The 236,990-nt window shown below is 40.1% G+C and overlaps 4 protein-coding genes across 8 annotated transcripts; 2 read left to right on the top strand and 2 right to left on the bottom strand.

The window, feature by feature from the left end:
• The first annotated feature begins 24,006 nt into the window (after positions 1 to 24,006).
• GPR6 (G protein-coupled receptor 6) lies at positions 24,007 to 25,615 on the top strand. Its single transcript, XM_021553808.3, has one exon. It carries the CDS (start codon positions 24,007 to 24,009, stop codon positions 24,991 to 24,993), a length of 987 nt encoding a protein of 328 aa, XP_021409483.1. The 3' UTR covers positions 24,994 to 25,615.
• A 22,375-nt stretch (positions 25,616 to 47,990) lies between these two features.
• WASF1 (WASP family member 1) lies at positions 47,991 to 135,139 on the bottom strand. Of its 5 annotated transcripts, none has more exons than XM_021553799.3 (9): positions 134,854 to 135,139; positions 76,412 to 76,572; positions 65,411 to 65,545; positions 56,249 to 56,402; positions 55,427 to 55,544; positions 54,455 to 54,627; positions 52,315 to 52,494; positions 50,368 to 51,005; positions 47,991 to 48,900 (listed from the first exon to the last, which is right to left on the bottom strand). In XM_021553799.3, the coding sequence occupies exons 2-9, from the start codon at positions 76,542 to 76,544 to the stop codon at positions 48,743 to 48,745; spliced, it is 1,689 nt and encodes a 562-aa protein (XP_021409474.1). In that variant the 5' UTR covers positions 76,545 to 76,572; positions 134,854 to 135,139; the 3' UTR covers positions 47,991 to 48,742. The 5 variants fall into 5 exon arrangements, with proteins under 5 accessions (XP_021409474.1, XP_021409475.1, XP_021409476.1 ...); XM_021553800.3 differs by having other exon boundaries at positions 134,858 to 135,139; XM_021553801.3 differs by having other exon boundaries at positions 134,875 to 135,139.
• Positions 135,140 to 135,431: 292 nt separating this feature from the next.
• On the top strand, positions 135,432 to 173,378 carry CDC40 (cell division cycle 40). The gene is made up of 15 exons (XM_021553761.3): positions 135,432 to 136,018; positions 145,598 to 145,684; positions 146,922 to 147,051; positions 155,999 to 156,082; positions 157,997 to 158,136; positions 158,731 to 158,827; positions 160,463 to 160,602; positions 162,229 to 162,303; positions 162,878 to 162,923; positions 164,243 to 164,344; positions 165,606 to 165,721; positions 165,805 to 165,938; positions 170,019 to 170,095; positions 171,503 to 171,647; positions 172,395 to 173,378. Exons 1-15 carry the CDS (start codon positions 135,824 to 135,826, stop codon positions 172,570 to 172,572), a joined length of 1,746 nt encoding a protein of 581 aa, XP_021409436.1. The 5' UTR covers positions 135,432 to 135,823; the 3' UTR covers positions 172,573 to 173,378.
• An 8,511-nt stretch (positions 173,379 to 181,889) lies between these two features.
• METTL24 (methyltransferase like 24) lies at positions 181,890 to 226,031 on the bottom strand. Its single transcript, XM_021553767.2, has 5 exons — positions 225,735 to 226,031; positions 206,312 to 206,410; positions 202,387 to 202,526; positions 196,755 to 196,983; positions 181,890 to 182,502 (listed from the first exon to the last, which is right to left on the bottom strand). The coding sequence occupies exons 1-5, from the start codon at positions 226,029 to 226,031 to the stop codon at positions 182,188 to 182,190; spliced, it is 1,080 nt and encodes a 359-aa protein (XP_021409442.2). The 3' UTR covers positions 181,890 to 182,187.
• Between the last annotated feature and the right edge of the window lie 10,959 nt (positions 226,032 to 236,990).

The raw sequence follows: 236,990 nt of genomic DNA, 5'->3' as shown, positions 1-236,990 counted from the left end.
TGCTCCTGTGAGATGCCTTTGGGTTCAAGCCTGGAGCCTCTAGGGAAGGTGGTCTTGGTAAGTGACTACATCAGCTGGGGTCATCATGCAAGAGTAAGCAGGAGTTGGGTTAGGCAAGACTGAACATCATGTCCTGTGCTGGGTAAGAGGTAAAGAGGTAGCAGATGTCTAAATAGGTTCTTTAGGGCTTGTGAGTAAAACATTTTTCAAATTAAAAAAAAAAAAAGGAAGGGAGGAAGCCTGTATTTTGCAATTGCAAACTAATTGCATCCCAACACTTTGTAGCTTTTTGCCTTGAAGAATACTGACAGTATCAGCAGCATTCTTGACAAAACATTTTGTTCCACAAGCTTATACAGACCATGTTTCAGAATTTTATGGAATAGCATAATAACTGTTTTAGGGGTGTAGCCAACTGCATGTAACAGATGAAGGGAACATGTTTGTGTTCACAGTAAATTGCTTTCCAGGCAGCTACTGTAGATTTGTGGCTGCTCACTGCAAACATATTTGCATATCTTTGAATATTTTATGCAGTAAGTTGCACCTCTGTCAGTAATTCAATATGAGAAAAAATGCAGCGGGTAAAGGGGAAAAAGGTTTCTTGTGATACAAGTTTGTGTGTCTCAGGGAAGAACTTGCATACAGTCAATGAGAATACGGTACCTTGAAAAGAGTCCATTCTCTTTTGTTAATTGTTTTGAGCCAAATGGTTGTATTTTAGGAGATGCAAGAATGAATTGTCACTTTAGGTAATACTTCATTGCAATTGTCAATGTTTTTTTCCTCTGGAAAAATAAAATATACTGAATTCTTTTGCCCAATATGAAAATAATTAGAAGGAATAAATGCTTGCTTTGAAAACATGTAGAGCTGAAGTTCATGTCTTAGTGAGGAAAGGAAAGCGCACACTTTCCTTACTGCACTTAAACTATTGCAAGGAATGTTTTCTGGACTATCACAGACCCTGCTTTTGTTGTTGATAGATGCTGGTAATTCATAAAAGTTACCCTTGAAAGTGCACCACTTACCCACAGATACCTCAGAAGATGAGACTCCCTTTTCAGCAACCAACAATGTTGCACAATTTAGGGATAGTAATGATTTGCAGCTCTAGGAGAAAATATGTTCAACCCTCAGCAATTCAGACACTCCTCAAAAAAGAGGATTAAAGGAGATTGGTTTACAGTTCTGAGAGCTGAATGACACCTCAGTGATGGCTTGTGTGATCTACCATCATCATACTCTTAGCAGCTGTTCAGAATGCTTCCAAGTGCCAATGTCAACTTTCAGTAGGCTTGTTTAAAGAAAAAAAAAAGAGTCCGATGCACAAAGCAAGACTTCCAGCTTAACCCTGAGTAAACTCAATAGTCTGAGTGGACCTGCTGCCTAATGCACATAAATGATTATTTAAAATAGAAATACACTCAATCACCCATCTAACAAGTTCAGCTGGATAAAGGACTCCTGAGGTGCTGCCTCTGCATCCACCTATTTTATCCCATTCTTGTGATAATAAGGTTCAGTTCTCAAAAGAGTGTTAGAAGTTCTCAATAGATGCCTGTATTTCCCTTTCAGAAGCAGAAGAAAAAGAGTGTAAAATAAGAATAAACATGAAAAGAGTGGGCTGTGTTGGCTCTGAAGAGTTACATGGTGCTCTTCTTCACTCTTTAAACCATATGGACAAAAGAAATATTTGAGAAATATGTTGATTTTTCCTCCACAGCATGTTTCGTCTGTTTCAGTGTGTTTAAAGGTTACATTATGATACCATCCCAAAATAGACACCTGGAAAATAATGACTTTGGGTTATTTTCCTGTGGAATCAGGAAGCACAGATATCAAATTAGAACTGATTTGATGATTTTCTGTGCCACTTCTGTGCCAATGGATTTTGCTGCCAGTCCAACAGCTTAAGCTTTGTGCTGTGACTGCAGGCACAGTTCTTTTCCACAGTTTTCATTGGTAGTTTTCCTTCCTTGTGAGTCTTGTGTCCACTTGCAAAACCCACTGACTTTTTGTTCTCTTCCTCTCATTTTCCAGAGTGACTCATCTGTGGTCCTGAAATAGGACCTTTCAATGTTCACACAGCTGCCAGGAGGAAGAAGTAAAAGAGCTGTGTATAATTCTGGGGTGACACTTGTGGCAGCTCTTTATTTTGTCACTGACTTTCTGAGATTTTTCTGCATCATCCAGGAAGGTTCTCTTGGCTTTCTCAGACTTCACTTATATAAACTCCAAGGCATATGTCCTGTCAAATAGTCATGTTTTACTGTCAGAGGAAATACCAGCTTCACTCAGGAGATCATTTCATTCTCCATGGTGATTTTACCCTATCAGTAATTATATGAACAAGTCCAGTTCACTGAAGGTAAAACTGAGGTATGTACACAGGAGTGTTCCATTTGCTGGCATAGTTTCAATCCAAGTGATTGCCTAGAGGCTGATAGGGAGAAATACAATGTGCTTGGCTTCCAAATGCCTCCCTCTCTCTTGTATATATTTAAAAACCTAATTAAAGTTGTCACTTTTGGTGGTGATTCAGAAGTAATGTGAAACTAGTGCATAAAGTTACAAAATACTACTAATAAAAAAATCATACTTTGAAATTACAACCCTTGCAAATATTGATAATCAGCAGTCCTCTTCTCGAGTTCTTAAATCTACCTGCTACAAAACATAATATTGCAGCTGCTGATCTGTCCACTGGAACCAAGCAGGAGAGTGCTGAGAAAAGGCATGAAAAATGTTTAGTGTAATATATTAAACAATGTTTTGTTACATAATAACTTATGTATTGCTTCTCCAGAAAGACATGCTCTTTGCATGACCCAAGGTTTGACTAGAGCATTTATATTCCTTGTTTTTAAATACATTCATCTTTGTAGCATAGAGAGATAGTGTAGTCAAAATAGGACAGCCAACAGCATGGTGTGAACCTTCTCTGATATTTGCATTCCCCATTCTAGGTGAGTTGTGCTGCCAGCGCTAAAGCCCAGTGTGATTTTCAGTCATTGCAAGAGCCACCTCATTTCCAGAGAGATTCAGATGTGGCCCTAAAATAGGCCTGTTATTTTGTATTTCCTGACAGCTCAGGTAGTCTTTTTTCTTTCTTTTTTTTTTTTTTTTTTTTTTTTTTTGTTTTGTTTTGTTTTGTTTTGTTTTGTTTTGTTTTTCATAGGGGTTATCTTTTGGTTATTTCCCTTCTTTTTCTTCTGATTTTTTGGTAATGTGTTTGATTTTTTTCAGCATCTGTGGTTCAGAATCCTTTTTCTCACATGTAACTGTGTCACAAATTGTAGTTTTCTCACTATATCCTTCTCCTCCTTTTGGAGTTTTCACTTCTTGAAGCAAAACTCTGTAGTAATACACTGTTTTGCTTGTTTTATTACTGATGTATTCCAAGTTGCCATTAATGAGACAATGTAACTTTTCTTAACTTGTTTGATTTTCTACCTACTTCCCTGGAAATACAATGTGGATTATGTAAAGTGGAGAAAATAAAAGGAGGAATTAAAGGAAGTGGTAAGATTTTGACTCTCAATCAAACTTAAACCTTGCATGGAGACAATCTCTGCAGGCCAGAACTTCTGTAATAACTTCTCCCATAATAAAATTAAATACCCTGTTCCACCCTCTTCCTGGGCTTTCCCCAGATCAGACTATTGGATAATTGACTCAGATGCGCACAAATCTAAGCTATGAAACCTGATGCTGGGTTTAAGGTTCTACTCTATATTTTGAGGGATTTTTTTATTTTTCTCCTCCACAGCTTGCAAGAGTATTTTGTAAACTCATGAACTCCCTTCTGAGCAAGAGAGGGATCATTCAGTAAAACTTTCCCTAAGAGAGACAGGATTTTAAGGGAGAGTTAGACCAGTTACCTGGTAGAAAATCCTTTTCCCCAGATGCTCCAATAACCTTTCTGCAGTAAGTCCTATGGACGTGTTTAGGTATTTTTCCTTCTGGTGTCCCTTCTTTCCACATAAATCACAGTCCTTTACAGTGGGTTTGATATCAGGAGTGAGCAAAAGCAGAAATGTATCTCATTGAGGCAAGAGGAAAGGAAAAGGGTAAATAAGGGAAGAGCTGGAGCCGTCTGGGTGAAAAGAGAAGGCTGGACAGCAGTGAGGTGTATTTGAGTAAGCAAGCTGATGCACAGGGAAGAGTAGATTGGTGGGGAGGCTGCAGTTCAGTTGCTAGGAACTGCAGCAGAGCTGTGCACACAGCTGGGCACACGCACGGGGCTCGCTCTCACGTTGCCGGCCGGGTGGGCAGGTGGAGGGTGCAGAGCTGGAGCTCCCAGAGTCACAGAGCCCAGCTCAGTGTGTGAGCATGGCCTGACACGCTCAGGGACACGTGGAGCAGAGGGCTTGTGCTGCTGTGGCAGGGAGGAGGCTGGGTCGCAGCACATGGAAAACAAGCAGCGAGCCTGCCATTGAGACATACCCCATATCCACATGAGCCCTGACAGGAGTCACAGCAGTCATTTGGAAGACACATGTGCCAAGCCTGATTTGAATTTCTAAAGGTCACATTTCTCATTCTCTGTGTACCAAGATTCTCATTAACAAGTGTCTCCAGCTGGCCTTGTGCAATGTCCTCAGGACGTGCTGTTGTAACCAAGTTGTGCACACAGGGCTTCCCCCGAGGCTTCAGTCTCATCTCACTGCTTTCCACTTCTGGGGTGTCATAGGAGTGGTGGTGGCTATGTCCTGGACACACTATGTAGGGGATCAGATTTTGACCTAGCAGGCACATCCTGCTAAGTGTTGCATGAAACCTACAAGAGCATCTTTCTGGAGGTGTAGGCTGTTTTGTAGAACCATCTGATTGAATTCCCCCTTCCTTGGTGGCCATGGCATCAAAGCCAGGTAGGCTATAAACAGAGAGGAGGCCTTCCAATCAGATCACCTCTCTTGGGGCCTGAGAAGTTACCCCTCTGCAGGAGTTTATTTCCCCCCATTGTACCTCCTTGGAAGAACATACACAAAATGGCTTAGCCAAAACACCTGCAGTTAAAACAACTAAAATTAGATAAGTCTCACAGTAGCCTTTATAAAATCTGACAGAGCTATGAGGTAAGTAAACAGCTACATTATAGGGTCCCTTACAAAAGGATTTTATGGCTTTAACCTCTGTCTCATCTACACCAGACACAGCTAGGTACTCCTCTGGTACAGTGCTTCTCTAAAATAAGGGCATGTGCCACCTCAGGGCTGTGTTGTCAGGGGTAGACAGAACTTCTGACTCACCAGCCAGGCCAGAGAACAGGCTGCTCAGGGTTAGAGAAGCTTGTCAATCAAGCTTTGGCTTTGAACAAAACAGGATTTTGTCTGTCTCCATTGCTGATGGGTCATGGTGACCTCTCTGCCTATGTCAGGAGCCTCATGCAGGGACCAGCTCTCCTTGACTCCTCTGGGACTCACAAAGCTTAGCTCTCTGCTTCTCCTCTGCCTGCTGACAGCATGTTCTCCATCTGCTGCCTTGGCTCGAATCTTTGACAAACATTATGTTATGGAATGCCTTCTCCAGTAACATTTATACCATTAGAGACTCAAGAGAATTATCCACTTCCCACTCAATAAATGCTTTCCCTTCAAATGCTGGTTTTGGAGAGTGTTTGCACTGCAGCCATATGGGGAAGTTTCTGGGAGAGCTTCACTCTGCCTGAAGCTTAGGAAAGTGTTATTCACCTGAAGATGAGTTACTTGCCTTTTTGGTCAGAAGTAATTGGTTACAATTTGGAATCTTCACTTATCTGCCATATGAATACTATCTGACCCTCATTTACCTCATGTATCCTGATTTTGGATGCTCACTACTAAGACCCCAGATCACTGAATCTGTTGGTCTGTTTCAATCATCAGCACTCACCTCCATTTACTAGATGTTGGTGAATTATTATACTACCATTTATTAAATGCAGAGCATACAGTGGTAGCACAAATACTGCATTGGTTAGTTGTTTTTGCAGATGTCCCCTTTAGATTTCTTTTCTTATAACTCAGATACACGGGGTTTTGCCTGTTTTCACTCTGCATATCATTGCCATTGTTGATTTTATTGGATCTTTCTGCACATCTTCAGTATCATGGGTCTGAACATGGGGTCACAATTCCCACTCTGAGCAATCACAAAACATCTCTTCACCTTCCGGGTCTGTAGTTGCAAACGTGAAGCTGAAAAGTTTAGTCAAGGATCTGTTTCTTGCTAATTCTTCTTCTAGATGTTTGTTCTTTCATTGTTTTTTCTGGACTGCACGTTTGGACTGACTTGCAACTAGATGTCTCTGATTATATCCCCTGATATTTTCCTTGTTTTAATTTTTTTTTTCTTTTTCAGTGATTTGGCTATTAGCTTTGCTTGTAGAAATAGAGGTTGCAGTTCATAAAGGCAGCTAAAATCTTTTCCATGCTTTCAAAAGTTTGTCACTGACTGAAATTGCGGCAAGGTCAAAGTGCTGAGGGTGCGGTCCCAAAATACTCTTCTAGGGCCACTTCATCACTTCCTTATAAGAGGAGAGGCTATTCAGAAAAACCCCGAGGAGATAAAAGCACAAAGTGTCTCCTTCCCCCCCCCCCCTTTATCAAAGGCTTGCCTCTCACAATTGTCTCGGTTCTCTCCTATTGTCCCCTGAAGTCTCTGGCAGCTCTTCAGCCCCGTGCTCACGCAGGGAACCGGCTTCTCCTCTCCCGCAGACAACGGGAAAACATTCCCAGAGCCGGCCCGTATTGTCAGTGACAGGAGCGAGTTCCAGGCTGAGCATCTCTGCACAGCTGTGTGTCAGCACACAGGGACAGGCAGCAGAGATGGGCCAGCTTGTGCTTGGTCACAGCAGGAAGTGGGAGGCATTTTGAAAGAGCATCACTTTTCCCACAGAATTCCCTGAAGCTGAACTGTTTTATTTTCTGTTATAGCATAAGTTTTCCAGTGCAAAATTAAAATATCATTAAAGCATTGTCAGTATTACAAAGTGTTTACTACGTATGATTTCTTTTAATGTTTACCTTGAGCTGATTATTAGCTCAGTCTGTAAATCTCCTGAAAAATATTTATCCTCAGTGTAAGTGCTCTAACTCTGGGAAAGATACACTTGCATTCCTCATAAGCATAAGATGTTTCTCAGTTTCTAATTATGGAGCAACCACAACACCCCTATAAGGAAATTAATGAACTTTAATATTTGTATGTAACAAATATTTCTCTACTTCTCAGTTTCTTTTTTGTTACTGATTTAAAAAAAATGCCAATATTTTTCAGTGCTGTGATTTTAGAACATACATTTGCACTCAGCTTAGGGTCATTTTGCACATTGTCCTGTTTGTAATTCAAAAATTGCATGAGCAGGAGCACGAGCAGGAAGTCTCCAGTTCTCATCTAAGAGAACTGCTCCTCATGTTCTGTATTCTCAGCCTTACCCTACCTCAAGGGGCTGTAGTGCAGACTCTTGCCAGCCACTTGCTCTTTGAATCCTGATTTCAAGACTGTAAACATCCTCTTTGCTGACAGTCTGCTTCTTGCCAGCGTGGCTAAGCTTTCTCACACTCACGCTCCCTTCCTCACTCCCTCATTCCTTTTTCCCTCCTCTGCTTTGTAGTTTGTTCATGCTGGCATGCTACACTCCATATCTCCCTTTCAGATAGTCTTCCAGTAACCTCAAGGGGGGTTTGGAGACTTGCTACTTGCTTTAACGTGTCTAAAAACTGTTGCTCTCACTTCAGTCTGGGCAAAACATTCTTCATTTCAAATGACACCAACACAAAGGGAGGTTGCAGCTACAAAGGCTATGATTGAGTTTTAACTCTGGAAACCCAATGGCAAAAAGAAAATGCACACCTTGCTTGGTCTCTGCCTCATCACAAAAAACTCACTGGCAAGGACACTGATATCTAGTACCAAGTCTTTTTCACATGGAGCTTTGTGGGAATACTGCTTTGAGTTCAGTGGGAATAGCATTGGGCTTAAAATGTGAGCATAAAAACTTTCTAAAACCTGTGATACATGGGTAGAATTAGGCCATACTGTATATGCACAGTATTTTCCTCAGATTGTACAGCAGCACCACGTTTAACAGTAGCGAGGTTACAGTTTAACCAGGTGCATCATTCCAATGACACTTTGAACATTCTGCAGACCATAGATGTCTTTTCCTGGCAGTAAAAGTATAGTTTTCAACCTATATTAGGCAAGAATAACTGAAAGAACACATTACAAAGCCTATCTTTCATTTACTTAGTTTCCTAGGAAATGCAACCAATAAAATCAATTTCCATCAGAAAGGTATTTTTAGAAGAAGTGGCCTCTTCCCTGGCCAGAATCACAGCTCTCCAGTCATTGCTTTCTGTGGACTTCGCCTTTCCCACTTTGTTCTTCTTCTCTTCCTACCTTGCTATCTGAAAAAGATTTATTTTCTGTGCTAATTTGGGCAGAGCACAGTGGTTAGATACCAAAGCCTCCATTCCTAGGTGGGGATGTAGGCAGGGAAGAAAGTCCATGTGGGAACCAGAAGGAAGCAAAAGCAATTACCCAGAATCCTGATGCTGTGTCTGCAGGCACTGCCTTTCATGGCAGGATGAAAGAAAGCCTCATCTTCTCCTTCAATTGACAATTGAAAATTTTGTTGACTTTCAGACTGTATTTTGGGAGTCTATTCAGGTGGTCCATGACCAGCACTAAGTCAGTGGGTCCATGGCCCTGGTCTTTATTTCTTCAGACCACACAGCAAACAACAGTGCTGCAAGGTGTGACCTTCTGCACCAACTAAACACAAGGAGAGTGTGAAATACATGTTTCCCTGACATCCTCTGACACAGGGGCCCCAAGTCTGGGGATTTTTTGTTTTTCAGATTCCAGTGGGAGTGTGGTATAATTGTTCTCCCCTTCCTTTTTTGATCATGGCTTCTTCTCATCTGCCTGGCGTTAACAACTCACTTGCTTTCACTCACATGTATTTACATTCTTTTGTCCTAACTTCTCCCTGCTGTTCTCTAGCTCCCTGTCAAGCTGTGCTGGCCTCATGTCCCTGAGATGTGCTGCTGGGGAAGGCAGATTCTGGGGCACACTGAAGTATCCCTGTCCTTAACTCATGAGCCCTTTGCTATATTCTCTCTCCCCTGTCCACCTGAGGAGGGGGGTGATAGAGTGGCCTTTGGTGGGCAACTGGTGTCCAGGGCAGGGTCAACCCACCACTGTGGGAAATGTCAGTAGAACCCAGGAGAAATAGTCCAGGTTAAGGATGAATCATCAAGAGTTAATGACAGAAATTGCATCTATTTTTAAGATTACACAATAGGAAAATACTGACATTTGGGTTGAATTTGAAGTGGTTTGGCTTACCTTTCACTTATTTTGAACTGAAAATGTGCTTATTTTAGAGTGTTTATCATGCAGAATCTGTGACACTTTATCCATCATCCATTGTATACAGTGCACATAGGCATTATAATTATCACAGCATACAGCCTGTCACATCCCTGTGCATCTTCCTCTGAAATGTATCCCGGGATTGTGCAGATATGTGAAACTTTCAGAGGCACATGCATCTCACACTGTGGTTGTGTTTCCAGCTGTCTTCTCAGCAGCAGCGTAGGTGGCAGTGACATCCACTATGCTTCCCTGATAATTTCCAGAATCCTGATTTTGGTTGCTATGCCTTTGCTGTATTTCAGTCTTTGGGCTGAAATATTTTATGGCAGGACAGAAATTCAAGATATGGCAGCAAGAAATTCAAGAATTGCTGTTGTTTTGATGTTGTTGCTTCAATGTATGCTACTGTCTGCCACGAGGAAGACAGGGTCCACGCTTTATATTTATATTAGATATATCATATACATACTAGATATTATATTTATGCTGTAATATAATACACTACCCTGCACTGTGTTGTAATATAATAAGTTTTTTAATGTGTTTATATAATTATAATCCAAACTAGATAAACCCTTGTTTGCTCTAGCACTTTAGGAGAGGAGCCAGATGGGCATCCTTTCAATGGGAGAGTTCTGTTTGTTCATTTGGGTGAGTCCTGCACCATTGCTGGAAAAGGAAAGAAAAGCCATTTTAAGATCTCCCAAGTGTCATGTAGCCTTGATTTGGATCCTGAGGGCCCTGTACTATGGGTATTTCTGTCAATGATGCTGCCTAAATACATACGAAGAAGCACACCCTTAAGTGCTTTGTTGATGGAGCGCCAGAGCACTTGGCAGCTCTTGGGTTGAGCCCTCTCCCTCTCCTCCCTGCAAGGCACAGAAAGAACTCAGCTATGTCCTTCAGTCATAAGTATTTCAAAATATTCAGGACAGGGGATAGAATGAAACCAAACCATCAATGGGGGGACTTCTGTCTCCTTTATCCTTCTCTGACAACCTTTATGTCCTAGCAATTATACTGATTTCAGTATAATAGGGTGCTCTTTGAACTAAATCCAGCAGACTGGGGCCATGACTAAAATCAGTGTACATGCTCACAAACTGACTGAAAGTAACTTGAAGACGACTACAGAGAAGGCCAAAATCCATCTGAACTGCAAAGATCGACACCACGGTCCTGATCCTGTTCAAATGGAAGGAGGGAATTTGACTGTTTTGACCATTAGAAGAAATGTACAGGCCACACAACAGCTGCATTTGGCATGGGTTGGGTTCCCTGAACACCATGCATGTATTTTTGGGGGGTGATTTTCCACATAAAGAGGCAGGAACACTACCAGGTGCAGACCTCAAAGGCACTTAATGCAATACACAGTGCGCAGTGAGAGCTTCAAAGGATGGAAGCATCAAAGAAAACCTCTGCAGCTGCTGCTGACTGCAGCAAATAGATGAAAGGACAATATCATGAGGATACTTCTAATTTTTTATTTCTTAACAGGGGATCAAGCAACAGATCAAAATTTCACCTGCATTGAAGTGATGGACTAGACCACAAAAGACTGATAATTTTGCAAGCTGACTGTGTGAATTGGTTTTGAAGTCCAGTTCTTAAAGCACTGCCCTGGCACTGTAAGAGAAGGGGGTGCACTGCACTGGCATCATTGGAAATGAGGCAGGACTGCAGGGCTGCTGCGGAAGGTGCTGCCAGCACTGTTACAGCAGGGAGGGACTAACAGGCTTACAGCTATCTAATAGAAGGGAAAGGATTACTGGAATCAGCATTTAATAAGTTTATTCAGCATCTTTTGAACTCAGCTGCCCTATTGATGCTTTTTTAAAAAAATATAATAGTCTTAGAAATAACAGCCTTTATTTAAGTGCTTATATTGAGCCATATCAGCACTGCATGTTCCAGCATTAAGGCTTTGAAAGGGAGATTTGATATGAGATGATTATTTGCTAAGCCATCAGGTTCAAAAGTAGATTTTTTGGAAATAAGCATGACCAGAACTGTTTTTTAAAAGTGACCTGCAAAAACACCTTTTTAAAACTCAGCAGCTTTGCCTTTTCACAGTACACTGCCTCATATTCACCAGGAACTGAGTTTATTTCTGAGTACTGATGTCCTCAATTTTTGATATCAAACAACTTAGTTTTCTGGGTTTTTCAGATGCCCTGATGGTGTCTTTGTGAGACTCAAACATATTTAGGAATTGATAATGTCATAAACGATATCATGTTGGTTGCAATTCAATCTTCCTTTTGAATTCTGTATATGTTAGCAGTCAAGTACTCCAAAAGAGTATTTTGTATGTTTTGGTGCTAAAAATAAATGACTGTGTAATGAAAGGCACTGTGTTTAGCATTAAATTAATGCTAATGCTAATTAAAATGCATTCCTAAAGTCTTTAGCTTGGATTTTTGGTGACTCACCCAGTGCCTTTCACTCTGTATCTGGATATTTCTGAAACATAGAGTATGAAATCTCAATTTAGACAGGACAAAAAGCAGAACAGCAGGTGGGGGAAGTAACCAAAATAAAGACAAATTTATATCTGCTGCTTTGATGAAGAGGGTTCCTTCTTTTCTGCTTCAGTATCTTGACTCCCTGCCCTCAAGGGATGAGGGTGTTAGAACCATAGCTGGGGCAGGCTGGTTTTTCACATGCGCTCTTGAGTGAGGATTTGCAGCTCCCCTCCTGGTGTAGCCAGTGCTACACTACTCAATGACTGTGTCATGCAGCCAGACTAAAACCCACTGAAAAACCTGCTCGGGGATAGCCACGACCCAAAATCTCTGTTCCACTTCTCTACCTCTGTGTAGCTGCTTGGATAGGTGCATGCATGGTGTTGACATGCAAAACTGATGAGCCCATGTCTGCTTCTATGTTTAAAAAAATACATAAGGCCATTATTTCCACTCACCCAGAACAAGCAAATTGTTTATTAACACTTCTGAGTCTGCAATATGAGGCTTGAGGTTTTAAAACCGTAAGTGGTTTAGAGGTTTGGAGCAGTACCTGTATGGGGCCTGCTGGTACAGCAGAGTTATTTTGAAGTTCCTTCTGTGTCCAAACAAATTCCACATCTCTGCTTCCTTCCCCACAATATGATCTGAAATAACTTTGACTTCTTAAGCAGCAAAACTTTCATATCTTAATTTTCTGCAGAGCTTTGCAAATGGCTGAGGTGTGATCTGTTGGACCTTGGTGGCACAAAGAAGCCAGGGGAGGTGTGGGAGCTGGCCATGGGAGAGCAGCTATGGAGGTTTGCTGTCCCTTGACATCTGCTGCCCAGGTGGGAATCAAATTATCCCCATGCCAGAATTTCAGGCACTGCCTTGAAAGCTCAGGGGCAGCACAGCACAGGTTGCCCTCTCACCACTGCGGGAGTGGTGGGGGAGAGCCAGTGGCTCCTGTCACTCTTTCACTCCTCTGATAAGAATAAGGGCAATGGGTTATGAGGGAAGGACTAAATCCCTGTACAGGGGTGCACTGGTTGTCCATCTGCAACAGGCTGCAACAGGTAGAGAAGCAGCTCCTGCATTTGGAGACATCCAGTTTGGAGGGGTAAAAAGTCATGTGCCCGAACAAGCAGAAGGTTTCAGTCACCTTTGCATCACATTCCTCCCCTTGATCCTCACCTATCCTCTACAGGCACTCAGCTGTTCACTTCCAGGATTTTTTAAAAGTCCATGGTGCTGCCCAGGAAAGGAATAAATATCAAGTGGTGTGTTAGAAATGGAGGCATCTAAAGCAACCCAGGAGAGCAGCATTTGACTGGCAACTCTGATAATGTTCAGTTACATACTAGAGGCAGGTATTCTCACAATTACAGATAAGATCAATTAGATCACTTACTGGTTAGAGTAACAAAATTGTGGCTTAAAAGTGAGTATTGTTAGAGGAAGGTGAGGTATAATTAACAAAGAAAACACCACCAGAAGACTATCAGTGCGCAAACTCAAAACCAGCAAAAAGGACATCATTACAAATACACTAAGTGATGCTCCCCTGGAAATCAGCTTCTTGTCTTTTTCAACCAGACCTGAAATCTTCCCCTGCTCACAGAGCAGGGCAGCAGCTGGTCCTGCTATGGGGTCGTGTGGGAATGCAGGACCGGCTCATCTCTAAAATTGCATTGGATACTTCCAGATAAATTAACAAAGATTTTTTTTCCACATTGAGAACACAAATTAATTTAGAGTGTTGTCTGATCTTGATGATCTACAAAATATCTTTAACTAGAGGTAACACTAACCCTTTGGGCATTTAGAAATAAATATTTCTATGCCTTTAGATAACAAATACAAGTAAAAGCCATATTAGCATTTTAAATGTCAAAAAGATAACAAGCATCATTTTTGGAGAGCTCTTACAAAGTAACTGGGTTTTTACATCTTTTGATTCCCATGAGGAATTGTGAATTGTGAAGGTTTTCTGAAATACTTGGTTTAAATACTAAAGTTACTAAACATTTGAGAGTGGTATCTGAGCATAATTGTTGTTGTCCTTTCCCTCAATTAATAGATATTTGTGTTACCTTAATGTAAAGTGCCAGTGAAATGCGAAGAGGAGTGACACTGTCTCTGAAGTTTATTTGGCTAATGTGTAACTGCAAATAGCGGAAGGTCAATAAACAAGAAGAGCTTCAGGGCTTACAGAAAGAGCTGACTCATGTTTGGTGATACAGAGGTTGTCCAAAAGCCCCTGGGTCTGGGATTAAGCAGGCAAAACACAGTGAAGTTTGGTGTACAGCATCCTCCCACAATGCAAAGGAAATGTGGATGGGACAGAAATGTTGCCACAAATCCACTCCTCTGCAGGAAGAAGAGTGCAGGAAGAGCTCTTCTTACACAGGGAGAAGAGCTGTGCTTCGCTTCGGGCACCACCTGCCTGGTGAGAGGTGGCACTGAGGGGTGGACAGCGAAGGGTGGTGGTGTCCCCACTCCAGCTGTATCACTGCTATGAGGTTGGACTCCGTTGTTGTCGGGCTCTGCTGCTGAAAATTTTTTGGCTGTCCAGTCAGCTTTTGGGTTTGTGCCTGTAAAGTGAAAAATGAGGATCTTGCAGTGAACCTCACGTACTGGATTGACTTCTCACGGGGATCTTCCTGAAGAGTAGGACTCTCTCCTTCTCTTTCTCTCTGTATGCATGGTGTGCAGGTGTGTGTGTGCATGCATGTAAATAAACCTAATAATGACATTAAATTAATTCCTCCTGTTGCTATGGGAACACACATTATTGACTGAAGAATGTGCAGCAGAAGTAGGCGCTATGGCTAATACCAGAGCAGACCTTTGGATTTATCTTCTAAAACTTTGGGGATTTTTCCCAAAGCAGATTGCAAAAAAAAATTTGGCTGTAGCTCCTGCGGCTGGGAAACGCAAATTAGGAATTGTCGATCTTTTCCCAGCTTGCAAATGAGCCAATCTTCACACCTAATATTAGCAAGCCCCACCTGGCACATCAGCCTGTGCCTGGGGCTGGTTCCCAAGGAGATGAGCAGTGGGCTGGCAGGGTGGCAGGAGCAGGCAGTGCTGAGCATCGGCTCCTTCAGCACCTCCCAGTGATCCATTGGCCCGAGGGAGAAAAATCCCCAGCCCCCAGACCCACCTGAGGAGCAAAGGCTTGCAGGGCAGCTAAGGAGCCCAAAATCACACTCTCCCATGACAGGCAGGGTTTTCTTCTGAGCTGTCTGTGCTTTCAAATCAGAGTCCCCTCACTGGATGGCGAAGGGCGCAAAACCAATGGGCACAATTTTGGCGGTGTCATGGTACCAAAGGCCTGGTGGTGAGGAACCCTCTGCTTTGATCGTCACCACTGCCTGCCAGGTTATTAGAAAATAGCAACAACAACAGTAACAATAGCCAGGAGACATCAGTGAAGGCACAAGCTTTGATTCCCCCCTACAGCCACTTGCTGCAATCTGGCAGCCAGTCAGTTTTTGACCTCGTGCACCTTGCTAATGCCACATCACAAAAGTCCCTAGTGTCATGCACTACCAAATCACACACTTTGGAGAAATCCAAGTGTATTTTTCTGTGTAGAGGTGTTGGTTCCATCCCACAGACGTGTCTGATCCCATGACTGAAGGAAATAAAAATTATCTAGAGTGGTGTGTCCTCTGAGAAGCCATGCTAATAACATCACTTAGGTGTCCAGTGTATGATTCTTAGCTGCTAGAGATGTCTGCACATCTTTTTTTAACCAGGATGGCTTCTCCCTAACAAAACATGGTGTGGGTTTTTGAGTTTGGGTTTTTGGATTTGGGTTTTTGGTTTAATTGTTTGTTGGGTTTTTCTGGGTTGGTTTGTTGGTTTTTTTTTTTTTTTTTTTTTTTTTTTGGTTTTTTTTTTTTTTTGAGTTTTAACAATGCTTCTGAGACTACATCTGCAGGAGCTCCCACAGAATGATCTGAATGATATCCATTTGTCATCAACATTTCCACCATTAAATTCACAGTCCCAGGCACCACATCACACTTTGGAAAACTGGCCACTTTTAAAGCCCTGAATATACATCTGAGTGCTTGGTACTGCATTCTGTTTGAACAACATAAATGTCAACACAGCCTGACCAGGGGTACCTAGGCAACAGCTAATTTTGAGGTCAGTGATTAACTCTTCTTTGTCAGAGTGTAATTTACCATCAAATTATCTCCAGCTGAATATAGCACTTTCTGGATTAAAAAAGGTCTTCTTGCTATTTTAAGACACTGAGAGGCTGTATTAATGGTAGCAAGTGATGTTTGCTGCATTTTCTGCTTTTCCAAATATGGATGTTCATGAGAGGAACAGCCTCTTAGGGACAGTGACCCCTACTCCAGTATTCCCAAGAAGAGGAACCGAAGGCTGAGGTCAGCCACTGCACACCATGCCACAGTGTTTGTGGCCATAGAAGGAAGCAATCAATTTTTATTTTCCATGGCATACATACACACTTTCTTGATTAGATAAAAAGTGGATGCTACCAATTAGCACATACATCAACAGTGAAGTATTGATGCTCAACTTGGGTTTTGCTCTTTCCCTCTCTACACAGAGCACATTGCTGCCTTCAGCTCTTCAAAGTCCATAATTTCTTCATTAACTTCTAGATAGTGACCCAACCCACAATTTTGGATTTAAAGCTCTTCATATCCTAGCACTGTATTTCAAACCCCTATTTCTACCTCATAGGCTTTTTGGAAATAACAGTGAAAAACCTGACATATTAGAAGGCCCTTCTAGTGCTCATGTCAAGAAACAGGCCCTTCTGCAGGGATTACAGAGGTGAAACAATTGTCCTTCTGCCTGGAAAACTACTAATTTGTGATCTACATCAGCATGAGCATGTTTATGGAAGACTCCAAAGCTATGGACATCACACCATTGGGTCCCTGCATTTAGTACTGCCAAACTGAGCATGGATTCACCTGTGGGATGAGGAAGAGGAGGGCAAGTTGGATGTATTTGCTTTGTCTGTGGATTTTTCCCAGCCTTTCCAAGCCTTGGGAGATGTAATCATCCGTGTCCTGATGATCTGCCCTGTAAGCACCCTGCAATGCTAATAACTTCAGCTTTGCCAGCTCTACCTTTGGTTTTACTATTGTAAAGCTGACATCACCAGGGGAAAAAAAACCCTAAAAAAAAAAAAGTTTCCTGAGAATTTTCAATTCTCTGTTACTGACAGAGCTACATATTCATCAATTTGTTCCTTGCTGGCAGACACCCAGGCTGTTGAGCAGTAACTGGCTTGTTTAAGACTTGCTTTAATTTGTTCTCTTGGAGGAAATGTCTTCTCTAAGGTTTGCCAAGCTGACAAGTAAAGAAATATGAAACTATATTTGTATCTGGAAGACTCATAGAAAATATGTACAGAACTAAACTTTAAAATAACAAGGGTGTATATATGTAGATGCTATTGGTTTACACCTGAGTTATTAGTGTCTCTGGGTAATATCTAATTTGATATATAATATATTTGGCTGGGATTTATGGATTTGCGCCTGTGATTTCAAATTCCCAGACCAAGCACCCCAGGACAGCATTCCCACTGGCAGGCAGGGACCTTGCTTTCTCCCCATAACCTGCCCCACTGCTGAAGGTACAGCCTTCCTCTCTGAAGAAGAAAGCAGCAGTTCTTTACCTGCTTTCCTGCCATTAACAGAAAAGATTTCACCTGTTCTACCACATCTTTTTAGGATGCAATCTTCTCAGATGCTTGGGATTTCTTGCAGTTTAGTGACTCAAGGCCACCCAGTGTTTCTTGGCTTCCACCTCATAATTAGGTAAATTAGTTGAGCCCTAGAAAAAATTGCCTATTGAGATTGGACCAACTCCATCACTGAAATTTTAAGGGCAATTTTAAGGACAAATTGGAAAACCAGCAACAGGGGATTGAGTACAGTACCTTGAGTACAGCTCATTTTGTACTGAGGCTGTGTGGAGATGTACCAGAGCAGGAGGAGGAAACAAAGACTGACTACAGCCTCACAAGGTGAGTGAAGCTGGACATTTGCTCCTGCCTCAAAACCAATGTTTCTGTATTACATGCAGTGGCTGCTTAGTATGGTTGTTGGCCCAAATTTTATATGGGGGCCTAATTAATTCCCGTGGGAGATGTGGGGCAGAGAATCAGACTTCCCCAACCAATTCCATAGGGACTTGTTCAGTAATTACATAAGTACCTAAGGGGCTGTGTCTGGGCAAGTGTTTTCTTCTAGATTTTATAAAAACGCCCTGCCTGGGTCTCTACAAACAAAGACATGAGTACCAATTTTTGGGAATATGTTCTAGGGCAGATCCTTCTTGGGCAGAAGTGCAGAACTGCTTTCTCAGCCTATCCCTCTGGTCAGACCCATGGTTGAGTTTATCCTATTCTCCAGCTGGACCCTGTTCTGAGCTCTACCTGCTCAACAGATCCTCAGCACTGGGATTCCTGGCTTAGAAATATATATTTTCCTCTTCTGGGGAGGCACATACCTTACTGTTGTTCCCCAAGCCCTTTATAGGAACTGGCCCACAGAGCCACGTCTGTGCTGCAGGCAGGGAAATTACCCATGGGTGATGATAGGGCTGTCTTCTTGCAATTTCCAATAAAGCAATTTCAGAGAGGGAGATGGGCATAGTGCTTTTTCCACAATGAAATTTATTTTTAGCTGGCATTCTAGTATCTGGAAAAATTGTTATCAAATTCACTATTAACTTTAATGAAAAATATCTATCTACGCCCTCCTGTGCAGCCACTGTTCATCAACTTATAGGATCACATGGAACAGCAGAAACTAGTGGTTTTAGTTATTTTAGCAAAATAAATTTGCAGTTTCTTTTTACAAAGCTGCAAATCATTTGTTTGGTGAACTCTGGACTCCCTCTCTTAGATGTGCAATTTAAAGACCAGTTTGAAGCCTTTCAAAAACTTTAGCAGAAAGGTTTTGAAAAAGTTTAAATTAATAAGAACAATAAAAGACCTTGTTCCATTGCACTTGATGACACATCTAGTGATGAATGACCTTTGTTGCTGCTGCTTTCTTTCCATCAACAGAACAAGCAGGACAAGGAAGGAAAGGTGCAAAATATGTGTATTTAGCTTCGGCTGATTCATCACTTATCTCTAGAAATAAATAGAGTGGACCAGAGGCTAACTTTTCCAATAAGGGTAAGCAGTTACCATACAAATCCACGTGCAGCTCTTTCCACATCCAAAGTTGCTGGCCTAAGTTACTCCTTTGGAAGCTCAGCTAGCTCCTCTGCCTCAGCCTGGCTGGCTGCTGGCAGTGGGCTGACAGATGTGGAGATTGCTAAGCTCTCATAGTATCTGTGCCCTTTCTAAATGATATTATGAAAGCTCAAGCTTTCAAAAAACCTTCTCAAAAATAAACATCTCTGGGTGGTGAACATTCGGAAAAGGTGCCTCTGTCTAAGCTTAAGAGGTCAAAGCTGCACCCAAAACTCATCCTGTCTGCAGTGGGAGTGGGAGGAGGAAGAGGAATCAGAGCCTGGAACCTTGCCACTGTCAGCCAAGGGCAGAACCAGCAGCTGCTGAAACTGTGAGTGGGACAGGGCCAGGGGAGGTGGGTGGGAATTCTACCTCAAAAAAATTTTTGACCTAAGGTTCAGCCTGAATTAATTCCTGATGACTGGTATTTCTTACATTATTGAAAGCAGATTTTCACCTGCTTATGTGAAGTTTGTCCCTGCACTTTCTGCTAATGATTCAGAGACCACATAAGATGCAGTATAATCCAAAAGCACTCATAAAATCCATTGGACAAATACAACCTTCTAAATGTAACAGAGTAAACCAGGATTTTCAACCAAAACATGTGCTAGAAAAAGTGTGATAGTTGTTTTCTTGCATTTATGCAGATCCATGTAGCCTTACTGTGCAAGTGAAACAGATTTTACAGATGTTCAGGCTGTTTTCTGGAACGTATTTTTATGAGGGGCACAGCATCCAAGCTGCTGGAAACTTTTCATAAAGGAGTGGTAGCACCATGAGTGTCCATCAAGAATCACAGTCAAGGTCCATGCAGGAAACAAGGTGTGTGGTGGAGAAACAGCACTGTGGAGGATGAGATTGAAATTCCAAATGGTGTTTCAACTCCTCTGAGGTTTATGTCACCAGTAGGTTTTGCAATGTTTGCAGGTGGACACCTGTCCAAATATGAAGGATCAAGCAGAGGGTATCATTAGTAAAAACCTGGAAATTGGTGTCAGCAGGTGACTCAGCTGAGTTCACCAACTCAGGAAAATTATAAACTTGAAGAAGTGCCTAAATGGATTGCTAAGGGCTTAAAACATCTTTTCACACCAGCTGCATAGACATCTCCAAAATGCCAGCGCTGGCGAGCTCACCATCTGTGTTATCCTCTTCTCTCTTCCCCTCCTCCTGCCTTTATTTTAAGTCTTCTTTATGTTGCCAGAAGAAAAATGTCTCTTCAATATTTTCAGCATGTTATTAGAAAGATAAATTTTGAAGAGAAATTTTTGTTGGTTCCAACTCTTGCTATGTAAAGCACATTTAATAGTACTTAACATTTACTCAGCCTACTTATTAATCATTAAAAATACCAGCTAGGAAAATAATATACAGTTAACTAAAATTAAGTAATCACATATTAAAATTACACGACAATACTGCTCAGCTCTCAGAACAGATGGAGAATTCAAGCAGAGAGGTTTTTAAAACATTTGTTTCAGCAACTTTTTTATTTTGTCGCTGCTTTATTTTCAGAAACTCGCTAAGATAATTACTGAGTTATATTATACACGATGCTTAGGTATGCACTGCTGGAACATAGCTTTTTATGTTTATATTCTCCTGTGAGAGCTGCAGATCCAGCCTCAGCTAGGAGGGCAAGACAAAAACATCTTGATGACAATGCAAAAGGTCTGACCAGACTTTTCTCTCTGCTGCTCCTTATGGTGCTGTGGGAAATGTGGTGGCTTTTAGGCACCAGCTTTGTATCTACTCTTTGAATCTTCTTTTTTCTCATAACCAGTTAAAATTAAGAGCAATCCAGATGGCTCACCTGTTGTTGGAATGATTGATGAATCTCTACTAAGAAGATAAAAGGCCTTTAATGACAGCTCTGGAAATACAAACAGTTCCCAAGAAGGTGTAACCATTTTAGTAAGAGGGGAGCTTGTCCCTAACCCTGCCAGTTGATACTTCACAATGTGAGGGAGATGAGGAAGACACACAGCACTGCTCCGTGGGCTCTGTGAGAACCTGATGAGGGCTGTAAGAGCATCCTTCTCTTGAAAGGGTAAAAGTCCAGGGAAATGAGAGAACTAAAGAGCTGGAAGAATTCAGAAAAAACCTGACACAAGGAGCAAAGACAGGCTGGACTTGTGCATCTCCTGTTCAGAGACACACTACGGTGGTTGAGCAATTCTTTCTCAGAGTAAAATTTGCGACCACAGGGCACATGGTGTGAGACTAGCCTGCTCTCAGGCTAAAAACTCTTCCTACATCTCACTCTCAGATCCTAACACTCTCACAAGGTTTCACCACACATGAAATGACTTCTGCCTTGGCAGCATGGGCTCTTAATGTTTTCAGATAAGGAAAACTGTTTAAAATCCACAATATATAAAAAAATACACTGTCCTGTGATACACATGCGATTGTAGCCAAGACCTGGCACATACTAGTTTCCCAGCAGTAACAGGTTGGACAAAGTTGTTACAAATTAGCCCCAAACTAAGACTTTCCACACCACATCTCATTACTGAAAACCAGATAAATTACATTTCTCTTTCTGCTTTATAGATGCCATAAAATTACTGTAGATCTTACAGTTTCATAGTGGACCCCAGCTGGTTCATGTTTGCAAACCTGACTTGCTAAGTTTGAGTGGCAGCATTTTTAATCAATTTTGAAAGATGTTTGGAATAATTTATTCTGTCACAGTCATTTTAATTAATGTTGAAATTAACCACCTCTGTTTGAGAGGCAGACTGGAGGATTTCCTCTGGACAAATACAGAATTTTACTTTACCTGAGATTTTACCTTGCCTTCTGTTGCCTTGCTCTGTAGAAGCTCTTTCCACACTGGGATTCTTGTGATTTCAATATTAATCTTAATCCAAGTTTACATTAGCCATACCTGTTCTGCAGCTGGCAGAGGGTATAGGGCAACTGCTGTGTTCTAAACTATTGCAGGGTTACTCAACCAAGTGCTTGAGTTGAGGAGACTTGCAAACCCCTCTTAACTCCACTTGAAACTGGTTTTACTGCAGTTACTAATGCTGTTGTAGTGCCTGGATAAGTAAGGGAAAACATACAAAAAGATGGCAGAACACCCCACAGGGATCGTGGACACAAGTTGTAGTGAAGACAATTGCTAAATAAAAAGGAAAAATCTTCACAGTTGAGGGTGAAGCAGAGCCGCAGGTTGCCCAGAGAGGCTGTGCAATCTTCCTTGGGGATAATCAGACTTGACTGAATGAGACCCTGAGGAAAACCTTTGCACAGCTGATTCTATCGCTGCTCTGAGCAGGTGGTGGGACAGGAGAGATGCCCCAGACATAACCTCCACTGATGCCTTCCAAATGAAGCTTTTCTGAGATCTGTGTTTCAGAATTCCTGGGGAGCGATGGCTTCAGTTGTTTACAGAGGTACAGAGTGTCCGCAGCTTGCCTTGATGATAGTGTTTAGCCTGCAGGAGGACATCGACAGGGGTGGATGTAATGAGTGCTGACACTAATTCTTTTTGAATGTGCCCACCTTTTACTGTGGCACAGCCTGCATGCTTTCTTTCTTTGGACTGTTCAAGACAGTAAACACATTTTCTTCTAATGTATTTTTCAAAATTGTGTCTAGATGGTTTACATGCTGTTCTCATAACTGAGAGGTTATTTTATTTCCACATTCTTTTGATTGTCAGTCACAGAATGAACGCAGTGTCCCAGACTGAGGCAGAGGGAAGCTACCCACTGCCCACATTTGTTTGAAACTGGTTTTGTCAGCAGTGGGCACAAGAATGTTATCTATCCTTTGACCATATCAATATGTATAAATATTTCAAATGCAGGATGGTGCCAGGCTCTTTTTGGCGGTGCCCAGTGGCAGGATGAGGATCAATGGCTGTACACTAAAACGCAAGAAATTCTACCTCAACCTGAGGAAGAACTTCTTTATACGGAGGGTGGCAGACCACTGAAACAGGCTGCCCGGGGAGGTTGTGGAGTCTCCCTCTCTGGAGACATTCAAAACCCACCTGGGCTGTTCCTGGGTCACGGGCTCTGTGCTGACCCTGCCTTGGCAGGAGGTTGGAATGCGTGTTCTCCAGAGATCCCCCGAACCCTCGTGATCCTGTGATTCTGCTTAATCTATTCATGCTTTAGAGAGAGAACGCGCTGCCTGCTGCTTGGTTGTGACACAAAGGGTGAGATAAGGAGAGAGCTGGTATCTGTTATGCCCATGGGATTGAATCTTCTATGGCTTGACCTTATCATTTTGGGGACCTCAGGAAAGGGCGCGGATGCTTTTGGTGGCGAAGAGTATACACTGTGCAGAGAGCGTAACTGCGGAACGGGCTTTTCCACAGCTGCTTCGAGCGCTACTCGGGCACATTTCCATGCGGCGGAGCACGGAGCTCCCGCGGGGCTCAGAGCCCTTGCACCCAGCGCTGCACGGACGGCACCCAGCGCGGGAGAAGCGGCTGCGGAGCGGGGAGAAGAGCAGCGGGAGAACCGGCTCCTTGCGTGCGTGTGTGTGTGTGAGTGAGTGCGTGTGTGAGTGAGTGAGTGCGTGTGTGAGTGAGTGAGTGTGAGTGAGTGAGTGAGTGAGTGAGTGAGTGTGTGCTCACTTCTCTCTCCCGGTGCCCCCGACCCAACCCTCCCCTCCCCGGAGCCGGGCGGGAGCGGGGCCGGTGCAGCCCCCGCTGCCTCGGCAGCACGGCGCCCGGGCCCGCCCCGCTCCCGCCGCCGGGCTGCCCGCCCGGCCCGCCCCTGACGTGTGCGGGGCGGGGCGCGGGGGCGGCCGGGCCGGCGGGAAACTTCTGCGGCTTCAGCACCACAGACAGGGCGGGCGCGGCGCCGCCGCCCGGCATGCGCGCCCCGCCGCCCCTCGCCGCCCCTCGCCGCCCCAGCTGCCCACGGCCCATCCCGCACCGCCGCGGTCCCCGCGCAGCCCCGGCCGGCCATGGAGGCAGCGGCAGCGCTGAACGAGAGCGGGGCGGCGGCCCCGCGGCTGCCGGCCGCCGGCGGCAACTCCTCGCTGGAGCTCTCGTCGCGGCCCCCCGCGCCCGCCGCCCTCAACCCCTGGGATGTGATGCTCTGCGTGTCCGGCACCGCCATCGCCTGCGAGAACGCCCTGGTGGTTGCCATCATCTGCTACTCGCCCGCCCTGCGCACCCCCATGTTCGTGCTGGTGGGCAGCCTGGCCACGGCTGACCTCCTGGCCGGCCTCGGCCTCATCCTCAACTTCGTTTTCCAGTACGTGATCCGCTCGGAGACGGTCAGCCTGCTGACGGTGGGCTTCCTCGTCGCCTCCTTCGCCGCCTCCGTGAGTAGCTTGCTGGCCATCACGGTCGATCGCTACCTCTCCCTCTACAATGCCCTCACCTACTACTCGGAGAGGACGGTGCTCTGCATTCACACCATGCTGGCGGGTGCCTGGGGGGTCTCCCTCTGCCTGGGGCTGCTGCCCGTCCTGGGCTGGAACTGCCTCCACGACCGCACCTCCTGCAGCGTCGTCAGACCCTTGACCAAGAGCAACGTGACTCTGCTGTCTGCCTCTTTCTTTCTCATTTTCCTCATCATGCTCCATCTCTACATCGAGATCTGCAAGATTGTCTGCAGGCATGCCCACCAGATAGCTCTCCAGCAGCACTTTCTGACTGCTTCGCACTATGTCACCACCAAAAAAGGAGTGTCTACCCTGGCTATCATCCTTGGGACTTTCGGAGCCAGCTGGCTGCCTTTTGCCATCTACTGTGTGGTGGGGGATCCTGACTACCCTTCTGTGTACACGTACGCCACGCTCCTACCTGCTACCTACAACTCCATGATCAACCCCATCATTTATGCCTACAGAAACCAGGAAATCCAGAGGTCCATGTGGGTGCTCTTCTGTGGCTGCTTTCAGGCTAAAGTGTCCTTTCGCTCCCGGTCTCCCAGCGACGTCTGAGTAACTTTTCTCTGTCAAACTGCACCCAGTGACAATCTACCCAGTGAACTAGTACAGTGCCTGTTCTAAACTTCAAACTACGTCGTGAAGTCATTGGAAACATGCTTAAGTATTAGCACTTTATACATATTTGTATCTCGGAGAGTGGATCGGGGTATGGAGTTTTGGGTTCCCTGAAAAAAAAAAAAAACAAACCAATGTGGTTGTATATAAATTTGCACATCACATTTGTAAAGTGAAGACATTCCGGTACCGCTTAACTATAGCACCTTATTTCTAGCTGCTGACTGCCAAAACAGTGTTGCCTTTCTGAAGGGCAGAGGGAAAGAAAGTTGTGTTCGTGTCGTATTTCTAAGTGTGTGTGTTGGGGAGGGAAGGGGGTGGGAATGTATGTATGTGATGTGTGTGTCTATCTATACTTTGCTGCACAACATTGATAAATTATAACATTTTGTATACAAATAAAAATATATAAAATGTAATATAACATTGTGTGTTCAGATGCATTTAGAAAGAAGAGTTGAGTGAAGTCCCTTTGTTTACTTTTGAAGGCTCCCCATGTAATTCTCTCTAAAGAGATCATCATTCACTATGGAGATTAAATACTGGACCAAGAAAGGCACCTTCCTGCTTGTTTGTTTGTTCTCTTCTTTAGTCTGGCAAAGAGGAGCGAAGAGCACAAATTCTTTTTTCTTTTCACCTCCAACAACCAAGGAAACAAATAGCCTAGTCAAATAGGCTGCTTGTTACACTTACTTACCAGGCTCCCAGTAGCTTTAATTTTCAAGTTATAAATAAGCCCTTTACAATAATGACCCATTTAAAAATTATCATACTGTGGGGAGCAACATTCTCTAAGCTGGGCTCTTTTTTCCTATTTTAGTCTAATGCCAAAAGGGAAAAAAGGAAAAGGGAAAACAAGGCACAGTATTCTTTCTTAAAAGCCTGTAAAATGCCACAATATGTGGACTTTCCTTATCATCCACAGTTCTGAGGGGAATCTGAATTGTTTCTCTGCCTCCTTGTTCGTGGACTTCATGCTGCATCTTTGCTATCTGCCTGTCTCAGAGCAGTGTACAGTCTTCTGACTGTCCCTTGGCTTAGTGGCTTCAGAGAGTCCATCAGAGGTCAATGTTGTTGAGAGTTTGGAGTACTCCTTCACTCAGGTTCAAATCCACCAGTGACTGATTTATTCAAAACAACAGCACATGCAGCAGACTTCAGGAGCAGTGTTACTGTTCATTTATTTATAGTTATGCTACACTTACATCTTATTTATGTTATAGTTTATCACTACGCTTCTGTTTGTATTTAAGGGCTGAAGCAGATTCCTTTTATATGCATGGTACCATATATAAAGTTTGGACTACTGCTTTTCCCAGTTTATGACTGGCAATGGATCAAACTTCTGCCTGCTGAAGAAGTTAGGTCCACAAGGAACCAACAAACCTCAGAGAGGCTGTGAATCAGTAATACTGTATTGTGTGCAAGTATTATGAAACCCAGCATAATTTCACTGATAACAAAGATATTTCATTTAAAAGAAAAATTGGCATTCCAGATGACTAGTTCCACTATTTTCATCAGTTTTAATAATCACAAATCTGACATTGTAATTGATGGGTACCTCCAGGCATGCAGTTCTTCAGGGAACTGTTGCAGAGGTGTTACAAATGTAATTCAAACTAGAATTTATTATAGGTCAAAATACTGCTCAAATTAAGAGCTCTCAAGTTGCTGGTAAAAAAAGATGTTTTTAGCCCTTTTTAAGGCCACATCTCATATGCTGTGTCTAAGCCAGCAAATAAAAGGGGCCCTGTGGCCAGGTGGCACACAGTGCTCAAGCTCCCTTCCCCTTGCAAAGCCAGGGACCAAACTGCTGGCTAGAGCATCCTCACTGTGCTCTGACCTCCCTCTGCAGAGACTCAGCCAAAGGTGCTGCAACACCAACAACAGTAACTGCTGAGGGGAAAGTGAGTGCCTCAGACAGGTGAAATGTGGCAAAGCTTTCTTTTAAAACTAGAAAAAGTACCACCTGAATGGTTTTAGCCTCATAAATATTTGTCATTCCTGTGTTGACTGGACCAAAACCATGGGAAAGGGTTGCTGAGTGCAGATCCTCACACCCTGGCACTGACCCTGCACCCAGGTGTGAGATGTCCTGTAGGAGCTGAGCAGGTTTCTGGGAGCCCTATACAGGCTCTGAAGACCAGCATTGGCTCTAAAACCCCTAGGAGAAACTTCCTATCCTTACCTTTAGTCCTACAGGGGGCAGAATCTGCCACAGGTCACCTCTAATGCAACCTCCCTCTTTTAACCCTGTCTGGCATGGGAGGATTTTCACCATGAATTTATTGCACAGTGACATTCTGTATAAAAAATTAGATAAAGAACTTAACGGAATAGAATCTTTCTTGGGTAATAAACCACTTAATCAAGGAGTGTAAATGACTTAGGTGGGTTACTCTTCCGATTTTAGTTCTTGTTACTTTAAATGAGAGTTTGTTCCATTTTTTTTCCTGTTATATGATCACATTTTCAGTTACCACTTTCCCCAGTGACTCACTGTGACTAAAAAATAAAGCTGAATCTCTCTTGTTAAAAATGTGACACTTTCAAAGTGTTTCCCCAAGCATTCTTCTCTTCCAGGAAGAAAATTCGGATTACAGTGATCTTAGACATTCATTTTCCTGAGACAATACAGATGAAGAGTTTTTTCTATATGCCACATTCAGAAAGATATGCTGACTCATAACTTCTAGGAAAAACTAAGGTAAAAGAGGAAAGAGTATTTTGATATGTTTTGGTTAGCCCTGACTGTGGAGTTGATATCAACCCACTTGCAGTAAAATACAGCTTTAATTTTCAAAGTGAATTCAGATCTGCAGGAATACCTGAGTGGAATAACATAAAGGAGGCTACCTAATCTCTTCTCTCCCCAAACATCTCATTTTAGATGATGGAGGAAGTCCAAGAGCAAGAGTTGTGTGTAGCATGCACCTGTATTTTAGTTTCAGAGTTTTTTCTTGTAACAGCAGATGTGTATTTGAGAAAGTGGTGCACTTGCAGTATCTGGACCCACAAACTCCTCCTGTTATTAGATGATGGCACTTTGACCTTAATAATTAAATTATTTAGGGAGAAAAAAATTCCTGGAGCCCCATTTCCAGTTACAGGGGAGGGCAGGGCTGGGTCTCCCCCATATCCCCGGTGTGTCAGCTCAAGAGGGACTATGTCTGATTTCTATTTCCAAAAGTCCATGGGCAACTTTGCCCACATAGAGACCAAAACTGCAATGGCAATTGAAATTACTGTTTTCTTGTCCCTACAGGCCCATGGGCTCAAAGTTTTTTATGTTCTCATGTCAATGGTTCAATCTACTAGGAGAAAAAACACTGAGTGAGGTGCAAGCATTAGGCCCAATGTTTGGTTGTGGTGTATTCTTTGTAGTCTTTTCTGGAACTGGAAATGTGATTTCCTGCTTTACCACTCTTAAAAAAGCCTTGCCTTGTTCTGATCTAGGTAAAATAATGACAGACTTGGTCTAAAGATCTTCCAGACTGTTCCCACTGAAACTAGTGATGCTCTATTTGCACTTCAGCCAAGATAATGGCAGTATCTCATTACAAAAAAGTTACCATTTTGAGACAGAACTCAGCTCCAATCTTCATTAGAAACTAATGGCTCATTACCAACCTTGAAAATCATACTGGACTTGCAATTCCTTGCAAGACCAAATCCCAGTTATCTGGCTTGCTTGAAGTACCCCTCACTGTGATGAGCTCCCTTGTTTCAGCAGGAGCAATCACAGAATGAAGAGCACAGCTCTGGTGAGGAGGACTTGGTTGGGAGCCAGTAGGAGCTGAAAGCCCCCCACACTGCTTGATTTTCTGGGGGGCTTCTGCCCAAATCCACAGTGAAACAGTGGAAAAGAGACTGACTCTGCAGGCTGCTTTGTATGAGTCACTGTATATGAAAAAGCCAGCTGGATTCAAAATCACAGGTCAAACAAACCCTCTTTATTTAGCTAAGCAAACAAAAGGACAAAACACTTTTAAACCTGAAAAGTGAGTCTGTGCATATTTTTATCAATGTAATGATTCACAGGTGCTAAGTAACACCCGACGAAGCACTAGAACCTCTAATCTCCATTCTGCCTCTCTCCCTTTAAAAAGGATAATTTTTTATAATGAGGTAAAAATAATTTCTGATATTGCAGCTGCTCCTCAGCATTTCAGCTAGCTATTTTAGCAGTCATTATTAAGAAGAAAAAAATTACAAAGGGAAACAAATAAAAATGTTTTCTCTTTCTTACTGCTTTATGATGAGATGTGTGGCTCGGAAGGAGTGACCAAGCAGGTGAGATTCAGCTCTGCGTGGAGGATGAGCACATCTGGATCTCACCTTAATGCTTGCTGGGTTTGCTTGTTTGGGGGACAGTCTGTGTTGTGAGGTGTCTCCCCATCACCTGATCCTCCTTGAGTGAGCTCCTCCCTTGAAAGCTCACAGAAAGCAGGTCCCAGGCTGCTGCATTTTGCTCAGGAGTGCTTCACAAAAATCCCCTGGGTAGAAAACCACTATGCCTTTCCCTGCCCTCGTGATGCTTAAGCTCTTTCTTCTGACTACAGAAAGCTCTCCCAGGGACAACATTCCCCCAGTGGCAGTTCCAGTTATCGAGGGCAGGAACTCCAGTGTCCTGGAAATAACCCAGCTGCTCCTGGGGCAGCTGGAGAACAGCAGAAGCGCTGACTCAGTGCTGACAGTAGAGGTGGCAGCCGGTTCAGCAGAGGCAGGTCTGCTCATCTCAGCTCTGTCTGCTGCAGAGAAGTGACAGAAGGCAGCGAGAGGTGAAACAGTGGTCAGGTCTCTGTGAATGCTCCACATGTTGCAGCAAAGCCTCACAGTGAAGAGCATTTTCTAACAGATTCTCACCCTTTTTAAAAATGAATTTACTTTGTTGGCATCACAATACATGTGGTGGGAGAGAAAAATCAGGAGAAAAGATGAATGTGCTTGTATCTGGTTAGGGAAGGCGTGCAGTTGTTCACTGTATGACTCATGGCAGGGGAGCAGCTTCTCCTGCAGGTACCTCTGATATATCATCTGACTGTGGTGTTCCCTTCCAGCAGTGGGTTGGGACCACAGGACAAAAGGCCAAAAGTATTTCTTCACTGCAACATTGTTTGAGTTATCCTCAATCCTAGACCTCCTGAGCTGAAAACTGCAAGCACAGGCAAATCTCTTGAGCTGCCCAAGCTACCATGCAGCCAGTGAAGGAAGAAACGTAGTCCAGATTCAACTTTTGTCCTGCTTTTGAACACCATTAAACTTCAAGCTGCAAACCCAGACTTGGCAGTCACATACAAGCCGACATCTTTTCCATCCCCTGCTGCTATCTGTGCCCCTGACACAAGATGCTGGGGTAGAACATCTTTGCACCGTCCCTTGCACCTTCCTCTGTGGCACAGGTCTCTCTCCACCTGTGCAAGACTGGAGTTATATCCATACAATAGCACATTTTTAAAGATTTGTCAGCACTTTAAAGTGAGAATAAGATGCTTAGGATAAGAATTAAGAAAAGGATTTAAGCACCCATAGTCCTAAGGGTGGGCCTGTCAGCAGTCTTGCTTGCTGAGTGGACACGCAAATACCAAATCAAACAGCTGCTCTGGATCTTTATCCTCTGTGCTCTTATAGCCAGGCAGCAGCACCTCCACAGAGTGCTTTGCCCAAGCAACACCAGCAGCCTGGAAGCTGCCTTTTCCCACCACACTCGGTGGGGATTGAGGTGTCTGTGCACCTGTGTTTTCCACATGGCTTCATTTGCTAGGAAAGCACAGGAATACCACATAGGATAAGGATTATCTGGGTTTTTTGTCTCTGCGCTGTCCAACATTTCCACACACTTAATTCACTCCATCGGGGAAAGGGCTGAGTCTGGGAGTGTTTTTATGCAATGGAGGTTGATCAGCACTGTTGGAACACTTGCTTCTCTAGCAGGGACAAACTGCATGCAGTGGGTCAGGCACAGGAGACGGATGGGGTCAGGAGGAGGCAAACTGACTGTTAGGGAAGGAAAGAAATTCTGAACTGGGGAATATTTTAACATCTAGGTTCTTTTTTTTTTTTTTTTTTTTTTATGCTACTCACTTTCTAGTTCCTGACTGGTTTAAAACAATGTTGTTTTTCCAGAGAAGATTTTCTCCAAGCAACCCTCTTGCTGTGCAGTTGTTTCATTTTGTAGCTTAATTGAAAGACTGAGATTTTTCAGGAAAGAATTGGAAAAGAGTTTTGAAAATTGATCTCTAATCTTCTTTCTTTTTTGAGATAAGGCATACTTTGTGTGGACTGCTCATTTTATCACCACCAAGAAGATGGTATGCATAACTATAATTATATTTAAAAACAAGGCAGGAGTGGTTCTGGAAATATTCTCCAAGTGGTAGATTGTCTAAATAAGGGCTTTGTTTCCTATGAAATGTAATTAGATTTATGACACTCCTTGAATGACTGAATTTTTTTTTTTAATCAGCACCTTTGCATCACAGAGAGATAATGTGATTGTATACCTGCAGACAGATATGATTTGTCACTTCTAGTTGTTGCTGCTTTTTATAGAAAGAGGTACATCTAGGTAATATTATGATGTTGTCAAAAGAAATCGGGTCTGATGGAAAATGAATGTGTCAGTTAATATGGGGATCATGCTACATTCCAATATAAGTCTGACTTTTGGCCAATTTTTGTTAGTAAGTAGGAAGTTGGGTTTTCCTAAAGAGTTTATCTGATTTTCCCAGGCAGGGGTGTATTTTGTTTTAAACTTCATTTTGCAGTCACAAATAAGGAAGATGGGAGACAAATAAGTTAAGGCTTCCCTCTTTCTGTTCTTGCTGTTCTACAAACGTCTCAAAAAAAATAATAAATTATACTGAATTATGCTGCTGAAAAAAAATGCATCAGAAAATCTTTTACAGGGAGAGTTTGGGTATGGAGTGTGATCTGTGCACCAAGTATTATTCCAAGACTTTGAGTGGAGTGGCTCCTTTACTTGGACATGGCTGAAGATGGACTCCTTCATTCCAGGAATCTCAGCTGCCCCGTGGCACTCAAAGGCCATCACGTGGACAGACATTTGCAGAGCAGCCCAGTGTATGAGGCTCACTTGTAACACTGGAACAGTGAGCTCTAAGAGCAACCAGATACTGCCTATTCATGAACAAGAACAGGTAATTGCATTATTTCTATTTTGAATGATATTGGGAAGATTAGAACACTTTGCTATATTTGCTGTCACAGCATTAGTTCCACATGAGATGTGTTTGAGGGAAAGAAAGGCTCTGCAGAGCCCCACAGCTCTCCCAGCCATGCTGAGGTGAGCACCCTGCTGCTGGCTCATCTGCTGAATCCCACGGCCACGTTGGCAGCACGCGGCTCTTATTGTGTCAACCGGGCCACTTTCGTCTTTCAAGATGTTTTTAGAAGTTGGAAAAGGCTCTGTCTCTGCCTTCCTTGCCATTAAAACTGGGACCTTTTGCCAAACAATAGTGTTCGTAGTATTGTTCAGACCCATAAAAGCTTCCTAATAATACCCTTCCCTCCTGCCATGCTTGGCCTGAAATGAGCACTTGTTACTTTTTCTGAGCAGGCAGAAACACACTGGATGTGTCTGGGACTTGGCCTGGCCATGCCAGTGCAGCTTCTCTAGAATGCAGGGAGCAGAACAGGTTTGCTGCCCAGCCATTCACTTAGCCCACTTGTCTGCCAAGCTACCTCTCCAGTGATTCCCTGATGCCTCAGCCAGTGCTGAGGAGGGCACAAGCCCCTTGACACCCCGTCCCCATTTTATCCCTGCCACAAACCAAGGAGTGTGTTGGTAGCACTCAGTGCTGAGGTGCTCCCCACATCTCATGGGTACAGCACACCACAGGACAGTGCAAGGCATGGGAGGTGTCTGATACTGCTCTGTGTAGTCAGAGGTGACAGCTGGACACCAGCAGAACCTGTGCTTTGTAATTCTGCTCTTCTGCAGGGCAGAAAATGATGATATGGGAAGATGAGGTAGCATGAAATTGCCTGAGAGCTACCAAAGAACATCAGAAAAGTCTCTTTCCTCCTGGAGAAAGAATCTGCTTACAAAACACAAATAGGATGCCTGCCTTCTCTTCCCATTTTGACAACATCCATATGCTTCTGTTATTCCTATTTATCTGTCTTCTTCCCCTGACACTTCCTTCACGTCCCTTTCTTCCCCAAAGGTGACTTTTCCTTCTCTCTTCCCTGAAGGCCCTGTGACCATGCTGTGTTTCCTGCTCTTGGCATGAGCTGCCTTTCCTTTTCTTTTCAGATGGCATTGCTGCTGCTTCCCACTGAGGGGTTTCACATGTGAGGAGTTTGGTGGATTTTATTTTTCTTTCTACCTGTCCCCTCCCTCAGAGGGGACTGCTCCAAGGGGAGCAGTGTTACTTCTGTGCCACTTTCATTCTTGCTGCATCTGGGGAAATCATAAATAATAAACATCTGTGGGCCAGTCTGGCAGAGAGGCAAGCAAAAATGACTGCATCTGTCAGAGCTGCGACTCGCTTGTCTCACAGAGCTCCTTAGAAGTACCTGTAAGTGACTGGTGGAGTTTATTCCCTGCTTTTTGAAAGTCACCTACCACTAGAGGTGAAAAGACACAGCAGGAGTGGCATTTTTCAGGCACCCAGTGTATTGCACTCCTAAGGGCTTCAGAGTGAGCACTGAAGGCTTAGACTGCCCCACCACTATGTGCTGTTCTATGGCCAGGATAATTCTGAAGGTCCTGTCATGCCACTGGACTTCCTGAAGGACATGTTTAAGACCTGTCTTTGGGGTGCAATAGGCAGGCCAATGCCCTGTGGTTCATTTTTTCATCACCCCAGGGTAGGACCAGAACAGATAAATGTGGATGTGGCAATACAGTCCCATTGACAGAGCACAGCTAATATGCAGGCACACTCAGATTGGCCTAAAACCACCCCACAGCTGCTTTTACACATATCAGAGAGGTCAATCAGACCTTTTAGTGGAGGTAAACATTCTCACCCTGCAGCAGGTGTCCTCATCTGGCTTCTAGTTGTGGCTTCTCTTTGATATGGACACAGAAGCCTGGCTGCCCCTGAGAGCAAGAAGCAGAGGGGAGAGACCAAAACAGGCAAGATGGGGTGGGCAACCAAGCTCAGGGATCTGCAGCTGCCAGCTCCACCACAAGCTTCTCTGTGACTCCTTCAGGCAAGAGAGTGTCTTTTCTCTCCTAGCTGTGTCACATAAACCCCATGTCTGGGGCAAATCGTGGAGCTGTGCTTCTTGGAAACCTTCTTCCCCAGTCTGCTTTGCTGCCTCTCAGAAAGGCTCCAGTCATGGTCTGGAGTTAGCTGACATTTTTTATCACAAACTGAGGCTGAGAAATACACATTTATGTCCTTGAACATATCATCCACAGGCAATAAAAATATATTTTAAACAACCTAAGGCAGCTTTTACATCATCTTGCCTTTCACTCCATTCCCAAACGCCTTAATATGATGTTTATAACTTTGTCTGTCCTGGTATCACCTCTCTTTGCTTCCACACAGAGGCTGTTCCTGCTTCTTAAGATTACTCTCAGGTGGCCTCCCTTTAAAATGTATAACCCTATATAAATCCATAGCAGCAATTTCTCGGCTGCTGCAGCTCTTGGGGCTATCGACTGGCTGTGCTGTGCTGGCTGTGCTGTGCTGAGCCAGGGCCATAGCCCCGCTTCGCCCCAGCACAGGCGAGACAGGAGCGATTGCTCGCCTCGCTTCCCATCGAGCTGCGTTTCCCAGGAGCTGCTTGCACACTCCATCCATCACAGAGCTGTTGTCTTTCTGCAAGCTCCTTTATGTGTGACCCAACGGTGGAGGTTTCTAACTTTTGAAAATGTTTCTTTGTAGAGAGAGCAAAACCCTCTATAATTTATCTTATTCTTTCAGGCTTCAATTGCTAAGGCCTTACCTGAAGGTGGTAGAGGCAGCATGACTGAGGAATCTGGAGAGCCTGGGAGCCTTATTATTGCTCGTTTGTGCTTTGTTTATGTTTATTTTTCTTTCTACATGACGGCTGCTTTGTGAAAATATCTTTCACAGCTACAGTGAAGGAAGGAAAACCTGACACAAACCCCTCTTCTACTGTGTAACCTCTCCAAAGCAAGGGAGGAGACCTTCATTTGGGTGAAATTTCTGTGTAAAGCCCCCTGGGAGTGGGGGGAGCTGTGAAAGCGCTGACTGGAGGAGTGCTGCCAGAGCGGGAGGATGTACTGAGTCACAAGTGTCTGTCTCACCCAAAGTGTGATTCAGTTTTCTCATTAATTACTTGGGTGATGGAGCAGGGACAATACATACTCAGTGGGCAGCTGTCACACATCAGGGAGGGGCTGCAGTTACCCCAGAGGATTGACTTGGTATTCAACATGATCATACCAAGTCTGAAAGAGATGCTGGGGAAAAAAACTAAGCATTTTGTTAGAGGCGAGGACAGCAAGCCAGTGGGAAATCAGCAGTGCAAATCCAGTTAAGGAATGAACATCCATGTAGCAAACACATGGAGGAGTATCATGAACTGAGCTTAGTCAACAGCTTCTCCTCACCATTTGTGAGGGGTTGGGGGAACTCCTCCAGTGTGTGAAAGCTTCTGTAAAAACAAGAAATCTTGTACATCTAAAATCCATGGTTTGTAGAACAATGAATGATGAAGTTAAATGGCAGCAAGGAAGAGTCAGGTTTGACACTGGAAAACTGCCAGAAACAAAGGAGCACTGGAACAATCTGTGTAGGGAGGTTACTTCTTCTTCATCACTGGAAATCTCCCAAAGTGAGTTGCAAAGATCCACCTGGAACAGCACAGAGAGAATGATCCTGTCTCCAGAGAGAGTGACAGGTTGAGTAAATGTGTGCGGTCTCTACCTGAGCTGTTTGAATTTGTCACTGTTGCAGCCACTTGTACTTTAATTTGTAGTTTGATTACCAGTAGTCAGGTGCTGCAAATGCCACAGTTCTCTGCCTTCTCTTTTGTCCAGACTTTGTGATTACTTTCCAATTCACCCAATGTCAAGACAGCAGAATGGAGCCCATGGAAGCAGAATTGATTATGAATAAATATGGCAGGTTTTTTCCCCAAAATATTTCCTACAAATTGTCAGCATCTTATTAACCAAGCATTCCATTAAGCAGCTCTGAGGTTGCCCGTGTATGTGCATATACACATCTTTTAAAATCAGCTTTTCTTTCATTGTACTTTTGTGCAAGCCCATTGCCAGGAGAGACATCCCTTGCCACAGGAGGTGCTTTGGTACACTTCCTGTAATTACTGCTCCCAGCTGACTTCCAGGATTTTAAAGAGAAATGACTGGAATCTGAGGACATCCATATACCTGCAGGTACTAGTCAAAGCATTTTATGTCATTGAGATACCATGCAAAAATAAATAATCTTTCCACTTAGCTAAAGTGTGTGTGAGTCTGGAAACTGATGGCAAAAAAATAACAGTCTAGGAAAACTGTCTCAGGCAAAATGTTTTCTATAGAAATACTCTTTATTCCAGGTTACCTACAAACTGTGTGAGGGAAGGGTTACTGAATGCCAAGTTCCTAATGCCAGACAGCCAGCCCCAGACCTGAGCCCTTCTCATTTTTATGGTGTGAGCAACTGCTCAACAGGCAGAGTGAAAGGCCCACAGAGAGCAGGGGCTGGTGCGACCCAAAATACCAAGGGATGGAAGAAAATTTTCTTGAGAATCTTGTGTCTCCAGTATGTGCTCTGTAGCACTATGGAGACTGCAAACTGAGCATAAAAATGTGAGTAAACAAATGGGGTTAAATTCTAGTCCCTGACATTAGGACACAGACATTAATTATAATTAATGGTAACTGATAGAATTAGTGGTGTCTGACAGAGAACTAAGGTAGGTGTGCACGTCCATTTGTGAGCAGGTCAGTGTCTGCAACCTCAGAGGACAGACCTTATAGCTTTGGCAGAAAGATCAGGATAGAGGGGTTCTTAAAGGATCACCCAGTTTCTGTCCTGCTTAGGCCATTCAGGGAACATATGGAAAGTAGCAGAAAAAAATGCCAATCCTCTGACAAACTTTGGCCAAGTTTTGCTGAGAAAGCTGGAGGAAAGCAAAGTGTCTTCTTGAAAGTCAGTCCTCATAATTGCCAAACAACTCCACCAACTTCTTCAGCTGGTAAATAAAAACAAATGAGGGAATCAATAAGTAATAATATAGCAGATAAGCTGATGAGTGAGAAGCTGCATGTGTTCATATGGGACAGATCGCATCAGACAAAATCAATAGCCACCTTTGTCAAAGTTATAGGCTTGGTGACAGCAGCAGACATTTATCTACATTACAGTAGCTTTCTACAAAAAACCACGTACAAAGCCTGGAGGAAGTAATCTGTTCAGGCAATCATGCTGCTGATTTTGAGTTAGAAAAACTTGGTTAGATTAAAAAAAAAAAAAAAAAAGACACAAATTCAGTTTTCTGGACTCACTCAGGGATGCTGGCAGGACAGAATAAGGACAGATACTGTCCAACATCCATAAAGCTGTATGGTGCCCTGATCACTCTGTGCAGAAATCTACTAATTCACTACCCTAAGCAATTGTTGCCTGAAAATCTATATATGTCTTTAAAAATCTGTAAGCAAGAGCAAGTTCACTACCCATTGGTCTTTCATTTTTGGCAGTGTACACCCATAGCACTCTGTCTCTCTATTCTCTCCACTGAGCACACCCAAGGTGCTGGTAACTGCCTTTAAAATGGTTGAAGCAAAACACACAGGATACATGTGGGATCCACTGCCAGATAAAATGTTATCCTTCTTGATATCCTCTCAGAGCATTTACTTTTGTGTGAACATCAGGTCAATACAGACATTTAGCACAGCCATGTGACTGCAATTAGAGTTAATATTGTATTATAGTTGGTTGGTTCTTCATGTTGGTTTTACCCTGAGGAGAAGGGGAGACATTACAGCATTTTCTTTCTGTACTATTAAAAAATCTTCCTGTTAGGAAGGTATGTGACACAGCAATAGCTGCAGTTAGCAGCGGTAGGAAGACTCTAATCTTCAGATAACTAGCCAAAAGAAAATGAATAGTTTAGCTAACATCATTTCTGTTATTTATTGCAGCCTGTAAAAAGAAAATCTGCTCTTGAACAAGCTGCCAAATCAGAAGCACCGATGTCTCAATATGCGGTCACTAATAAAGGTGCAGCCCCACTGTTTGCACAAAAACCTTTATGAGAAGGGGATCAGTTACTTAATTTAAAGTGACTCAGGGGGCTGTTTGCCTTGCCAACCAGATTTATTTCTGAGCAGTCTGGCCCCTTAGCTTAAGCTGTGCTGGCTCATGCCACAGCTCAGCCCTGCTTCACTCATCCAGGGTCACTGAAAGGAGCAGGACAGGCACAAACCACCCCACATTATACACATTCACAGATTTTTTTTAGTGAAATACTTGTTCTGCTGTCTCCACACAGAGAAGCAAGTCTGTCCTCCATTCTCCACAGACAAGCAGCTCTCCTTGGATGGAGATCAGGACTTGTGCTGTGAACATGAAACACAGTTTTAGTATCGTCCCTGCCTTCTCCTCTTCCCAGGGGTGGAAAGAGCCCCTCTGTGCAGGTTGCTCCTCCCCAGATCTGGGTGTGCATTGGGAGAGGATTGCTGCAGCCCAGGGATGCTCCTGCATTGATCTTTCTGTAAAGGAAGTTGTTGCAGGAACTTTCTGCAAACAAGGGGATATATTGTAGAACCAGCTATGTCCCTCTAGCAGAAATGACACACACACTTCCAAGTGACCACCTGGGCTCTGAAGCACTGTATTCTTTTGGAAAAGAGAACTCAGAGTTTATCCAAAGTCATCTGGGTGCTTTGTTTTTAAGAGAGCTCTCAAACTCCCTTGGATCAGAATTGATCTGTGGTCTGCAGGAGCCCAAACCTTGCACATTGAGAGCAAGAAAGTGCTTTGGGGGCTTAGAAGCACTTTGTGCAGCTGATAGGATATGGGCTGGCTGATAAAATCACCCAGAGGAGTAATAGTTCTGCATCAGGGAGGAGCAGACAGGAATTGCTCCTGAATCGGGCTGCCTGCTCTAAAGGGAGGGATTGTAAATGCTCTTGAAGAACCAGCCCAGATACGTTTCACTGCTTCCCTGTGCTTTATGGCCTTCCTATTTGTTGAGGAGACAAGGATTGTGGGGCTGTCACCCCTGCCTCCGCCCTCTGGGAGCACAGAGCGGTGGTGTGGGTCTGGTTGGTGTGCTGAGCCCACTGCCGGTCCCTCCTCAGGAGACCCCCGGGCTGCCCGGCCCTCGCGGCGCGGAGCTGCTCTCGGAGCCGCAGCGGTGCCGCCGCTCCTCCCGCCGCCCCCGAGGAGGAGGATTTCCAGCCACTATGGAGGCTCTCACAGCGCCTTCTGCCGCACTTTTTCCCGGGTGAGCAGGAGGCTGGGGGATCCCCCACCACAACCCCCATGTCCTTGAGCAGGTGGAGGCCCTGGTCGTGCCGCAAGCTTCCCGTGGGTGACACGGGTGAGCTGGGAGTGCTTCCCTTTGACGCTAGAACTGGGGTGACCAGCAACGCTCAGGCCCTGGGGTGCCGCTCCGGGTGCTGCAGGTGGTTTGCTGCCTTTTTGCTGCCTCTTTTAACTCTTTCCCTCACTTAGAAGAAAGAAGGAAAGTGAGGGAGATGGGGGAGGGAAGAAGGAGAGTAAAGAGAGAAAAAAAGGGGAGAGCTATAAAAGCAACATGCAGCAAATGGATAGTATGGCATACTTGGAAAACATGCCCAAAGGATTAAAACCTGCTGGTTTTCTCTCGAGCAGGGCACCGTGGCTGGGCAAGGGGTTGTTCTCGCCCGGGCCGGGCTCGGCGCTGCGGTGAAATGCTGCCACCTCCCGATGCGCATCCCCGGCGCGGCCCCGCCGTCCGCTCCTCCCGGCAGGAATCCGGGGGGCTTTGGGCGCGCGTGAAACGCCGACATCCAGGGGGGCTTCGGCACGGGGTTTGTGGTTAGCCCCGGGGACAGCCAGCTCGGTGATAGAGCAAAACTGCACACGCCGTCTCCGGGCACAAACAGCGCAAAACCGAGACGTCAGCTGCATCCTAATTTGTGGTTGTTCATCAAATATGATTTGATCATGGGTGTTAGTGAAACAGCAGAGGAAGAAGCAGCCTTTCCATAGTAAACAGCCAAAAGGAAAATATTTCACTTTAAATAGTATTTCTTTCATTATAATTACCATTTATTTATTATTCTTGCACTGAAATAAGATGAGAGGGTAAATGTGGTGATGAATAGTTCTTACTGGTCAGCATAAAGGGATATGTCAAGGGGCATATGTCAAGACATGTGACCCGCAAAGGTCAGAACAGAAAGTTCAGCATTCCAGAAGGTGGCCATGCTGCACAGGCAGATCAAAGTCTACTGGTGCATCCAGCTGCCCAAAACAGAAAGGCTGAAACACACCTGTGGGTATTATGGCAGGAATGGGGACCACTTCTGAAGACACTGTCCCTTCAGCGGGGCACAGAGTCAGGATGTTTCTTCTGCTGGGGCACTTGGGAACAGCCAAGGATACACTTTTGCATTCAGAAAGAGACTCTTTACTGGCGAGGGGGATAATGTAGACTGGGGGACAATGGTAATGTGGACTTAGGACAAAGGTTAAAAGGCTTCATAGGCTTTAAAGTGAAAGAGGGTAGACTAGATACAAGGAAGAAATTCTCCACTGTGGGGGTGGTAAGATACTGGAACAGGTTGTCCGGAGGAGCTGTGGATACCCCATCCTTGGCAGTATTCAAGGTCACGTTGAATGGGACCTTGAGCAGTCTGGTCTAGTGAAAGGTGTTCCTGCCCATGACAGAGGGATTGGAACTAGATGATCTCTAAGGTTCCTTCAAACCCTAATCACTGTTGTTCTGTTATTCTATGGAGGAGCAGTACTGCCCCATTTTTGGGCTGGGGGAGCTGTCATGGCTTGTACTGACCAAGGGGACAGGATGCTTTTCTGGAGGATCCCAAAGGGATGCTGGTGTGCCAACCCTTCATCCCAGAGCCTGGATTTGGCCCTGCACTGTGTCATGATGAGGTCAGAACTCACACAGGCTGCAAGTGCCATCCAATGTTGATGGATTCAACAGGTGCTACTCACCCCTGCTCCTCTGCACTGATACCCCCAGGGGTGCAGGCAGGCATGCCTAACACAGGGTGCTGGTTTTGGGCTGGCAATTACAGTACTTTCCCTCTTTCTCCCTTTCATATTTTAGATAAAGTGCTGGCAGCTGAAAGACCTCAGCTGGCATGTGTGCCAAAGTGGCTGCAGACAAATGTACCCAGACACTATGGAGCACCCAGCCATGCTTCTGAGCCTGCTCTGACACAGGGGGATATTTTTTGATGCAAACCCCAGCATTTGCTTTTCATTTGAGAGGGCGTAGCTATGTATTTTAAGAATAAATGCAGTATGCAATCAACATGCTGCCCTGGGCACAGTGGGAGTGAAGATGCTTCCCAGTCAGGGAGGCAGCCAGAGGCAGCGGGAGCAGGGTCTTGCTCCCCATCTCTCCATTGCAGAGAGAACATGGTCTGAAATTTTCCTCCAGCAATGCTAAGAATAATATATGAGATCAAAAGGCTAGTTTCATCCTTGGGGATTGCAAGTCTGCTGAAGGTTTGCTGTAGGAAGTAAGAGAAAAGCTGTTTTGGAAAAGCAGGAGTGTCTGAGAAAGCACTGGTGATGCTCTGCTCTATTTTTGGATAGCTTTCTGTCAAAAGCAGAAGTTTGCTAACCAGCTTCTGATGCCTTAAAGCATAGTGCTAGTTAAAACTGAAGGTTTGCAAGGGCCTGGTTGTTGCACTGAATTGGAAGAAATGTTTTCAGGTGCATATTGAGCACGAATGAATTGATACATACCCTTATCTCCACTGATGAACAGGGGTGAAAGACAAAGGGCACAGACCACCTCCAGCCCTGCTGTTGCCCCTGTAAAACCAGCCCTTAGCACAGGTTAGGGTGGCAATCTTGGGAACGTGAAATGGGTGCTGAAGAGCAGCACAGAAGTGGCTGCAGCTGAGGATGGATGCAAGCACAGCTCTCTGCTGGCTCCTTCCCATCTCTGTCCTGCTCTGTGCAGAGCTCTGCTTCCTTTCATGTAATCAACAAATTAGGTTCTGTAATTTGCCTTACAAACAAGGCTCTCACATACTCACTGCCTTTTTTTTTTTTTTTTAGAGGTTTAGCAAGCAAACAGTGGGAGACCAAAGAATTAAAACCATAAAGTAATCTGCATATAATCAGTAATTACCATGAATCAAACCCTCCTTCAGTTCAGCTGGTTATTATTTCCCTGATAATGTAATTCCCTGCATTGACAAAACTAGGAAATACTCATTTTCACCAGAACAGCAAATAATTTCCTGCTGTGCTTATAATACTGGAGTTTAGTGACTACATAAATCCAGCTAATGAAATTTATGGAGAATATGAGGACTACTTAAAACAGACTAAAAACCTGAAGAAGTAATTGCTCCCATGTGTGTTGGGAGGGGATGATATTCTGACAGCAGACCTCTGCTAAACTCTTCTTACAGGTGTCACTGACTGGTCAACAGTAGGAGCTGATGTGGCTGACACCAGAGTGCTTCAGTAGGAATCTGTGAAGTCTGAATATGGGATGATGGTCACGTGGGGCTGCAGACATGAGAGCCCCTTCACCTTGACCTTGTGGGATCTTCTCAGGTCTTGTGGCAGAGCTTCAGCACACATCTTCCTAAAAATGCCTCCTGGTTTCATGGGATATGGAGTCAGCATTGTGAGGACACTGTGGGGATAGGACTGGCTGTGCCCCCATTTGCAGGCTCTTCAGGAGAACCTCGCATCCTGGGATTTTGCAAGCTGCAGAGATGTGACAAGTCAATGGAAAGTTTCAAAACCCAATAAGGAGTTGAAGCCTGACCTTAAAATTTCTGGGATGTAGGGTGGTAACATCTCAATGTGACCTTAGAGGTCTCCATCAGAGGGATCTACAGAATGAGTTGCAGAAGCTGTCTGGGAAGCCCAGATAGATTTGGCTGCTCCCAGAGCTGGGCTCTTTTTGCTGTGGGAATAGGGACTGAATTGCCTTTTCTACCTCTGATTCATCCAGAGATAATAATTGTCACTGAAACGTCCCCTGGCAGGTGCTGGTGCACAACCATCATGCAGAGAACAAAGTATATAGAAGCAAAGGAATGATCCAAATGTTTTCTTCTAATTAACCACAGCTGAATTACTGCCAGGATTCCTACTGACCAGTAAAGAATGCTGGCTAGTGGGGAACACCTGGCCTGTCTGGAAGCATTGCTATTCATTGTGCTTTTAAAACCCAGAAGATGCATTCTTATCTGGGCTGCAGTGTGGGGAACAGCCTCTTGCCCAGGCTGCTTGATGGCCTCCTACATCCCTGTGTGGGGCTGTGTGTCCTGCTGGTGATGTTTACAAGGTGGTTTTCACTTTGCCAAAATGCAACTGGGAAAAATCCAGCCTCCAGACTTTGCTTAGCATGAAGGGGAATTTCTAAGCTATGCCAGCATGCCAAGACCCAGGTTGTGAGCTGCTTTCTCACAAGGTTAGAAGTCTCAGGCAGTTTCTGGAGTTTTTTCTGGCTGATACTGAAGTGCAAGATCAAGCTATGATAATATGACACTGAGCTTGGATCTTGCTTCACAGGAGGTACTGGGGTGGGTTGAGAAAGAGACCTGCTCTGAGATTTTAAAATTGTGGTGAAGGAAATGCCTTGCAGAGGAGTAGAAGTGGCTAAAACACAGTGGGAGATCTCATGAAAGGGAAGTATTTTTTCAGCTTTTTTTTTGGAATGATACTGCTGTGAAGGTGTGCGAAAATGTCACAAGTTTTGCAATAAATACCTCTCTGACAGTGAAGGCACTAAAATGGGGGAGGTGGAAAATGAAAACGACCTGTATGTAGGGGGCACTCAGCTGTCTTGTGTTTGAAAGGGAAGTTACTGAACCATCAGATAAAGAAACATAAGATATCAGCCCCATTTGGTGAGAGCTACTTGATGATTTCTCTGATCTGTACCCAGACGCTTCCAGTTGTCAAAAGGAAGAAATGCTGGAGCGATTGCTCAGAGCCTGCAAATACGGTAAAAATAAGAATTTAGAAGAAATGGGATGGATGCAATTTTCTTTAGAGGCTGTTACTGATGCTGCTGTCAAGGGTTGCTGGCAGCTAAGGAACATGAGCGATGACTAATGTGGCAGAACCCGTTCTCCAGGCACAGGAATCAGCAGGGGAGAAAAGCCTCGCCGCTTTTCTGATGTCCGCTTCCTGAGGTTTGTCCATGTGTCCTCTTGCAGCAGCAGCTGGGACGGGGATGAGGTCCCCATCCCCTGCCTGCTCCTCCGCAGCTGCCTGGTGCTGTGCTGCCAGGCACTCACGATGCCCTCCGAGCTCACAGCCGAGTCACTGGGAGCGCTGGCAGAAAGCTGGGAAAAGCTGGGAGCCTGTTTTGAAGCGCTTAAACCCGACCCGGCTCGTTAGGGCTGAGCGAGGGAAGGGAGAGCCGTGCCGAGGTGCGCACAGGACGGGCCGGGGGAACTCACGGCCACCGAGGGCTGCTGATGTACTCAAGAGGCAATTTGGGAATCGGGGAGATGTCTCTCAGCTGCAGCCACTAAGAGCGTGTGAAGAGTCTCCTGTGGGCAGACTACCACCCCGGAGAATCGTTCCGGTGTGGAAAGTAGTCAGGAGAGGAAAGGAGAGGGGGGAATTGTCAGAGGCTCCAAAAAGGGGATCAGTGCTGCTGCTGCCCCTGGTCTCTGGTTGTGATTTCTCACCTGGTGTTTAACGCCCCCACTTGCAAAACAGAATCGAGGAGAGTAAAACTCATCCTGGCCTGTAGCTGAGGAGACAAAGCGGACACTTGATGGAGCTCGAGTCGAGTTTCTGTCAGATCTTTTGCCGATGCAGCCCGGGCGGCAGAGCCTGCGCCGGGCCGTGTCTCCTTTGGAAGCGCCGTGGTGTGTGGCAGCGCTGGCTGCCGCCGTGGCCCCGCGCTGCCCTGGGTGCTGCTCTGAGCTGCACCCGCCTGACAAGCAGGGGCTTCTGCACCGTGTCCCGAGCCCCCTCTCCGTGGGGATCCATGGGCTGGGGACACTCGGATACTGCAGCCCGCGGCAGGGTCTGTTCCCATCTGCATCCTCCAAGCAAAGGCTCACAGCCCCGGGTAAATCAAGGGGGGCAGCTGCATCCAAGCCAAGATGGTGCTATCATCCTGAAGTCTTTTGCAAGGCCTTGGGGACTGTTGGCACACTCGGGTCCCAGGGGACCTTTTGAGGAAGGTTAGTCTGTGCATCCGTCAGATAGGCAATGGTGTGCCAGTGTCCATCTAAATGTTGAGGAGTACACTCCTGTGTACATGCACAAAATAATAATTTTATTAACTAAAGGTCTTTTAATATGCCTCCTGATTTTAAAATCCCAATTTACTGAGTGATAACATAATCTCTTCATAATATCTAATATTTAATGGCTACTGTTCATATACCACCACTACAAAATAACCAAAAACCAGAATTATGTCTCTTTTTAATTTTTGCTTCTTCAGTCCTTGTTCTCTTCCATTTACTGTTTTGTTTTTGGTTTGTCCATGATGGCTGCATCCTTACTGTTTTATCTTTTGATAAAACCCCCAGGTGGCCAATTCTGCACCTCCCTAGTCATCTGCCACCAAGCAAATTTTGTTTCTTCTATGAATTTTATATTCTTCTTCCCCCCCCCCCCCAATTTTAAGTAGGAGAGGTAAATAATTTTTAACTGTCCCAGATTACAGTTTGAGAAAAGGGTGAAAACAAAGGTTTCTCTTCACTTATATGGAACTCACTTATATGGAACTTTACTGACACATTATTTTTGTGTCAGTATTCAAGCCATTTTTAACCAGCTGCTGCAAATGTACAGAGGTAAACAACACTCTGTAAACAGTTCAATACAGAAGTCTTGATTTAGTGCCTTACAAGACAAAGCAATCAATAATCTATTACACATCTAATCACAGGCATGAAGAGCCCAGCAGCCCTCTGCACAGCGTTCCACCAAATGAGAAAGGCGGTTGGAGACCTCAGTAAGAGGGACACAAATCACCAAGATTGCAAATGCACAGCTCGGGAGTTGATCTACAAACACAAATATTCAAATTCAACAATCACCTCTTGCTACTAGTGAATCATGCTATTGCTATCTGGAGACCAGTTGCTATGGCAGAAAGCTGTAGCAGTGGCAGAAGGCCAAGAATCCTGCCTTTGAAATGTTAACTGAATTTAACTCTTGACTTTTCACAGACAAGGTTCATTACTTTGTACGACTGTGTCATATTAAATGAGTGCTTTGTCTGCCCTGGGTACTGGCTTGGAAGGGATATTATTAATCAGCAGGACAGCAAAACAGTTCAATAACAACCATTTGTCAATAAGGATTTAATTTTTTTTAATACCTTCAAGTCTGCTATGTGATAGCTGCAGTTACACAAGGGCTGTTTTTTGCTTTAATTTCTTCCCTTTTTCTTTACTTTATGTAAGTTACATCTAGTTCACAGTTCCTGGACACACTCAGAACACACCCACCAATGCAGGCATGATGGTGAGATGCTCTAATTCAAACAGTTACAGCCTGGGCACAGAAATGCTGCTTCTCCATTTAAGTGACAATGTAGGCTGCTTTCTGTAATATCCACCAGAAAAATCGGGAGTTTATAGAGACTTGAGCAAGGAATAGTATAAACATCAGTTGAAATGTAATTTTGTGAATGGCAGAACTAACTACATATGAAATCAGGGACAAGCTCTTCTTACAGCTACCTGCAGTTCAGACCTGGGTTCCTGGTTAAAGGGGAGCTGCAGTTGCATACAACGCACTTTGCTTTATGATCTCAAATCTTTACAGCTGTGTCAATAGAATCTCACATTTAGTTCCTGGACAAGTTAGTTAGGTTTGTTGAGTTAGGATTACTGAGATCCAAGGAAACACCCTGAGATATTCATGCAGCAGTGCCTCTGACATCCTTTCTTTACCATTACAATGAGGGGTTAAGAAGGACACACACTTCAGAAGTTGATGGAGAACAACAGACCAAACCAGATGGTGGTACTGTGAAGAAACTATAATAGAGAGAACAGGGCAGAGATCTGCAGCAATAGTTACAAAGATGCAAATTGACAAAGTGTGACAATATTTTTTCTTCTGCAAAACCAATTAAGGTGTCACTGTTACTGTTGAAAGTCTTGAGTATAAGCTGGCCATGTCCAAAATCACAGCAGAGGCTGAGATGGTGACAGTGCAGCTGGAAGGGTTGCTCTACACTGTTCCTACCCCAGTCTATCCTCAGGGTTTTTGCCCAGTTCCAAGAGAAGGCTAACAATCACATGTCCCTGCAAACTAGTTTGTAACACATAGAACATGTAATGTTCCACCCTTGATATCTCAATCTGACTTTCAAGACTTATTTTCCTCTACTACAGGATTCCATCTTCCAGGAACGAGATCACAGGGTAAGAGAGCTCTTGTACCCTGTCACACTTCTCTTTTCAACAGGCTTTTGACTGTATGCTCATTAAATGGCTACTGTTCATATCACACCACTACAAAATAACCAAAAACCAGAATTATGTCTCTTTTTAATTTTTGCTTCTGCAGTCCTTGTTCTCATCTATTTATTGTTTTTGGTTTGTCCATGATGTTTTGAAGGAGTTGAAGGAGTTAATCCAGGGAAGAGAAACACAAAAGATGTGCAAAACATGCACTGCATTACTAGACAGCACTTAAAAAAATCACCTTTCATCAGCCATGATTTTAACTGCTGCATCTCCTCAAGATACACTGATGATAAAAGTAACTTTGTACGCCACAAATTAAATACCTGAAAAACAAGGCTTCATTGAAAGAGCAACACCCAGGAACATTTAAAATGAACCATTTATTAAATCAAACTGTTATTTTAACAGTTACATAAGTTACACAGCATGTTTAAGTCAAAAGATTTCACAAGGAAAAAAAAAACTTTAAACTTTTATTATGCAGGCAAAAATAGTACCACACAATATGTACCTGGGAGGGAAGAAGGGAAGGGGAATCTCTAAACATTCAAATAAGGCCATAATTATTTAAAAACAACAATAAACAATAATAAACCCTCCCCAAAGATCCATTTGCTTTTCAGTGTGTTCAGTGCTGCTAACTATATGTACTTTTAGTGTTCAGGTGTGATCGAGGCAGTGATATTTTGATAGCTAGGTTTAATGTTTTAAAACACTATCAGTAAGTGGAATAAGGCTCATTAGTACATACAGCTGCCCTTGGAATGTCAATCTCAGTTGCCTTCATCAACTTAAAATTCACAAAGTGCACAGTTAAGATATGCCAAAAAATTGAAACTGCTACTCTACCAACAGCTGCCCATGCTTAATACTTAGTGGTCTAATGGAACAAAGTATGTTCTTTCAAGAGATGTGTAAGAAAAGCCACTGTAAAACATTTAGTTTTGAAGATGCACTAGGAGCTCTTTGTAAACTGAAAAGTAGAAAAACATGGATTAATTATGTTAAGAAAAGAATACAAAAAACACTAGAAATGACCATCAAACTTCCAAAGAACAAGCACCACAATGGACATTAGCATTCGATTTTGCAGTGTACAGCAACATAATAAGTTTACTCTAGCCAGTCTACTTCATCAAATTCTGAATCATCTTCTGAATCACTGTATTCCACAGCAATGCGACGGGAGAGGATAGTGGCAACATCATTCTCAATGCGCTCGTGCTTAGCTTCCTGTTCCCGCTGCTCTTCCACTTTGCGGAGCTGAATACCTGGAGAACATCAGAGCACAAACATGTCACTCTCCTCCTTCACCACTGCAAATGCATTTAGGTCATGATTCACAAAATGCTTTGCAAGCAAAAATAAATACACAGGATGCTGTCCTTCTCAGGTAGATTTTTTTTTTTGTCAAGATTTTAAAGAGAAGAATATCAGAATTGCAATGGCAGACAAGATCTTGAGTCCTTCTATTATAATATCCAGGTTCTGATTTTCCATTAAAATACATTTTTAATACCACTGTAAGTGATTAAGCCATTTTGCTATTTGCATTTTCTAGACTCTCTTAATAATTTTAATGAACGTTTACAGCTATTTGAGCATCCTAACAAGACAGGACCTCTGTTTTTTATCATGTAATGATTTGGTTTGGGATAAAGTATTACTTGGAGATCAAAAATGGGGCGACTCAAGTCTTTCTTTTTTGGGCATGACTTGGTCAAAAGTGTTTTCAGCAATCACCTAGGTTACACCAGCAGGCTCTATTTTCTCATTTTTGCTGATGTTCTCTATGCATGTTCACACACCCCTGCTGTCCTCAGCTGTTGTCAACATTTCCTTAGACTTTAATGTTCATGTGCATATAGACATGCAAAAATATTTCGAATTAGTGCTATAGCCTATCTGCTGATAATATAGTACCATACAGATTCTGTGCTGTGCTGCAGTGCAGGGGAAGAAAAGAATGTAGGACTTGAAACATTTGAGAGATCTTAACTATGGAAAGATACCTCACCATCAAACAGCAGCACACAGCAATGTGTGTGTTCCACAATGCAAGTAGGGATTTTCCTGGCCATGGGCATCATAAGCTGAAAGATACAGCTTGCACACACAGCTCCTCATGAGACCATTAGGAAAACACTGTCCTGCAGCTCTGTCCTTCCCTTGCACTGTGCCATGGGCACCTTGCATTGCAAAGGCTGCTCCACTACTGCACTGAGATCCATGTCCAGATCAGATACTTAACAGCTTGAAGTCTTCAGCAATGATTTCTGAATGTCACTTATATCTTGTAATACAGTGACAGATGTTAAAAATTCCAATGCCAATTGATCAGTTTCGCTTTTATCTAACAGTCTTTGAAAACCAATGTTTTTGTCTGCTACACAATCTAGATGATCAGAAATAGCTACATTTGCAGGTAAACAGAAATAGAAAGATAATCTCCACAGATCATCTACAAATACACGTACCTTTTTCTGTAATATAACTTCCACAGAGAACCAGTTTTGCCATCCAAACTAAATGTCTGATAAATGCAATTACAAATTGAAAAAAACCTGTCTACCTGGCAATGCATACACTGTAGAGGATAGAAAACAGAAACAGACTTAAGATGCATTCCTCTAACTTCTTACACATGTGAAATACTCCATCTCTCAAAGGTCAAAAGGTCACATGTATTTAGCAGATTTCTGAGATTGTTATTTTTGCTGCTTAATAGCCAACATTACCTTTCCGTATTGCTTCCAGCAGAACGCTTCTAGCATCACTGATCACAGGAAGAGTTGAAGGATGGCGTTTGGGCTCAGGGGCAGGAATCACTTGGGATGGTGGAGATGGAGGCATTATGGGTGCATGAGGGCCAGGGACAATGGTTGTGGGAGGAGGGTGCAAAACAGGAGGAGGGTGAGAAAGATTTGCAACTGTGACAGGGGAGGAAGGTCGAATGCCAGGAGGTGGCAGGGGAGGAGGTGGGGGTGGTGGAGGAAGTCCCTGTACTTCAGCTTGTGGAGGAACTGGGTGAACAGGTAGAGCTTCGCACACTTGGGCGGCTCTAGTGACCGGGGGAGAAGGTTGTGCTAGGGGAGGAGCAACTGGAGGTGGAGCTGGATGAAGAACTCCAGGAGCTATCTGGAGAGGAGCTGGTGGAGGCGGCACAGCTGGGGCCTGCAGAGCAGCTGTGGGAGGGGGTGGTGGGGGTGGGACTGGGGGTGGAGGGGTGGAAGTCATTGCAGCTCTTAATGATGAAGTTGACAAAGCAGATGGAAGAGGTGGTGGTGGTGGAGGAGGAGGAGTGGGGCTCACAAACACCGGTGTTCTGCCTGTTGCTGGTGACTGAGGACGATTTTCTACCAAGCCAGGAGTAGAGCTGCAACATCCAATAACAGAACACAGTTATTAGAGCTAGAGGGTGGAAAAAATAATAATAGATTCACTTCCACTACTTTAGAACATTGAAACGTGGGCATTAAAGAGCATTATGTATTATGATGATTTCAGGGTGTTTGTCCACACCTCATAAGTAAGGAAGTCTAATTTTCAGTATGGAGCAAGCATCAGGTTTCCAAAAGACCTCTGCTCAAATTCAGCTATTAGCCAAATTTATGTAGCTGTATCTTTATCAAAGGTTTCCTATGTCAGTATAATTCTTCCCTGTTGTCCATAAGTAAATCCAAATTATTTTACTCAAATCAGGGAACTAGCAGTTGATTAACTATTTTGATTCACAGAACTTTAAAACCAAACCAAAACAATGCAAACAATGAGAACAGGTTAATTTGAAATACATATTTAAGGTGTGATAATGAAATGAGTGAGACTAATATCAAAGGTCATCAATACTGCGTACGGAGAGGTACAGTTATATGCTAGATACTCATTATAGGACAATGAATAGATGACCTGAAGAAACAAGAGAGAACAGTAAACTTATTTTCCTGAAAGACCACCAGAGGATTTCTTTAAACTGTTGTGGTAAATTAATCTAAAGCGTTATGCAGTTTTGTGTATGATCTCCTAAGCAGTAAACATCATTATTTTCAAGAGACTAACATCTTGCTGATGTAACAACCCCATCTGAATTAAGTATCCTCTATTCCAAGCTGTATGTACCTGGCCACAAAGTAAGATTTTCGTATAAAAAAATAGGGGAGTGACAAAGAAATTTTCACCTCTAGAAAATATTTTATGTATGTATCCACTTCTGAAAAGGTACAAAGAAATAGAAAAAAAAACCCACTTTGGGAGAGAGAAGCACTAACAATTTAGCAAATGTAATGAATACATAGTTTTGACAGCCATCTTACTGTGATATATTCTTCCTTTCATATAGGCTGAAACAGATATCAGTTGTACAAATTTCCGAAATTCCAAAGCTACATCCTGAAATGCCAACATATTTCACAGAAGCATTTTCCATAGAATTCTTTGTCTTGCCATTTAACTCAGAAGGCAACATGGTTGCAGTATTAATGGCAAGCTGAGGCCTGTCTCCACCAGAGCACCCTATGGATTTAGATGCTGGCCTTCCCATCCAGCTCCTGGTGGCCCTGTTCCTGCAGGCACGCTGGGCTGTGGGCTGCCATAGCCCCTGGGATTTCTGGGCAGCACAGAAATAATGGGAGGTAGGTAGCTAAAGCAGCCCCAAGAGAGCCGCACGTGGCTTTTCTGGCTCGTACCCAACGCAGGGGGGCACAGGCTTCACTTCGGCGGCTCCGTGCATGGGGGGAGGCGGCGGCGGCTCGTGGGGCCTGACCAGCACGCGCTCCTCGGCTCGGCTCAGGAGCTCGGACATCTGGCTGTAGGGCAACGCGGAGAGGGAATACGAGCCGTCAATGTGGTCCACGTATGCTTGAGATCTGTAAAAAACAGGGAGAAGTGATCCAGCTTCACCTTTAGTAGGAGTGAGTATTGGTGTCCTCAGCCACTGTTCTGTACTTCAGTCTGACTTCTGAATGCAAGTGTCTTCTCTCCACTAGTGTTGCGTATTATACAGTGTGGCTTTTCAATAATTTATCCCACTTTTCCTGTTATTACTTCTAGCAGCTCAAGGGTTTGATTTTGACAGGTATATCAGATAGTTTCTACAGTATGTGTGTAACCTTAGTGTTTATTAGACACATTACTTTGAGTTAAATAGACATAGAAGTACAATCAGAACTATTCTTCTTTTATAGCATTTATGAAAATCCATCCATGTTAGAATGGCAAAATTTACAACTGAATAATTTAGCTGAACTTCTGTCAGAGGATCTTTATTACAATATATACAGAGAACTCGCTGCTTTAATAGACATAAGACTCAATCAATATCTGTTATTGAGTAGTAGTACTAAATAAAGATGATTCAACTTGTTAATGACAACTTTAGACACACTTCAAGGATCTGATCAGTTCGTAAATTTTAATTAACTATTCAATTACAGAATTTAATTTTTGAAAAATTCTATTAAATTCAGAGCAGAACACTTTCCAACAAGTAGAGCAACACTCTATATTTCCACATACTGCCACCACTGTAGTATCTAAACCTATTAAATTCTTCAGGGGTGAAAATCTTTCTCATTTATTTCAAAGCATGGTGCTGCTCTGATCTGAACAACATGTTCTGCAAATACAGTGCTCCCAAGCACTTCAGCATTATTAATAATTGCATTACGAGTACTGAGAAAATCAAGGTTTAGGCTAGGGTCCTGGCTATAAAATGAGCATGTCTAAAGTGGAACCCAACATACAACACTACAAAAGGACAGCAGGAAAGCAGATGTTTCTGCCAATGACTTGACACAGCAGTTTACAGAGATTCTATAAAGCTATTTCTAGAAAAATGCTAATCATCATAACTTAACTTGTACCCCACTGAGTGAAATGCACTGAGAGCATTTTCCATTCTGAATTGAACTAAGTTTTCTACAAGCAGGTTTTTCTACTTTTCAGTCAACAAACACTCTCTCCAAGAGTTGTCATAATTACTCACCATCACTACTGTTTGAAGGCCTTACAAAGCTAAACAATATACTCTCTTATGGTGTGCTTTTGACCACAGAAAGGGGAAAAAATTAACCAGTTTTTGGGAGCACAATGAATACTTTTTATTAAAAAAACAAAACAAAACAACAAAACAAAACACCCAAAACCCCCAAACCAAAAATTTATCCCCAAATTGCCTAACATTACTTGTCAGCCCTCTTTGCTATTAGATGTTTCTTGGCTGGTAAAACAGACTTGATTTTGCACCAAGGCCAGAAGCACAAGTACAGCAGGTGTTTACCATGTGAAATGCTACTTTTAGCCACCAGCAAATACATGCTGTGAAATGAGAATTCAACAGGTTGGATTTTGTAATAGGCTATAACCAGAAATGTCAATCAAATAATGGATTTGTTCAAGAGTAAAGAGAAGCTCAGCATTCTAATTTGAGTTCCAAGTGGACATTTGTTCACATCACACACATGATATAGTCTTGGCAGTGTCTGCTTAAGAAAAATCAAGAGGCTGGAACAATGGGGATTTTGTGGGTCAGGTCTGGAATGCAGTGACACACCTGGGTGCAAGCTTGCAGCAGTGACACTACAACTTCATCAAGCTGCAGAGGACAGCTCATACTCAAGGATACAATGAGGATACATCCTACCCTTAAAAATAACAACAGTCACTACTCCTTTAAGGATAAACTCAGAATTTTAAAACTCAGTTTTGATTAAGCAAAACCACGGATTTCCAGTGCACTTCAAGGGAAGCAGTAGCATCTCGTCATTGACAATGTTCACTATGCAGCATTAATACACTTCACAAAGGATAGAAAAAACAAAAAGGAACCTTGATTCAAAATGTGAAGCTGGGCCATTAGCAACTTCAATGTGCTTATGTAAGAGGTTAGCATCATCTTCTGCAAGCTCTGGACCTTGGGCTAACTTCTGCCACTCTCTCCGTCTGTCATGAGGTGCCCTTGGCACTTTCTCTGGTTCGTGAGGGCGATCTAGATTTTTCTGCTGTAGGAGAGTTGTGCAAACAAAACTGACAACTGAGACAGTGTTTTTTTAATTAGTTGCATATAAACATCAGCCACAAAATTATGAAAAACAATCCCATTTCAAATGCAAGAAAAATTTACTTTCAGGCTAAATATGTATGTAGACCAGAAAGACTTATAAGAGCCAGAAACAACAGACTAGGGGCTAAGAACCTGAATAACATAAAGAAAAATACCTGTTTAAGTAGCTTTTTATTCTAAGTCTGAAATCAACTTATAAATTTGACACTCATATTTACTCTCACTACTACATATGAAACATACAGAATAATGGTCAAATAAAAAAGTAGCATTACTACTTCCTAAAATGCTTGTTTAATTTTAAGAAAATATAAGCAATGTGTTTTATTCCTACTAATTTCTTTCTAGTTTAAACATATCTAATAGAATGTCATTCAAGATTTTTCACCTGTAAGACTGTCAAAATTTTGTCTTACAAATAAACACTCAAGTGAAATTCTTTATTCTTGCTGTATTGCTCCTTCCTTTCTGAATTATTGCTAGAATACTTGAAAGCTTTGGCAAAAGTTGGTTAAGACAGCATGAAAATTTCAGGTCATTCTACATTACTTTACTACTACTACTATTATTATTATTATTGTTTAATTGTTAAAGTTAGTGGAACCGAATGAATACAAATAGCTTTAGTTGAACAGATGACTCTATCAAGTCTGGATTGCTATTAAAGTAGCACATCTGCAACCAAATCCTTTCTAGGAAAAAAACAAAGAGAAGCCATATAAATTTAACATATGTACCTTCTGCTTCCTCTTTTCTTTTCTTTTGTCCTCGGTGTCCTGCAACATTTTTTCCTTCCACAGATCAAAGAAATATGAAGGATTGGTATAGAACTTCAAGCCTTCTTTTCCATCATCCCTGAAAAACAGTTACACGAACAGGGTGTATTATTTATTTGACAAGACATTAATCCAAACATTAAGACAAAGCAAGGGCATATTAAGGAATATACAGTATCTCAGACTCTGAAAAATTTTGCTGAGGAACACAAAAGAGATGATCATTTACATCCTGCACCAACACTTTTTAGTCTTTCCTGGCATCCAAGGTCCTAATTTTAGAAAGATAACTTCAACACAAGCTCCAGACAAAAAAAAAGTGTCATAAATCAGAGAACTCCCACTCTACTCCAATAACTCAAATTTTGCTGTTAAAATACTGAGCAATTTTGTGTGGCTACTTATGTTCAGCTGCTGATTCAAACTGAATCTCTGGGACAGCAAACAATATTCATTTCCATTGAAGATACTTCTTTCTACACACTTACCTGTTTAATTTCTTCACTTCACATCCAAGTACATTATATAGTTTAATAAATACAGAATCTAAAAAATACTTTTTCCTATCATGTTACACTGAGTTAAGATTTGAGTAAAATGGAGTAACATTTCAATGCCTATAATGTCTTCTGCTGCTTTCATTCCTCCAGCAGCTTCACAGTTTTCTAGTGTGGCTCCTTGAATATTTAAGTGCTACTGCATGTGAGCAAGGTGCCTGGATATATCCTCTCTATTATATAAAATAAGCTAGAAATTGTTTTTTATTAATTCTGTTTTACTAACCTGTAAGGGGTGAGAATGTTAAGTGGAGGAGGCTGTTCACAAATGTCGTAAGTTTCTTGCAAAGGAATTGGCAGAGTTTTTCGGTCAAACAGCTGTTGGTCTTGAATTGTGGAACTCCGGAAAGCTTTTCTCATTGTAATGTCCTGCAGTGACACTGAAAGGGGATATTGCCATTTAAAAAAATTCCACCAGATAAATTTTGTTTGGATTAATCTGGAATTGCCTAATGTTGGTTAGGCACATAAAATATAAAGCACTACTGCTTGCATCTTGGGCATTTTACAGCAAATACAGATTCATCTAGCATCATCGCCATGGCAAGATATTGTCAGACTGTGTGACAAACATGGCTGTAATGTTCTAGCACATTATCCTCTATTTAGTGTCACAGGAAATTTTTCTCACCTAAATAGATACCAGAACTCTGCCTCTCCTAAGTAGTTCAACAAATTGCATACTGTAGCTGTAATATATCATTCAGTAGTTCAGAAGTACCTAATAGCATTTACCAACTCCATTTCACAATCCTTTTGCTACTAAAAACTTCTCTATCTTGAGGTATAGATTTTACCTTTATGGAATCAGCAAGCCAAACTTTGCATTCCTTGCACGTAGGCAGCAGTTCCACTGAGAGCCCACTGAGACACCAAACCAGCAAATCACTTAAGCTTACGCTACTGAGATCAATGGGCTTTAATGGGAGGTGATTCTATGTTGCAACACATGAAAATAGTCAAATGCTTTCTAATCTGTTTAATCAACATGAACCTTCTCTGTCTAATTCAGAGCCACCTTGACTCCTAAACACAGTAGTTAGGAATAATCAATTACCTTTATGTAAGATTCAAAGGAAAACAATACTACATGAACATAACACATTAAACAGGGATTTTAACTATTTTTACCACTCCTGGTAAAGCCTACATATATTTCTCAATTTCAAAAGAGTTTTCTTCTATTTCATTAAAATTTAGATAAAGATTAATGGAAAAATGACCACAACTGATAAGCTTTGCACTTTTAATTCTGGAAACAGTATACGTATTTAGTCTCACATTTCTCTCCCTCCCTGGTCTTCAGTTACCGCACCTGTGAAGTCCAGGTGTGCCTCAAAGCTACCTTTGCAACCAGCATGAGACTTCCATTAGACAAAGCAGCAGATCTTTTCATTAGCTTGGGCTCTTTTTTTTAAAATGCTGAAAACAGTTTTCTGGCATAGTAGCAAAGAGTGCTTTCAGCACATGCATTTTATCTATACATAATTATATTTATTTTATAGAAACAGGTTGGTAGTAATGCCCCTTTACGCAAGATGAGAGGACAACTCTACCCCTGCCCTGCTATCACTAGGGCCCTTAGCAACAGTTTAAAGAAAAACCTCTTTAAGCTGAAAACTGCTTTTTTACTCAGGTTCCTGTAACACATACAAGTGTACACATACATATGTACATACACCAGGCTGGATTTCTACTGTGTGATCACAAAGTGGCAGAAAACAGCATTTTTTTCCAGAAGGCTTACAGTTCCTGGAATGTTCTGTCTTCTTACCTAAGCGTATTGGCAACATCCTTTGTGAGGCTAAAGATGGGATTTATTTGATTTTCAACTTGGCTTTTGAAGTTTATTATGCTTGGCAAGGTTGTGTATTCCTGGAGAAGTTCCCTCCTTTTTACCCTTAGGTTCTAATTCATCACAGTGTCTTTTATTCTTTTTAATAGCTTTAATTAGCTGCTCAGAAGCCTTTTTAAGTGTGTGAAAGAAGTATTATAATGTTTGAATGTCAGCTAGGAGTCTCAGTTTCTGTAGGTATTTTTGCAGTCATAACTAACCTTATATATTTTGTACCTGTCATGAAGTACAGGTTGTTATCAGCTGGCAAAAGCTCAGTTAGAATAACTGAGGTTTACCTCATCTAAAAATTTAAGTCTTAGATCTTTTTATACTTCAGCTGCTTTTCCTTTGGGTTGTTGGTTATACAAATAACACCAAATGTACTTGCTCAGAGTTGGTTGGCAATCCTGCAAGATTTCTGTCTGTCAAATATTGGAGACATTTCCAACAGAAGTAAAACTTAGTATACTTCTCTTTGAACCTGTGTACATTCTGAAGACAATGAACTTAATCAATTTATTCTAAGAAAGAAATACAGTACTTTGGTTTAATATTTAAACACTCACAGAGTATGTGACACCATACTATTGATGCTGTTCTACAAACTACTTATTAGCATTCCATCTCTTCAATGAGCAAGCACAGCCAGACTAATTAATAATTTCCCTTTTCTTGCTTAAAACTCTACATTTTGTACACACATACAAGGGTATAACACACCAGAGGATAATCAATCAATCAATCTCCAACAATAAGCATAATAATTTTCTCTTTAAACCTAAGATACACAGCAGAAGGCTTCATGGAAAAGATACACTGTAGAAAGCAGCATTTCCTGTGCTGATGACCTGTAACAGGCATTCCCTGAAAAGCACACCATTTTCCCAAACAACAGGCTACATCAGGACAGCATCGCTCAGGAAACGGAAGGATGTGGCGCACAATACATGGAGAATCCTGACATGGATCTGACTTGCCTACACGGAGGGATCAGGTAAATCCCACGTGGCACACCCAGCGTAATCCTGGGCCGTGCAGGGTTTGGCTTACAAAGCCGCTTGTGCAGCTTGCCAGCTGGCAAAGAGACAAAAGCCCTGCGTGGGGGGAAGACGTGAAAACCTGGCTGGTCCCAGAGCCACCTGCCTTTGGCTGCCTGACAGACCTGCGCTGCGAGGGGACTGGCCAAACGAATTGCATGTATGAATTCAGGTGTGAGAAGAGATGAGCAGCTGAAGGACTTGGAAAAGCTGCAGGCATTTGACTTAATGCTGGTAAATCTATGCTTCCAGTTGCTTAATTCCTAACTAGCAGCAGAACTTTTTGTACAGCCCAAGATCCTAAATTTGATATGGATATATTTTTCTGAAAGTCCACCTACTACACTGCTTGTGTTCACTGCAATTAACAAAAAAATGGGGTCTTAAATAATTTCCTTAAATATTGATATATTCACAATTTAATTTGAAGATTCATTCAACAATCTAAACAAATGCCCGTTTGTCTTTATTGTGTCTGTTGTTTGGATTGTATGAAAAGACGTATTATATCAGCCAATCTAACCCTCTGTGCACAACAATATTTTCCACATAAGCGAAAATTGTCTGTCAGAAAGCTAAACTGTTAGCCTTTTGTACACTTGGTTTTGAAAAATAGATGCTAGTCCATTTTTACTTATAATCAACAACACACTGGGAGGGGAAAAACGGTATTTAAATATCACTCTGTTGAGGTACAATAACTGGGTTTCTTTTGGGGTAAAGTAAAAATTAAATAAAAGCACATCTGTAATGTATATACTAAATAATGTTTTATCTCTTGGCAAGCATCTCATTAAACTGCAATCCCCAATTTGCAGTAAAAGTCAGGTATAAAGCTCACCAGAGCACTGACAGAAAGTAGCTACCTTTAACTTTTCAAATACATTAAATACTACATTTTACATCATCAGAAGAAAAAAAAGTTACTAGATTTATTTTTATTCTTTTAGACTCACTCAACTACACAATTTATTATTAGGCTCTAGGCCAAAAACCACTATTCTTCTAAAGACAGTAAATAAAGTAAATAAAAACTTGCTCTCTTAATACTTTTTGAAGAATTTCCTCCTGGTAACTTTCAAGATTGTAAGCCCTTGAATATCACAGCTCTGACTCTCTGCAGAACTAAATTTCATACAAATCAAGGGACTCAACTGCCCTATACAATTCCCTTTTTCTGTCCAAAATCTTACCCAGCAATTTGAAAGGTGCAAAGAGGAGAGAATGACACTTTTGAACAAATAACTTAGTTATAAATTTCCCACTGAAGGTAATTAATTGGCAGGGAGTGGTGCTGTTGAAAATGCTCTTAAGGTGAAGATTTGTGTGATTCAGTTCCTAAAGACACTGAAATCTCAAAGTCTCATTTCTACCTTATTTATTTTATCTTTTCAATGATTATCCATTTAAACAATAACCAGAATGCACATATATTAGGTTTCTCTGCCATCAGAATATTCTGACTGTGGGTTTGATAGTTTCTAAAGAGAAAGATTATTTCTGTAGATCAGACATAACTCTTGGGCTTGTCCTCTACACAAGTAGAAATGTTCTGAAATACTGTTCTAAAAAATTCCAAAACAGCTCAAGAACTCTTTGGATAGAGAATGTATGTAGCTGAACTACTACAGGTAAACAAAAATAAGATGTAAATGTTAGACCAATCATTTTAGGAGGACTCAGAAGCTGCTTCAAATGCAGCATGTAGAACAGGCAAGCCCTACTAAGATGTGAATTACCCATGGGCATCAAGCACTGAATCTGCTGCTAAGTCTCAACAAAACCACTACATAGTTTAGCAAATGGTATTTTGTCCACATCCCTCTTTTTATACACAAAACATGCACTATCATGGTCTTACCATGATTAAGCCTTGGACCCACTAATTTAAAACTGATTTACTTACTAAATAACTCACAGATTTAATCAAGGCCCAAGAAAATTGGAGAAGGAACATGGAGAGCAATTGAAGCCAAGCCTACCTGCTCAGAATCTTGAGAGGGAGACATGATGAAATTCAACTTTCTTTAAGTAGCAATGTACAAGGAAAAGCAACCTGCTATATAATTTAAAAGTCTTTATCTGCCTTCAAGGGTAAAATTTCTAATGAATTAATTGACAATAGTGTTACTCTCCACCTAATATAGTACTTGTTGAGATCATGACCCAGATTTCATGTGCTCTGTGTTCTTAATTTTGATTACATTTATACTCAGCAAAATCTTCTTCAGAGGCTAAAGACAGTGAGCTGCCCCATAAACTGGGGTTTACTACCCTTTTCTTCTAAGTCTCACAATGGGCTGAGTATCCAGACTTTAAATCAGACCAAGCCTCCCATTTCCAGGAGTATACAGACTACAATTATCTGTCAAGCTTTTTAGGTTTCTCCCCACCAAATGCCACCTTTTTCTTCCCCAGAGCAAAACAACAAATCTGTTTCTGGCATTAGTCCAGCCAAACTTCTGAACTACTATTGTTTTAATGACAGGGCAGAATTTATAGCATGTTTAGAAAAACAATGAACACATGTATTCAAAGGCAGTAGCCTACTGAAACACAATTCACAACACTATTTGATTCCTTTCCTGAAATGTGCCAGGCTGCTCACCCACAGCACTTCTGCCATTAGGTTTATTTAAGTTGCTTATTGCAGTTGTAACAAATATGCTATGGAAATCAATAATTTGATACACTGTCTTTGAGATTAAAATCCTCTCTGATTTGAGTTTTAAATAGAATTAGGCAGCTCACAATGAAAGAAGCAGTCTGATAAATTCTGAATTTATTAATTTTCTTTCTGCCCTGATATTATTTATTTCTGAGTGATGCAAAACTATTTTCCAATACCTCATGACACTATGCATCAGAGCTGCACCATGTATCAGCATTTCAAAAAAGAACCACATAAATGTTAAAATTAATATTCTTTTCAAAATAGTCAGATTTCTACAACAATGCCATTTTTTCACTTTTAGCAGTACTTCACACTTAAAAGGTTCAATTAAATTAATGAAAATTTGATCAATTAAGAGAAATATTATTTTACTGATACAATTTGCATGTATATAGACAGTTATTAATGTTACCTATAAAGTAAATACTTAAATGAAAAATGGCTGAAAAGAAACTATTCTCAGGATTTATTTTCTCACCTATGATGACATCTTATATTGCAGGGCTAGTGAAGCTGTTGACCTTAGTTCAGCTTTATAGCAAGAATGTGTTTTCTCAGTCCTAAAAGGCCCCCAAATATTACTCTTGGATACATATGGGCTTGTTTACCATACAATTGAAATGAAGTTGAGTTTACTGATGGAAAGCAGTGGATTTCTTTTTGTCTGCATACAAGTTTGGTATCTTCTGAGAGGCAAGCCCATATGTATATGAAAATAATAAAGTATTTTAAAAAATATATTAAAGTAGGAAATTAGTAATATTGAGAAATTAAGAATTTGAAAACAGTTAATTAAAATTAAAACTGTTAAAATAATTAAAAGCAAACCAAGTTGATATCAACTCTTCTATGACAGAAAAATTGTGCATGAGGAGTTAGCTCCTAAAGATACAATCTAACCTTGATTTTATTCTTTCACAGAGATGCTGTAATAATTCAAAATAAGAAAACACATAGACTGCTCAAACAAATTCAGAGCTTTTTATCACTCTGACTCTACCAGAAACATCTTGTCAAGTATCTGCATCTCGTTTAGTGAATCTGACTTGGGCTGTTTTTGTTCATGCCACTTAGCTTTAAATGAATCTTAATTTCTTTCTCCTGTGTAATAGCATGGGCCCAAAGGAACCCATTAAATCTTCTATTACTGCCTCCTGGCAAAGAGCAGATGAGACTCATTTCACAAGTATATCCCATTTTAATCATGCTGTTAGCTGAGTAGAAGTACTGAAAGTTGCTTAATTCTTGCCCAGACAGTTAAAAAAAGGTAAATTCAAATATTCCCTCCCTTCATGCATTAACATCCTTCAGCTATTCTAGTCCACATTAGGACTAAATCTAAACTACTTATGATGGATTTCTAAAGTCAAGCCCAAAACAGTATACTGAAGGAAAAAAGTTTCCTGACCCCTAACTTTTAAGGAAATAGAATATCAAATGTCTCCTCATCTCCTTTGTCCTCATCTGGCGACTCATTCCAGGCAGACGCTTGTGAATAAGGAGCACTTGGTACAGCTCAGGGACTGGATATTCTTAGGTCAATAAAAACAGTAATTTAACAGCTCCTGCCACTGAGGACTGCATGTGTTCCTCTGAAGTACAAGCAGTCACTGCTATTCTATGGTGTGAGACACAAATCTAGGGGATCAGGTTCAAATCACCCTGTGCCATGCTGGACTTCACTGTGTAGACCTATTCCCAACCCTGTTTCTTTAACTGCAGCCTGTACCTGTCTTTAGCTATACAGCTCAGTAAACACTGCAGCATGCACAGTTCTGTGAAAATGTGTTGGTATGGTGCACTGGGGGCTATACACTACTTAAAACTACAAGCGATTCCCTAACATCAAATAGTTATGCATTTTTGGTCCTGAAACCTAGAGTCAAACTTGTCAAAGGCCTTTTACATAGCATAGTACAATTTTCTTGCTATTGTGTAACATCCCTGGATGATTTAACTCAATGGTTTAATATGGTCTCCATTCTGTGGAAACGTGAATTATTAAGTATTAGATATATCAACATACATCCCCCTCTGATTTAAACCAAAACTAGGCTGTCAAGAGTAAATGCAGAAATGGCTTTGACACTCTGGATTGTAACAGTTTTTACAAGATTACAACTGCTGACAATTTATTATCATACATGGAAAGGGGTTTTTATCATTATCCAGTCATAGCTAAAATGCCCTGGTTTGGGCAGGAGGAGATTTAATTTTTTCCTAATATCTGGCATAGTGCTGTGTTTGGGATTTAGGATGAGAATAATGTTGATAACACACTGATGTTATAGTTGTTGCTGAGCAGTGGTCAAGGACTCTTAAGCTTCTAACTCCATCCTACCAGCGAGCAGGATTGGGGGGCCCAAGGAGCTGAGAAGAGACCCAGCCACAACATCTGTCCCAAACTGGCCAAAGAGACTTTCCATACCTTATGGTGTCATGCTCAGCACGGGGGCTGGGCTGCTGCTCAGAAACTGGCTGGGTTTCAGTTAGTAGGTGGTGAGCAATCGCATTGTGAGTCACTTGTTCTGTATATTCTAATATTATTATTGATGTTTGTTTTCCCTTACTTTTCTGTCCTATTAAAATGTCTTTATCTCAATCCACAAATTTTACAAATTTTTCTTCCCTGATTATCTCCCTCCTTCCACTGTGGAGCAGGGGTGAGCAAGTCGATGTGTGGTGTTTAACTGCCTGCCAGGTTAAACCACAACAACTGGAAAAAGAGGTGTACAGGGGTGATTTATGCTCAGTTATCAAGAGACTTGGAAAATCCCATTAATGTAAGAATTTCCCTAGGCAATTCATGACTTTGTGGAAAATCTGCTACTAGCTGTGAGCAGCTGTCTTTCAAAACCCATTCTAAAATTAACATCATGCGAAATACAGACACAAAACTTCCCTTTGCTTAATTTTACTACTAGTGAAATTTTGACATTTATAACCAAAGACAACCTGAAGACCACTCTCACTTCATTATTTCTGTATACACAATTGTAATCACACAGTGTAATAATACACAATTATTATATCTAGACATTCAAAACTGAAACAGCTTTCTATAGTTTAAAATTGGATCCCACAGGCAATCTGAAGTTATTTTTCATGATGGGATGTTCCTCTACTTTCTAGGTGTTAATCACACACTTTAGAACACACTAAATTGTTTGGGGTTACAAGATTTTTCACAGTTCCACCTGTGACCAACAGATATTGAAGAAGGCAAAAGAGCTTCACAGCACTTATGCATTAGGTGGTCAAACAAAGCCTAGACAGCCTTTAAAATTTCATACAAATTCTATCTTATAGGCATGAGATGATGACTTTTGAAAGTACTTGTTTTCTCAGTGCTAACCAATATTTACAATACTTAAAGTTATTTAGAAATATTCCAAGAGGTTATACAGCAGCAGTAAATGAAACTATACAACTGTAATGTCATACAGAAAGTAAGATGGTACAAGTTAAATGCAAAAACCTTATTTGGAAAAATGTTTACATTCCATGAGAATTAATAGAAAGGTTTAAAAAAATCTCCAAGCATCACATAATATTACATAATATTAATATTCCAAATACATAGCATGACTGAAATGACAGATACTCCTGTAGCTATTTTTATGTAAATTCTTAGTATCATTCAGTAACCATGAAAACACTGAGCTCAGAAAGCTGCTCAAGGCTACAAAAGAAACCTTAGCAGAAATAGAAATAGACCTTTCTTATGATGCTTTGCTGTATGTTCTTATGATTTAAACTATTAAACTATTATTTCCATTTCACCTATCAGTGGTGTCTGAGTGACAATATAAGAAATCCTCCCTGCAGGAGGTAACTTACATTCCTCTTCCTTTGGATCGAGTTGTGTAACACTGACAGACAAGCGATCTACACGTTCTTGTAAGGAGTTGACTCTAAATGAGAAACTGTGTGCTTCATTGAAAAGTTCACCAAATATATCTTCAGCATATTTACCTGAAACATGGGGAAAAAGAATTCAAGCATACCACAAGAAAGGGAAATGATTTCTTACTGTTTTAATTAAGTAATTCTAAGATGCACGAGTATCACTTGGAAAAACCTGTACTTACTGAGCCCATTAAGAGACCTTTCGAAAAGCAAATAGAAGTTTAATACTTAATATGCAACTTATTTATCAGAAATGCAATTATTTAATACATTACAGGACAGATATTCAGCCGCTATAACATTTAACAATACTGATATGCATGGAACTGCACAGCTTCTTGAATATTTCTTAAATGGTCACTTCCAGCATCTGAAGCTGCTCCTGTCTGAGCGATAACTAATCTTTAAATTTACCTCAACACTGTTCTCAAACTGAAGCACAGCTTCCACTCCTGCTGTACAGAGAACTTGAAAATAAAGGAAAATCAAATATTCACAGCTAGATAAATTAGAACCAGCCTATTCAAAAATACACACTAAAACAATCCTACTTTGAAGGCTCAAAATTCTAGTAACAGACCCATTTACACTGAAGTAAAAAAAATCCAAACAACCCAAAAAATCTCCTTTGTTCACATCAATGAACATATTTTTAGCACAAAAGAGCAGGAGATTCAAATATCATGAGAAAAGGATCAGTAATGAGTTTCTCTTCTACTGAGTACTCCACATACTGCTTCTAATGCTCTCAAGACTCCATGTGAGTAGTCTGCCAATATCACTGCAAAAACCCCACCAGACTACACAGCAGAATGTGTAGCCACACTTCTGAAATACAATGTGATAGCTTTCAAAACCTTCTATGATACTGTGTATATGTAATTCATGTACTGTTTGTGCACTTAGGTTGGTTTTGGAAGTATAAATCTCACAAATTTCTAACTACCTGTTTTGCACACAGGTCCTGACAGGTATAAAAGAAAAGGATAGCTGTGGAAATTCTGCCTTTGGTGAGCAATACATACGGAAGTATACATAAAAACGAGGGAATTTTTATATAAACACATCAAAAGAACAAAAATTAAATCTCTACAGGTACTGTGGAAACTACTTAAAGATGCTGTGCAGTAAGCACAAGGCCAGCACATACCATTTATTAAGACTTAGGTAACAGCAATAAAAAACCAGCATGACTATACACAATGGAATATAAAAGATGATATCAGAAGAAATGTACAGATGAAGAAAACAGAAGAGGAACAACTAGCAAACTAACAATAAATATTCCTTCAAAGACATGAGGAATAAGAAAGCCTGCCAGGGAGTCTGTAGAGCTGACTGGCAATGAAAATATGAAGGAATACAGAGAAGACAAGACCCCTGTGGACAAGCTAATTTAACACCTTCCATTGGTGTCCACTGAAGGGAACTGGAGAGACCCTGATGCCAGAATTCATTGTGGGAGGCTCAAAGAAACTGAAGAGACTATATAAAAATTACAAAACTAAAGGAACTAAATGACCAGCAAATATTAGGAACAGTTGTACTTATACACATTGAAACACACAACAAGGTTCAATTCTTTTTTCATGGAACATCTTGAGAGCTTGACAGCTACAGACCCATAAGCCTGACATCCATACAAATTAGTATAGATCATTATGAAGAACTGAATTAGTAGACATCTGGATGATTCATAACAGAAGAGCCAGCACAGCTCTTGTAAAGGGAAATTCTGAATGGTTTAGAAGCACATAGAGAGCTATGATCTACTGAGATTTCCAAGAGGGTTTAGAAAGTCCCTAATCAAACAATTTGGGGAAAACCTAACAGATGTGGCATACAAAAGAAGTGGCACAGATAAATAATTCCTCAAAAGGTAGAAAACAGGGCACAGGAGTAAATCACCAGTCTTCACAGTCAAGAAAGGTGAGTTTTACTAAGTTGCTATGCTGGGATTTGTGTTAATTAAGATATGTGTAAATTATTTGAAAAAAAAAAAAAAAAAAAAAAGAGATCAAAGTTTGCCAATGTAATGAAAAGAAACACACTGAGCATTAGGAAATACAGACAAACCTCAGCTGGTTGGAGAGGCTTCCAGGCTGAAAAATGCTGGAAGCAGGGAGATTAATAGGAATATCCTACATGCTGTCTTTCTCTCATTCTTGGAGCAACTGCTAATAGCCACAGTGAGAAGCAGATCAAAGGCACTCCCATGCAGAGAACCTTTGTCTCGTAGCACAAGTCCGCAGAAAAATTTAGATGGAAAGTTAGTAAAAGTCTTCTCAACTGGCAATTCACCTAACATAAGACTTTCTAATATGTATCTTGAAACTCTGAAAAGTTTATGTTCTTTAACCTGTACCTGAAGCAAGTGAAATTACTTAAAAATATGATCCACTAAGAATAAGATTCTTGAAGTTTTAATACACAGATACTAAAAATTTAATGCATTTCATATAATATGTTCAGAAATATTAATTTTAATTAGATAACTCACATAACATTCAGACACATACAAACTAAAATTAAAATAAAATATAAAATTTCAGGTATAGAATTAAAAATTAATTTAGGAGCTGGGCTTTAAAATCCAGTAACTTCCCTTTTATAGGTGTATTTTCAGGCTAAATTTTTATCTGTATCATTTCATCAAGCTTAAAATTCATCTACCTCATTAACGAGCTCCAATTGCAAATAATCTGTCTTGGAAATCTTTTCAATGCATTGCATGCAGCCACAAACATACTGCAAGGAATAATTTGTCTATGCTTATGAACACTAATCCTCAAATAGGAAATACATTTAAAACAACCTGTCATGTTTGAAGTGGTATGCCAAGCATGATGTTTCCACCTACCTGTCTGTTGGTGGTCTCTTTCTTTAGCCAGAGGTATATTTAACCAATGCTTCCTCTAGCAAAGCAAAATGTTTGCTTTTTGTGAAATGTACAACTACCATTCCAAAGAACACTATATGTGAATGTATAAATGCGTACATAACACACATAACCCGGTATTTGTGTTGCCATCTCTGTGCATTCTATAGGAGTCTGTCCTCAGTTCTGAGTGGATTACAAAGGACACAATACAGGTGATAATACTGAACAAAGTGTCACAAACTCAAATAAGTAAAAGAAAGTGTGAGAAAAAAGCACCCTAGTAAACAAAGCTGAACTCATTCCACATAATTTATCGCTAATGCGTCAGAAGAGTAAGAATGCTAAATTAATTCCATAATACACAATGAATATTCCAAAGTATCATTAACACTTCAGAAAATTTAAAATATTATGGGCCTGCTGAAAAACTCTACTCTTGTTTCACACAGCACAATAAAGAGAATTACAGTTCCCAATGACAATTGTAATATAAATGCCTTAGGATCCTGCTCACAGTTGGATACATAATAGCAGATCAGAAAGATCAGTGGTCTTGTTTGCCTACTAAATTAAATGACAATATAAACTTCTGAAATTAAATTAATTCCATGTCTGTGAAAAGCTTATTTTACTGTATTTGCAAAACCTGCTTGGCATTTATTTTTATTAACAGAGCACTTAAAAAAAATTTAAATAAAAGGATACATTATTGTTCAGTTTTAATGAAGGAATTTATTATTCACCTTATTATTCTTTTCATAACCTTTTCTAATGCAACTAAGGGCTCTGATCACAATTAAACCTTCAGTAAGAAAGGGATACAGGAATGCAGCTCTCTCTGGTGTCAGTCAATATCCTTTTTTGTGACAGACAAAATGTCTTGGAAACAGTGTTTTGTCCTTCTTCCCCTCAATAACATGCATGTACTTTGATGGCTTTTTGAACAATTATTTTTCTGACTTTTAAAACACACCCATGAGCTGAAAACAGAACGGTAGCTAGTAGCTACTAACTAAAATAGAGTAAAAATTATACTGCTTACTGCCTTCAATTTTTTTAAATTAAAACCACCAAAACATGTATCACCCACTCCATTTCCATTCATTACCATGGCAATAAGTGTACAATGGCTTATAAAATGTCAAAAAAATACTGATCAATTTTACAGTGCTTTGCTTTCACCGAATATTCCTCCTAATTTGTTTTATGTCCTAATTTCCCCCAATAATTTCTTAAGCACTTATCCAACCTTCCTGTCTTTTATCCACAAATGAGTAATTGCTAATTATCCAACACAGTAAAATGAAAACATACTAAGGTAAAGAAAATAGGGTTTTTTATCTTGTTTTAGGGGACTGGGTACATATCAGATGAACTGAAGTCGATCACAACGTCCACATCAGGTTCTGGACAGTATTTGAGTCTAGTTAAATAAACCATGAAAAATAAATGTCTTAAAAACCTTTATTATTGTGTTGCTCAAATTCTTAGAACCATACCAAGGATCAGGGAATACACTAGCAGTCCTCTCAAAACTCCAGTTCTTAAATCCACCTGAATTCTGTCATTCTCAATGCTGTATCTGCTTGCAAACCCTAAGGAAAGGCCTTTTAAATTAATAATTTTGAAACACTAGATCAGTTACCAACAGATTTAGTTACAGACTCTCAGACAATGACTGGGACATGAGTCCTAAACCAGGACTTGTGGAAGAAGTCACTTCTTTACTATCCTTCTGCACTGTTAAAGAAAAAGAATTCCAAAGCCTTCAATTGCACCCCAGCCTGAAGCAGCACCCTGCAGATCAGTTATGGCATTGGCAGCCTTTGTGAAACATGGTCTGAATTTGATGTAGCTACCTGGATAAACACATTCACTACACACAGTGCTCAGTGCCATAAAACAGCATCATTCTGTGAATTCAAGAGGATGACTGGTAAAACTCAGGCCAGTGCAAGATGCAGCAACCAGGATATTCAAAATAAGACAATTGTTCAATCTTGCCAGAAGTATTGATTTAAATTAACTTAGCCTTAAGTGATCTGTCAGACTTCTGGGGGTCAGTGGTGTGTGTGTGTGTTTGCATATTTTAATATTTAAAACCTTAAAATCAAACCCAACACATTTATTATTGAACTAAATCACAAAAATACATAATACATTAAATATGTGGTGACATTATCAAGTATAAAGTATAATAGACTTATGTCACTAAAATTAATATTAATATTCTTTGATATTAAAATAGTAAATATATTGATATATTGAATCACACGAACCCCAAAATAATATTAGCTTAAAAATATCAGTTTGACAATTTAAAAAAAAAAGCATAAATCGGTAAAACATCTCAAAGAATAAGCTTAGAATTTAGTCTGTTACCCACCTATACACTATTATTCCTTGATCTGTTATTTCATTCCTGTTCAAACACTATACAATATTTTGTCTGCAACATTTTCTAAAAAATAAAGGTACAGAACAAGAGTAGCTGTAAAACATGTCCCAGTGCTCAATCCCTTCCTAATATATTTACACTGTGCAAAATTACATTATTCACTAATGAATAGTCCTTTTCTAGACAATATAGTGTATTTATTAGAAAATATTCTCTCAGAATCATTAGTTACCACATAAGCCACTCACAATATATAACCACGGTTCCTTTATACAGCAAAACAGGAAAGATATTCTAAGTCTATTAATACATGTTTCCTCTTTCATTATTTCTGACATATAATTTAACATATCCATAGCCTGTTGATTCAGCTTCAGATCTTCACTACACAATTTACTTTTTAGAAAAAAACAAGATGTATCTGAGTTTGAATGTTTGGCTTATTTCTCATCAGGATCATTTCTATCTCACAGCTATGTGATTAGGAAACAGACTAAAACAGACTAAAAGCTAGGAGACTGAACTTGGAGATACGAATCTTGGTAGATCCTTGGGAACTTCATTGGTTATGGCTGAGCAAGCTCTGCAAAATGACATACTAAATACATAGCACTGATGCTAATTAGGAACTTTCATTATGAAAATGTGAGGGCAGTCCATTTTCATTATGAAAATGTAAGGGCATTATAGTAGGAGTATCAGAGTACTGAGGAGACAACTTGATTCCTTTAGCCAGGAAAATTAAACCAGATGTTTATCAGACAACCTGACCAGGGCATTAGAAGTATCAAATAAACTTTGTTAAAGACCTTAACGAGAGCAGGTCTGATGCCTCTTGTTGACATCCAAAAAGAAGCCAGCCTTCGAAACTCTTCAGCCATGGAAGTCTGAGATACCATTTGTTACCACCCACTGAGGATATTATCAAGTAAACTAGCTGAGATTACCATTATGTATTCAGAAATCTGTGAAAGAGACTGCTGAGAGCTGAACTTACGTGGAAAGTAGCAGTGCTAATGATCATTTCACAGGGATGTCTTGCTCTTCCTTTCATTTCTAACATAACCCAAACTCACTGCTTTATGTAGGCCAAGAATGACAGGTGGGACTTTTTTCTACTAAAACATAGTTGCTTTCAATGAAACTTTACTGACCCCTTGTTCATCCTCGCATTACCATTTGGGATGGACACAAAACAGTGTCACATTGCCACTGCTGCAAAGACAACATCAGGAAATCAGATGGCAGATTTTGAGAGGTTGGGGTTCTCTCAAGCTGAGTTAGCATTTAATTTTCAAGTCCATCAGTTTCCTTACCCCCTTGTGTGCAAGAACACTTGTGTTCCCTGGCAATTGTAATATTAATGAATAAAGAGGAGTGACTAATGAAGAAAATTCACAAGGAATGTTTTCCTGAACACACTGAGAAGGAGGATGGGCAGGGCAAGATGCAACACAGGGGTTCTGGAATACTGACTGAAGCTCTAGCTGCAGATCTGCAGACATTTACTTCCAATCATGCAGCACGTGAGAACCTTACCATGTGCTGAAGATGTTGTACACACAAGGTGAAGAGAGAGGCTGGTCTTTGAGCTCAGGAGGCCTGGTTCTAAAAATAAGTTGCAGTCCCAACACCTTACAGCTAGGTATTTCTGGAGAAATATTTCCCATCTACTGAATGTTAATAACTTAAGTCACAACAAACTAAAGGTTTTCCTGAGCTGAAAAAGTGTTTCTCACAATATGAGAAAAGTGTCTCTCACAAGATGAACACCTCTGGGGAAGGCATGGTAAGCAAAAAATAAGAAAGAAAACTTAAGCACATCTGAGATGAAAAAATAAGGGGGAGAAATTATTTGCTCCAAAGTCAGGCTTTCACTCCTGAAAACTAACAAATAAGGGTCAAGGAAAAGAAAGAATTAGATGAACAGGGTAAAAATAGATATACTACACAGAAAAGAGAGAAATAGGGAAAAGGCTACAAAAGGTTCAATGTTAAGTGAAAATTGTTTTCACTAACATATAAGGCACTCTAGCTTAGCAGAATTATGCAGCATTCTCTTTGGTTATGCAGAGGTAAATGAAAAAATGAGGAATGACATCTTGCTATGATTGAATAAAAGTCCTAGTCTGAATGTCTGCAATACAAATATTCATTAAAGACACATACTCAAAAAGAGAAATGTTCTCCTCCTTAGATGGAGGTGTCAGAGACCGGGGCCGAGAACAAACCCCATCAGTTAAGTTTCTTACATGGTACGGAGATTCTGTTTCCATGGAACAGCTGAATAAAAGGAAAAACAAGATTGGTCAATAGCTGTGAACAAAATGAGGAGGCTACATTCACACAAGAGAACTATTTATCTGCCTTCTAACAATGGCACAGCTGCACAATGCTCTCAGTTGTGTTTCATGTATAGGGGAATGTTATGGCCTGACATTACACCAACGTATAGAGAGTACTAATGTATGTGCAGTATTGCTGCAAACATTAGGTAAGCACTTCCTCAAAGCAGATCCTGTTAGAAAGAAATACTAGGAAGAATGGCTAGGAAACTAAGACAGTTGTTGCTGTTGTCCAGAGAGTTTCTGTTCTGCCACAGTGCTAAGAAAAGCTGTCAGAAAACAGATACTTTTATGAAGTAAGAGAAGACTGGGAATAGACGGGGGAAAAAAATTACTTACTGGCAATTTTGTATGTTGTATCATGACAGACTGACATGTTTTCATGCTTCAGGGATAAAGGCAAGGACTATCACTCAAAGGAGAAATAAATATTTTGTCCTTTGATCTCTACTTCTTTTAAAGGTCAAAAAAATTTCTCAAACTCAACAATTAGAAGCAGCACATCAAATAAGCTATGAAAGGTTTGATAATTTTTATGGAGACACATGGTAGTTACCACTGACATAGTGATGTAAACCTCTTTAAATTTTATAGTGAAACACAGGAAAACAGAATTCCTGTCATTACAAAAGTATTGTTTCTGCTTGTATATCCTATTTAAATGTATCCAAGATCATAGAAATACAATCCTGTTCAGGTTAAAAGACCTCCAAAAGTCATCTAGTCCAACACCCTGTGCAAAGCAGATCCAATTAGATCCAGCTGCTTGACTAATCCAGTTGAGATGTTAATATCTCCAAAAATGGAGATACAATGACTTACGTGACAAAACACTATGCTTATTTTTTCTCAGTAATGACTTTTGGTATTGTTTAGAGTACTGGTGGCTCCAATTCCACAACAGCATTCTTTCTCCATATCATGTCAGAACAAAGGTTAAGACTGCCTGGTCTTGAGAATCATAACCATAATGGCAGAAGATTGATGCCCTATTTGAGGGTAAGTAAATGAAAAATCTTAGAGACAGAGATGACTGATTATTAATCAGGTCAAAGACCATTCATTTAAATTTGCATAACTTTACCAGCAAAAGCAGTTTTAGTTTAAAGGAAACAAAACCCTACCAGAGCTCTCAGTTTCCACCCTCAGAGTAAAGCTCATTTTGTCTACAACTTAAAGGCTGATTCTCAAACATACATATTATCCATGGAAAACAAAAAGGGAAGGAGTGCAGAGAAGCTGGTTGCCAGGGGACTGCTGCAAAACCATGCCTGCTAGCTGTGACTCACAGGCAACTACTAAAATTTATCTGCATGTCAGCAGACCTCGCTGTACACCCCTGACAGTGACGCACCAAGTGAAGACTGGTTATTTGGGTGTAAGCATGAGACACAAAATTCCTATTCCAGAACTCCTGAATATTTTTGAATTTGTATTGCTCCTAGCATAAACAGGCAGAAAAGCTGAAAGAATTCTGGAACAAAATACTTCCACAAGTACCCAAACCTTTGTAACATGATCCTCATTTTTAAAGACGAGTCTTTAGTACTGCTAAGAAATAATAGTTTGCAAAACATGTTCTATTTCAATTGCAGGAAAAAAGTTTGGGTTTTGTTTTTGTTGAAAACACACACAGTATCAGACAAAAACTTGGTATAAATACATGAATGCATGTTTCAGGGAAGAACCACGCTGCTTTTACAAAGAGGACGTATACACAGATATGGTTACATTCCCTTGCAAATGTATCTCTGTGCTATATGTTAGGCAAACCATGTAATAAAAGTGCGAGCATTCAACGGATATTCTTAATTTCTTTTTTTCTTCCTTAATTGAGTCCTTTCTGTTTTAGTATTGCTTCATCCCGACCTCTTCATAAGCAGCAGTACATACAACATCAGATATGAGATCTGTATACCAAGAAAACATAGCAAAGCCACCTGAATCTCAATAAGTGAATCCGAGACCATGATGTTGAGATAGAAGTTACTGTTGGTTTTTTTAGGGTCAAATGAAAATGGCAAATATATATTTGGCATGCCACCTACAAAAGCAAACTCCCCAGATGAAGCTTACAATCAAGTGTGAATTTTTAAAATAAACAAACGAAAATAAAATAACACAACATTAATAAGAGTGACTTGGAATGGGAACCTAGTACATGAGCAGGTAGTTTGGGAAGGGCTTTTCACAGAATGAAGCAAATCCGCAGATAGTGATCATATACTGCATCCTGATATGATATGCTCTTGGTTCACTGAAGAGTATTCAAATAGTTATTTTCCTTTGTTGCTGCTGTTTATTAATAATATGAACATTATTAATATGTTATTAACATATTAATAATGTTTGTATTTATATGCTGTAAGCATTCCTGTCTTAATTCCATAATTCAATGTCCTCAATTAAGTCTTCCACCTAATGACACCCTAACAGTTTTGAAAGGCTGCCACAACAGACATCATACAGTGTATCATCAAACCAATAATTAAATCAATCTAATCAACAAATTAGGCTACATCACCTGTGACTCTAAGAAAATGATGGAGCTGGAAAAGTTTTCACACTTTAGATGTATATTAACACACATTTAAATATTTAATGTGTTGGTAGTTTTAGTAACGTCCTAGTGGTTAAAAAGCACTTGTAGTATTGGAAATTCAAAATGTGATTATGCTGGTTCATCTAACAACTTTTTAAGTTGCTGTAACTTAAAGAAGAAACCAGAAGAAAACTTAAAGAAGAAGCCAGAGATCAGTCTTTTCAGCAAAACCCCTTCAGAGTTTCACAGCTCGAGAAGTATTCACTTCTCTCAAATGCACCAAGGGTACAATTGTTGACAGAGGGAGAAGAAGGAAGAAAAATCTTTAACTATTTTAAATACCATATAATAATTACATTTCTGGGTATACTATTTCAGAAGGCAACTCCTCTTTTTTCCTGAATGACCACAACATGACCAAGGGTTTAAGCAGAGAGAATTAAGCAACCAGTGATATATTTCTCATTAAGTCATATTCCCTACTCAAGAATTGCTCTAAGGTTAGCAATTACTGACTTCATCAATTACCAGCGATATTTTCCTGTCATATTCCTCTGGTAACAGAAATATATGAAGTGTTTTAAGATGTGCTACTAGAAAAGGTCCTAGTATTCCTTCACAGACATCCATGCTAGACACTACCCACAAAAGCACCACATTCCAGACCCAGTGACAATTTTCTACTGAGCACCTGAAAAGGTGTTCATACTTCTGTGACTGTAAAATATATTAGTTCTAAATACAGCTATTAAGACAATGTACTTACTTAGACTGCTCAGTTGTCTGATTATATTTGCCAAGGAAATATTGGTGACACATTCCAACTCATTCTTGATACCTCGGGGCAGAGCTGTGTGGCACAAGTGCCTGGGGTCTATGTTCCTTTTTACCAGCGGCATTCTGAAATGTATCAGAGGACCAGCAAACCTGCAAAGAAAATAGACACAGTACTGTTATAATTTTAATTGTAAATATTTTAAATTCAGGTTATGTCTGAAGTTAAATTGACTAATCCCAACAGATAAAAATAGCTCCATAGTACTGATGGAGTTCCTTGCTCTGTGAGCACCTAAATATTTTCTTCTTTTCCCAGAGATAGATTATTTCATTCTCTCTCTTTAAATATTTACCTGATTCAGATTCCATTGAAGTGACAAATAATTTTTTACAGTTTTTGTTTTTTCCTAAACCCCCCATCCCCTAAAAAAGACGGAAAAATCTCTGCAATCCAAAACCATTAGAAAAAGATTGTGTTCTTGATGGACTACTTCCTTATTCAGTGCAAGCAAAGTCCAACAAAAAGTCCTTTTGTTATGAGGTCGAAGTCGAACTAGTTGTTGTCCATTATAGTCGAAAGGTAGATTCATTAATTGTATCATGCTACCAGCAGGAGTCACCCTTCTAATCCAAACATCACTTCTAAATCATACATAATCAAGGTAGGAAAAGAAAAGATGTTGCCCTTCCCCCTCCACTGCTACTGACAATCAATACAGCTAACAATGAATCTTCCAAATATGAAAATCTCCACAGTAGACTTGTAGTGCAATACCCTCCAGGACTCAGAAATCCTACCCCTTCACACTTTCCAAATTCAAATGGTAAATACAGCAAGAGTCTTTACTAGTTCTACAGACAGCATAAGAATTGTCTATGCCTGTGAATCCCAGGCTGGTAATTTTCTGCACCCATGACACTGATTGGAAAGAGTTTCCCAGAGGGCAAGTTACCTCCCTCATCTTATTAGTGCTGCTTATTATTTTTTTTATTACTGTATTATTATTATATTTTTACATTGTATTATTATATATTATATTTATTTTATTCTTTATTTTGTATTATATTATTATTATTTTATTATTTTATTTTATTATTTTATTATTACCAGTTTACAAAAATTCTTCTTCACAAAAAGCTGACTTCCTAAAATTCTGTATTTTTTCAACATTTGTCATGTAACACTCTGAGAAGATTCCCACTTGATACACAGAGACTGGATACATTTAGTGTTGGTGTAACTTACTCTCCCTTCCCACTGCAGAAGAGATTATGCTTTCTTCAGACCAAAGGAAAACAGGTTTTCCACAACGCAACCCATATGCAGCTCCTCAACCATCCAGCTCGCCTGTTTCATCTGTCCTCTGCTTAGAAGTCTTACCTAAAATGTTCCCAAGATACAGCCAGTTCTTTGTGTTGAGCCACAGAATGCACTTTCCCTACAGTATATATTTATACATGTTTATACATATATACAGTATATATTTATATATATTTAGCCACTGTTATCCTTACTTGGTCAAAACTTGGAGGGTTTTTTTGCATAATAGGACATGATAGAGCTGAAATTTTGCTGAACTAGAATGGCACAGTGAATTAGAAGATGCAAAGGTGACTGTAAAGGGGTACTTTCACCTCGCAGACTGCTTAGATTTCTCCTTGCCTGGTTTCCCGGGAGTATATTCTTTCACTGAAGCCAGGGCTCATAGCTGATGGACCCAGGTGGGATCCTTAAGTGGACCTGAGAAACACCTCTGTGTTTCCAGGATCTGATTGCATCTCATTCATTGCATTTTAACATCATGTCTACCACCCTTATTTTCTTGACAGAACAATCAAAAATATTCTATGATTTTTATTTACTTTCATTTACTAGAAATATCCTAAATCTTTCTAGTCACTAAGTACCTAAGTACTGAAAAGCTAGACTTTACACACAAACCAGATAAAATAAAAAGTGCAAACCCGAATGCTGTCTCAGATGGAGGCAATGAAAAAGTGATAATGAATGTTTAACTATAGGTTTTTTATCATGGATCCCCAACAAAAAAATAAAGGAACCATTTTGCCCCTGTCAAAGAAACACAACAAATGATACGTGAGCAGTGTTCTACAGACGCAATTAAATATTAATTCCAAAGTTGAGCCCTTTCTTGATTACTGCTTTAATGACAGTGTTGCATAAATACCATGTAGAAAAGTATTTTAAAGTAGGTCCAAACAAGTATGTAAATAAACATTTTCACAGAAAATTTCACACTTTCAACATTTTCTATCTGAATAATGCTGTTGTGGCTGTCCTACACAAATACATACTATAACTAGAAAAGGCAGCAGTAGGAGCAGTAAGTATGCTAAAAGGTGTAGTTTTCAAAGAGGAATAAACTTGGAAGGGAAGCAAACAACAGAAGATATAACCGACACCTTTAAAAATACTCCTAATAGTTGAAAACTACGCAAAGTCTAAAGAGAGGATATTTACCAGATTCACACAGAAATAAAACAAGGGAGGCAACAAAGGAAAATACCACTTAAATATTTTTAAAACAAAGGAAAAGGCATTTCACACAATGTTCAATAAATTCTGAAACTAATTGCCACAGGATGCACTATACAACAAAAGTACCTGCTGGTAATTTGTCCAATATGGACCTCATATTCTTTGCAGTTTGTTGCAAACACATAGAAGGTTTTGATGATTCCTTCCTAATTGTAACTAATGATCGCAACAAGGGAGTAGTATCAGGTGTGCAACAGCAAGTGGAACTTTACCATTCTTACACAATTTCTTCACTCCTACAAAAGATATTTTTCCTTAAGTAGTTCATAACAAGAAAGCTGAAAAAAATCTGAAATCACTATGTTTATTATGTAGCTTTAGAGCTGTGAAAGAGGAAAAAACAACAACAAAAAGCATTGTTAACAATCTTTTATATCCTTTAGGCAAAATGCAAAAAAAAAAAAAAGCACACATCCTCCCTCCCTCCTCCCTCCCACCCCAGCTCCCAAGCCATGCATTACCCAAGCCATTAGGGCAGCAAAGGAAAAATTCATTCCTAGATCATGAAATCCTGTTACCATGTCACTCCCAAGTAAGCCCTGGAAAGTGTTCACAACCCCAGGCAGGCAGAAGAGAGAAGCAGCTTGTCAGTGCATAAGAGAATCCCTCGGTTGAGAGGTTACATGACACCTCCTCAGAGGTTTACAGCTCTCCTCCTGTCACACAGGTCTCCCTCCCCTCAGCCCTGCTGCTTCCCAGCTCAGAGCTCAGGAAGGCGAGGAAATCCTCAAACACAACTACCTCCTCTTCCCTGCAACTCCATGCAAATCTTCGGAGGCAGCTATTCTGAAGTGGCACTAGTTTGCACTCAGTTGACTGGAAGTACTTCACTCCATAATGATCTTAAAATGAAACTCCTCCTATCAAAGAGGTGCCGATGTCATTTGGAGAGTCACTATTGAAAACTCTTCTGCCCCACTTCCTATACATCCTTTGAAGCACTCTGAATCCACTCGAGAAGCCAACTCTAATCTTCTTTGCAAAACCCTTTGCTACTTCATTTGCACAATGGCTGGCACAAACTCATCCCCCTCACATGTGTTTTGAGTATGAGTACAGAATACAACTGTGTGTACATAACAGTTATGCCTAATGCTTTTGTTAAGCTACTATGCTTTCATATGTCATTTTTCAAGAACTAGGTAAAATGCTCGAGTTGCTTTTCAATTAGTTGCTATTACTTAAAAAACTAGCAGAACAAGGCACTAAAGAGAGCTAATTAAAATGTTTTCAGAATAAAAGATTTAACAAGATTTAACCACACTTCTTATCAAAAAAGCAAGTTGTTGAGTGTGTTGCCCAGTCCTCTTCTAATCCCAGTTATTAGGGATCTTAGGGTCTGAATGAGATTTCCCTGTCTCACAGCTCTCAAGCACTGCTGGCAGTAGCTCAGAAACCTTAGAAACCTGCTCTGAGGGTACCTGCCCCCACGGCCACAGCCCTGGCTCCGAGCAGGACAGGGTCCCCGGCTGCTGGTGCTCAGAAAAGGCCCTGGGGAGCACTGGGGCAGGAAACAAGCTACCACCTTCCCTTCAACGCCCTCCTGTAGAAATATTTCAGAATTGCAAGATGTGTGGAGAAATGTTACGTGACTCACTAGAAGCTTGTGAAAAATCTAAGATGTCAGTAGTCACAGGAATGATTTAGGTTTTTTAACAAGTATAGTAAGACAAGTAGGAGTGAAAACACAACAATAAGGTGGGGAAAATGAACTAACCTGCCCCACAATTTAACTAAAAATTAAATTACACTTCAGTTTCATTTTCAGATGACTAACGAAATTTCATGATCACATGGTTTTTATTAACAAAAATTTACTTCTGATTAGGTTACATTTCATCCTTACTAAAAATGTCATTATTTTCTTAGCATTAATCGATTAATTTAAAATAGATTAATTTAAAAATTAATCTATTATTTTTTTCTATAACATGCTAATAATCTAGCATGGAATGCCCTTGCTTTGATGGAGTCAAATTTATATCCAGCCATTTCCAGAATATATCTTTAGACCTCAGTATTATAATATTGCTTGTAATTTTCCTTTAACAATGTGCAACAGCAATGCCTTTCATATGCCCCATTTAATTGATCACATTCCAGCTGCTGGCAGAACAGACCACAGTTTCAAATGCAACAATCAATTTAACACTTCCCCCCACCCACCCTAGGAATCACAAATAGAATATATAATAGTTCTTATATTTGCTTACATAATCCTGTACTAACTGCATCTACGCTATACACAAGTTAATAAAAAAATTTAAATGTGTTAACAAATCTCCTGTACTAACTGCATCTACGCTATACACAAGTTAATAAAAAAATTTAAATGCGTTAACAAATCTGGTAAAATCAGAATTGAGTAAGTTAAAAAACCAAGTTCATCCTCCTGGTAAATTTTCTTTTAATTATATTACAAGACATCATAAGTCATACCAGTTGGAGAAAATTCAAAGATGAAGTTCTTATAATGCACTCCTCTACTATGAAAGGTAAATGTGCAAAGAATTTGTGTTCCTTGTTTTTCTGCAGCTCTCAATGCAAGATCAAGACCAGGTACAAATTTAAGAAGAAACAGTCACCTACAGTGTGGTGTCCCTCAACAAAGTAGGCCACAGCCACCTACTGATGAGTCAACATAACAATTTAAAAATTCTAAAGGTAATTAACATCCCTTAAAGGATATATCTCAGATCTGACAAGATGACAACTGACATCTTAAATTGACAATTCAACAGAAATTGGTTAATTTTACAGTTTTGGTATCCTTTCTGTGAGCCATGTCGTAGAATGGAAAATCTTCTCTTTGGAACACTTCCCTCAAATCTGCAATTCACTTTCAAACATTTTTTTCTAACTTCAACTAACTACGAAAAGACTTTATTGCAACTAAAAAGCATGTGAAAGAAAATAAATGTGGAATATATTACTGGAATGTGATGTTGACATCACTGCTATTTAAGAATGAGCATAAAATGAATCATTTGCATCTTAAGACCTCCTATACTGGATTGTCTATCCAAAAAAGTTGTGACATATTTGTAGAATCATAGAACATCCTGAGCTGGAAGAAATCCATCATGAACATCAAGTCCAACTCCTGGCCCTGCACAGGACACTCCAAGAATCACACCTTGTGCCTAAGAGCATTGTCCAAATACTGCTTGAACTCTGGCAGGCTTGGTGCTGTGACCACTTCCCTGGGGAGCCCGTTCCTGTGCCCAGCCATGCTCTGGGTGAAGAACCTTTTCCTGATACCCAATCTAACCTCCTCTGTTTCATGCTGTTTCCTTGAGTCCTGTCTCTAGTCACAAGAGTTTGGTCAGCCTAAGGAGCAATGCCTATAAAGGGCACAGAATGGAAGTTGATAATTTCTTTTTTCAATAAACCACAGAGTCACCACTAAAATATGTCGTATTTTCTTTGTAGTCACAAATACGAAAAATACTGTTACCCAAGTAATAACAACAACAATCTCTCTAAATATTCTGTTGCTGAACTGATCATAAGATTATTCGGGAATAGATTAATATATCAGTGGGTCACTGAAGGATCTAGCTCAATAACATTGTATAGGAAATAATTTGATTAGCAAGACAGTAATTAACAGATTGTGAAAACCAGTCTACTTCATATAACCATAAAATATATTTAAAATTAATTTGCAATTCTTATTCTGTATTTAATATTGACTGACTTCTGTATTGTATTAATTGTCTGGGGCAATTAGTATTTTCCTCCTATAGAACAAGCTGCAATCATCTCAGCACATCTGTCACATCAGATAAGCAGAAGAGAACACAGTCACATATATGGGTAGGACTTGAGTTCTAGTCAATCTCTAAGGCTTAATTACATTGTTAAAAAATTATTTTTCAGCTACTACCATCCAACCAATTTTCTCTCAGGTGTGTATCACAAGACTACAGTCTCTCCCTATGCCTGTATACATCTGCACACTCATCTTTAAAGAACACAAAAAATATTTGAAAATCAATTTGGATTTGATCACAGACACAGACTACAGCCACATCTACTTCCTTGTCAAAATTTAAAAGTTTAATATTTATTCAGCTAAACAAATTAAAAAAGGGCAATAATTTTTTACTCTGGAAAAGAAAAAACTATATTTTAAGCCCTATGTAGCTTGTGACTACCATGAATTAATATCATCAAAGTGAAGGTAATTTTGGCAAGCTATGAGTGGAAAGAAATGGAGGGATTAATAATTTGTATGCTGGCTTTTAAGAGCTTTATCTCTGATAAATTAACTTTTCAAGAAAATCTTAAATAGCCACTGTCACTGGCTCTGATGATGGCAGTGTCAGCAGAGTTCTCAGTGTGGGCAACAGTGCAAAATACGACTCCCCAGTAGCAATGCAACAAGCACAACCTCATTAACAGGAACAGCAGTGATATTCCAGAGGAGAAAGTTGACATATCTGTTCATAATTACAGGGGTTACCTGAAGGTTGAGAGGGAACACCAGCATATTTTCAGCGAGTGAAGCTGCAATCTGGGTCAAGTCAATGAGCTGTGTCACAAAACACACCATCGTAGTGGGCAGCAACCACTCCCCACCCTGTGAGTGCAGCCCTCAGGGCTTGCACACCATTTCCCATTCTGCTGGGGAAAATCATTTACCTTTCCCCACTACCTACAACCCACTCTTCGGGCTTTCCTCAGTGTCCCCACTCGTCTGGAATTCCTGCCAACTGTGTGTTGTTCAGGCTGCCTCTGGCCCCTTTTGTCCCAGTGTGCAGGTGGGAGAGGTTGTCACAATCATTTATACATTCTCCTCTCCTCTCCTCTCCTCTCCTCTCCTCTCCTCTCCTCTCCTCTCCTCTCCTCTCCTCTCCTCTCCTCTCCTCTCCTCTCCTCCCCTCCCCTCCCCTCCCCTCCCCTCCCCTCCCCTCCCCTCTCACCCTCATGAAAAATTTCACTCTGATCACATGTACAGAGCAAAAGCTTAAGGTATCCTAAATACAAGGAGAGAATATTCAGGTCAATATTGGTTTCTTTTTCCCAATACAAGTGCAAAACGCAATGGGGTGAAATAAACGGCATGTGGATTTTGCAAATCTCGTACCTATTGTTAAGCAGGATTCCTATTCATGAAATGGAATTCACAAACAACTCAGAGTTGAAACAGCTCACTAACTGTGGCTTTTCAAGACAGATCCTTTTTACAAGGGTAAACTCAGCTTGATTTCACATAACTGAAGTTTTTTCCTTTGTTTTCAACTATGATTTTCCAGAATATAAACAAGTATCTACTGATTTGTCAATTTATTAAGCATCCAATGCTACTTCCTTTATTTTCCACTACCTTCCCAACAGCTTCCATCTTACTATGGTGTCTTTTGAGTCATTCATGTGAAAAAAGAAATCCCAGCCACCATTATTGCAGTTGTCTCCCAATAACTGTAAAAATATCTCTGTTCATCTTAATAAATAAGTTATTTAAATCAAAATGGAAAAATTAAAAAAAAAAACAAAAACAAATCAGGTTTAACACTACCTACTCTGAACAGCAGGACTGCTGGGGTCAATAACGCACTAAGCCAGTTACACTTCTGGCTTACCAACAAGATTCAATGAACAAAATTAGATGTAACACTGTTTAGCATGTCTACAGCAAGAAACATTTAGACTTACAAATTTCCCTCACATTAGGTATGTTAAGCAAAAATAGAAATAAGAAAATTATAATCCACATTTTTGTATAACATCTTAATTCCAAAATGCATATAACATAAAAAACACAGAATACACAAAGACTAAAATTTCTGATGAAAAAACTCTCTATGGTCTATTAAAAATTAAAATACACCCTTAAGAATTTCCAGATGTTAGATGTGAATTAATTGGTGTTTAGGCTTGGTTTTCGTTATAATTCTACTTCTTAGTATCTTGAAACTAAAACTTTTGTTACAGGTATGATGACCCAATCTTTTAATGACCTGTTTTATTTTAAAGTTACAAACCAGTAAATAACCAGAAACCAGATAGAATAGAATTGTATTCTTCAAATCCAAACCCTAAAGGCACAAAATACTAATTATCAATTTCTTTCCTTCTATATAGCACTAAATTACAGTGAAGACTTATAAAATAAATCTTGTGAATTGTTCCCAGAAAAGATGAGAATCATTATACCCCAACCAGCAAAAATTGCAATGATATTTTACAATAAATTAAAAAAAAATAAATTAAACAAGTGTATCCATGTATTAATGGAGAAATATTTAAGTCATATGGAACCACATGTCACTTCATTGTTAAGATATTAATCAAGAAAAAATAGTGACTTCGTGATCTTGTATTTCTATTAAGCTTTCTGAAGAAGTTAATTTAAAAATAAAGAGCAGATGTACAATATATTTGCATAACATACATGTACAGACACATATGGCTACCTCGAAATAGAAGTATTTTAAATTGTCATATGTAAAATTAGAAAAAGAGCTGCAAAATTTCTGGTCAGCATTACTAAATATTATTCAGAAGTCTGCACTCATTAATTTTCTCCTAGTGAGCTCCTGTCAGGTCATTTGATTAATAACAATTTTGGAAGTATCCAGGGTTCTAATTTAGGTACAGCCAAGAATGCTTAAATTAATTTTTGATTACAAGTTTTTCTCTTTTCCCCAAAGGCTAAAAATGTATTAATGCATAACATAGTATGGAACTTGAAATTGCTTTTTGAGACCTATGTTTTATCTGATGACATTTTTTCTCTCTGCATTAATCTAGTCTTCCTGTTAACAGTTTCTAGGTATAGTTTATAACACAAAAGCCCTAAGATGGATTGCAACAAAAGATCTTTATTATAGACTTGACAGAGACAGATAACTAATCCAGTATTAATTTAAAATCAGAACCTTAGTACCAGAACTAAAGGTACCTTCTCTGTGGTTTGAACATGCTACCTTTGAAAATTTTCTACAATTTTCCTTGAAAATAAATATTCCATACATAAACAGTTACCTCTGTTACATAGTCCTTTGCCAATCCAGGACAAGACCTATTACAAACACTCGTAAATTTTAAACAATCTTACAAAATCTACCAAATGCACATAAAAATCTATGCCAATACACAACAACGTGCTTTTGAACGGACAATATTTTGTGGCAGCAAATGATAAATATTTAAAGGAATGGTACCTGAAGTGCCTGGCTGCCAAGCCAAGCAGCCTGGTGGGTACCGGGGGGATGAGGTGTTGCAGCCTGGCCACGGCGCTCCAGGGCTGCGCTCCCATCGGCACGGGCCGGACAACTTGCACAGCTCCCCACTCGCAGGGAGCCCCAGGCTGGGGCTCTGCTATCGCAGCCAGCACCTCCCACGCTGCCCCTTCCACACAGGCTGGCTCTTGCACCCAGGCATTAGAATTCAGCACACAGTGCCCTGCCCTAACAACAGGGCTGTCCTTACAAAGGAAACACAGGCATGCTCCCAAACTGCCCTTTTTCTCCAGACACAAGTAGAGAACCCCCTGAAGGCAAGTGATTAGGAAATAATTGTTCCTTTGGTACCAAGCTACAACGGGTAAATATTAAATTATGATGTGCCAAAAATGAAAGAAACGAGTTGCTGTGCATTGATGAGGAAAGGAAGGAAGGGGAATACAAGAGTCTGGGCATTGTGTTGCTATTACTGATGAATCTGAGAAAGGAATTGCATATTAATCAAATAATAAATGATGTTGGGAATCTACAGTAGTAATTAGGCCAATGTGCAGAAGGCTGTGACTAAGAAACATCACACAATGAAGGCGCTACTTAGGAAGTTCCTGTATTTAATTCAGCAGTGCTACACACTATATTAACTAGTACTCCCTTATTAAACTTAGTTACAGGTGTCAACAATGACTATTGGCAGCTTTTCATGCCTCAAAACATTAGAGATTTGAAGAAGTGGTGTTAGCACTGCAAGAGCCACGAAGGAGTCGTGTATTTAAGAATGAAACCTTCCCTGCACTTTATGCTACGACACCAAGTGCCTAAATGCATTTTATGCTTAGATACCTAACACACAAATGACAGATTATTTGGTTTGATTTTCTTTTTCACAGTTTTAAAGAAAGAATTAAGATATACCAGCTACCAAGTGGGATGTAAAAATGTGTAATAATCATCTTATTACTACTAGCTGAGCTTCTCTGTAGATTAATTTCCCCCTCTTGTGAACAATGAAATTCCTGAGAAGAGGATTTGTTGCAAAAAATGTCAATGCAGAAAAACATATTTCCCTGTCTACTGCCGTTTACGTTACTTAACGTTTGAAGAGCCATGCTGCAGAAAAAAGGTATTAACATCTACAGAGAAATTGTTTGCTTTTGAACTGAAATATTATTAAATATTTCACAGCCCAAAAACACTGATGATGATTTAATAATGATTTTCATTATTATAATATATAAAATATAAAAAACCGACTATTTCAATAATGATTTATACTGTGGCAGGCTAGATCATTACATAATTCACCTGGTGTAACAACAAAAGTTATTACACCAGATGAAGTGAGTTAAAGACTTGCTAAGCTAAAGACTAGAGCACTCAGATGTGCCTGTTTTCAGATGTGCCTGTTTTCTACACAGTAGGTAGTGTCATTTGGGACAATAAGTTTTCCATTCAAATATCATCATTTGAAATAAGGTATTTCCAGTAATTTCTTGGGTAACCTCTTACAACCAGCTACACACCACACATGAAAATGTGTCCATTCCCCCTCTTTCTCTGAGCTTTGTTTCCCTATACTTTCAGATTACATACATTAATTATTATTTCTCATTGTTTGTAACATTTAGGTATTTAGAGATGCCACACACTTTCTGTGCTATGAATTCTACTAAGTCATAAATTTCTGTTCTTACTTAGCAGAAAAAAAATAAAATTGAAGGATCCAGATGAGGACCATGAGGTGGATCACAGGGCTGGAGCACCTCTCCTGTGGAGACAGGCTGAGAGTTGGGTTGCTCACTCTGGAGGGAGAGCTCCAAGGAGATCCTACAACACTTTCCAGTACCTAAAGGTGGCTGCAAGAGAGCTGGAGAGGGACTTTCTACAAGGGCACGTAGTGATAGAAGAAGGGAGGATGGCTTTAAATTGAAAGAGGTATAATTAAATAGATATTTAATGTTTAGATTAGACATTAGGAAGAAATTCTTCACTGTGAGGGTGGTGAGGCACTGGGACAGGTTGCCCAGAGAAGCTATGGATGCCCTATCCCTGTAAGTCTTCAAGAGCAGGTTGGATGTGGCTCCAAGAAACATGGCCTAGGGGAAGGTCTGAAACTAGGCTATCTTTAGAGGTCTTCTCCGGTACAAATCATCTTATGTTCTGCGAATACTTTTAATTATGACATCATTTGTTGCTATTGCCTACTCTAAATTTGCAACTGCATAAATTCAATCTTGCAAATTCTTTTTTCACCGAATTAAGTTTCTTGTTTGGATGTCCTTTGCAGGTCTGAGCTCCAGACTCAAACTCCTGGTCCTTTAAGTAGCTATTCTGGAATGAAATGAGATTCTTTACAGGATGACATTTAGAACTTGCAACAGGAAGTTTTTTCCTATTAGCCTGATTTATATGACTTCCAGTAGATAAATACATTTTTACACAAAATCAAGGAAACTAGTCATGTGAATATTTATTAAGAAGAAATGTGAGCTATTTTCCCTTCTGTCATAACACCGATGAAATATTATATAAAAAAATCAGTATACATTCAGAAAATTTTTGTAGCAAGTAGGGATTACATGCATGAAGGTTTTTAAATGTGCTGTATTTTAATAAATTAATTTTAATATTCCATTGTTTCTGCAAGCCAAAATTTAAACACTTTAAAATATCTCATAAGGAAAAACTCATTTGCTAGACAAAATTAGATTTCTTTGTAATTCTGTAAGAAGCATTTAAAGTCCTCATATTTACATAAGTATTTTCCCCTAAACTTAAATGCTCAAGTTAATTATAGCCAGCATTTATTTTCACTGTCCATGCCTGAGTTTGAGCAATATTCTTAATATGAAATGAATAAATATTGGTGAGAAAACTAATTTTTTTGTGAAGATTAGAACTAATTAAAGCTAGTCCTCTCAAGGCGTTTGTGTCATGGTTGATTGTGAGCTTTAACTAAAGCTATTCCATAATTGGGATATCGGTAGAATGCCTTCCCTCTCTGGTTTCCTCTGGCTATTTACATGTAAACTAACACTGTTACCTTTCCATTGCCCGTAATATTTGCAAAGACATGCATTTTAACAATATGTACAGGAGCTCAACAACGTTTCAAATATTTTATTCCTATGACCTTTCTCTTAAATTTGACAGTCATTTAAAAATATTGAGATGAAACAGGAATCAGAAAAACAGACAAAGAATGACTGCATTCACCTTCTTTTCTTGACTCCAAGTTTGGAAACTTGATTAAAAAAAAATTTAAGTTGGTTTTGTGCTATGCATCAATCATTATTTAAAGCTAGCTTAAATAACTGAAGGCACAAACATGAAAGAAGAACATTTTGAAATACACACATCTTTGTACTTTATGCTTGGAAATACAAAATACATGCAAATGAAAACTACAGTCTGCAAACTGGAGATGCCATTTCAGTTTCAAGCAGAGAGAAATTAGGCCCATTTGGAAGCTTTTCAAGGGAACTTCACTGGGTCAGGAGAGTGTGTTCAATTGTGCACTCACCTTACATCAGAACTTCTTAATAGAGAGACAGTAAAGGTCCACCTTCATGGTTTATGGCATCAACAGGATTAAGTCACTATGAGCAAAAAACCTGCAGGTACATATTTATCAAAGAAAAGAAGGTGTTCTCAATCTGGAGGGAAAACACCCTCAGGCCCATTACACGTGACAATCATAGCACCTTCTATCATAGGGGAAACACTGACTTAACACAGATCCCTGTTGGCTCCTCTGAGGTAGTCAAGAGACCACATAGAGGAAAAGAAGGTAAATCTGTTAATTCTTTATATAATACAGCAAAAAGATTAGCCCAGCCAGCCACAAGGAAGGGCAGATCTAATAAGGGAGTTAATAAAGTTAGCTCTTTCTCTCTTAACAAATATTTAGCAGAAAGTAGATAGTGAGAGAATAGGGATGTAAAATGAGATTATCTTTAGCTGTCTCTACAGGGAGCTCTGAAAAGATAGCTTGGAATTTTTAGACTTTGAACTAGTACATATAATTATGAAGTAATAAAGATGCCTCAAAGGTAGATAATGTAAGAACTCAATAATTTTAGTAATTCCTTTTGCAATTAAGATATGCTAACTGTAAAAATTCAGAGAATTTAGGACACAGTATTAGACCAGAACTGTATAAAATACTACTTATCAAATATTGGTGTCATCAAAATACTGGTTTCAAGCATAGGAAAAGATAGGAAATGGACGTGTCTGTGAAGGCACCAACAGTTGCTTCAGCTTCCAACTGCTCTGACGACAGCAGCTGGAAATCATCATAGCCAGCTCAATGCTGGAGTTTCCACAGAATGCCCAGAAATCACAAGTGCCTAAAAAGAGCCAACCATTTCACTCACTTTTTTTAGCTTTTTTTAAACCAAGGACATACAGCACAAGCCGGAAATCAAAATGGCCTCAATGGGCATCAGGTTAACCCTATCTACCCTCTTTGAAGCACAGGCACCAAAGGTCCGATGATTCTTGCTTCCTGAACAACAGCCTGATGTTTGAAGAACTCCCTCGAGAAATGGAAAGACTGACTAAAGGATACACACAAGATTAAGAGGAATGAATTCATGCCTCCCTTACTGCAGTAATCAAAAGCATTAGGCCACAGAACACTTTAGTGTGAAGGCACTTGAAACAAAGCAAGCAAACAAGGGGAAGTCAAATCTTTTGCAGAAACTGGGATATTAGCTGCAAGTGGCAGAACTTAGATCCCGGAGCTTAATCCCAGAAAATAATTATGCACTTAAAACATACATATTATACACACACACACACACACACACACACACACACACATATATATATATGTGTGTGTGTGTGTCTGTGTGTGTGTGTATACATATATATAGTCATTGGATAAAACCATTACATATATAGTCATTAGATAAAACCAGTTTCAGAATTATTGAATATTAGATATGTGTCCTTACAGCTGAATGTCCTGGTCACTTGAAAGGTACTTTTCCATTTTTCCTCTATTACTTAGCTCTTTCTCCCCTAGAAATGGGAAGACATGGGTTTAAATCACCTGTCTTGAGTGCTGTACACATATTTTTCAGTGCTCTAATACAGCATAACCAACCAAATGTTTTAAGTCAGAGACAGTAATGATCACTCTCAGAAGAGATGAAACTGGTCATAGATCTAATCCCAAAGGCTGTCTTTTCAAGCTTCCTTTGGGAATAATAGAGAATTTAGGAGGCTACCCACATACCTAGACAAATTAAGCACTTCTAAGCATGTGTGGGTGACTTAAGTTAAATGTCTCAATTAGGCAGAGAGGAGCTTAAGATATTTATAAACACAGCATTAAGTAGTCTTGGAAAATAAACAGATTTTACTGTCTGTGATGTATACATTTTGGGTAGGACATATCATTCTTAAACCACAAATCTAATCCTATGTAATACAAAAGACAATGCTGTATAATCCTATTTATTAACTAATCAAGCTCCACCTGAAATCTAGTTACAGCCTTGACCCTAACATTAAATGGAATACAATTCACTCAGTTGATGACAAGAGACAATATATGAATTCCATTATAGATTAATAATTAATACTAACTTTAAAAATTCTCTCTGACTGTACTTTTATATGTTATTATCCTTCCTGTTTTACATAACTAAAACATATTATAACCAAATTTAATTAAAACCAGGAAACAGTATGCCTCTCTGAGGGAAGACAAGTTGTACAGTCAAGGAAGTTCACAATACTTTGATTAACAGGTCAGGAGGTGTTCTTTGGATATTGATTCAGGTTATTTTATTAACTTAAGATGAGAAAAATGTCCAGGAATCTGGAATTAGTACATTGAAATACCAGCCAGGAACCCACACAATTTGAAGACATCCCAGAAAAAGAATGGACGTGGAATGGAAACTCACACAGGATTCAGCATAAGGATGGGCTGTTATTTGGCACAGAATACCTGAGTCACTTCATGTGTGGGAAGAGGATATAGGCTTGGAGGTGTTCAAAAGACACGTAGATGTGGCACTTGGGGACATGGTTTAGTGATGCCCTTGGCAGTGTAAGGATATTGATTGGACTCCATGATCTTAAAGGTATTTTGAATCAAAATGATTCTATGATTCATGCAAAAATTCATAGAAATATTCATCCAACAAATTCAGATAGTCTTTTTGTAAGTAAAACTAGCAAAATTAATTGATAAAAATAATATTTCTATGTAGTAAAATTCTGACTTCAATGATAGTACAGAATATTTTTATACCACTAAAATTCTTAGCAACAAATTTGAAAAAAATAAAAAAAGCTGAATTTCTGTTTTCCACAATAAATGATGAAAATAAAAATTGTAAATAAAATCCTTGCCTATATAGCCCAATGGCAGATGCAATAAAATAATAACAGACAGTTTGGTTACTCTTGGTTATTCCACAAGATCATCAATCAAAACCTTTCTCAAAAGACCAGAAAATAACCAAGGAGGATCAAAAAATATACTGTCTTGAATTCAATCTGAAATAAATTAATGGTTCTGAATGCAACAAGTAAAAGCTAAAGCAGCCACCAAATGCCTTTTACATTACTTGTAGATCAGTGCAACAAGAAACATGGCTATGCACGTAATGGAGTAGATAAGGAGTTCCTACTAATAGTCTGGAGATACTCTGCATCAGTAAGCAGGAGAGAATACCACATTGGTGAGAAAACTGATGCTGATGTTTATTCACTAAGAGAAGACAGTTTTATATTTATATAGAGATGAAAGGTCCCAAAGATAAGATTTAAAGAAGAAAACCTAACTTGGATTGGCATAATACAATTTCTGCATAACACATTTCTGAAAAACCACAGCAAATTAATCTGTTTTTATAATCCATAACCTGTTTCGTAGTCTTCCCAAGGAGCTAGATTCCCCTGTGATGAAAAATACTGCCAGAGCTCACTGCTGAACCTGGACTAAAAAGGGTAACAAAATTACCAGCATTGATAATTTATATTTAACTCACACGGCAACTCCTACATGCTGGGAGTTCTATAAGAACTCATGATTATTGCCATGTACATGTTTAGATGAACCAAGATTGATCTGGCATGGCAACTCCTGAGTGCTTGGAGTTATATTATGAGTGTTCAGATGATCGTTCCAATGTACATGAGCCAGGGGGAGGAAGCAGCAAAGTAATCTGAGTTTTAGAGTAACAAGAAAGGAGGTTTCAAGATTTTTATCTTGATCATACACTGAACCTACTTTCCTCTAAAGAACTAATCTGAAGGAAACTAACCCAAAAAAACTCCAAAAACCAACAAAAAATAAAACAAGTAACCAAGCAAAACCAAAAACAATAGAAAGACGATAACTCCTCTGTTTTACAATTTAAGCTACATCACAAGTCTAAAGCACCCAGTTTATATCAGATATCACCACAGGGATAATATTTTGCTAATATAAAAGAAAGAAAAAAGTAACAAACAGTGACCTTGTACTAGACTTTACACTTATACCATTAAATTATCATTGTATAAATATTTGGACAACCTCGTCCATAAATAAAAGGATTAAAGTAATTGTCCAGCCCTTGTAGTCATACAGTCATTCCTAATGAAGGCTGCAAGTTTACCTAGCCATAATTATTCCCCACTACTGATATCACTCAAAAATATTACTGCTTATTGAAGAAAGAGTAGCATCTTGTCAGCTAATTAAGAAAAACAACCAAATGATTATGCAACACTCTGAGCAAAACTGTTGAGGATGAGAAGATTCTTGTTCCTTGTAGACCTAGTCAACATAACAACAGTAACAGTTAAACTGAACAGAAAGCTCTAGACTTTTCTCACTACAAAAGTAGATAATTTCACTGTGAAGGTGCTTTGCTGAGAATGTTTCATTTAAATAGTTTTCAATCAGCACTGTGTTTTTTTTAGAAATTTCTAATAGCCAATATTGAATGAGCAGAAAAAAAGTTCCCACATTTCTCAGAAGTCTGCGTGAGACTGGTATTTTTTGTCTTCAAGGGGCCTCAGTTTCTTCACTGCTACTGCCAATTTTCTTGAAGGTCACCTGTTTTTCTAAAAATAACTGCAGATGAGAATACCAATTCTAAAAAAATTCTCCTTCAGCCTCTGGTCAGGATCACTGAAATAGTACTGAACATGTGCTGGTGGGCACACCTGGACATCAGGCAACTACAAAGGGCATGAAGCCTGCTGAAATGGCTCCACAGGGTGAGTTCCTCAGCGTGAAAGCACTCTTATCCAGAGACTTCACCTTCACTCCAGGAAGCCTGACATTTCTTTCAAGACAAAGTCACTCCACTCTGCATTTCTGTGCAAAAAAACCAAAAGGAGCTCTGCCAAGACTTCTCAAAGAAGAAAAAAAACCTGAACTGTTGTTTTCTCCCCTCTTGGCAGGGCATCCTTGAAAGGAAAAATCCTAAAGGCAGTGACCATCCATGCATTGGTGGTGAGAGCACTGTGCATGGAAAGGAGAAGGGTCACCATGGAAAACTTTTTTCTCCGGGCGGTGCCATGTGTGACATGGAAACACAGGATGTGGAGCTGTGTTTCTTGGGGGGTCTGTGGCACAGGAGAGACTCTGTTCCCTCGATGGACTGAGTATTGATTGTTTGGAGGGTGGAAACCTGATTGGGGTCCAGATTGTGTCTCACTGTGGTTTGTTGGAGTTGGGTGGTGGGGGGAGGAATGTTTTGCAAGGTTTTCATTTGATCTTTGTGTGGTTTTTTTCCCCCCTTCTTTAGTTTTCTCTTTTCTTTAGTAGTAGTAGTTTAATAAAGTTTTTTTCCTGTTATTAAGCTTGGGCCTGCTTTGCTCTATTCTAGATTCCACTTCACAGCATTCAAGGGAGGGATCACATTTTCATGGGGGCACTGGCATTGTGCCAGTGTCAAACCATGACACTAGGGACAGCTGGCAGAATTTTTTGCTCATTTGAGTCACTTTGGAGAGACCACTACTGACTCTTTAATCAGCCATGTTCAACAGAGCACATTTTGAATCCTTGTTTGCTTTCCTAATGCCTCTAGACTTTCTGAGGGGAGAAGAGGCAGCAGCAAAGGCAACTTCAGCTACTCCTCCCTTCAGCCTCCTACCCTGCAGAGATCACTCAACAAGATCTGTCTGTATCTTGAACACATCCAGATGCTCAGGAGACCGAAGACTGCAAGAACCTACCATGAGCAAACCATGAGTGCTTCTGTGAGAGTTTTAAAAGACTCAAAGAATCATAGACCTGAGTAAGAGAGGGAGAGTTTCAGGTCATCTACAGTCCATTCTTCCACTACAAGGGAGGATCAATTATGCTCAAGTTATTACTGGCAAATGCTCAGCTAGCTCATCCTTAGAAACATCCATGGATGTCTTAAGAAGTCTGGCAAGCTTTCCCAAAGAAAGTTGTTGCAACTTTTCACAAAAATGACAGGCCATCTGCATATTTGAGAACGAGTATATTTCATTATACCTTTGAATAAATATTATTGCCACAAATAAAAAATACTGGGAAAACACAGGAGAAAAGATGGAGGTATGGTGGGGAGTTGGGGGGAGAATTATCACAACAAAAATAGCTAATCTAAGAAAACAATCTAACTCCCAGAAAAATGTGCCTTGGTTTTGTGTCTGACTCAAAGCTTCAATCACACAAGCTCTGGCAAATTTAGCTTAAGCTGTCAGTGGTGTCTGCTGATGTACTGAGCTGACAATAAATGTCTACTACCTGTGAGGCAAATTCCAATTGTTACAAATATTGTACAGACAGAAATTAAATTATTAACTAGTAATTCTACTGGACTATTCACTTAAATTTTCCTATTGAAAAGAGGAAGTTAGCATTATATTCAGTATTCAACAAGTATTAAATTATCATCTTTGGCTTGGTGCATACTATGTGTTAAAGAAAGCCCGATATTCTTTAAGTATTAAAAGACACTCTTTAGAGATGCTATACAAATTAAACATGAAGCTACTTGCTCCTCCTGTTAATGGAACTATGTATAAAATAATTAAAAAGTGACAATACAAAAATATAAAGGAAAGGGACGGACTTTATTCTAGAGCTCTGAAGAGCAGGCTGAATTTCAAACAAAGAACTTAGTGGGTGGGGGAGGGAAACAGAGAGTACTTCTGATATTCTCATTGTTTAAACTACAAGCTTCCTGGAGCTTGTTCACTGAAATGAGGATGGTTAATCTTAAGTATTCCATAAATTCCACAGATTAGCTGAAAAGTCTTCTGAGGCATGGATTAAAGAACTTTCACAAAGCATCCCTAATTTATGCATGGGCTAACTGCTTCAAAATACCATGCTCTAAGTTTATATAGGTAGAGACCACACTACAAATCCTTCTAGGATCATTCTAAAGTGTTCAGCGTGGTAAAATTGGATAAAATTAATCCAAAGAAGGCCAAATTATTTGAGCTCCTAGTAGAGCACACAGAACAAAAAGAGCAATGTTGAAAATTGTGAAGGTTCTGTTTGTGCACTTATTATTTTTTACTGCAGTATCATGTTAAGATGCTATTTAGTGCTAGATGGGGAATTACACAACTCCTGCCCTGAAAATCTCATTTAGTTTTAGAGGTCAAATCTCAAATAACTGTGGAATCCTGACCTACTGGCACTGGACTCACTTAATACTGGAGATCAGAAAGAGGAAATGTTTATTATGCATTTGGTTGGTTTATGGGTTTTTTCCCTAATTAAGGTAAAATGCCATTTCCTTTTTTTGAACAAAAAATTATTTTCCCGTTATAATGACAGGGAATACATTTCAAACAACAACATTGTGTCAAGTATATTATTCTAATGTTACTATTCTGGTTGATCTGTTCAGCTATTTGTTCCATTTTACTATTCTGGGCTTTCAACAGAAGAGCTGGAAAAAGTACACATTTGCATATTTCTACATAACCAGTGTTTCTACATTAACAGCATATACTATTCAGCTCATACTTCCAGTGCATAGCACTGAAGATATATAATTTTGTACTTCTCCTTGCCATTTTTTTCTTTTCTTTCATTTTATATACAATTACATTTTAAAATGTGTTTAAAATGCTCAATTTTATCAAATTATAAATGCCTATATTTCAATATTTATGGATGCATGAATAATTTAGAATACATTATTTATACTTTCAGCATTAGAACAGGAATTGAAAATTCAAGGCACCATTTTACATTATTTTTTTGCCCTAAATAAAAACATTAATATACCAGGCATATTGGAAACTCTGTGGAAGGAAGCCTGGGAACAAAAAATATACAAACAGTGATAATAGGATTATGTAATAGAGAGGTTGAAGTCAAATCTAAGTAACAAACTAGCATTTCCTAGCAGACAAGTTGGATTGAACTAATGACAGGAATAAAAGGTTTTGCGGCATATTGCTACCTGCCAACCATGATAGTGACACCAATTATAACAGAAGCATCACTTGCTAACAGACATCAGGGATGTAGCAACTGTAGAGCGTTCAATTGCATTAAAAATTATGTAGATGGAAAGAAACCAGAACAAATATGACATTTTTTAGGTCTTTCAGAGCAGAGGTTGTTTCATGGTTAGCATGACAAAACAAGCAACCATTGGCATGTGACCTCACCAGTGCTGAATATAGGCAGACAACCACTGCCCTGGTCCTGCTGGCCACACTATTTCTGATACAGGTCAGAGCAGCCACGTGGGCACAGCTGGTCATGTTCAGCCCCTGCTGAGCAGCACCCCTAGGTCCTCTTCCACTGGGCAGCTGTCCAGCCACTCTGCCACAGCCTGAAGTGTTGTGACCCAAGGAAGGAGCGAGCACTTGACCTTGTGGCACCTTGTACAATTGGCCTCAGACTCCGCATCCAGCTTGCTCAGATTCTGCTGTAGAGCCTTCCTGCCCTCCAGCAGATCAACACTCATGCCCAGTTGGTGTCATCTGCAAACTGACCTGAGAGAGCCTTGTCCAGATCTTCAACTCATTCACAAGGGTGATATGGCTCATGCAGCCCACTCACCTTTTTAAAAAAGGTTGTAAAGAAAATTCCTCACTGTAGTGTTTTTTTTTTCTTTTACAGCAAAGTAAGCACAGAGACATGAAAGCAAAGGTTGTGGAAAAATTACTGACTAAAACAGAGGAATCAGAAGGTCCATTCAGGCTCAGCTCTCGCAGTGGAGGGAAGTCACTTGCACAGGGGGACTGTACTGGAAACTGTCCTGTTTAACACATTCTTAAGTAACATGGCAAGGAGAAAGGGGTGGCAGTACTTCAGCAAGGTGAGAAAATCTACTGATAGTACATACTACAAGGTAGTAAAGAGGAGTGCCTTAAAGACCAGCAAAAATGCTTATCAGTCTGAGGGACCATGCTGTTGAAATTCAATTTAGATTAATGTAAAATGATACACATATGGAAACTAATCCTGGCTTCATATATAAAACAAGAAGCTTTGAGTAGCAACACTAAGGAACAGAAGAGATAATTCCATGAAAGCATCCGTTTGGTGATTGGCCATACTAAAAAAGCAAATTAGAAAATTCAAGAAGCATTACGCAAATTAGGGAATATTAAGAAAGAGTATCAAACAGGAAAAAAAATATTCTAAATAATTCGATAAAATTACACTCGTTCTACACTTTAAATATATTGCATGAAACTTCTGCCTGCTCCTCCCAATAGAGAATGTAAAATGCTCCAAGAGGGCAAGAAGGATCTATGGTATGAACTGTCTCCATACCTGGAAAGCTCAAATGCATGTAATGCTTCTGTGTGCAAAAAAATGTGAGTTTGGGAGCTACTATAAGAGACCTTCAAAATATTTAGTGGAAACATCTTACATAAAGATTAGGTATTCATGTTTTATTTCAAAAAAGCAAACAAATGGATAGCATAAAAACTTAAGAAGAGACCGGCATAAAGCAAACATGGCTGGACTTCAAGAAATGAGCAGAGGACACTAAATGCAAGTTCACGTGACAAGTCAAGGGGAGAACAGACAAGCACCTATGAGAGCACCTAGGCAGGTTCCTAAACAGACTGATTCCCATGAGTTTAAAAAGCCTTCATGATGAAAATACTCAGAAGCTGAAAGAATATTAGCAAGAATCATATGGCTAATGCTATTCTTACTCTTCTCCAAGCATCTGCTGGTGGTGACTGCTGGAGTACGAATATTGAGCAAGATAGACTGGTGCAGAATTCATTTTCTGGTTAGATATTTGGAGGCAATTTTCCTGCAAACCAACACACAATGACATTACAAAGGCTGAAGTAAGGGAGTACAATCATAGCTAATAATTTGCAGTAGCTTAAGCATTTGAAAGACAGGCCCTCAAATTGCATTCCACTGTCCTTGAACTCATGCTCAGGTAGAAGCACCTTCTCTAAAAGTTCAAACCGTTCTTGCAATTTAGTCATTGAACCTATGAAAGCTAGGTATGATTACTCCTACAGTAAATAGTTTATGTATAATCCTTTACTTGAACTAATCTTTTCTCTTACCTAAATCTTACCTAAATTTTAGGTATTTTCCTGTGTTTCTCAGCCAGCAACACACAGCCAGACTTAGGCAAGAAAGTTCAATATGGCCCATCCTGTCATATGATTCTTCTTTAACCAAGCCCCTGTTGGTATCTACTGCAAGGCAATAAAACTTAAATGGAAAACTATTTCAGAATCACAAAACTCTGTATGGTTAAACACTCCTTCTAGTTTCCAACCTAAACATATTCATGCCCACTCTTATGGATTCTTGTTCTTGTGTCACAACTCCTTCAAACTTGTGTACATCAAATAAATCAAAATCCTACTCCTTAGCTGCATGTATTACATTCATATAATCGAAATATATAATAATGTATAATGATAATATATTATAATAAATAAGATATTATAATATATAATTTCTGAATACAAAATTTTACATTATACCTTTCCAGTGTTTTGTAAAATGGCACTATTTTATTTCTAGCTATTTCAGAAATACTTCATCTGATACAGACTAATAGCAAATTTGCCTTTTACAGAATTCAGATTCTGTTTTGCTTGGCAATTATTGTCTAGGTGAGTCAGGGCTTCTCAGGTTTTCTCATGCACTCTTCTATGGATAAAGATCAAAATGCTTCTTTTGACATTTGCACTTTCTGTTACATTTCACCCTAATCAATTCAGTCTCCAATCTTTCACCATTTAATGAGGCTTTTCAATTTCTCATCTACAGGTGAGAACATCAACAGCTTCCCACTTTCTGTCTACTCGTTAAGACTGGTATCTCAAAGAAACTTACAACAGGAGACAAAAAAATAATACAGAAAAACAGAGGCACAAATTTTAGCATTAGCATTGCTGGTATCTGTTCAGGTAGGTATTTGACAAGAAGTTACAAGAAGAGTTTTGATGGATGATAATGAAGTAATTTTACAGATTAATGAATATCATTAACAGCAACATGAAAAGCAGCACAGTTCTGTATGACTGTGCATGCAAATTGCACTAGGAAAGTTTTCTTTACACAAGTAGTGCCCACACTGTAATATACTGTGCACTAAAAATCTTTAAAAGGTTTTGTGTTTTCTTTGCTTATGTTTCTTTTCCATTAAAGATACACTCATTAGGAATAAAAGACAGGGCTGCTTTCAGAATGTTTACATAAATTTTTTATATAACTGAAAAATGGAATGTTTTATTCGCTATGTTCAGAACTGTTAAAAATAACAAATGTGCCTTAAGTATCTCACTGAACTAATTGTACCAGTTTTTAACTGCTCTTCTTAAAGTGTATCCAAGGGTCATATACAAAATAAAAAAGCCTGCACTAAAAGACATAGCACAAGAAAATAGCTGGCTGGTTCTAGAGATCAAACTCAAAGGCTCCAGTAGGTACCTTAATTGTTTAGATATTGTATGTACAGCTTTAGGTATAGAAAAACAGTATTCGTAGCACTCAGTATCCTGAGAAGAGGAAATACCTTCAACTATCAAAATGAAATGTACAAGAAAAATGTGTTTCTGAAATTGCACCTCTTTAGATACCCAAGCTACACTAGAAGTAAGCACCTCAAATTATGTTAAACATTTTCAACATTTAGTTTTTTCAGCCACATTGCCTGTATTCAGACAATTGGATTAATTGATGCTATTGCCCATATCACACATAACATCTAAGCACTGATGCACTATCAGGAAACAAAGATTCACTAAACAGAAATCCCCATCTACTCAGATCCATCTTTCCATGAGATCCTCCTTTCTAGGAGCTTGCCTTAAACACATGGATAAAGGCATTGTTTCTGAACTTAGGCAAAGAAAAAAAGAGCTTAACACCCTACTGTCCCCTTACATCAGATGTGTTTATTTAATTCCTCCTGATTTATATTTCTGGAAGAGTGAAGTAGCCATGTCCAGCCATGATTTCTAAGCAGCCTTTACTGGAAGCTGGACACATAAACACCACGATGGCTTTATCTCTAGGCCTGGAATTGGCACAGTGTTCAAAGATTATGGAAGTTTTTACCAGAAACTCTTAGACACTAGTGGCAGCTAGTTAGATTTTTCAGTTGTTCAGATCACTCTCTTGACTTTGGAAATCTGACTCCCACACAACGTCAAAACTGGGAAGGTATTTCTGAGTAGAAGAGCTCTGTAGAATAAATGCCTTCCCTGTTCTTACTCTTAACCAGCGTATGAGATTTTTTTCCTCCATTTTGGCTTGGCTCTGCACAGCTCTTAAGCAGCACTTCACATATCTGTTTTTCTGGAAATTCACCCTTTGGTTCTGTTAATTTTATTAAGCTGGATATTTTACATTTATTTTTCCTAACATTAGTGATTTTTCCCCCCCTAACATTAATGTTACACTACATTAACAACTGGAAAATTAATGTATTGTGTGTATTTTGTAGTCCAGAAATAATTTCTAGTATAAAACATAAATCTACCACCTCAAAAATTATCTGTCCTTCATCATCATAATTAATTTTATATGTAATGCAGTGATGACAGGAAATGTCAATAATAATTTCTTTAGCACCATACTTTCTTAAATACTTTCTTAACATATGATGAACATAAAGATTATGATATACTAATGCTCAACCAGTCTCTAAAATGTTAAAGTTACATTTATTTTTAATACACTTACTCTAATCTCCCCTGCCCTAGTGGATTATCCCACAGCAAGGCATATCTCAACAAAATCATGTGCTTTCAAGACTCCTGAAAATTTCTGTGCTTACTTCTACCTTAAGTCAGGGTTATACATATACTCTATGTAGAATTTTATATAAAGAGATTTCTACCACCTCTCTTTCTCCTCACAAAGAGAAACATATTTACTATCACAGGCAAAAGCAACTTTTCACCATTAATAAATTTTTAAAGCCTATGAAAACAACACAATGTAGGATAACAAAAGCTGTACAACAGCATACAACTATAGGGCATTCTCCAGTTCTACGACACAGAATATATATATTCATAGAAATACAAGAATACAGACACACACACACACACAAAGGAAAAACCAACTGAAAGACAGATTGCTTGTCAAAATACAGGGATATGCTTGTGAATTGAAGCCATTAATACATACAAGATAGGTTTGACAATCTTGTGGTCAGTTTTCTGCCACTAACACTTTTCCAGAATTCTAGAGCTTTGTCTATACTTGAATTATAAAAAAAACCAAACAAACCAAACAAGACCACACAACCAAAACAAGCAAAACTAAACTAATATTCACTTTATTTCCCAAAGTTCAATTCTGTTAGTGTTTAGGTTCTTTTACAGGTGAGTGCAAACACACTTTGCTTGGTAGGAAGTAAAAACAGCTTCAATCATTCACTTTTATCACTCCATCTGTTAACACCATTTCTCAGCAGTAGTACTAGATTTGAAACAAAAAAAAAACAAACAAACCACCAACCAAGTGTAGATCAAGGCACAGAGAAAATATTTTTGATTTGGGACTTGTGCAGGCATACCCTGTGAAAATAAATCTGCCTTAATCCTCTTGCCTGAAAAAATCTGAAAGTTTTTTCCAAGCACTTTAAAAATGCAGTCTCTTTAATAACTTTAAACTGCATTAGCAGTGAAAGCAGCATCGTGCAATGAACATTTCAACCAATCTATCTTCAGTACTCTCAGTATATTTACAAGATTCATGAAAAAGGAACAGAAGTTTGCATCTGATAAGCTGTTTCTACAGATAAAGTTAATTTTTGTCAAGGAAGCTACACCTTCCACAAACATGCTGAGAGCTTTCTGCAGAGCAACTTTCCAAATAATTCTGGCTAAGAAACACCAGCTGACTCTGAGGAGGAAAGACAATGGATATTATGGAGATGATCTCTCCTAGAAGCAAGATCCAAGAGACACAGTTTGCCAAAGAACTTTGTTGTTCTTAAGGCCTAAACTTATTTTAAGGCTACAGAAGCAGCATTTGGTCATATGTTTGAACATCCTGAGAACACAGAATGATCTCACAATAATAAAGATAGCACAAGAAGTGTTATCTTTATTACAATAAAATACCTTAAATTAGAATAATTTATCTTTATTTGAGACAAACTCAGAATTTTTAATCAAACCTTTCCAACAACCCTAGGCAACATATGTATTTGGAAAGAGTTTTGCAGAAATTCTGGACTCGATCATATACTTCTCACTATTAATTAATAATAGAATAATTATGGTATTATATAATATCAAGACCAGAATACATAGTGAACTACAATGACAATTATTTTTATACAGACAATGTACCTATCTCTTGATTTTTCATGGCAGTCTTCAACCTGACTCCAGTGGAAGAAGTACTTTCAAGAACAGGTACTCACTATTAATAGTACATGTACCTTACGGTACCTTCTGGAGTACAGTCCTTGAGTTGTACTTAACACAAAACAGAAGTGAAGTTTTAGATTGTGGTTTCCATTGCCAGTGGTCTACTTAACACCAAAAAAATCCAACCAACACTACAACAAAATAGGTCAGGAAACTGTATCTTAAAATGTGGACTCTGAACACTGATACAGAATGATCACCTACCTTAATTAGCTGACTATAGACAGATGCACCAACAGAAAAAAGCTTCACAATTATAAAAGACCATTTCATCCTTTCCTTGGGTGATGTTATGAAGATAAAAAGTGATTACAAGCCGAGAGTCTAAGAACTGAGTTGCGGTTATATAACTTGAAGATAAATAAAAATTAGAATTTGTGAAGCAAAAAAACTCTACCATTTTAAGCCTTCCTGAAATGAATAAACTTAGAAAAGCAGCATTTCCTTTCCTCTTAAAGTTGTTCCCATGAATAGAAGGCAACAGCATCAGTCACACTCCACTTACTTTCTTCTGTTGCTGATACTCCTGCTTGTTTAAAATTTTTCTAATAGAGTACTATTTACCAGTATAACCTGAAGGGTAGGTCAATGGACTGCTTTACAACCTGTAAAGGTGCCAGTTCTGCTAAACAAATTTTTTAAAACAGGCACAGACACTAGAACTGTAGTCATAAATATCCACAGAATTCTTAGTATGATTACTGTTATCATGCTAAGCAGCCAGAGTAAAACCAAGTAAAATAGTTACACTGTGTTTTTTAAAAGTCAAGGAAATATACAAGGGTTTTGTTAAAAAAGAAAAAATTCAAATGTCACAGCTAAATTAGCACATCTAAACCAGCTTTTAAAATTGCTACTTTAAAGAAAAATCAGTTTAAATACTAAGCTTGCCATTGAATATACTACACAAATAATGAAAAAGAGAAGGCAGTGGTTTTTTAAAGTTATTATGCAATGCACTTACTCAATATTGCAATACAGTCCCTAAACTGGTTTACATTAAGGTGATCAGCTCAATTCTATTAACATAATGTCATGATGAAAATCATGAAAGAAAAATCTATAATGTACATCTTTTTAAGACCCACTCTATGAAATAAGATATGTTTACCATGTCAGCCACAAATATGAAAGATGCATTCCAGAGAATAAATGATGAAGTTTCCTTTTGGCAACTTTATAGAAAACTAATTACTTTTCTTCCTGCTCTCCTTTTAGCAAAGGAGAGCTGAACACTTCAGGTAGCCAACACAGGTACTATTTAAATATAAAGAAAATTTTTATGATGTGAGATTCCAAATATCATATAAAACGAAAATCTCATGCCCTATTACAATGTTTGAAAATAAGCCTCTCAATGAGAAATGAGAGCTCACAGATTCCTAACCTGTAAAAATTCCAATCTTACAAAGTATCTAAAAAAGAATATTTTTGGAGTTCTACCCTATCAAAATAATTTGCAGTAATAGGACCAAAAGTCAAATGGATGTAAACATATTAAATACAGAAGAAATCTTTAAAAATCATCAATAGTCTATAATCATTAATAGTCTATATTTTGTACATACAAGACATTAATGACACGGCAATGGGTTTTGTTTTGGTGTTAAAAAAATGGGAGTGGGAAGATTGTACTCAGGGGTCCTGAGGTCCTAGGTAGCATGAGTTCTCACTCTGATTTTTACCTTCTACCAGAAGGATGACTAGTCTGCAATTTTACTGTATTTTATCCAAATTTATCCCAAGCCTCCATAGTTAGGTCTATTGGGGGTTGTTTTCACTTTGTTTCATGCACTTTTTGCGGGAGGGGGGTGGGGTGGAGTGGAGATTGTTTGGGGTTTTGGCTTTGTTGGTTACTTGGGTTTTTTTCCCATTTAGTTTTGTTTGTCTGTTGTTTGGAGGTTTCTTCTCCTCCAAAAAGAGTTTTTTAACATCACTATTGTTGTGCAGAACCCTTCTTTCCACTATTTTAAGGTCTTTCGCAGAAAAACAGTTGCATGCTCTCAAAATATCCAGCTCAGGATCCCCCTTTTTATCCCCACTAAAATACTGCATGGGGGCAGGAAGGTTGGGAGTTCAGAAGGTGCTGAAGGATCATCTGTGCTTTATACCTCAGTGAGTCTGTACATTTAAGTGCATAACGCAGAACTTGATTAAAGCTCTAGAAGCAAGGTCAAACAAAACCATGCCGTCATTTCCACCAGTGGTCCCAGCCACATTGTAGGTATTTATTACAGGGAACAATATCATCTTCTTCCTAGTATGCACAGCTCTCAGCTGCTCATCTCTTCTTCCAATCTTTGAGCACAGTAAATTGAAAATCAGAACTGAAAGAAAAGCCAAACCAACCCCTAAATATAACACTTTTGTAGAGAAAGGCAAAATCCATGTATTCCAAATCATTATGCTTCTGTAAGGAATTTCAATCAACTAAAAATCCAGCCATTCATCTAGAATTAAATAACTCATTCAGGCTGAATCAATATGAGTTTTATATCTACTACTCTGTGAGTATAAAAATCAGAAACACAACTATTGCATTTTGACTAGGCAGGAGTTCAGCTTTTTCACAGTGGATTACCTCTCCTTACAAACCTACAACACTGTCAGTACAGAGGCACTATAAAAGTTCTTAATTTCTGTATTAATGCCTATTTAGAAAAAATTTGAAACCCCCAGGATTGCAGGCAAATATAACTATTCACATTTTGTGTGCTGAAGTATGTATATCCTACTCTTCCTCTCTCTGCCTCTACCACTGCATATAAATGCAACTGAAGTGCTTTGTGCAACACAAAACAATAGCTTCCTTGTACATGTAATTTTGTCCACTTTAGGTCTTCAACTAATTTGCTGATTTTCAAAAGAAGTCAAACAACACTGATTTAAAAATTAATTTAATTTTCAGATTCCTCCATTACTATATTTAATGGAGATTAATGTGAAACCACTTTTACTGAAACATAAATTATTCTTTCAAACAGCTGTTAAGTTTAGCTTCCTTATGGCCCCAAATGATGCCAAATGAATATATAAGTATTTCACTTGATATTATTAGAAGGGAGAGAATGTACTTACAATCTGTTTAAAAAACAGTTTGGGATGATGTTTTTTCATTTCCTTTCCATTTTTCAGAGTTATGTAACCCATTAGTAGAATGAGAAGTTTCAGAAACACCTCTGGTGGGGACAGAAAATAGAAAGGAAGGAAGGGTATTATTTGTTGGTTTGTTTTGGGGGGGATAATTTCCTTTTATTTTACTACAACAGCTTCTCTTAGTCTGTCTTGAGAACAATAAATGTGATATAAGATAAAATTATTTAATTTTCCTTTGTCCATATCCTTATAACCCATTAGTTTAGGTTTGTTAATAATAAATTCAATTAATATCTCTAACTCTAGCCTGTTTTGCCTATGACAATATTTGGTGAGTGATCTCTTCCACCTCTTAAGTCATGAATCCTTCATTGTATTTTCTCTCCTGTGTCCAGCTGCAGAGAGGAGTGCGAGGCACTATATCCATATTTCTGTCTTCATCTTTATCTCATGTAGTCTTTTTTTTTTTATTTTTTTTTTTTAATTTAGAACTAAGACAGAAGTAGAGAGGAAAACTGTATCATTTTTTTGAAGACACCCATTGTTTTCCCATGGGCAATATTTTCTGTGTATATACATGAAGATACTACCTTTCTAAACACTCAGTTTTTTTCCATGTTCTTTACCTGTTTAAACTAGGCTCAAAACCTTAATATAAACAAATATTTGGCACAATTGACTAAAGTTGCATTTACCAAAGTTAATTATATGTTTATTTTTATTGTACTGAATGATTCCTTATGATCCCTCATTTGATTATTGAGATAAAAAGATAAGTAATTCCTAAATACTTTTAATTACTGGGATGGGGAAAATAAGTCTTTACATAAGCTAACAGAATTCTGCATAATTTATAGCATTTCAAATGTATTTTAGCAACTGCTACTGCTATTACATATCATACAGAAATCAGAATTATATGCTATATATAGAGGAACACGTGCCAAGACATACAAACTCTGCTTCTGAAGATTTCAATCAAGCCACTGACAGTACTTGTCTGAAACTAAAGTAGGCATAACTATAATTAGTTGTAAATGTGAAAAATATTTTTTCAGTCCTTCACTTCAAAATCATATGTACTAATATGATACATTAATTACAGTAAAACAAGTAAATTTAGACTAATGTTCAAGTGTGTGTGTAACTACACTCATGGTCACTCAATGAAGTAATTATAATTTAATTGGCTGCATGGCTTTATGTCAGCTTCTGAAAATACAGAATCCTAAAATGCATGCAACCTGAAGTCACCCACCAGTCCAGAAAATGATATGCTGCAACATAATCTTCAGTGTTACCTCCTTCCTTCTCCCTCCTCCCGCCCATTTTCTAAGGGAAGAAAATATACGGAACAGAAAAGTGAGGAAAATCTTCCATGATAATCAGCATTAAAAACAAGCATAAGAAGCCCACATGCTATAACTTTTCAGAGATATGAAAAGCTATGAAAATGTATCATTATCTCATGATATATTCAATGTGACACTAGCTACAGTAAAAACAAGTTAGCCACTAACATGAAGGGATTTGATTACTCATTACAGTTCATTCACTGCAGAAAATCATGAAAATGGATCAGCACAGAGGTAAATGATCCTTACCCCAATGACAACTTCTCCATGTTATTGCTGAGGAAAAGAGTGCAGTAGAACTTAGGTACTTTTATTGCATAAACTTCCACCTGTTCTATAAAAGGAAAAGAGTTACTAATCCAGATGTTATTTTATCTGTTGACCACAGACTCTTCACTGTTGGCCTGCAAGCACCCAGGTAAACTCGGTCTTTTTAACCAGAATCTTCTTTTGCTGCACTGTCTCCACATTATGATATCTGCTGATACAACAAAGTTGCTCTTTGTATGTGTACAGTGGCAAGACTCCTCAGCTGCAGAAATTCCAAACACAGGGATAGGAGGTATGTCACCACATGCATTGTGACTGCCCCTCAAAGTACTGCAGCTACAGGAGGTTAAGTTGCTTGGATCACTTCATCATTCTGAACTAATTCACAGCAATTAGCAAGAATTCTTATTCATTTTACCTCATGTTTGATGAACACAAGGATCTAAAATTCACAGGAAGGCACAGAATCACAGAGACATTTATTTGAAGGGACCACCAGAGATCATCTAGGCCAAGATCCCATTCAAGTGGAGATTACCAGCATTAAGCAGGACAGCCTTGGTTTTGATCCATCATGGTCTAGAAACCTGAAAGTATGAAGATTGCAATCTCTCTGAGCAAACTGTCCCAGTGCTGCTCCATTTCTCCTAGATTTTTTCTAGAAGGTCATAGAAAGACCACATGTTTGAAGGTTCAAAAGCTCAGTCCCACAGAAAGCAAGTCAGAAGAACTTTGGCCAATAAATCATAAAATCAATGCAGGTGAAAAAGACCTCTGAAGATCATCTAGACCAAGTTATGTTGCTCGAGGCCTTACCTGGAGTATCTCACAAATGTTTTGAGTATCTCACAAATAGGAAATCCACAGTGTCCTGGCAACCTTTTCCAGTGTTTAACTAGACACACAAAGAGAAAGTATTTTCTCAAGTTTAAATGGATTTTCCTGCGTTTCAGTTTGTGCCCATTGCCTCTTGTCATGTCACTGGGCACCACCGAGAAGAGCCTGGCTCCATCTTCTTTACTGTTTTCTGTCAGACATTTATGCACACTGATGAGGTTCCTCTGAGTATTTTCTCCTCTAGGCTAAACCTCAGCTCCTCAAGACAATCCCCGTGTTACAGATGCTCCAATCCCTTAAATCCTTTTGTGGCCTTTCACTCCAATGCATTTCTGTTTCTTCCAAACACTTGAATGCAACTGTTACACTCCTTTCTATATCCAAATGTTAAAATAAATAAAAACCATTAAAAAAGGCATCTAGGCAATTACAGAAGATAAAAAATCCACCAAAATTTGTCACCCTCACAGAGTCCAAACTTCCAGAAACTTTTATTGATGTTAGAAGTAAATTAACATCATCATTTATTCAATATTCAGAGACTTTTAATGGCATCACAATGCTAACCTAGAGCTCATTGGGTAATGACTGTTCATAGTGCATGCACCAAGCAAGAGTAGTGCATGCTTTATAATTCCACAGAAAACCTTCAGTAATTTTTTTACATTCATGAAAAGCAGTTAAAATTAATTTCCCTAGAGAAGCAAGGAAAGAAATCTACATTTAGTAATTTCAAGTAAATTTCAGCTATGCATTAGGGGAAAAAAACCTGAGATCACGAAACATACAAAATGCATGCACTTTTCTATTCTGTAAGCACAACATCTCTGTGTACAAACTAAACAATTTTACATATTTTCTACCATTACAGCTCTGCAGCTCTGAATAACACCAACCATTGTGGTATCTTCTGCTGGCTTAGAATTTATTATGCTAAGAATATAAATGCAAGCAGACAGATAAATTCACTCTGCTTCAGGGATATAGATACTATTCAAGCTCATAAATGAAGAAACATAGCAATAAAAATTAAAGATCCAATTTGCAAGATTATGTAATCTTCAAATGCATTTCAATGCAACTCAAAATAAAACAATTTGTCACAAGTTTATTTTCTAAATATCGTCCCATGCACACAAAACCCTCAAAAATCCTAATTCTCTGCCCTGCCTAAAAGATTGCAGGCTAGGAAATAAGATTCAACATTGTTCTTGCCAATAATTTTCAACTCTACATAGTATATCATTGGTTAGATCCAGACACTGAGAGAAAAGCAGGATCACCAGAATGCTTTCAACTTTACAGGAGCACCACCATTTCCTGAATGAAGTAATTAAAGATACACATGCAAACTGCTATCCCAATGTGCTTGACAGCTAGTCCACACTCTGTTTAGGACTTTGTAAAAGTGGCAGAGGAAAAGGGGCTGCAGATGACCAAAGTGCTCCATATATGCAGTCTGGTCTTTACTGACACCTGTCTTTCCCTCTCTCCCTCCATATAAGAGATGCACATCCATCCTATAACACTCCAGAAGATGGAAACAGATTGACTGCCTAATATCAGCAGAGTGTTGATAATTCTGAGCAATGATTACAAGTGGAAGCATACTACATAAATTGCTTTGGGGCCACTCCTGGTTGCTGCCTTTCTGATAGACACAAGGAATCTCTGTTGGTGCTTTTTCTGTACCACACATGTACAATCAGCAACAGTTCCATCAAAAATATACAGATCTCATGTTCTCAAAGTGAGCACATGACAAGGGGCCTGTGAGAAACTTCCCCCATAGCTGAAGATACATGGCTCATCTAGAAAACATGGAGAGAAGCTTATCCATGATAAGTTTTGAGAAAAATAGAGTTCCTGTACAGCTAAAGAAATTGGTCTTACAAATCAGACTAAAAGCTATACCTTACAGAAAGAGATCACGTCTGGTAATTTCATTTCTAATTCGTAGCCTATCTCCCTTAAGACTTTTGTCAGTAAGCAAACTGCCCATTAAGATGCTCACTGCTGACTGGTAACATCTTTGACTTTCATTAGTGAAACACCAGAATAATGCTCCCTGCAAGCTCTTCAGTCTCTCGCTCTCTTCTTTTTTTTTTTATTTCCATTGAAACTGTAGACTATAATAACAGTATCTGTTTCTGTCAGGAAAAAAGAACCAACCAAACTGCACCGCAGACACAACACAGTAAGAGCCCTTCCCTCAATTATAATTAAACTAGCTTGTAAAATATCAGCTTTAGTACCAAAGAATCTTTTGAGATATATGAGGTTTATGTCAACATTGTTCTGTAAGCTAGAATTTTGCAACTGTCTGAAATTAAATTTTGAAATGAAATTTTGAATGCCAAAAAATGAAAAGTAAGAATTTTGAGGTTAGGGCATAATGAGTCAGCAGACTTGGCTCTAACTCCAAGCTTCTTACATTGTGTTAATTTTAAGCGGTCCACAAAGATTCTCCATTCCTTTAGCTTTTGCTTATGAAAGAAAATATATACTTCCAATGTTTCTCACATGTTTTACTAAATCCAATTAAGCCTTGAAGTACATAAATACCTTTAGACAAAGGATGCTGAATAAACAGAATTCTTAGAAGACCAAACTGCAATACAAACTGCAGAAATATTTCACAGCAAAATAAACATTCAGATTGTAGTGCTTTTGAGTTTTTCTTTATAAAATACTTGTGATATAAAAGTTGTTGGCATTTTCTATGTTATTTTAAAAACTATGCATTTCTTTCTCTATGTTAGCATAAAAAATACTCTGCTCCTTTACATACACAAAAAAGCCCAAATCATTGAACCCAACTTCCATAAATATCCAGTATCTCTCTGCAACAGCTGCTTATATGCATCAAAAGCTACCCTCAAAATGATGCTGCCCACACATAAGGATTACTCACTTAAACCAAAACGATGAACTTTAAAATAAGGGTAAACATTATCTTTATACCAAAAGAAATTGAAAGAAAAACCCAAAGAGTTAAAGTTAAAAATCACACTTGTGGTCATAGCCAGGGAATTTCAGTTTCTATTTCCTAACTAACCATCAAAGAAAATGGACTGTGGCCTGCACGCTTGTGTGCTGGGTACCAAAGATATTAGTTTACATCAGGTTTCCCACCAAAAGGATTTTTCTGTTTAAAAGTTTTTGAGTTTCTGTGAAGAATAATTCATGACAGCAACAGATTTGCAATCACAAAACATTTGACTCAGAATTAGTTCATTTTCGTGGTTTAAGCTTAAACATTTCAGTTCATACATGCATGCATATTTCCCATTACAGTGCCCAGCTGTCATGGACTGCAGCAGTTGCTTTCTTTGTGCTCAAAAAAAAAAATTCCTAACCTACATCCTTCTCCACTGCATGAGCTTTGGAAGGTTTGTTACAGAGCTATATCAGCCCTTCAGATGATCTTTCACTGCTCATATATGAACATCCCTATTTGCACATACTTTAATGTTTACATATTAAAAGTATCTACCTTTTTTCTTTTTATTTTTGTGTGCATTTACATACATATCTTACTTTTCCATGTATTTGAAAGTTCTTTTATCTTTAAATAGATTTTATGTTCCACACTCCCAACCCCCAAACATCAATTCATGGTAACTCCTTCTTGTGCAAAATATTGGAGACAGAAGAATATTGAAAGAATTGTATGTGCTCAAAGCTTGTGTTTGCTTTTGCCATGGTAATTATTATATTTCATATATAGACAACAAAACTAAATTAATACCAAACAACTGAGATTTCACACATAACATAGTTTCCCCTATGCACAATATGAAAATGAATCACCCATACCTTCACAATAACACTGACTACTTAGTGTACTTTCCATGTACTGGAACTTAAATGGTGAAAAAACCTGCAAATTAAATTGGCATCCAGGGAATTCCTGCAACATCCAGATCAGGAATAGAGAAACATTTTCTCATCTATGTATCTAACTGAAGTGCTCATCTGGTGCCATATCATAAGGCAGAATTATTTTTCTTTTTGCCTGTGTTCTTATCCCCACTCTGCTTTTTTTTAGCAGTCACTTTTGCTCTTCTCCTGATGCCATTTTAGGTTTAATCAAAATTATTTTTGCTAACAAGAACACTGGTAACTAGGAAAAGAGATCTCTCTCCCTCAAACTCTGAACTTCGGTATAGTATTAAGTAACAAAAAAAAAAAAAAAAAAAAAAAAAAAAAAAAGGGAAAGATTATCTGAAATCCCTATACTACAGCAATCTTTGATCTGTCTCAGAGATTTCCATAATTTGCTTTGGCTGCTAAGCAACAAATTAAATATGATTTGGTATATTTAAATGCATTATTCCTCCTACTGCTCTTCTGACTGAAAAAACTCAGTTATAATAAATGCTGTTGGCACACAGCAATAGTCTTGAGCAAAGGACCTGTATTTCAGCAGGTGTACTCATTGTGAGCCAAATATATATTCATTTGCCCTGCAGTAAAAATGAGAAATACAGGGAACATAATGTCCTACAATCTATTTCCAGAGTCACTACTGTTTGGATTGTCATCATACCTACACGGATTACAAATTTGCCTGAATTAGTCAGCTCATGGCAAAATAATAGGTAAGACAAACATAAAATGGATAAGTAACTCCACCTGGGAGTCTCTGAGATCAACTAGTTTATTGGGAATTCAGCACTCCATTCTGAGATTTTACACATGTGGACACTACATTTCCAGCTGAGAAAGTCAACTGAACAAAACCAAATTTAATATCCATCAAAAATACCCCCTGCTCAGATATCAGAAGCACAACACTAGTCTTTTGATTCTAATATGCTACGACTGTAACAAAGCACACAGAGAAAAAAAATTAATGTGGAGTTCCAGTAAAAGTGCAGTGAAATCACAACAGACCTTTGTTTTCCAATTTATGTGCACCATAAATTCATAGAATCACAGAATGGTTTGGCTTGGAAGAGACCTCTAAAGAGGTCTGCCTTTTTACAGAAAGGGACATATTCCACTAGGCTGCTCACAGCCCCATCGAACCTGGCTTTAAAAAATCCCAAGGATGGGGCATACACACCTTCTTCAGAAATCTTCTATCAGTGCCTCACCACCTTCACAGTGAAGAATTTCTTCCTAATAACTAATCTAAACCCACCCTCTTTCAGTTTGAAGACATTCCCCCTTTTTCTGTCACCACATGTCCTTGTAAAAAGTCCATCTCCAGCTCTCTTGAAGCTCCCTTTAGGTACTAGAAGGTTCTGTAAGGTCTCTCTGACAACTTTTCTTCTCCAGACTGAACAACCTCAGCACATTCAGCCTGTCTCCACAGGAAAGCCAGTCTCCTCTGATCATCTTCATGGCCTCCTCTGGACTTGTCCCAACAGGTCCATGTCCTTCCCATGTTAGGGCAAGTGCAGAGCTGGATGCAGTGCTCAAGGTGGGTCTCAGGAGAGCAGAGCAGAAGGGCAGAATCCCCTCCCTTGACCTTATGGCCACACTGCTTTGGATGTAGCCCAGGACAGAGCTGGCTCTGTGGGCTTAGAGCACACATTGCTGGGTCATGCTGAGCTTCTCTTCCACCAACATCCCAAGCCCTTCTCCTCAGGGCGGCTCTCAAATGAATTGCTGTCCAGCCTGTATGGATTTGCATTGCCCCAACCCAGGTGCAAGACCTTTCACTTGGCCTTGTTGAACTTCATCAGGATGAGAAAGTTTCTCAGAAGGCAAGAGAAGAGACCAGTCGTATCTATGCATCTTCCATTTAAAACACAAAATAAAATACTGTTAAAGATGGAAAATAACCTTTGAGTTTGAAGAAGGAAAGGAACACCCAGCTTCCTTTCACATCCTTAAAGTGACTGTTAAATGTGAATTGAAAGCAGGCAACAGCATTTGGTGTGTGGGAAGGAGGCTTGCTTTGCTACTACCAGTGTTTGTCATACGTCTACCAAATATAAGCACTTTTGGTCCTAATCTTGCGGTATTAATTGGTAAAACAGTAACAAAACCATCAGAATCACAGGAAAGTTTTATTTGTAACATTTCAGTGTCTGATTTTGAGACAAAAATGCTCCTGCATTCTTTATCTCAGTCACAGTAACTTTCTGTGCACACATTATTCAAATTATTCTTTATTATCTATGTCATTACCAGATGAACATTAGCCTGTAGTAACACCTTTGTGAGGAATATTTTCTTTATTTATCTACATCATTATGATGGATGACTTTAATTTCAGCTGCAATATTAAGGAAAAATAAACTACTAGATTAGGTTGTCAGAAAACGTCTTTTAAAATGTCCATGAACAAAAGATTAACAAAATTAATTTCTTCACACACAGATCTATCAGACCTCATTCCTCCACTCTCTGTTCAAACTGTATCTTCAAAAGAAATACTTAAGAGGTTTATCTCATAAGAGCTTGATCTCATTATTTATGTAAAATAATCCAAATTTTAACTATATTACTCAAAACAAATTTTGATGACAAATATATTTGAAATACATGGGTATAAAGCAGGTTTTATTGCAAATATTCATAACGTGACTTTAATGTAATTTTTTACGTATCTGTTCATTTTTCCTCATCTGAAAGTTGCTGGTATTTACATCCCCAAAAAGGACATATTTATTTGTCTATAAAAAAGATTCAACAAGTACTATATATATAGACAGCCTTTACTGGGATGACATCCTCAAAGGCCAACAGAGAACACTGAGTTAAAGTGATTGTATAACCACTGCTGGGACTACTACTAAGAAATTACAGAATTTTCAACACTATACAACTGTTCAGTAGAAATAACTTCTCATCACTGCAAAGATGAAAATTAAAAGAGACGTATTCCTTTTCTTGGTAATTTACAAGTTTGGAAATATAGCTTTCTTCTCTAAGACACAAATCTAAGGAAGTCCTTTGGGAACTGGGCCTTCAAGATGTTCACCATTTTTCTTTCACATTTCCAAGTCCTTGATTCCTGAATCATCTTTAAATTACCACAGATTGTAAGAAGTGGTGGACATATAGTTCTGATCCTGTTTGGCATGGAAAAAAAAAAAAAAAAAAAAACACAAAACCCTAGACAAACAAAACCTAAACAAAATCCCATACCCAAACTCACTGTAAAATAGTGGAAGGAATGACATGGAGATACTCGAGGAATGAGTCAGCTGAAATGGTGCAAGTACAAGGAGATCGGGCTGACAGCTGGCAGGACAAGTGGCAGTCCTGCTGAGAAGGACCTGAGGGTTGCAACAGACCCAGACCCTCAGCTGAAGACAAGCCATCAAAGCCTTTTCATCACAAATAAGGCAAATGGCACACTGGGCTGTATTAGGAAGAAAAAGAACAAGCCAGAAACAAGAACAAACAAACAAGAAGTTACCATTCTGCCTCTAACTCGGTACTGGTAGGGAAAACCTAGAATACTGGTTTTGGGCTTCCAGCTTCAAAACTATTAGGAAATTGGACAGGGCCCTCCTGGATGGTAAAGGGCGGAGAACTGTTAGGGAATTTAAAGAATAGGGAAAGGCATATATGGAAAAATTAACCAAGTTTTCCTAGTGTTATGATAATTATCTTAGAATTGTAGGACTATTTCCTCCTTACAGTTGTTTCAATACAAAATAAAACAGGAAGGAAGACTGGAATTACTACTAAAATAAAATGTGTCTCATAAACTGAGGTATATAACACATGAAGAAATGGTCTGAATTAAATGAGTCCTGATGATGCACTAAAAGAATACTTTCTGAGAATAACGTAATGCAAAATAAACCCCCTGCCCTCCCTCCCCCCTTCCCCTCCCAGCACTACTTTAATGTTTTGTTTTAAATGATACATTTATTTCTTCTAGAAAAATAAACAATTAAAGATGTCTGTCTGACATGGCATCAGATTACTGATAACTAATTTATGCATGCAAACTGCTTATTAGATTTTAGAATAATCTTTTTTCTACCATGTTACAGAACTGACAGAATAAAATCTTATTTCATTTGAACAGTCACTGTTATTGCCTATTTTACTTCAAACTCCCTCATCCCTAAGTTCATTAATAAAGTTTCCTCATCAATAATGTCACATTTGCAATTAAGAAGGTAATTGTAAGTATTCACACAATGGGGTGTCTCCAGTTTGAAATAACGTATTTACAATAATTATTTTCCTCTAAAAAAGTCCTAGTTTAAGAAGAATAAGGACCAGTTACAGCTGAGATTTTAGAAAGAATGTTTGTGTAGAATACTCATTGCCATTATTTTTGACAAAAGCACAACTGTAAAGTCCAGTTCCAAATCTACACAGATGCCTTATTTTCTTTCTCTGCTGGTTTAGAATTAAGCAGTGATGAGAATGTAAAAGACAGCTTCTGTCTTTAAAGAGGAACTTCAGGAATTCCCTGCAGCCACTCAGCTTTCCCTACTTCTTTTAATAAGTAGCCTGATTCTCTTGAAATAAATTATAAAGCCTCCTTGATTTCACAAGAGCTGAAATAGATTTGAAAGAATTCTTGGAAAAGTTTTGCATAAATCTGCAATGAATACTTTAGTAATAATTTAACAACCACTTTTTAAGAAGATAGAAATTCTGAAATTTCTACCCATTTCTACTTCAAGCATGCAGGTAAAATTTTCATCCAATCAAAATATAATCCAGAAAAAAAAAAAAAACACAAAAAGCAAAAAGACCTTGGATGAGTACCCAATCCTGCTTACTCTAAGACCATGCAACTGCAGGGAGCCTTGAATGCAACAACAATCAGCAGGGACTGCTTAATGAAATCAATACCTCAAGAATTTCTTGACAATATGCATTTTAACAAGCACATTTCTGAAAATCAATTAGCCTTATAAACATTAAAAATACTGTCTATATATGTTATATACTACTATATATGTATAAAATCCATTATTTTTTCAAAATACAGATCCAGAAGCGAAACAGAGACAGGTTTTCTGCCTCAAGTTGTGTCCACAGTACAAGCATTTTATACAACGTATTAGCCTAAGTAAGTCAGAAAGTTTCTGACTGCATAATGTTCTTAAAACCATACATTACTGAGGCTTTGTGTAGATTGTTAACATAAGGCACTGAAGCCTCATACCCACACTTAAATAACTGGCTCTGCAAAACCTTGTGTTGCTATCTTTAAGGAAAAAAGCATCTGCCAGGAAGTACGATGAAAGAAAACCTAATAGATATTCTAAGACTATAGGATGAATTACAATGGCTAACAAGATATTAGACTGACTTTCTAGAAGTTCTTCAAATAAAACAAATTTGCTTATAAATAAGCTCTACTAATACCTACAGACCTTTACGTTCTGCATAGGGTTTCAAACCTCTAGTTGCAGTTTAATCTAGTTTTGTATCCCATAACCCTCTTCTGTCACATTTTTGTAAGATTGTAAATTTTGTAAGATTAAAAAACTCAAGTTGCAGTTTAATCTAGTTTTGTATCCCATAACCCTCTTCCGTCACATTTTTGTAAGATTGTAAATTCTTATTTTCCTAAATAAGACCCTGATTTAGGAAGGATCTACATTTTGATGCTCTGCATCCTTAGTATTTTTGTTACCTTTCTCTGCTTGCTTTTCTCCTTCTACTTTGTTTTCAATATTTTCCACTGATTATATATAGTTGTATAAAGGGTTATGTTTCCCATAAAGAAGGCTATTTTCCTTTCCCTAACTGCTATTCTCTATTTCTTCTCAAATGTACATATCTGCATGCTTGAGCTCTCTTCCAAAGCTCCTTCACCTCTGGTTTTTTCCTAAATTGTTTATCAACATACATTTATCTTCCTCTCCCCCTTTTCCAGCTCCCAGATTAATTTCCTCCTTATAGCATATCTTCTATCCTTCAATTCCTCTCCACTCTTTCAACTTCCTTCACAGTGCAATCTACATATATATAAAGCTATAGACATTTAATACATCATTAAAGAAAACCTTGAGAATTTTACTACCAATTTCAAAAGGGTGGGGGCTTTAAATAATTTATGAGAAAAATTGGCAGTTTGAAAACTTAATTTTCCTAGGGGAGAAATTGCACAGAAGACTCCATTGCCTATCAAATTCAGTAAGCATTTGAAAAAAATTGCTAATGCTTTTTTTTTTCTATTCCATCTGATGCCTCCCCGCTGCTTCACCAAACTCAATGATTAAACTTCAGTGCTGTCACAGATAATGTCATATATTGATCCCACTTATCCATATGTCTTGCAACTTCATCACACCAGGATGTGATCACAGACAACTATGGACATCATAATTCTCATTCCATGCTGAAGGAAACCAAAATATCTTTCTCTTTTTCACACATGGCAGACTGACCACAACAGGGGTTTCCTCATGTCTGCAGAACATTTGTCAGGTTTAGCCTTTATCCAAGGAGGGACAGAAATTAAGTAGAGAGAACACATTTTCAAAACAAAACAAAATGTGAAATTAGTGGATTCAAATGATGACTGACTAGTCTGTGTTCTTGTTTCAACCTTGTAGGTGAAAGAGAGGGGGCATTTTGCTAATGCATTTTTAGCGACAAGTTTTCACTCACCTCTTATTTAGTGGCTTTTATTTTTCTTCATAGTACTACTCATCCGATTTCTTGCCAAATATTAGGATTGAAAAATAACTTTGAAATCTCCCCAACTCACCCCCCCAAAGCCCATCTAAGTAGTTGCATTAACAAAAGAGGGCCTCAAACCAAACTTCTTGTTCTTGTGGCAAAACTTCTCTATTCATAGTCTGTAACTGGAAAGAAAAGGAATATGACAAGGTTTAGATTCTGACTTTCCACTTTGACATTTTCTAGTAACTACCAATGGGAATAAACCAAATTTGTTGAGAAGCAGACAAATACAAAGCTTATTTTTCAGGAAAATAATTTATTCTATGTAAAAAGCACAACTTTATTGAAAGAGCCAGGATTTCACTTGAACATAGCAACTGGCATAGAAGAACAAACCAAGTAAACAGGTTATTGTGCAGACCATCTCAGCAGATTTCAAGACTATTTTATTTTGCTAAATCTGGCTCATTACGAAAAGCTGTAATAAACTTTTAAAATTGGTTTCCAGAGATGTCCACATAAATTGTGCTATAATGGTGATTTAGTAATATCCAGAAATGAGACTATTATTGCAGACAACAACACTCGAGGCTTCCTTTAATTTGGTGGCAGAGTTTTTAAGACTCAGTTGGGAACCTGAGCAAATCTTTTCCAGAACATAACTGCCAACATGATCCTGAGGCTGCTCACGGTTCTTGTTAGTAATTTACTCTTTTTCACCTCTTAAACCCCATTTGTAGTTACTGGTTTCTTCCAGTCTTGAGACAATAATAAGATGAAACCAAATAGTTTTCTTCCTTAATAACACTGCTAACCAGATATTAAAGACAGCAGAGAAGGTCTAAAAGTTCTGTTTGGCTTTCATTATAACAATTATAAATGCTACAAAATACTACATGACATTTATATTTATTATAGTTGTGAATGGTCACACAGCAAACCTTTAGGATTTCACATACAAATCACCTACCACTGAAGATGACTAGTCTGCCTTGTGCATCTTTATTTTAATAAAACTCATCCAATTAAAAAAATCACTCTGAATTATGGTTTTATTTTGTTCTCTCCAAATACAGTTCTGTCTAAAATGAAAGCATAAACAAATCTTTTAAACAGTAATTGCAAAGTTTTGGTTAGAATGATATTCTTTCATGCCCCAGGTATAAACCAATTAATTGAGTTAGCTAAAAATTTCTTTCTTGAGCAAGCTTTACATATCATGACATAAAAACACTCCTTAAAAAAATCCCCATATGTATCAGTATTGCTAATAATTAAAAAAAAAAAACAAAGCCAAAAAACCATGACATAAAATTTTTAAAATCTGACAGCAAAGTTCACCTTCTCTTCGTATCACTGAGTCATAGATAAGAGAATATTTTGAGTTGGGAGGGACCCACTATGATCATCAAAGTCCAAGTCGTAGCCCTGCACAGGGCAGCCCCAAGAATCACACCATGTGCCTTATCAGCAGCTCTTTAAATTATACTAGTTACACTAGTTATTACAAGTAAACCAAAATGTTTGTAGTCTTTACATTGTAGAATTTATTGGTTACACATTATTCTTTTGCTGTCTTCATCTTGATACAAATTTCTAGCTTTAATTTTAAAATTCTACTCCTATTGAATGCAGTTTCTTGCTTAGATACATAATGATGAACTTACAAAAATAAGCACAGTATAACACATCACTTTAGCAGTCCAACCTTTTAAAATATTTGAAAGAGTGATAAGCCTCACAACAGAATAGTGTTGTGAATAACAATGGACAGAAATTCTTTATTACTATTTAGAGCAATTATTTAAAAAAACTAAAGCAGTAACTGTAATTTACAATTCATTACTTAGGCTGTTAAAATTACTAAGCCTTCCACATCCATTGAAGTGACCCACCAATTCAAGCAAGCATAGCTTGACACCAGCTGTAACAGTTTGTAATACATTTACTTGCCTAGCCTTGTGTGTATCTACACATTAAAGCAAGTTCTGTGTGTCATCATTCTACTTTATCATGCAGGCAACACTTACCTCTACCACAAAAAGAGAACAAAGCATTTTATTTACTGTCTCACTTAGCAAGGAACAAAAAGGTAAGAACTGTGAACAGTAACTTACTCCACAACTGAGGATCTTTTCTTTTGCTCAAACTAGAGTCTCAGCAGGCATCACCATTTTGCAGAAAACAGAAGAGACAGTGAGATGAAGGAAAAAAAAAAAACAAAACAGAAGACTAATGAAATGCTTCTTCTAGTGTTCACTTGACAAAAAAAAAAAAAAAAAAAAAAAAAAAAGCCCAGACAAGGACAGTAAGAAGAGTTTAAATTTTTTTAAAATTATTTTCTCAATTATTTTTTCAGTTACTTTTTGATTACATTTCTTTATCTAAAGGCTCAAAAATTAGAAGTCAGCATTTTGTCAACATCTGCTAAAACATGCTGTCAACTTATGTCAATTTTTATTGTTTGGAGTACAGTTATTTTTAGAAGAATTATATTTAGGAGTGAGTTAAACTAGCCTGTTCACATTGCACGTTACTGCTTAATACTTCTGACAGTAGCTGTTGTCTTTTTTTTATGGCCAACTTAAAAAAAAACATTAAGAGAACTACACTCTTGAGATCAGAGTACAGCACTAGAAGTTGTTTAATGGCTGAGTGAATGCAAGTACTATTTCAAGCAGTAACGTAGATTGCAGAGGTCAGCAAGGGCTGAAGGGAAATGTTCACTTCAATTAGTTTCTAATACCTTAAGTTCAAAATGTTCTGACAAAGAGCAACTTATGAATTCCATGAAATATCCATTATATACATGCCACAACAGACCATTAAAGTGACTCAAGGCTCTTCAGCTACTAAAAAGCAGCAGTCACACATCTGCAAAGATCTCTTTCTCCATGACAGCAGCTGTCAATCTGAGGGGCTTTTAATACTGCACTGAAACATAATGTCCCCTTACAGATAAGGGGGCCATTTTGGGTAGGTGAGACAGACCATGGATGGCAAACACTGAGGTGAGAACAAAGGCATTAGATGGCATTCTCTAATGGAAGGTCCTTTAGCAAAGCAGCAATTTTGGGTACCTTCATTTCTCCACTGAAAGACAGTGAACCTATTGCCTCTCTGCATTCCTCATTCTCAGCTGTCTTTTGTGGATATGCACAGAGGTACAATTGAGCAGTCAAACCACTGCAGTGTTTCTCAAACTGCAGTAAACAAATGCTCAGCAGCTTTAAGGAAAAAGGTTTGAAAACTACTTGTTTTAGAAAAGGTTTGATTGACGCTCTTATTAGCTGCATCACAGCAGTGAAGGTTTGCAGCATACCACCAGATTCTGCTCAAACATATTAGGCACTGAAAATGGGGGAACAACACTGGTAGGTGTTGAATTTTTGCTCAAAGTCTCTCTGCTGCCTGTAGGAATAAATCACCTTCATAAATTCATGCTCCATTGCAATAAATAAAGCTGATGGTAAATCAGCACTTTACTGAGGTGTTGTATTTAGAAGAGAGGAAAACACTGCAACTTTAAACTTAATACGTACAGGGAAAAACACGATCCTGCCGAGACAACAGTTTGGGTGAAAGAGAGACGTTTGTAATCACAATGAAACATGGTTCCAGTCTATCAATTCTCATTTCCCTACTAAGTCATTATGTGATAGTTACTGGTGAGCTTGATTTTTGTCTGTCCCCAAATAGCATTCAAGATTATTCAATGTTATAAAAAAAATGTATTTACCTGAAGTACGCCTAGCCACTTCACTCCATACTGAAATATTAGGAGGAGGGAAGATATTAAAAAAAACCAACTCACTAGTAGTGGTTAGTTTGAAGCATACTTAGTTTTTCTAATAAATACACTAAAAGACACTGACTCCATTCCCACAGACCTGTGCATCAGCTTTTATGGAAAAGATACTTTTTTTCACTTCTGCACAGACAACTTTATTTTTCCAGAAAACCCCAACAACAACAACAAAAGCACCAAAACAAACAAACAAAAAACCTCACCTCATCTTGCTTTTATTTACATGTTGTATCGAACAACTTTTTATTACATACAATTTGGTCAAATCTGACCATAATGTTAAAGCCTAGATCTAATACAACATTTACAGTACACCTACATGGGCAGCTGAAGACAGCTATCTGTTCATGTCTGGAAATGAGCTAGCACTGCCTCAGCCCCATCATATGGCCCAGAACAGTATGGACTGCCTTTCAGAGAAGAAACCTATTTTAACCTCTTCCAGACTACTGACATTCAGTATGGTATGAATCTAAAATCTGTGAATGACAGTAAAGACAGGTAAACTTTATAGTCTATCCCTCCTCTAATTTTCATCTGTCAGATTTAAACCTGTAGACAACCTTCTCTATCCACTGGAGATGAACTCAGCTGCTTACATTCTTTCTTTCAAACAATGAAGCAGCTGTCCTTATTTTCTCTTACAAAATGTGGCCAGGACACAAGGTACCCATCTTTGATATTAGGTCTGTCCCCTACAAAGCAGAAGTATCTTCCTTGGTCTTCTGAGAGTTCAAAAGCATACATCTTACCTCCTGTGGGGACAACACATATATTAAAAATACATTATAGACAAATACAAATTGGAATATTATTCACCTTCCCTTTACCATTGTTCTACTAAGCACAAAACAAGTCAAGATTCACAAGAGCAGAAAAAGATCAAACATTTGTGTATGACTCAGCCGTTAGGACACACAATACATCCTCCAGATCTTATATTTTTAAATTAGATCTGTACATCACTTATTAAATCTTATCTCCAAGGCTTGTATAATTCTAGACAATATTAATCCATGCACTACAGTGAGACCACCATGTACCAGATATAAATTGTCATTAAAAAGGTTCAGAAAAAAACTATATGCCAATCTGAACAATATTATTATAATTATATCCAAGTGTTTCCTTAAGCATTTGGAAATGTTTTCATTTTTTGAAGAGACGTAACTCTGTGCACTTATTTTCCTTCTACAAGGCTCCAGATATGTAAACATTATAACAGTCACACATGACATAGATTTTTCTGAAGCGCTTCTTTTGAATCAAAATGTTCAAATACTGTTCTCAAATACAGGTGAGTCAGACTTCTCTGTAGTCCTATCAACAACAGTGTCCAAATGGTTGCTCTTGTTTCAACATGAAATCACAACCATCTATCATTTTGTCTGCAACTCCAGCTAAGAGGTAGCTGAGCACTCTAAAAATAAAGCTAACAGATGTGTCTTGGGATCTAAATGGACATAATATCTTGAAAAATTAGCTAAACTGCTAACTTGCAAAAATGGCATACATGCAAGCTGCAAGTAAAAAAAAAAAAAAAAACCAAAGCATTAAACATTTCATGTTGGAAGTTGAACTTTTGACGAAGGTGGAAAATTTAACTTAAAGACTCTTATAGTGCATGTTTGAAAGTGTTGCAACATGATCTCATGAATTCCTGGAAAAAGGAGATATAAAACAGGTAGAAAAGAATCTCTATCTGTCCTTAGAAGTTCCTCTGCCTTCTAGAAAGTTACCATCAGGCAGAGTTCTTAGCTCTCTCTAGCAAACATCAAAACAAAAACTGACCAAAAAACAGAACAGTACCTCAACATCGAGTGTGTTTTATGACTGCATTACACAGCTCTTAAAGCTTTTTTTCCAACTGTCTCTATTTTAAACCCACATCTTTATCTCTTTCCTAATAAAATTAAACCTTTTTTTCTAAAAATACTCTTTTTGTAATGACACAGACAGTTTCAAATAAAAAAATTACTATTAGTAAAGAGGCTCATTATAATCAAGGATGGACTAGAATATCTATAATCAGCATATGGTTTAGGATTCCAAAAATCTGAAACACTTACTTCTTATCACATTCAGGCTCAAAAAATCAGCCTCAGTAGCCAGTACTCCATATATAAGTACTGAGCTACTGGAAAGCACTTATATTTCTGAAAATGCTCAGATACAGAAGATGACCTATTTAGATTGTTTCTATACACAAATGGCTTTGCTTTTCAATGCACTCCCAGGAACAACGGAAGATAAAATTAAGGGGCTGTTTTATGCAACAGGGCAAGAGACAAACTATTAAAAGTAATAAGGATATTTCTCTACCAGTAAGCTATTCTACATGAAGCTTCTTACCAAGTATGACTGTAGAACAACACTGCTCATTAAGCAGCTACTTCCCATGGAAACTCTAATACATAGGCAGAGAGAATGGTGTCAGAAGCTGATGGAAGTTCAGAATTAATAAAAATTCTAGGTCACAAATTTACATACATTTATTGAGATGTCCCATCATTGGGCCACAGCAATCCACCATGAGAAGGTCATTCCAAGAACTACATGCTATGTTGTATTAACCAAATCATCAGACATTCAAAGGAATGGTCCACAGATTTTGAACTTTTTGCAATACTGATTAGATTTCTAATGAATAAACAGATAAGATAGTAAACTTATGAGGAAACTATAGCTTACTAGAAGACAGCCTATAAATATGGTAGTGCTTTAAGAATCTATGAAATATGATATATCTTAAGAATCAATCCCATCCACCTCAATAGTTTTTTTTTTCTTTTTCCTTTTGATGTAATATCACTGCTATCAATTTTTTAATGAATACTGCCAGTACTTGAAAATATTTGAGCTATGAAGCACCACTCTGAACTTTCCTACAGATAAGATGACCATACAGGAGAAATACAAACCTGTCCAGGGCTTAAAGACCCCAGAATAAAATAATGTGTTAACCAGCTGAGTAGTGACAGATACAGAAGAAAGTTCCAATTCTCCTCCGACAAGAACTAGACCTCTTTTAGAGCAATAGTATAAACAAAAATCTTTCTCCTTGCTAATAAAATTTCTTCCATTTTCTTGACAAATAAATAAAATTTTATAGTTAGAAGTAGAATGGATAAAAGTCTAGCTAAATCAGCTAGACACAGATAATTCCTAATATCTGACTGCCATTACTGGAAACATCATAGCTGGTAGACAATATACTCTTTTTGGACTGTATTGTACAGAATCTCTCCCAGTAGCATGGAACTTGCTGAAGGCAGATTTGTTTGAAGCTCATTTCCACGGGAAACAAAAAGTGTTAATTCTTTTTAACTCAAGGATATTTTTTATTTTTTTAGTGGACTACTTATGCTACCCTGAGCCACAGAATGCATCCCCTTGTCTTGTCTGGGGACGCAGACAGCACCGCTTCCAGCGAGTGCCACACTGGAAGCTTCCGTGGCACAACAGTCTTGAATCTTCAAGACTGCGGAGCAACCTCAGTTCCCTCTGCATATGAGTGCTACGTGCATGTACCCTGCCATATAATGCCATTCCTCAGCCAGTGTAGGGCCCTGCAACACCACATGTGTTGTATAGGGTTTGGTCTATTTGCACAAGGGAAAATTCAGATCAAACTGCAATGCCAGAAACTTTCATTACCATCTCTACAGCAGTCTAAGGCACCTGTGAAGATCATTTAATTATAGGACATTCGAGGTTGCCCAAAGCAGGATCAGCCAGAGCAGTTTGCTCAGAATATTAAGATGTAATAAATATCACTGTCCTGTATTACCAGCACAGACCAACATTTACCATACTGGGTAGCTGGGTAGCATAGAAGTGAAAGTTCCTTCCTCACAAATTAGACAATTTTTTTAAAGCTCTTGTTCCTGAAGAGAAGCTTCCAAAAAAAGAGACCTATGACAAAGTCAACCTGTATTTTCACTTGTGCTCTCAAGCTTGCTAAGTTTCACAACTGCACATGGAAACACAATTGGGAAAGTTTGTCAATCACAGCCTTCTCCTTTAATATCAACAAAAGGCAGAACCAGTTGAGAGTTAAAAGACCTTTCTAAGCATTTCTGCACAGACATTCAGCGGCTAGTGGCTGAACAAGATTTAACAAGTTAAGCATTTCCTTTTTTTACTGAAAAGCTGACTCTGCATGCCACTTTTACAAGTGCTAGTTGAACTACTTAAGTTCCCACATATTATCAAGTTATAAATGACTTGTGATTTTTCCCAATTTTTTTAAATTACTTTAAGACCTGATCCAAAATTACTATGGTGTGGTTTTGTTTTATGATAATGAGAACATTGTAGAAAATCACTTATCTGGTACAGTTCATCTGTCAGACAATATATGTGAACCTGAATGTGCCTGGAAGGTAAAAGATTCTCAAACCACAAACAGTGTCATGTTGGAGAAATATACGTAACAACTCTCATTTTGGCCACTCTATAGCCATTACACCAGAACTGGCAACTGGGAGCTGCTGGACAAACCACTTCAGTATAGTATTCAGCATAAATATGACCAGTGAAGTATCTTAGGGTCAATCAGTTTTCCATAACCCACACATCTACCATGCAGTGCAGATGCCAGATAAAAGAGCTACTCTGAAAGAAGACTCCACATCCAAAAAGGGTGATCATAAACTTGCTGGACTGGTCCAAGACAGCTTGACTTCATACATTAATTTTCATTCATGATTTTTCAAACTTCCCTTACCCATGCTACAAGCCATTTCTATATTCAATCTATTGATGCAGGAGTTTTACTCTTTATCCCTCTGTTTTGGACCGCTTCATTTTGTGTAAAATAGTTCATTACATCAGCCAGAAAATTACTCCAAAACCCAGAAATTACAATATTTATTTCAGCTACAGAAAACTGAGAATACCTCATTACAATGAATATTAATTTATTTGAGCAGTCACATCTGATGAGAAAGAACAAAGTTCAAATTATTGGTTTGAAGCAAATAAAGCAAGGAATTTAAGCTGGTTCTATGTGTTCAAGAGAAACAGTATAACACTGAATGACAGACAGGTATACAGATACACAGATAGAGAGAAATACAGGTATATTTAGCAGACACAGGAAAAGACTCGATTCCCTTCTCGCAAAAAACATATGCTAAAAATTGCTTCTTAGTGATTGAAGGGTTTTTTGGTTTTACATCTCCTATTGGAGAGCTAAATTCACATGTATTTTATAGCCCACTCTTCAGTTTCTTTCATTTCCTTGGGCAAATAATTCCAATCTTTTCATTCCCTTGAAAAACTGCCATATCCATCATATCAAACTCTTTACAATACTGTGATTTCTCTCTTTTAAACTAATTGACAGTTAATAATGCACTTTGAATAGCAGATAAGAATTAATGAATTTGTATATAATGGCAATTCCTTCTCTGGTTTTTTGCCCACTTCTGATTACAGCTATAATTTGGATAACAGTACCTTATCAAACTGTAATAGTGCTCAATTTTTTGTTCTATTAATACAGTTAATTTAGAAACTCTTCAGACATATAAATGTAAACTTATTTTCTGCTTCCAAAACACACTGGTTTGCCTATACCAACAGGCAGTTTTAGCTGTCATCCTGCTGTCCTTTCACAAAGATTGCTTAGACTTCTCAGGTGACTTTTCCAATATTTGTGACTTTGATTAAATTGTTTTAAATCCTTGGTAAGCAATTCTACTTGATGACTCAAATTCTACAGATGACTAATAAAAGATATTGGACAACTCCTGTTAAATATTTAAGAGAAAAAAAATAAGTCTTCTGTAAGTTAATATTTCTGTTAATTCCTCTCAGAGATTTTTGTGATCCATGAAAATATTTTACCTTTCATATAACGGCTTTTTCATTTAATAGCCTGGTGTGAGGAACCTTTAATTACACCTTTTAAAAGGTGCAAAGTAGAACTATATTCATATTTAATCCACTCTGCTACTACTGCAATCAAAACCCCACGTAGATTAGTGAGGCACATTTATCATTGCAGAAGCAGTACCAACTACTTGTGATTTCAGTTAGTACTACTGAGTCTACCATCAGCCTTTGTTGTCATCACATACTTCTATCTACAGGCAGTTGTGACTGTAAAGAAAGAGAATTTTGTGTGCATATTATTTCATTAAGAGCACCCAACGATTTCCAGACCTGTTCCCTATGCAAACTTTGAGACCACTCGCAGAGTATTTGTTAGAAACTCTCCTTCAGTAACTTAAAATCTATTGACCGATTTTCTACCAAATTTGTTTTTCAAATTTGTGAAAGCAAGACACAAATAGAGAACAGACACTCTATTAATATTTGCAGAAAATGAATACAGCTTACCACACAGCAGAAAAAAAATGGGGGAAAGACAGTACAAATGCCTTAGCTATAAAAAAATGCTTCAACACAATTTAATGCCTTTTATTATATGCCAAAAAACCTATACCTGGCTTTAGAATAGATTCCTGTTTTCTAATAAGTTTTAAATGTCATACTGCTAGGGTATTTATAATATTTTACTTCTGCATGGAATCAGCTGTCAGAAGACTAAATTCATGTCACAACCTTAGTATCTAACTGAAAAGTCAACCAACAAAAATGTATAAGCTCATTGAAAAGTATCCATTATTGCTGCTCTTTGTTAAGAGCTTTGCTAAAATGTAGCTACATTTATTTGTTATTCTGTAGTTCTTTGAATGTATAATGTAATTTCTTACACCAACAGACTAATATAAGCAAGCTTTCAACCTAGCCTCTCCAAAAAATACAGGCACATATTTTCAGAAACGTATACACTTTTGATGATATTTTCTGTCCTTTAACTGATTTTAAACAACATTTTTCAGAGAATTAAGAAAGCCAATATAAATTTGTAATTATGCTAAATGTTTATATTCCCAGAAGTCTATAATTAGTTTTGCTGCCTCTCCAACACAGTACTCATTCAGCTTGTGCTGTAAGATGCAGTTCGCAGTACTGCATATGTAGCTGAGGAGTTTGAAGAAGCTGCACAGCTCCCATCCTCTAGGGAAGAGCAACAAATGCAACAAATATTATTTAGTTTGCAAAGTCATCTGAAGTAAGTACAACAGTCTAAGTTGTTCCATTCTTATCCTATATCATTCTTTCTTTGAAACCACACCTTGTAAACATGAAATATATAGCATGTAATCTGTGTCAGACAACCTCAAGATCCCTTCCAAAAAACCTAAGGAGACTGATTCACAGATGTACTGGAACAGAGAACTCTTTTTGCAATCTGGCGCCTTGGTATCTTTCAGAATCCGGGATATAGTCCAAAATAACAAAAACTAGAAAAGGGGTATTATCACCCTTGCAGCAGTCAGAGGCTCCAAGGTAGTAGAAATAGCAGAGCGCGAGTTCTAAATTGTGCTTCAGTCTCCAAGCAGCTAAATTAGAGTACACCTTGATGCATCAGACACACAAGCAGGTGCTTATAAAAGGGCCCAATCCAAATGCAGTAGGAGTAACCTGATAAGACTTACATCATTATACCTTTTCTCAGCATATGAGCATATGAACCAAGGCAAAAAAACTTGATTTTCTTTCAAATGCTGTAGCCCACAGACAATAGAACTTCATATTTTCATTCAATCCTCTGTCTGATAAGTCATGATTTTTTTTCCTTCCTTTCCTCCAAACTGCAGCATTACAGATCTTGGTGGATGAGAAGTGAAAGAACATGCAAGTGGGCTGATAGCAATTTAGGAGTATTAAAACACAGAGAGGAAAAACGAGAATAAGCAGAATTATATGCATCATTTTTTGTGCGGATGAAAAAACCAGCTGAAAGCACAAGAGTGTGATATAAAGCATGCCCATCATGGAAATCAACAAAAAAAGAACTATGAAAGAAAGTAAAGGGAAAAAAAAGTAGGATAGAATACATTAAAAGCAGAGGGAAACAGATTTTGCGATCAGCTATAGGGAAGAAAAAGACTGAAGGAAAATTTGTGAAACATTGAGTTAAAATTTAATATAGTGTACCCCAAAAGGTGAAGCAAACCGGTCTCAAACAGGAAGTGTTGGGGGGGGGGAGTTGATGGGTGTTCCTCCACTTGGAAACTAGCTGGCTGAAACTAACCAAATTTGACAGAGGTGTAGAATTCTCAAAGATACCTATAAAATGCTAAGTTCATGAAATCAAGATGCTGTGATTGTCCTGACCAAGGGAAAGGATTCAGAATGCACTAACACCCTGTCAGACATTAGACAATCCACAAAAGGATGAGACTGTACTAAAAAAAAATTCCATTAGAGCTTACAACCACTCTCAGGGTTTAAAAAAAACCCTGAACAAATCCACACAAAAACCAAACAAAACAAAACAAAAAAACCAAAACAAAACAAAACAAAAAAAAAACCAAAAAAAAACAAAACAAAAAAAGGTAAAAGCCAGGCTTCTACTGCTCAAGGAACCACTCTTAAAATACTTCTTCCTCTTTCCTTTCACCAGGGAAAAATACATGGTAATACTTGGTACAGTATTTACCACCAGGAGTAACAACAAACAAGTGTTAAAAGGCCCACTTGATATGTTAACTGTCTCCCTTGCTGTACAAAGGGAGACAGTTTTTGCTTCTCTTGCTTTAATTTTCCAAAGGAATGTAAGTGACTGCAAGGAAAAGCAGCAGTGAAAAAGCTGGATGGAAAGCAAAGCCAAGCAACCCAAACCATCTCCCACCCACTACTTCAGTCTGCCTCAGAACCAGCAGCATCCAACGCATAACAACACATTTTATGGAACTCGGTTAAAAGGGAACATACAGCATACAGCAATCAATGAGCAGAGCTTTTTAGAAAAGCTGTATCATCCTTTCAGTTTGTTTTATACCAATCAAACTCTTTTTGAAATTACAAATATGCCATTGATAGTCAAGATAAGCCAGCATATTAGCTCAACACAAATGACCAGGAGCAACTCCTCAGCTTTTCTGACAAAACCAGATTTTAGATTATGGTGTATATTAGCCATCTACACTTTCAAAGCATAGTCAGGTCAGTTTTTCATACCCAGGAGTGACATTGACTTGCTTGCTGAAAATTAATCTTTGCTACTATTTAAGCAACGGGAAACTTCAGACAGTATTGCCCTGAATGCCTTCACATGTATTTGCTTATCTACTACTGCTGGTACCAGAAAGGCAGCTAATTTAAACCAGTAAGTGATTTTCATAGGTTCTACAACAAAAGCACCCAGAATCCCAGATGATTACATTTCACTGGCAAGCAAACTTGGATGCTTGAATACAACATAGTTGAACATACTTATGTCAGCCACCAAAGCTTTGTGACTCAAACACCTAAAATTCAAGGTTAACAAGGCAGAACTACTTTAATAATTTTCAACACAGTTCTCCAGATGAAATATCACACACTGGTTGCACAAATAGGCCTTGAAATTTTTCACTTTTCAGGAAGCACACCTTTAAACTTCAGACAATACCTATGATCTGCATGCCAAGAGAAAAAGGAATGCAGTCATATGGAATCAGTTAACAATTGCTGCCAATAAACCAACTGACTGCAGGGGAAGAGCCCCTTTTGATATTAATAAGCAGTGATTCATGTGAAGCTTCATATAGCTTTCCTTACTTACGGATTCATCATCCATAGATTTACCATTAAAAAGTCAGCTCATTACCATATGAAATGCTAGTTCAGTGCAGCATATTTCAGTTGTTGGAGATGCAAACAAAAGGTCTTGGTGTTGAAATGTGTGGGACTTTTACCTAAATCCTGTCCTAGCATACAAAAACATAGCATACCTGTGTCTAATAGAACAGATCTTAATGCAGCAACTTGCTCCACTCCACACTACCAACACTTTCTATATGTCCGCTAGATTTATTCTAGCCTTTTTTAAAAAAACAAATAAAACCAAGTGATACCTTCTCAAGCTAAGAAAACAAATATGTCAAACCGCGACCGCTGAGAAGGGTGGAAAATTCAAAGTAGAGCATTTAATCAGATTAAATGCCACTGTGTCACAATTAGATGTCACTGTGCGCTCACTTTAATTCTGAAAGCACATGCAGCTCGAAGGGAAGTCACGGCACTGTACCGCTCCAGGTGCAAGCGCGTGCAATGCACGCACCTGGCGTTACAGCCGGCCCTCGCCCGGCGCTCCGTCCTTCCCGTTTCTCCTGCCCGCGGGCGCAAAGGAAGGCGTTCGGGAGCGGGCTGGGAGAAGTTGGAACCTACGTGCTTCTCCTCGCTCCCGGCCATCCCCCGCGATCTCCAAGCCCTCCTAACAATGGTAGCAGTGTTCCAGCGGGCAGCTCTGCCCTGGAACCGGACCGAATCCCCCTGCGCCCCGGCCGGCGGTCCCGCCGCCCGTCCGCACCTCTGCCCTGGCCAGCCCCGGCCCCGCGGCGGGGAGGGGAGGGGGCGCCTCTCCCGCACCTGGCGGCGGTGACGTCACCCCGCCGCCCCCCGCCCGCCCGCGCGCTGACCCCGGCCCCGCTCCGCCGCCCCTTCCCCGCCGAGCGACCCCGCCGCGGGCACACGGGGCGGCCGACAGCGGGAGAAGGAGAGGGAAGCGCCGTGCCCCGGCACAAGTGCGGCCCCCTCCGCTCCCCCGCCTCGCAACACGCCCCCCTCATGCCCCTGCCCGCGGGGGCTGCGGGGAGACGGAGGAAAGCGGCTCCGCGGCGTGCTCCCCGCTTCCCTCCATCACACCCTCCCGCCGCCGCCCCCCGCGCGGGCGCGGACAAAGGGGAGGGGACCGACACCTGGCGAGCGCCGGTCCCTTTGTGGGGTAGGCGCGTCCCGCAGCTCCGCGGGCGATGGGGAGCGGGGGCCGGTCCCTGCCGCCCGCCCCAGAGACCGCGAGGGAAGGAAGGCAGGGGGGCGGGGGGCACTTACTCGCCTGCCCTCGCTGCGCACCTTCACGCCGCTCAGCCTCAGCCCCTCCCTCCGCGGCCGCCGGGCGCTGGAAGTTCAGGCGGCGCCGGCCATTCCCAGCCGGCGGCTCCGTGTTTCGGGGGGCGGCGGCGGGCGCGGAGCGTCCCCGGCGGCTTCACAATAGACACCGGGCAGCGCGCGCGTGTCTCTGTGTGTGTGCGCGTGTGTGCGCGCGCGGGGGGCGGGGCCTCTCCCGGCGCGCCGAGCCGGGCGGGAGGGAGCGGGGGGGAAGCGCTGTTTACCCGGCGGCCGAACCCGGCCGCCCCCCCCCACCGCCCGACGCTCGGGCTGGTCCATGCGCCGCCGCCCCCCACCCCGCGGGCGGGCAGGTGGTACAGTCCGGCCCGCCGGGCTCCCTCTCCCCGGCGCGGGTGGGGCGGAGTCCCGCCGCTGTGACGTAACAGAAGCCGGCTGTGTCAGTGGCCAATCAGCGCGAGGGGGCGGAGCTCCCCGTGCACGGCACGGGGCCGGAGTAGGCGGGAGCCCGCGGATGACAACCCGGGGTTTTGCAGGGCTGAGCTCTGCGCTCCGCTGCCTTCTGTTGAAAAGACAGCGAAGACGCTTTGTGTGGGGGAAGAAGCGGGCGGCTGGGGTTCTCCCCGGGAGGTTGAATATTTCCCCCCCTGCCGCCGCGCAAAGTGAAGGCGAGCGCCGGAGGGGAAACTTCCGAGCGCGGCGCCGCGTTGCATGCTGAAGCTTGTAGTCCTACTATGGAGTCCTGAAAGGTTAAGCACCATCAACAGCCAAGTGGGATGTTCTCCCATCAAATGCCTGTATATTCTGTAACCAAATTTAACCTTTAGAGTGTGTTTTCTATTTTGATAAGCCACAACTATAAGACGCAGCTCCACTCCTCTCCTGCGGGGGAAGGGACGCCTCGAGCCTTGAGGAGCTGCCAGGACCTGTCCCTCCCGTCATCCCCCGCGCCAAGATGTCGGCGGCGATCGCCGCGCTCGCCTCCTACGGTGGCTCTGACTCGGAGCCCGACTCGGAGCCCGAGACCGAGGGCGGCTCCCAGCGCTCCGCCGCCGTGCTCGCCAGCCGCGATGCCGTGCTGCACCTCCGGGCGCCGCCCGCCGCGCCCCCTGCCCTGCCCGTCGATGCGGCCCCGGAAGTAGCCGTGAAGGTAGGCAGCCCCCGGGCCCGGGCCGCCCGCCTGCCCGCGTTGTGTCCGCCCCGCCGGCCCGGGACAGTGCTGGGGGCAGCCCCAGGCTGGGAGAGCGGGACGGAAAGGGCGGGGTGCCGGGAGGAGTGCGTTGCCGTCACCTGGCCCTGCCCTGCCTTGCCTGGAGGTGTGGGGGTCGGAGCTGTGGCGGTGAGGGCGTGGGTCGGGGAGCTCCCGTGGATTCCAGCCGCGGGGGTCAAGTTTATCGAAGCGTGCTGACTCCATCTCAGAGCGTGCCTCGATTCCGATTCTTTAGATACTTGTTTGCTGTTCCCTATGTAAGGTGTTTTCCTGTGTGGCTTTTCCGGGTGATGGGGTGAAGTCGGTACTTCGTAGGGTGGCTGCTACTGAGTCGTCTTCGAAAGGGCAGCCCGAAAGCTGATTGGTGTTTGTGTTTCGTTATTGCCGGGGGAACCTTTATTTTCCAAGTTCAGTATCCCATCACTTTTGTGATACCAGAAGGGGAGTGGGCAAGGTGCTGGTTTAGCTTGGGAATTTTTTGTACAGGCAATAAATTACTAATCAAAAGCAGGCATCTTGCCGTGATAACTGTTGTTACTGTCCTGCTGTCACATGCTAGAAAAGTTTCTTGCCTCGTGACCAAGAGGTGGATGGACTCCTTCAGTTTGTTGTCATTAGTTAATTCCTGTCACAATTTATCATATTTTTTTGTAGATGTTGTGTTGTGTATAGTGACTACATTTGTTTATCTCTTAGAGGCTTGGAAATCTGGCTTCTCAAGTCACAGCATCCAGCAGGCTGTCTTGTGCACATTTGAAAAGAAGCGCCGATTAACATCTATAATATTTGAAACATAAACTTTAAGGAATTTAGAGATTTCAGAGGAGCTAAGATTTTAGTTAGAAATAAGCCTTACTAGAGTTAATTAAAATAATAATAATAAATGAGTAGGCCTTGATGAAGTTAGGAGTTAGTAGTTAACTAATAATTGATTGCTTGTCAGCACAGTGTTTAGTTAGCTGTGTTTATAATGAAGAATATAGAAACTGACAAATAGTGTTTAGGAACATAAGACAATTGTGGGCCTCCTCTGTTCTGAAACCAATTGAAGACAAGGAACGGGAGTTCTACCAAGAGTTCATTTGTCATATTTGCATTGAAAAAGTAGAAAGGTCAGAATGAGGAAGACTTCATTTACTTCCTCATTTTGTGACCCCTCCCCATGAAAGGGACCACCGACCCATTTCAAGGGACAAACTACTCATGCTTAATAGCTTTTGGAGTGATTAGCATACAAAGCGGGGAATGGGATGTGTGGGAACTCAAAATGTCTCTCAGACATTTTTAGAGGTTCCAGGCCTTGGTCAGAAGAATTTTAGACCCTGGCAGGCAGCTGAAAACAGCTGTGATTTTGAGTTTGAGCCATGGAATGAGTTACCAACTTTGGAGGTGGAACAAGCAGTCACAAAAGGTTAGATACTATAGTAGAAGTAATTACAAAGTTGAGGGGAAAATTTTTTAGTATTGTACAGGGGGATTTTTACTTTGTACATGGGGGTCAGAAGTTCTAAGATGGAGGAAAGTGGGCTGATCCTGTTCTTCCTCCTTCTTCTTCCTTGCCTCCATGTTCTTGGTGATGTTGGCACTCACGGATTGGTTTAGAGTAGAAAAGCACCTTGTAATATAGGTAGTAGGTATTGGGGGAAAACTATAAACATGTAATACGTAATATATCATATAAAAGAAAGCAGCAGCCCTGGGCGGGGGGAGAAAAGAAGAAGACAGCAAACAGGGAGGGTGTCAGGAGTGTGTGTGTGTGTCTCTGCCCGGGCCACTGACCAAGCAGCCGCAGCCCGAGAAGACAATCTTTTAGATAATTAACAATAAACTGCCTTGAGACCGAACAGCAAAAGCCTGCAGAGTTTTTCTTTGGAAGCACAAGTTGGAGGAGGAATTTCAACACCACATGGGAACCCAGAATAAGGCTGGGGTTCCCACAGGGATGTACCAAAATTATGAATATGTATTTGTATTTTGGGTATTCAATACTTGTATGGATAAAGACTCTGTAATCACCTGGAAGGTATGGTGTGTATTTGGGAGCTATCCCACACACTGCCCGGCATCAAATAAACATACACTTTCTAACTTTAAACTGTTAGAGAGTTTTTGTCCATCACAGTTGGATACCGGTACTAGATCAATATCCGTATTTTTTAATAAATCATATTTCCTGAGTGTTAGTGACAAGTGGCAAGTAGCACTGGATGTGCTTTCCACCACCCTTAAGCCTGTAGCAGCAGGTTTTACCTTTGCCTTGCCAGCACAAAGGTTTATGTAGCTCCTCAGGACTGGCAACTACTGGCAACCACAGCTTGCATTTTTGGCAGTTGAGAGTGTGAACCTGAAATGGTTGGTGTTCTCCATTGTAACTGTTTCAGCTGTTTCTAGTCCAGAATTTTGGCTTGTTAACTGTCCAAAGACTTACGTATGCTTTAAACAGGAACCTCACAGGTCCTCACTCTTGAATAGCAGGTTGTTAGCACATTCAGCTGACAGCATTTGGGCTACTGAAGTGTGCATATCAAATAAATCCCTAAGATGTTACTCCTACATGTATTTAATTTTATGGTTGAAATCTGCTGAGTCCTTGGTTCAAAGTACGTCATAGTTACATAAAGTCACATTTCTGTGAAAATAATTATTCTGTAATTGAAAGCTGTACTAATGGTTGGTAAACTGTGTTTTAAAAGTTTGAGGGGGTGGCTTTCGTTACACCCTCTTCTTACAGTCTGCTTCTTGAAACAGGTCTATTGCTGGTCTTGATGTTAAGTTGCTCATAACACATAATGGCTATAATTATTGGTGACTCCAATCCAGTAATACTTCTACTCTCATTCTAAACTGGAAAGCCCACAGGATGAAAGTTGCATGATTCTGTTACTGGTTTTAGCACCACTAAAATCACTTGAGCAAACACAACAGAGGATGGAAATTTGTGCTTGTGGTCCCTTAATGCAGAAAAAGATCTGTTGTAACTGCAGGACATTCAGAGAGGGACAGCTGGGCTGAAGAAGGGTTCTGCTTCTGTATGAGGTAATGAGAAGGCCAAAACAGACAGGTAAGGTGTAAAATATGATAGACACCTACAAAATCATTAAGTGGCACGGAAAGGGAGTTAAATATTCGCTGTCTCTTCCATTACAGCAGCCATAAGTTGTCTAGTAGGAGTTAGGTCCAAAGCAAATACAAGGACACAGCTCTCTATGCAACGTGGAGTAGGAGGACTTATTGTCATGCCAAGAAGTACAGTGTGTTGAAGAATTTTGTTAAAAAGGAGAGTCTGAACTTGTAAGTACTTGGAAGAGATCCATTGAAGGATGAGGTGTCAATAAATACACAGATTTCTTCAAGTCCCACCAAGACCTGTTGGGAGAGTGCAGAAGTATCATCATATACTCTGCTCTTACTCTCCCCTAGATGCCAAGTTTCCATAAGGCAGATGTTTTCTTTTGTGGGAACAGTGGACAGGTTAATCAGGATACTTTCTTTCTCCAAATACATCATCAAGCAGTAGGTAAGCATGACAGTGTTGTAAATAGAGGCTGTTCAAGAAGGGGAAGGGAGCCCAGTTGACAAACCAGGCAGTTGTCAAACCCAATTATAATTCATTTTCCTAGTTTCTACTTCTATGAAAAAATCACCCTAATACTGCTGACATTCCGTCTTCACTTTCGAATTAGAAGTGTAGAAGGAAATTAAGGCAATTGCACTTTCTGTGAAGAAATCATTTCACAGGAACCATTGTGGCTATACGCTTTACTTTTGAGAGAGCAATTATTGTTTGATCTCTATCCAGGGTAAACTCAGATCAGAGCAGATTTTTTGATACTTCCTGACGGTATGCCCTTCAGTAGTCTTGAGGAGAGGACATTTAACTGGGTTAAAATAACTAGGCTGGCCCAGCCCAGTACAGGAGCTGGAGGATCTGTGTTGTCTTTAATGTGAGAAGAGATCAGAAGTCTCAGTTCCCTTTGAATCTAGTTTACCTTCGGCACTATGCAGGTTTCCAGAAAAGTTTTGCTTAAGGGGAGGAAATAGACTTCAGTCACTCTTCTGAATGTGTTTTTAAACCTAATCCTGTCAGCTATGGAGAGAGAAAGATATAAAGTGGCATGTGACAATTCTGTAGCCGTGATTGAACCTTAGTAGACTTGGGAAGTGTTACTTGTTAGGAACGTTTGTTTTCTTTGACATGGTGGGTTTTCAAACTTTCTTTGACACGAAATATCTTGTAGGGAGTAGATGTTTAGAACTTGTCTTGCTGCAAGATCCTGGGAATCTAGCCTAGTTCAACAAAACCATTTAGCATATGTTTTTCTTGCTGGTTTATTTTTATTCTGTTGGAGTTAGTGAGGCAGTCACTTACTATTAGGAATACATGAATGGGTAGAAAGAATAAAAGCTGATAACAGCCATGTGTTAATGTTGGAGCTTCACTGCAAGTGCTATCTATCTCTTGGTAATAAATTTGTAAATCTTTAGAATGAGATAATGTGCATTTGACAGCCCAAGTGGTTTAGGCAAAAAATAGATAAGTGACAAACTGCTTGAGTCTCAGTGGCTCATTGGGATGTGGTCTTAATTTACGACATTTTAATGTGATTGATAATTAAAACTAATTAAATGTTATGCAAAGCAGCCTGCCCTTTTTTAGCTATTTGACTAACTAGTAATGACTTTACCTGGGGAAATCGAATGTTGTAGGTTTATCTGAAATGACCAGAAAAGAAAAGAAAACCTCCCAACATATAGACATCAAAACTCTCTGCTTGCATGAGATGAAGCTGGAAAATATAAGCCATATTATATTCTTTCTAAGGAACAGAGTTAGCATCCAGTGTTACAGTATACAGTGCACCTTGATATTTTTACTTAAGGCTTCGCTTTGTTGCCTGTTACAGGGATTTTGCTGCTGTTTAAGAAATATTTTTGTTTCATGTGCACATAAATAAACTTCTAGCAAGCTTTCTTGACATAATTTAATTTATAGAATAAAAAATAGTTCAGTAATAAAATATTATTTTTATAGAATAGAAATATTATTTTTTTATGGCATTTGAATAAAGAGTTTTTTTGAAGAAAAAGAGAACTGTGGCATGTTTAAGGAACCTGTTAAGGAGGAAAGTTAATCTGATCTATTGTATTTGTAGTCTAAAACCTCCTATTTCCTGTCCTTTTTCTTATGCTTTAAAGTGGCCAAGCTTTAGGACTGAAGGACTGTAGGACTGAAGGAACGTGCCTTGAAAAGAACCAGACATTTGGTGATCTCCAGGAAGTTATGATGAAGCACCCCTTTGTCTACACTTAGCATCAAAAGCTTCTGTCTCAAGATAGATTCCTTAGGCAATGTTAATACTCAAGAATACAGCCCTGTGTGGCATTCCTCTATAATAGTGTGATTGTGTTTTGTTAAACAAAAGGTGCAAAAGGACAGCATTTAACTATCAAAAGATTTTTTTTACCTCATCATCTCTGAACTCTAAAGCAACCTGAAGTTACAGGTTAGTAGACATCACATCTATTAAAAAAAACCCCAAAACAACATACCAACACAGTAAGTAGTTTGGTGAAATTATATAATTGCTTCTTTTTGCCTTGTGTCAGCAGTGATTCTTGCATGTCTGTGGACAGACATTCATTCAGCCTGTCTACAAAACTTCAGTGGATTTATGGAGTGAACCTTTTCAGGTTTTGAATGTCCTTATTTATGCAAAGTTGTATAATCTGAATCTCCTCTGTGCTGAGTTGGATTGCTCAATTTTTCTATTCAGGTCATATTTTTTTAGGCCTTCAATGATGGGTTGTTTTTTTTTGCTTTTGAACACTTTTCAGTAGCATGTGTCTTACCTGATATGTGGTATCCAGTGTAGCCACTGAATTTCAGCTGGGTTCTTGTTAAAGTGCTGAGAAAAGCAGAGAGGTGACACAGAGACCTAAGTTTGCAGCTCCTTCCTACTATGTTTTTCTAGATAGCCATATTGAGTAAAACATAACTTCCTAAAATCTTAATTCTTTGGTTCCAAGTTATATGAGGTGTACAGCCCTTTAATGATATTACAGCATGTCATAAAGCCCATATTAATACAATTTCTGAGTTGCAGCAAACACCAGCTGCTTCTCTGCCAGTCATGCAGCTGAATTTTTCACTTTCTCCAAAGGAATACTATATCTGTTTGAGAGGTTTTTGACCCCCCTTTTATGATTCCTGTGCCTTTGAGAATGGAACTTTGAGAGTGGAAGTGATCTAGGGTAATATATAGCCCTTCACAGATGCCCTCCTCTTTCAGCTTAACTACTGATTATTTCCCATCCCACAAAGCCACTTGTGTCACACTTGGCACACACGGTGGATTGCTCACCATAGACTTTTAGATAAATCATTCCTGTGACCAAAGGAAAAGCTGCAGCACAGCAGAGAGGTGATCTCTTAGATTACCTTATCTCAGTCACAGCTCTCCCAGACTGCTGCTCCTGTGATCCCTTCTCTGTCAGCTGGAGCTATGGCAAATGCATCTGGAATGCATGCAGTTAAGGCTGTTGCCAGCATAAAGGGACAGTGTTGTGAGACCTGTATTACCTTTTCTTGCTTTCTGGATCTTAGAAAGATGAGTTCTACTGAAATGGTCCTCTGGCAATGCATGCAGTTGTACCTAGAGATCTTCACCCTGTGCAGAGGCTGTTGATGAGTTCTTTCCTCTCATCTGGAAAAAAAAAAAAAAAAAAAAAAAAGCCACAACCAAAATACACCAATGCAGATAGCTCAGCAATTGGTGAAATGAATGATGGCCTAGGTTAATATTTTTAATGTTTCTGCTACCTACTAGAGTCTCATAATGCTGTAAAAAATGGCACTTACCAGATGTTGACCAAAGGATAATTTGTCTGCTGCAATTTGAACGCTTGCCATGGACTAATATTTGGCAACATGTTGTGTAAATACTTTACGTTCTTATCAAGATTTCAATTTTTAAAAATACTGAGAAAGTAGAGTACGTAGTTGGACCACATTCAAATTATTACACAGTTTAAAGCAAAATGACGTAATGGAAAGATAACAATTATGTGCTTCAGCAGCACGTTATGAGATTGTCATTGGATGCCCTAATACATGAAAACATGAATAAGACTGGAGGTCTTGAGGAGCATAGCTCTTATAAATATAACATGTGCTTCAATTTCAAGGCTCAGTGGTTTTCACACAGAAAGAATGTGCCTGTGGTAGTCTAGGAGTGAACATATTGTGTGGCTTTCAAGTGACTCAGCACTGTTCCACCAGCAGCAAAGTAGAACCAAAATTGCTGTAATCCGCCAGCAGAGGATCAGCTTCTATGGCACAATCTGTTTCTTTTCTCAATTACCAGGCAACATATAATAGAACTTCACAGGAAAAAAAAGAGGAGGAAAAATAGCAGAACTGAAAAATTTTTGGCATTTTTGCAAATCTGGGTTTTTTTTTGCATTTTCAGATTAAAGAGCAGGAAAAAAACTGTCCTAATTTCAAGTAAGCTGGTCACTGTTTAAATGTCACTAACCACTGGTCAGATAAATTTTGCCTTATTATCAATTATATTAATTTTTATTTTCTCAAATGTTGCATTTTGTGGACAAATGTGAGGTGTAGCTAGAAGAGTAAGTTGTATGATGGGACTTGAAAAACTGTCTGTGGAAAATATCCTCATGACGTGGAGCAGTGAAAGGAAGTGTAAATTTGTAAGTAACATGGATTGGGAAGTAGTTTGGTATGCTCCTAGCTGGGAACGTGTGGGGTTTTTGCTGAGTGACAGGATCAGGCCTGCTGTGCTATTTGCAGACAAGTTAATGGTGTATGAAAGTCGGGGCTGTGAAAGTACCAGTAGCTGTTGACATCTAAGCCTAGTGAATTGGAAGGGTGGTGTGATGAGAAAAATGAGGTCAGACCTAGAACTGGTAGTGCTGAGGGTTCAGGCAAGATCATTGCAATGGCTGGGCCTGCCTGTCAAAATAATTGATAACGTGGTGAGAGTAAAACCTTCTGGGTGGAACTAAAAATTCTACTAAGACAGTGACCTTAGTAGAAAAACCTTTGTGGGATTACTGATGTCATGTTTTTGGGGTTTTTTGAGTTTTTTAAACATTCTTTTATTTTCCTTTGTTGAACATTTGTTTTAATCAAATGTAATCAGGTAACAAGCCAAAGATCTTTAGATACTGTTTTTGTTTTCTGTGTTCTAGAAAATTAGGTTTTAAAATCTTCTAAATCGTGTATGCATGAGCAAATTTGTAATTGACCTGCTGTTGAACTGAGGAGAGAAAAAGCTTCTTCTAGTACTGTTAGCTATTCTCTTATGTCAGAGAATAGCTAACAATATTAAACAAGTTAAGAATGGGCCATTTTGTTCTTTTGAGATACTATAATATAAAACAAGATAGGGTTTATTTGACATAATTTTCTGTTAATGAAGCAACTGCTAAAATCTGGTTGTCTGTGCCACTTTCTTTTGTAAGTCACAAATGCTTTGGGATCTGTTGTAGGTAAGCACTGACTAAGCAGTGATGGTAAGATAGCTTTTTCAGTATGATTACTAGGGATTTTGTCAGTATACTAGCACATTGAGTTGTTTTCAATTGCTGTTTTTCTAGAATAAAGATACAGGAAGCAGTGGCAGTAATAATTCTGCAAAATAACATTCTCCTTCATTAGCTGAGGTTTTGATGAGGGAAGGGGTTCTGATGTGAAAGAGCCTTCGTAAAGCTCTGAAACCAGGTCTTTTTGGGCATTGCTACCTTGTCAGCCATTTTCTTTCTTCTCTGTCTTCTATTTCAGCTTTATGTGCCCTTCTGAAATTTTCCCTGTGAGTTGCTTGAAGTTATTCTTTTGGTTAATCCCTCTTTCTTGTCCCTTCATCTATCAAGTTAAATTTTTGTCACATTAGACTTGCAAATGTGTTTAAGTACTAAAGCTGAATTACATTTACACCTTTCAGTATAAAAATGTACCTTTTGAAAATAAGGGATTATTGGATTCTGTGAAAAACATTGTTATAATGAATGTTTGTATGTAATGTTGATATGTAATTTTTTCTTTGCAGCTGTCTTTCAGAATAGTTACTTGTGATTTCTGCCTTCTACCTTTTGTAGAGTTCTAGTTTTCATACCTTAATATTAAAATCATGACCATTTTAATTGGTTCTTCTTTACAAATCTGCCTTTCAAACATCCTAAGAAAAGCTTTCCTTCAATCTTGCTGCTGTTTTTAAAATGTGTGCATGAAATCTTTAAATAAAAAGAAATATTTCTTCACATGCAAAAATTTTCAAGTTTTTTGTTTTAGACAAGTTTCTCAGTGACCGCCTGACATTAGTTTTGTAATCGATATTTTTGTAAAATAGAAACTTTGGCCAAGGTGTTCTTCTCTTTCATAATGCTTGAAGTGTCAATTTGAACTACAGCCCTAATTTGGACTGAAAGAAGGTAATGTCATATATTTAAATATCTGTGTGTAAAAAATGGGTTATTAATGTGTCTGTTTTATTTCAGGAAGATGTGGAAACAGGAGTCCACCTTGATCCTGCTATCAAGGAAGTTCAATACAATCCCACTTATGAAACTATGTTTGCACCTGAGGTAAGAAACAATGTTGGTTTTTAGAGCAGAAACACCTTTGGCTTCAAGGAAAGAGGTTATATAAATTTTGTGTGACTTTCGTATAAGACAACTTCTTTGGATGCTTGCTGCATTTTGGAATATAGTTTGGGCAAACTAAAAAATACAGTCTACACAACAAGTGTGTTGGTATTTTTAGTGCTTGAATTTTAATATTCTGCATAAAACTTTTCTAAGGAGATAAAATGTTTATCAGAATTATGGCTATGAAAATTAAAAATTAAGCTGGGAAAATAGCATTATAAAGATGCTGAGTTAAACATGAACTGCACTGAAGTGGTCCTTTACTATTTTCACATTTTTGCTATTTATTCGTTGTGCTCATTAGTTAATATTTGTATGACTTACAGATATAAGACTTTTAAGAGGACGATTTAACATTAAAATCAAAGTATTTTCAGTTTAATTATTCACATCAGTATTAAGAATTTTAGTAACTTGAGCTATGCTAAATTTGTATAGTGAAAAACATTTTAAGACTGAATTTAGACTGCCTGGTACCATGTGAACCACTTTCCATTTTGTTATAACTGACAGGCTATCTGAAAGATAAAAATAGCTGTTCAAGCATTTAACTTTTTTCTGTATTTACTTCTTTGTGCAGTTTGTCTTCTTTTCGACCAGGGATTTTGCTTTCTAGGTAGACAAATATGGCATCAGTATCAATTTTCTACATTAGTTATGCTGTATGTTTAGAAAGCCTCTTGAGGAACCACATAAAATGGCCTTTTCTTAAGCGAGCTTGCAACATATCAAAGTCATGATATGTGAACAAAAGTACTAGTTTTAACTTGCTTCAGTGCTGCTGTGTATAAATGTTTTAGTTAGGGAGACCTACTGTAGGACAGCCTTGGGTTTTATCTTTTGAATGCTTGTACTGGTCCCATACTGAATGATGGTATGTGCTGGTTCTGTCAAGTAGCCCATATCAACCTCAGCTCTGTGCAGAAAGCTCTGTGCTAGAAAGTTCAATCCTGAAATCAACTGTTCAGAACAGCTGTGTGATTACCATGTAAAATAACAGATAAAGAAGTTTATTCAGTAGTCACAAAGGAATTTAAAATTGAAGTGATTTTGCATTATAATTTTTGAAACACAGGTCTCTTTTTTTCTGTGTTTTTTTTTTTTTCTGAAAAAGTGACACAAAAATAACAAATTACTAATTCTGCTCCACCTTGTTTTAACATTTTTTATGAAGTTTGGACCAGAAAATCCATTTAGGACTCAGCAAATGGCTGCACCTAGAAACATGCTTTCTGGATATGCAGAACCAGCTCACATCAATGATTTCATGTTTGAACAACAAAGAAGAACATTTGCAACCTATGGTAAGTCCTTAGCAGTGGAATTCACCTCCATCTTTATCATACCCAGGTTGGACAAATCGTGATGGTCTTGAGAGAACAATTAATAGGACTGTAACTTCTGTAAACTGCTTTTTATCAGAATTAATTAAATGGGAAAAAGCTTTTGAATAAGAATCCATATGAATAGAGATAATATGGATCATTTATTTAGGAAAATTAATTTTGCAATTCTGTTTTGAACTGTAATCCAGTCTGTTATTTCCTAGCAAGCCCCTCTTAATTAATCCTTCCATTAGTTGCATCAAGTGTAGAAAACACAAATCAAAATTTCACACTCCTTACATGACTAACTGTAGATCTGTTATGCAAATAGATTCTCTCATGTGATTCTGACTCCCTCTAAACCATACAGAGCCTTATTGAGTTGTCAGGTTCTTCAGTGGTTGCCTCTTGATACCAACGGAATGAACCAGATTTGCAGAGAATGGGAATGCATTACTAAAACAGTCTTGGCAAAGACAGACCGAAAGAACTGTCTTGGTGTTCACAGTAATAACTGCTTTCTTATACTGAATAACATTTTCCCTTGTAAATAGTGGCACTTGAAAGATAAAACATTTGAGTCTTGGGGAAGCTTGAGGTTCAAACAGACTTTTTATGAATTGTAAGAAAAAGTTATTTTTTTTTAGATAGAAAAAAATATGGAAAGGCTATGGATTCTAAACATTCTTCTGCAAACATTTGAAAGAGCAAAGCTCCCATGTGTTTACATATAATAATGGTTAATTTTTTTCCTATGTGTCTTGGTAAGCTTTCATTTCTGTTTAAGTTTGATTGCAAGTGCTTGTTCAGATGAAGTATCCTTTATATACTTGAAATTCAGTTTATTAGGCAAGATCTGATACTTCCTGTGTTAACTTAAAATATCACAACACACAACTTTGCACAATAGATTTGCATCTTTCTTTATTCATATTTACATTCAAAATACTACTTCTTTCAAACTGTTTTGTATCAAAAATCACCTTCCTAAACAACTATCCTTAATTTCATTAGGGCTTTATGCATGCCTGAATTCATTTTACTGCATTCTGTGATGCATGAGACTGGGACTTCATTGCTAACATCTGTGGTAGCTAGGTATTACAGTGGAAGACAATGCCTAACATCAGAGACTATCCACACTCAATTTTCATTATGCTTGAGTTTTATTAGAAGCTTTCTTGTAAATGTTGAAAATTGAGATATATTAATTACAGAGTTTTTCTCTTTCATAGTTTTAGCTATTAGGTACTTTTCACTGAGTTGTTAGAATGTGGAATATAACCAAAATGACAATATTAAGAAATTGATATCTAGTTTCATAGCATAATTTTAACTTACTTGACTATAATTTTGATATTAGAACTTGACAGATAATACAAGTAGGAGCCTCTGTTGAAGATCTGAATACACAGATTAAATTTTGTTCTGTGAAATTAAATTTAACATTTTGTGGGTTGAAATTAAATGTAACATTTTTGTGTGTGTAAAATAGATACTGGGAAAAGTGCCTGTAGGCAAATAGTGTTTCACTAGGGGTATTTTGTTTGAAAAGTTTCATTTGGAGAATGAAAAAGCTAGCAAGTCTACTCAAAACTACTTCTGTTGGTTATGTCATCACTGTACAGCAACTGTCTTGAAAGCTGTATTAAAAATGAATATAAAAATGTATTTTTAAACCTTGGAACACTGACAACTGTGCAGCTATCATTCAGCTTTCTAGAAATGTTCAACAGATAATGACCTGGATACAATGACAAAGGAACTAGGAAAAGATTGATATAGAGGCAGTTTAAACAGCAAGATCCAGCACTAAGAACCTGAAGTTCAAGCTCGAAGATGCAGTAAGTGAGCATGATATTCTGGCTCAGTAGGAGATCTGTTAAAACACCAATCCTTTAAGTTCCCAGAAAGTTATCTATTAACACTTTCAATACTCTTTTGCCATTTGGAAGGATGCAATAAATATCTTCTCAGAAAGTACAAAGTATAGAAATGCAAGTAAAATTGGTAGGCATAAACCCAAGCCATAAATCTTTTTCAAGACTGAGTCATAACCTATTAGAAGAACAGGAGTAAACCATCTTTTAAAAGCTGCAAATCTTGAGACTTCTGGTCTCTGTTACTCTGATTAAGCACCATTGCACTAAGGCAGGAGGTCTTGAACAAATCTGCAATAGCTGGCAAGTAGATAAGTGTGACTGTAAATGAAGGACAAGGCTAATAAATGAGATCACATATCCAAAACAGCTCAACTGTCTCAGTGTCTTTCACAAAAAAATTACATCTTTATAATATATATAATCGTGAAAGCTTATACATATTCATTGAGAAGCCTGTATATTAATCACAAACAAAACCCAAATATTTTTGGCAACTAGTTTTTCTTATTTACTTCTTGTGCAGTAAATATTTATTCTTAAAAGTACATTTTTCTTGTGATGCTTTGATAGCATAATTGAGAACATCCATGCTGTTATTGACTGTGGGTCCTTCCAGCCCTTTATTCCATTAGACAAGTGGCCAGCAATGGGTGTCTAGTGAGGAGCAGAAGAAGGAAGCAAGAAAATAGTGATACATCTGAATACTTCTTTTCAATACACAGTCTGTCAACCAAGGGCAATCTTATGTATTTATTAATTTTCAGACAACTTGTTGGGTGTTTTCTGGTTTTGACAGACTTTTCTAGCTGCTTCTTGAACCTGTATAATTTTTCTTTGTACAGTAACCTCTTTCAGGCAGCTCTGCAGCTTAGCAGCTCCTTATGTGAGGAACTATCTCTGTTTCAAACTTGTGGAACTTAACAGCTTTCTAGTTTGGCTTCATACCTCTGTCTCTTATTCTGGAAAATGAAATGAGCAATCATTTGTTACTAACCATTTCCATGTGATTTCTTATTTTATAGATCTTGGACATAGCTTCTTCTCAGTCTCCTTTTTTTCCCCACCTGGATAGATCTGATCAATCTTCTTGTTCCTTAGTCGCAGCCTTTTCATGCCTATGGCTGTTGTAGTCTCTCTTCTGTATCTCTTCCAGTTCCACTGTATTGCTCCTAAGATGGAGAGCAAAGCCATGCATAGTCATTACATGTTACTCTCACTGTGAATTTGTTCTGTGAGTAACTTGCTCAAAGCTACTTGCTCCATTTTTCCAGATCATTTATCAATATGTTGAATGTCATGGGCCTGAGCATGAATCCACCAGCAACTTTCCTGTGCTGTGCAAACCAACCATTTATTCTTGACAGTGTTTTAGTAACTTTTAATCAACTGACCATCAAAACACCACAGGACCTGTGGGATTTTTAAAATGTCTTTGAGGCACCCTGTAATCAGTCTAACTTGGTTTTGTAAAGGTATCCAAGATCAACTAAGCTTTTCTCATTCACAGGATTGTCACCTCAGAAATATTCTGGAGGTTTTCTCATTGTGATTTACCTGTAGAGAAAATTGTGGTGTCTGTTCTGCTGCAATATATAATGCTCATCCAAGTGCATAGTCATTCATTGTAGCTTCTATTCCTTGAATTTTCTAACCATACAAATGTCTGGTAGGTTGATCTGCAGTTCTCAATATGTCATCTGAAACGTCTTTTGAAAGAACTGCATTGTATTTGATACATTCCTTTTCTGTCATATTGAGGTGGTATGAGGTAAGAGTATCTGCCCTGTGATTTGACTTTAGGTCTCTTGGGTCATTGTCTCTGATCCTGGTGTTTGTTGACGCTTATTTGACTCTCTAGTTTCCCAGCATTTCATGTTGAGGTAGATACGGCGTCATGTTGCCCATAAGGAAAGTTTCCGGCACAGGAGTCTACCCAAACTCCACCATAATCACCATGTGTTTAATACAACCCTCACAGATGTTCTTTGCAGTTCTTGATCATCAGTTGGCCTACATATTGTTGGGTACACTTTCTATCCCTGCCAGTTTTGACAAAGGACGAGCATTAGTTTTTACATCTTACAAGATTTCCCTCACTTCTGGGAGCAGGCTGCCTTAGTATAGTGTTTACTTTGCTGGAGTTTGGTCTTTGTATTTTCCACATCTGCAGCTTCAGCTCTTTGAAGAACAGTTTCTTATTTCTAATGGTTTCTCTTAACTTACTATCCAGCAGTGCTCACTTCTTTCTGGTTGCTTTAAATTTGTCTTTTATTAGCTGTCAGGCATTAGTTTTTTTCCTCCTACATGATGTCTTTGAAGTGCCCCTGCATTTGGAAAAGGCTTTACCCTTTGGCGCTCACTTTCTGTTCCTTTTAAAAATCTTTTCTTAATATAGCCCTCCTGTTTTGAGATTGAAATCATTGTCATAAATGTTTTTATTTGAGATTGAAATCATTGTCATAAATGCTTTTATATCTTCCTTTGCTTTGTCAACAATGTTAGTTTTCATACCCTGTTATGGTCATTGTTAAAATATGTGTCCTTAGAAAGAATATCTTAAAATCAAGTTTCCTGCACTGCTAAACTAGCTTTTCTTCATGTGAATCTCTGACGTGACTGCTTCATGGTACAAGTACATTGTGTAAAAATTGTCACATCTTGGTGTGAGATTTGTACAGTCTGCTGCAAAGAATTGACTAAAATATGTCATTATTACTGTGATTCTTTCCCTGGCACCTGTTGTTTAATTTCTGTTACCATTTCATGGTTACTGCATTTTCTGTCTTAATGGTCACTCTGGGAGTTCCGGCAACTGTACTCACCACTACTTAGACCTGAAATTTCAATCCACAGGATCATTTAATGCTCATTAACACTATTAACCTGTTAATCTGATTTATTTTTAAGCTTTCTATGGCATACAGCATGTTTCTCCCCATTGGCATGACCATTTTATTTCTGTATTCTTTCTAGCTGGTAAAGCATATATTCTATGTCCAATTATGTCAGTATTGTCCTACCAATTAGGTTAGTTTATTATTTTAAAACAAGATATTTCAATGTATTATTTTTAGCCTCTGTCATTTTGCAGGTGTGCTTGGGTTTTCCATTTCCCTGCCTTCAGTTTAAATAGGATTCTGTGATTATTACTGTCCCTGTTAGCTGAGATTTCAGATTTCTGTGCTGCCTTTTCCTCGAGGATATGGGTTTCTAAAGATTGTGTGTCATTGCAAATGACTTCCTTTTTTTAAAGTATTTTTTAAGTATTATATTTCTTTTAAGTACCCCAGCTATTTTATCAAAAAGTACTCTTTCAACCTACTCAGTGCCATCTGCTTTTTAATTTAAATGAGACCTACCCATCTCAGTAAGGTTCCTTTTATTGCAGGAGTTAGGGGAAGTGAAGTGGTCACAGGCACTGGAGATGTTTTCCACGTTAGGGTTAAAATTTGCAGTGGCTGAGAGAGCTGGGACTGTTTAGTTTGGGGAAAAAAAGGAGTCCTGAGGGGGAGACCTTATTGCCCTTTACAGCTACCTGAAAGGAGTATGCTGATGGCATAATCCATAAAAAACATTGAATAAAATAGTCCAAGTAGGCATTTTATGATGTTGTGAAAGGTCCTCTCCCAGTTTAATGGAAAACCATTAATAATTGCTCTGTGGGAGTCTGACTTTTTAAATCGGCAACCAGTTTTGCATCTGCAGTCCTAAGTAATCTAGCCTAGTTTGAGCCTACTGATGTAAGGCAGTCTTCTTATTTTCATTTCAACTATCAAGCGAAGGCTGTGTCTCTAGAAAATAAAATTCCCCTTCACAAGACAATATGATTTTAAATGCTTAACTAGCATTATTTTTAAAATGTTGTATTCCTTGGAGCATGTCAAAAAAAGACCAGGAAGTCCTAACATACAGCACATGTTTATTCTTCTGCATCTGTGCTATTAGCTGAAAGAGTCTCTTCTCTTGAAAATTCCCTTTTGAGTACTGATAAAAAAGTCAATATATGACCACATATACATTTTCAGAAGCAGAATTACAGATTATTTTTTACGTGCTGCACACAAATTGTTCATGAATATTTTAGCCATTTCATAGCTATTTGAGCATCCGTACTCATCCTAATAGTGGACTGCTTCATTCATGCAACATTTGGTATTTTTAAATCTCTTCTTCACAAGATATTAATGTCCTTTTTAATAAGAAATAGTCTTCTATTGAAGTCTAATGAATCTCAAAGCTCTTTATGAGTACTCAGTAACTTAGTTATAGCAGGATTATGTCATCACTAACACTGATATTTTAAGAGCCTAAAATAACTGCCTTGGAAATAAAACTTGTGATTTTTTTTTATTTTAATCTACTCATGTTACATGCAACACCTACAGTCACTTATTACCTGTTAACATTTGCAGGCACTTTATTCTCTGATTACTTTGATTCTTCAGAAATGCCATTTCAGAGTGGGTTAGTCCAGCTGTATTTTTCCTCATACCTGAGCTACTTTGGATCTCTATGTGCTGCATTGCACAGTGAGGTGTAAACAGGCTTTAATGAGCTGTCTTTCTGGAATGCACATCAAAGTCTAATTATTTAACCAACCATTTTCAGGTGCACTGGAATTATGGATGTAGGTGGAATTGTCTCTTTCATTGTTAAAATGTTGTGGGAAATATGTGTCTCCTAACTAGAACTGAAGGAGACATAGAAGTCAGGGCACATTATGTGGGATACCAGCTGAGTGAGATAAAAGCAAGCTGTCTTTTGCAGCTGCGTTTAGGAGTCCCAGCCAGAAAGAAAATATTCCCTTTCACATATCCACTAGAAAGTAGAAATTGTTCAGAGCTTTTCTGTGAGAATGATGCTGGACCAAATTCAACTCAACTATAAGAAGTCTCTACTTCCACGGGAAGCTGTGCTTGGCCCAGGGGCCCTATTCATGGGAATACTGTCCCTCTTTTACAAGTACCAAGCAAATAGAGTCCCAGAGATGCTGTCAATACAGTTGGAGGACAAGTAAACCACTGTATTGATTTTGACAACAATCCAAAGTAATACTCTACTGTTAACAGAAACCTTATAGCTTGGAAGGGAACTCATTGAAATAGTGGCTTAATAAAAGCAGGCAGCTAAATTAGGGGAAGTCTGATTGCAGTGTTGGCTCAATTTGCTTATCCATAGAAGTAAATCCTACTGAAAGTCTAGAATAAATTATTTTATTGTTTAACAGAGGAATAGTGGGAATGTATATTTTGTAAGATGACATTGGTGTATATTTGTCTCCCTATATTGTATTCATAGATCATCTGGACATATGTTGTTCCATAGCTGGGTTTTACCAAGTTTGAAACTCCAGGGCTGGTCGGCAGGTGGAATGCTCTATTTAGATTGGGAATACCTGCTGTGTTCTTGGAATGGCTCTTCTACCAATTTCAATAGTACTTTTTTTCCCAGCATCTAAAAAGAAATTAACTGGACCATGTTCTAGGAGTGTAATCTTTCTGGAAAATGTTTGGGGAGACAATCTCCTTCCTTTGGCTATTGGAATGGTATTGATAGGTTCTCAGCTTGTATGCGTTTGTATGGGCCTTTATGAGCCATTGCTCTCCAGATTAGACTGGATAATCTCCCCCTGCTCAGGATTGTCTCTATGAATCAACAAAAATGCAGGAATCAGATTGTATGCTGTAGGATTTAATTCATTATGTGCGTGTGATTGCTTTTACTGATGGTTTAATAGCTTTCTTTCTTTTTTTTTTTCTTGATATGGAGGAATTCTCATTCACTCCACAAGAGACATTTGATCACTTTAATATTTAATAAAAATTGGTGTTATGTCCACCAGGGTGCAGTCTTTCCCAAAAAAAAAAAAAAAAAAAAAAAAAAAAGCCATGGTGGTCAGTAAGTGTTCAGTGCATCACCTGTTCCTTGGAAACCAAATGAATTTGTCTATCTTATAAGATCATGCTATCCACTTCAGAAGAAATGGAGAAAAAAAGTTGAATATATGTATTACAATTGTAAATATCCTGAATAGATACTAAATGCTTGTTCATTTTATAAATTATTTATAAGACTAAATACAGCAGATTTTGTTGTGGTTGGGGTTGTTTTGTTTTTATTGAGGCTCAATATTTGTAATCAGGAAATGAAGATGTGAATACTTAATTCTTTTAAAAATTAAAGCCCATGATTACTGCTTCTGATACCATCCACATTAGTTAAAGCAAATCTTTTCAGGTTGAAGCTTGCCCAGTTGTGGCAGGAGGAGAATAAAATAATTTTTGCTGTGGGAGACAGAATATATGCAAAGCCCTAAAATACTTCATTTGATTTATATTTTTTCCCCATCTCTGTCCTTTTCCTTCCAGCTGCTGCCACCCCAGGACTGCCAAAAATGACAGTCTTTGACCCAGCAGAAGCAGTGGGCAGAGCAGAAGGCTGCTCCTGAAGCCAGAGGGCTCTGTGTATGCAGCAGCCACTCTCTGGTTTCCATGTGACTCACTGGCTTTGCAAACCAAGGAGCAGTGCCCTGCACTAAAGCAGCAGCCATTTAACATCAAGTGCACTGACATAAGATTTTGAGTTAGTCTATTCTTTATGCCATGTTACTACAAGAAGAGGTTGCTATGACATTCTAATTTTGCATTGCAGCAAACTGACCTGAATTCAGCATTGACCTCTCTTGGAGCAGGGGCATCCTGGGGTCCCTTCCCACCAGATTCTGTTACTTGGCTTCTTGTGATTACCCACCCTTGGTATCTTATGTTGTTAAATGTTGCCTATTACATTTATTTATTTCTCTGTGTGTGTAAATTTAAGAATTCTGATAGCAAAAGGTATTCAAGGGCCTCATGGTACTACTTCATAGTAATCTTTATATTCAGGCCAAGTGAAAAGTTAATGGAATTCCCAAGTTTCAATCCTTCATCATCTCCAGCGCATTCAGAGTTAACAGGAAAGAATTTGCAGAGGGACAGAGTAGTAAAAGTTGTACAAAACTGAAAAGCTTGAAATAACAGTATTTTTTTTTCCTCTTGTTCCAGGTTATGCATTAGATCCTTCTGTAGATAACCCTGAAGCTGCTACCAAGTATATTGGTTCTGTAGAAGAAGCTGAAAAAAATCAAGGTAGTTAACTGAGAATCTTGTATAAATTACTTGTATCTTTAAACTGTTTTCATTTCTTCTTTACTAAGAAATGGAATAGGTATTAGCAAAAGAACATATTTTGTGAGAGTTACCCATGTCCAAGAACCCAATAAATAAGAGATGTGTTGCAATTCTAATGTAGAGGGGGATGAGAAATATTGGAGTATTTTGTTTTCTTGAAGTAGCAAATGATTCAAGTTGTCATGACAAATTTCAGAATAGGATTTGTAATGTGCCATTGCATTAATACAGTTTATCAGTACAATTTGAAACAGCTTTTTGGTCCTCTTAAATTCTGTCTTAGCTAACATTATCATGTGTCTGCATTAGGATACCTGTATGTTTGAGCTAATCACCATAACTGCTCCTCAGGAGCAAACTGATCACTCTGTGTGCAACCTCTGGCACTCCTGTTGGCAGTTGCATGTTATCTCTGCTTAGCAAAGTTAAGCTCTTTGGGTTATTTGGAAAAGAAAAACCACTGGAAGGTTGCCAATTGGTAACAGCATGGCATGCCAGTGGGAGGATTGACTACCAAAGGCATGGGGTTTGTAATTAATACTTTGAGACAAGATGTTTAACACTCAGAGGGAAACGTTCACATTGGAAAACTGTACCTGTGTAAGTGTCATGGCTATGCTTTCCCTAGCATGTCTTTTTCAAATATCCTATTCACATGGGTATACAAAGGATCTTTATTTCTGTGTCCTCTTCCTCAGAATATATCCAAGCTTATTTCAGTCTTTCCTTCCAAAGAAGGAAATAACTAAGATTAAACCATTTTTAAAAACTGTTTTCGTAACAGAATTTTAAGAAAATTTTAATTTTTAAGAAAACCCTTGATTAATGTGATTCCTTCTGATCACTACTTAACTTTTTACATTCCCTTTTTTCCCCTTGTTTATGTAAACAATTGTCTGTTTTACACTAGATGAGTATTACTGCTGCTGCAGAAAAACATTGCTTGAAAATTGAACATAATTGTATATACAAGCTTGAAAAACTTAAAAAATGTTAAAATAGTTTTTTACCCTCCCATATCTGTATTGTATAGTGGTTTTGACACATGAAATTCTGAGGATGCAATATTTGTGAAAAGCTAGTATTTCTATGAAAGAAGAAGATAGTGGTTGGAGAGAGATGACTGTCAATAGTGACAGACTTTTTAAAGTGGGCTTGGTGCAATAGGACAAGGGAAATTATTTTAAGCTAAAAGAGGATAGACTTTCAGACTAAGTCATAAGGAAGAAATTTGTTACAGTGTGGTTGGTGAAATACTAGAACAAGTTGCCCAGACTTGTGTGTAGTGTGTGTCTCATCCTTCGAAACATTCAAGTTCAGGTTGGACAGGGCTAGTTGAAGATGTTGCTGCTCATTGCAAGGTGGTTGGAGTAGGTGATCATTAAAGGTCACTTTCAACTCAAACCATTCTATAATTCTAATAATTTTTTATCAATTAAAATACACAGTTGGGGTTGGGGTTTTGGGACACTCATTTTCATTTTAGGGCTGGTTTTTTTTCAAACTGAGAGGATTCAGAGGTATCAGAAGCCAAGAAGACTTTACTTTCAAAAACTACACTATTTAAAGCATGAAAATCGTTGTGTTCATACAGTCAGCAGACTTACTGTTAAAAATTTATGGTACATGCGTGGTTAAATATTCTAACAAGATAGGATACACAGGTAAGGTGGTTACTCTGTTACTGTGCATAGTTAACAGTGTTCATAGCTGGAAAAGTGAGCAATGCTTTGGCCAATTTTGCTCTAATACTTTTTCCATGTTGTCCTTTATACTGAAAGGAATGGTGGTGGTGGTTTCTTCTTTGACTGTGGTGTAACCTCTGATGTATTCTGTGTTAGCAGTTAGTCAGTGTATTTTTTCCTTCTTCAGGTTTAACAGTGTTTGAAACAGGACAGAGAAAAATTGAAAAAAGGAAGAAATTCAAGGAGAATGATGCATCTAATATTGATGGTTTTCTGGGACCATGGGCAAAGTATGTTGATGAAAAAGAAGTAGCCAAACCATCAGAAGTAAGTCCTGCTTTAACAAAATGGATACAAATTGTCAGTACATGGCAGTGGTTTCAGCAGAGGTCCAGCTACACTAGTGCTTGTCCAAGCAGATCCATGCTATGCTTTGGGGTAATAGAAACATTTTTGGCGATATGTTCAAATGAGATGTTCCAGATATTCTGCGCTCAGTAATTTGGAACACTTTTTGGAAATAAAATTAATTCAATTTGTGTGTAGAGTCTGATTAAAAGAAACAGGTTGGAAAAAGAAAAGTGAAAGTAAAAGTTTTTGAAAAAAAAAGGCAAATGAAAACCCCCAATATCACACACACAAATACATTTATCCTAAACCATCCAAACAACAGATATCCTTCTTGTCCAGTCACTGCTTAGCTTTAGTTTACGAATAAAAATATATTAGTTATTTTAAGGTACATAGCCTTCCAAGCTTTTATAGTTTTGACAAGGGTATTCTCTTTATTGATGCTTAGAAATATTTCTAATCTTGTTTAGCAACTAAATGTCTTCTTAATAGAACAATAGTACAGTTCTGGATTTTGTTATGTGATTCTGAATGCTGACTTTTAAGAGATCATGTTTTATTTTTTTCCAGGAAGAGCAGAAGGAGCTGGATGAAATAACAGCTAAGAGGCAGAAGAGAGGAAAACTAGAGGATGATAAACCTGGAGAGGAGAAGACTATATTACATGGTAATGGCATCTTCCTGGCTGTTCTCATTTTCTAGCTCACTGTGTTTTCTTGCCTGCTGTGTTAATTAGTAAGGATGGCAGACAGCCTCAGCACGTTTATGTTTCTGTATTGGAGATAACAGCACTCACAGGCAAAAGCATAAAGGATGGGGCAAGAGATAAACTTGGAGTAATTCCACTTTGTACTGTGAAGAGCAGTGTGGAAATATCATTTTTCAGAGTACTGGTTTTATTTATTTATTTTTAATGTTACTAGATGCACGTATCCCTTTCCTGTTTCACAGAGCAAAGGTATTGAAGTTAAGAGTTTGGCTTAGTTTCAGCTTCAGAATTATTGTAGTCTTATGTGTCAGTATTTTCATCAGCAGGTAGTGCTCTGAGTTATGGTTTATGAACAATTTAGAAAATCACTTAAACGTTAGACTTCCTCAATTTTTAATGTAAATGCTCTTGCCATCATACAATGAATAATTGTATATTATTAATTACCCTACAGAAGCCTATAGTATGTGGTACCTTCAAAGAAAATGGCTTGGTAATTAAGTAGAATTCAGTAATTTTTTTAAGCTGTTACTTCAGCTGTCTGCATACAAAACAGCCCTGTGTTGCAGGGCTTGGTGCGGATAGTGTGGTAGACAGGGTCTCTTTTTGTGTACCAGTTTCTGCAGCCAGGCTCACACACAGGAGCTGCGAGCATCCTTTCTAATGTGTGTTGAGGAAGAAGTGGTGGCTGTGAGAAAAGCATTGCTGACATAAGAACATCGTTCTGTTTACGTGTAGTAGATCATGACAATACTTACTGAACAGCAGTGAGCATAACAAACATTAAATTTTAGCCACTGAGCCTCCTAAGGACTAATTATTTTGTGTCCAAGTTTTCATGGTCTCTATCTGAAGTTTCACCTTGCCATATAAACTGTGATTTTCTTGCATGCAAACATTCGAGAAATTCTCCATTTTGAAGATGTTTGTATGCATGAATACTGTGCAAGAGAACAACCAAAACTGCCATAACAACATCCCAGAAACTGAGAAATTAATTTAGTGCACAGTTTATTGTCATGGCTACCCAACATACATCTACTCTGAAATAATCCATTTTCCTGCACAATGCATCCCTGTGTTTCTGACTGTGGAATCACTTCTTAAATCCAGTTAAAGAGCAGCTGTTGGCTGTTGCTGACCAATATTGCTTCATGGTGGCCAAATGAATCTTTTTTTCCTTGATTAGTAATTCTGTTGCCATGAGTGACACATCACAGAGCTGCACAGTTTCATCTATGTAGTGTTAGTGTAAGGAGAGTTTTTTTGGTCAGGGGAACTTTCTTGCTGTTTGATGAGAAAAATGGATAGGAAAAGATTGTCTTAATGTTTGGATTGTAAGGTTCCAAGCAGACTTCACTGAAATCACATAATTTGAGTTTAACTAATGTCAAATAAGATTCCACATGTGTATGAAGAAGCTGGTTTTTCTTATACCCCCTCTCTCACTTCTTGCTCTACAGCAGAGCAGCTGTAGAGCAAGAAGTGAGAGAGGGGGTATAAGAAAACCATAATTGTGTGAGTTGTTGAGCCTTTCAAAGATTATAACCTCTTAAAATATGGATTTTCAGAATTCTGTGTTTATCTTTTCAGTTAAAGAAATGTATGACTATCAGGGGAGATCTTATCTTCATGTCCCTCAAGATGTTGGGGTTAATCTCCGTTCTACAGTACCACCTGAGAAGTGCTATCTTCCAAAGAAACAAATCCATGTGTGGTCTGGGCATACAAAGGTAGGATGTTTGTGAGCATACAGCATAACAACCCATTTAAATTTCTGTCTGCATCTAGTAATTTCTATAAAACTGAAGAATCAGCAGAAAGAAAAGAGTATTTTCCTCTTTGCCATACTCTGCATGTACTTAGTTGAGTTACATGCTCACAAGGTAGCAAACACAAGGTGTTTGCCTGCTCCATTGCAGTTGTCCAGCTTCATATAATTTTGTGTTAACATAGTGACTTCTTGACCTACCTTAAAGGGAGAAGTATTATTCAGTGACTTTGGGGGGATTTGAAGTTATTTCCTAAACTATGATATGAGTAACAGTAAGGCTGATTCTAGAGATTCCTAAGAATGTTTGGGGGTTGAGGGTTTTTGTAGTAAGAGTACTTAAGGGCTATTTCCTGTCAAACTTAAGCAAAGTTACATAGGTTTTGTGATTAGGGTGCATCAGCATTACAGGTTTCTCAAAAAATAGCTAATACCTTTGAGAGGTGTGTCTTGGTAAGAGTTTTCTTTGATGTTGCTTAACATCCACAGTTCCTTCTTGTGTCAGATACCAAAACAATATACATACTTCTGGTATTAAAAAACTGTTACACTGCTCAGGGTTGTACAGCATATACTCAATTTGCTGCTTCTTTTGCCACTAGTTAGAAGTACTGCTTGAGGAGGAATATGCTACACTGCAATGGACATCACCTTAATAATATTTGGAAGATGGAAGAAAGGAGGATGCAGGGAATGTTTTTAGCTTTTATCCCTTTTTGCAGTTGAGCCGCATCTTTGAGCTCTTCTTAAATGATTGCTGTATTGATGAGCTTATAGCTGCAACTTATAGCCCAACTATCAGGGCTTTCCAGAATGATATCTCCTCCCCAAAGCTCTAGTCCCTCCTCTGCCTATTATCCTATTACAACAGACTGATCTGTAAAATGGCTTTTTCCATCAAATAAGATGAATAATTTTATCGATGAGAGAGGCAAAAGAAAAATGGGCTGACAAATTTAGAAAAGCTGGGGGATATAAGTAGACAAAAATAGGGAGGATAAAGTACCCAGCTCCAACCAGAGGTGGGAGGGAGGGACTGGATGGCATATGTATAATCAACAAGAAATGGAAAGGAGAGCCATTAAAACCACGAGTACTTGGGGGTTCTTTGGACTTCCCAGAAAGGAGTACCTGGACTATAGACAGCTATGAAGTTGCCATACCCAGTATGAGGTCAGTGGGTAGAAGTCGTTGGTACTATATGTAAGAAATTGAACTGGCCAAAATTTTTTTCTTTTTTTTTTTTTAATTCTGTACCTGCCCCATCTGAAAAGTCTTGTTATGCAGAGATAATTCCTTTAACCCCCAGTTTGTATTTATTTGCTCTGTTTGCCACAGTAATGGTGTGGATGTTGACGGAGGTTATATATACAGCCATTAAAGTGAAGCAACTTTTTTTCCAGTAGCATTTGTTCAAAATACATCAGTGTTTCTAAAATGGAATGTGAGCAGGTTATTTATTTTCAAGGTACAGTATCTGTCTATTTCATGAATATAAGCTTTAGCTTTTTGCTTGGAAAAGAGGGCAAATGAACTGAAGAAACTTCTAGATTATCCGCTTACCGTTAACTTATGTTCTTATTTACAGGGAGTCAGTGCAGTCAGATTGTTTCCTCTGTCTGGGCATATAATGTTGTCTTGCTCTATGGATTGCAAAATTAAGGTGAGTTATTTTTCTGTTTTCATTAATACAGTTTATACCATCTGGAAAACAGACAGTGCATTTTAGGATACGTAAACATTTGATACTTCTACCAAGTACTTTTTGTCTGTGTTAGAACAGTGTTAGTTGTTTTTAAATAGCATTTAGAAGGTTACAAGTTTCTCATATTATTGGCTTTGTTGTTATATTAATTCATTTTCTGTGAAGCCTAGTTTTACAACTAACAATAGGTCTCTGCTGAAATCTTTTACTGAAGAATTTGTGGTGTGAACTAATCTCACTTCAATCCAGCATATCAACAGAAAGCTGACGTTTTGGTTTTTTTTTGTTTGTTTTTTTTTTTTAAATAGCAAAACTTGGAATATGGTATGAGAGTTTTAATTATTCTAAGGGAATTTTGCTAACAGGAAGGTGACAGCATTCTAGTGAATTTCTGGACAGATTGTGATTTATCAGTACATGGTATATGTTTGTAATTAATTCTTAAAAGATGCTTGGCATATATTTGCACTTAATTTCAGCATCATTATTGTTTAACAATTGACATATTTCCCCCTCATCCTTTTTTTCCTAGCTATGGGAAGTATATGGTGATCGAAGATGTCTACGAACATTTATTGGTAATAGTCTTCTTTAAAACTCATTTATGTCTAGAACAACTTCCTGAAAGAATATGTCCTGAAAGAAAAATGAATTTGTCATAGAGAGGACTTGTGTGCATCCAAGGCAATGGTTATTCGGAATGATTTTAGCAGTAAGAACTGAAAAATATGCACATTTCTTTAAGAACTTTGTCATTATTCCAAGCAATTTAATGTTGATGTGTAACACTTTACAACCCTTAAAACATTAGTGTTCTGCAGTCATCAATACTTTATGAAAGACTTATTTTCAAAGACAAAATTTTGACATGAAATTGCTAAATCTTTGTGTTGAAAGCAGCAGCCCTCTGTATTTAACTGGTGAGGGTGTCTCATGGTCTGATCCCTCCTTAAATAGGTCATTCCATCTGTGCTGAGTTTTTAGTGCAAAAGCATGGGAAATCTTTTTTAGGTTCAGGTTCAGTCTTTGTTCATGTAACAGGTGCTTTTTAAAGCAGATAGCTGAGAGAAAGAAATACAAACTTCTCAGCAACCTTGAATGCAGAACAAAAGTAGCTGATTCTCCTATTGAAACACGAACATTTCTAGAACACTGAGTGAATATATGTTGAGTAACAAGAAAGAAGTCTTTTTTCACCTCTTATTTCTGATGACAGCAATGTGGCAAAGATGATGTCTCAAAAATGGTTCTCTCTCAATAGACTGCTCTTTCTGAACAGTGTGACTGTTTTTCTCAAAAGGTTCTTATTATCAACCAGATTTGCCTGCCATTTTGCTATATTTCAATTACTGTGTCAATATTTAAACTAAAAAGAATTGCAAGTCTGATGTGGTGGTCACATAAAAGTACTGAGGCTGAGGGGGTAGGAAGATTAATATCAGATTAAAGCATTCTTTATTTTCTGATCCAATATTTCCCATATTTTCTAATTTTAAATGTTTCTCCATTAAATGAGTTTCATGTAGCATTTGTCTCTCCTCTTTTTCATTAGATGTTGCCACTTATTGGAGTATTTCACTTTCTTTTGAAAGTTCTGCTCATGTATCAATTTATACAAGTTTATACTTGTTTATCAAGTTGGTTCTGTGCAGTGCTTTTGTGTTTTAGAGGTGTGAGAGTGTTAGGGAGTTTTATTCTCATAATTGTTTAGGAGTTACTATTTCTTTCTCACTTGAATTATTCTTCGCTAGTTCTATTAAGAACTTCAGTAAGTGATTTTTCTTCTCTTTGCATTGTTAGAGCATTTAACTTGAGTAATATGGGTTGGGGGTTTTTTTAAATTAATTCTAAGAATGAATGGATGAAAGTTTACCATTGCATTTTTTCTATTTTGTAGGACACAGTAAAGCTGTTCGAGACATCTGTTTTAACAATGCAGGCACTCAGTTCCTTAGTGCTGCATATGACCGCTATCTAAAACTCTGGGACACTGAAACAGGTAGGCTTGTATTTGTAGGTGATGTTATTTGGCACTGTTTTTAATCAATAGTGGCTACAAAGATATCTCAGCATTCAGGTTGTTTCCAGTTGTCCTGCATATTGTCATATAGTTCATTGTTTAGACTTTCATTGCAGGATAATTAGTCTTTTTTCACATATGTTTTGTTGTTATCTGCAGTGGTGCAACTGACATTACCTGTATTTCCTATAGCTTTTTATTTGAGAAGTTTGATAGTTACTTGTAATGCTGGAACAATTTTCAGCAAAAAGATATCTTGTCAAATCATTTAATTGCATGCTTACATTTACAGGCATAAAATTACTCTTTACACCTAAATATACTTAATTTAGAAAAATGACGTCACTTGGTCTTTTGCTTAACCTTAAGAGCCCTCCAGATAAGAAAAGATGGTGACTTGCTGGTATAGAGTTGAAGGGTAGGTCTGATGCTCTCATGCCTGGGAGATAGTTTGTAACATTCTGCTACAAATAATTTGTTAAGTTAAAAAAAAATACAGGATAGATTTTGTCAGTATGCTTTTAAGCCTGGGACTCTTCCTAAGACAGGATGTTCCCATGTTTTAAAAAGTCATTAGCTTTCTGGGTTAGCAGAAATCTGATCTTATACAGGTGATAGCCTGTAGAAAGGTGTAAGTCTAATTCTCCAGTGTTTAGTCTGAACTTGAGTCTGAACTCAGTTATTTAGACAGAGCTTTCATATTAACATGTCTCCTGTAAGTTAGGGATAACAAGTTATCAGGGTATTTGTGGCTGAAGCTAAGAGGGGAAGTCAGGGCTTTATTTTGCAGGTTGGATTACTCCTACCCTCTTCTAAGGTTAGTCTTGAATTCTTGCCCAAATTTGCATCTCTTGTTGAGAAGACCTCTGATCCTAAGGAGATACGTTTTGCAAAGACCGTGGTCAACTTGTGATATCCTGAACCTGTCCTTATGTTCTTGTTGTGTCTTGGTGGCATACAGGGTGCTGAACTGTTGTATTGTTTGGGAAGCTTTAGCAAACTTACAGAGCAGTCTGTGTGTGTTCATGTTTGTGCTGGTGTATGCACACAAATGTGAAAGTCGGTCTAATCAAAGAGCAGGGCAAATTCTGCCCTTTAGTTCTCTCAAGGACTTTAAAAGAAGTGTTGTCTGCTCTTAGTAAAGAATTTTTTTTCAGTATCTGCAAAGAACCCATAAGTATCTGCAATCAGCGCATAGCACTTCCAACCTGGTACATTATAAATGGGTTTTCTGTTGCAGGGCAATGTATTTCAAGATTCACCAACAGGAAGGTTCCTTATTGTGTCAAGTTCAATCCTGATGAAGATAAACAAAATCTCTTCGTTGCAGGGATGTCAGATAAGAAAATTGTACAGGTATGTCTACTCAATATTTATTTCTATAAAATTACTGGTATTTAGTAAAAACCAGATTCTTATTCTGACTTTTTTAATTGTAGTGGGATATTCGAACTGGTGAGATTGTGCAGGAATACGATAGGCATTTGGGAGCTGTCAACACCATTGTGTTTGTGGATGAAAATAGAAGGTTTGTGAGTACATCTGATGACAAGAGTTTAAGAGTCTGGGAATGGTAAGTTTAAATTTTTGAATTTTACCTCAAAGTATATTGTGAGCAAACTAAGAGAGTTAATATTTAGAAGTACACATAGCACATAGGCCACTGGAGTGTACTGAGTTCTAGCTAGCTCAGGAAAAGCTGTAAAACCCTGTTCTGACTTAATGCTTGAGACGCTTCATTGATTTCCTCTTCCCTAAAGAAAACATAAGACAGCCCTATCAGCCTGAAGCACACTGCACTCTTAGTGGTCTCTGCTCTCTCCCCTCTCCCCAAGGGTGTATTAGTCTTTAAATTAACTCTTAAAGCAATGTCTGCTCTATTACAATTGGTGTGTGTTGGTTTTGAATGCTTTAAACTTGGATGTCCATTGTATTATATGATACTTGGCCCATGTTTGAAATAGCTAGTTAAGTGTAGCTTTATTCTGGTTTTCTGTTAGTCTGGCTTTTGGGCAATATGAATACAATAGATGACAGAAAAGGGAGAGTCTGTCCAAGAAGAAATAATACAAAATATTTGAAATGGCTTCCAGTTTTTAACATTTAACCTGCAGAGAAAACAGATCACTCCTATCTGAAATGTTTTTGCAAAGTTCTAGGTACTAAGATCTTGAACATAGAAGACTCTAAAATTTCTTTAGGATTTGAGAACTATTTATTTTTTAAATAATCAGTCCCATATCTTGAGGCATTCATTTCCTTTTGCTGTTCACACATGCAAAGCTGTTGCATAATATGGACACTAGTTCAATAGTTCTGTGACTAATCAGTTTCTTCCTAGCTGCTTGCTTTTTTTTTGTTTCCTGTAGCCTAGACAAGAGACTCCAATCTGTGGTATTGGAATGTTACCCAAGCAGCCAGATAAATCCTCAGCTTGTCTGTGATCAGCTGCAGTCATTGCCAGTAGCAGTGGGAATGACCAAAGTCTGGGAACCCAGGCTTAGGCTAGACATAAAATGCTGTCACCATATGCTGCTCCAAGAAAGCCTCTGTTCAGTACTTCATAAGTAGATGCATGGATTTACTGAGCTCCTTAAAGAAAAATCATTGCAATACCATGTCTGCTAAGGAATGTCTCCTCTTTGCTGAGTGGGAGGATGATCTCGCTTGCACAAATCTGTTATTTCCTTGAGATTGGATTGCCCTTGTTTTATGAGCTTTGTGTGATGGCTGAAATAAATAGTGAAGTGGGTGGATTTAGTCAGTCTGTGGAGAAAAGCAGGAAAGGCAAAAAGGTTCTGGCATGGGAACATCACAACCTGATTGTTCCAGTAGCAGAAGTTTTTTTCTTCTGAGGAAAAAACATGTAATAGCATTTTGTACACTGAAGAAAGAGCTCCCTTGTTGAAATGATAGGAAACTCGACTCTATGCAATATTCTGTTATGCAGTTGTTAGGAAATTCTTTGGTTTTATAAGGAACAAATGTAATGTCATCTTCCTGGGCATGAATTGAAAACCTTTCCCCACAACCTACCATGATATGTGCTAATCAGTCTGTAAGCATATTTCTATAATTTCAATATCCAGTTTTTTAAACTGCCTTAAAACTAAGTTAATACATTCATTATGGAAGATTTTGGAGTTCTGAAACTTCCATGGCAAATTGTTTCCCAAATCCTTTTTTTCTAAGTTAATAAGAAGAGTTATTTGCTACTTAGCAGTGATTTGGTGCTGCACCTTTTGGCACATTTCTTTGGTATGCTCTTCAGCACAATGTTTCTTCAGTATCCTACAGAAACAAAGTGGAAGTAATTATGACCTGAATATGGCCCTAAAAGCTAGTAATTATAAGTTGGTCTAATTACTTTGTTTCAATTGTCTGGAGAAATTCTGTAGTGTGTTTTGTAAACACTTTGACTTGGACAGAGATGGGTAAGGGGATGGCATGTCTGACTTCACAGTGAGGAACTCCTGAGAACTTAAATCTCCTTTCCCAAGAATTAATCCCATGCAAAGATTTCACAGGCTGTACATACAATTGCAGTTGGTTAGTTGCTGAAAGTTCAGACTTCAAGTATAGTACAGACTCTTGTAGATTGTGTGGTTTATTTAGGAATATTAATGGAAGTGTTGAAAATTTGCCTGCTTTTGCATTTCATGTGATTGAGATATTAAAGTTGGCATGGGTATCATATACTGTGTTCACTCTTCTAGAAAAGCAAAATATTATTTTGTCTTTGCTTTGTATGCATCTGATCCTGCTTGGTTAAGCACTGAAATGATGTGAGCATTTAACTTTGGAGGCTGTTACTTCTTTTTACCTCCAAGTCAGCCAGCAAAGCAAGAAGTGTGCAGTGGTAATTTAGTTATTATGCTGACAGGCTTTGGAGGCTTGTCATCTCTGTAAATCTGTGCCCCTCAGTGGGTCTTTTCACCTGTGACTCCTGGTAGAGTTAATGTAGTCTCCTGAGAGACATCTTCGTGATGTGTAGGTCCTAAAACTGGATTGGGTTGTACAGAGGGTTTGGGTTGGCTTGATTCTTTTCCTTCTTTTGCTAAAAAGATTTTTCTGTCTCTTGCCTGGGAAAGAAGTTGTATCAAAATCCCGGAGTAAAACACTTCTAAATCTTGGCTAGGAGATACAATTTATGATATTTAAAACTTTTTAGCCTTTGAAATGCTATGAAGTGGGGAAAGGACTTTAAAATATTTAAATTTCAAATATTTATCACAAATAACAAATAACAAGCAATAACCTTGTGTCCTGTTGCAAATGGAGCTGGAAACAGTTTGGGAAGGGTGTGGCACAGCGGCTGCATTTCCTATGCTGTTGTGTTGATCAGCCTCAGAGATGATGGGGAATCTTCTCACATTTGCTGCCCCACAACCATCCTAGGTCTGCCTGGTTGGAAGCTGGTTATCCCTGGCCTAAAGTGCATGCTTTTATCCATGGAGTGAATTATTATTCTGAGGAATAAATTATTTCAACTCACAGGAGCATTTGTGTTGCTTCCTGACAACAGAGCAGCTTCTCACCCTGCTGCCCCTGTGTGTGTTGCTTAACTCAAGACGATGGGAAATAACGTCCTGCACAATAAAGCAGGATGCTAATTACCTTGCTAATGCCGACCATATTGCCATCCAACAAGGCTTGGGCAGCTGGGACAAGGCAGCCACCCACACTCTCCGCTCCCAAAGTGTCCCAGCAGCCCTTCTGCTCTGTGAATTAGACAATGAAGTCATAAACATCCCTTTTATATTAATTAATGTTGCTGCAGAACATTTTGCATGTGCTTTCTGCAGAATACATTAATCAAATCTATTTTCTGCTGGAGGTTTATTTTGCTTAATGAGAAAGCCATGTACGTGACTTCCCTTTTTTCCAGTCTTCCAGTGCAGGGTATGAAGAATACTGTGAATATGCACAAACCGTTAGTAATTCAATTTATGTAGTCAAAACCAAATGGCAGTTGTGCAGAGTAAGGATTAGCCTGTCCTTGTTTTTACCCTAGGCCTTTGTACAGGACAGTGCATGTTAAGAACCTGCACTGGCACCATCTTTATGCAATTGAGCTGGGGAGTTCAGTATTCAGTTCAGCGGTGAATATTGAGAACTGGTTGGCATCCCAATTGGGAAGGTCAGGGGGAAAAGGGCATGTCAAAGAGGTGAGAGAGAAAGAATCTTGTTTTCTTTACCTTCAAAAAATATTTTAAAAAGAAGAATTTAAAAAAGGCAGAAATATTTGAGTTGAAACAAAACTCAAGTCAGTAAGATGTTCCAGTAAGATCCATGCCTATGTCAGTATGTTCTTGCTATCTAAATAGGAACTTTGTAAGAGCTGCAGTTATACTGGAGGCAATAAAGGAACTCTGTGTTAGTTTTGCTCTTAACAATTAGAATTATGACTCTAATTTGGACTCTGCTCCTTTGACTGGTGTAAATTCACACTCTCAGAGGTTATGCTTTAGATGGCTCTGCATCTGGAGTTCTAGGGTGGACATTCATAATACTTTTGAGTTTTTGTATATTCTTCCTTTGGATGCCACCATACATTCTCCATGGTTCAGTTGCCACATAAATCAACTGACTTGAAGCAGCTCTTTGGAACATCTCCATGTCTTCATAAAACACATACTTCTTCCTTTTGCAGGGACATTCCTGTAGACTTCAAGTACATAGCTGAGCCAAGTATGCATTCCATGCCAGCTGTGACTTTGTCTCCAAATGGTAGGTTAACACTTTACTGCCTTCTTAGACCTAATTTATGTAGGCACCTCTTACTGATTATTATCTCTGTGATGTTGCTGTGTTGCATCTTCCTTTCACCCCAGACTGACCCCTCCCCAGTGACTCTGTGCACTTATTCCAAGGTTGGATTGGATCATGTTTTGATTTAAAATTCTAAAGAACAAGTATGTCAAAATGAGAGTTTATATCAGGGTAACTGTATCACTTTAAAATTAGGCCTTCATCCAGACAAGGCAAAAGAACTCTCCATAGAGCTACCTTGTGCTCTTTGCTGTGTTTAAAATATTAAGAGGAACTATGGAAGGAACTGACAATGGTGACAAAGCGTTAAGCAAGTTCAGCAGTCCTTGTGGTGCCACTGTTAAAGCAGAAACTCATGTTGTGCATTATCCTGTTCCCTTCTGTTACAAAAGTACTCCAAGTAATTCTTGCATAAGAGAAATCCCAAACGATCTCAGTGTTTCTGTATGTTAATGTTACACTGGTGTTTATGTTCTTCAATTAGAACCATACTGAAGAAGGATAGTTGTTTAGTGCCTTAAATAATCAGTGAAAATCCTTCTAACAGGGCAAAATTCCCGTCATCTGTTTTGGCCAAATTTAAATAGCTTTAGTGTCACCATTATTACAGTGTTGCCAGACTTGCTGTTAACAGTCCCATTAGGCTGAGTAGAGGCTGATCAACTTGTTGCACAGCCAATGTTACGTTGTCACTGTGTAAAACACTTTAAAGGCAGTGATAATATGCAGAGTTCAGGACAGAAGTCTCTGTTTTGGGTATTCTGTAGCACATCATCATCATGGATTCTCAGGCAGGAGTTAATGCACTGCCAATATGCAAAATGAGATGAAGGTATGATTAGAAAAGTCTCAATTTTTCTTTCACTAAATTTCTTTATTAATTGCATAATAAAGTCTTCAGTCTACCTTAGAACTGTTTTCCCATAAAGAAAAGAGGGGGTGACTTTCTTAGAGTACCCACAAAACAGGTGATCAAGTAGAGTGCAGCTAGATGGATTTTTTTTTTTCCCTTACTGATTTATGTGATTATGTGCACCAGCAAGATTACACAGTATCTTAAAGACTTAACAGTAAGTCAGTGGGGTTGATGCAGCACATAGCTGGAACAGTCAGACCTTTAGTAGAGTCCTGAGTGCATTTTGTAGGAATACAGGCATCCCAAACTTTGTCAAACATAAGGTTTCAACTCTTGGCAGTTGTACCAGGCAGAAGCAATATCAATTGTTACCTAGATCCCTGCTACATAATGAAAATCTGAATTAAGTTAGTGCAAGAAAAATTGTAAGAATCTCTGAAAACATCCCAGTTAGTTCTGTTTCTTGAGATGCAGCACCCTGACACCACCTTTGTTTATTGCATTTATAGGGAAATGGTTGGCTTGCCAGTCAATGGATAACCAAATCTTGATTTTTGGAGCTCAGAACAGATTCAGATTAAACAAAAAGAAAATTTTCAAAGGTCACATGGTAGCTGGCTATGCTTGTCAAGTGGATTTTTCACCTGATATGAGGTAAGTTTTTGTGGGAATGAGCTTCATCTTAAAACTTACAAGTACAGACACTAAATTTTCTTCTGAATCCCCTGCAACAGTCATGAATGCACAGTCCCATTAGCTAGGCATTGGGCAGAACTCTCTTGCCAAGCAGCAGAACAGAAAGTTTACTCTTGGCATATGATAGGACCAAGAGAGGCTTCCACATCTGACTCCCATCTTTTTGCACGTGGTGTGCAGTGCAGGGTCTGTTCCCACAATGTGCACTTGTCTAGAGTGTCTGGGGTTTGAACTAATCCTGTTTCCCCAGTTCGTAGGTCTGGTGTGGGTATCCTCATTTACTGTTCAGAGAATCATCTCTTTCTTCCTGTTGGCTTAGTAATGTGCCCATACATTTAGTACTGTATGTACATAAGATACAAATTACTATAAAAATGGGGAAATAACCTCAGCAAACCTGGAGGAAAAAATGTCTATAATTGTAGAGAAACTTGTGGCACCTTCTCTTGGGTTCCAGTAACACAGTGCAGGGTATAATCACACTGCTTGGCACATTTAGCTCGCAGTTGATGAATCACTTCTGCAGGACTTGTGTGCTCTTAGAGCACAGCCTGAACACTGATTCCTTGGTAGGAATGTTTGCAGGCTGTGTCAGCTGGGAAGCTCCCTGGGTGAAGCTCTTTTCTGTTGCTCAGTTGCTAGTTGTAATAGCATACAAGCAGTCTGCACACATGATGCAATTTCATTTTATTCCTGTTAATGCAGCTATGTGATATCTGGAGATGCAGATGGGAAACTAAACATCTGGGACTGGAAGACAACAAAACTCTACAGTAGGTTAAAAGCACACGACAAAGTCTGTATCGGTGCAGTGTGGCATCCACATGAAACATCCAAAGTCATCACGTGCGGCTGGGATGGCCTGATTAAACTATGGGACTAAAGAGGATACTACAGAGACCAAGAGATGCAAGCCCTGCATACATCTGAGATTAAGGTGTGTTCTGCTGTAAGGATGGGTAGACATTGTAATACTGCAGTTCTCCGCTCTCTGTATATATGCACTGAACACCAGGAAATTCAAAAGACTCAAGTGAAAGGATATAGTTCTAAATATGGCATCTGGGAATGAGAAGCTAAGCTGAGGTCATCTGAAGCATGCCAAATCATGTGCCAGTTTGTCTTGCCTCTGCTTGTGCAAAACACTCTTGTAAAATAAAATAATTTTAAGAAAAGCTATTTTTGTGGTTCTGGCTGTCAGAGAGTTTAAAGAGAAAACCAGCAATTCTGTAACTTTCTTCCTAAGAAGAAATCTTTGGTACCTACTGCAATAGAGCTGGAAAAGATAAGCACAAATCCACTTGCTGAGATTTGCTAATTCACACTAGAAATGAAGAATTAATTGAAGCTAGCAGTTGTCAGATGAACTCTATCAACTGAAGATGCCATTCATAGTCTTAGTTTCTGTCTGTAGAATCATGAGGATACTCACTTTCACTTTTGCAAGTAGTCTTCATTTTCAGGGTTTCCCTTTTAATGGTTGTGTGCCGTATTGGTTTTTTGTCTTCCCATATGCTATTATGTTCCAATAAGCATGACATATTAAAAAAAAAAGTGAATGTCTGTTTTTATGTTTGGAATAGTTTGTATTATAAGCCCCATGAAGGTTTTGACAATTTAATGTATATACATGTCACACTGTTTTCTCTTTAAAGAACTTATTTTTAATAAATCTTTTTATAAAAACTCTGCTTATCTTTATTCAATTTTTATGTCTTGCAGTGCTCATATAAAATATTTTCTATCATTTGGTATTTTAATGTGCAGTTGTTTTAATGTTCAGATAAATTCATTCTCTTGTAGTGATCATTTAAAACTAAGGCAATTTGGCAGCAGGAGAAAAAAACCCTTTTGATTCCCTGTCTGCTCTCTTTTTTTGTACACATTAAAAAAAAAGGCATGTAGCAAATTTTATCCCATGGATCAGTATTTAATTACAGTTTTGAATTATACTATATTGTTTACTGTAAATCAAATTCATTAGAAAGGCTAGCAAAGACGAGTAATTGCCTTAATTGACAGCACGATGGAAGCTGAACAGAGAATCCCACATGGTCGAGGTGGAAGGAAATGGTTGGTTGTTTTGTGGATTTTGGGTTGTTTGACTGGATGCAAGAAACTCTGGTCTTTCAAAGAGTGAGTTACACAAGTTAGCCCTTGTGAGTGAACAGGAAGCTTAAGCATTTTTAGGCCAACTCTGTAATGCTGAGCTCAAGAGTCATTCCACTCTCAGTCCATGCTGTTGTGCAACTGCACTGAGTTTACACATTCCTGGTTATTTTCCCATCCCAGCAGCCTTGTATGCCTGAAAAACTCCATGCTTTCTCAAGCACCATCCTGGTGGTAACTTGTCCCAGCCTTGTTCCCATGCAAGTACTGACATAAAAAGCAGTAGAGCCTGGAGAGGGAGGAAAGAGCAGGTCCAGCATATCCTGTGGGCTGATCCTCTGTTGGGAGAGAAAAGGCTGTTCCTCCTTCTCTGCTCTTCAACATGTGGGTGGGAAAGGGCTGCTGCTGTCTTGCAGAGGATGAGTTTCTGATTTGCTTTTCAGAGGGAAGGTTTGATTCCTGAGCTGGGAGTTAACTCTGGTGTGTGTTGTGTGCCAGGTGCTGCTTCAAGAGAAAGTGGGCTGGAGAAATTTGGAAGGGATTTTTCCTTCAAGTACATTTCCCAAATGGATATGTGGTGATGTGCCCTATTAACAGTTTATATGTACAGGGAAATAAGGAGGAGAAGAGGAATAGAGCTGATAGAAAATCTTCCTACAGGAACATATACTGGCTTTCACATCAGAAACACCTTTCCAAAATGCTTAAAACCATTTAAATCATAATATACTAAATGCTTGGCTGTGTTGTTGGTACTGTGTTTTCCCATGTGTCACCTACCATGCTTTACATACATACTTGTAAAATAGTATATGCAAAATAAGAAAATAAGTGTATAAACTCTTCTAGTCGTATACTGGGTGTTGTCTTTGGAGGAAAAAAAGTTTCAATCAATTCTGCTGGAGTTGATGAATTGGGATGAAATGTTTGCAGCAAGCCCAGAATCAAAATTACCCTAGAAACTTTTAGATAAAATCCTTTGCCCCTCACAGTTAGTTACCACATTAATGGTTTGTGGAATTTCTCACATCTGCGTTGAAGCCTGCAGGGGGAATTTTCACGAGGATAATTCCCTCTTGTTGCAAACTGCAAAGCTCATGTTGTCAGCTAGTTTGCTGTGCAAAGGATAGATGTGTGTGTGAGTGAGGTGCGAGTCCAGACTTGCTTTTCCAGCAGCCACCTGGGAGGAGTTTCCTTTCTGGACTAATCAAATCAAATAATGTCCTTCTCTTCCCAATTTCATGTTTGACCAGCAATTAGTCTATTACAGAGGTTGGTCAGAGCAAGTCTAGGCTGAGACATCTGTGCTGGACTTTGCCTGTGAGCAGACAGATCCAGGGAAAAGTCAGCATTGGGAGAAAAGGGAAGAGTGCATTTCAATATCTCCAGTTAATATTCCTCAGATATTAGTGGAGGGTGCTTAGTGATTCAAGCTGAAGGGACATCTTGGGAAGGCTGGAAGCAAGTGTATGGCACTGCCAGGAAGGAATACAACAAAGATGGACTGCAGGGCTGCCATCACAGCATCGTTATTTTGTTCCCCTTGATCATGCACCTGCAGATTTCAGAAATGACATGCCAAAATGTTGCTGCTTTTATTAATACTGATTTTTTTTATAGCTAAGTTTTGCAGATCAATCAACTGTCTCCATTGTTCTTGGAGTTCTGTCTGGGAAAATTGATGGTTCCTTTGACCTTTTGCCAGCTTTTTCTTGGACTTTTTTCACATGCAAGAGGGGGAAATAGCCCACATAGCCTCGTGCATCTTGCTGGTAAGGAGGCTGGCTGTCTTGAAGCAGATGGTCTTGGCATCTGTCTTGCTCAGAGTTTATAATTGTCCCCAGTAAGATGGAGCTGCTCAGTCTTTGCCCTCATTACAAAGAACAAACATCAGAATTACTGTGCATCTAGAAACATCCAAGATTGTCTTATAAAAATCCGATTTTTAGCAGCAGGCAGATTTCAGTATGCTGTTTAACACTGTAGTGTAATGCTGTTTAACGCTGTGCTTTAACAGCTGATTTAAACAGGGAGCCTTGCAGCTCTGGCAGCCCAGTAACATGATGTACTTTCCTTCTTTCTACCAGTTGGTTATTACAAAATCCTGCTCCCATTTGCTAGGAAGGCTCCATATGACAAGCAGCCTGCACAAGGGGGAGCACGTGGAGAGCGGAGGAGGGAGGGGAATTTTGCTTGGAAGACTTTATAAACAGTATAACCTATACACCAGAAAAAATAGCTTGCCAGGAAGGTTATTCCTCTGGAGACTACTTAAGGGACTTGTTACTGTAGGTTGACTTAACTAGCATACACTCAAAATTTTAAGCCTCATATTTTTCAGTAAAATATGTCTTTGCTGTTAGGCTTGCTGATAAGCAAAACAGACACCATGGCTGTCTTGCAGCACTCAGAGCAAACTACTTGTGGCAGGGTTATGTTTACAGAAGCTGCTTGCAGAATTTAAAATTTTCAGAAACAAGCTGCAGTAACCTTCAGTGAGCCATGGGCCTGTAAATTGACCAGGCACGCTGGAAGTTTGTCCTCAGACCTGTTTGTTATCTTTTATGACAGAATATTTAAAATGTGTTAAATGCACTGAGCCTTTCTGAGCCTCTTTTTGCGCTGCTGTGCTTCATGCCACTGGGGGACTGCTCAAATGAAACATTGCTGCCTTGGTCAATGGAGTAAGAGGTTCTCATTAGACCTTGGGGTTTTTTTGTTAATCTGGAAGATGTCAAGACTAACTGAGCCTGCTTCTCTGGTTTGGGAAAGGAAGACAGCAACACAAATCCTCTGGGGAGTCATTTCAGTAATAGGAACTTTATGGGGCTTCAAGACCACTGACAGTTACCCAGACATAGTTCTGGGAGCTGCAAATCTTTCCCATTCTCCCAGCATAATTGCCCCTTTGGTGTCTTGCTCCTATTCCCCAGCTAAACTCTTTAATTGTGTAATAAGTCTTTCTCTTTTTTTGGTGGAGTTTAAACTCTTGCAAAATGATATTAAGAGGAAAAAAAAAAAAAGAAAAATGTCCTGTCCTGGAAGAGTTGTAACAATTTCACCTCCCATTTTAGCTTGCTCCAGGCTGATTTCTCCAAGCACCCCCAGGCCTTAGCTCAGAGCTGTTGCTCATATTGTGCTTTGGCATCCCCATACAGTCCTGCTCTTTCAGCTCCTCCTCATGTACCCTCTCAAACAATAATCCCTTCCAATATTCCCTGGAGATAAAAAGGAAACTCAGACTCTGAAATCATTGTCAGGCCAGACATCTACAGGAGAAAGACGGAAGGCCCATTCCCTGGTTTCCAAATCCTTACTGAATTCTGTCAGAAGAGCTTCCCTGCTGCAAGCTCCTTTCTCTACCCTGATGCTGATGCTTTGGGAGTACCTTGAGGCAGCAGGACAAGTGGGTTTTGTTTTCCTTTTGTCATTATTCCTCCAATATTAAACAAGTGGAATAACATTATGGAATATTTCTTTGGATCCTGGATTCTCCTGTTTCTTGGAGCAATTTTTCTTTCATAAAGAAGAAATTGGAAGTCACTTCAGGGCCTCTCCTACCTGGTGAATCAGTTTGAGAGGTCAGCCTGGGGTTGTCTGTGCAGTCCTAGTCCCTGTGTCTTGGCTGCTCCTGGCTGGCATCAGTGGAGAGACACCAGTGGAGAGACACAGGTTCTCTTAAGGCACATCTGCTGCTGCTGCCTCAGAGGTCTGACACCAGTCAGGCACCTGTCTCCTCCTCCCTGCAAGGGCAGGGGCACCCTGGGTGGTGGCTCCGCTCGATATCTGCAGGTTGATGCAAGGGTGGGATTCACTTTGTTTGTGATTCATTCAGAAATGGAATTTCAAATATAGAGGGGGGGAAATACCAGGTAAGATGCTGAAGCATCTTCATTACTTGCAGAAGTTTTGTACTGTGTGTACCACTGCACGTTTCTTCAGAAAACTGCTTAAACTCGAAGATCTATGTTGATAATTCACCAAAAAGAGTAGGGACGTGGCACTGATGGTATTCACATTTGAGTCTTCCCTTCTAGGCAGTGCAAAGTGGGCTCCTGCTCTCCTTGTGCAAGGTGCTGCCTATTGGGATAAGGGATGTAACATGGGCTGTCTCTGCAAAGGTCTCCTTCTGAAGCAGGTAAAACTCTTTACATGAGGTCAAACTGCACCGTGAACAGCGACTTCTATTTAAGGGCAGAGATCCATTCATTCCTGCAGGTGGTTCCCTTCAAGAGCCAAGCTTGCTCTGCAGATGCTGCCCCTGAAAGCCAGTGGAGGGGGGGCAGGTTTAAATATGTCTCTGAATGTAGGTCAACTCTGAACTTCCACTGCCACTAAACCAGGTCTCTACTGACTGCGATTAAATGTCACATTGTGTTAACAAGCAGGAAAAAATCAAGAGTGATTTCCTACTGAATAACCCTGAGCATCCTGTCAAGGACAAGGGAGCGGGTAATGAAGCTCATGAAACAAAAGTTTTGTAATGAACCAGATGGTCTCAGCTGTTGAATTATTCACCAGAGAGAATGAGTGCCATTTCTTCAGGTGTGCTACTGGGTGATATGTCTTCTTGGCATCTGCCAAGGAAGGCCAGACATATGTTCCCTTTACGCTTTCTTTGTTCTTTCACAGAGGTGCTTGAAGAACAACCTTTCACAAGTCACAATGGGATCAAAGCCTGGGGCCAGAAGTACAGGCAATAAATGACAGGTTTTGGAGTGCAGCAGGAGGTCAGACCTTTGTTTAGGCAAATTTTGGAACCTCCAAGGAAGCCAATGTGACATTCAGAAAGGGCCCAGTTTTCCTGGAGGAGTGTATTAGTGTTCTAACAAATTCCCCTCTGTGCTGCCATGGACTTGCCATGTTGCAGTATCAGCTGGGATAGTTCGAGGGGTTTCACATCTGTTGCTTCTCTTCATTTTCACCAAATTTTGGACAGCACCTGTAAGATCTCATTCACAAATGTGTGTGATTTATAAATCACTGCGAGCCTGTCTGAAAGAGAAGTGCCCTCACCCCCCACAAAAGGATTTGTGTAAGTAGAATTGCCCCTACCCCTGTGAGGATCCACTTTAGACCAACCTGAAACATCTCCTGATGGAGTTGTCCAGCTGATGCAATAATGGCTCTGCATCAGGAACAAAACCTGTCATTGTGTCTTTGTTAGGTGGGGTTGGCACTGGCTGTGGCCACCATGAGTAGCCTGAGGATTGGGCAGGAAGGAGGCGCCTGGGCTGGAAGCAATGGACTGGCTGCTCTGGAGAGCTGATGCATGAGCCTGCAGGGAGTGTGGGGAGATGCCCAGGGCACCTGGAGATAGCATGCCAGGAGAATGGGGGAACAGCAGAGCTGGGCAATACCTGTAATGGTGATGCTGAGCAGATCTGGGGCTGAGTCTGACTTCCTCCATGGTCATGAAGCTCCCAGACTCCAGGCTGTGGCTATAAGAGCAGAATGCCCTGTCCACACTGGTTTTAATGGTGCTCTCTGTACCTAATCCTTGGAGAAGGGGGAAGCTGTGGTGATTTCTGTGCAGGTGTGATCTGGGAAGAGTTGTGGAGTGCAACACTGGCATGTGGTTACTGCATGGAGATGATCTCTGAGTAGGTCAGGGGCAATTGTGCCTGAGTATTGCAGTGGGTAGACACAGACCCCACACAACATCCCTCAGCCTGTCCACTGCAGCAGTCAGCCAGCACTGGCTTGTGTCCCTTGGCACGTACCCGGCAGCTCAGTCATTAGGAGACAGGAATGAATTAATTTGAAGGTCTGTCCCTTAGGTAAAAGAGGTCAATAAAAGAGAAGGGGTAAGGGCATAAAAGCAAGACCTCAGAAAGGAAAGCTGTAACTCTACTCTAGGAGATGTGAAGTAGAAAAGCAGAGAGTGCATTAAATAAGCACTGTTCATTTTCTCCTATAACATCACATAACTACCTCCAGAATGATAAATAGCTTTTATCTACCCTGTATTAGAGATAAGGTTTTCTTTAAAATTACCATAGTTATTGGAATCTTTTTTACCATATATATATTTGCTGTATCCTGAAGTGTCTCTGACACTACCGGGCAGTCCCAATCAACAGATTACCTAAGGGTTTATTAAACTCCCTTACTAACCAAAGAACCAAGACTGACCTCTACTCCACTTCTGTAATTTGCATATCACCGTATTACTTCAGGGAAATAAATGATGGAAGATGTGCTTCTGTTTTGAGTTTTAACATCTGAGAGATGTCATGTAATTTATTTTTTAACCTCTATCTATTGGTTTCTTAAACAAATGATAATAAGCTACTAGGCTACTTACTCTAAGACTAATTAGGAGGAAAAACCTGTACAGTGCTAGAACCCATATTTTTATGCTTAATTAATAAATCAAGACTTGCAGCTGGACTTTTGCCACCCCGTTATTTGAAAAATGGGAGTTGAGCCATTCTGCAGTGCAGTGAGCGTGGCCGTTCCAACATGCCAGATATTAGTTTAGGAAACCCTGGCAGCCTCTTGCATTTTGATGAATCTCCTCTGTTAAACAGTTTCAGTACTTAATGTATGAGGGTTGCAGCAAGGCTGGCTGTCACAAAGAAGGCATTTCTTACTCATTTTTCAGAGGCTGTGGATCTCTTGGATTGGGCTTTACCTGGTTCAGGGATGGCAATAGGTAGCTCAGCCCTGAGGAAAGTGCTTTGCCCAGCATCTTGGACATGGGGAATTCAACACATCTGCATCAGATCATCTTGGTTTTGATGCAGAGCTGAGGATATGGTGGGCACACCTGAGTGTCTGCAAAGCCCTGGGCCAGGTGGGATGTGCAGGAGCAGAAACGGGAGCTACTTTTATAGAATCATAGAATATCTCAAGTTGGAAAAGACCCAATAAGGATCATCAAGACCAACTCGCTGCTCCTCATGGAACCTAAAACTAAACCAGGTTAGTAAAAGAGTCATGCAGAGATTGCCTGAGCTCTGACAGGCTTGGTGCCATTAGCACTCCCCTGGGAAGCCTGTTCCAGTGACTGACCACCTTCTCGGTAAAGAACCTTTTCCCCATAACCCATCTGAACTTCCCCTGACACAGTTTCATTCCATTTTTCCATGTCCTGACACTGGTCACTGGAGAGAGGAGAACAGCATCTCCCCCTCCACCACTTCCCTTGATGAAGCTGTAGACTTGGAGAAGTCAGAAACCAAAGCTAGTTAGAGTCCACATAACAGAGACATGAAAGTGACATCTTGTATTTTAATGAAAAGTTTAATATCAAAATTCATCTAAAGATAAGAAAAAATCCAACCTGATATATAATTTTTAGCTCCCCCCATTCCTTAGCTCTTTGGGGAATGTCAAAGGCTCCCAGGGGCACTGCAGACAATCCACATTCCAGCAGAGCCCCAGCACAGCTGCAGTCCAGAGCACCAGCTTGGGCTGCCACCTCTGCCAGCATCAGTGCAGATTCAGGGTCTAGCCTCCTTATGCCAGGGAGAGACAAGGTGGTGAGGCACAGCACTGGAAAAGGCACCAGGAAATGTTCAACTAAACCCCAAAACAAACAAAAACACCAGGTTGCATTTTCATCTCTTACATATCTCACTAGATCAAAAACCAATTGCTGCAGCCATTGCATGAGTAATTTCAACCAAGTTGTTCTTTGAGCAGATGAACTAGAGAAGCCCTGTCTTCTGTGGCTGAAGGCTCTTGCAGGTGAGGAAGGGGAGCTCTGGCAGCAGCTTATCCAGCAGCTGAGTGTCTGTCCCACCATCTCCTGTGTCAGAAGCATTGAAGTCACTTTCTGCAGCCTGACTAGCTTAAAAAACCTAAGTCAGGGCATTCAGAAGCTGCTCAAAGAAATAGGTAGGAATTTAGTTGGGTGGTGATTTCTGTCTGTGCCAAATTCTCTGAAATTTGCCAGTGCGTTCAAGAACATACTGTTCTTGCCTCAGGTTTGTTCCATAGGAAACAAGGCCGAAGTAAAAAAGGTGAAAATCAAAGATGATCACTTTACAGAGAAGTAACAGTTGACACTTTCTCAAAAAGACACCTCATCACCAAGGGCTGGTCCAGCTCAGCCAGCAGAGCTTCCCAGAGGGATGCCCTCCTTGCTGGCATGCTCAGGCATGGAAAAGCCATACTCTTAGCTCCCCCAGACAAACCTTTGCAGAAACCTCTGTCCTGTGGGACAATGTACCCTCCGGCAAATATATTGCTGTACAAATCTGCACCATGTATCTTCTCCTAGTGGCAGTTCTTTTGACAACATATAAATATAAAAGCCAGTTCATTTTGTTAGCAGTCACTGTGTGCATATTTAGCAACTTTAGCCAGTGACACCAAAATCCTCTTCAACAACACTACGGGGCCAGATGGTTCACAATCACACATCATAAATTCCTGTCTGCTATTTCCATCTTGTATTTACCCAGCTCAGTGTGTAACAGCTACTGGCGTTGAAGGCTTCCTTTTTGAGAAACATCTGTGGTTTTGATAAGTCTTTGTAGGTATGGAAAAGCCTGAAGTCCTTCAGCTCCAGCTCTCGGAGCAGACTGTACCAGTACCGCACCACGGTGCTGTCATTGCCACTGACCTCAAAGCCAGGCCAGTGGATGTGCACCTCAAAGACCAGCTGTCCTATCTGCTCAACAACATCTTCCAGGATTAGGTTTTCCAAAATCTTCCACTCGGCGCTCTCCACGTCTGCCTTGAGGACATCAATCTGCAACAAAAGCACCATTACTATGTGAAAACGAGGAACTTTGCAGTTGCAGTAACATTTGAGGCCAGGGTTGGCCATTTTTAAATACACAGATATTAATTTGGTATTAAAAAAAATAACAGGACTAACACAGGCAGAACATGAGGTTTCATCCTTGACTGTTCACAGCCCTTTTCCTCCTGCCTCCAATTCATGGTGGAAAAGCTGCATATTCCAAGCACCTCCTATAACCAAAGCATGTTACTGGTTCCTTCACAATTCTTGGGTGGCATCACAGCTATGAAAAAAATAGAACCAAACAACAGACCCAAACCCACTAACAGTGATTGCCTGCACCATAGCTGATCATGTAGGGTGCTCATGAGCGATATGCTACATGTATCATGCAGTGCAAGAGAAGACCAAAGCAAAAAATGAACGCTGTGGACAGCTCAAGTAATCAGCTGGCCTTGGCCAAGCTGCTGGCTGAAGTTTTTGCAGGCATCGCTACAGATGCTGAGAGAGGATGACCAAAACAAAGGATAACTCTGCAAAGAGTCTTCAAGATTTTAAGGGTAGCACCTCCAAAGGAAAAGGCATAGCAGAAAAGAAGAAGTTAAGGTGTTTGAAAGGAATAACAGATCTAACAGATAAGTTCTGCTTTCTAGTTTTAGACCATTATTTAATTTTGTAGTGAGATATTCAGCAATCCAGCTTCTCACAGCCCAACACAACTGGGGGTTGACTTTGCTTGGAGATTAGTTGGGGAGGGGAGCTGGTGCTTTAACAGAAAAAGAGTATTTCATCACCATTTCACACCTGGTAGAAAATAATGACCACAGTGCAGCAGTGGTCACAAGCTGCAGAGCTCAGCTTGTTTTCCAGAACCCAGCAGGGGAAAGTCCTACACTGTGAGAGTAGGGTTTGCCTGTGCCAGTTCTACCTGAGCTGATGCTTCTGCCCATCTGCTCAGACTCAAGATGGGTTTGAAGTGAAAATCTGAAGACTTTATTTATTCAAAAATTCCTGAAACAAAAAAGGGAAAAAAAAAAGAAAAAAGAAAAACCTCTAAAAAAACCCCAAAACAAAAACAACAAAACCAACAAAAGCCCAAAAAAAACCCCAGATTCTCTCTGGCAGTCTACCTTAACCATTTGTGGCAGTATCAGAAAAGGCACCTGTGCAGGTATAGGAGAGAGCTTTGGGCAGGTAATGTAAAAGCACTTCCAAGGCAGCTGCTCTCCTAAGCTGCCCCATCCCAGGGCAGCTAGCTGGTGTCATGCATGCCATGCCCCATCTGTGGAGTTCACAGACCCCTCTGCCCTGGTCCAGCACAGCTCTGGTTATACAACTCCAGTACAACCTGTGCTTTGCATGGGCCATGGCCAAGAAACCACAGGGCCATGACAAGGGCTGGCCATATCCACCTTCTCTTGTTCCATGGAGGGATGAGTGGAGATGCCAGGGGCTGAGTGCTGAGGTGCAGAGCTCACAGCCACGTCAGCCCTCCTCAGGGGCTGTGCCCCAGCATTATGGATTGGCATGGCATTGCAAGAATCTGTAGATTCTGAGGACACTTGCCTATTCTGTTCTCCATCTGTAAAACAAGGGTGTTAATCACTGAACAGGAGTTGAGCACGTGAAGGGCTGTGAGACTTGGGTGGAAGAAGCTGTAAAACAGCTGGAAACAAAACACCATGTTTTCAGAGCAGGACTTGAATGGGGTCCATGGTCACAGAGAGAATCATAATAAGCCAAGCCACCGCTTGTCTGCTCATTAAGAAGGCATTGTGCCTCCTTCACTCTGTAGGAGGCAGGGGGCCAGTGGAAAATGACTGAGGGATTGTGGAATTAAAGCCCATATTGTGGTATGTGTGCATGGGGAGCAGAAAGGAAGGTTGCATGGACAACCTTGCTCTGGTATTTCCTAACTTGCCTCTCTAACAAAGAGCCTGTCAGTCTGTCCATCCGCGGGTCAGTGAAACAGTTGAACGCAGCGCTCCTTTGGGTTCAAGGGGAGGCTGAATTTAAATGATGCAGCTCATGACATTTCAGCTGGTGGGTGAGCTCACTTGTTTTCCTTCATACATTTAAATTGGTAATTTATTTTGCAATTACCAAGTTGTATCTCTACCTGTAATGCAGTTTTGCAGGCAGTTGGTTCCACACAGACGCAATTGCCACAAGACCACACTGCCGCACTTAAGAAACCACAGATTTTTATCTCTGGGAGACTTATGTAACTTTGAAAGCAGACAAATTATTCAACCCCCTTTTTTTTTTCCTTGTGGGGAGGGAGTGGAAGGATAGGGGAAGAAATTTTTCTAGGCATTTGGTTTTGTTTTCCCATGATCTTACTTGATGGCATCACTAGGACATCTTTTTCCCATGGTAATGTTTTCAGTCCTTCAGGTTTGTTTGTTTTTCTTTTGTGACACTAACTGCTGCTCTGTCTGCTCAGCAGGCACTCTGCATGCTCTGTGTTGTATTTGCAAAACTGATCTGAAAAGTGGCTGGTAACCAGTGTTTCAGTAGGAGAAAATGAGTTACCACAATAACAGCTTGAACACATAATGAAATGACCAGAAAAGAAACACAAGGCTAGTAGAGATGTGTTGCAAACACAAACCAGAGGGTCTTTGTTGCTCTTAGTGCCCTGCACTGCTGAGAAATCTGGACGGAGGAAGGTCCCTGTCTCAACCCATCAACTTTCATGACTGCCTGCCAAGCAAGGTGTCCCTCCTGGCCCAGAGTCTCCGGTGCATGCCATGGATAGTGTAAAATGAATGGCAGAACAGCTCTCTTTAGGCATATCTGAGCAAATTACAAGCAACCTGCTAACACCAAATGCAAGTTTTGTGATGATTAGACAGCTCAGGAGATATTTACCATTGGTGATAAGCAGCGCATTATCTATAAGAAATGCACTACCACCTTCCAGTTGCCTTGATCCAAAGTGCCAGTGAAAGGATTAGTGGGCAAATCTATAAATTCAGAGCTCTAATTCACCCGGGAGCACAGCTGGAGTCCACTGCTGTGAATAAATCCTGGAGGGTAAAGATCTACAGTGCCTGAAGGTAAAGTATGGCAGTGAGTTTCAAGCGCTCACAAAGGCTGGTTCCTCTTATCTTCTACAAATCCTCTTATCCTCCATAAATTAACTGGGTTACCACAGAAAAGTAAAAAATGTGGATTTTAGAATATTTTCTCAGTTTGGCTCCCTTGAAAAAGCACTGCAGCATTGTACCACTTACACTTGGAGGAAAAAAAAAAGGCGAGGGGCCATGCTTATGCACAACCAGGCATATAAAACAGCTGAAAAATTGTATTTTACTTAGTGAAGGTCAACATATACTGTATGAAGGCTCATTTCTTCTTTTTAGGGTAATGACTTGTTACAAGTGTGCATCATTTCCTAAAGCAGAGATCTGAGCTCTGTTCACCTTGACCGCTTCTGAAATACCAGGGTTAAGGGGGATTTCAGGCTCTGTGATGCCTGTGGGCATCATTTAAAGCTTCCCATGGAGAAGAGTCAATTGAGAGTGAGTAGCTGGAGAAAGCAATTTGGCAGTATTACTTCCAGCATGAGCTCAGCATGTGGAAGTGGAAGCCAGGAAAGGCAAAACCAGCAAATGCAAGTCAGGTACAGAGGATCCCTCCAGTTCTGTGGGAGCAGGTCTGCAGTGTAAGCTTGGGAGGAGGGAGAGAAGAGCTGACTACAGCTATCAGGCACAGGGACAGAGCTCAGAGCCACCCCAGACTCCTGAACTGCAGGGCTGCTCCCACAGTGTGAGAGAAAAATATTCCTCTGTTCTGGCTCCCTGTGATACCAGGCTACCATTTTGATATCAGCTGCTCAGCAAGAAAAGGTCTGCTGGCTTGTGCACCAGACTTTTTTCCCCCCTCTCTCCCTAAGTACAATTCTCTATTCTCAGAAAACGAAATTCTAGAAAAAGTTGTTTAATTTACATTTTGATAGCATGTCTTTGCAGGTAACAGCAGGTGCTTGGGTGTGTTTTGTTTAACTGTAACTTCCCTCATATCCTTTTCCCATGTGCAGATTTTCAGCATAATACTTCCCTCATTTTCTTTCCTCTCAAAATGCATCCACAGCCCGTCCTCACCAGCAGGAGATGGCTTGGATGTAAAGTCCCTTTCATTCCGAGTGACAGCTGTAATTGATGGCAGCCAGGATGCCACATAACCCAATAGCAAATTATGCTCCCAGCAGCTTGTGGCTGTCTCTTCCCATGCTCCCTGCAAGCAGTGGGAGGGGGAAATGTCCTGCCTCTCTCTGAGCCATCTGCTGGGGAGACCAGGACTGCTGGGGGCCTGGCCAGAGCAACACGGGTGCTGAAATCAGGAGAAAAGTCAATCAGCACTGAGCAGTGATGTACAGCTCCAACCGGCAGCACTTCTCTTCCAAATTACTTCCCTTCCTTCCTGCTCACATTTGCACCTCTCTTGGTGGTCTGTACAGCCAGTTTCAAATTGGCTCTGGAACAAATGTGTCATTTGAGATTATACATTCTCAGTGTGACAGATCGGGCACATCTTCAAGAATCTGCTTAAGGCATCAAAGTCACAAAGCTGATTTGTGCAGTTGGGTGCTTACAGGGTCTTTGGTCTTCTTTTACAGTAAAGGGCACCTGCCCAGTTGAAGTTACTCATACAATATACACGTCACTGAAACAGAAAACCTGCAGTGAGTGCAGGCAAGCTTTGTACCTCTGCTCTCACCACTGATTCTCCACAGCCTCACAAGTGACAGTCCTGGTCAATACAGGTCCTTTCAGTTCTGGTGATGTATTTCCATGAACCCATTACACAGCAGGAGCAGGATATTAAGTAATACTATGTTTACCTCTTAAATCAGAGAAAATGTTTCAAAATATATTTTAAAAACTTAACTTTCTCACAGCCAATTATCAGTACAGCAACAGCTTGCCACATGCAGTAATGGCCTCAGACAAATGCACCCAGCACATGCAGGAGGCATCAATCTCAGCTGCGTACTCAGGAGCACTATGAGCACTTTGCCCGTGCTCTCCCATGGGGGACTGTTCTAGGAAAGATCAATGCTGGCACCCCAAGTGTTTCCTCCCACAGCCTCAGAGCCCTGGCACTTTAACTCCCCAGCTCTTCCCTTGGTCTCTCATGCCAAGACATTTCCCATATACTCTCCCCATCTGGAAGCAATTTCTCTCTAAGGACCCATTACAGAATAAAAACCCCATCCAGTCCAGTTAACTGGACCAGTTAAGCAATGCCTCTTACTCCAGTGGACAGGCAGAGAAGAAGAGACCTTTTAGCTGGCACAAGGCTCCTTTTAATGACACTTTACCAATGGACAATATAATCTTTGGACAAACAACCCCCAGATGATTTACAAGATCATGGCCTGAAATACTTTCTCCTTGGCTTCATTTGGTCAAGAGGTCACAGGTTTTCACCTGTAGCATTCTGTCACCACAAACATCATTCTTTGTCAAGGAACAAGTTCTTGGCACCTCTCCTATTTTGTGTTGGACACTAGACTAGTTGGAGACAGCAGGTCACTTGTTAATCATCTTTTGGTCATACAATAATACAGATCCCCAGGCCTGAATTGATTTTCAGACAGGTTTGATGGGTTTAGCTAGCTCTACACTATAATGATCTTGAAGCCAGACATCTTGTCTAGCTTGCTACCCAGCAAGACCAAGGTTCCTGTAAAATGACCCAGAGAATAGATTCTACAAACCCTCTGCATGGAGCAGGTACCCACTGCACATGGATGTGGCTGAGGGAGAAGACCTTCCCCTCACAAGAAAAACTGAGCATCAAAGATCTTTGTTCCCCATTTCTTTAAACTGAGACTAGTCTCCAGAGCAGGCAACAGGAGCCTCACCACTCAATAGCTGAAGACTGCAAGTTATGCTTTCTCACAGGAAATGATGAAAAGTCACCATGAGGACATAAGCCCTCAAACATTGACCTCCTCATCAGTTCTGAGTGGCAGCAGTTCACAAATGTGTGCCTCTGCTCAGAAACACTGCTCCAGCTCCCATTTGCCCCCATTACCTTTTCCAATTCGCACAGCTCTCCTGCTTCACACTAAAAGATTAAAACAACCCAGATGCCTCACCTAGTCCTTCAATCCAATGTCGAGATTGCCCAAGTAGGCAAAATCCCATAAGAGGTTTTCAGAAACCCGGACTTTAAATAATTTAACAGTTTGATCAGCTGCAAAAGCTCTGCTTGCCAATGCCCATACTAAAAACAGATATTTTAAATACTGAGTGCACTCCTCCAGCAGCCGAGCTGGAAGCGCAGCCGCTCTGTGTGCAGCCTGGCTGAGCACATGAGTTGCTTTGCAAAACGTGCATTCAGCCATCTAATCCTGCAGGAGATGTCCTGCTGCCCACTCCCCCCACAAAGGGGGGAAACCCTTTCCTTTCTGCTCTTTTGATCTTCTCTGCCAGACACTGCTGGATGCCTGTGGGAACGGATATTTACTCAAAAGAATAAATGGTGTATGCTAGACCCTCAAGCCTCTTCATTAGAGGGGAACAAACATTTGCAGTCTGTTTGTGCTGCCCCAGCACCAAGCACGGATGGTGGGACACAGCTCCATGCTTGCATAAAGCCACATTATCCTGGTCTTGCTGAAAGTGAAAGCCAGCAGCAACAGGTCAAGCACATTGCAGCAGGATAAGGGGGCTGTCAGGACAGGTTTGGAATAGCAGGCAAATGGTGAAGCAACAATTGATTCCAAAGCCCTGAGGAGCAAGACCTGCAAGTGTGTGTGTGCAGTGCAAGGGACAGATGGCTTAGGCTACCATAAAACAGTCGCTCAGAGTAAACAGCATTTTGGCCTTCTATGGTTTATTAACATGGTGCCCATAGGGGCCTTAAAAATGTAAGTAACTGAAGAAAGAAATCAAAGTCCCATCTTCAAAAAATGTCCACCACACCTTAGGGAACATTCTCCTCTTGCAGGAGGAGAATCAGCAGCCCTGGTATATCCAAGTAGCTCCAGTAAAATCTGGTGGAGGACTTGGTTCCCATCTGCACTTGCCAGAGCAATAAAGTCCTTTGAGACTGCACCCTCCATGGGGATCTATTTGTGTCATTCCATTTCTTACCTTCTTTGTACAAGGTAATAACCTGCCTCCCTTCTATTTGCTTGCAACCATGACAGAAGAAGGCTGCATGTACATTCCTGAAAACATGAATAAAAACCATCACAAAATGCTTGCACAGCTCAGATTTCATCTGGGACAGGCACTCAGGACGGGCAGGAAAAACTGCTAAGCCTTTGACCTCTGGATTTCAAATTTTTGAGAATGGAACCTTAAACTGCTGTCAGATCAAAAGAGAGACCAGAAAAGATCCAGACATTAAGGTGAAAGTATTTAAAAAAGATATGGCCAATTCCAATGACAAGAACTTGTAAACCATGACAGGAGGAGGGACAAATGTGGGAAGGAAAAAAAAGGTACATTTTTTTAGAAAGCTCCTAGAGGGTCTGGATAGGGCATTTATCTGAAGCACTTGTTAATATCAACACTACTGGGAAATCATGAGAAAGATGGGTAGTGGAGAAAAACCAGGATGCTCATAGAAATGGGTTGCTCTCGATTCTCATTAAATCCATGCCACACCATGGACCACCATCCTGATTAGATATTCAGTACCTCAGCCAAATTAAAACCATAAAATTCACATTTAAGCCAGGGTTAGTGGCTTAAGGAGGAGCTGTGGAGTGTGCATAGAGGTCTCAACTCAGCAGGTACCTGCATCTGGTACCACCCTGTGAAGCAGGGCAGGCTCCCAGGCTCCTGCTGAGCTCCAGGTTTGGCAGGAGGAGGGAATGGGACTGACTGATTTCCTACAGCAGCAGCACAGCTATGCTGACCCCACAGTGCCTGCAGTGAGTGCCATGCTCCTCTGAATGCAACTCTTAGACACTGAAATAGTCAAATAGGAAGGTGGAATTGAACACAGTTTGCACAGCTCTCTAGCAAAGCTGGGGGAAAGCGGATTTTTACTAGCTGACTTTTTTCTGAAGGGTCTTAACAACCACAACAAAGGCAACAACAAAAAAAAAAAGGAAAATAAAACCCTAAAAAGAATTGTCCTTCCTTTCTAATTTTTAGCAGACAATGATATGCTTTGAAAGTGCCTTTACTTCTTTTTCTGAAAGATAACCTGCATAAGTTCTGCTTCAACAGTGCAATACTTCAAAGCTTTCATTACAATTCAGGTGTTGCACTAGGCCTTTTCCTAGGGGAAGAAAAAGCTATGGATTGCACCATATTCAGCCAATGATATCATTAAAAGATCTTTCCTCCATGCCTGACAATTGCATACTAAACAGCAGCTTCAGATCACTCTCTAGAAATACCAATATTCTTAACAATGTCTTGAGAAGTGCTCCTGGTGGAGAGAATTTAAATGAGGCAAAAGGAGACATAAGGGACCAAGAGAAAACCCTGTAAAGCGCATGAGACACTTTGTGCACACGACACCAAAAGCAAGAGGTGGTGAGCAGTAAATCACTATCCAAAGATCTTTGCTTCGAGCAGCATGAGGTTGTCAAGCCCATTTTTAGTTGCAGCCAAACTCTTCAATCTACCTACAATTAAAATACTTCAGGCAGCAGCAGCCCTAGCTGATTAAGCAAATACAGACTTATCACCACCTTGATTTCATTATCGCTGAAATGAAAAAAATACATACATACAGGAAAGAAACACTGTGTGCCATGAGCTTGTGGATTACTCAGGGGCAACTGTTTCAAGGCTACAGAAGGCAGCATTTCCAACTGCAGGTAGAAACAGCTGCACCAGCTTGGCTGCCTCTTTCCAGCAAGGGGAGTGAGGTTTGCCAGCTCTCTGAGAGACCCCCAAAGGGTTTCCACGTGGCTCTGGTTATTGCTCAAACTGCAGAATGTCTGCCCGTGAATGAGACAAACTGCACCATAACAGTTTAGCTTGAGCCTGTAAGGACTTCAACAGCTATCTCAAACATAGACATTTAAGTTAATGGAGGTGAGGTTTGTGCTTCTCCATCCTGTGGCAGGTCATTTATTTAGACTATAAGCTCTAAGTGCTATGGTATTGCATTTGCCTGGTGCAAAAGAGTGCAGTACTAAAATTGGACTCCACTGAGCAGAGTTACTCCTTCTGCAAATAGGTCATGACCTGCCATTTACACTATGAAAAAAATCAGTGTTCTGGGACAAAACTTTTTCTACCGTGCAATTCAGAAACTGATATAACAAGGAGATGGCCTGACGAGTCACAAAAAAGCAAACAAGATAATAAGCAGTAAGTGCAGACATTTCCAGGGAAGGGCAGTCAGGACATTTCCAGGAAGAAGGCAGTCACAGCCTGAGCCTTAGCAGAGACACCATTGAGACTTCTGAATAGTACTGATTGCTGATGCTCCAGCTGCAGGAGGGGCAGCACAACACAAATAAGATGTTACGGGAAATACAGGATCTCTCATGTTGGAGAAATCTTAGAAAGGCCAGTATGATGACCCGACAAAAGCAAATGCTGTTCTTCACTGCTATATATAGATGGTAAATAACAGCTGCAGAAAAAGGGCCACTTAAGCTTAGAGACCATTGATTGCACAAGAAAAATTTAATGTAAAAATAATTTGGCTAAAAATCAGATGAAGGGTGGATTTTTCCCTTCTAGAACTGAGATTTTGGAAAAGCACCAAATAAGCATAAATAAAAATAAAAAAATTAAACCCTTTCAAGAATTCAGAATTCCAAACATTTACTTCAGGATTTATGATGCAACAATTCAAAAGACCTGGTCTCATTTGTTCTTTCTGACACTAAGCCACATGTAGCAGAGCAGATCTGAACTTGTTGCCCCCACTCCAGCAAGGTGATGGGAGCTGTTCCCCAGCTGCAGCAGCACCAGAGACAAGGACTCATGGCCCTGAAAGATTCCTGGGCTTCTGAGCTCTGGCTTCTCATCTTGATCTCAGGATTCCACATCAGGACCAGCCTGCAGGTGCTCATCAGCTGGTGCCGAGGTCCTGCTCATCAGTTAAGACGAGCTGAGTGTGCAAACACTGGTGGCACCCACACACTGAGCCAGGGCTGAGCAGCCCCTCACTGAATGCAACTCACACTAAGCAACTCCCAAGGATCCCTGGGCAATACCTAAGTCTAGCCTTGCAAAGGATAACCAAAGTTAAATTATTTTGTCTAGGCAGGATCAAGAATTCAAAAGCCTGTTTTGGCCCCTACAGCCCTAAGCTATGCATAGTAAAGAGTAATTACACAGATTTCATTGCTACAGAACTTGAACATGGACATTTCCCAATCTGAAGAGTTTATTTTTTGTTTTGTTAATAAAATCACCATGCACATCTAAGCTGTTACACATTTTCTCTGGACTTTCATTTTATATCTATTTGTGCACTACAAACAGAGCTGATTTTAAGCAAAAATGGTTAATCTTTAATACTGTCCTTTCACATCAGCCTTCAGAAAGCTGAAAGTGCAGCATGAAATAAATTCTATAGTATCCACTTGAGGAGAAGAGCAAGTGATAAACTACTTGCCTAGGAGGAGATGATATTATTAATCAAAATTACTTCAGGGTATAGTGTTTTGAAGTTGTGTTGAGTATTAAATAACAGGTGAAGGAATGTTCTTTCCTTTTGAAATCCTAAATTGAAGCCTATTCAATAAAATGAAGCAAAATCACCCAAGTTGCTACAGAAAAAAAAACCTTCATGAAGAGAGAGTGTAAATTAAAGCCTTCAAATAGAAATCAGATGTAAGGATTGATTTGCATTTATTTTCGTAACAAACAATGACACAGTTTGGTCTCTTACACAATTTGTTTGAGATAACTTGAATGTCAGGAATTGAACACAGCTCCCCTGAAAGTTACAGCTATGAGCTCTTCCTGATTAAATTAGGGTTTTACTCAGCATTCTCAGATTCTCCTTTCCAGATTAATTTGTTTTACAAGAAACAATTCCATCCACTGGTGAGCCATACTGCCAAGGAATGCAAACTCATAGCATTTACTGAGGGTACAACAAGAGACTTTTCCTGCAGAGCTCCAGAGGGAGGAAAACTACTCCTGGAATAAGAATTTGCATGTGTGACCACTGTCCATTTGGGACAGAATGAACTCTTGCTTTTTTTCTGCTGCTCAGGGCCTTTCTGTCAAAGGTTTTTAATTGTGCTTCCCATCACAGTCTTTGGAATACAGAGTACACTTAATAGCTTGGTTTGAATTTCTTGTTAAGGGTTAGCAGTGCATAGAAGCAGGACAAGAGCCAACAGACATGAATGGAAATCAGGGATGTTCAGACTGAATATAAGGAGAAACATTTCCATGAAGAGAACAATCCAGCAGGAAAACAGCTGACCCAGAGAATCTGGAAAGTCTCTGCTCTGGAGAAAATTCAGTGTTTGTCAAGACCAGAGTGGATAAAGCCTTGAACAACCTTGTCTGATTTCACAGCTGGCCTTGCTTTGAGCAGAGGACTGAGCCACAAGCCATTCAAGGTCCCTTCTGACTTGAATTATCCAGCAACTCTCTAGAAAGGAATTTCTCCATGCATCTATCACTATTCCATGGAAAACACCAGCACTGCAGCATCCTCATCCCTGTAGGTAGTTAGAGAATAGGAAAGTGAAAGTTTTCAAAAAGCTGAACTTCACTGCCATAAGAATCGTGGACCCTCAGTGGCTTTCTCCCTTTTTTCCCCACTGTTCATTAAGAGTGCACTACAGAGTGTGCATGTTCAGCAAAAAAGTTGAGGGCGAGGGGTGGATGACAAGGGAACATGAGCAAGATCAATTTTTACATCTTTATGCCTTCCTGTGGCTCATAAAATATTGCTCTTCTCAGAAGGTACACCAGTGAATTTTCAGTTTAGATCTGTATATCAGGAAATAAGGCTCCCATGACATCCTTTGGAGATTATTCCAGGGCTTAAGAGATTTCACACTCTAATGGTTCCCAAAAATACTCTGACTACATGTTTCCTTTGTCAGCCACATCCTAATATATTACTAGATAAGTCCTCTGCCTCCAGGCTATTTACAATGCTCAGAGAACTGAGGGCTGTTTTGCCACATAACCAGTTAGAAAGATCAAGTTCTTCTAATCTTTTCTCACATACACTCTAACTCCAAAAAGTGTTTGTATTTCTTGCCAAAATATCAGGGTGGGTTTCTCTGGTATGGATGAGGTCCCAGTATTGCCTGCAGAATAGCAGGCGTGCTCTCATCTGAATCAGGATGCAAATGAGCCCATCCAAGTTCTTTGATTTTCTTGCACACGAAACCCCAAAAATGCAAGATCTGTTCGCAAGACTACAACAGCAAGAACTCCAGGAGATCTTGTCTGTCCAGTCTTCCTTAGCCTGATTTTCTAACATCAGTGGAAATAGGGTCACTTGTAGGGTCTTGGATCAAGTCCCAAATCTCAAAGAATAAAAGCATGGATAAAATGAGGCATTAACTTCAAATGCAGCTGCCTGGAATTCCTGCCTTGAAGTGGGAACAGAACAACGTTGAGGGTAGGCGGAAGGGTTTTTTAAATTAAAAATGGGATGAAGAGCATGTTTTAATTTTCTAATTGAAAAAAAGTTATTCAGAAAATACTCTGTAAAACTGTTTTGAATTAACGTATTTATTCAGTTGAGGGAACATTCTGCTCATATTCACTAGAAGAATGGTGTTTCTACACCAATATACAACTTCTCAGGCTGCCTTCCTTCTAAGTTAAAGAAAACCTAAACAGAAAAATGTGAGGACAGTCAGACCATTTAGGGATTTCACAAGTATAAAACACTAGAAAATCTGGTGTTACAGTGTGTGAAACACCTTTATCCCCCTGGGAGAAAGTCAGGTCCCGACTTCACTAAGCCATAGCTTTGCACAGGGGAGCTCCTCAAATGCTACCAGAGCAAGAGGCTTTATACACTGTTCATAATGCACCAAAATACTTAACCAAATCCCATGTTATACCTACACAGCTAGAGGAAAGCCTGGCTGCATGTGTTATGTGTGCATTATGTTCCTTGGCTGCCGTCCAGCCCACTTTTTTCAGAATTCACCCCTACATCCTTCTCATTCACAGAAGGTGTTACAACCACTCTCTTCTACCATGATAACCTGACACTGACCTCAGCAGGTCTGGTATGTCATAAGACTTGTACACTTTTTCTGGATTGGGTCATTAGTTTTTTGCTGTGTGACTAATTCTTCTAAAATCAAAACAATGCAAAAGCACACATCAAAGAAAAGCCATCTCTGTCTCCCCAGATGTTTCACTAATGCACAGCCTAGTACAGTTACAGTATGACTAGGAAGAAGAAGGAAAAGGCTCATTTTCTCTGCTCTTATCCACAAAATGTTCCAATCAGTAGAGCTAAACCAAAAGAAAACAATTTTAAAAAGTAAAAAGTGAACCAAAAAGGACATCTTGCATTTTTAAATAACAAACCAAAAAAAAACGTTGCACTGCTTGCTTTGTAAATCTTACAGAAGAGCCCCTCCTTAGCCCAGGCTGCCTATTTCTTGAAAAACAAAGACAAGCAGAACTAGCTGCAGGCAATGAAGTATATTAGCATTTGAATTCATGTTTGTATATCCTCTGAAGGAAAAACTCTCTTAAAAGCAACCTAAAAACTTCCTGAAATGTATTATGGCAACATTTATTTGAGATTTGAAGATTCCTGATGTCTTTATAGTTCCTTAAAAACAAACTGGGAAATGCTAAAAAACACCCCACTGATTGCTGCCAAATTCAAAACAGGATGTTTTTGTTTTTGAGGACTGTAATTAGGAACAGTGACCTTGAAAATGTAAACAAACCATCCATTACCTCTTCTCTTCTAATTACTGTTACAAATATTGTTTTCTCTTTATAAACTTGTCTGTGTGAGTTGTTTAGTTTTCATACTCAGGCAAAGACCGGGACTTCCACAGGACTGTGCTAGCACCCAATGTCACCAGATAGTTAAAGGGAAAAGGAGGTGAGGAGGAGAAAGAATGTATTTGCTATACAGCTAGGGATTTAAAATCATTGTGGCTGTTATCAGCACACAGAGAAAGCAAGACAGAAAAGGCACCCCTAGAAGAAACACATTACAATTACTGCTGAAGAAAAATCCACTACTGGGAGTGGGTCTTGGAAAGTGCTTGGTCTCCTCAGGCAGCAAGAAGGGAGATCTGGAGATTTCCCAACACCTAACCCTGCAGTCAGGAACATAACACCAAAGCTCTTCCTTACCTTCTGGTGTCCAAATTCATTCAATACCGTGCCCAGCTTCTTAGTGCTGCTGTGAAGTTTATGAGCTGCAATGGCTGGGTTGGGATCCCTCCAGTCAATGGAGAGGCGGTGGTACCAGAGGTGCCGGCCCTCCTGAATGTGTGCTGACTTGATGCTGGGGTCGAAGCGATGCACCTCACATCCACTGTTGGCCATGCTGAGCTCAAACTGGTTGTCATCATTGCCTAACCTATGTTAAAAAAAAAACCAAACAAACAACTATTAATGCAGCAAAAAGACCTATTAGTGAGTAGGACGCCCTGAGGATGAATTAACATAACTTGAAGAAAATTCAAACTCAATGCAATATTAGAACTTTCTAGGCAAGAAGTAAACCACTTTTAGCCAGGCTGCTAACTTCCCAAAGAGATTTTCCTTAATTCAGACATTAGAAAAATTTGTACAAAAGTAAATTATACATTGGAATGTTTGTGCTGTCACCATTCATATTAATATTTTATGTTTATGAAAATTTCTCTATTTTCAATTCACTTTTTTCTTCAAAAGTTTACAATACTTTCCTTAGTCCCTGCTGCACAAACTTACAATAACCGAGCTGTAAGCAGAAGAGAAAATACATTTAAAATGTATGCAATACTACTTTGTAAAAATCTGGCATATGTCACGCCACATCTGTCCCTTGTAACAAACATCACCCACAGTGACCATCAGTACAGACAAGACACAAGAACGAAATGCCTCTCCTTCTCTGTGGCCAGGAAGACACAGATTTAAAATAGCATATTTAAAAATAAGCAATTTTAAACAGTAGCAGAGTTGTTACATAAACTTGAGAGAAAGATTGCTGCTAATTTGGTGAAGATCCCAAAGAAGAAGAAAAATTAATAGCCTCATTGTACAGCAGTATTGTCTCATCCCTGCCTCTGTGAGAAGTTATGTTTTAAAAGTCTGTGCTATATTCCCACCTCCTGGTATTTACCACTGCAATCACACATCTGAACCACAGGCCTTCCCTACTTTGTAAAACAGGATGTTCTCTTAGTTCCTACTCCTGCAAATGTGATTCAAATCATACACTAAACATTAAACTTAAGCAAAATTAAGCTGTTTGATGTACACACATGTAGTGCTGAGAAGAGAATTAAGACTTTTCCAAATCAGTTGTACTACAAATTGTACAACAGAGATTATTCACTACATGTTAACAGCAGAGCATTTATCTGTTGTGCACAGACCATGAGAGAGCAGTACTCTTAGATGTACTAACAGAGCACCTGCTGCATTACACCACAGTTATCCTAACCAATGGTGTGGGTCTGAAATAATTTACATCAATGTGTGAAACGTGGCACATTTTAAATCATGTCACACACTATGGTACAATGTTAGGTCAGCACTAAATAATCTACACAGATGACATACAGGTAAAAGAAAACTAATTCAGCTCATGAAACAATGTGTGGAAGAGCATTTGTTTTGGAAGTTACCCACACAGACACTTGCTGTGTTACTAGCTAAGCACACTGTAACAATACCCTAGGATGCTGTCTTCTCCTCAACCATCCTCCCTTTCCCTGGGAAAATTGGAGGAGACAGGGTGTGCAAAAATAGCTCAGCATGCTTTTAAGAACAACCCTAATTCACAGGATTCCAACTCATACAGCTGTGTGGGAGGAAAAAAGAGGAGTTTTCTTTTAATATATTCAACACACATTAGGAAAAAAGTTCAGAAGTTAACCAAGTGAATCGACATGTTTGTTTGCATGTGGCTTTCCACAGAAGGGACAGTGATGGACAAAGAGCAGTGTAATCCCTTAGGAATGAGATGCTGGCTAAAAATGAACAGCATGGGAATTGCTGGGGACAGTAACAGCATTAGTGATGAGCCCACCAGCGACTGATGGCCGCATGTGTCCGTGACACACTTCTAACCATACCAGCTGGTACAATGCAGAGGGCCAGATGCTTTTGGTGCAGACAAACCTCAGGCTGCCTCCAAACAGCTTGCTGATCATGTGGACTGCAAGCAGAGTTTCACAGCAGCAGAAAGCAGGAAAAAAAAAATACAGATGAGGGTAAAGATGGACATGATGTATCTTCTGGCACTCTAGTTAACAGATCAAATTTACGCCTGAAGAGAGATCTAGCCAAATACATAGGAGAGAAAATTAGGTGTTCTTCAAAGGAAATAATTCAAAACATGCCTGGCCCACATGCAATCATGAGAAGGGATAATGCAGCATGAAAAATAAAAAATTAGGTCTCCTAACAAAAATTTAGTTACTTAAAGAAAGACGTTTTACTTAAAAAGGGATCATGATTTTAGAAGGACTGTGTGGAGGTCACAGAAGACTGGCGAGGTCTTTCCTCACCATCAGGAGAGAGCAGCTGCTGCCTCCATCAGCAGCAAAATAAAGGCTGCCGAGGAAGCTGCCCTATTTTTCCCGTGGGGGAGAAGGGAGCTGGGTGCCAGAGGTCCCCGCAGGGCCCTGCGGTGGGGCAGAGGGGCATTCCGCAGCCTGCACAGCGCCCGCCTCTCCCGGCTGCGGGCGGCGCTCCGCTCCCGCCGCGGCAGGGCAGCCGCGCTGCCCCGGGACACGGCGCAGCGCAGCGGGCAGCGTGTCCCCGGCTGTTCCCTGCTCCCAGGCTTCACGGGGCACACAGCCTTGCGCTCAGAACAGACACTGGGCTGCAGCTTGCGCTGGATGCAGCACCGGCCCCTGCACCAGCCGGGGGCACAGGGAGCGGCGAGTGGCACAAAAGCTGCTTTGTCCGCTCCAGCGCGGCTCTAGTGGACACCTGTAGCTGATCCAACCCGAAAACTGCAGGTACTCCAGCTCCTACAGCGACCACAGGACAGAGCTAAAAACACATGCAAGTTAAGGTCCAGCTTTCCCTTTCTCTGTTTCCCCTTCTCCCCTTCTCTTTCAAAGGAAGATAACTGAGCTCAGCAGCTCAGCAAAAAACGAAGGACCCCCAGTGTGAATCCTAAAGCTCCTACATACACTTTAGGATGCACCTGAAATGGCATTTATGCTGTATTACAGCAAGACTCTTTAAACCTCTGCTGGTAAATTTCTGAAATCCCATTCATTTATGTTATCCCAGCTTGAGTGCCTGCCTGTGGTGTTTGTAACTGACTTAGTTTAATCTAAGCAGATTTAGCTCTAATAACTAGAGCTCACTAATGCATATTGCAATTATGTATCACACCGGGAAATCCTATCCCTCAAGCAAAAACATTGCTGCCTCCCAGTAGTGGAAGCAACTAATACTGATCTAAAAAGATCCCCAGATGTTCTAGACTGCTCGCTCCCATTCACAAGTAACCTCTTCTATAGCATTCAAGGAGGCAAAGCATGTTTTATTCCAGTTTTAACAATATATGGACTTAATTCAGGATTCCCAGTAACATTCTCACTGAACTTTCACGTTTGTCCTCCATCCATCCTCTCTGAAGTGAATGCTCTTCATTAGAAGCAGCTGCTCCCCATTTGCTCTTTATGAAGCATATGAGATAACAAAAATGTTTAAAGGGGATTTTTGCCTTAGAACAAAATTACTTTTCTGTCTGTCATAAACTAAAGGAAGTGAGTCTGAGGGGAAGAATTATGCAGTAACGAGCTCCAAAGTTTGCAAAAGTAAACTGGTGGATTTAAGACTGCTTCTCCGTAACCTCAAGTATTTCCCTTTAATATTTTAGGTGTTTCATGTGATGCATCCTGGTTGCTTACTTACTGCATGTGTATCTGACTGATGGGAGAGCCAACACCAATTTTGATCTCTGCTAAACCCTAGTGTTCCATCACTACCGAAGATCTGGCACTCATGCTCCCGTGACCATACACAGAACAGTACCACATATAAAGCAGTGGTATGCACACACTAGCTCAGTTCTCTTCAAAACCATAAGCAAAATATCTCATTGTTGGTCAGCTCTGTGCCTAATTTGCACTTCCTAGCACAGATTAAATCAACTCTGCATTGTGCCTGATGGACAATTCAACAAAAATACCATTCTCAATCCTCATTTCATCCTTAAGAATAGGTTAAAAGGACATGAACATAGGAGCTCAGGTCTTATATAAATGATCATGCAGCTTGAAGGTCTAGGTTAATTCCACTGAACTTTGAGTACTTTGCCAAGACATCTAAAATCGGCAGCCACCTTATCCCAGACTTCCACTATAATCAAAGGAGAGCTGTACCTACCTCCAGAATGCTATTTAGCTTAGCTGATTTTCCACCTGAATGTGCTTGCCTCTCCCTACTGACTACTAGAAAGGCCCTCAGGCAATAACTCAGTGCTAGAGTCAGACAGTAAAGCCTGGAATGGAGCATGCGCAGCATCCCTCCTAACTTTTATAGGAACATGAAAAACTGAGAAGGAAAAAAATCTTGTAAACCTCTATCTTGCATCAATGCCAGGTAAGTATAATTTGAAATATATTGCAAAGAACACTCAGAAAATAAGAAGCAACAGTAGTCAAGAGAAATCTTCTCTCTGTGTATGTGATTTGTCTCTAAGGGGCATGTTCTTGTTCTGCCACAGAGCAGTGCTGCTGAACAAAACCTGAGAGCACCTCCGTCTCAGAGGATCTGGGTCTTTACAGCTCAAATAAACTCAATCAATGTATAAACCCACCCAAATTAACCAAAACCACTCCCTTTGACTAGAGGACACCCTGCTTCCCCTCTACACCCACTGCAGGTGTTACCTGCTGTGAGAAATGCCACCCTGGCACGGTTCCTTGCTATTCACCCTTTGTAAATCCACAGCAGCAAAATCACAGGAATAAACTGCACTGCTTCAAGGGAGATGAAGCCTTTCAATATGCCTCTGACCTAAAGCTGCCTTTCAGGACAGCAAGTACTGTTTTATTAGGCAGCTCTACGTGGTGATCTGTGTGAAATGAGCTCCAGATCCCAGCGACTGTTCACCTAATGCATCTGTGTGCTGATGGCCTGATGCACTCTGAGGACTGACCTCCCTTGTCCTCCTGGATATCAGAATGCTTTACAAGCAGGGAAACAGGCTGCAATGTGTGGTTTTGCTACCTATAAAAGCACTTGTTCTGTGAAGAGTGAAAACTTCATTCTCAAGGGCTGTAAACATCATAAACACTGCAAACATTTCAAAGTAAAGCCACAGCTGTCTTTATCACTATCACTTTGGCACATGTCACCCCTGAAGTGTCAAGATCAGGGGTGACACTCTCATATGGAAATGTACTGTTTTGTCCCAGAGCTGGTTAATGAAGTTTTGTAAGCAATGCTGCTGAAATCCCTGGCAGTTATGCAAGTCACCCCTGCTCAAGGCAGATGCTGTAGGCTTCTCAGATTACCTCTTTGGTTTCTGTCTTCTTCTACATGAACTACCACTCACAACTCACCAGCAAGCAATTTGCTTTCATACCAGTATTAGAAAGGCAAAGGAAAATAAAGACTCTAATGGAGAAAGGTTTTTTCCCTAAAAATAAAGTTTACAGAAGCGCATCAACATATGATAAACACACCTGAACGAAGTTTATATTTTATAAGATAACCTTGCTGCAGCCTGTGTTGTATTTGTATGGCTTATTGAAGCTACTTGCCATGAAACAATTTCCTTTCTTTTAAAGTGAGCACTTACCCAAGTGAATAGAGACGGCATTTCTTGCTTCTGATTCGATGGATGAGGCTAAACCTCTCATCAAGACAGACTGACCAGGGCTTTTTTGTGGTTTCAGAGTACTCTTTCAAGCTGTTTGTGTTCATGTGTTCACATGAAATCTGTTGAAATCAAAGGATATTTCATTTTAAGACAGGTCTTTTAACTTGTTTTTAATTTGCCTTCTGGGGGAGAAGTGGAAAAAGGGAAAATGTTAATTTCTTTAAGTCTTATTTTCAATTTGATACATGACTACTAATTATTTTCCTTGTTTGTCTGTTCCACTTAGTGAAATTTAAGGCTTACATAACTCCCAGAGAGCAATGCAGTTTGAAAAGAAAATAATTAAACATTAGTACTATAACCAAATTCTCTTTTTTTCCATGAGGAAATTATGTTTCAGCATTCAAATGTTTAATTTTCTTTTCAAACTTTGGACTGGATTCTGCATCCTGAATAATGTTAAAATCAAGACTGTATTTACAAAGTTGCAGTATCTCTGCAACAAGTATGTTACCCAGAATATCCTGGATCTCAGCTCCAGAAGGGATTTAATCTTTACCCCAAACACACGCCCCGTCCAACAACAAAGGGATTTAAGCAAGTGTGTAACTAAACAGAGGAATCATAGCATGTGTGTCTATGCTGAGCTGACTCGTACATCTAGGGTCTAAAGCCAGAATAAAAACCCTGCAAAAGAAGAGATAGAGACCCTGCAGGGAGGAACACTGTGAGTCAAAGCCCTTGTACAGACCAAGAAAGCAAAGACTGAAAATGCACTGGCTTCATCAGAAACCTGGACATGTCAGAATTCACTGAGGGGTGAAGTCAGCTTTGCCAGCAGCTGAGCAGCAGCCTGCAAAAGCCAAACTCACAGTGACTGAGCTAGCAAAGCCATGGCCCTGTGAGTGACACCCTGCAGAGGAGCCCCTGCCTGCAGCACCAGCTCTGCCTGTCCATCCAGCAGCTCAGGCCAGAGTTTCACCCCCAGAACACCACATTCCACTCCACCTTCTTCCTCTAAATCCACTCTGGGAAAGGCAGGCACAGAGCTGGTGAGTGCTGCACCCTTTGCAGAACACAGGAGCCAGAGCACAGCAGTCGATGGAGAGCTGGTACAATTCGTATGGCTCTCACCACAGCAGTGGCAAGGAGGCAAGGGGAAGCAGAAGAAAGCACCAAATCTGTGGCTGCTTCTGCTCAGGAAAGGCTGCATTGCTGTTCACCAGCATCCACAGTTTGTTCTTGAAGGGCTTCTCAAACCATGCAGCCCAGCCATCAATCAGGGGTTGCAAGGCACAGGTTGCTACCACACAGATAAGAAAGCAAAGACTGAGAAGAGCTGCAGGAACACAGCTGAGTCTATGTGATGAAAAGTTGTTCTTTGGGCCCAGTACCAGCCCTGGCTGCAGGAATGGGAGCTGGCAGTGTCAGAAAGGTAACAACTAAAATGGTGGAAAGGACAAAACCAGGTTAAATATCAGTCCTGAACAGACTGTTCTCATCTTGCTCCTTTCCTTCTCCTACAGCAGACTGCAGAGGCTCAGTTCTCAGTCTTAGCCAAACTAAGAAGCACAGCTCTAGTCCCACCTGGAACCACAGAAATGAAACAATTTTACACATGAAGTGAGAGCAAAACCTGGAACCCAGCCTTTAATGTAGCACTCTTCACCACATACCTTATAATAAGTAAATAAAACTCTCATTCTTTAAGAAGTGTATGCTCTAAAAGATCATTACCTGCAGTTTTACATTCAAAGAGCTGCACGCTGCATCACCGCCTCCCTGCTCCTGCTTGGTGCATAATTCCCATGGAAAATTCATAAAAGCAAATATAGCATCTCTTCATGCTGTTCCCAGGATTCACTAAGTTTTAGGCAATGATTTGCACTGCACCCCACACCCATTTCCCTTCAGTCACATAACAATCAAGAAATAAATGGTACTGCAATAATAAGCACTAATTTAAGACAGAAGAATAATGTATTCTCTACAGAAAACTAAGATTCTGCAATGCTGCCACTTAATTGACTCATGGCATTATGAGCAATTACAACAGTCAGAGTTTGAAGCAATTTTAACAGCTCTTGCTACTGAATAGCTCTTGCTATCAAAAAAAAAAAAAAAACCAAACAAAAAAAACCCAAAAAAACCCCTATAAAACAACAACAGCAATTTATTTTTTTAAAAAAACAAAGAAAAATCAAACCCTGAATCTGCCTTTAGCACCATCATCAGTCTGTTACATGATTTATTGATGCACTGAGCTCACATCCTGTTCTGGGTTTCTGCTCGCTCCTGTCAAACAACAGAACAAGAAAGATGCTTCTCCTGATCATGAAATACCAGCACTGAAAATGCTTTTGCTGGCCACACGCCTTGACCTAGCTGACATGGCACCTTCCTGCTCCAGCAGTTTGAGCCATTCTACACTAATGGCATGAGGCTGAACTTTGGCACAGTAATTAGTAGATACTTGCTCAGCAAACAAGGAAAATGACATCCCATGCTTATCTACGTAAGCAGGCTGCCATTTCAGAAGTGCCCTACCAGTCATGATGTTATCCCATCAGTTATTCATCTTGTAACATCTGCCAGGCCAGGAACAGGGATTCATCGCATTTTTTTTTTTTTTCCACTTATGCTTATTCCCCCAACTAGGGTCAGTTACTCTGGGAATAGAACTTCTCGCTGAGTGTGTCAAAAGCAATAAACTCTCTGTTAATTGATGTCCTTGTAGGCTTTGACCCAACTAGTGGAGTTTAGCATCATCTGCCACTGTTTATTAAGTTGCTGAGATGAAGGATGTTTTCAAACTTAATATGTCTGCCACAGTCTAAACTTCTGTACAACAAAACAAGCAGCTCTACACACATCTCTTGCTGTCCCTCATGCATTATCTTGCCTCCTGCCCTCTCAGTGCTGGCATGAGTGGCAGCAGAGATGTCATTTTTGAGAATTTAGCCACAGGTACCCACATGCTGGAGAATACATGAACACCCTGCTATTCTCTTTTTTAGAGGTATTTCAAATTATCTCAGCCTCAAAAGCACCGCATTAATAAAGAATTTCATACGTGAATGACATTTCAGTGATGTTGGCACCTGGGATTTTTTGCTGTTCTTCAGAGTAAGTAATGATGCTGTCAACTCTGTATTCAAGGGTCAATTGCTGATAAACCTGGGTACCAAAAGCAGCTGCTCTGTTGGAATTGTGAGCATCCAGCACCTTTTCCATTTTTTTCTTACAGGAAATGCACACACAAATGCTGTTGTGAGTAAGTGATGCCTCTGTTAAGACATGATGGCCCATTAATTTCCATGTATGCTGAAGGCTGCAAATATCCATCAACACAGTATTGGATGTGGAAATGCCATTTTAAAAAGAACATAAACCCACTAATTTCCACGTCCATTGTTTTTGTCCTGAAAATATCAAGATTCTATTGGTATCATTGAAAAAACTTGTCCGAGTTAGGGTCTGATGCCTTGTTCTCATTTTACTGGGAACCTCAACTGCCTCCTTTTGAAGTAAAATGAACCTGGTTATCATATTATTATTGAGAGGTGGAGAGGTTGAATACACTCTCTTGATACAGAGCGCTCTGTATTTTTCCATCTGAGAGGCAGAGAGGGGAGAGAGAGAAACATCACATCTAGAATTTCAGTCATACCATACTCCTGTCAGGACACAAACCCATTTGGAAATAAATAACATGGAAATAAAGCATTCTTTCAAATATGTATTTTGACCTTTATATTTATGTTGACCATCAGTGCTAGGTTAAGCAACTTTAGAAATCAATCAGTTTCAAAAAGTTTGTTGTGAGGTTAATTCCTTAGATACGAGGGAAAAATCTGTGCCAGGCAAAGTGTTTTCTAAATGGAGACTGAAACAAAAAACCTACCTGAGAAGTGCTAATGTACTTTAGAAACCTTGAGGCCTCATAGTTGAGGGAAGGGGTTGGACTTGCCCATGGTTGTAGTTCAATGTGCCATCTTACAGTCTGTAAAACAAAGCAAAAAAAAAACATCTTAAATGCAATGCAAGCATAAATTATATGGGCAAATAAACTAAGGAGATTTCATTTCAAACTAAAAGAGATTCCTGGGGGCTTGTCTACACATGAAAAACATTTCAGAACAAAGCAGAGTTTCAACTACAGCGAAAAAGCATCTAACTGTGATTCATAATGATGAGCTTTGAAAGCAGATGTAGTTAATTCAAGAAGAAAGTGCTCCTCATCCAGGATACATGTGTAACCCAGTTATTCTAGGACATCCGAGTAAGCTGTGAGAAATGCATGAAGAAAACCAAGATCTAAATAATCAAATCCTGCAGGAATATATCTGAAAACAGTGATATCATTTTAATTTCCTATCTATCAGGTATGAATGTCCACTGAAAGAAGAACTTGGATTGCAAACACTAATCACCGAAGGAAACCTCTGCAAGCAACCTGTTTTCTTTTTTAAAATCTAGATTTTACTGAAAAAACAATCATCTTGTGGGCTTTGAGAAAAGTTCTCTTCCTCTCCCACATTTGCCTGACAGATTTACCAGAATTCCTTGAAAAAATGTAAGCGTGGCTGCCTGTAGTCCTACCACTCCGCATTTACATAGCCCCTAGGAAGTAGCTTTGGTGGGTGCTTTCTGTGCTCCCTCAGCTCAGAACCTTGTCAGCTTTTCCAGAAACACTTCCCACGTGGACAGAAAAGACCTTTAAGACACGTGCTTGCAGAGCAACAGGGCTCTGTGCTCCCACCTGCACCACCTTCTCCCAGTTCTGCCCGCTGTCATGCTGGGAAGTTTAGATTTGTCATCTCTTGCCCTCAAGTAGATAAAAATACAAGCATGGTGATAAGCTGTACTAAATCAAAATTGATTCCTCATGGCCTTTCATCTTCAGGCGCCATAACTCACTTCTATGGTTGGGCAGGTACTATCAAGCTTCCCTTTAATCATCCTCAATTAACTGAGCTCCATAATGGACAGGATGGGGTTTCTCCCTCAAAGACTCATGTTTGCATTCAATAAAATACAATCAGAAACCCCACTCGGGATTCCCACAGGACTTAATTTCAGACAAAGCCCTGGAAAACATGTAGGAGAGAGCAATTAGCTGCAGAGGATGGAGGCAGACAGGTGAGGTGGGGCACTGAGCCCCCAGACAGGACTGGTCTGTGGCACCAGGAGAAGAGCCAGCAGAGTGACAGCAGGGATCCTCTGATGCCAGAGAGGAATGTAGGAAAGAGAAGGTAAAATTAGAAAAGATGATTAAAGAGCACCACCAGACCAGATGGCATTTGCCTTGAGTTGGTATCATGAATTGATATCTTCGCAGCCTAAGTAAACATAGCCTACAGTGAACGTGAGCTAGGGGGTCTGTACAAGGTTTGCTGATCCTTTAGGGGTTATTTTTCAGATTTATTGTGGGTTTGGGGTTGTTTGAGTTGTTTTTGTGGTTTTTTGTGGGTTTTTTTTTTAAGTTTTTGGGGGTTGTTTTGCTTGATTTTTTTTTTACAGTAAAGAGATGCTGAAAAGGATATTGAGAATTTTTTTTCTCCCCCAGGAGCAGACAAAAGTAGTATTTCTCACCCTGAAAATTCCTGCCTGCAGCAAACTTGGACTCCTATACTCTGCACAGCATGAGCCTGGAAGCAAGCTAGCAAGCCAGCTCTGCAGCTGCACGTCCCCCTGACCTCTGCTTGCAGCAGGCAGCCTGCAAACAGCAAACAGCAGGAGGATAGGTGCACACCAGGGAGGGAAATTCGTCTAATCTTTCAGAATGAGTCACAGTTCACACGGCTGAATAACGTTTGCAATGACAGGAATGCTGCTGTTTCAACAGGCTTGAAAGCTGAAATGAAAATGAAGACTGACAATCATTTTCAGAGGAAAAAAAAAAAGAAAAAAAATCCACCAAACAAACAAAAAACTAAACAAACAAAAAACCCAACCCAAACCAAATAAAACACCAACCACCCAGATACCTACACATCTGCCCAGTTATTCTGAAATCTATTTCTGTGAGAAGTAGCTCATTAAGTAGAGGCATTGCAGGGTGACCATTGTGGACTATTCAGCAAGAATTCCTTCTGCACAGAGTTGACAGGGAAGAAAAAAAATCTCTATAATGAACTACATGAATGAGGTTCTTTTGCAGCAGAGTGAATGTCCAAGAGCCACTGCAGCTTACACTCTGGTTCTTAAAATCTTTAAGAAAATAAACTGCCTTCCCACTGACTCCAAACTATTGATAAACCCATGGAAATGAAATAAAAATCCTAGTGACTTACTAATGCAGTTTCACTAAAAAATAAAGAGGTGGGGGGGGGAGGAGAGAGAAAAAAAAAAACCAGAAAGAGATCAAGCTTTTGTATAGTTCTTTAAATTTAGGAGCAGTACATAAATGCTACTTTTGTGCCAGAGATCAGACCCGAAGCTCCTCTTTGACGGCAATGCTTTTGAATAGCTTCTCAAACTTCACACCTGGCCCCCGGCTCCTTAGGAAGCCACAGCCTATTTCCATTCACTAAGGAACACACAGGAGAGTCCTGTTCCTAACCCCTCCTGACACCCCGACAGGGTGCCTCAGCAGCTGCCTCACAATAAGATTCACAGACAACGGGTGGGATGAAAATCCATCACATCTCCAGGATTGGGTGCGAGCCCCCCAGAGGGTAACTCACAAATGTCAGTGATGAGTTTTGGGTACGTTCAGGAATACAAAATATCCTCCTGAAGGAGCTGTTCCATAGGTACATTCGTAGTCTTTGTTTATAGTTTTCCAGGTAATTTTCAGCTTGGTTCATAGTGTTTCCATGTAAGCCTTCTCAAATAAACTCTACAGGTGCTTTGTGAAAATCAGGTTTATCCCTGATAAAAAATGATCCTTATTTTAGGAGTCTTCCCTCTGTCTTGGCTTTGCAATTTTGTTTACTCAGAGTGAACCTGACTGTGGTATCATGATTTGGACTTTCTCACGTGTATCGTGGAAATCTCTAGAATGACCGAGAACAGATCCCTGTGGCTGCTGAACAACCAGGCTGAGGATCAGCTCCTTTCACAGAGGGCTTTACAGCAAAGGAGCAGAGGAGCTATTACAGCCCAGATTATACAGCCCTGAATATGAAATTCAGATAGACTTCCCCAAAAGCTGCCCAAGAGGAGCCAGAAAATGAATGCAGACAATGTGCATTTTTGCCTATCACCATGGCTGTGCTCTCTCCCTAGGGTAAGGGTTCATCCAACCATTACTGTTTTTCCCAAACATCAACATATCCATATTCCACAATATAAAGACATGACAGTACCTAGAAAGTTACAATGCCACTTAAAAAAAATCATACTGAATATCTTAATGTATCCGTCTGTATATAGCTTCACTTATAGACACATCAATTGAAATTAACATTGTAAGAAAAATCAATCGTCAGCAAGACTTTATCACAAGCACTGATCAGACACTGACTTCAGCTGCTCCTGAAGGGTAATGGATATTCAGAAACTGTTATTCAGACTGGTGTCTAAATTTTCACCACATGAGTTAACCACAGAGAAAAGAAAATTTTAAAGTAATACCATTGCTTTGTTAGGAAAACTAGGATGCATTTGAAGGTCTGATTTTTCTTCTAGGCACTTCATACTTAGGGATAAGGACTGATGTTTCCTTCAGACCAATCTCACAGTAATCTGCAGAGACTTCCCTCTGGAGACCACTTTTTCTTAGATTTTTTCCCCCTCATAGCCATCTGTGATAGTCATTTGATAATCCCTTAATAACCTGTAGTATATATGTGATATATTTTTAAAGGAGTGTAATTTAAAATCTGTCCTAAAAATCTGAAGTCATAATATAAAATTTAAATCAATATGTGCAAAGGGCTCACATACCAGGTCTAAAATTGTAGGTCTGCCAGATCTTTTGGCTTTTCCAGCCTAAACTTACATACAAATAATTAAATTCTTTCCAGACCAATCCTAGTTTTAGTGCACTAATTCAAAAAGCCCAACCCCTCCCTTCCCTTCTGCTTACATTTGAAAGGGAATTAGTAAGTTTTCCATATTTCTATCTTTTTTAGCTCAGTAGCTCTCCCCCCCCTCCCCCGCCCATTTTAATCTCCTTCCCTTTTAGCAGCCAGTTAAAATATAGAAACATATTAGCTATTTTTGTAAACAAAAATTTGGGAATCCCATTGCCCTGCCAAGCAGTCTGTTGCTTACAAAGAAGAAACAAAAGACTTGTCAGTATATTCACAGATGTCTTAAATAAATCCTCTAATTAAATCATGCAACAATTTAATTTCTTACATCAGAGGCAGGACTAAATGTGAGTGGAAATAATTTGTGGCAATAAATTCCATCAAGAACCATAAATATTTGCCAGCCATAGAAACAAATTACATACACATCTTCATCTCCAATTATTCTGCCTGTACCCTGTGTACAACCACACTCAGCAGAACAGAACCTGCTCGTGGGTGAAATTTTGCAGGGGTTTTATCAGTTTGAAAGGCAATGCATGGAATTCAGATTCAGGCTGCAAAACTTCAGACATCCACATGGCAAATTTATTAGATTGCATTTCCTGAAGGCTTGCCCTTGTGAGAGCAGCTTGTCCCCAGATACAATTGACAGAGCTCGGACATAATTTTATTTGTGGTGCCTCTCAAGAACCTGTAGCCTTAAGCATATTAGTTTGTTGTGGTCTTACTGTTTGGGGTTTTTCCCTCAATTCAAAAGTGCTGCAGCCCTGGCTTTGCAGGACACGCCAACGCCTGCTAAGGGGAGCGGGAGGGCTGCTGGGGGTGGAGGCAGCCAAACCTGGCACGCTGCTCCTCTTGCTGACAGCACAGAGCAGCTCCAGCAGCAGAGAATCCCCCGTGAACACCCACGTTTAGTTTCAGAGGCAATTAGCTGGGTGACCCCCAGGGAGAGCCAGGGGGATAGAAATGCTGCATGCAGACAGCCATCCCACGCTGGGCTGGGGAGTTAAGTTATTTGACAGGACAGATGAGGCAGACAGGATCTTTAAGGGAATGATTCATCACTCTACATATAAAATATGTAAGGTGAGTCAAGCACTGGAAAAGTCCAGTGCTCTCATATCTCTCCATGACCTGCAAAGGAAGCCTGAAGGATGGGCTCACACCACAGACCCTCAGCATCACAGAAGAGAAACTCAGACCAGACATTCACACACCCTATGCTGCAGAAAAATATGCATTTTAGAGGGCTGAGCCTGTTATTTAGTTGTGAGCCTAAAGTAACATTTAGCTGCATTTTATTCTTCAACAGGGTTGAGTAATTCCAAATGTTTTATGTTTGGAGCAGCAGTATGTGGCACAAGTAAAACAAACTCCACCTAAAAGCGGAGGAATCAGTAGGAAAGAACAAGTATGCCTTCAGCCTTGGCACAGACTTCATTGAGAAAGGTCAATTCATACAGTCCCCTTTAGCTAAATGTAACCAGCACCACCAGGGCTCACAAGACACACACTCATAAAAACCTGCTACCTCACATCATTAATGTAGGAGCAGCAGGGACACACACGGGCTCAGTAAGCTATAATTTAAAACACAGACTTACAAAGTGACTGAGCCCTTATATTTAAAGCTTTGAGTGAATTAATTTCCAACTCAACTGGCTTTATAGATATTCCATCCCTACATGTCTGAACTGTTTCTTTCCTTTCTTTTCTCTTTCATATTATTATTATTTTCTTTTTTTTCTTTTTCTTTTTTTTTTTTCAGTGTGTCTTTCTTAAACATATAAGATTTTCTCTTAAGAAATCATAGTGCAAAACTTGCTAATACACTCCTCCTCCACATGTGTGTGCTGGTATTGAGAGAAAAGCAGTGGGTTCCCTCTGAGGCATCAGGCATTGAGGGAATCACAGGGAAAAGCAGCTGACACCTAGTCCTGCAGCCACCTAAACTAAGAATTTCCATTCCAACAGTGAAACTTCCACACATTGCACAAAGTCCACGATGAACTAAAAAAAAAAAACCCAGAAAGAATTAATATGGGAAATCTTTCTATTTCTCCATGTTTCTACTTTTGTGAGTTTATCTAAGGCAGAGAGACATCTCTGACACCACTGTACACATGCACACAGCGTTCTCCATACCCAGTCATCACCAGATTGCTCTGTCCTCTGCAGGCACCACATGGGTGCAGTGCAATGAGCAGGCCACAAAGGGAGTCCTTCCCACAGGCAGACTCCAGAGCTAAAAAATCTGCAGTATGTTACACAACCACAGAATGGTCTGGGTTAGAAAGGGCCTTTAAATTTCACCCATTTTCATGGGCACACATTCCACTAGGTCAGGTTGCCCAAAAAAACCAGTACAGACCCTTGATGAACACCACTAGTTACTGGTTTGTCATTTAGACATTGAGCCACTGACTATAACCAACACCTTAGCCATCTACCAGTCCATCCATCAAATCATTATCTTTCCAATTCAGAGGTAGCCATGTTGGCTGTGCCTAAACAACTCCCTGTCCTCAGCACATTTTAAAGTGTCTTCCAGGAGGATCCACTCCATTATGTTACCCAAAGATTTGATGTTGGAACAACAGGCTGAGGAAAAATAGCTTTGTGCCAAAATAAGCAAGCAACGTGTCACACATACAGTCCAGCTTTCCCATGCAGGAAGGCTGCTCAGGGAAGTAAATCCTGCCTATGGAAAGCAGTCCCATGATAATAGTGATTTCTGCATTAATGAGTGCGTGTCTTAAATTAAAATGGGTTTCCAACACGATCTGTATACAGAGAATTCTGTCTGGACATGTGTGTTTAATTTTGTAGAAAAGGGAATGTCTAGGATGCACTTAAGTCTCCTCACTCTCTGTGCATCATCATCTTTTCCAAGTCTCTGCAGTGCAGCACACATTTGTCTGCCTGGAAGCAGGATGTGAATGCTGCAAGAGTCAACTTAGGAAGCTCCAAACATCACCCAGAGGGCTCCACTTAAAAGCAGTTTATCATCACTTGCTTCATAAGGCTGCAGTTTGTACCAGTAAGTAAAACTCTTAGACTTAGCAGGGAAAAGGAAAAAAAGGCGAAGTTTTACATTGAAATGTAGAAAACTATTTTCTGACTTCAATTCTCATTAGAAAAGCTTTGAGTCACTGCATGGTAATTGAAACCAAGAGTCGTTACTCTTGTAGAGCAAGTCAGTCTGAACTGAATACATAACAACCCCTGAAAAGGCAGCAATCACCAAGCATTTCACCTCTGCTTTCCTTTTGTTAATATTGATGTTTATTTTCTGCTCCTTTTGCTTCTCATTTCCCATCTGAAGGTGTGAAATGGAGCCACATCCATACAAATTACTGCTCTGGGGGGAAATGCTGCCCTCACCTGCAGGCAAGCGACCTCCATGCAAAACACCAACAACTTCGATGCCTTGGGAGATTCCGTGTCTCACACACAAAACCCACACTCAGGCTCTCTCCAACTCTACTTTGAGGTTTGTGTCTTTTCCCCTAAATAAGTATCTCAAAAGAAAAGCATGCACAGGATAAAAGGACCCCCGCCGTTGACTTCAAGTGACAGAATTTACATCACTTTAACAATCAAGAACTTGATTTGGTGAAATAAAGAGTAGCTTCCAGAATTAACATGAGGAAGCCAGATCTGTAGAGGAATTTAGTGACTAATGCTCCAATGAATTCAAATAATAACCCTGAATTCCCCAGGGATTTGGGATATTGGGATATTGGGGTATTGGGATTTCATTTGCCAGGTTTACATTAGCCACTGAGGACACTCCTGTAAATTCACCATCACCTTGAGTGCAGATTTGGGACTTACAGGAAGCAGGGTTTCAGAAGACATGCCAAAATATTAATTTGTAGATACTTATGAATTCAGAAAGCATTGCATCTAATTCATAATTTACACAGCATAACTACTACTCCTCATTACCTCTGAGGAATAAATCCACTGCAGCCAAAGGATCTGGGGGCTGCACTGGGGAACCTCTCCTCAGACATTTAAAGGTTACCAGAGACTAACAGCTCTGCCACTGGAAATCCCAGCAACACATGGGAGAAATGCACATTTATTAAAAGAGAGATTGATTTTACTCTAAGAGACGTACAGCTTTGAAAATAGCCAAGTGAGATTTCTTTGCTATGGTTCTAGAATAAAAATAAATAGATCAGGCAGAGGCATTCCTGTGCCATCCAGAGGCTGACAGCATGATAATGTATCTAATGGAGATAAAACCAGGAGCCAAAACAGATTGAAATTTATGGAAGTAAATTCTCAAAACTGCTTAAGCAGCTCAATCAGCTGAATTCCTTCCAGTGCCTGAATGCCTTTGCCAACACTTAAGGATAACAGCAAGAAACAGATACAGCAACTACCGGTCACTGCTTGTCAAATTCACTTTCTGCTAAGCAGAGGCAAGACCGTGGTTTCAGCCTATATTCATAACTGCTTCAGTTGAACTGCTCTGGCTGAGAAATATAGAGATGTCATAATCCGTATAATAGGGGGGAAAAGCTATTTTCCTCTAGGTTGACTTCACTGCAATATTTAAACCATAGAATACAAAAAACAGAATTCATCAGTAAATACTCAGCTAGCCAGATAAACTGAGTTTATTCTGTGCAAGTTCCAGCACTCTAACTGTGATTTACACATAGGGATGCCTCTGGCAGCCTATCCTCTGACTTCAGAGCCTCTGCCTGAGGCAAAGAACTGGGAAAAAAGAAGGTGCTTTAGAGTAAAACCAATGCTTTCACACAAATAAGAGCATTTCACACTTGTGCAGCCTTCTCTCTCATCCAAGTGGAATGCAAATATCCAAACAGAAATGGTCTGCCACACCTTCTAGACTAAAGGGAAATAGAATAATCAGAAAACCTCTTCCTCTTCACCCTCCCCTCCTGGAAAAGTACCAGGCCAACCCTCTGTGCCCAAGGAGCAGGAGAAGGCAGTATTTGTCACTATACATTCATAAACTCTTAAAGCAAGTAAATATCGACTCTTATCCATGGGTAAACCAAAAGGCTCAGTAACTTCTATAGGTATTTGGATTTCAGAGTGTCAAACCCTAAGGCAAGATAGACAGTATTTACAACAGGTACCAAGTACTGCTCCTTCAACCCACCATCAGCTCACTTGGTTGAACTGGGTTTTACTGGATAACCAGGGAAGACTCAAAAAACTTTTTTCTTCTTTAACTCCTTATTTTATAAAAGCATTAGATAATTTAATTCCACAGAATGAAATGTATTACAGCTTTAAACATATTCCCTTTCTTTTTTTAATATGATTATGGATCAGTGCCCTTGGTCTAGAGCTATGTAAAAGTCTTCCAAATAAAATAAAACTGTGTCGGGCAAGTAGTTCCCTCTGTCAAGAAAGAGAACAAGAGCTGGCTTACAAATTGTTAGGATTTTAAATACAAAATTTATTTTCCAGTCTATAGAGAAGAAAATCTAGCTCATTTCAAAGCACACAAATTTGAAATATTTTTTGTTCAAGACAAGTATAGAACCAAGCATAATAATCCCATGGAGGATGGGCTTGGGCAAATATGTACCATCCTCTTTAATCAAGGATATTTTCCAATGTTTTATTACTAATTCTGAGCATTAGACAGATGAAGTACTGAAAAACTACATGGTTTGACCCTGAACTCATGATGCACCCAGAATTCCCACGGATTTCATAATGAATAATAATTGCAAGATCAAACCATTAATCAAGACAAGTAATGAAGAAGAAACGGATCAGCTCAGCAGCAACCAATCGACACATAATTGCTTCTTGTTTAATTTTCTCAAAAGAGGGAGGGAAAGGAACACAATGTTGTTACTTTGCCCTATTCAAGATGAAGCAAAGTTCACTTCTTTGAAAGTTTCACTTCTGAAGAACAACCATGTGGAAGGCCCAAAAAGAGACAGGGCACTTGTACTAAAATTTTGGGTTTTTTTCAGACAGCTCCTACCCTGAGGTGTTTACCTATTGGATAAATCTCACTCCTCCACTACTGCTGTCCACTCTGCAGGGAGCAGGAAAGATTTGGAACTGAATCCTATAATTTCTAGCCTTCTAAGTGGCAGATATTTTCTAACATTACATGCTGTATCAATAGACATTAGCATCTGTTCCCCCTAACATTTCAAACAGTGTCTCTTTGTAAAATATGAAAGAGGATGCTAAAAAAAGGGCACTGACTTTGAAGCGCCCAGTTGATTATTTGACTTAGCTAGCTGCTAGGAGAGGGATGAGGAAGAGGGCTGGGGATAAATGAGGCCAAGATGGGGAGGACAAAGCAGCAACAGCAACTCTGTGATGTCAATATCTGCTGGTTCTATCATTTTCAAATGCACAGTTTTCTCAAGCAGGTCCAGCCCCTGGCACAGCACTGATATTTGTTTCTCTGCAGTAATATTGGCCAGCAGACCAACATGTCACACACACACAAACCCGCACACTCAAAAAAGTGGCCCCACCTCATCAAAACTAATAGCAAGAATGTATTTTTAGCAATATCCCTAAGACAGACAAGTTGCCTATCAGGATCTTGTAGGTGTTTCCTTGCTAAGCTCTCAAGGCCCACAGATTTTGTCTTCCACAGGCCAAGAAGGGCAGAGAGTTCAATTCCTTCAGTTTGCAGAAGCCACAAGGTCAGTCCTAGAAAGGACACAGAATTCTGTCTCTTCCAGAAGAACTCACAGCACTGTACCTGAAGCTGCATCTGAAACCTATCAGAAAGTGGAACCCAAAGTAAACTTCAGTGGGTCTCTGATTAAATTAACTATTGGTTAGCTCTTTCTTCCACAAGCATGTAAACCCAGAGGTTCTCTATACAAAATCTGAAGCAATTGGCTTGACCTGACAGTCCCAAGAAACCCCAAAAGCCAATGTCCCACTGCATAGTCCTCCTGGTCCTACAGAGCCAGAGAAAGAGAAGCCCCCATTGTATGATGAGGAGAGGTGGCAGCAGGAATTATGCTTCTCACAAGTATCCCAGATTTGGGATTTACATAGTGACAACAACTCTGTTCTGACTTTTGAAGAACTCTGCAAAGCAAATGGAGAAGACTTTGGTGAGAAGCAAGATTTCTGTCCTCTAACAGCTGCTGGAACTACTACATTTATCATTACACAAAGACATATGGAAAGGTTTATTTCTTTTATTTATACCTGTGTCAGGGTGGACATAAATTACAACATTAGTTTTTAAATGTTGCAAAAAATCAATAAGAGAGCAAAATAATCACCAAAGGGTTCCCCCAAATCACACCCAGGACTTGTGCTTTTCAAGGGGTCAGCAACAACCCATCCACCCATTCTCTGACAGTGCAGTTCATGAGCATTTGCAGCCAGAGCCTTTCCTGTGGGCAGCTGAGCTTGATGGCACATTCAAAAGATGGAAGTGTACTAAAGATGGAAGAGTAGATCAGATGGGAAACAACATGCCAGTGGAAATACAAGCTCTTCCACTTAGTGGAAATATTCCCAGATGTTTATGCTATTTCCTGCTGAAATTGACCCAGTTGTTGCCACGAAAGGGAGTTCAAAATCATGGCTTTCATTTGTTACCCTAGACATCAGTTGATTTGTGCACATGGTTTCTATTACCCTGAAAGATTGGCTAACTCAAAATAGGGCATCACCCTGTCACTTTTGTAGGCAAAACCACTAAAAAACCAGCATTAGGGTGAGTGTATGCATATAGATTTCATGATACATATACTATATACCACAACTGAAAAAAAAATTTAATCACACCTTTTTTTCCTCTTTTAGTTGTTCCAATAAACTGCAGATCATTTTATTTTAGACTTACAAACATGGAAGTGCTCTGGACATAATTTCTTCATGCACAGAAGTATCTTGGTGCATATCTTCTAGCTACAAAAACACTCTTGTTGATTAAATGACTCACATCCACTGCACAGAGTTCTGGAGCACTGAGAAGCCATCCAAGACAAACTCAGCTCAAAGTTAATATTAGAACAAGTGATAAGAGCGGGCTGTGTTGCAGATGCCATCAAAGCTTAGTGGTGGTTCACACAAACTCTCTCACTTACATGTCAAATCTTTTATCTAATCTGCGTCACAGGTGGCAGCCATCACTGCCAGGCTACAGGACAGCCTGATCTACCACAACCAAACCAGACTGCTTGAGCAAAGGCTGGACATCCCTCCCTAATGCTACCTAAATCTCCAAACTCTACATCTGTTTTGTAAGAAATGATGATGCACTCATCACGCTGTCTGCACGAATCTGCACGGCAGCTGCAAGAGGGTTTTGTTCTTCACTGCAGGACTTCAGTGCAGCACCCCTTGTCAGGGCTGCTGGAGTTTTGCTCACACCAAAGATCCCCCAGCTGCACCATTCGGTCTGAACTGTGGCCACAGCTCAGAGAAAGTGGCATGAGAGAGATACCTGGCATGCTGGCACCTACCATGCAGCCCCCGAGCAGACACGTCTCTGTTAACTGCCTGGCTAGCTGAGTAAATGTTGATGGGAACTGACTGAACTCACTGGGATGAAAACCTTACTAGCAATGAAGATAAACACTTGTCTCATAGGAAGGCAGATAAGGTTGGAGATGTAAAGTAAAAACCCTAGGGCTATTGAGCAGAATTTCTACCTGTCCAAATCTCTCTTTCTGGACTCTTTTCTCTCTACAAAAGGAAATTTTAGAAGAGAATGTAGAAAGATTGGCCATCTTGTGAGCTGCTTGAGCAAGGAATGCTCTGTGCCCTCAAAACTGTCCTCACTTCTTATTTCAAAACATGAAATGTGACAAAAGATCATTTTTGGCACTAACCATGCCACTGCTACTGGGCAGTTCATTTCACTTGGCCCCCAGAACAGTCCCATGAAACAGTTTGAGCTGAACACAGCAAATAAAAATGCTTTTTTTTTTTTCTGATCTGCTATAGCAGTTATAAAGGATTCACATTTTGTACAAGGCCTATGAACTGTGTCTCTTTGTTCAAGGAAATGATGGCACAACTGTAATTGCCCCACAGAGCAAGGCATCTGCAGAATAAATTACCACCTTGATCCTTGGGTCCCTTAGAAAAGAAGACTTAGACACCTAGATTTATTTTCTTCTGTGCCACAGCTACCCAGAAAAACATCTCTTGACTTTATATGCCAAAAGAAGGCCTTAAGCTGGTATTTGAAAGATTTTGAAAGAAATCTATGCTATTGGATATAAAGTCTCATAACACTGTAATGACTTTCTGAAGAATAATATTCCCCATCTGCTTCTCAAAAATTCATGAAGGAAGAACTATTTTGAGTAATAAAAAATGTGTAAGAATCAATGTTATTCTTAGTAATCATTTACCTCACAAGCTTGCAAGTGACATCACTGTCAGAAAAAACATTACCATTTCCTCTTTATGGTATACTATAAACACATTTCATCTGCAGTTAAAATACAATAAAAGCCCAGTATTGCCATTGCTTGACTGCTTGGAGAAGGATTCCTGTGTTTGGGTACTTTCTGGTACCTCAGCTGCCCTTGTTTATGGGCAAAGCTGACTGATGCTCCCCAGATTCGGTTATCAGCTGGTGAAAACTGCTTTCAATAAAAGCTTATTCTTTTCTTCCAAAGACAATAGCTTGCTCAGTCTGTGCTATTAGCCTGAATATTTGAGCAGAAACAGACCAAGGCTGTTCCCCAGGTACTAACAGATTGAAACCACAAGTTCTTATCTTGTGCTAATCTTACTAGATAAGCAGTTTTGGGTTGGTTTATATTTGCTAAGAGACCTCCAAGTGTTGGAGGGAAAACAGTTGTCAACTAGTGTCCCTTCCTCTGGGGTCCACTAAGTCATCACGCAGAACAATTATGGTGGGGTCTGGTCTCTCTAGTGAGGTATTAAACCAGGACAAAGATTGCTTATTATCCCATTACCTCTTTTTATTCACTGATGTTAGATCACTATTCAGGCTAAATTCCAGTTTAGCTAATCACATTGTATCTGCCAGATTGCTTTTCTAATTGCAGAGCAGGTAAATGTAGCCAGAGGGACATCAGGAAGTTGCCCTGAAGCACAAAGGAAAACATTCCTAGACCTTCCCTGTGTGGATACCCACAGTTCACAATTTTCTACGGAGTCTTTCCATTCCTTACCAGCTACAGAGTTAAAAGATTTTCCTAATATCTTGCCTGAAAATGAAGCCAGCTACTTCTTGTCCTACTTCCAGTGGACCTAGGGAACAATCAGTCATTATGTCCTTCAAAAAGATTATTTTTTTTAGTTTGAAGAGTCTTGGCACATTCTCTCAAAACCTACTTTTCCCTATTCAAAACAAGTACCAGTACTTCAGACTTTAGCTGCAGGCTTGCCTTCCTGCACCTCTTTACACCTTTTTCCTCTGAATGAAATTCTTTTCAGTTTGTCTACCTGTTATTAAAGAAGGTGCCTAGAAGTAGCACACTCCAAGGAATAACCAATATCCAGCTCTTCAGCTCTGCACTCCTCTGCAGCAGCATCCCACATGCCACTGCCATCCATCAAAGCCAGGATGCTATTCACTCCTCAGCACAGCACTTAGGGAACAGCGCTGCCCTCTGTAAAGCTCATCACGCTGGGACACAGGTGGAGAGGCTGCAATCATCTTTGGAGATCCAAGAGGCTGCTTTAACCCCTGCAGCTCCTTGGGTTTGGCTCAGCCAGGACAAATCCTCTCCTGCAGATGCAGCCTGGTGGGACACCCTGCACAGCTCCAAAGCCATGCTGTGTCAAACTCTGGTGTAATGTTAAATTATTGCTCCAGGCACACAGAATTAATAAACTTACAAAAGTTAAACCCCAATCCAAAACAGAAAAGCTATTACACCATGCGATGTGGAAAGACAGATGGATAAATTTAACTTCAGAAAACCAGACGGATCAATTTAACTTCAGAATAACCAAGTTTTCTCAAAGAATTTTGGCTCTTCCTCATGAAGAGTCAGAATAACTTCCTATAAAAGCCATACCCCAAAACTTACTGTACTTTTAAAGATGTGCAGCCAGCTTGAAAATACTATGCATGCAATTAGGCAATGAAAACATCCAATACATTTTTTAAACCAAATTTCTAGAAGAACTAAAAAGGACTCTTGGCATAAGCCCTACACATCACTGACACCAGTGTAAATGGCACTGCCATTCTGAAGCTAAAACCCAAATGTAAATTTAAGTAAAATCTTAGCAATAGTGTAACACTAAATCATATGAGGTTTTTATATGCCTGCTGTATTACTAAGTGCCAAACATGTGTTATTCCACATAATTTCAAAGATATCACTCCAAAATAATTTGCAGACAATTAAAAATTAAACTGTTATCAGTCATCACTGCAGAGAAGCAGTAACCTCTTGGAAATAGTTCCTATTTAAAGAAAACCACAATTTTCAATCCAACAAGAAACAGCAAAAGATAATTAGTCTGCATTTATAATGAACCAAAAGACAAATATATACAAGTGAAAGTAACACCTTAAAAATTTAATCTCAAAAGAGTTTTTGGTTTTAGGCAATAATTCATCATGTTTTAAATTACATTATAATCCCAGGCAAAGTACATGGGCCCAGCAACAAAGTCTTATTCTTTTCTTTTAATCACTGAAGGCAAATACTTTTATATTCCTAGATATGACATGAAAGAGCACCCAAAATAACATCAGGTTAAGTTTGGCAGCATACCACACTCCCCACCTCCATGGAAATAAATCTGCCCAGAAGGCAAGGAATTCCAGCTTTTCTCAACCAGACTCTTGAAGAGGGCTCCTCCCAAATTCAGTGCACAAGGGCCAACATAACCTTGTTATTGCAATTATTGTGACAGGAATTTGCTGTTACTTCAAATTCCAAATGCAATATTTTCTTTTTCTTTTGCCATAGCACCCTGGAATAACCTTTTAAAGCACACCCGCATGTCTGCAGCGCTCTGTGGGCACACCCTGCTAGTTCCTATTTGCAGGAGCAGGTAGACCTGGCAGAATCTGTGTGTTTCCAGGTAGCTGGAGTTAGTATATGTTACCAGATCAGTGCTTAGCACAACCAGATCTTAGAATCACAGTTTAAAAACATGATTTTATTAGCAACAATGCACCAAATATAAGTAGGACTATGAACTTCTATTTGCTTTACTCTTGCAGCACAACAAAACTCTTTTGATTCTTCAGATGACCATTATATGCTGTCAATGCCAAATCTTGCTTGTTATTTGTCATCAAGAGCTGGAGCATCTGCTCTCTGGTAGGCTCAACTGGGAGCAAAACAGCTGGGAGCAGCACAGCTCCCATAAGCACCACAACAGGCAGCTCCAGCAGCTCCCAGAGATGTCACATAGCTAAATTACTTTATTCCCTGCCCCTTTCAGTTAACATTTTATGCATGCATCTTAAGGCACAGACACTTGGAACCTTGGTGGTCAAACCCTCCCATCTGCTGCACAGCCATGGTCTCTGCTGACAGAACCTCACCAGTGGTCAGGAAAAGCATAGGCATTTTCCTGCAGACTTAGGGACCATTTATGGAAAAGTCTCCATCTTTTCCATCCTGTGCCTTCTTTTTTTCTCTTCTCATGGCGTTGGTGTTTGTTGATGACTGCAGTTGTGCTTGGGAAATAAATAAAACAGCCCTGCTCAGGAAACTTTAATGTGATTCAAAGCAAGCACCAAATAATTACCTTGTGTGCTTTTGCATTTTTTTGTTTTTACACAGCCACAAAGTAAGACATTCAGCTTCATCTATGGAAATACTCTGTTCATCAGTCTTCTGCATTAATTCAGTGATGTAATTGTGAGCAGAGCTATAACCTAGAGGCACTAGGAAAACAGAGCAAAATCTGGCCTCACTGATTTTTCCTTGCTGCCATCCTACTGGCTCATACATCCCAACATAGCCAACACCATCCTCATAAAAAACAGCAGGAGAGAAAAAACTCCCATACCTAAAAGGCTCTGCAGGCTTAAATGGACTGATAATAATTTATGGATAGACAGAAGACACTGAAAACACATAAAAAACACAGCAAAAAGCAATTCCAACCCAATGTAGCACAGATCTGTGCAAGGAGCCTGTCCCTCTCCTCCAGGCAGCATTTACACTCAGCAGTACAGCACACTGGTAGCCTTGCACCCTGATACCTTTCTCCAGAGCTGCTGGTAGAAGCTATGGACCATCAATTCAAGTAGCCCTTTTTTTGGTAAGTGCCCCCATATTGTCCTATAATAGTCTGATGTGAAATAGCATGTTTCCTGATTAAAAAAATCCAAATCACCCATTAAATTTTTTAGCGATTGTCATTCTTCTCATGAAAAAATTTCAGAGCACAGACCACTTCCACTTTATTTTAAGATTGCTTTTCCCCCTATATTTTTATTTAACAACTCCATTCCAAAGTTCAGTTCTGCTATTCCCCAAACCCTATCTTTAAGTAGATTTTTCTTAGCCTGAAGCAACAAGTTCGAGTCAAATAGCTGAACACAGAAGGCATTTGATGGTCTCAAACCTAACCTTGCAACAACACCACCCTCTATTATGTATACTAATATTTTCCCTTGACTTAACTAGATGGATTCAAATGAGACCTCAGCAGCAACATGCCCAACACCACAAACCAAAGCAGTGATGTTTCTTTCACACTTCACCTGGAGGTGCACCAAAACACACTTGGGCTTTCCAGAGCCTCGAGCTCTCCAGCACCATAAGGTGCTGCCAGTTCTCAGGTAAAATGAGCAGCCTCTCCTCTACTTCCCCACTAGGATTTCCTCAAAAATCACTAACTAAATTAGGATGTGTTTTGCTTCTTGTTTGACACCATTCTTAGCACATTTTCAAGAAACTCTGAGTCCAATGGATTACAGACTGTTTTCTCCATGAATGCTGAAATCCTTTCATAATTAGAACCACTTAAAAGCTGTGCTTTAGGATAATGCAAAGTAACTGAGCATCAACAACAAAAGTCACAAAAACTGACACTGCAAGACCTAGCAAAGTGGTATCAATACCACAGCACAAAAGAACACCACATAGTTATTATTCTGAACAAATATGTGGCAATGTTGTCCTCATCACTGCCAGTGGTGAAAGAAGCATAGTGAAGGATTATCTAATTTCTTCTAAACTTTTCAGGAAACCAGAGGCAGAAGGTAGCAGTTTATTATTTTTACACCACAGAAGATGAGCTGAACCTAGAAGTCAATCTATATATTAGTTCATTGTCCATTTCCTCATGAAATAAAAAAAATAATGACTGTGGTGGAACAGGCAAAGAAGAGAAAGCAGATTTGCAGCTGAGACCACATGCATGCATGACCTATTAGAGATCACAGTACATCTGGTCAGATGGTAGTTCAGATGTGGGCAAGTAGTCTTTTCATCCATGCAGTAAGGACAAGCTTTAGCCATTCCACAGAAAACTGGTTTTATTCTTGTTGGGGCAAAGATCATATATGATCACAAAGGTGGTCTCGTCTCTAGCAAAATCCCACGTGCTCTTCCTTATGATCATTCCAGCTTCTTTAAGAACCTGTACATCTCTGCATGGACCACAACTATTGCACCCTGACAGCAGTACCCCAAAGTACATGACAAACTACTCCTTCACCACCCTCAAAGCTGGCACTTCTGCCCTTGAAAGACTGCAAAGAAAACTCCACAAAATAATTATCTGAATCTCTAAGCAGTTTCTGAGAGCATGGAATCTGCAAAAACCAAGGATGACCTGGAGATGATTGAAGAAGGCAACATCCCGCTGCTGGCCACATACGCAACCGCAGCTCACTGGGGGGCGGAGATAGCACAGGAACTCCTCATTCTTCCTGATCTCCAGATCCTGATGATAGTCCTCACTCCCCCAAAAGACTTTACAGTCATTGCCACCTGGGAACCTTGTCGCAGGTTCATTTAGCAGCTCGTTCACTAAGTCACCAATTCTTACGCAGACCAGGTCTTTAGAACCATTTCTGATGGCCTTCTGCCAATGCAATGGCACTCGGATACCAAGAACGCCAAGGGCCATAGTCTTTGCCCACGGCTGATCCTGTTGGGGATGCGTCAGCCTGCGGAGGGGTCACTGTCACCTTCTCAGACCGAGCTCTCTCCTTGTCCAGCCCCGTTCCAGTACACTCCCGCTTCCCTGCAGCTGAGCAGCGCTGCTCAAAAAGTCGCTTGACCACTTCCCAAGAAGTCGACATCGCACCACACTATGTCGCTTCACCACCGCCCTCCCGGCCGCCTCTTCTCAGGTACCAGCCCCACCTCCGCCCCGGCTGCCCGCTCACCCTCCGCCCCTCGCAGGGACACGGCAGCCGCTCCCCCCGAGCCGCCCTACCTTCCTGCGGCGGCTGCCCGGGGGCTGCGGGGCGCAGCAGGCGGGCGCGGCGCTGCCCCGCCGCCCGCTCCGCACGTAGGTGACCCTCCGACGGCCGCCGCCCGCCGCCGCCACCGCGCCCGGCCGCTGCTCCGCGCCGCGGGACGGGGCGGGCGCCCGCGCCGCCGCCGCGTCCCGGGACTTCTCCTCCGGACACCAGGATCTCCTCATGCCCAGCTGCAGGCAGAGGAAGAGCGCGGCGGAGAGCAGGCAGAGGCGGAAAGCGGCGCCCCGCCAGAGCGGCCGCTCCTTGGGCATGGCGTCGGGGGCTGCCCTGCCCGGCGCTGCCGCCCCCTCGCCCCGCCGCAGGGCTCATGCCGCCGGCGGGCCGGGCCCCGCGGCCCCCGCCGCCGAAACTTGGGAGTCCCCGCCCCGAGCGGGGCTGGCCGGGGAGGGGCCGAGATGCCCCTGTCCCGGCCCGGCGGGGGCTGCGGGACGCAGCGGTGCTCGCCCGCAGGCGGCCCGAGGGATGCTCCGCGCCCCGGCGGGGGCAGCGCCCGGTACGAACCCAAGGGGCCGCACCGCTGTGTAGTCATAGGTGCGTGTCAGCGGGCCTGAGAGAGGACAAAAACCCCCGTCCTAACTATTGTAGCAACCCGTCTCTATAGAATGGAAGTGTGCTGACTTGTTAAGGTACGTGTTAGTTCAGATTATACATTGTGATGTCACGAGGTAGTGAAATTTTACTGGAGTCTTAGGGAGTGTTTATGTTGATGTCAAACAAAAGGACAGCCTGACCCTGGAAGTAAGGACTTCCCTTCTTGTAAGGTTACAGCTGCCTGTGAAGGATAAAGGATTTTGGACAGCCAAGATAACACCAAAATCCTAGCTCCTCTGACATCTCTTTGAAACCCCCCACTTCTCCCCCCTGTATCTCTGGCAGTACAGATAACTAACTATAGTATGTTGACTCCAGGGATATCTGGATCAATAGACAAGCAGCAAGAATGCTGCAAAAATAGACCTGCTTTGGAAAGTTTTACTATGATTAGTAACCAGTGGTGTGGCTGTTAGTGACCTGTTATATCATGTAGGTCCTGAACTTTTGAAGGGTGTGAGAAGCCTACGTGAAACATCAGTTGTAGTGCCTTAATTTGTCTGTAACACCTTGTGCTTATGAGTAACTCAAATTTTAAGTATTTACTTCACCTCCTATCCTCTCTCCTGGGTAGTCACACCATCCTGATGATTTTTATGACACATCCTTGGTTTCATATGTGAAGGAATAGATCTGCGTGAGCTGAGAGGCAGTGCAGGGGACAGGTCCTGTACATCCCAGTGGGAGCACAGGAGGCCCTGCATTTGTTTTGCAATGGGGACACACTACGAAGAACTGTGAAGTGCTCAGGAGGGCTTTGGTCCTAAGGCACAATACTAACCCATGGCTAAGGCATGAGCAGGAAGCAGTGGCTGGTGGGATTTTCTGAAGCAGGAGCATAGGTGGGGAGCAGGGTCAATGACAGGAAGCAAGCTCTGCGGGAACAGGGACCAGGTGATAGCAACCAATTTGCAGCTCAGTGAGTAATAAATATATTTCCAGATGGGATATGCAGGACTTGGATACCTGACTACTCCCCGTTTCTTTGACAATAGGGAAGAAGGGCTGTGACTCTTGTCTCCTGTGAGTAGTTCTGTGCTTCCAGTGTCGCTGCCTTGTCTGCTGGCAAGGGAGAGGCTTGCTGCACCAAGCTTCTTCTGGTGTCCTCTCTTCAGCAGCAGGCTGCACTGCTCCTCTCTGACCTCCCCTGTCTCCTCACAGCCTGGAGCAGAGCCAGAGCTGGCTGCTGCTGGGAGAGCAGGTCAGAGAGGACTGCTGGCAGAAGTGGAGAGTGCCAGCAGGGAAGCAACCTGACCTGTTGGCAGCAAGATGGAGGAGCTGCATGTAGGAAGATAAGGGAGGGAGCAATGATCTGTCTAGAAGAGTGGGATTTCGGTGTGGCTTCAAGCACAGATGTACTGGCAGGTGAAGTGCATGATCCCTGCCATTTAAACACTGTTCTCTATTTTTTAGGCAAACTGTTCTTCTGAGTTAAAGCAATTCCAAAATTATTGTTTTAAAACACCATAAATGTAGGCCCCTCTCGGAAGGGTGTAAGTGTTGGTCCTACCTGCCTTTCCTGTAGCAGAAGTGTGGCTCCTTGGTCATCAACTAAGTCAAAACAGGGTCTGGCATAGATGAAAACTAACTCAAAAAGCCCCTATCTGGAGTAGTTTCCTAACAGACCTGGACACATCTGTTGATATCATCCTATCTTTTGATCAGCTTACAGCCAACATGGGACAGCCTCAGACATTTGCCACAGGGAAGCAAGTTGGCTCTGGAAGTGGATCCTTCTGACAACCACACACTTTTCCTGTTTCCACCCCACTTGGGTGGCTCTCAAATGGATCAGACAAGTCCTGGTGCTCATGTAAGGAAGGAACACATTTATGAGGGCAAAGGAAGAGTGTAACTGCACCAATCATGACAGACATCAACTTAAGAGATGTGTACCTGGCTCCATTTGTGAGCATTACCTGGAGTTCAGCAGCAAAAGGTCACTTGGGCTGTTACAGCACTGCCTGTGCATCACTTTGCTCCTCTGTGAAATAACAACATTCATACAGAGGACAAAAGTAACGTTGCTGTTCAGGGAAGAAAGATTTTAGGCATACCTCAGGAACATTAAATGCAGGGGTATTATTTCACAAAATTATTGGCACAAACAACAGCACAGCTTAACAACAAAATGCTGTTTAAGCTATCAGCACCTAGTCAATACATGATGGTACGTGAATGTCCTATTAAAATATAATTTTGTGTGTGTAGGGTTATGGAGGAAAACTTAAAGGCAGGTTGACTCCAGAAGTATAAAATACAGAAATGTGTTTTAAAACTCTTGCTTGACATTTAATCCTTGAGAAATCAAAGCTTTCCTAAAAGCTTGAACAATGCATAATCAGATAAAAAAGGTGTACCTGAACAGAATAGAAACCGCAAGGTCTTTGTTTTAGCATCAGAGTTTCATTTGTTGCTCTTCTCTCTTTGAGTAGTTTCAGCAAAAAGCTCAAATACTTTAATCCAGCCACTCTTCTTGTCATCACTGAGCTGTAACTGTAAGTGCTGACCTTGTACAAAATATTCCCTTCCTTAGAAAGCTGATAAGCCCCAGTTTGTGGGTATGCTAGGAGTGGTCCTAATAAAGAACAGTTCACTAATTTAACTCAGTGTTTTCATTTTCCTTTTGTATTCTAACAAACAGTTTAATTTCTCATGCTTCCTCCCCACTGCCCTGCCCTGCAATTTCTTATGACTGTAAGTCTGCCTGTTAAAAACAAAACAGAGAGTTTCTAAAGATAGAGAATAAAAGAACAATGGTAGAAAATGATCTCAGGAAATCTCAGGGACAATGAGAAATCTTATCAGGGTTAGCATGAAAATCAGTGAGAATTAAGAAAGTCCCTTAAATAGTCTCACTTCTTCATTTTAACAAGTGTATTATAAATCAATTCCTTTCCCAGGAATTAGCTGCAAAGATATGTGTGTGAGCAAAGCCTGTTGAGAAGTAGAGCAAATTAAAATTTTAGCATAATGTATGAAACTCCAGTCAGCTGGAGGATGGGCCTTTTTGAGGTGATTGCTGGGAAATACAGCTTCTGCAAAGTTTCATATCTTTCGCAAAACATGCTCTCTCATTGAGTCAGGCAGCAAATAACCTCCCCTCCTTGCTCTCCTAAAGCAAGATGGATGGTGTTAGAGGAACATTCATCAAGCTGGATCCAGCTGAGCACAAACTGCTGCCATGAAACGCAAGGAGTAACTGGAGCAGTGACTCTGAATGTGAGCATGCAATTTCTGCTGAAAACAGTGAGCTTCGTGCCGTGATAACCAAAATCAGACATTGGTCTTGCAGTACCTACTTTTTATGTAGGTACCACAGAGCTACAACTCCCTCAGTTTCTCCTTGAAAAGTCTTTAACTGTTAAAATTCCTCTCTCATTTACAAATTTGTCAGTAGTAAGAACACAGTGCTAAATGTCCAGAAGGAAAAAGTTTAATACAAGTGAAATTTCATTGCTTCAGTGCTATCTTTGCTGCTTACAAATTACCTCTTGCCTGGGATATTTTTGGTAGTGAAATCTCTCCTTTGCAGCAGTTATTTAATGTTTCTCTCTCTTATGGCCATTTTCAGTTCAAGCACCTTGCCTACCCCATTCATCTTCTGCCTCCACCCACTGTCAAGGCTTCTGTTTATATTCTGGTTAGTTAAAATGTCTGCCCCAATCCCCGTGCAAAATTAAAGCCCAGGCAGGAAAAACCCCACTAGGATTCCTTAGGATTCTCCAAGGACTGTTAATAAAAGTCAAATCTTCCTCCTATAAAATGAGTAAAAACACTCATTTTGACTCTGCTCTGGACTTGATATGAGCCACTTGCCAAAATCTACAGGACAGAGCAAAAGAACAGTTTTTCCCCTGTCCTTCCTCCTACACTCCTGACTAATGCTTCAAAAATCAGAGTGATGTTGTTCCGTGCACTTGAAAACAGAGATGTTCTGTGTAGAAACTGCCACAAGCACTGTGTGTCCTTCCCACAGAAGATGTGTGTGCCTCAGATCCTGAGTCTGGAGCAGTCAAAGCTTTGGTCCAGGCCCAGTTTATTGCCTTGTGCATTTATGTGTGAAAGCTATGCCATAGCCCTGAGGAACATAAAATTAAAAGTCTGTAGTTCCCTTGGTGACTTCTTGGTGATGGCTTTTGTGCAAGCTCGGTTTCAGTTCTGTTCCTTGAAATTGCAGCTCAAAATCCTGGATTTTATGCACCAAGTGACAGACCTCTGTGGAGCCTGCACACAGCTCTGCTAGGTAGGTATAGCCCTTACTCCTTCCCATGCCTTAAATCCCACTGAAAACTATGAAATAATCTCTTTGTCTTATCTTTTAAATGCTAGCAACAGTGAAGTAAATTTGCTGTATTGGTCTATTACCCACTTAGTGCTGCTGAGAAATACGTGTCTGAACAGCTGTCAAGGCAAAGCTGTGTGAATCATTAAAACTGCTTCTCAGCTCTCCACTGATAAGTTTGAAGATAACAACTAAAAAATATATGTTCATGCAGTCTCCCATTAGCTCTCATCAAGCTTGTGGGCCATTTAGGCAGCTTAACACAAGATTGATCTTGCTGTTCAGCAGCACAGCACGAGGCACAGGCAGAAGCTGTCTTTCCCTCCAGCTACAGAGGGAATCAAACAGCACAGCCTTGCTGCATGCTCCAATTTGGCGGATATATGGTTGATAATTATTGGCCTGGAGAGGGGATTATAGCTCAAGGTTTACCTGTGAGTCACAACCTTGTGTGGTTGCACTCATACATACCTGTACCTGTGCACACACATTTGCTGCAGGAAGAAGAATAAGAATGAGAAGATGCTCTGCAGCTCTTTGCTACTCCTGGGCCCCAATTTTATTTATTTAACCCTAATCCTTGGGTTATCTACAAAATACAACTCTTGCCTCCAGAAGCTGTGTTTCAGTCCTGGATAGGAATAACAGTGCTTTTACAGTCTGCCTTTTATTAAATTGTCCGATCATTCTGAACAAGTAAAATTCTGCTGCTTTTTAAAATAAGGGCTGGAAATTGTATTGAAGAGATATTAGTATAAAAATCGAAAATGTATTGACATTATAAAAAAAGGCATTCCAGTTTACAGGAATTAAGTAGTGATGGCTCGCATGCAGTGTACATACTGTTGCATGAAGATTTTTGTGATATCAGGTCATAATCTGTATTTCCCCTGTATCTATATTGTAATCCTAGGCAGATGTCCAGCTTTGCTTAGAAATTACCCTGCATTTCTATTAAAATCCTATTTTCTGTATATTTTAAAGATTACCTTGGTTATTCTGGCTTCAGCTCTCTGCCTTCTTTTGGATGCAATAAATTTGACTCACTTCTGAGCTCAAGGATGACTATCTTCCATTAAAAAGTGTAATTTGGCATAAGCAATAATCTATAATTGTCAGAATTTGACAAAACAGCACAGCTGGAGTAGTAATGATGGCTATAAGAAATTACATAATCCATTTTATTGCATGTTTTTAATGGGCTAGAACAGTACAAATGCCAAAGTATTTATGTATGGGATGGCAACAGCACTGGAACAATGGAGCAGATGTCACTGAGAGAAACCTTCCTTCATCTGCAAGCACAGGGAAAAGGGGTCTCCAAGGAGGAATGAGGGGCAAGCCAAAGCACTGGGGCTGACAGGAAGAAGAACAGTAGAAAAATGTTTCAGGTAGAAGATTCACAAACAGATTAAGATCTGTAATTAATGTACTATCCACTTTTTCCATGGTCTGTCTTTCAATGTTTTTCGACATACTGGCGTATGTCTGTCCAGTTTATGCATCATTAAAGGCGATAGGAAACAATAAAAGCTGGGAGTGGCTGGCAGCATCCTTGAGATCTGATGGATGAAAAGCAGCTTTCCTAGGATAGTAGGCTTTCCAAAATGTTCAGGACCAGTGTGCAGGCCAATTTAATAATATGCATCCACCTTTAATAAAGGTCTCATCCACGTGTCTGGAAAGCATCTCATTTTTTCAGGACATTTTTTAATTCAGTCTTTATCTGTAACAAAAAGGTTGTTTTCCTGAACTATTACCATGTGCTCAGCCAGTCCTCTTCTCCATCTGGTTGCATTTTGAAGTCTTAGATACAATCCTAACAAGGAGGAGAGAAATGGTCTGCCTTCAGCAGAAAAGATACCACAGCTCCCCTGCAGCTGAACAGCCTGTCTAGGAGCAGACGGTGAGGATAAAACTCAGTGTTCTTCCCTCAGGCTCTTTTCCAAGCAGTTTGCCCTCAATGTCATGTGGAGCAACATCAATGATGCAGAGACACTTGTACTGATCCGAACTGGAATAACCTCCTCAGTTTGTATGTAGGTTAGGTGCTACCACAGGGCTCATCCTTTTGGCATGTGCCTCCCTGAAGCATGTCTGCCTCCACCCTCAGTTTTGGATGTGGGAAGCAAAGGCCAGTCAGACATTTCAAAGATGCACTGGGAAGGGCAGAGTGGGTTTGTGACAATGCAAGCACTTCTACCGGCATTGCTTCCAGTGAGGAACACTCAGCTGGGCTAACACTTATGGCTGTGCCCTAGCTCCTGGCTTGCTCACAGGCTCCTTGTTAGGAGGAGGTCCCTTTGCCTGCATGTATTGAATTTCCTCAGGAACAAGGTTGTTTCTCTGTGCTCTATCAGCAGATAAAGTACATGTTTCTGAAAGCATAAAGGCTTTTTGTAGGGCTTGCTTTGTGTCTCCTACTCTCCAGTCAGCAAGGCTGGAGGCAGAGCCACCAGCTACAGAGGAAAGCCTGCTCTGCTATCTCCCCGTGGTCCAGTCAGCACAGAGTGGGGAAGAGTGTCTCACAGGACACTTATCTCCCCTGCAAGGCAAAAGTGAAGCCATGGCTTCTCCTGAACTGTAGCTAAGTCAGTGCCAGAAGCCAAGCAAGCAAAGGAACCTCCTATCTGGAGCCAAGGATACCAAGACCTGCAGGGGGACACCCCAACACTGGGACATGCAGAGCAGCAGCTAGAAGAAACAAATTTTCCCCTTAACTTCTCACTTCTCCCTCAGCCTTAACATGAAGCAAAGAAGATGATCACTGATATATAGTGGCAGGAGCCTTTAGGAATCCAGGGCTTTTTACTCAGTCTTTGAGCTGAAGTGCTCAGCCTTACACTGCAAAGACAAACAGCAACGAGATTGCTCTCAGCAACCCAGACAAGAACATCTTAGTGCATAATTATGGATGAGATGCAAAAGGACGAAAAAGAGGGAAAACAGCTGTTTGCATAGAGTTTATTGCCATTCACTTAAGAGGCCCATTAAATGCCAGAAAAAGCTATTTATCCTTCTGTTTGAGGCAATTATCCTGCTGCAAATCTCTGTGTCAATTCGTCCTGTGATTATTCCTGGAGTGCTGACACTGTGCAGATACACTCACCACACAGAAAAAACGGTGCCCACCCAGGATTACGGAAGGATTTTCAGAAGCAGGGTAGCCAGTGCTTCTCAGGGTCTTTACCTCTGTAGAGAAGTGGGTGTTTTCTTGGAGTCTTTCCCTGGAGTCCAGCTGCTTCTTCTCCTTTATTTCAAAAATACCCACCAAGCTTTTTTTATTGGAAGCACACATTAAAGTGGAATTGCTCTTTTTTTAGTCACAGCAACATGGGATGTGAAAAACCCAAATCCAGTTTTTCAAATGCTCAAAGGAGACCAGCTGTCCCACCAACCAAGAAATCATTTGACTCACCAGGCTGCAAGGTCTGTGCAGAGGAGAGGCTTCATCTTCTTGAAGCCCACCATGTTCTTGTTTGGCAAGGAAGAAAGCAAGTGTGAGCAAGGGGAGCATCCCTCCTCCCATCTCCTCTGGCCTGCTCAGGCCTTTCCACAAGAGATTGGTGGTGAAGCACCTCTTGATCATACTGGGAACTCCTGGAAAGCAAATGTGGGGGGCAGTATTGACCGTACCAGGAACTCCTGCTGCCTTATCTAGGTGGGAGATGACAGCAGGAATAATCAGTCACCCCTGACAGCCTTGGAATGTTCCTTATCTGAAAAGTAGCTCAAGTGGAACAGTACTATCCTCACTGGAATTTCATACATCCAGTAATAACCCAGATTGCAGCCAAGATGAAAATATATAAATGGCTTAACCCAACCATTTCATGGCCCTAAAAACAGTGGTACTAAGACAGACCCTTTGAGTTCTTCTGGACTGCACTGGACTGCATCAGTATTTCCCTCTGTGTGGGACGCCTCTCAGAGTGCCCAGACTCTCAAGTTTGTGAAATTCAGAGAAGTGTCAATTCTGGCAACAGAACCTGGATTGATATCCCACTACTTGAGGCTCAACACCCCATTTCACCCCCGTTAAGAAATGCCAAAAAGGCATTAGATATGAGTCTTTCACTGATTCTTAAGGGAAGTGTTTTAGTAGATATACCTTTGTTCTTATACATGACATATCTGCCCCTCTGTGTGTATTACCTTTGTACATTTGCATACATGTATCTGGGGGTGTGTATTGACTCAGACACCCCAAAAGCAAATATAGTATGCATGTTATTATCTTGAATCCTTAACTGTTATTACTATTTGGAGTTGATCCTTGGTTCAGCTAACATTTAAGTGCTTCTAGATCTTTTAGACATAAACAATTGACCATGCGTGAGTCTAAGATCAGATCTAGGCATGTGTGGGCATCTCTCTGAGAAGCAGACCAACAATCAAGGGAGTTCACTCTGAATCTCATGACCTACCAGAGAGTCTCCTTTAACCTTTCATTCCTTACCCCTTTTTACATCCCTGGCCTCCATATAAATCACTCTAAATTGATTCTAATTGGTTATCCTTTATATGTACTATCCATGCAGTATTAGAGTGAGCCTTGCCATCAATATTTGCCTGACTTTTGCATTTGTATTAAAGTTTGTTTTCACTAATACATTTGATGGTGATCCTTTAAGCAGCATAAACCATTCATTTGTGTGACAGAGATGCTCTCTCCACAGCTCCTACTGTGTTCCCTGAGGGAAGGGTTGTTTTTAAGAACCTTGTTTTAGCCAAAATGCTGACTGAAGGCTCACACACAGGTGCTTCTGAAACACCGACAGCTGGCTCAGTTGCTTAATTGTCCAATGACAGAAAATAAACAAACTTCCCCTCCTCTGTTTGGCTCACAAATTGAAGGAGAGGTTAATGTCAGGCTTAGGTATCTGCTGGTTGACTGGGACTTTGGAGAAGTTGAATCAAAAAGTGGGAGATGTGACAGCGGTGGGAGCACAACACGTGATGCTCATGGTACATGCCTCTTACTGTGTGAGAAATATATTTGCCTTATGGTGGGTAGTGGACATTAACAGGAGCAGAGGAAAGTGATGTGGGGCAGCACTCCCCTAGTGCTGGCTGCTGTCAGTGGTGTAAGTCTCAAAGGATGAAAACAAAACACAAGAAAATATTCCCTTGAAACTGTTTTTACTTTTGGAAATACCATTTGTATGAAGTTTTTCACTTTCAGAAAAGTTTCTTTCCTTCTTCTTTTCCCACCAGCACCTCCCTTTCTTAGTAAGCCTGGGTTTTGACTCATGTCTGTGTCTGCTTCTCCTTTTCCAAAATATATAATTTTTACTCCTTCATTGAGAAAAATAGACATGAGGGGGAAATTCCCAGAAAGAAACCAGTCCATTTCAGATCTTGAAGCAGCGGTAATTTCTAATACCTGAGCACCCAGAATGGTGTCTGGGCTCACCAGGAGCCTGGTCAGGAGCCAGTGGACACAGGGACCAGGGTGCAGCCCCACAGGGACTGGCCTACAGGATATCCAACCCATAACTTGAAGGGCTGGGAGACCCCACAACACGAGGAACTGAGGACACTCTTTTGGTGGGGGAAAAAACTCTGGGACATGCTGCTACAGCAGCAGCTTTACCAAGGACTATTATTATTATTATTATTATTATTGTTGTTGTTGTTGTTGTTGTTGTTGTTGTTGTTGTTATCATTGTTATTATTATTATTAGTGGTGGTGGTGGTGGTGGTGGTAGTGGTAGTGGTGGTGTTTTTTTCTTGGGGGTTTTTGTTAACAACCTCTTCTTGTATGCTGCTACCTTCACATTTTATTGTACTTCTTTTAAGTGTTTTCCATAAATCCATAAAGGATCCACGATCCTTTTTCAAAGGTCTATTGAAGCACCCAAATCCCTTCAGCCCTTTAGGTATGTAGGAGCCCGACAGGCGCCCAGATTTCTGCTGAATTAAGCATCACTCCATTTGCTCTTTGAGATGGTGTGCTTTTTTTCAGCAACTGCTTGATCCAACATCTCCCTCTGGTGGAAAGTAGGGAATAGAGCAGGATAGACTAGAGCAGCGGACGACTAAACAATAGTAACTTGATTGCTGTGAAAACAATAAAAATCTCAGTCCATGTTATCTCTAATTGTTACATTTATTCCTAATGAACCTGAAGTTTATCTCAATGGTCCTTGACTGGAAGAGAATGGTAATGAATGGTGAATGCCAATTTTCCTGTATTTTCCAGAAATTTGTTTTAAACAGAAGCAAAAGCCTATATCAAGAAATATGACTTTATGGCATTGTTTCTGTGAGGAAAATCAACAAAATTCTCTGCTGCAGAAAACTATTATTTTGTGCTCAAGCTCTAAAATCC

Source organism: Lonchura striata, chromosome 3, assembly GCF_046129695.1.
Source record: "Lonchura striata isolate bLonStr1 chromosome 3, bLonStr1.mat, whole genome shotgun sequence".
NCBI classification, from domain to species: Eukaryota; Metazoa; Chordata; class Aves; order Passeriformes; family Estrildidae; genus Lonchura; species Lonchura striata.
This window is presented reverse-complemented; position numbering and strand designations above follow the sequence as displayed.

What these genes read in the sequence shown, in the direction of transcription:
- GPR6 (XM_021553808.3), top strand. Translation starts at nt 24,007, where the DNA reads ATGGAGGCAGCGGCAGCGCTGAACGAGAGCGGGGCGGCGGCCCCGCGG.
- WASF1 (XM_021553802.3), bottom strand. Translation starts at nt 86,249, where the DNA reads ATGGGAGCGCAGCCCTGGAGCGCCGTGGCCAGGCTGCAACACCTCATC. An exon ending in CGATCCAAAGGAAGAGGAAT is followed by an intron (nt 56,403 to 65,410) that starts GTAAGTTACCTC and finishes ATCCCCTTTCAG; the next exon opens with TGTCACTGCAGGACATTACA. An exon ending in GCTGGAAGCAATACGGAAAG is followed by an intron (nt 48,901 to 50,367) that starts GTAATGTTGGCT and finishes GATGTTCTCCAG; the next exon opens with GTATTCAGCTCCGCAAAGTG.
- CDC40 (XM_021553761.3), top strand. Translation starts at nt 135,824, where the DNA reads ATGTCGGCGGCGATCGCCGCGCTCGCCTCCTACGGTGGCTCTGACTCG. An exon ending in AGAAGCTGAAAAAAATCAAG is followed by an intron (nt 156,083 to 157,996) that starts GTAGTTAACTGA and finishes TTCCTTCTTCAG; the next exon opens with GTTTAACAGTGTTTGAAACA. An exon ending in AAGTAGCCAAACCATCAGAA is followed by an intron (nt 158,137 to 158,730) that starts GTAAGTCCTGCT and finishes ATTTTTTTCCAG; the next exon opens with GAAGAGCAGAAGGAGCTGGA.
- METTL24 (XM_021553767.2), bottom strand. Translation starts at nt 226,031, where the DNA reads ATGCCCAAGGAGCGGCCGCTCTGGCGGGGCGCCGCTTTCCGCCTCTGC. An exon ending in CGGGCAGCCGCCGCAGGAAG is followed by an intron (nt 206,411 to 225,734) that starts GTAGGGCGGCTC and finishes TTTGTTTTACAG; the next exon opens with ACTGTAAGATGGCACATTGA. An exon ending in TGCCGTCTCTATTCACTTGG is followed by an intron (nt 196,984 to 202,386) that starts GTAAGTGCTCAC and finishes TTTTTAACATAG; the next exon opens with GTTAGGCAATGATGACAACC.